Source organism: Esox lucius, chromosome 11 (assembly GCF_011004845.1).
Source record: "Esox lucius isolate fEsoLuc1 chromosome 11, fEsoLuc1.pri, whole genome shotgun sequence".
NCBI classification, from domain to species: Eukaryota; Metazoa; Chordata; class Actinopteri; order Esociformes; family Esocidae; genus Esox; species Esox lucius.
Genome location: NC_047579.1, coordinates 33839723 through 34128080, shown reverse-complemented (window position 1 = coordinate 34128080; position 288358 = coordinate 33839723). Strand labels below are relative to the sequence as shown.

At 40.2% G+C, this 288358-nt stretch overlaps 6 protein-coding genes across 8 annotated transcripts; 3 read left to right on the top strand and 3 right to left on the bottom strand.

Annotated features, from left to right (window-relative positions):
* The first annotated feature begins 69228 nt into the window (after positions 1–69228).
* nptx2a (neuronal pentraxin 2a) lies at positions 69229–95425 on the top strand. Of its 2 annotated transcripts, none has more exons than XM_010874227.3 (5): positions 69229–70131; positions 78139–78397; positions 88948–89192; positions 93475–93654; positions 94474–95425. In XM_010874227.3, exons 1-5 carry the CDS (start codon positions 69688–69690, stop codon positions 94699–94701), a joined length of 1356 nt encoding a protein of 451 aa, XP_010872529.1. In that variant the 5' UTR covers positions 69229–69687; the 3' UTR covers positions 94702–95425. The 2 variants fall into 2 exon arrangements, with proteins under 2 accessions (XP_010872529.1, XP_010872527.1); XM_010874225.3 differs by having other exon boundaries at positions 78136–78397.
* LOC114840237 lies at positions 82975–85188 on the bottom strand. 2 transcript variants are annotated; one of them, XM_029123130.2, is made up of 7 exons: positions 84885–85188; positions 84626–84781; positions 84412–84540; positions 84095–84288; positions 83802–83949; positions 83437–83641; positions 82975–83326 (listed from the first exon to the last, which is right to left on the bottom strand). In XM_029123130.2, exons 2-7 carry the CDS (start codon positions 84746–84748, stop codon positions 83022–83024), a joined length of 1104 nt encoding a protein of 367 aa, XP_028978963.1. In that variant the 5' UTR covers positions 84749–84781; positions 84885–85188; the 3' UTR covers positions 82975–83021. The 2 variants fall into 2 exon arrangements, with proteins under 2 accessions (XP_028978963.1, XP_028978962.1); XM_029123129.2 differs by having other exon boundaries at positions 84626–85188.
* A 50321-nt stretch (positions 95426–145746) lies between the features above and the next one.
* Positions 145747–202959, top strand: baiap2l1b (BAR/IMD domain containing adaptor protein 2 like 1b). The gene is made up of 14 exons (XM_010874228.4): positions 145747–145857; positions 145995–146072; positions 152755–152830; positions 157325–157411; positions 171666–171727; positions 176854–176925; positions 177414–177548; positions 181815–181967; positions 185354–185621; positions 185755–185983; positions 191137–191199; positions 191379–191565; positions 201496–201539; positions 201937–202959. The coding sequence occupies exons 2-14, from the start codon at positions 146022–146024 to the stop codon at positions 202007–202009; spliced, it is 1500 nt and encodes a 499-aa protein (XP_010872530.2). The 5' UTR covers positions 145747–145857; positions 145995–146021; the 3' UTR covers positions 202010–202959.
* Positions 202960–208286: 5327 nt separating this feature from the next.
* Positions 208287–217949, bottom strand: bri3 (brain protein I3). Its single transcript, XM_010874229.3, has 3 exons — positions 217363–217949; positions 213543–213660; positions 208287–210068 (listed from the first exon to the last, which is right to left on the bottom strand). The coding sequence occupies exons 1-3, from the start codon at positions 217526–217528 to the stop codon at positions 209936–209938; spliced, it is 417 nt and encodes a 138-aa protein (XP_010872531.1). The 5' UTR covers positions 217529–217949; the 3' UTR covers positions 208287–209935.
* A 789-nt stretch (positions 217950–218738) lies between these two features.
* tecpr1b (tectonin beta-propeller repeat containing 1b) lies at positions 218739–245795 on the top strand. Its single transcript, XM_013135811.3, has 25 exons — positions 218739–218863; positions 219503–219735; positions 220678–220863; positions 220950–221072; positions 222793–222915; positions 225228–225402; positions 225557–225660; positions 226142–226243; positions 229001–229128; positions 229976–230487; positions 230596–230702; positions 230867–231022; positions 231240–231392; positions 231625–231782; positions 233202–233338; positions 238776–238869; positions 239099–239195; positions 239425–239504; positions 241193–241249; positions 241344–241518; positions 241802–241937; positions 242061–242153; positions 242242–242348; positions 242442–242567; positions 244369–245795. Exons 1-25 carry the CDS (start codon positions 218755–218757, stop codon positions 244522–244524), a joined length of 3627 nt encoding a protein of 1208 aa, XP_012991265.2. The 5' UTR covers positions 218739–218754; the 3' UTR covers positions 244525–245795.
* Positions 245796–246393: 598 nt separating this feature from the next.
* On the bottom strand, positions 246394–288157 carry lmtk2 (lemur tyrosine kinase 2). The gene is made up of 14 exons (XM_010874230.3): positions 287606–288157; positions 276294–276427; positions 273582–273735; positions 271092–271168; positions 268884–269002; positions 268605–268692; positions 265381–265511; positions 260689–260773; positions 257702–257823; positions 256066–256215; positions 252764–255875; positions 251039–251174; positions 250126–250392; positions 246394–250002 (listed from the first exon to the last, which is right to left on the bottom strand). The coding sequence occupies exons 1-14, from the start codon at positions 287706–287708 to the stop codon at positions 249974–249976; spliced, it is 4707 nt and encodes a 1568-aa protein (XP_010872532.2). The 5' UTR covers positions 287709–288157; the 3' UTR covers positions 246394–249973.
* Between the last annotated feature and the right edge of the window lie 201 nt (positions 288158–288358).

The window sequence follows — 288358 nt, the reverse complement described above, 5'->3', positions numbered from 1 at the left end:
GCACAAGCCACCTCAGCTGACCCCTCTCGATGTGGAGGAGCAGCGGCTCTACTCTGAGCTCCTCCCGGGTGACTGAGGTTCTCACCCTATCTCTAAGGGATCGCCCAGCCACCCTGCAGAGAAAGCTCATTTCGGCCCCTTGTATCCGGGATCTTGTCCTTTCGGTCATGACCCAAAGCTCATGACCATAGGAGGGAGTAGGAACGTAGATTGACCGGTAAATCGAGAGCTTCGCCTTGCGGCTCAGCTCTTTCTTCACCATGACAGACTGATACATCGACCGCATTACTGCAGAAGCTGCACCGATCCGTCTGTCAATCTCCCGTTCCATCCTTCCCTCACTCGTGAACAAGACCCCTAGATACTTAAACTCCTCCACTTGAGGCAAGAACTTTCCACCAACCTGAAGTGGGCAAGCCACCCTTTTCCGACTGAGGACCATGGCCTCGGATTTGGAGGTACTGATTCTCATCCCCACTGCTTCACACTCGGCTGCAAACCGTCCCAGTGCATGCTGAAGGTCCTGGTTTGAAGGGGCCAACATGACAACATCATCCGCAAAGAGCAGAGATGAAATCGTGTGGTCCCCAAACCTGACACCCTCCGGCCCCTGGCTGCGCCTAGAAATTCTGTCCATAAAAATTACGAACAGAACCAGTAACAAAGGGCAGCCCTGCCGGCAGCTGTTGACCTCAACTGGGGATGATTCAGGAGGAACAGTGTGGTTTTCGTCCGGGCCGTGGAACACTGGACCATCTCTATACCCTCTACGGGGTGCTGGAGGGTTCATAGGAGTTTGCCCAACCAATCCACATGGATTTGGAGAAGGCATTCGACTGTGTCCCTCGCGGCATTCCTGTGGAGAGTGCTTCGGGGATATGGGGTCCTTTGCCCTTTGCTAAGGGCAGTCAGGTCCCTGTACGACGGAAGCAAGAGCTTGGTCCGCATTGACGGCAGTAAGTCAGACTTGTTCCCAGTGCATGTTGGACCTGTGAATATTGTATTTGAAAATATTTAGCCAGGCTAAATAAAGAACTGGTTGTTTGAATAAGTACAGCATTTTCTTTACAGAAACACTGTCTATGAAAGCTAAAGTTTTATGTATTTGAACCCTGATACATCAGGGAGTGGAGAAGAGTGCAGGCAACCCACAGTAGGATGGAGCAGGGTTGCCATGTGCACTTATTATAATTGATTTTTTTTTTTCTGAAAGATGCTTAGAAATAATCTGTTGGGGAGTTTGAGTATTGTTTTGGCCATAAGGCACATGAAAACTAAAGTGACTTTAACCCTCACCGTGCCAACTGGGGTACCTGCACACCCCAGAGGTCTACTTTTTGTCATATCTCAAAGGTGCTTTATCCTATAATTTCTGTTCACTCATGTTTTCTTTACGAATGGTACGTATACTATCAATTCTACAAGGATATGCAGACTTTTGATCACAACTGTACATCCACAGCGTTGAGGAATTTCTTGAACTTGTGTATTTTTAGATTCTACAAATGTATAGAGGAATGCTAGAGGTGTTGACACTGCTGTAAATGTGGGAAAATGGATCATTGGGTCCTCTGACCATTTTGTTAATCTGCCTGAACTATCACTGTATCTTGACTTTGTTCTGTAGGTATGTGGCCAGCTGTCTTGAAAGGATAATTTACAATGCCCCTTTAGCCCCTTAGAGGAAGTAGGGGCAGTTTACACATTTGGGCATGTTTCTTTTTTCAATTTAATGCATTTGATCAAATGGGACCTGGACAGACAGACAAGTTCCAATGTAGTTAAATGCAAGAACAGTTCTATTCCATTTAATATGTGTATTAGCAGTGTGACTTTTACGTGAATGTTGCTGCTTTAGCAAATGCTTTCTGATGACCTGAATTCAGGCATTTGCTACTGGCTGTAAACACACAGTTCAGTTAAAAGTTAATGGGATGCCCAGTGGGGCCACAGTAGGCATACATATACATATAGGCTTACTGTAGCCCTGATTGAGCACTGTAGCACTGATGTCACACCGATCTGTGTACGGTTTTTACATTTTATTTTGTTTAATTCACTGCAGTGTTTATTATTTGTCCAGAGCAGTTGCTTTTTATATCATGTTTGACTTGGCTGCCAAGCCCCTATTGCCCTCTACATTGCTATTTAATTTTTTACCAATGCCTTACTTATATCGTTCCTAAACATTCTGGTATGAAAATGTAAAAATGACCATGTATGTCACTATACTAACTGAATTTTATTCGGTCCAGAGTACAAAATCTATTGAATATAATAAAATGTAGGACAGAAAAAAAAAGTGGTCTCAGTTGTGAGGGGCTGTTCAAAGGATGAATATGACAGAAATTAATTTATATATATATATTTTTTTTTAACAGTTACAGTAGCCCTGGTTGGTTAAGAATTTTGTGTTCCCATTGGAACTTTAGCAGTTCTTTGTCTGACATGGATTTCTGGCACCAAATTCTAGGCTTCGATTCCCTGTGGCTAAAACAGTCGGGCATGGCCCATGCTGTTCCGGCATGTTTATGTTCGATGTCTATGTGTTATAGGTTGTCTGTTTCTATGTTCTGTTTGAATCCTCTGTGTTAAAGGATTTCACCTGTGTCTTGTTTACCCCAATCATGTTCCTATTTAAGTTCCTCCTGCCCTAGTGTTTCTTGTCAGTCATTGTTCTATGCAACGTCTGTTGTCCTAGATGTGAAAACTTATTTTTATGAAATACATGTTCATGTATACACCTCTCCGCCTGTGTCCAGTCTCCGCTGATTAGCCATTATAATGGTAACAGTGACCATACTCTCTGCTAAACAATATCAGCCTTACAGATTTCATAATGAGCCAAGTTCAAAAGATGTGTATGTTGCTCGATGCCTGGGTTGTTTATTTCTGATATCTGTGCACAATGTTAGAATTCCAGGTTTAAATTCAAAGTGCTTGAGCTCTAAGATTTATTGGGTCAGACTGATTTCCTTAAACAATGTTTTGAAAATGAACAGTTATTATTAGGATATTAGTTTTATCTCATACAGTGGATTGCCGACTTTATAATTTAACATGACACAGCATGTCTCTGGTCAGACCCACACTCATGGCCACACATTAGATTTGGATTTTACTCTTGGTCTTTTCCTGAATACTCTTGTAAAGGAAGATATTTTTGTGTCTGATCATCTTAGAATTGTTTTTAATATCCTGCTTAATGTTTTCCCAAAAAAGGGAAAATAATATTTCATATAATACAATATTTGCTCTCACATCATTAATTCACAGACAGCTTCAAAATGTTCAGCAATTTTTCCTAGTCATAGTGATAACCTGTATGCCACATGTATTACTGATGTATCACTAAATATATTAAACAAACTATGTCAAAGCACTCTTGATGAAATTGCTCCTTTTAGATCTAGGTCAAGGCCTGAATCTATACTTCACCCTTGGTTAGATGAGTACATACAAAACCTTAAGAAGACATATTGAAAAGCAGAACGATAAAGGAAAATGACTAAGCTACATGTCCATTACATCTATGTGAAGGAGCTGCTAATTAGCTGGCCTAATTGCAGCAAACTGTCACAACCCAAATATCTTACTTAGAACTATTGACCGTGTGGTTTATCCAGCACCAGTCAGGGCCATGGCCTCAATTGCTGCAAACTGGGAGACGTTCTTAACCTTTTTTAATCAGAAAATTGCTAATAGATCTATGATTAACTAATAGATCTATGAATACTCTGCCTGTATTGAAATTCCTTACTCCTGTCTAAACTCTTTTCCTCCAATTGTTTTAGAAGACCTTTTAGATATCACATCTAATTTAAAACCCTCCTTTTGCCCTTTGGACATTATACCACCTAAACTGCTTAAAGAAATTATTGGAACAGTAGACCCTGTACTATTCTCCATTATAAACAGTTCTCTCCGTACAGGTTGTGTCCCTGACCTTTTTAAGTCTGCATGTGTTCAGCCTCTTCATAAAAAACCTAATCTTGACTCTGCTGTTTTTAATAACTCCAGGCCAATTTCCAAGCTGCCCTTCTTGTCCAAATTGTTTGAAAAATGTGTAGCAAAGCATCTTTTACAGTTGGTGGAACACAATTTTATTTTTGAGAAATGCCAGTCAGGCTTTTGTCAGAAACACAGTAGTGAAACTACTTTTGTTAAGGTTACAAATGACTTGTTGTTGAACGCTGACTGGAGAATGTTTGTCGTGGAAGAAATTCCCTATTGCTCGGGAGTTTGTGAATTCAATAGTAGACTTTAGTGATGTCACAAAGCTGTGCTGGGCCCAGTTTCCCGATAACGTGGCACTTGCAAGTAGCCTTATGATGGACTTTGCGATGGACTTACGCCGTTTTCCCAAACCACCAACTACATTGCGCTTTATAAAGTGCATCGTAAGTTCTACGTTACGTCCGTTTGGAATGGAATTAAGCCAGGTTTGGTGTTTGGAATTAGATAATAAGTTTTAAAATATTGCCTATTGCATGTCGAGGGAGCTTGATTAGCTTGATTACTTGTCAGAGTTAATATCACTGGCGATGTATTCTACTACTACTTATGCAATAGGCAATTGAAAACTTGAAAAAGTGGTGAAATTTTGTGTGGACGAGACCTTATATCCAACCAATGGGATGGACTTCAGCCAATCAAAATCATGTCTCCGGAAATTGACCACAACATCAAATTATCAGTTCCTCTGGTAGCTATATAGAATATTTAATTACTATAATACTAGAAATACTCACATAATAAGTCACATAACAATCAACACATGATTGGTTAAATGGGAATTAAAGCATAGTTGGAAAAATCCATTCTAATTGTTTGAAATAAAAATGGAACTCAAGAGGAAACAAGCATTCAGAGCTGAAGAAATTGATGTTCTTCTTGACAAGGTAGAGGCACCAGCACCTCTATCAAAGACCATAGCCTACCAGTAGCCTACAATGCGGGTGTTCAAACACGTGAAAGATCATTTTGAACTTTCTTAATTATTTCTTGTTTTAGGTATGTTTTTCTTTATTCTCTGTTGACAATTGCATTAAATTACATTCACATCCACTCACGCACATGTTATATAATTTATCTAGCCTAGATAAAATGGTCTAAATTAAAACCGTTTTGATAATTTTTCTGTTGTTTAATATTAACTGTTTGCGATCACTCCATGCATGTTGAGGGAGGCGCTATTTCACAAGAACAGTAAAGTGCCTGTTAAGATCTGTTAAGATGGACTAATGAGTGGTCCGGAGCACTCGTCGAGCGATGTTACGTGCCACTTAAGTAAAGATGCTTTCAGGAAACACATTTACGTGCATCTTACGATCATCTTAGTCAGAGGCATCACTGGCGACAGAAAGTAGAGTTTTTTGAATGTACATGCGGAAAATTGCGATGTACACGCTAGCGACGTCTACATTGTCATAATGCGCGATCGGAATTACAGATGAATAGATAAGGTGCTATTATTATTTTCAGGTTCATTTGGCATCCAAGGCTATTCATAAAAGACACCCAGGGCTAATGACGCCAATGATCTTAGTGCTTTGGGAAACCGGCCCTGTTCTGCAGAGCAACCAACCCATGTTGGACTGCAGAACAACCGACTTCCAAACCGTAGACACATTTTTATGCAGTACGGTTATACAAAGATATTGGGGTTTCCCATTATGCTAATCTCTGGGCGGATTCTTCCCGAACCTTCCACTATTGTTTCAGAACCCTCTGGGATCCGCCCTACAAGCTACCTTCATTACACATTGGTTTCTAGAAGTTCTAGAAGCTTCATAAAAATAATTGAGCCATGAAAATGATGATTTGAAACCTTAGTCAACGACTGATATTCTCATCTTCCCAAGAGCTTCAAAGACAAGCCAGAGATCCGATTGTTTTCCACATGAAATATAATATTGTTGCTCATTAGTCTCAAGAGTACTGTGAGGAGAAGACAGAGCACAGCTGTTGATCTTCACACACACAGAAATCCTAATGTTGTACCTTATTGTTCATCAGCCTCTCTTAACAAGTAAAAGTGGAAACAGGATAAACAGGATAATAATAATATGGCCCTCAGGCCATGTGTGTGATTGTGAGTACAGATACATTTTATGAAAATTAAATCTTGTTACTGGATCTTAGTACAGCATTTGACACTATAGACCACAACATTTTTATTGACAGACTTAAAAATGGTGTTGGGCTCGCAGGGATTGCACTAGATTGGTTCAAGTTGTATCTGTCAAATGGAGCATTTGTAGTGTCCATTAACAATTATATGTCTATATGTTCCGCAGGGTTCCATCTTGGGGCCAATCCTGTTTTCGGCAGCATGACATTTCTTTTCATTGTTATGCAGTTGGTATGCAGTTGTACTGTATTTGTTGGTTAAGCCAAATGACTTGAGCAAGTGTTCTGCATAATTGGCTGGAAGACGTTACAAACTGGATGTCCAAAAATTTTCTTCAGTTAAATACTGATAAAACTGAAGTTTTAATTATTGATCCCCCATTTATTTTGGAAGGAGTTCGTTTGGCTTAAGGATCACTAGCAAGAAATATTTTGCCTGTGGCCAGAAATGTGGGAGTTTTCTTTGATCCAGACTTATAATTTGAATATAACACCAAAAAAAAAAAAACGTGTGCATTCATGCTTTTATCAATTTAGAAACATTGCCAAAATAAGATCGGTTTTATCTCTTTAGGACACTGGGGAAATGATACATGCTTTTATTTCATCTCGCCTAGACTACTGAAATGCTTTGTTTTTGTGCCTTAACAAAACGTCTCTAGGTAAACTCCAAGTTGTACAGAATTCAGCAACCAGACTTCTTACAAGGACTGACTCAAGGTCTCATATAACCCCAGTGTTGGCAGCTCACATTGGTTACCGGTGAAGTTCAGAGTAGATAAAAAAATTCTACATGGTCAGGCACCTAAAGGGATCCGGGCCTTGCTATATTGCCCCTAGACTCTGGAACAGCCAATCACAGAATGTCAGTGTGACGGTGTGAGTGTAACAAGTGCGCAAAAGTGAGGCAAAAAGGAAGGAAAGCAAAAACAAGATTTAACGATCCAATTTTCTCTTTTACTTTGCTTAGACAAACGATGTAACAGCACCTCACGTATCAATCAATACAAACAATAGTGTGTGAGGTGCAGTGGTGAAACAAACACATAAACAAAACTTTTAGTTGATGGGGAACAGGTGCGTCTGGGAAGTGCTGCTGCCATCAATCTCCAGCCGATTACACTGGCGAGGTGGAGCGCAGGAGAGTAGGGAGCTGCCATGCCATGCAAAGCAGACATTACAGTACCCCGCGGTTCCAGATGTTGCCACCCGCTGGTGCCCCAGGCGACCCTGAGGTCGAGAAGCAGGTTGGTCCAGACGGCAAGCATGGAATTCAGATGTCAGGGAGGGGTCGCAGATGTCCACCACCAGGTTGCGTTCCTCAGGGCCGTAACCAGCCCAGTCCACTAGGTACTGGACCCGGTAGAACCCACCAAAGTTGGGAGTCCTGGATAGACTCCACCCAATACGCTGGACCCCCAGCCACCTCCAACGGGTGTGGAGGCGCCTCTGCTGAGCCAGATCCCCCAAGCGGACCAGGAACCACCGACCTGAGGAGAGAGTCATGGAAGGTGGGTGAAATGTTGATGTATGGCGGGGTGAGCTGTAGGGTATTCGAGAAATCAAGGACACGGAACAGCCCCACATACCGGGGCCCAAGCTTAAGGCAGGGTAGACGGAGGGGAAGGTCCCTCATGGACAACCATACCTTGTCCCCTAGGCGTACTCAGGGGTGTCCCTCCGCCGCCTGTCCACCTGCTCCTTTTGTTGCTGCACTGCCTCCTGCAGGCGGACGTAAGCAGCGGACTACACCTCATTGTACATCCTGAACCACTCCTCCACAGCCCGAATGTTGTTGGAACTCACCTGGAAGGGGATCAGACCTGTGGAGGAATGGCGGGTAGTTCTGAGCATACCTGGACGGTCCATGTAAAATATTCTAAACTGCTGTCCCCTTGTGTCCTTTTGAGTACTTTCTATTCTTGTACAGTATTGCTGTGTGGGAACCTGCAAACAAGCATTTTCACTTTAAACTGAACTATTTGTACTATGTTTAATTACACTGCTGTTTTTAGTAATGTGTCCCAATATTTATTTGATTTGATTTAATACATCTATAATATTCTTGTTACCTTGTAACCCTGTTAAATTGTGTGTATACTTTAGAGAACGTTCTGTTGTTGCATCACTGTGAGGGAACATACAAGTTTCTCATCAAACTTGTTTACACTACTTTAACAATTGTACATCTTTTTATTTGTACAGATTCATTGTGAAATACTGTATTGGACTTAAAAAAATAAAAGTATTTTACTGGTATACGCTGTGGCTGAATAAACATGGGGGGTAGGAAAAAGAAATGGGGTGGGTAATGGGAGGGGTTACGGGGTAGAAGTCACAAAATATACTAATGTCTTTACTGGTGGACACGCGATAAAAGTGAAGGGCTGGAATCATTGCTAGTCATGATATGTATTCCATTGACATGGTCATGCCACACAGGGGGTAGGGGGGTTGTAACAATGGTGAGGTGTGTGTGTCACCTCATTTTTTCCATGCTGGAGCTTTTGCCAGTCAGGATTCTTTCTGTCCTTGATTGTTGATAGTTCCTAAACCGTCTTTGGAGTGCTGAGTAATTAAAGCCTGTAATTCTCGCAACTGGCCAGGAATTGGCACCATTCGTAAGAGGTGTAAAGATTACTAGGACTACGAAATAGAGGTATTTGGTGCAGTGCAACAACATGACAACATTTACTACATTCATAAGACACATTTTCCCTAAAATCTATAAACCAAAATATCCCCAAATACGCAAAAACTGAAAACTGCTTTTGGTCTGTAAATCCAGTGATACACATCAAATGCTTTATTGTAACTTTCTATCATTTTTTCCAGTAGAACACACTTTTTTTGTTGTCATGTCACAATTTACAAATGAACAATTTATTCAATGTGTTTCTTTTTTAACAGGTTGTTTCTTGCGCATGAGCATAACTAAGGCAGTTGGTTAATTAGCTACATTGCCGAACAGATTTTACATCTATTATGCCCAACAACAGGTTGACAATTTTATGGTGTATTTTTTCTGGTGCAAGGAAATGAAAATGTAATAATAATTAGGCATGATAAAAATGACATGTCATCTTTAGTGTCTAGAGTCTAGAACCCCATGTAATATCCCAACAGAAAGACAACTGTTCTTAAGCATTAGAATTTGAAAAATAGAATATGAACCATTGTTCTGAAGCATTTGAATTAGATTTTTAGACTAGAGGAAAGACTTGCCCCTACTGGCCCTTCAACACCACTTCCAGCTGCAGCTCATCTCCCATTCAGTTTCTGTCCAGGACCAACTCTGCTTCGCTTCAAAGGGAAGCCTGGAGCGGGATGTAGGGTGCTATGTTGAATATTGCAAAATATTGCGACACATTGCACTATCTAAGGCTTAGATGTTTATTTCTGTAGTTGTGGATATCATAACTACAGTGTCCTCCAGAATTATAAGCATGCTACGTAAATATGAACAGCAACAGCTGTGATTTTTTTTTTGTAGTTTATGGCATGAACTAACACTCAATGTAATTATGAATGAATCATGATTCTAAACTATAACTGAGTGAATATTTATCACATTTATCCAAATAAATCATCTTCAAACTTATTTTAGTACAAAATTGCGTGCCACAATTATTACAACCACTGCATTTAGGAATTTGTGCAACCACTCTTTGCCAAGGTAAAATTCATGTCTCAACTATAAAGTTTGATGAGGTGGAAAAACCATCTGGGGCATAGAAAAACTCTCCAGATCCTTCAGAGTCCTTGGTCCTCATTTGTGGATTCCCTTTTTTAACTCAACCCACAGATTTTCAATGGGATTCATGGGCTAGAGCAGGGGTCGACAACCCGCGGCTCCGGAGCCGCATGCAGCTCTTTCATCCCTCTAATAAGGCTCCCTGTGGCTTTTTAAAATAATTAATGAATATTTGATAAAAAAATATATATATATTATCCGATCGTTTTTTAAAATGTAATTCTAAATTTGAAGATTATGGTAATCATGTAACATCTAAATAATGTATTATTTTTGTAATTTGTAACACAAAAACGAGTTAAAATCTTTTGTCGCTCTTAATATGCATCACAAGTTACAACCGCCAATGTGCGACACCCCGCCAGCGCGCGATTTCCTGAACTGTTCTAACGTGTAGAATATATATGTCTATGAGCCAACTATGGAGAATTCTAAGAAAAGAAAAGTGTCTGAAGAAAACAGAACATTCAATGCTATGTGGGCACATTCATTTGCTTTCACTGCTGACGAGACTGGTTTACCAGTATGCTTAATATGTAATGACAAACTAGAAAACAACAAAAAGTTAAATGTTGCAAGACATTTCCAGAATAAACACGCAGCCTTTGCTCAAAAATATCCGGATGAGATGAGAGAAAAAAAGCAATTTCGGAACTGCTGCGGAAGGTTGATCTGAGCAAAAATCACTTCAAGAAGTGGATGAAGTCTGCAAATTCAGGTATATGTGCTAGTTTTATAGCCGCGCAGGAAATAGTCAGGCACGGGAAGCCGTTCACAGATGGCGAAAGTTGAAGTTCCCGAAATAATTGAAGTTCCCGAAATAATTTGTACAGTTGCATCATTTACCTGCGCTGCAATCTGTTATTCAGTTCCTGCCTCTGTTATTTTCGCTTGCACATTGCCGTTCACAGGCATGCAATACTTTTGACTGTATTTGCGTGCAAAAACCATGCCAAAAGTGTAAACACGGAAAAATGGAAGTCAGAAGAATACAGATCCTATTTATTTTGCGTTAGCATGAAGCTGCAGTTTCACAATACATGCATTACACTTACGAATATCAGTTAAATGCTGCAAAAAAAATTATCTTACACTTGTTTGGCGATTTACACCCTTACAAATCTTCTCTTGCGCATGTAAATATCATTCACGCATGCAATCGTATGTACACTTTCACAAATCTTACCCTGTGCATGCGATTCTTTAAGGCATCATATTACCTTCATAATTAGACATTGAGTATTTTACTTGAAAGTAGGCCTAACCGTCAACCCAACTTCTTATTTTTGGAGTTCAAAATGTTTTTGTTGCATGCAGAAATGTAATTTAATTAATTAAATCATTGATTTAATAAATGCAACACATTATATTTTATAGTTTGTATACATAGTATAATAAAGGCAATAAAAAACGTTATATGCTGTGTTATTTCATTTTAAATGTCAAAAGGGTTTTGTGGCTCCCATGTTTTCGTTACTGTGGGAAAAGTGTCCAAATGTCTCTTTGCGTGGTAAAGGTTGCCGACCCCTGGGCTAGAGACTATGATAGCTATTGAATAAGCTTGATTCTACCTTCAGTGAACCATTTGCATGTGGATCTGGAGGTATGCTTTGAATCGTTGTCCTAAAATCCAATGACAAACAAGTTTTAGCCTCCTGGCAGACGCAGGCAGGTTTAGAACTTAAATGTCTTGGGTCTTGATGGAGTCCATCTTATCATTTATCCTAACAAGGTCCACGTGGTATTTGGAAATGACAGACCCATAGCATCACAGATCTACCACCATACTTCAGAGTGCGTATTAGGTTATTTTCTACATGACCATAACACTTTTGGTGTTGGCTGACAAAAAACAAAATTTGTCTCATCAAACCATTGAACCCGTTACCAATCAAAATTAAAATTATATTTGTGGTTTGTGAATAAGTAACAGGAAAGGATTTTTAAATATTTTTTTGTACAGAATAAAAGTGATGAACTGATGAAAAAATATAAAGCAAAGATATTGAAGAATTCAAGATCACTGCCTGCCTGCCTGCTGTTGTGATGACATGTGTGTTGGCAGGCAGAAATGCTGTGATCTTGGTTTTATAACATCTTTCTTTCAGCAAAGATGTTCTGCACAGCTATTTCTTTGACAGTGTTCCAGGGCAGGAGAGGTTTTGTAAAGTTAATGAAAGACTGCTGAATACAAACAACAACTTCCATTGACTCGTAACAAAATGTGTGTAAATTAACCTAGGGAAGCTAACCCCAACACTAGCATAAGGCCTACCAAAATCCAAGAAATAGCCCTAAAACCACTGATAGGACGAGGGAAAGAAGAAACTTTGCTAACTCCACATCTGATAAGCCAGATACTACCTTGATTGGGGACGACATAACCAAGCATATCACAATGGCAAAGACTGAAAACCTAACCATGGCTGACACATCGGTCAGAGAGCTAACAGAAATGTTGCCAGTTATTCTCTTTACATATCCAAGCAACATGCAGATTATTATCCACACCGGGTCTTTAGACATTCTACAAAGGAAAACTGGCTCTGAGATTCAGAAAAAAGATTTTTCTATGCTACTGGAGAAAATAAACAACTTTCAACAACATGTTTTCATCTGAGGCCCCATTCCAACCTTGGGGAAAGGAATTGAATCTTTTAGCAGACTCCTTGGGCTGAATACATGGCTGACATCGGCATGCCTCAACCACGGGATAAGGTTTATTGACAATTTCATATTTTCTGGAACTGTAAAGACTTAATGGGGTTCATCCAAACATCATGGGATGTCGGCTGCTTGGTGCCAACATACGTCACACTCTTGGAATGCCATTCCCAAACAAGATAAGCATGAAGGACAGTACTCATAGGCAGAGTATTCACCCCATCTCTCCTGAGCCTCTAACTAAAATCACCCAATGCTTCTAGAAGTTGTCCTTGTCCCAAATGGGGGCACAACAACCCCCCCCCCCACTTCACCACACTCACCCTCTCCCCCTCTATCACACTCCCCCTCTCCTCCTCTACCACCCCTGCCCTCCCCCTTCCACCACACTCACCAATCAGGGAGCTAGTTCTAACCAAAGAGAGCAGAGCTCATCTTTCCGTATTAACCATATGCCCCCCCCCCCCCCCCCCGTGTAAAACAATTGCTTAGAGAACTGTCACATCGTCAACAACCTTGTCCTTTATTTCCACAGAGCATAGAATATACTTGGTGATGTGCTTCGGGTCCCTGCTATTGTGTAAATAGCAGTGCTGACTGTTTTTAATACAAGCTAGGACCCTGTATCTCTATTCCTGTGTTGATTAGAAATAGAAGGAACTGTGAGCATGCAACCCATAAAGTAAACTTGTCTAATCTGTTAACTGTGACACGTCAACCTACTAGTCCAGGAACCCATATTATATCTATTAAGCTGGCTTTACTTAATATCAGATCTCTGCAACAAATCATTCTTGGTAAATAACATTATAATAACCTACAACCTAGATTTTATGCTGCACCGATCCGTCTGTCAATCTCCCGTTCCATCCTTCCCTCACTCGTGAACAAGACCCCTAGATACTTAAACTCCTCCACTTGAGGCAGGCACTCTCCACCAACCTGAAGTGGGCAAGCCACCCTTTTCCGACTGAAGACCATGACCTCGGATTTGGAGGTACTGATTCTCATTCCCACCGCTTCACACTCGGCTGCAAACCGTCCCAGTGCATGCTGAAGGTCCTGGTTTGAAGGGGCCAAAACGACAACATCATCCGCAAAGAGCAGAGACGAAATTGTGTGGTCCCCAAACCTGACACCCTCCGGCCCCTGGCTGTGCCTAGAAATTCTGTCCATAATGCGGTAATGCGGTCGATGTATTGGTCTGTCGTGGTGAAGAAAGAGCTGAACCGCAAGGCGAAGCTCTCGATTTACCGGTCAATCTACGTTCCTACTCTCACCTATGGTCATGAGCTTTGGGTCATGACCAAAAGGACAAGATCCCGGATACAGGCAGCCGAAATGTGCTTTCTCCGCAGGGTGGCTGGGCGATCCCTTAGAGAGAAGGTAGGAGCTCAGAGTAGAGCCGCTGCTCCTCCACATCGAGAGGGGTCATCTGAGGTGGCTTGGGCATCTGTTTCGGATGCCTCCAGAACGCCTTCCTGGGAAGGTGTTCCGGTCCCGTCCCACCGGGAGGAGACCCCGGGGAAGACCTAGGACACGCTGGACTATGTCTCCCGGCTGGCCTGGGAACGCCTCGGTGTCCCCCCGGAAGAGCTTGAGGAAGTGTCTGGGGAGAGGGAAATCTGGGCACCCGCGACCCGGCCCCGGATGAAGAAGATGTTTGTGGAGGTGGTCTAAATTTTATGTTTGGTAAGAAAGGAGCAGTGGCTGCCATATTCAAAGATACATTCCAGTACAAAGAATATACACTAGGTAATTTTATTTATTTTGAATACCTCTGTTTTATATTGAAGGGTACCCCCAAAATGTAGTTTTTAACCATTTAAAGACCTCCACGATATTCTGCAAATGTTATTGATGATTTTGCTGAACTACTTTCTGTTATATCAGTTGATTAAAACTTGTATATTATTACAGGGGATTTTAACCTCCACATAGATAATAGTACAGACAATAATGTTAAATAACCTTTTGCACTACTTGACACTTTTGATCTCACTCAACATGTGAAAGAGCGTACACACACGCAAGGCCACATTCTAAATCTGGTTATCTCTAAGGTCTCGTTCATGGTTAAAGACTTGGCCCTGTCTGATCATTTCTGTCTTTTTTAATTCACTTATCATCCCAAATGTTCCAGTAAACTCTGTTTCTGTTAAGAAAAGGTACATTAATGAGAGTACCAATGCTCAGTTTATTGAAGCCATAGCTATCTCTCCAACAATAAGTGCTTGAGTGAGTTGACGGTCACCAAAACAGCATTCTATCTTCTAAAAAATATATCCAGAATCAAAGGCTTGGTGTCCCAAAAAGACCAAGAGAAGCTCATCCATGCTTTTATCTCTAGTAGGGTTGACTACTGTAATGGCCACTTAACTGGACTCCTGAATAAACTGTAAAACAACTGCAGCTCATTCAGAATGCAGCTGCTAGAATGTTAACCAGGACCAAGAGAACAGAACACATCACTCCGGTTCTTAAATATTTGCACTGGCTTCCAGTCAGTTACAGAATAGATTTCAAAGTGGTGCTTTTAGTTTATAAATCTCTGAATGGTTTAGGACCCAAATACATTTCTGATATGTTTGAAGAATATAAACCAAGGCAGGGCTCTTAGATCCATGAACACAGGTCAGCTAGTAGAGCCCAGAGTCCAAACTAAACATGGAGAACCTGCTTTTAGCACATATGCTTTACAAAACCGGATTAAACTATCAGAAGATCTTAGACGTGCCCCAAACATGTTATTTTTTAACGTGCCTATGACTGAGCACTTAAACGTAATTACACTGTTTAGCCTTATAACTTCCTATGTTTTTATCCCATTTTTAATCTTTGTTTTCTTATTGTATTTTTTTAGTATTATGATTTACGTTTTCATTTGAGTATTTGTATTTATGTTATTGTACTTTCATATATTTTTCTTTGTAAAGCACATTGAATTGCTTCGATGTATGAATTGTGCTATATAAATAAACTTGCTTGCTTGCTAAGAAGACAAGCATGATAGGTAGCTAGATAAATCACAGATTTTTATAAATCACAGATTTTTGGTGATTTTACTAACTGTTATATAACCAATTCGGTGTCATTCACCTCTAGAATCTGGATATCATATTAACTCTTGTGATATTTTGTGTTGCCTAATCCAGCTGGCTTCGCTGGCTGGTTTGCTGGCTAACTAATGTTCGCAAACATTTGAACCTCATTGAAAACATTCTTGTTTTGTTGTTTAATTTCCGAAGTGATTAGTAATCTGGCTAAAATGTAAGCCACACAAAACTAGCATTGCCAGTGGTGACAATTAACTACTAAGCACAGAGAGAACAGATAACCTAAATAACTAAAACATAGCAGAACTTGAGACCAGAAACTAAAACCACGTCTTGAGAAAATATTATTATTACAGTGGAACAAAATTCAAACATTGACTAACAAGACAAGACACAAGTGCACAAACCCTTATCTTATTTGTGATAGTTGTGACATGATGGCAAATCAGTTATAGGTTGAGACACAGCTGGTCATTTAAGGTATTCCCTCTGTTTATAGTCAAAGCCAAGAGCTCTGTACAGGAAAGAGTAAGAGGCAGCGGAGAAGTATGAGCTGTGCAAGAGGTTAACAAATTCATTTAAAATGAATGCAAAACGATGGTTCAGTGATTCATTGTCAATAACAAAGTACATGTATTGGCTAGCATACCAAGCTATATTTACAGCAAAGAGGACACTGGGAAAATCCTAAGGTAAAATGTTTATTTTGTCTGGACATTTTACATTAGTGTGTTTATATATACACAATATGGTCAAACGTATGTGGACACCCGACCATCACACATATATATGAGCTTGTTGGACATCCCATTCCAAAGCCATGGGCATTGATATGGAGTGCCCCTTGCCTACACACTCTGACCACCTATAATATAGTTAAAAAAACCAATTACTATAGCGTTTGCATTGAGCTGATTACATCAGTCCTGGTACACCGTAATAGTGCAGATGACGCATTGCTGTAGCTAGTTGGGTATATCATTTTTTTTTTTTACAACTAGCAGCATCATTACAGGAAAATTCTTACAATTTGTAAATGTATTTAGCAACACATTTTTTTTCTGATTTGTGTTTATCAGACGTAACCTAACTGACAAGATGGCCCTGGCTCCTCACCCACACCCACCAGTGAAAGCACTCTGAAAGATCCACTCCCGTTTATCAAAAAAAAAGAGAGATGTACAGTATACAGTACGACATACAGTATATGGTGTTTTTATTGACCATGTATTGCACCTTGAAAAAAAATATGTATCTCTGGTTTCATCTCAATTAATTAGACTGATATTTTTTTAAATCAGATTTTGTGCAAAGGTAGCTAGCTTTTGAATAACTTAAATGCATGCTTAGTCATAATTCATAACAAAAAAACATGATTTCAAAATATTTCACTATTGAAAAAACGATTCTACACAACATTAACATCTGTGTCTTACCTCTTACATAATCTTACAATACGTATTGGAGAGAGAGAAGAGGAAGAATTTAAAGAAGGGGGAAAATCCCAAAGGAGGAACCAGTACAGGCAGAGAATATTCCATAAAGATGAATGCCTTCCCCTAATTAAAATTAAGGATGGTATATCATTACTGAAGCTCACAGTGCATATAGTGTAGGCCTAATTAACTATTATGGAACCATGTGGTTAAGCATCAATAAAACTACTACATCAACTAGCTTGTTTCCATATCTATAGCAAAGAGAAACAAAATGTTATTGGTTGATGTCGTCTGGGGGAGACAAAACATTGGATAAACCATAACCATACCAATGTTCCAATGTCAGAGTGGAGGGAAAGGAGGGATCAATAAGACAGCTCTCGTTTTTTACTTTATCACTTTAAATTAATAAAGGAAAGGCTAATTGGACTTTGCAATGAAAGAGCCAGCATGTACTGTATGTCATCTTCAGTAATATCCCTGCATGTGTCTCCTGGAAATCACCTGTTGTGCTTCCCAGGTGGTGCAATGATCTAAGGCGTTCTTTCGTTATACCAAGCTGACTACCACAGGCTGTGTTTGATACTTGACTGTGCTGGTAGCTGACAAAACGTCTGGGAACCCATGGGCAATTCAAATTAGCCATCAACTCCTGGGGAGCAGATAGGCATCAACAACAGGGATTTCCTGGTCTCCTCACGCTCTATCCTCTCCCTCAGGTGGCTACTGCACAACTGACTGAGGTCATCAGGTGAGTGTATTTTCACTCACCTGACCCAAGTCATTTCCTAGTTGGAAGAGCAGTGTAGAAAAAGAAAATAACAACTTCGCCAAACAACTTGGTATTACAGTTCTAGAGATCTAGTGGTATTACTGTTCTTTAATGGAGTTATATGAAATCCAACACTACTGTTGTTTGCTCCTTGGGGTTTAAGGCTGGGTGTCTCTGTAAAGCACTTGGTGACAACTGCAGTTGATTATATTCATTGCTGTATAAAGGTTCTAAAACATAATAGAGTTTGAATGTTGAATTTCTCAGGCATTGGGAATGTAAGGGTTAACAGTTTGTTTATATCAAAATGATATTGCGGTACTTCCGTTCAACAGTTGGAACAATAAAGTCTAGGGCTGAAACTCAAATCGCATGCTTGCATACAAGGGGTGTAATGGTACATGTATGCGTACCTTACCGTTCGGTACAGGACGTTCGGTTCGGTATGCATTGTGAACCGAATGAATATAGTCTAGTTTTAACCACACATGTTACTTTTTTGTGTGCGAAATTAACACTCTAAACTCAGAGATTCCCCGGATCTTGGAGCCGTAACTTAGCAACTGAAATAGCCTAGAACATGTAACACAGCCTCGTAATAAAATATGATAAACACAAATGACAAGCCAGAGATTGAGGACCCTCCCGCATCCTTCAGGTCTCTTTTTTGGGAAAATTACAGCTTTCTAGGTAAAGCTCCTCTAGGTAGGATTTGTTCAGTAAAATAACTCAAGTAATTTTTTACCTGAACTTTGGTCTCCTATAAACATGTCGTGTAAGCTGATGAGACCCTCTAAGAGTTGTTTAGCAACAGCAACACCGACAGTGAAATGTCAATTTATAATTTTTGGAGCCTGCCACTACTTTCCAGACAATTCTGTTCCAGCAATCCCGTTCCAGCCAATCGCCTTCTGCGAAGCGGGCTTTCCTTGGTTTATTTTGTGAGCATGCATTTTACTTGGATGACATACACTCACCTAAAGGACTATTATGAACACCATACTAATACTGTGTTTGACCCCCTTTCGCATTCAGAATGCCTTAATTCTACGTGGCATTGATTCAACAAGGTGCTGAAAGCATTCTTTAGAAATGTTGGCCCATATTGATAGGATAGCATTTGCAGTTGATGGAGATTTGTGGGATGCACATCCAGGGCACGAAGCTCCCGTTCCACCACATCCCAAAGATGCTCTATTGGGTTGAGATCTGGTGACTGTGGGGGCCATTTCAGTACAGTGAACTCATTGTCATGTTCAAGAAACCAATTTGAAATGATTCCAGCTTTGTGACATGGTGCATTATCCTGCTGGAAGTAGCCATCAGAGGATGGGTACATGGTGGTCATAAAGGGATGGACATGGTCAGAAACAATGCTCAGGTAGGCCGTGGCATTTAAACGATGCCCAATTGGCACTAAAGGGCCTAAAGTGTGCCAAGAAAACATCCCCCGCACCATTACACCACCACAACCAGCCTGCACAGTGGTAACAAGGCTTGATGGATCCATGTTCTCATTCTATTTACGCCAAATTCTGACTCTACCATCTGAATGTCTCAACAGAAATCGAGACTCATCAGACCAGGCAACAATCTTCCAGTCTTCAACTGTCCAATTTTGGTGAGCTTGTGCAAATTGTAGCCTCTTTTTCCTATTTGTAGTGGAGATGAGTGGTACCCGGTGGGGTCTTCTGCTGTTGTAGCCCATCCGCCTCAAGGTTGTGCGTGTTGTGGCTTCACAAATGCTTTGCTGCATACCTCGGTTGTAATGAGTGGTTATTTCAGTCAAAGTTGCTCTTCTATCAGCTTGAATCAGTCGGCCCATTCTCCTCTGACCTCTAGCATCAACAAGGCATTGGTTGATTAGATAATTGCATTAATGAGAAATTGAACAGGTGTTCCTAATAATCCTTTAGGTGAGTGTATATTGCCTAAGTACAGGGGCAAAGTTTGCTTACTGTAAGAAAATATAATTGCAACTAGAGGTAAGGATGACAACCTGCCAATTCCTCTCTTGTCTATTACAGCATACACTACAAAAGGAGCAAAAAAGCGAAAGAAGACATAGCTAGCAACCAGGAACCCTAAGCTAACATTATCAAGGCTAACAATTACATTGAACTCTGAATTAGCGCTAATTTTGGAACAGGTAATTCTATTTTTCTCTAATGGGCATTGGTGTGGAACCGCTTTCTGACTGGTGAGCAATTGCAAAATTCTGTTTTGCAATTCTGTTCGGTACTTACCAAACCGTGACTTTTGCGTGCTGTTACACCCCTATTACATACAATATACTATGATTAGTATGCAAGAAGATTAGTACATCCCAAAGCATAGTACGCTGAAAATAGTATACCAAAAGTTCCCAGATTGTCTACTACTTCTGGTGGATTTTTTAAGTATGCATCCGTGCATGCTTTCTGAGGAAATATAGACCACAACCCTTTGAGCAGTAAAATAGGAGGGGTTTCCATGATTCTCTCATTTTCATTTGATGAAAAGGTCCATTATTGTCACCCATATTGTTAGTTGTTGCATCAGTGTCATTCACAATATGAAGGAAAAATGCATGTTGTTGTGCCATGAAATGAAATGGAATTTTATGACAAAGTAGTAAATCTCAATTGGTCCCAATACTGGCATACTAGCTTAAGTCTCAAGTCTTAACCTTCAAGTCTCAAGTGAAGTTCCACAGCACAGATCAAGTCAAATCACTCATTTTTAAGTAAAGTCAAAGTTTAAGAAAAGTTTTGTTATATGATAGAGGTGATCAAATCTTTTTTGTTGTTGCATTTGTTAATTAGTTAAAAGGAAACTAATATTATTCAGTAGGTTGTCTTTATGCATTTATATGTTGTAAATGTCTTTATGCATTTATATGTTGTAAATGTCTATGTATTTAGATCAAATATATAGACCAATCAGCCATGCCATTATGACCTGACCACCTGCCTAATATTGCATAGGTCCCCTTTTTACCGCCAGAACAGCCCTGACCCGTCGAGGCATGGACTCCACTAGACCTCTGAAGGTGGGCTGTGGTATCTGGCACCAACATGTTAGCAGCAGATCCTTTAAGTCATGTAAGTTGCAAGGTGGGGCCTCCATGGATTTTACTTGTTTTTCCAGCACATCCCACAGATGCTCGTTTGGATTGAGATCTGGGGAATTTAGAGGCCAAGTCAAAACCTTGAACTCGTTGTTGTGTTCCTCAAACCATTCCTGAACCATTTTTGCATTGTGGCAGGGCACATTGTCCTGCTAAAAGAGGCCAATGCCATCAGGGAATATCATTGCCATGAAAGGGTGGACATGGTCTGCAACAATGCTTAGGTAGGTGGTACGTGTCAAAGTAACATCCACATGAATGGCAGGAACCAAGGTTTCCCAGCAGAACACTTCCTAAAGCATCACACTGCTTCCGCCAGCTTGCCTTCTTCTCATAGTGCATTTTGGTGCCATGCAGGTCTCAAATTTCGCGATTTTAAGGGCAAAGCCACTTGGCCTTAAGAGGGTGCAAAATTTGCCAAGGCACCAATATAAAATAGCCTATGAAAAAACCTTCTGTTAAGAAAAACAAGTAATGACTGTAGTGCTTAAAGAAAGCATGTGTGTCTTCCTCATGCCTTAGTAACTAATGACAAATAATTCACACACATCACAATCCTTACCTCTTGGTTCTACCTTTGTGTGTCTGTAACAGGGTTGGTAGTGGTAGACAGTGGCAGATCAAGTTCATGACCTTTCAAGGACCATCTCAAATAAAATCGGTCACATGATAAAACAGGTGTACCTTCAACACCGAAGTGCTCGGGAGCCTTTAATAATAATTCAGTTTAGAGAAAAATACTAAATAATATTAAATACTATAGAAAAACAAAAGAAATGTATTCAATAATCTAGTACAAGACTGACTCTCTGTCACTTGGGGATGGGGAGTCAGGATTAGTGATGCCTGTAGGTGGTGGTTGTTCTCCCTTCGTGGCCCATATGGCTTGATGTTTCGCCTTTTGGTTACGATGCCACTTTCCCACCATCTCTTCACTGCCTCCTCACTGTACTCAGCAGGTACACAGCCATGGGTTTTGTTATTCTCAATGGTAGCTTGCTTCAGGCTCAAGGGCCAGTCCCAATGGAATCTCCTCATAGTTGAGAACTGGTGCTCAACTTGTGAAGTACACCATGACAATCCTGATAAGGTGCAAGAGATTGTGATATCTGGTCTTTTTGACATTAAACATACTTTTCCATAAAGCTAGAAAACCCTCTGTTTTGTGGTTTCATACTATGTCCAGTTTTCCCATCATGCACTCTCCCTGTACCTCTGCCGCAATACAGCGTTTTTTGTTCAGCATTGGCTCAACATGATCACACAGTGTTTGGACCTCTTCTTCACCATACTTAGCAAGGGCAGTATTGTCTGCTGGCAAGTTGACAGGATCAAATATTTCAGCAGCAAGAAGCACTGGATCTTCAGAAAAGGTGGAAAATCTCTCCCCAATACAGGAAATGATCTTGTCCACTACCTGTTTTCTTTATTTCGTGAATGTATCAGTGGGTACAGTGCTGATGTTGACTCCTCTGAGGACAAATGAAGTAGACAGTCCTTCATTTGAGTAATTGAGGGCCATAAGCACAGGATGCAGGTGGGGACCAGAGTGTTGTGTCTGTCTATTCAATATAGCTTTAGCAACCATGACCTTACATATCGCAGATGAAAGAGGAATCTCATCAGTCTGAAAGTCAAGGAAGATCTCTGCCAGATCTGCCACCAAATCTTGATATAGTGACATGTACATGACCAACTTGGGAGATGTCAGCTGCTTCAGGTAAGTCTTGAGTTTCTCTGCTTCAACCCAGACATGTCCTGTCTTTCACCAGATGCATATCCTGAAACTGTGCCACTACTGTCTTGTAGTTGGAGGCCAGACTGGTTAAAGCTTTCCTCCTGTGGTCTATCCATCACATGCCCTGACAGCAAGCTGGCTTGACCACATGCTCTTCAAGGACTTCTGCCGGAGGCTTAAGTTCTTTCCACTTCTTTGGGGACCTCCTGTGGAGTGCATACATGTGCGTCATCATTTCATCAACCTAAGTGTCAAAGACAAGTGGAAAGACAATATTATAATATTAGTAACACATGCATTCATCAATATTCATCATCTATCCCAATGCAACCTTACCCTTATGCACCTGACCAGTGGATGGGCTGATGGGTGACAGCATCCAATGCAGAATCAATATGCAATATGTGTACGCAATATCGAACAGCTTGCACATTTTATGTTTTGTCTTCTCACTTAGCGTTGTTAGACTCTGGGCTGTGTCTGACATGCTGGGTTCTGGTGCAGCAAGTGCTCTGCATGTAGCTGCATGTCACGGCTTCGGGGTTTGAGGAGCAAGGAGGAACAGGAGAAGGCGTGGTGGAAGGATATTTAATTGTATCCCAGCGAAAATATATAGCATAAGCTTAACAAAGCGTCGTACAGCTCTTGAAACAGCAAGAGACAATCACACACAAAGACAGGGGGAGCAGAGGGAACATATATACCGGGGGAAACAGCGATGATGAGGAACAGGTGCACTAAACGAGACACAGGTGAAATGTATGATGAGACGGTGGTGTCAGAAGGCCGGTGACGTCGACCGCTGGGGCCCGCCCGCTGCAGGGGGAGGTGAACCAGCAGAGGTCGCAGTTGTCACACTGCATGAGTTTTCGATTTGTCTCGAGTTTCTTTCTTGACATTGTTAGTCCCAGATATGTTGCTGTCAAGGTTACATATCTTCACCTGCCCTAGGTGCATTGGTACAGCACCTTTGTAATGTTCCATGCAAACCTTGCATCATACTCTTTGACAAAACCATTTTCTTTGTCATAGGACAGCTGGTCATATCCCCATGACTCAAGGGTATGAGTCGTAGTTTTTCTGGCTTTTGGTGTTTGGGCTTGGGACAGCTCGTGGTTCAGGTTGCTGTAACGCTGCTGCACTGACAGCAGGGACTGCACTGACTCGCAATCATAATGGTTGGATTTTGGGTCCTAGCCTACATTTTCCGTTTCGGTTGGCGGCCATTCTGTGGACTATACTTTTGGTTGTTTTTCCCCATGAGAATAAAAACTACTTACGGATCGCTTTGTTGGAGTATTAGGTAAGTATTATTCTAGTAATTGCAGTTCAGTTTGGGATATTTATAAACATGTACACCTATGTGATCAGCCAGATTGTTAACTAGCATGCTAGCCAGCTGCACAGAAAGACACAGAAACACTAGCTGCCTTAATCAGTAAAGTCTTGGGATGAGACACATTTTAACAAGGGACGGTTAGCTAGCTAGCTGTCGAATGGTCATTAACTAGCTAACTCAGAAAATAACTTCACAGATTATATTTCAGTTACTGTGGGGCAAAAAAGTATTTAGTCAGCCACCAATTGTGCAAGTTCTTCCACTTAAAAAGATGAGAGAGGCCTGTAATTTTCATCTAAATACTTTGTTATATACCCTTTGTTGGCAATGACAGAGGTTAAATGTTTTCTGTAAGTCTTCACAAGGTTTTCACACACTGTTGCTGGTATTTTGGCCCATTCCTCCATGCAGATCTCCTCTAGAGCAGTGATGTTTTGGGGCTATCGCTGGGCAACACAGACTTTCAACTCCCTCCAAAGATTTTCTATGGGGTTGAGATCTGGTGACTGGTTAGGCCACTCCAGGACCTTGAAATGCTTCTTACAAAGCCCCTCCTTCGTTGCCCGGGTGGTGTGTTTGGGATCATTGTCATGCTGAAAGACCCAGCCACATTTCATCTTAAATGCCCTTCCTGATGGATGGAAGGAGGTTTTCACTCAAAATCTCACAATACATGACCCCATTCATTCTTTCCTTTACACGGATCAGTCATCCTGGTCCCTTTGCAGAAAAACAGCCCCAAAGCATGATGTTTCCACCCCCATACTTCACAGTAGGTATGGTGTTCTTTGGATGCAACTCAGCATTCTTTCTCCTCCAAAAAGTTATATTTTGGTTTCATCTGACCATATGACATTCTCCCAATCCTCTTCTGGACCATCCAAATGCTCTCTAGCAAACCTCAGACGGGCCTGGACATGTACTGGCTTAAGCAGGGGGACACGTCTGGCACTGCAGGATTCGAGTCCCTGGCTGCGTAGTGTGTTACTGATGGTAGCCTTTGTTACTTTGGTCCCGGCTCTCTGCAGGTCATTCACTAGGTCCCCCCGTGTGGTTCTGGGATTTTTGCTCACCGTTCTTGTGATCATTTTGACCCCACGGGGTGAGATCTTGCGTGGAGCCCCGGATCGAGGGAGATTATCAGTGGTCTTGTATGTCTTCCATTTTCTTATAATTGCTCCCACAGTTGATTTCTTCACACCAAGCTGCTTACCTATTGCAGATTCAGTCTTCCCAGCCTGGTGCAGGTCTACAAATTTGTTTCTGGTGTCCTTTGACAGCTCTTTGGTCTTGGCCATAGTGGAATTAGGAGTGTGACTGTTTGAGGTTGTGGACAGGTGTCTTTTATACTGATAACAAGTTCAAACAAGTGCCATTAATACAGGTAATGAGTGGAGGACAGAGGAGCCTCTTAAACAAGAAGTTACAGGTCTGTGAGAGCCAGAAATCTTGCTTGTTTGTAGGTGACCAAGTTTACAGAGGAATTTACCAATAATTTCACTAAAAATCCGTCAATGTGTTTTTCTGGATTTTTTTTCTCATTTTGTCTCTCATAGTTGAAGTGTACCTATGATGAAAATTACAGGCCTCTCTCATCTTTTTAAGCGGGAGAACTTGCAGAATTGGTGGCTGACTAAATAGCTTTTTGCCCCACTGTAACTTTGGCTAAGATAGAACACCAATTAAAGAACCATAGCATATACAGTTCTGTATTTGCTTACCTTCCTTGAGCAAATAAAAAATAAAATAGCAATGAAAAGCAATGCATATTTTAAAGTGCCCTTTTTATCCCTAACACTGTTTAATCAACTTCTTGATGAATTCATTCACCTGTCTGGTGAATGGATTATATTGACAAAAGTAGAGAAATGCTTACTTGCAGGTATGTTAATCAATATCTGCACAACATTTACAAGAAATAGGCTTTTTGTACATTTCTGGGATGTTTTAAATCTAACCACTTTACATGTTGTGGTGATATTTTTGGTCAGTATTATTATGCATATAAAAGACACAACTTTACTTTGTTTTTCACATAAAGCAAACACAAGACCTGTCAAACTTTACAATATGCATGTGAAATGAAATATTAAAAATGTAAAAGCAATTTAAAAAAATTTGATTTAAAGATAGTACTTGATATTATTAAGTAGATGCAAAATAGATAATACTAGAGTTCCCTCACCTTCCAAATTCCAATTGAATCCCTGGTTATACAATGTTCAAGTTCAAAGTTCAAAAGGTTTATTTGTCATTTGCATTAACAAGTTACGGCAATGAAATCCCAACAGTACAGTTAAAAGTTAAAAAGTAGCAGTAATTATAATTTCAAAAAAACAAGATAAACCAATCAATCAGTAATAACAATATACAAAAACACACATCAATAATAATAATAACTATACAACTGTAGTGCAATGTAAAAGTGACAGGTGTGCATGATATAATTGGCAGATGTGCATGATATAAAGTGACCGGTGTGCATGGACTATGGATGGAAGGGAAGATGTGTTCCCGAGTTGACCAGCCTTACAGCCTGTGGAAAGAAGCTGTCCCGTAGCCTGTTTGTTTTGGACTGAATACTCCTGTACCTTCTGCCTGACAGCAGCTTGGTAAACAGTCCGTGGCATGGGTGACTGGGATCTGTCATGATTTGTTTGCACCTCCTCCTACACCTCTGTGTAGAGATCTTGCAGGGATGGCAGGTCAGACCTTGTGATGTGCTCTGCTGTTTTAATCACCCTCTGAAGTGCTTTGCAGTCGGGGACGGTGCAGCTGCCATACCAGGGGGTCACACAGCCGATCAGGATACTCTAGATAGTGCATCTGTAGAATTTGGTGAGTATCGTGGAATCCATGCCAAATCTCCTTAATCGGCGTAGGAAGAAGAGCAATTTCCTGGCCTCCTTCACCACAACGTTAGAGTGATGAGACCAGGTCATGTCATCGCTGATGTTGACCCTAAGGAACCTGATTTTGTGAATTATACTGTGATGATTACGTGTTCCCTTTGTTTTTTTGAGCAGTGTATTTAATTATTGAACAAAGTACAATGGCAGGATACACATACAAGCCCCCCCAACTTTTTCAGACTGCAAATGTCTTGTACAGGGGATCAAAGCACCGAGTGCCACAGCATCTGTTCCCCAAAACATTTTCTTTCAAGCCCAAGATTAGCAGCCATTCCGGGCAGAGACACTTTTCACATCTAACTTAATAGAGCACAATTTGCCATTAGCTGTAGCAGAAAATGTTTCCTGGTAGTCAGATTTCCAAACAATACAGCTGCGCCAGAACCAAAAGACGGGTATCCACACATACAAACGGATGTACTGCTATTCCAGGACCAAAACTACCAACAATGTAAAAACATCAGAATGAATAGAGTATCACTGAGTATCACTGATGCAATGAAACATTTTCCTAATAGCATTGCAACAGATGGTAGTGCTGATATGGAAGACATCAAGATGTACTCAGTTATGATATGTTTGTTTGATTCCAGTATTGGCAAAACAGTTGTATTGATGCTGCAACTTCTTGAGTCAAGACATTTTATTGGACAAAGTATTCATGATCTTGCTGATCGTGAACATAAGAGAAGAGGTATAACTTGGTCCAACTGTCAGCTTTTGCAACTGACAATGCTATAGTCATGGAAGGCTTGGGGCGATCTGTGGCAGATTTCCTGTAATTGCAAAATCTTCATATTTATCTGATCGGTTATGCCTGCCATCTCATTCACCCAGCTTCAGATAGGACATCCAGGCAGCTAAGTGTCAACATTGAAGATCAACTCATCACAATATTCTACAATCTCAATAATGCAGCTGTAAGAAAAAGGCTACACGAGAAGGAGAAAGGTTAGGAGAAAGAAATAAGAGTAAGCTGTATGAGAGAGGCTACGCTGCATGATATCCATGTCATGAGGGGTTCTGTAAGAAATATTTTTAAGCTAGCCTACAGAAGATGGCTATCCCTTGGACAGTGTGTGAATCGTCTTCTGCAGCAGTGGGAGCCTCTGACACTATTATTTGCCTTAGAGATAAGACATCACCCAGAAGGGCAACTCCTCAACTGTCATCACTCAGAAGGCCAAGCCAGATGGACAGAACCAGCCTCCGTCGAGCCTCACAAAACAGACTCCATCCCATCATCAAGCAAACAGGCTCATGTTCCTCCTGTGCAGTCTAATACCACAGTTGGACCAACATTTTTTTTATTTTCAAGCAAACAGAAATTGATAAGCAGAAGAGGAAAATAAGGAAGAGCTTACAAAGCCTGAAAGCGAATTCAAGTTCCTCAGAGATCCATTATCAAAATTGCATGCTCTTTTTCTGAAACAGACATAGCTAACCAAGAAGACCAAAAGGAGGAGCCACGCATTCAGACATTGCTCCCTTAATTGGAGCTGCAGCTTCAAAAGATACGACTCTCATTCTGCAATTCTCCTCTGTCCAATTTTTCATCAACTGTTTCCCTTCACTTCTGCCCAAGGAGGTGGCAGATGATGTGGTGGATGAGTTCCACCTGTTTCAAGTCTTTAGCATTGATGAGAGCCTCCAAAGGAAGCAAGCTGATGAAGCCTGGGAGGAGATTGGTCAGTTGAGAATGTGTAGCTGGAAGCTCTTCCCTTTCAACAGTCATCCTGGGAGTTCTTGTCCTTTTTCGTAGTTATTCAGACTAGAAACGATTTTCAACATGGTTACAAAACCAAAACCCAGTGTAGAGCTAGTTTTAGCGCTGGCATATTAAGTTCCCTTGTCACCAGAAAGGCCATGATGGCTGCCCAAAAAAGTGTCACGGAGGAGTATAGTGACACCTTAGTGAAAAGAGCAAAGTCAGCCAGCTACGAGACTAAGCAAGTGCCACCTACAACTGAATATGTGAGTGTGCATGAGCCTTACAACCTTTGAAAGTGTTTAATTGCAACACTGTTTCAATGTTTTAATTGGCAATGATTTGAAATGTTCTTATTGGAGCCTTGCCCTCTAGTAATGATAATAAGAACAACCCCTAATTGCATGCTATTTTCATTGTAATTCTGTGTTTATAATTGCCACTGTACGTGCAGTCAGTTTTAGGCTTTTATATAGCTCTCAGGCAAGACAGTGCAAGTTTTTGCTTGTTGGTTGTCAAGTAATGGGAAAAAGCCTAAATTTAGTACACTTTAGAAATTAAATAAGTATGCATATAAAAAAATTGTGGGCATACTTGAGATACATTTCTGAATGGTCTGTGCTACAGCGATACGCTGTGTCCAGCTCATAGTAATGTCTGCCCACCCTAAGACATGGTAATGCCTTAGGGTGAGCAGGTCTGCAATGCTTCATGTCCTCTCATCCACTTTTTTTAAATCTATATTACTTTATCTTTACTTTTTACTTTATATTACTTTATTTTCTATTTCTAAGGTTCCTGTGTAGTAAGAACCCTATTGAACCCTATTGATAATGCCATAGATTATCAAGGGCTGAGACAGGGAGGTCCAGAGACACTGTGGCCCTATGCAAATGTAACCCTAGACAGGGCCAACCAGGCAGGAAGCAACTCCAACCACTTTCCTAAGCATCAGACCAAAAAAGACATCAACCAACCGCAGCTACCCTGTAAATGCTTCAGAGTTCATTTCCATTGCACAAGGATGGCAAGGGGGAAGAAGAGCAAGCCGGTGACTCTGCACCCAAATTGGATTGAGGACATCCCATGATGAGAGCCCACACATTGGGCCTGAATAAACGTAATCATATAATTTGCTGAAGAGATGATTCTTTAGTAGATACTCGAAGGTTAAGACTGAGTCTGCGTCTCTCATCTTAATCAGCAGATTATTCTACAGTATTGGAGCCTCCAGCTGTTTGTTTAGAAATTCTAGGTAAAGTAAGGAGGCCTGTATCTTGTGATCTTAGCGTATGTATAGGTATGCATAGCTGGACCAATTCAGGCAGGTATGTAGGAGCATGTCCATGTAATGCTATGTTAACCTACAGTATAACCTTAAAACAAGCCTTATTTTAAAAGGCTGGCTAGTTTTCTTTGTTGGTTCCATTTAAGATTCTAGCATTTGTGTTTAGCAGTATTTAATGTTATTTATTGTCCTATCAGAGTAACTGGAGAGAAGAGCATTGCAATAGTCTAACCTTGAAGTAACAAAGCATGGATTAGCTTCTCAGCATAATTTTTGCCGGGCCATGTAAGTGGAGCCAGTCACGAACAGCAAATCCGACTGACCACTCGCCCGCATTGTTAAATAGTGTAGGGGTTAGTGATGCAGTCTGCCAGTCTGTCGCTTTTAAAATAGGTCAGGCCCATTTATGGGAGAGTCCCAAAACTAGTCCCAAAAAGAGACCCTGTTATCTACAAACTATCTTTTGTGACAGGCAGGAACTTAGTTTTCAGCCTGTGATTGTTGTGTGAGTCTGCTGTAGTCTGCTGTCTCTTCACTACCTCTAACTGGGAGTCGGCCAGAGACAATTAGTCAATGCCGACACATCTTTCTAGCTAATGTACACGCTGATACTGTGTTCTGCTTTTGTGTTCTGACTGTTTCATCCTAATGTTGTTTTACAGGATGAAGTTCAATGTGTAATTTAATTAAATGCTCATTAAATGCTCATTACAATGATATAATGAAAACACCAAGTCTGAGAAAGGGTTTTAAAGTTTGCTTAAACTCATGAACTGCATATAATGTATTTTCAGTGCCTTTGGAAAGTATTCAGACCCCTTCACTTTCTGCAGATTTTTGTTGTTGTTACAAACTGAATTTATAGATGATAAAATATATATTTTTGCCATCAATCTACAAACGCGATTCCAAAAAAGTTGAGACACTGTACAAATTGTGAGTAAAAAAGGAATGGAATAATTTACAAATCTCATAAACTTGTATTTAATTCACAATAGAATATAGAGTTTGAAGTTATCATCATCTACAGTGCAACAATCTCTGTGCATAAGGGTCAAGGCCAGAAAACCATAATGGATGCCCGTGATCTTCGGGCCCTCAGACGGCACTGCATCAAATACAGGAAAGATACTGTAATGGAAATCACAACATGGGCTCAGGAATACTTCCAGAAAACATTGTCGGTGAACACAATCCACCGTGCCATTCGCTGTTGCCGGCTAAAACTCCATAGGTCAAAAAAGAAGCTGTATCTAAACAGGATCCAGAAGCACATGCGTTTTCTCTGGGCCAAGGATCATTTAAAATGGACTGTGGCAAAATGGAAAATGTTCAGTGGTCAGACGAATCAAAATTTGAAGTTCATTTTGGAAAACTGGGACGCCATGTCATCCGGACTAAAGAGGACAAGGACAACCCAAGTTGTTATCAGCGCTCAGTTCAGAAGCCTGCATCTCTGATGGTATGGGATTGTATGAGTGCATGTGACATGGGCAGCCTACACATCTGGAAAGGCACCATCAATGCTGACAGTTATATCTAAGTTCTAGAACAACATATGCTCCCATCCAGACATCGTCTCTTTCAGGGAAGACCTTGCATTTTCCAACATGAAAATGCCAGACCACATGCTGCATCAATCACACTGTCATGGCTGCATAGAAGAAGGATCAGGGTACTGAAATGGCCAGCCTGCAGTCCAGATCTTTCACCCATAGAAAACATTCATAAAGAGGAAGTTGCGACAAAGAAGACCTAAGACAGTTGAGCAACTAGAAGCCTGTATTAGACAAGAATGGGACAACATTCCTATTCATAAACTTGAGCACCTTGTCTCCTCAGTCCCCAGACGTTTGCAGTCTGTTATAAAAAGAAGAGGGGATGCCACACAGTGGTAAACATGGCCTTGTCCCAACTTTTTTGAGATGTGTTGATGCCATGAAATTTAAAATATACTTATTTTTCCCTTAAAGTGATACATTTTCTCAGTTTAAAAATTTGATGTGTCATCTATGTTGTATTCTGAATAAAATATAGAAATTTGAAACTTCCACATCATTGCATTCTGTTTTTATTCACAATTGTACAGTGTCCCAACTTTTTTGGAATCGGGTTTGTACACACAATACATGAAAATGAAAACATGTATTTACAGTGGTAATGTGTGCCAATTTATCAAAGGGGTAAATGGAAATTTCACATTGACATGACACTCCAAATGGAGCTAAAATATATCTTGTGCCCTTTGATCATCTTTGAGATGTCTTTAGACCTGTATTGAAGTCCCCCTGTGCCATATTCAATTGATTTTAAATTATTTAGAAAGTCATACCTGTCTATTTAAAGTCCTATGCTGGATGAAGTCCAAAGATCTCAACGCATACTTCTGTGAAAAAACATTAAAAGTTCCCTGTAGCACATTGGGCTCCATCGCCGTGAAATGGTAGATGTTTGGAACCACCAAGACTCTTCCTAGTGCTGGCTGTCCAGCCAAAGTAAGTTACCAGGAATGGGAGAAATTGCCCAAATACAGGTGTGTAAATACAGGTGTGTAATGCTGGTAGCGGCATACCTAAAAAGACTTGAAGCTAAGATAACTGCCATATGTACTTCTAGAAAGTATTGAATAAATGCTCTAAATATTTCTGAGATATTTTAGTTACATTTAGTCTATAACACAACAAAACGTGGAAAAAGTAAAGGGGTCTGAATATTTTCTGAAGGCACTGTATACATATATTCCCCCTTTATATCTGAAAATGTACATGGACATTACTGACAAATCCTTTAGTAATGATATTTTAACAGTTCAAACAGATGTCCACTACAATAAATGCTCACTGGTAGCCTTAACAGAAATAACTTTAGCTTCTTCAATCTTCATCACAATACCCTCACAGAGGTTGCATCAGCGCTTCTTTTTCATCTGTAACCTAAACTAATGCTCTTTGTTCTACAAAGAGGAAGCTGTTTTGCTGCCTCCAGAAGAGCGGCTTTGATAGCCATCCCCTGAAGCACAACAGAAAAACACATAAATTTTTTATGGCTTTGCCAACTCACTGGAGCAATGCTCCTCTCTATACCAAACCAAACATTCCGAAAGAAGAAAAACCAACCACCAAAACTATAGGAGCAGACACCAAGTGAGACCGGTGGAGGGAAAGATGGATAAAAACATAGAGAGAGCTGGGTCGGGAGGAGGAGAGTGACAGTAACTCCACCAACCTCTCTGACAACTGAAATTGACTATCTTTTACCCTTCGGCACTTTATGATAACATACTCTGAATCTTCTATTTTGGGATTTCATACCTAGGTTTTTTCTATTCCACTCCAAAGTTTAATGCATTCAAAAGTGTGTTTTAATATGTTTGAATTGTCTTTTTGGAGTGGGGGGTTGGTGTTGAAGAAAGTTCAAATGCATGTTTTGAAATATTTGTTTTCTTTATGCCTTCTCTTTTACCTAGTTGACACTAAACTGAACATAGAAACAGGAAAACTAGAATATAAAAATGTAATGACCGGCACAGCACAGGTCTGCTGTAACCACTGGAGGGTCAACTTGGCCTTGTTCTTAGGGTCATTGTCATGCTGGAATGTCCAAGAACATCCTACTGTATGCGCAGCTTTCATGCAGAACAATGCAAATTGTCTGCCAGTATTTTCTGATAGCATGATACATTCATCTTGCCATACATTTTCCCAAGATTCCCTGTGTCTTTAGAGCTCACTTACCCCCAAAACATCAGTGAGCTACCACGTATCACAGTGGGGATGATATTCTGGTCACTATGGGCCCTGTTGACCCCTCTCCAAACATATTGTTGTGACCATAAAGCTACATCTTGGTCTCATCACTCCAAATTACAGTGTGCCAGAAGCTGTGAGGTGTGTCAAGGTGTTGTCGGGCATATTTTAACCGGCCTTTTTTGAGACATTGGCGCTGTAAAGGCTTCTTTCTGGCAACTCGACCATGCAGCTCATGGACCCGTTTTAGATTAATTCCAAATAGTCAATTAATGAATGTAACCAAGTGATTTAATGTATAAGGAGAGAATTACAATTACAGTACAAGTATCAAAGATTAAAGTACTCCGGAGTTTGAAGATGCTGACAGGAGGAAAGGTAAATGCAAGGGACCTTCTTCAAACACTCGCTCTGGTTATATCCTAAAACTCAAGTAGTGGGGGTTGGTCAACTGACCTAAGGAAAACAAAACCAGTCCTGTAGAATAGACCCATTACCAATCACTGGAGCTTTTCTGATGACACAGGGGTTTTATCTCAAGGATCACGCAAGCTAGGCAATTAAAAGCAACCATTTTGTCTCTGCATTCCCTCCTTACAGAAACATCTGTTAACCATAAACATTCCAAGGACAGCCTACTAAAACAGAAATCAAGTACATAGGTATACATGTCTATAATAAATTATGAATAATCATTGTAAGTGTAAATAGACATAGAATTGAAATTAAACGGTTCCTTCAGTATTTATGGCTGGATCATTTCAGGGAGGTAAGTAGGAGCAAGTCCATGTATTGCATTGTAAGTTAAAAACAAAACCTTAAAATCAGCCCTAGCCATAACAGGCAGCCAGTGTAAAGAGGCTTGTACTGGAGTATTTTTTTATTTATTAATTTATCAGGGTTACCGGAGAGAAGAGCATTGCAGTAATCTAATCTAGAAGTAACAAAAGCATGTATTACTTTTACTGCATCAGTATTTGATGAAAAGTTTACGATTTTTGCAATGTTCCGAAGATGGAAAAAAGCAGCTCTTGAGATATATTTTATATGTTCATCAAAGGAGAAGTCAGGGTCGAGGGTAACACTGAGGTTTCTCACAGTGTTTTGGGATATGACCATACAACCGTCATGGTTCACTGTTAGATACTCCAACAAAAATCTTTGTTTCTTGGGTCCTAATACAAGCATTTCTGTTTTCCTTGAGTTTAAAAGCAAGAAGTACTCCGTCATCTACTTCCTAATGTCTGAAACGCATGCTTCCAAAGTAGCAAATTTTGGAGCTTCTCCACGTTTCATCGAAATATACAACTGTGTGTCATCAGCATAACAGTGAAAATTGACACGTTCTAATCTGGTTTTAATCTTATTTATCTGAAAGATATCAGTTCGTATGTGTGGATGGCATATCCTCTGACAAATCAAAGGTATGTTTTGGTATTCCTTAAGGCTCGGTTCTGGAGTATTAAAAATGAACATTTTATTTATGATTGTGTTAATTTGTCCAATTACATTCTGACCTAACCGTAAATGCAACAGAGGATGTCATTTGGATATGTTTGGGGCGGCATAATTAGTTGGTAACCAAACTTAGTGGATTTTATATTTGACAGGGTGAAGATCAGATGATATTAGGAGCCAGGTATGCAGGTATTTCACAAACCAATTCACAAAGACTTAATATTATAATAGAATATAACATCTCAGAACGCTCATATAATTGATTGGTAATAACTTTTGGATGATGAAAGGTAGAAAAATATATATTAAAGTTTTTTTAAATACATTTAATAAATTAAATTTGGAACCATATGGATAGGGTTATTGCTATTCATTGGGGACAAAAAAAATAACCATATACAGTATGGTCCTACTTAGCACCTTTATTTAGGTGTGTAGTTCATTTTGAAAACCATAAGGCATATTTTGTCCTAGCATAGAGCGGTGCTTCCATTGGTTGTCTAGTTTGTAATATGCTATCATATCCAGGGTATTAGCATTCCTTCACTGTCAAAGCAACACATAAAAAGTATTACCGTCATAGTGTATTATAGTGTTCTAAGCAGTGTCCTGTAGGACTTCCTATGAACACTGTACTATAGTTCAAAACATCAATATGATGGAGAAGACAGAGGGACCTGGCTAGATGTGCTTATTGAGTCTCATTTTCAGGTTGCCGTTGAATGGCACTCAGAGGAAATAAGAAAGGTATTAGCAGTATGTGGAGGGTGAGGATTTTACCTGTGTTCTGGGTTTTCATAAGATAGTGTGCAGCATGTGGGGAAGAGAAAACCTGCCCTTGAGGTTGGCTGGAGTAGCAACCAATTATGACTCAAAAAACCCAGTGAGAATGTGAAGAACTGTGATGTTTGAAAATATGCGGTGTTTAAAGAGCATTAACAAAAACCCTAAAGAGTAAAAATTGTATAGTAAAAATAATACACATCTTTCATACACATGTGTCTGGAATATTGTGTAGAATACAGGTATCCAATCTTTTGGGACTTGAGACATAGCAACCTTGTTTTGCATTCAATTAGACGCATTCTTCTTTTGTTCCTTGTAAGTTATCCCTGTCTTTAATGTACATTACTTGAGAAACCACTTTTATACGCTTTTCAATATACTTGGCACAGTTAGGGTTAATAAACAAGTGGGTTTTATTAAATGTAACACTTTCCCACAGAATTGTGCTTACATTTTCCAAAATGACATTGTTTCAGTTGTTTTTGCCCAATTATTTATTTAAAATTTTTAGATGTATTATTTGTATAATTTCCCTTTCAGAGCATCTCCCAAAAGAGGTATGTGCTGGTCTTGGATTAATATGTATTCCGGTAATACTACTATATCAAACAAATAATATACAACCCTGTTTCCAAAAATGTCGGGACACTCCGTTTAATGTAAATAAAAACAGTGTCACAAGGGACCTCATCAGCCACACCTACAAAATGCTTTGTTTCCCAAAGAATGACTCATGTTCCGCAGGGACATTCTATGCCAAATTGACAAATAAGTAAATACATTGTTTTGTATTTCATAACCACACACATATAAAATATGTATTTAAAACCCTGTAATGCCCATTAGTTTCTGAGACCTCTATGTCAAAAATAAATTGAAGTATTATGCGTCTAAATGTTTTATCTCAACATGTCCTATCAATGACAAAAGGGACAACTTTTGTGTTGTTCACTTTCCTGTTAGAACAGTTTATATAACTTGAGCTAAATGTATATTTGACCTGCAAAAGTCTACCTGTTGGAAAGTCTATAATTAGATTTTAGGCAAGCAAGTGATATGGCACGCCTACTCCATTTCGGCAGTGAGCAGAAGAAGACTGGCAACACAATAGAAAATAGTACAAAAACAACATATTAAATGTTGAAAATGGGGCATTTTATTTATTTACAAGTATGATACATAACAATGCAGTTGTGGAGTTCATATGTTTGTTAGGATAGATTTTTGAGTATAGGAGCATGGATGGGTGAGTACACAGTAGGCTTGTTTTGAAACCATCTATTGAAATAGAATACATTTTGTTAGGGATTACATATTAGACCTCCACTGATGGAAGAGGAAAATTACTTGGATCCCTTCTCAGTAGTTAGCTATCTCCTTTATAGAAAATGTGTCTATTTATGGAATATTTCTTAGCAGTAAATAACTTAATATATAAACAAGACATCAATTAGATAACCGGACAGTCAATTAGGGTGAGCTTACAAGAAACATGTTATTTGAAAGTGTTTTAGAATTGAGAGAAATTGCTAGCTCAACATTTTGTGTTTCGCCACTATGTTTTCCAGGTTTTTTTTAAGTGTCTATCGTGGCACTGAATTGTTGTGAAGTCTCTCTGAAACATTCTCCTCAGTCCCTCCTACTTCTCCAACTTTATTCTTACTTACCTCGCTACTTCCTTCTCTCTCTCCACTCACTTCACAACACTATCATTCTGTTACACATCGTCTTTTCCATCTCCCTCTCTACTCCCCCCCCCCCTTTTTTTCCACCCCCTTCCAGTTTTTTCTCTTTTGTCTCGGATTCTATATGGTCGAATTAATAATGCAACAAAGCATGGATCGGGCAGGATTTTTTAAACATTTTTAGTGGTTTCAACATGCTGGAGCAACACCTCAGCTCACCTATTTTGTTACCAATTTAGTTATTCTGGAAATGGAGTAAATGTTTTTTATTGAAATTCCACAACTCAAAATTTGGTTACAAGCACAACAAGTCCAACTGTATGTTTTTCAAAATAATAAACATACAGTATGTGCGCATATACCCACAAACACATCTTATAAAATGTTTCTTTCTCACCCAGCATGGCCTTTCACAACAGAACAATTACTTACACCAGTCTTGGAGAGGTATTATGTTTTTAGAAACATTTGTGAGATTCACATGCATCCTCAAATGTAGGAATCAAGGGTATTAGTGAATTAAATCTGGTGCAAATATCTCAAAACTAAAACCGTAGACCTATTTTAATTATGTTGCACAAGCTAATTGCAAATCCTATGTCTCCCCCTTGCAACTTTAGGGATACCACTTCCCCAATGTTGTATCATTAATGCAAGTTCCTCCTGTGCTTGACCTCCAGTGACCACCCGTGACCACAATGTTACAGCTAGCACCATGCATATTTATATATACATGAACGTAAGAAGTTTTTAATTCCATTTAAACAAAGAAATTAATACCCTAATAGACAGCTTTGGAAAAAATTAAGAGACCACTGCAGAGACCACTGCCAGAGGAGTGTATGATGCCATCTGTGACGCATGGTGGAGGCAATGTGATGGTCTGGGGTTGCTTTGGTGGTTTTGTGCAAGGTACATCTTGAAGAAGAAAGGCTATTACTCTGTTTTGCAACGCCATGCCAGACCATGTGGACGGCACTTGATTGGAGCCAATTTCCTCCTACAACAGGACAATTACCCAAAGCACAGCTCCAAACTATGAAATTACTACTTAGGGAAGAAGCAGTCAGCTGGTATTTTGTCTATAATGGAGTGGCAAAACACAGTCACAGAGAGAAGTGCCCATCAAGCCAATGTGGGAGGTGCTTCAGGAAGCATGGGGTGAAATCTCTTCAGATTACCTCAACAAATTGACAACCAGAATGCCAAAGGTCTGCAAGGCTATAAATGCTGCAGATGGAGGATTCTTTAACGAAAACAAAGTTTGAAGGACACAATTATTATTTCAATTAAAATCATTATTTCCAAAATTTTCATTGACTATTTCCTTTTCATTTTGCTATATATCCTATTCAAACTCATTTCATGTATGTTTTCATGGAAAACAAGGTCATTTCTGAGGGCATTTCTAAGTGACCCCAAACCTTTCAAGCTTTTCGTGCTTCACACCCAGATGTCACATATACACCCAGATTTGCATACCTACATTCTCACAGACAAACATACTTCACCTTTAACTAACCCAGCTCCATGTGACAATGTCTAAACTCCAACACCCAACTTGAGTCCCAATAACTGTATCCCTCCAAATTCTAGAGATTTAACCATCTTACTACTGTAGCATTTTCTAATTTTCCCCTGCAATGTATCTCTCTGTCTTTCTGTAATTCTTTACTAAATATTTGAAACTTTCCAGTTGTACCATCTGTTCTGATGTAACCTTCAAGATTAATGTTTTACCCAAGAGGATAACCATATTTTCCATTGATTGAACATGATTTTTTAGATCACTATTGTATCATCGGTATTGTCTATATGTTTATCTCAATAGAGATACCATGACCCAACAACCAATGCTGAACTTCATTCCAGAAGTCTGCTGTAACTGGACAGTTCCAGAACAGATGGTCCACTTATTCTATTTCATTGTGACGAACTCTGGACTGTGCCAACTGTTCACTTCCCCATAAAGTGAGAATTTCTTTGCTATAAAAATGTAATATAGTACATTAATTTAAACTGGAAGAAACGGATTAAAGCATCACATGCTTTTCCCATACCATATGAGGATCCGCTGTACCCTTGTTAACTAGAAAGATGTTGGTTATAAATTTCCTTGTCTTTGTTATACTTGTTGTCATGTAGCAGGCAGTGATTACATTTGCAGTAAATTTGTTCCTTTTTATGAGATTCAAGTGGATGCCAATCAAATGATGAACTGAGTGCATTCTTCTATCAATTATTTTCAGATTTTTAGGACAAGCGAAGATATGGGACAATAAGGTAGTCCAGGTGGCCCATTTGATAAGACTCCTCCACGTATACCTCAGTAATAATTTTTTTTTATTCTCCATATATAATTTGTAGTATGATGTCCTTTATGATAATATAAATATTTGGAAAAGTGTTCTAATCTCCTAATATATAATGAAATGATCATTACCAGCCTTTAAATTTAAGATGTTATTGTAGATGTTTATTTGAGCCAAAGAGCAGTCAGATTTGTTTATCAGACCATTTCATATGAAACATTATCCATTTTCTTTGAGCGTCCTTTAGGACAGTTTGCACTTTTAGGTTAACATTTTTGTTTATCAATATCATCACCCCTTTTGAATTCCTTTGGCCATGACACAAATGTATGTCTCCTTCATTCCTTTTTACCACCCAGCTGCATCAAACAATGTAGAATGAGTTTCCTCTAAATAATAAATATTATATTCCTTTTCTTTTAACCATGTGAATACAGATCTTCTTTATTATAATCAGCTAAGCCATTGCAGTTGTAGCTTGCTATACTAACGTCACAGCCCACCATACAGATCGGAAGTACAATTAGTGTAATTAATGTGTTTAAGACTAAAAACGCATGAAGTCCCATTGATTTCCAAATGTCCTCTGTCCATATTGCTCATACTCACTGTCATTTGCTGTTAAGACAATACACATTGACGTTTTAGTAGAGCCTCTAGAGCTGTTTTCAGAGAAAAGCTGCCTGTCTATACATCATTTATCGACATCTATGTATGCTCGTTTTCCCTTTATTTTTTTATATGGGATAATGTATTTTCCACTGGCTGTTAATCTCTCAGGGAAATGTATCAATGATTTCAGATTTGATTGATTTCAAATTGAGTCGCTATGAGTTCTCTTCTTAATTTTTGTTTATAATATTTAATTTCGGCAGTAATTGACCGTGTTACCTTGGTTGCATTATTACGTGTTCTGATTCAGGGCACTCTTTAAAAGGTAATTCTTTTGACATCATTTTCTGTGACGTGTTTTGGGAGACACAGGTGGGGCAACAGAAGATCTCTGCATGTGTCGTTCTTACTGTGAAGCATGGAGGAGGTGTGATAGTGTGGGGGTGTTTTGCTGGAGAAACTGCTGGGGATGTATTAAGAATTTAAGGCACACTCAGCCAGCATAGCTGCCACAGCATTCTGCAGCGATACACCATGCCATCTGGTTTGTGCTTAGTGGGACTATCATTTGTTTTTCAACAGGACACTGACCCAAAACACACCTGGAGGGTGTGTTTAAGAACTATTTGACCAAGAAGGAGAGTGATGGAGAACTGCATCAGATGACCTGGCTTCCACAATCACCTGACCTCAACCCAACTGAGATGGTTTGGAATGAGTTGGACTGCAGAGTGAAGGAAAAGCAGCCAACAAGTGCTCCACACACTCCTTCATCACTGTTGGAAAAGCATTCCCGGTGACCACCTCATGAAGTAGATTGAGAGAATGCCAAGAATGTGCAAAGTTGTCATGAAGGCAAAGGGTGTCAACTACTATGAAGAATCTAAAAAAATAAATGTATTTGGATTAGTTGAACTTTTTTTGGTTACTACATTATTTAAAATGTTTTATTTCATAGATGTAATGTTTTTTGCAATTATATTTAGCTAAAATATTAAAGAACAATGAAATACCCTTGAATGAGTAGGTGTGTCCAAACTTTTGACCGGTTCCACCTGTATACGTAGAGCCGTATTGCATTCCCATGACAACATTTTGCTCATAGAAATATCCTTGCAATACACATGATCTCGTGTTTCATAATGCTAAATCATTTGCCATCCATTTTAGAGACACATGCATTGTCATGTCTGGCATAGTGCCTTTATCAGTATTCCCAAAAACCCAGGAGGCAGAAATTGATTACAGTTGTAGAGAGCCATGACATGAATGCAAAATATGTTAGATTTAGCCAGATTTACTCAATTTGTTAGAGCTAAAGCTCTCTCCATCTAAATGACTTACAGGTATTGCAAACAAATAGCTCAAGATTTTGAGGTATTTGTAAGCACCTGAAGATATTGTCAACTTTGTGCATCTACTGTATTTAGATTCGCTAAATGTATGCTTAATTACTTACTAATTTATTTTAATGCATAGTTTATTGAAGTGTTTTGCAATTGTATTTTTTAACACTTCCATGTCCCTATAAATTCATAAATACATGCCCACCATCTACAGATCAGATGCATGTTTATTATAATGAAGTTTATACCTTGCAAAAGAACTACTGCAATTTTGCTGTCACTAGGTAACAACAATAGCTAAGACATCCTATTTCCCTTCAACACATACATGGCTTCTAGCCTCCCACGCAAAAGCTACTTTCTGTCCCTTACAATGGAATGGAAACTAAAGACAGGGAAAATAACAACAAAAACACAGCAAATGTACTATACAGCCACATCTCAGAGAAAACATAATACCTCCAAATCAGTCTTTCACAAAATATGAAGACATTGTACGGTCATGTATATTTTAGTAATCTCCTTTTAAATCAGCATCTTCCCACGTGCATCACTGGCCATTAATGCCCTGACAAGTCGTCTCTCACTCCACTGTGAGCAGCCCATCATTCTCCTTCCACACCACACGTTTTAACAGGTTTGACTGAAACAGATTTGAATGACCTGAGAACTGATGCTTGGTCACGGCTACACATATCAGTGTGTGTATGTAGGACTGGGTCAGTTTTTAAAGGGTGTGTATGTGTTTGTGTCCATCTCAACCTGTGTATGAAACCGAGATAGAAAGGGGCAGATGGAGTGTACAGTGTGTATTAAGAGTGGGTCAGCGCTCCCTTCATCTCCCTTTGAGACAGTTATATACAATACCTGATGTGGATAGTGAACTGGAAAGTGTGATTGGACAAAAAGAATATATATCACTGTGACTGAGGCTATGGGTTTTTGAAGCCTTTCTACACACATTCCAGAAAAAACACAGATGAGGCTCTCAGTATCAGATCTGCTCTTGCTCTCTCTCTCTCTCTCTCTCTCTCTCAGGGAGTAAATGAGGATATAGCATTGTCTCCAATGATTGAGTTTGTTGCTCGGGACGCAGTTTCAATGCATGAATTTGGACGACGCTAATAATGCTAATTCCAGGAGGTGAATAATGGATTGTTGTGAAAAATGACTCCATGCCTTCAAGAACAACTCAAGGTATGTATTATTTCACCCAAATATGAATCTAGGACAAACTATCCCTTCAACGCTCAATTCACAGTTTCTCCATCTGCATCAAGTTGTAGTCACACATTGGTATGTGATGAGATGAGCTTTCCTTTCATACTATGTAAAGCATACTAGGTGTCTAGAAAAGCGAAAATCCTGTTAAATAAAATGATAATACAACCCGTTTTGTATACAGCAGTTTAACATAAGTTTCTAATGCATGACAAAACAAACACTAAGTGAGGCACTGTGTACGATACTTTGTCTCATTTGGTCCATATGATCCAGAAGTCTACCAGTTCTGTCATGAGCTGGCTCAATGCCGTGACAAACATTGAAGATCACACGTTGCCTGTTAAAGATCAATAAAAGATAATTTATTAAATACACACACAGTTATGCTCAAATGTTTGCATACCCTTGGAGAATTGGTAATATATGTACCATATGTAATGAAAACACGAGCAAGCAGGCAAAACACGTCTTTTATTTCATATGGGATTCACATTCAACTGTAGGTCATAACAGAATGGCACAATCATTAAACAAAACATGGCAACAAAGAAAAAGATTCACTCATCTCTGTTCAATAGTCTGCATACCCTTAGATCTTCATACTGTGTATTGCCCCTTTTAGTAACAATGACAGCATGCAGTCTAGTAATAGTTGTCTTTGAGGCCCCAAATTCTAACCGGTCGTATTGCTGCCCATTTTCTTTGGCAAAATGCCTCCAGATCATGCAGTCTTTGGTCGTCTTGCTTGAATTGCATGTTTGAGATCTCCCCAGAGTGGCTCGATGATATTTAAGTCAGGAGGCTGTGATGGCTGAAATCTTTCTTGGTCTACCTGACCTTGGCTTGGTATCAATAGACCTCAGAATTTTCCACTTCTTAATGAGTGATTGAACAGTGCTGACTGGCATTTGCAAGGCTTTGGATATCTTTTTCTATCCTTTTCCATATTTATAAAGTTCCATTATCTTCTTATGCAGGTCTTTTGACAGTTCTTTTCACGGCTCAGTATCTAGCCTGCTCAGTGCATCCACATGAGAGCTAACAAACTCATTGACTGTTTATACACAGACACTAATTGCAATTTAAAAAGCCACAGGTATGGGAAATTCAACTTTAATTGCCATTTGTATGCCATAATTTCACAATTTCTGCCAGGGTATGCAAACTTATTAGCACAACTGTACACCTGAATAAAAGGTTGGGTGTGGAAATCAGTGAAGTATTATGTTGTAGGGTGCAAGAAGGCCATAAAGCCAAAGGTTTCAACAAAAGAACAGGAGGTGTCTGCTGTCTGAGAGATCAGAGCAGTACTGAAGGCCCAGCTTTTATAGCCAGTCAACCAGGTCTTCAATCTTCCTGATGGTCATCCTGGCTCCGCTCACATCTTCCTGGAAGACAACTAGCAGAGAAGCAGACAGTGAGTACCCTTGCTGGGTTACCTCTAGGCATCTGTATGTGCCTGGAGGCCACAGTCAGGGCCTGACTGCAGAGGCACCTCTGTGTTCATTACTGTTTATTCATCCCCAAACAGAGGCAGCTGCTCCCTATTGCCTCGGACTGGGAATCCTATTTAAATTGCCCTGTGTGCCTTAGTTGTCCATCATTGTTTGGAGTTCGCTTTGGGTTGTGCTGCTCCTTTGTTTGTTTTCTTTGTGAAATTTGGAAGAAACATTAAAGGATGTTCATCAGCTCTGCGCCTCGTGTCCTGCTTCATATCAGCCGTGACACTGACCGACTTAAATAGACCCCGATATTACATTAGGAATCTTGAGACTGTGGTAGGAGTGATGCCCACGTCAGCTGATGCATCACTAAGCCAAAGCCCACTCAGGTTCCCTGGCTGAACTGTCTGCACTCATTTAATGATAACCAGGTTTCCATTAAGTACAATATATGTTCATACAGGGCAAGTAGGAAAGTAATTTTAAACAGTTTACATTTGCACTATTGTGATCCATTATTCAAATCAATAACCTTCCAGCCACACATCCATTCCATAAACAACACTTGGCTTCTTTTTTTTCTTTTTACAGATTGAGCCACAGCGAGACACCACCATATCTGAACTTCTACCTACCTTAAAAAGGAGTAGCAGGGCCATCAAGAATTATGAGGTCACCTAATTACTCTAAGTGCAACTAATGTTTGTATTCAGAATAATCCTCATATTTCCCTACTTTCTTACCCTATTATATAACTTCAAAAGCACAAGCTAAAAAATAAACAAAAACAAGTGGAAACATATTTGGAACATTCAAAAAACTTTCTTAGAATGTTCCCAGAACATTTCTAACTTTGTAACCTTCAGAAAACATTCCCAGAACATTTATACAACTGCAATCAACATTACAAAAAAAACATGTAAAAACCAATCCAGGGGAACCTTTTTGGAACTTTGGTGCATCATTTAGGGAACATTCCCACAACCAAATAAACAGGCAAGCCTAGTTCAGCTGGCCCGCAATACAAAGCGTTGATCATGGCTGGCCTCTCAAGATTAGAAACTGTGTCTTTAACCATTACGCAACAGAGCTGACCATTTACTAGGTGTCAGTATAGCATATTGACATTATATACAGTGGATATAAAAAGTCTACACACTCCTGTTAAAATTCCTCCTGTTAAAGTTTCTTGTGATGTAAAAGAAAGAGACAAAGATAAATCATGTCAGAACTTTTTCCACCTTTAATGTGACCCATAATAATCCAATTGAAAAACAAACTGAAATCTTTGAGGGGGAAAAATAAAAAATAAAAAACTCACAAAAACCTGGTTGCAAAAGTGTGCACACCCTTCCTTGTTTGAAGCACCTTTTGATTTTATTACAGCACTCACTCTTTTTGGGTAGGAGTCTATTAGCATGGCACATCTTGACATGCCAATATTTGCCCACTCTTCTTTGCAAAAGCGCTCCATATTTCAGATTGCGAGGACATCTCCTGCCAACTTCAAATCACCCCAGAGATGTTCAATTGGATTCAGGTCTGGGTGGGCCATTCCAAATGTTCTTCTGGTGAAGCCATGCTTTTGTGGATTTGGATGTGTGCTTTGGGTCATTGTTGTGCTGAAAGGTGAACTTCCTCTTCATCTTCAGCTTTCTAACGGATGCCTGAAGGTTTTGTGCCAAAATTGCCTGGTATTTGGAACTGTTCATAATTCCCTCAACCCTGACTAAGGCCCCGGTTCCAGCTGAAGAAAAAGAGCCCCACAGCATGATGCTGCCACCACCATGCTTCACTGTGGATATGCTGTTCTTTGGGTGATGTGCAGTGTTGTTTTTGCGCCAAACATACCTTTTGGAATTATGCCAAAAAGTTCAACCTTGGTTTCATCAGACCATAACACATTTTCCCACATGCTTTTGTGGGACTTGATGTTTGTTTTTGCAAATTTCAGCCAGACTTGGATGTTTTCTTTGTAAGAAAAGGCTTCCATCTTGCCACCCTACCCCATAGCTCATTCATATGAAGAATACGGGAGATTGTTCTCACGTATAGCACACAGCCAGTACTTGCCAGAAATTACTGCAGTTCTTTAATGTTGCTGTAGGCCTCTTGGAAGCCTTCGTGACCAGTTTTCTTCTCGTCTTTTCATAAATTTAATTTTCTAAATAAAAGCCATAATTGAACGATATAAGGCAATATAGTTAAAAATCTAGTCTGACAATCTAGTCTGTCATTTTATGTTTAATGTCCGTTCCAATGTTGTTCTTTTCTGTAGTTTTTTTACATACTAGATTGTTAACTATATGGCCTTATACATTTAAATTATGGCTTTTATTGTTATAATGAAAATCTGAGTGCTGCCAGCATAATATCCTGCTGCTAAAATACTGCTAATGAAGCTTCGTTTGGCCATCACTACAGTAAACAGTTTTATTTTAGGCTTCCCATAGCTACAGAAGGTTGTAGCCAGCGAAGTTGTCTATTCTAAACAAATCCTTACCTCTGGCCATTTTAACAGCTAATTAGCCATTCGTGAATGACATTGAGTATCTATCAATGCAGGCGACGATAACTGACTTTTGTCAAGTGAAAAGATAGGCAGCGTAGTGTTCATCCATCCTGAACAAATCCTAATATCCACCAGAACTTATTTTAGGCTTCTGATTACGTAGCTCCATAAGGTTATAGCCAGCGAAGTTTTTTCTGTCCTGAACCTCAGGCATAATGTGTTTAGACTTTTACGAGAGTCGAACGCAGGACCTGTTGTTCCATAGTCTGCATCTCTAACCACTATGCTATTTAACTAGGGGCAGCCAGTCAGTCAGGGACGGACGGACTCACTCATTCACACAGTAAGAGACTAATTTATAATTAGGGATACTTGGGAGAAGTTGGATTTCTCTGAAATGAAAATGCATTTTCACAAATATATTTTCACATGACACCTCCCTGAGCATTTGTAAATAAAATAAAGTCAATAGATCCTCCCCTATACACAGAATTAAAATCAGTGATTCATTTTTAGATGCCGGAACAAACAGTAAAGGCAAAGTGGGTCTTCCAGCTTCCCTGAAGCCCTTGAAATGTATAAGCAACTGAATCTCTTTTCTCAAAAAGCATTAGAAATTGTTACTAGCCCTGAAGTACTTTGTCGTGGGAAAGAAATAATGTCATGCTTGGCTGACTGGTATTTGCTGCTGTTGCGAGGCAGCCTTTCCATCTTTGGTCAAGTTCACGCTGGAGAGCTGTTAGTTCTCTTGCTGTCTTTCTTCAAAATCGCATTTCATATGACTAATGAACAATGACCTCAAAACATTTCCACATGGAATCCTTGTCCAAATTGTATCTGTGGGGACAATGTCAGGCTCTGTGGATGAAGGCCTAGATAGAGGCAAATGTATCAGCAGTTGTCACAAAGTGCTTTTACACATATCCAGCCTGAACAAGCAACAAGAGCAAGCAACAGCAAAAATTGATGCACAGGGTGTCTGTGCTCCAAATGAGAGAGAGATGGCTTAGAGAGGCCTGCTGAGCCAGGACGTGACACACATGAAAGTTTTTGCATGTTCAGAAGACAAGCAGGTCAATAAATGCATGGGGGCTGTGTTCAGAGTCTTTACACAGAATCCTTATAAACTGCAGCACCCGGTGGACAAGAACAGGGCAACCTGCTGTGGGCAGTGGCAATTATCAGGCAGCAAATTGATCTTCCCTGGGAAACTACAAGTCATTGGGCCAGGTAGTCCTGAGGCATGGGCCAGGAGCTGATGTCCTCCTAAGGTTATACTGTACATGACAACAGGAAAATTAGAGAGAGCATTCGTAGGATTCAAAAGGATAACTTGTCCCCTGGTACAATAACATAGCAGCCTAAAACCAGGGGCCAAGAAAGGGGCCCAAGACCATCTGAAGATGTAATGGTCTAACCAGGCAGGAAGCAAATACAGTTACTTTTGCTGAGCCACAGACCAAAGAGACACTAACCAACCACATACACCCTGATATGGCTGAGTACAGTATAACCCAGAGTTCCAAAATCAAGAAAATGCTTTTAACTTTTCTAATATTCATGTAGGGATCTTTTTTCACAATATTACAATGCTTTAGTATTCTAAAAAAACTAATTGATATCTACATATATAAAAAAAAAACATGTACATGTATTTTTAAGTATTAAAAAAAAATGTACTGGCCAAAGAACCATTGAAACGGGATTCCATGGGGGGGGGGGTCATAGATTGCAAACTATGTTCTTCACTCTCAAGACTCTGTCCTTTCCCTGACAAGTAAAGTAATTCATACACTTCTTATAAAAACATTAACTGCTACTTAAGATGCTACTAATAATGTTCTCCTAGTTAATAAGGCTATTCAGGTTCAGTTAAACACATCATTAAATTCAGACTGTCAACTGTTTAGCTAAAGTTACCTGATACTCTTCACCCTGCTCCCCCTTTCTCTTTTGCTTCAATGGTTTAAAATATATAAAAACATACATATACTTTAAAATAAATAAAATTATACATATATATACATATACAGTGGGGCAAAAAAGTATTTAGTCAGCCACCAATTGTGCAAGTTCTCCCACTTAAAAAGTTGAGAGAGGCCTGTAATTTTCATCATAGGTATACTTCAACTATGAGAGAGAAAATGAGAAAAGAAAATCCAGAAAATCACATTGTGGGATTTTTTATGAATTTAATGGTAAATTCCTCTGTAAATTAAGTATTTGGTCAACAACAAAAGTTCATTACAATACTTTGTTATATAACCCTTGTTGGCAATGACAGAGGTCAAATGTTTTCTGTAAGTCTTCACAGGGTTTTCACACACTGTTGCTTGTATTTTGGCCCATTCCTCCATGCAGATCTCCTCTAGAGCAGTGATGTTTTGGGGCTGTCGCTAGGCCACTCCAGGACCTAGAAATGCTTCTTACGAAGCCACTCTTTCGTTGCCCAGGCGGTGTGTTTCGGATTATTGTCATGCTGAAAGACCCAGCCACGTTTCATCTTCAATGCCCTTGTTGATGGAAGGAGGCTTTCACTCAAAATCTCACGATACATGGCCCCATTCATTCTTTCCTTTACACGGATCAGTCATCCTGGTCCCTTTGCAGAAAAACAGCCCCAAAGCAAGATGCTTCACAGTAGGTATGGTGTTCTTTGGATGCAACTCAGCATTCTTTCTCCTCCAAACACGAAGAGTTGAGTTTTTACCAAAAAGTTCTATTTTGGTTTAATCTGACCATATGACATTCTCCCAATCCTCTTCTGGACCATCCAAATGCTCTCTATCAAACCTCAGACGGGCCTGGACATGAAATGGCATAAGCAGGGGGACACGTCTGTCACTGCAGGATTTGAGTACCTGGCAGCGTAGTGTGTTACTGATGGTAGCCTTTGTTACTTTGGTCGAAGCTCTCTGCAGGTCATTCACTAGGTCACCCTGTGTGGTTCTGGGATTTTTGCTCACCGTTCTTGTGATCATTTTGACCTCTCGGGGTGAGATCTTGTGTGGAGCCCCTGAAACAAGGGAGATTATCAGTGGTCTTGTATGTCTTCCATTTTCTTATAATTGCTCCCACAGTTGATTTCTTCACACCAAGCTGCTTACCTATTGCAGATTCAGTCTTCCCAGCCTGGTGCAGGTCTACAATTTTGTTTCTGGTGTCCTTTGACAGCTCTTTGGTCTTGGCCATAGTGGAGTTTGGAGTGTGACTGTTTGAGGTTGTGGACAGGTGTCTTTTATACTGATAACAAGTTCAAACAGGTGCCATTAATACAGGTAACGGGTGGAGGACAAAGGAACCTCTTAAAGAAGAAGTTACAGGTCTGTGAGAGCCAGAAATCTTGCTTGTTTGTAGGTGACCAAATACTTATTTTACAGAGGAATTTACCAATAAATTCATAAAAAATTCCACAATGCGATTTTCTGGATTTCTTTTTCTCATTTTGTCTCTCATAGTTGAAGTGTACATATGATGAAAATTACAGGCCTCTCTCATCTTTTTAAGTGGGAGAACTTGCACAATTGGTGGCTGACTAAATACTTTTTTGCCCCACTGTACCTAAAAAATATATTTTATACATATACATATACTTCAAAATAAAACAAAATATTATGTTCCCTTTGTTCTCACAATAGCATGAGACAGGGGTCTCCAACTCTGCTGCTGGTTTTCACTCCAACCCTAATTTAGCACACTTTCAAATAATTAGTCAGTGAAGGCTGCATATACATGGGGTTGGAATGAAAACGGCCAGGACAGTATCTCTGGAGCAGGGTTGGAGCAGGGCTGTAGTACATACGATCTTTCGATTGTGTTGTGTTAGTCTTGACTTGTAATGTGCATTTAAATTTTTTTTATAATAATAATAGTGTCTTGAACTTGCAAAATCGGGTGCTCTAGAAATGTCAGTACATCATGAGGGGATATCTTTTTGTTTGCTTTAAGTCTGGCAATTTTCGTTTCATACTACTGTCTGAAATTTAGAACGATAAAAGCTCTAACATTGTTGTGATGCCTGTCCCTTGATATTAAAATATGACTAGTTTATATACTACACCAGTGTTCCAACACTTTGGTCTTTTAGACCTTGGGTGCAGGCTGTATATCCAGTAATGCCAATAATACAGACAGGTGAATGTGACCCTCCTGGAAAAGAGTGAAACTCTTGGGATCCATTGACCCTGACCCCCCCCCCCCCATTATACAGTACAAACCTATGCCGTTGAGTAATACACATTGAAGAAATCATTATATTTATTACTAGTCTCACTATATGAGTAATATGTTCCTACTGGGCAGGAAATAACCCTAAGTTTGAGATCCCAGGCCAACATATTGTTAACATTTGACAGGTGATGACCAGAAGTAGAAAAAAATTGAATAAACTTGGAATGGAAGACTTCACATCTTGGCATTACCAAGGATGGAACTGTATTATGAGATTTGCGTTTTAAAGACAATATTGTGCATCCTTTTTGCTTCTATGATACTGTTAGTAATGTGAACTTAAGACAGTTTTACATAGTTTAATACGTATTTGTTTAGGTGATTCGATATTTGTGAATAGATCTCTAATATCTGCGCTCGAGGAGCAGAAAGCATTATTGTGTTAATGATCATTAGCCTATAGATGTCTCAACTTCAAAAGTACTAAAACAGTTCCATCACCAATATAGCCATCAAAATTATTTGACAGTGTAGCAACCGATACAGATCATTTGTCATTAGAATTAATGAGAATTAAATACACAAAAAGAAACGATTCAGTGACTTTGTCTATTTGCATTCTCTGAATATGAAAACCTCCACAAAGTCCTATGAGAGTATCTCTTCCCTATAGTAGGCTTTATGCAATCAACCGGAGGAAATTGTTTACTTTTGTGCAGCGCAGTCAATAGCAGGTGCAACAATTTATTAAAACAGCAGCACAATACCTACCCATACGGAAAATGTATGTATTTTAAATATATTTTTGCAATGCAAAATATATGTAGAATGTATGCTGAATATATGTCAAATACATTTATCTTTATTCAAAATACATTTCAGGTATCAAAAGGTATTTCACCATTTATTCTGAAATGTATTTAAAAATGTATACATACATTTAACTATATTTAAAATACATTTCAGCTATTATTCCGAAATGTTTTTGAAAATGTATAAATACACAAATATAGTTTAAAAAAACGTTTTGAATATTTGTAGTTTTTTTCTTGCCGTGGCGGGGAGGATTTTGCCGTGGTGGGCGCCACGGTAAATTGAACGACCTTGAGTATCGAGATTTGTCAAATGACCTTTGTGTATTATGAACCGATGTACTACCTAGCCAGCAACAAGGACATAAAACACAGCTATACAAGATGTAGGCTGAAATATACAAGCCAAACTACTAGCTAACATCCTCCTATTAATTAGTTTCATGCTTCAATGATTATTTGTCAAATGCACCGAACACCACAGCGTCATCCTGCACAATGAAATTCTCGTAGTTGTTGGGTGACATGGCCCTCAACAACTACGTAGTGAGAGTTAAGAGTACAGTATATAAGCAAAAAATATAGCTAGACAGAAAATGATATATACAGTAATGCAACAATATACATAATACTGCACACTAGCAGCAGTTTAGAACAAAAAAAGTACTGTAAACTAGAGGCAATTTGGGTAGTATTTGATGGTTTAGATATGGCAAGTATGGCAGTAATATACATAGGCAGTAATATACATCATAGTGTAAACTAGCAGCAATTTAAAGAGTAATTGAATATTATTGATATATATATATATATATATATATATATTTAAAGAGTAATTGAATATTATTGATATATATATATATCAATAGTGTGCATAGAGTGCAATGAGATTATGAATGGTGGCATAGCACGCTACAACTACACAGTGAGAACCTAAGTAGAAAAATGTACACCCAGCAAAAATATAGCAAGAGCATAAAGCAATAATATACATAACACTGTATGTAGCAGCAGTTTAAACAGAGAGAAAACGAAATGCCATCTTCTGGGCTTTTTTCTATTTCCCGAAGAGTGATTAATCGTTTAAAAGCCGTAGATTAACTTTTTTCTTGAAAGAACGTAAAAGGGTAAAGGTAAAACTTTAATATTGCATATATTCAGCATTGTTCTTAATTGGAGGAGATCGCGTCTGAACTGCACGCATAAAAGTACTTTGGCGTATGCATAGTACGGAATTGTGAAGTGTAAACCTGTGTTATATGTACGCAAAGGGAAGAGAGTGGGTCGATTGGGAGATAGCAAGCCAGTGTAACTCATAGAGGATAGGGGTTATATGCTGCCGAGACTTGGTGCAAGTGAGTAGTCTGGCCACAGAGTTTTGAACCATTTAGACCTTATGGATGCATGTAGAGTTGATGCCGGTAAGTAGGGATTTCCAGTAGTCAAAATGGGAAGTAATGAACATGTGTTGAGATTTCAACAGCAGGACAGGAGAGGGAAGGTCTGCGTTTGGCTAAGCCCTGAATGTATTGTGATCCTGGTGACGACTCTGCCAAGTACTGAGTCCTGGGGGACACCTTGACTAGCTTGTGGCGGAGTCTGAGTTTAGGTGTTTTAGTGAAATGTAATGGGTTCGGTTAGTGGGATAGGAGTTGAGCCAGAAGAGTGCAGTTGCCAAAGCCCCTCGAGCTTGGTGAGCAGAATCGGATGGTTTAAGGTGTCCAAGGCAGCGCTCAGCAGAGAGTAGAATCAGGATGTTGAGGGAATCGGCAACAGCTCAGAGAAGAAGGCCGTTGAGAACTTTGAGGAATGCAGTTTCTGCTATGGATTGGAGACGCAAATGTTGAAGTCTAACACTTCCCTGAGTTGGTTTGTTGGAAAGGAGAATAAAACACCAGGAGTCAGGTCAATTACCGTATCGTATATGCCGTTTATTACAAAAGATTTTGGAGACAAGGGTCGCCGCACAATGTCTAAGGATCAACAGTCAAAACTTAATTTTATACTTCCACTACGCCCAAAAGATAGAGGCGTTAAGTTACAAAGCAAGTGTGCCATTGGCCCAATCCCAGTTCTATTCCTTATAAGGATAACTGCAAACATCTTCCTGCCCCCTTGTGGTTTCTGTCTTGTCTTACAACAGTTCACTAACTTATACAATCAATACATCTACAGTGGCTTGGGCATCTGTTTCGGATGCCTCCGGAACGCCTTCCTGGGAAGGTGTTCAGGGCCAGTCCCACCGGGAGGAGAACCCGGGGAAGACCTAGGACACGCTGGAGGGACTATGTCTCCCGGCTGGCCTGGGAACACCTCGGTGTCCCCCCGGAAGAGCTCTGCTTAGACTGCTGCCCCCGCGACCTGGCCCCCGGATAAGCGGAAGAAAATGGTGATGATGATGAGGTTTGGAGCTATGAGGCAAAAATTATTTCAAGAGTTTTGGCCAGGAACTTTCGAATCCAAAAGTTTGAATCCATTGAGAGCAACAACATTTATTAATTATTTCTGGTAGATTCCACGATTCTCTCTTTTAGACACAAGAGGCTATACTGAAAACCAGCAACGGTATAGCTCTGTGGTGTATTGGTTAACGACACAGCCTTTCAGGTGGGCGACCTGGTTTAGAATCTTGAGATTGCAACGCTTTCTATTGCGGGCCGGATGAACTAGGCTTCCTTGGCTTCAATTAGAGCAGCATTTTGGAATTACAGTAGAATCAACCAATCACAAATTGTCTTGTAATACATGGGACAATTGTATGATGCCTCAAGCCTTTCTAGAGGGCCAAAGTATACACTCACCTAAAGGATTATTAGGAACACCATACTAATACTGTGTTTGACCCCCTTTCGCCTTCAGAACAGCCTTAATTCTACGTGGCATTGATTCAACAAGGTGCTGAAAGCATTCTTTAGAAATGTTGGCCCATATTGATAGGATAGCATCTTGCAGTTGATGGAGATTTGTGGGATGCACGTCCAGGGCACGAAGCTCCCATTCCACCACATCCCGAAGATGATGTGTGCTTTTGTTGTGGCTTCACAAATGCTTTGCTGCATACCTCGGTTGTAACGAGTGGTTATTTCAGTCAAAGTTGCTCTTCTATCAGCTTGAATCAGTCGGCCCATTCTCCTTTGACCTCTAGTATCAACAAGGCATTTTCGCCCACAGGACTGCCACATACTGGATATTTTTCCCTTTTCACACCATTCTTTGTAAACCCTAGAAATGGTTGTGCGTGAAAATCCCAGTAACTGAGCAGATTGTGAAATACTCAGATCGGCCCGTCTGGCACCAACAACCATGCCATGCTCAAAATTGCTTAAATCACCTTTCTTTCCCATTCTGACATTCAGTTTGGAGTTCAGGAGATTGTCTTGACCAGGACCACACCCCTAAATGCATTGAAGCAACTGCCATGTGATTGGTTGATTGAGATAATTGCATGAATGAGAAATAATCCTTTAGGTGAGTGTATGTCAGTAATTCAGAGCCAATGGCGAGCCTTACTACATCTTGTTTTCTCATGCTTGAGTCTAGCTGGCTAGCTTTTTGCCTTGAGCCAATGTAACAAGCCCAACTTCATCTCAACTGAAAAATAACTTATTTTGGGTTTTAATCAAAAGAGAAGCTATATGAACCTGCCATTGCCAATACCATAAAGGACAGGAGAATGGAATTCGTTTTTAAAGGATAATCGTAATGGAGAGTGCACATTTTGTTTTCATCCACAGCTTGCTTTTTGTTGCTATCTCGTTCATATAATTTTGAATGTGATGTGTAAAATATTATTTAAACTTTACATCACTGGTTATTTTGTAAAACAAAGGTAATGATGTTGCATTTGGAAGTACTGGGTACATGACATTTCTTGTTGTGGTGCATTTTCTTATTGTTGCATGCTGGAGATAGAACAACGAAGACAACTTTTTTCTCTCTGACAGCATTTATTGTCCATGGTCTTGAAACAATGTGAGTAGTTGGGTGGTTTAATTTATTCTATTATTCCACTATTTGAGTGACTGTTTTGGCAAATGTTTCTTTGAAATGACGGTATTTTCTTCTAATATGGTCCCTGCTATCGATATTTGCAACCGTTGTGTACGTGTGCTGCTTTTGTACACTACAGCCGAGGCGTGGCTTAGGACCCTTTGACCCTGTCATCAAAATGTCCTCCTGTTCTTGCACAAGTAAAATTTGCTGTTAGTCCGACATGTCTGTGTAGGGTATGGACTATTCAGGATTGTAGTACCTCCTACAAGCTTTCCAATTGATTTTCCACTGTGCTGATTGGCTTTCCACGATGGAGAAGGAAAATAAATAGAACTCAGCTTTATTTTTTTCCGTCTGCCGTAAAGTCATGGCCAAGGCTGCCATCCCACTGTAAGGAGCAGGACGAAAAGCATTTTAACACTGGCCAGCAATGGAGCGCTTCAGGCTTTCAACAATGGCATGCTGTATATTTGTGTGAATGAGAATGAATGCTAACATTAACTAACATTTATTTTTCAGATGGATATCATTCCAAAGTCTTTAATTGAGGAAGAAGCACGCAAACTATATTTTAAGGTAATTCTGAAGGAACAAAATATCAATTACTTTGTGTCTCTAACTAACGAAGAAGGCTCCAGTCATGAGTTGAGGAAGGGTAAGAAAGTTTTACTGACCTCATATGGAACGCAAAAGCACACCAGTAAAAGGGCAGTGACTCTGAAGAGGATTTATAGGGTCAAAATGTATGGTTTAAAGGAGGTATGGTTTATACTGTGTAAATCATTGTATGTATTGTTAAATAACTTGGAATAGTCAACTTACGTTTTATGCTGTATAGTTTAATCACCTTAAATAATGAATGTCAATTTCTTTATAGTAAATCACCTTGAATAATTATTTACATTTGTTGAGTTGAATTAATAGCATCATTACACTTTTTGTCAAAACTCAGTTGCATACTGGTTGCATACTGGCAATTTATGTAAAAAGTCAATTGCATACTGGTTAGAAAATGTATCTGCTTTCACACAAGATATGGTACATGGTGATGTTAATTGTGGAAATGTTTCCATGACTAAATATTCACAGATTGTACACACATCCTCCCTTGTTTCTGCATCACAAAATGTTGTGTTGGCAAAAGTTTTTGCCATTGTTACACACAAAAAGTCCATGATGTCAAAGTTAAAAATGCAGTCTGCTAATTGATGTAAATTAATTACAAAATTATTAAAAGTGTTTACCCCCCAGCACCCCTGCAAAACCATTACAAAAGCTTACTACTCATGAAGCTGGTTGAGAGTATGCAGAGAGCATGAAAAGCTGTCATCATGGATACTTTGAAGAACCTACAATATGAAATATATTTTGATATGTTTTGAACAATTTTTTTGGCTTCTACATGATTACATATGTGTTATTTCATAGTAATGTCTTCACTATTATTCTACAATGTGAAGAATAGTAAAAAAAGAAAAAAAAGAAATACCCCTTTGACTGGTAATGTATTTCCACTCTTATGTATCAATGAGCTTTTCTGCAGCTGAGGATGAGATAGCAGGGGACACACTGACCCTTGACAAATCCTTTTCAATGCGACCCTTGACAAACCTTGTTTGATCTCCTTTAATAAGTCTATCGAAATACTTATTCAGAAGGCATGCTAGAACCTTTGAAAATATCTTTAGATCTGAACACAGGATCTTTTTGGTCTTTTTAAAATAACAGTGAAAAAATATATTCCTGAATGAACTGTTATCCAAAGGAATTCCATCTAGGCTAGGTTATTTTCTTAAATCATTTGTTAGTCAGATTCCCATAATTCAATCATCATTATAAGATTGTCAAGACTCTGATAACCTCCAAAGGTCAAGATCAAGTAAGAACTGACAATTTTCTGTTTCAAGCTAGCTATGCCTCAGATTTTTTGTATTTATATAAACACTTTGGTACTATTTTCACATATATGTGGTGATATTTGCGCAGTTGCACATACACCTTCAATTTGCCTTCTTGCACATTTAGAATTGCCATTTGTACTTGCATTTGCCTTCATTGCATATTTACAGGTGCTGGTCATATAATTAGAATATCATCAAAAAGTTGATTTATTTCAGTAATTCCATTCAAAAAGTGAAACTTGTATAATGTATACATTCATTCCACACAGACTGATATATTTCAATTTTGATGATTATAACTGACAACTAATGAAAACCCCAAATTCAGTATCTCAGAAAATTAGAATATTGTGAAAAGGTTCAATATTGAAGACACCTGGTGCCACACTCTAATCAGCTAATTAACTCAAAAAATCTGCAAAGGCCTTTAAATGGTCTCTCAGTCTAGTTCTGTAGGCAACACAATAATGGGGAAGACTGCTGACTTGACAGCTGTCCAAAAGACGACCATTGACACCTTGCACAAGGAGGGCAAAACACAAAAGGTCATAGCTAAAGAGGCTGGCTGTACACAGAGCTGTGTGTCCAAGCACATTAATAGAGAGGCAAAGGGAAAGAAAAGATTTGGAGAAAAAAGTGTACAAGCAATAGGGACAACCACACCCTGGACAGGATTGTGAAACAATGTGGTGGAGATTCACAAAGAGTGGACTGCAGCTGGAGTCAGTGCTTCAAAAACCAACACAAACAGACGTATGCAAGACATGGGTTTCAGCTGTGGCATTCCTTGTGTCAAGCCAATCTTGAACAAGACACAGCATCAGAAGCGTCTCGCCTGGGCTAAAGACAAAAAGGACTGGACAGCTGCTGAGTTATGTTCTCTGATGAAAGTAAATGTTGCATTTCCTTTGGAAATCAAGGTCCCAGAGTCTGGAGGAAGAGAGGAGAGGCACAGAATCCACGTTGCTTGAAGTCCAGTGTAAAGTTTCCACAGTCACTGATGGTTTGGGGTGCCATGTCATCAGCTGGTGTTGGTCCACTGTGTTTTCTGAGGTCCAAAGTCAACGCAGCCGTCTACCAGGAAGTTTTAGAGCACTTCATGCTTCCTGCTGCTGACCAACTTTATGGAGATGCAGATTTCATTTTCCAACAGGACTTGGCACCTGCACACAGTGCCTAGCTACCAGTACCTGGTTTAAGGACCATGGTATCCCTGTTCTTAATTGGCCAGCGAACTCGCCTGACCATAACCCTATAGAAAATCTATGGGGTATTGTGAAGAGGAAGATCCGATACACCAGACCCAACAATGCAGAAAAGCTGAAGGCCACTATCAGAGCAACCTGGGCTCTTATAACTCCTGAGCAGTGCCACAGACTGATCGACTCCATGCCCCACCGCATTGCTTCAGTAATTCAGGCAAAACGAGCCCCAACTAAGTATTGAGTGCTGTACATGCTCATACTTTTCATGTTCAAACTTTTCAGTTGGCCAACATTTATAAAAATATTTTTTTTGTATTGTTCTTAAGTAATATTCTAATTTTCAGAGATACTGAATTTGGGTTTTTCATTAGTTGTCAGTTATAATAATCACAATTAAAGAAATAAACATTGGAAACATATCAGTCTGTGTGTAATGAATGAATATAATATACAAGTTTCACTTTTTGAATGGAATTACTGAAATAAATCAACTTTTTGATGATATTTTAATTTTATGACCAGCACCTGTATACATCCCACTTGTAACATATATTATACATAATATTTGTTAATACTGTCCTCTTCTATTTGCACTTCTGGTTAGGTGCAAACTGCATTTCGTTGTACTGTACTTGTACTATTTAATGACAATAAAGTTGAATCTTGTCATGCCAGTCTCCCGGGGTGTGGCAGTGCCAACCTCTTGACTGTGCTCCTCATTGGCGTTAGTACTAACCGCCGGCATGGGAACGATGGCAGCCACACCCCTTCCCCGCAACTGTGTCTCGTTTTGTTGATTGGCATTGCTTTAAGTTGCCTTCTGTCCACCCCTTGGGGGTTATTGTACTGTGTGTTTTGTGTATTTTGATGGCAATTGCATCAATCAGAACTTTTAAAGGAATAAGGACAGAGACAAAATTCTCACAATTAATAGTTTATTTGTGAGACGCGTCAAACGCTTACAGAATAATCATCCGAGGAATCTCTGAAGTAGATACCGGTACATGAACAGTTCGTATTTATTACAGTTAAAAGGGGTGTGGTAAGTTGCTGCCCAGCTGTCCTGTCAATAAAACACATTCCCTTTGTTCTGTCAATATCTAGGCTTCACTACATGGGTAACCTCTTGAACTCTAAAGAGCTCTTACAGCATCCGGACAGACAATAGATAGACTCTGATGAGTTGTACATAGTTACATACTAGGCAATAGAAAAGCAGACATTTCTGAAATGCACCTTAGTTCAAGAATTTCCATAACAGTATAGTCACATAGTGTGCTTTTACTCCAAACTCATAGATTAATTGATTCAACCACAAAAATGTTTTATTTAAGTAAAAAAACTGAAATAGAAGGAATGTCATGAAATCAATGTTTAGCACCGAGCACACTACAGCAATTTACACCAACTGTGGTCTTTTGTTTCTCTGTTGGAGCACGACACAGGTTGTCAGTTTGAATCCCGCTGAGGCTACAAAACATTTGGTGTGATTGGTGGTGATGGTTCAATCTAAACATAGTAGGCAAAACAATGTGATACAGTGGATATAAAAAGTCTACACACCCCTGTTAAAATGTCAGGTTCTTGTGATGTAAAAGAATGAGAAAAAGATAAATCATGTCAGAACTTTGTCCACCTTTAATGTGACCTATAACATGAACAATTCAATTGAAAAACAAACTGAAATCTTTGAGGAAAAAAATTAATAAAATCCCAATAACCTGGTTGCATAAGTGTGCACACCCTTCAACTAATACTTTGTTGAAGCACCTTTTGATTTTATTAAAGCACTCAGTCTTTTTGGGTAGGAGTCTATTAGCATGGCACATCTTGATGTGGCAATATTTGCCCACTTTGCAAAAGCGCTCCAAATCTGTCAGATTGCAAGGACCTCTCCTGTGCACAGCCCTCTTTAGATCACCCACAGATGTTCAATTTGATTCAGGTCTGGGCTTTGGCTGGGTCATTCCAAAATGTTAATCTTCTTCTGGTGAAGCCATGCTTTTGTGGATTTGGATGTGTGCTTTTGGTCGTTGTCGTGCTGAACGATCAATTTCCTCTTCATCTTCAGCTTTCTAATGGACGCCTTAAGATTTTGTGCCAAAATGGCCTGGTATTTGGAACTGTTCATAATTCCCTTCACCTTGACTAAGGCCCTGGTTCCAGCTGAAGAAAAACAGCCCCAAAGCATGATGCTGCCACCACCATGCTTCACTGTGGGTATGGGGTTCTTTGGGTAATGTGCATTATTGATTTTGCGCCAAAAATACCTTTTGGAATTATGGCCAACAAGTTCAACCTGGGTTTCATCAGACCATAACCCATTTTCCCACGTGCTTTTGGGGGACTTGATGTTTGTTTCTGCAAACTTCAGCCGGGCTTGGATGTTTTTCGTTGAAAGAAAAGGCTTCTGTCTTGCCACCATACCCCATAGTCCATTCATATGAAGAATACGGGAGATTGTTGTCCCATGTAGCACACAGCCAGTACTTGGCAGAAATTCCTGCAGTTCCTTTAATGTTGCTGTTGCCTCTTGGAAGCCTCCCTGACCAGTTTTCTTCTCGTCTTTTCATACATTTTGAAGGGACATCCAGTTCTTGGTAATGTCTCTGTTGTGACATATTTTCTCCACTTAATGATGACTGTCTTTACTGTGTTCCATGGTATATCTAATGCTTTGGAAATGCTTTTGTACCCTTCTCCTGACTGATATCTTTTAACAATGAGATTCCTCTGATGCTTTGGGAGCTCTCTGTGGGCCCTGGCTTTTGCTCTGAGATGCAACTAAGATAATGTCTGAAAAATCCTACTAGAACAGCTAAACTTTAAATGGTGGCACGTGTGTAATTACTTCTATTTAACATGAGTTTGAATGTAACTGGTTAATTCTAAACACAGCCACATCCCCAGTTATAAGAGGGTGTGTGCACACTTATGCAACCAGGTTATTGTAAGGTTTGTATTTTTCAGTTTTCCCTCTCAAAGGTTTCAGTTTGTCTTTCAATTGAATTGTTCACCTTATAGGTGACATTAAAATTGAAAAAAATAAAATAATGACTCTCTTACATAGATGTCAACAGAATGGTGACAATTGATGATATTGAGGCCAACCATGAATGAACAAACTTGGATGGCTAGAAGATGGACATCTAACTGTGAACTAATGGTTCACCCTCAACTTCAATAACAAATTTTATTTGATGTCTGAGTAAAGAATTCAGTTTGTTTTAGACAGAACTAAAGAGCCTTTGAAACACAAAAAGAGGATTGTTGGGCTAATTATTATATTGCCTTTCCAAGCCAGAAATTCTACATTGCTTCAAATGGGATTCAAAGGGTGTTATGTTTTCCTTCATAACTCATTCAATTGTGTCCCAGTTTAATTCTTATAATAAAGATTAATAAATTATGTACACATGTTCTGATGCCAGAATAAATCATTAAGACAAGTGTGGGATCTATTTCACGAGAGCCCCCTTGTGTGCACGCACTTGTGTTTGCGTACAATAATTTAAGTGCAAAATAACATTGCCTTTTAATGTGGCATGAACACTACCAATTCTGTATTATTTTGAAGTTTTACCCTTGCTCTGCATGCTCATCCAAAATAGTGCTCCCATCTTTCTATTTGATGCCTGGGTATTTGATGATCCAGTACTAAAAAGAGTAGGATATGCTATATTTTAAATTGTGTGATATAAATCCGGATTGGCTAAAAGCCATAGTATATGTAACATGTTTTTAAAGTTTGTTTTCCACTTTCAATGCAGCTTTTGTGGCTCGCGACACACAGTTTTATTCACGAATTCAGGCAATGTTAATAATGCTAAATTCTGTCAAGGACATTATTTCCCAGCAACTCAGGGTACGTGTTAATTTTACCCAAATATGAATCTTGGTCAAACTGTCCCTTGAATCTGACAGGGGTTAAAGACATTTCTTTAGAAATGACTTATTCTTTGAAAATTGAATTACTGATATGACATAACTATGAGACATTATATTTAAATACACACTGTACGAATATATGTCCTATACATGCCCTAAACATCTACAATTGTCCTAAGCCACACACACAACCACCCACACACACACACCACAGAGACACACATAACCACCCCTCTGAGGCCATGCCAGGGCCTGATGGCGGGCCGTGTGTTGTGTGGGCTGCCATTATCCATACCCCTCAGGAGCAGCATGGGTATTATGTAATCACAAGCTGTAAAATATTCCTTTTTTTTTTGTTGCAATTACCCACAACTCATCAAGAGCTTCGTATAGCTGAAAATAGAATACAACTTTATTGTACATAAGTTGGAATGGAAATGTATCTTGTCCCTTGCACAACACCCTAAGACACATGCATATGTTACAAGGCACATGGTCACGGTTAGGAGGCAATGGTTTGAGTGGTGCAGCACAGCCCCCAGTGCAGCTCCACAGTGCCCCTGGAAGGACAGCCATTGTGGGGAGTTAAGTGCCTCGGGGGCTGAACGGCAGGAGATGGTACATAAGATCAAAGACTGGACTAGGCCTTGAGACAGCAACCTTCTATCTATTGGTCTGCCTCTAACCTCTTGATAACTGCCGCCCTATAATGGTAAGGAAAGTGGAACACCAGATGCAGGCCCTCAGTATGTTTCATCTTGTTAAAGAATCTTGCCAAGCATACAATGTCTAATTAAGTTCCAAAATGTATAAAATACAATGGCTACTAATCTTTGTAATTGTTCCCTGATTGAAAATACTAGTAAATTATATATATCATCATATGAGAGATTCTGAGAAGGTAATATATGATTATCAGAATATAATTCAGATAAAGACATCAATAGATGACCCTACTATTCCACTTAAATATGCAGACCCAAGATTTTGTATAATTTCAGCCAGTAGTTTTGAAATTGTAGGCTACAGTTTGGTAACAGTGCATAGGTAACATAGTGTACTACAATCCTGTTTCCAAAAAAATTGGGACGGTGCATAAAATGCAAATATAAACAGAATGTAGTGATGTGCAAATCATTCATCTCTATATTTAATCGAAAATTGTATACTGCAACTCCTTTTCCAAATAGTTAGGATTCTCCAGGTTTTATCTATGTACAACATTGTTCTTTATCCATGGCAGTTACATAGGTAGCAGTAGCAATATGACTTCTGCCTCAATTTAAAGCCATTTTCAAAAAACTACTGCAGTCTTTTGAAAAATCAATCTGACTCTCTATCTCTCTCTCAGTGCAGTTGTGATACTATATACAGTACACCCAATACAGTTCTTGTATAAAAAGACCATGATATACGCTTATGCTCAAATTATTACCAATCCCACAATGCTTGTTTAAGCAGGTCTCCTGTGTAGTTAATGTATAAAAAACTATTTCTACTTTAATCTGTATTTAAATACATTTGAATATGTTTTTATTTCATTTTTTATTTATTAGGTAAGTTAACTGATAGAAATAAAACAAAAAAATGTATAGCAATAATCTTGGGAACCAGGTGGCCAACTTTGGACGGTATTTGATTGTTTTCCTCATCGATCTACACACCTTACCCATAAATACAACCAGAAAAGGAACCAGGCAAGCCTAGTTCAGCCGGCCCACAATTAAATGTGATAAACGTCATTGTCCTCACTGGATTCAAACCCAGGTCTCCACGTGAGCGGCTGTGTATTTAACCACTACAACATGGTGGTATACACGTGCTTAGTGTCGGTATAGCATCTCGACATTACTTCATTTTGTCACGCGTTAACATCACGCCAAATTGGAATATTTCGCTAGACACAATTAAGCATTGTGTTAAACTGGCTAACGTTTCTCATTAAGTTTGCCTCCACCACAAATAGGATCTATGAAATGTATGGCTTTTTCCACTGGCTGTTTTTTTAGCTTATTAGCCAGTAATAGGGTTATTAGTATCTAACTTACTACTTGGAATAGTCATAAGATTTGAGCAATTGCAAGAGAGACTGAATATGAACTTAACACAGCCAAAGCTATTTCATGGCAAAAAATAATTGGTTTTTCTTTCATTTGTAATTGACATTGATACAATAACTATGAATATAGGTGACGATAACTGACTTTTTTCGTCAAGTGAAAAGACGAGAGTATCGTGGAAACCCCTACAATTTTACTGCCCTAGAGGTTTTTGTCCATCTTATATTACCCCAAAAAGCATGCACTGATTCGTACCTCGAAAATCCACCAGAAATAGTCGCAATATGACACAGCTACAGAATGACGCAGCTACAGAATGTTGGAGCCAGCAAAGTTTTTACCTATCTGGAACAAATGCATAATTTGCTTTGAATGTGACGAGATTTGATCACATGACACTATTGGTTGCAGGTCCGCGTCTCTAACCACTATGCTGTTTAAGGGTTGGTCGGTTGGTCAGTCAGTCACGCGGTCTGGCAAAAAAAATGTACATCTGAAACTCAGACTTTTTGCTATGTACTTGTAACAACTGAAAACTAACTTATCAGACTTTGCAAAGCAGTGTCAGAGTATGGTAGTATCAATCAATCAATCAAAATGTATTTATAAAGCGCTTTTTACAACAGCAGTTACAGAGACACCCGGCCTTAAACCCCAAGGAGCAAACAACAGTAGTGTTGAATTTCAGTGGCTAGGAAAAACTCCCTAAGAAGGTCGAATTTTAGGAAGAAACCTAGAGAGGACCCAGGCTCAGAGGGGTGACCAGTCCTCTTCTGGCTGTGCCGGGTGAGATATTAAGAGTCCAATTGGAATAATAAATACTAAATCCAGAGTATATTTGATTTTAGACTAGGTCAGAAGTATGACCAGGTGGACAAGGACAGGAACAGCAACGGTCCCCCCAAACCAGGTAATCCGCAGGTGTGGACCAGGACCTCATCTCCTTCTAAAATTTAAAATTGGAGGAAACTGAGAAAAGTTAGTAGTACATCCCTCATGTCCCCCAGCACAATAATATAGCAGCGTAACACCTTGGAAACTGAGACGGGGGGGTCCGGTGACACTGTGGCCCTACCCAGGGGAGGCCCCAGACAGGGCCCAACAGGCAGGAATACAAAGGAGTACAAAGGAAGTACTGCAATACAGCAGTTGGGAACAGTTAGTCAGAATGCTCTCGATTGTGCAGTGGTAGAAGTTCACAAGGATCTTGGAGGACAGGCAGGCCTTCTTCAGCCTCCTCAAAAAGTACAGGTGCTACTGTGCCTTTTTGACCAGGGCAGAGGTGTTGAGTGTCCAGGAGAGGTCCTCAGAGATGTGAACATCCAGGAATTTGAAGCTGGACACAATCCACCTCAGTGTCATCGATGATAACTGGGGCATGACTGCAGCTTTTAGACTTCCTGTAATCCACAATGAGCTCCTTGGTTTTCTTTGCATTGAGGTTCTGGTTGTCAGTGCACCATGCCGCCAGGCACTTGAATTCCTACCAGTCTCATCATTGTCACTGATCAGTCCTACCACCATGGTATTGTCTGCGAACTTGATGATGGTGTTGGAGCTGTGTGCAGGAACACAGTTGTGGGTAAAGAGGGAGTACAGGAGGGGGTTCAGCAACCTTGTGGAACACCTTTGTTCAGGATCAGGGTGGAGGAGGTGAAGATTTCCAACCTGACAGACTAGGTTAGGAAGTACAAAGTCCAGTTGCAGAGGGGCTGATCCCCAAGTCATGGATTTTGCTGACCAGCCTAGAGGGGATGACTGTGTTGAATGCTGAGCTAAAATCTAAGAACAGCATTCTCACACAGGTGTTGGTTTTACCCAGGTGGGTCAGGTCTGAGTGTAAAGCTGTGGAGATGGCTTCCTCAGTAGACCTGTTCAACCGGTAGGCAAAATGGCAGAGATCAAGTGTTGGGGATATTTTTGTATAGTAGAGAACCTAAACAAAAATTAACCTCTGGATCTTATCTTTTTTGTAAAGATGCCTCCATAGTAGATTAATAAACAATATTATATTTACAGACTTGTTTAAACATTGACACTCTTTTTTTACTATGAAAACTTGGAAAAGAAACTGAAACATGCTTTTTGGTCACATTTTGCTTATGAGCACCCACATTAATGCACCAAGGCTTATTATTCTACCTAGTTTAGTTTTTGTTTACCATCATAAGCTCTCACCTCTCCTCATTCAGTCTGGTTGATTCCCCTCACATCAAAAACTCATAATGAAAACCAAAAATATTACTTGCCTCTTCCCACAGTCCTGCTAAAAGCCTCCTTATCTGCTCTCTGTCCGCACATCACAAGCGTAGTAAACCTCTCCCTCACCAATGGTACTGCCCCCTCCAGCTACAATGCTGCTGCTGTCACCCCCATCCTAAAGAAACCTGGACTAGACAACATCATCCTTAACAATTTTCACCCCATCTCCTCTTCGCATGGTTAATCACGGATAAATACACAAGAAGACTCCAGATCCAATCCCAGACGAATTCAGGTCGCTGCTACAGGTAAGACTATTAAAATTGGTTAGGGTTAGGGTAAGTCTACAGGTAAGACCATTAAAATGGGTTAGGGTTAGGGTAAGTCTACAGGTAAGACCATTAAAATGGGTTAGGGTTAGGGTAAGTCTACAGGTAAGACCAATAAAATGGGTTAAGGTTAGGGTTTGGGTAAGTCTACAGGTAAAACCATTAAAATGGGTTAAGTTTAGGGTTAGGGTAAGTCTACAGGTAAGACCATTAAAATGAGAACCTTTAAACTGCGATGATTTTGTCAATACTAAATTATCTAAATACTAAATTCACCATGTGAATGGATGATAACAGCCTTCTGAGCCTACCAGTAGGCTAGCAGGCCCCTTCTGACCCATATCTATGAGGCTGATAACCACTGATAACGCCCATTCAATCCAATGATAACATTCAAACTGCCTGTACTGAACCAGACTGAGAGATTGAAGGCTCAGGGATCAGTGAGTTAATTAGCTGATTTGAGCTCTTCCCAGGTCAACATTACTGTATTATAATTTTTTTATTCTAATATTTTGAGATACTGTATTTTTGATTTCCGTAAGTGTTAAGCCATAATCATCTAGATTGAAACAAAAAAAGGCTTGAAATGTTCCACTTTATGTGTAATGACTCTAGAATATGTGAAGGTGTCACTTTTTTTATTTGAACTATGGTGAAGAAATTAACCTTTCCACAATAAATATTTTTTTAGATGCACCTGCAATTAAATGTTTCCTTAATATGTAATATTTCAATATTTGTTGTTTTTATCTCTCAGAAACTGCAAATATCTAGCCACCTATTCTCTCCATCAATGACATGATGATGAGAATAGAAACTCCTCATGGATATCCCTGAGGCTCAAAATGTAGGTTTATTTCCGTGTTCATTGGTTGAGCTTAAAAATATGCATGGATCAACACTGCATTTTCTGCCCATTATTGGCCTCCATAACAGAGTAAAAAGAAAAAGGCATGTGCTCAACAAAATCCATGGTAAATCTTTGTTTTAATTAGTTTATTCTTTATTTTACCAGGTGAGTTGAGAACAGGTGTTCCTTTGCAGCACTAACCTGGATAAATAGCAAAGAAACAAACTCCTTTCACATTCATAGAGCACATGTAAAAATTCTGAAAGTACACCAGAAAAATATATTTTGCATTTAGATAAACCCTTTATTGGGGAAAAGAATGCTATAAACAACACACAAAAAGAAAAACACAATCACAGAGATGTTGTCTTTGATCCATTATGTGAAATCTGTGCCAAGTGTATACATTTCTCTACAGGCACCGATACTCACGGACAGGCACATGTAACTTCTATATTGTCAGATAAATGGGTTACAAGAATTATATTTGGCATAGCCTATAACAAGCCCTCCTGGACTTATACTAATGATAGTCTTCTCACAGTCTTACAACTGGGTTTACGTGGGTGGTAATAACTTGAACCCAGTATAAGTCTCCCTGAGCAACCCCTTGACGTTCAATTTCGAAACTACTTATTGACTTGTCAGTGCTGTTTCGATGATGACGTAGTCGGAAAATCAGTGAGCTTGAACAGATGATGATGATGATGAGAATAAACGCGCTGCGCGCGCGCCCTATATAGACTGAAGCTCGTACACTGTCTTCTCTGCACTACGGATTGTGGAGAAAGGATTAGCAACAGCTGCATGAACATAATCAATTATACACCCTTCAAAAGGTGTGAAAGCCAGTAATTTTATGTTTTTTACATTTATTTATTCAGATTTCTTCTTCGGCTAAAATGTGAATTGTCTGGCTATTACTTTCAATTTATTTGGAGGAGAAAAACTGATTGCTTTTGACAGCGACTAGGGCTTTTGTCATTACATACTGTAGATGTTTGTTGGCTTATGATAACATTTAATTGCAGCTCTCTAGATAATTTCAATTATTTTGAAGTTCTGTTTACTATTATGTAATGCTCTCATGTCAGTTCCGAAGTCCAGATCAAGGCTACCTTGGATTTATGTTATTTTGAGTTTTGGTTTTGAAGACGCAAGAGTTTATCTGATTCAGCGGAAAATTTTAATTTCGTGAGGAGTTTTCAAAACATACGAGGAATCTTTTTTCTTAGCCGGTATGCTCGCTTTCTTAGTTGGACTTTTATATCTGGTTGGTGGACGAACCGTGCGCTCTCACGATGCGACAGGTAGCCGCTTTGTATGCTCCGCTATACCCGCGGGGTCAGACCCCAGCTGCCCGTTCGACCCCAACGGGAACCGCGTGCAGATAACTAGCCCCGTGGAAGAAGAGTTACAGAGCACCATCTTCCATCTCCGGGAGACCATCCTTCAACAGAAGGAGACTATAGTTAGCCAGCAGGGGACCATCAAGGAGCTGAACTCAAAGCTGTCCCGCTGCGAGTCGGCGGCGGAGGACTCTGCGGGCAGGTCCAGGGGTAGCTCCAGGCGGAAGGACTACAGTAAGAACACAATGGGAGACTTGCCAAGGGACCCCACGGAAACTATAGACCAGCTAGAGAAGACCATGCAGGGGCTCAAAGGTCGGCTGGAGAATCTGGAGGTGAGAAACGGAACATTGTGCACAATGTTTTAGCCCTTTCTCAAACTTGAATCGCATTAGATTTTGTATGGTGTTACCTTTTTATATTTCACCAGAACACTACACATCAGAGATGCATGGAACTGAATGTAGTCATTGTCACTTCACCTTCTATAACATCAATTGGCCATGTATCCATTAATAAGCATGTCAAAAGCATGTATGCTGCTTATATTTGAAGAATCAAATCAGTTGTGAGCTAAATGTTAATATTCTATTAATAGACAATCAGCAACACAAATTCGTGTCCACCATCCTTTGAGCAAAGATATGCATTTTTAATTATTCATATTAAGATTTTAATGTAAGACCACAAGCTGAGTTGTTATTCATTGTAGCTTTGTATCCACTGGAAGCGCTTTCTGGTTATATGCCCAATTGCACATTATTACCTTTAAAGTGCACTAGGCTACTTTTTACTGCAACCATATGGACCATTTTCAAGTAGTCAAGTATAGGAATACAGTGCCCTTAAGGATAAACCCCTAATCTCTCTGATAATATTGAGGTCATAGGCTATATGTTATGCAACTGAGTGAAATCAAGTTTGCAGCAAATGTAACCTTTATCAATAGACCTCTTTCTGTATTTACAAACATTACTGCAAATGACAATGTACACCATGTTGGCAGCCATACACAACAGGGCTATTTTTGTGTACCTTTAATGTTAGGATGGCTGATCCATCCTAAACCCTCATCAACCAATAGATTTCACTGACATTGTTGAAAGTGATGCAACATTACATTTTAGCTTCTCCCATCTGGTTACCTTAGTGCTTTGTTAAAAGAACAGCTAAGATTGATTATGTCTGTGGACAAATCCCTCAACAGCCAATTACAAATGTTACTGGAGACTACTTTGAATGGATCAAAGTGCCTTTGAACGGGTAACAATGGCAGGAATGTGTCTATGTGCCTAACACTCCCTGACTTAGACTTGGACAGTCTGCCAAATACACACCACTCTCCCTCACAAAGAGGGAGGTAAAGCAATAGCGCATGCTATGTAAGAAGGTTATACAGACCTTCCCAACTTACTGCCAAGCCACATACATCTTTGTTGAATACAGCAAATATACAACAATACAATCATGTAAACAAATAATACTAGCAAATAATCCCTTAAGAGCATCTGCTATATGACAATGGGAGTGTTCTAATTTCTGAAAGTATACAGTGGATTATATAAGTATTCACTTTTTGACTTTTTTTGCATAATTACTCATTTTTCTATACTAAATATAAAAAAATATCAATGAAAAATCAAACACTGATATATTTGGATTAGATAATCTTCATTCTGAAATAGATGTTTGAAACACCTTTGGCAGCTATTACATATTATCATATTACTGTAAAAGAACTTGGCATACCTGGATTGAGCAATATCTTTCTATTCTTTCCAAAGTTCTTTAAGCTCTTTGGATGGTGTTAGAGATCATGGCTAAACAGCAATTTGAACATCTTGCTTAGATTTTAAAACCAATTTAGAAGAAATCTTTAACTTTGCCAATCAAAAACATTCAATGGTTTCTGGCGAAACAACTCCAATGATGATTTTGTACTGACAGTTATAATCCTGCTGAACAGCAAATTCCTCTCCCAGTGGTGTAAACTAGACTCAGACAGGGTTTACTCTAGGATTCTTTCTAAACCTATATGCCTCAATTTTCTAAAATGAGAATAATTCTCCAGTCTTTGCTGATGTCAAGCATACTCATACCTCAATGCAGCCACACCAGGCCTAAAAATTAGGTGGCAGTTACTTATTTAGGATTTGTCAAGGGCCTCAATGGCCTCATGCTGACATTGCTGAACCACTTTCTTCTAGTAATGTAGTTCAGTTCAAAGAGACAACTATATCTTTGATGTGTTTGTGTGTGTGTGTGTGTGTGTGTATAGTCTATTAATAATACACCGTATAATTAACTTCACCGTGTTGAAAGAGATACTAAGTATCTCATGTTGTTATCAATCTACGACTCAATGCTCCTCTGGAAGAGGATTGGCAGGGCCTGTGTCAATCCTGCACTTAAGGTGATTCTTCATGGGAGATGAGAGTGCTTCTCTGGGAGTGGACTTTGTTATTGAACTTTATGAAATAACAATTTTGTAACTGAAAAATAAATGTTGTGGGCACAAGCCCACAAACTGTCTTTGGAGGTGATGTTAGAAAAGTTACACTTAAAACTGGCAACTGATATTCATCACATAAAATGTACCATGATGAGCAAAAACATCAAGCCCACCTGCCTGATATGCTGTTGGTCCTATATGTGCCGCCTAAACATTGCCAAGCCACAGAGGCTAGAACTCTATAAGACCCCTGAAGGTGTCCTGTGGTATCTGGCACCAAGACTTTAGCAGCAGATCCATCAAGTCCTGTAAGTTGCATGGTGGTGCCACTGTGGATCGGACTTGTTTGTCCAGCACATCCCACAGATGTTCAATTGGATTGGGATCTGGGGAATTTGGAGGTCAGGGCAACACACTGAACTCCTAATCACACTGCCCCATACAAGGCAGGGTGCAATGCGTTGTGTGTTGCTCCTCAAGGTAACCATCATAAAAAATGTCTGTGACTTGTCTCACAAACCTTTTGTTGGTTTAGACCAGATGGTTCAGCCTTCGATGCCCTCGCGCATCAATGAGCCTTGGGCGTCCAACACCCTGTCGCCGGTTTGTGGTTTGTCCCTCCTCGGACCACTGTCAGTAGGTACTCACCCCAGCTGACTGGGAGCATCCCACAAGCCTTGCTGTTTCAGAGATGCTCTGACCCAGTCATCTGGCCATAACAATTTGGCCCTTGTCAAAATCGCTCAGGTCTGTACTCCTGCCTGTTTCTCCAGAATACCCCACGTTAACTATGAGAACTTATTGTTCACTTACCATCTAATATACCCAGACCTTGACATGTAGCCTTGTTAGGAGATGATACATTTTATTCGCTTCACCTGTGAGTGGTTGTAATGTTTTTGCTCAATGGTGTAAATGGTATGTACCACAATCGATTAGGGTTTCCAAATGTACATTTTCGTTGTGGTATGTATGGGGAGACAGTGCAACAATTACTACAGGCCATTTATGAACTTGAACTTTTGCAACAGCTTAACCAACAAGTTAATGACTGTTAGAATTTTAGCTAATGGGTGTTTGCAAAGATGACCACCAAATCTTATTTCAGGCCAATATATCGCCGCAAACACCTCCCCCAAAAATGTTAATCTTCACCACCACATTATTTCACAAATTGCTTGTTAACGTATTATAACTATAAAATACTGAAACATGTCAGATGTATGTTGTCAAATTTGCTTTATTTAACAATGCAAATCATAGGAAGAAGTGGTTTGGGTTTGAAATACTGTCTGTCTATAAGCTTCAATTATTTACAAGCCTGTTTCCAAAAAAGTTGGAACATGGTGGAAATTGCAAATGAACCAGAATGCAATAATATGCAAATCATTATTTAATATTAATACATTATTTCATATGAATACAAACCCGATTCCAGAAAAGTTGGGACACTGTACAATTGTGAATAAAAACAGAATGCAATGATGTGGAAGTTTCAAATTTCAATATTTTATTCAGAATACAACATAGATGACATATCAAATTTTTTAACTGAGAAAATGTATCACTTTAAGGGAAAAATAAGTTGATTTTAAATTTCATGGCATCAACACATCTCAAAAAAGTTGGGACAAGGCCATGTTTACCACTGTGTGGCATCCCCTCTTCTTTTTATAACAGACTGCAAACATCTGAGGACTGAGGAGACAAGTTGCTCAAGTTTATGAATAGGAATGTTGTCCCATTGTTGTCTAATACAGGCTTCTAGTTGCTCAACTGTCTTAGGTCTTCTTTGTCGCACCTTCCTCTTTATGATGCACCAAATGTTTTCTATGGGTGAAAGATCTGGACTGCAGGCTGGCCATTTCAGTACCCGGATCTTTCTTCTATGCAGCCATGACATTGTGATTGATGCAGTATGTGGTCTGGCATTGTCATGTTGGAAAATGCAAGATCTTCCCTGAAAGAGACGACGTCTGGATGGGAGCATATGTTATTCTAGAACTTGGAAATAACTGTCAGCATTGATGGTGCCTTTCCAGATGTGTAGGCTGCACATGCCACACGCACTCATGCAACCCCATACCATCAGAGATGCAGGCTTCTGAACTAAGCGCTGATAACAACTTGGGTTGTCCTTGTCCTCTTTAGTCCGGATGACATGGCGTCCCAGTTTTCCAAAATGAATTTCCAGTTTTGATTTGTCTGACCACTGAACACTTTTCCGCTTTGCCACAGTCCATTTTAAATGATCCTTGGCCCAGAGAAAACGCCTGCGCTTCTGGATCCTGTTTAGATACAGCTTCTTTTTTGACCTATGGAGTTTTAGCCGGTAACGGCGAATGGCATGGTGGATTGTGTTCACCGACAATGTTCACTGACAATTTTTGGAAGTATTCCTGAGCCCATGTTGTGATTTCCATTACAGTATCATTCCTGAATGTGATGCAGTGCCGTCTGAGGGCCCAAAGATCACGGGCGTCCAGTATGGTTTTCCGGCCTTGACCATTATGCACAGAGATTGTTCCAGATTCTCTGAATCTTTGGATGATATTATGCACTGTAGATGATGATAACTTCAAACTCTGCAATTTTTCTCTGAGAAACTCTTTTCTGATATTGCTCCACTATTTTTCGCCGCAGCATTGGGGGAATTGGTGATCCTCTGCCCATCCTGACTTCTGAGAGACACTGCCACTCTGAAAGGCTCTTTTTATACCCAATCATGTTGCCAATTGACATAACAAGTAGAAAATTGGTCCTCTAGCTGTTCCTTATCTGTACATTTAACTTTTCCGGCCCTTTTATTGCTACCTGTCCCAACTTTTTTGGAATGTGTAGCTCTCATGCAATCCAAAATGAGCCAATATTTGGCATGACATTACAAAATGTCTCATTTTCAACATTTCATATGTTATCAACACTCACCTAAAGGATTATTAGGAACACCATACTAATACAGTGTTTGACCCCCTTTCGCCTTCAGAACTGCCTTAATTCTACATGGCATTGATTCAACAAGGTGCTGAAAGCTTTCTTTAGAAATGTAGGCCCATATTGATAGGATAGCATCTCGCAGTTGATGGATATTTGTGGGATGCACATCCAGGGCATGAAGCTCCCGTTCCACCACATCCCAAAGATGCTCTATTGGGTTGAGATCTGGTGACTGTGGGGGCCATTTCAGTACAGTAAACTCATTGTCATGTTCAAGAAACCAATTTGAAATGATTCGAGCTTTGTGACATGGTGCATTATCCTGCTGGAAGTAGCCATCAGAGGATGGGTACATGGTGGTCATAAAGGGATGGACATGGTCAGAAACAATGCTCAGGTAGGCCGTGGCATTTAAACGATGCCCAATTGGCACTAAGGGGCCTAAAGTGTGCCAAGAAAACATCCCCCACACCATTACACCACCACCACCAGCCTGCACAGTGGTAACAAGGCATGATGGATCCATGTTCTCATTCTGTTTACGCCAAATTCTGACTCTACCATCTGAATGTCTCAACAGAAATCGAGACTCATCAGACCAGGCAACATTCTTCCAGTCTTCAACTGTCCAATTTTGGTGAGCTCGTGCAAATTGTAGCCTCTTTTCCCTATTTGTAGTGGAGATGAGTGGTACCCGGTGGGGTCTTCTGCTGTTGTAGCCCATCCGCCTTAAGGTTGTGCATGTTGTGGCTTCACAAATGCTTTGCTGCATACCTCGGTTGTAACAAGTGGTTATTGTGAAATACTCAGAGCAGATTGTGAAATACTCAGACCGGCCCGTCTGGCACCAACAACCATGCCACGCTCAAAATTGCTTAAATCACCTTTCTTTCCCATTCTGACATTCAGTTTGGAGTTCAGGAGATTGTCTTGACCAGGACCACACCCCTAAATGCATTGAAGCAACTGCCATGTGATTGGTTGCAATAATTGCAATAATGTGAAATTGAACAGGTGTTCCTAATAATCCTTTAGGTGAGTGTATATTCTATTAATGAATAAAATATAAGTTTATGAGATTTGTAAATTATTCCATTCCTTTTTTACTCACAATTTGTACAGTGTCCCAACTTTTTTGAATTTGGGTTTGTACATTATTTAAATGTATCTATTTAATTGAAAATAATACAAAGAGAACATATCAAATGTTGATACTGAGACATTTCTAATGGTTTTTGGAAAAATACATGCCCATTTTAAATTTGTTGCCTGCAACACGTTTCAAAAAAGTTGGGAAAGGGGCACGTTTACCACTGTGTTGCATCACCTCTTCTTTTAACAATATTCTGTAAGTGTTTGGGAACTGAGGAGACCAATTGCTGTAGTTTTTAAAGTGAAATGTTTTCCCATTCTTGCTTGATTCAGCTGCTCAACAGTTTGGGGTCTCCTTTGTTATATGTTTTGTTTCATAATGTGCCAAATGTTTTCAATGTGTGACAGGTCTGGACTGCAGGCAGGCCAGTTTAGCACCCAGACTCTTTTACTACGGAGCCATGCTGTTGTAATAAGTGCAGAATGTGCTTTTGCTTTGTCTTGCTGAAATAAGCAAGGCCTTCCCTGAAAAAGGCATTGTCTTAATGGCAGCGTATCTTCATAACCTGTTAAAATTGGTCAGCATTAATGGTTCCTTGACAGATGTGCAAGTCACCTATGCCATGTGCGGGGGCCCAAAGATCACGGCCATCCAAGATTGGTTTTTGTCCTTGTCTCTTGCTTACAGAGATTTTTCTGGATTCTCTGAATTTTTTAATGATATGATGTACTGTAGATGATGAGATCCCCAAACTCTATGCAGTCTTACGTTGAGAAACGTTATTCTTAAATTGTTGCACTATTTTCCTGCACAGTCTTTCCAAGTGGTGAACCCCTCCCCACCTTTACTTCTCATCCTCTCTGGGATGCTCTTTTTATATCCAGTCATGTTTCTGACCTTTTGCCAAATGAACCTAATAGTTGTGAGATGTTCCACCAGGTTTATTTTGCTTTACCCAACCTTTCCAGCCTTTTGTTGCTCCTGTCCCAGCTTTTTTGAAACATGTCAATGGCATCAGATTAAAAGTGGGCATATATTTTTCAAGAAACAATAACATTTCTCAGTTTCAACATTTGATATATTGTCTTTGTACTATCTTCTCTTGAATATAGGGTTTAAAGCACAGGTGTCAAACCGGTTCCACGGAGGGCCGAGTGTCTGCAGGTTTTCGCTCTCACCTGATTGATTAATTAGTTCACTAATTGGTTAGTTTCTACCCCCACCTGGTTGTTCAGGTCTGACCTGGGAACCAATTTAAAGGAAAACCCAAAGACCTGCAGACACGTGGCCCTCCGTGGAACCGGTTTGACACCCCTGGTTTAAAGGATTTGCACATAATTGCACTGTTTTTATTTCCATTTTACACAGCATCCCAACTTTCTTGGAAATGGGATTGTATATTGTATGTTTATACAAAATGTAATTAATGGGAAATAATCTGCACATTGCATTGCTTTTCTTTACCTCTTCACATGGATGTGTTTTACAGGATATTCCAGTTGTTGTTTTACCACCATGAAAACCTAACTTTCATATGCATTGTTTTATTACATTGCCATTTAGCCTCAATCAAAATGATCAATGGGGTGAAATCCTCTGTTTCCTCTAATGCATACATTGTATAAATATATATTTTTTTAAGTATGCTTGCGTGTGTTTGTGCTTGTGTTTCATGGTTAGGGAGCTGCATAAAATGAATATATCATGGACCCCAAGAAGGACCTTCCCAATTTGCATACACCTTCCCTCTTCCTTGATCCACTATGAGCACAGCAGAAAACACAACTTTTGACTGGACAATAGGCTATCGAATAGGGGAACAACTCTCACACTCTCTTTCTCCCTCCTGCATCCCAGCAGCAGCAGTTGCGCTCTAACTTGTCAGCAGCCACAGCAGCAGTTGTGAGTGGAGTGGGTGGGAATGCAGTGGGGCCACTACCTGCAGAGCTTCGGGAGCTGCTGAAGCACCGTTTGGGAACCCTGGAGGGCCAGCTGCTGAAGAAAGTGGCCGAACTGGAGGAAGAGAAGAGCCAGCTGTACAACGAGACTGCTGCACATCGTCAGCGCACTGAAAGCACTCTAAATTCTCTGCTGGAAAGGATCACTGAACTTGAGAGAAGTAAGTACATGGTTGCCTAGTCAACCCTAGTTTTAATTTGTCTTATTCAGCCCCTCATCACACAACTGTAACAAAAAGCAGTAATCTGAAAATTATTTTAGGTACTACATGTCTGTAATAATAATGGGTGTAAGTCGCTCTGGATAAGAGTGTCAAAAATGTATGTAAATGTTGAGTGTCCTCACTGATTTTCACAGAATTTAATTTCATGCTCCCTCACACACTCACCTTCACTTACTCATTATAGCATAGCATATTGCCTAAAATATCTCCATGCTATCCTAATCTGGGCCAGGTTCCTGGATTGTGTGCTGTTTCATATGGTGGGGCCGTACTACTGCTGGTCGGACCACCTGGTCCTTGATCATCCTCTTAGGCAATGATAGTGGGTCTTCTGCTGTTGTAGCCCATCCGCCTCAAGGTTGTGCGTGTTGTGGCTTCACAAATGCTTTGCTGCATACCTTGGTTGTAACGAGTGGTTATTTCAGTCAAAGTTGCTCTTCTATCAGCTTGAATCAGTCGGCCCATTCTCCTCTGACCTCTAGCATCAACAAGGCATTTTTGCCCACAGGACTGCCGCATACTGGATGTTTTTCCCTTTTCACACCATTCTTTGTAAACCCTAGAAATGGTTGTGCGTGAAAATCCCAGTAACTGAGCAGATTGTGAAATACTCAGCCCGGCCCGTCTGGCACCAACAACCATGCCACGCTCAAAATTGCTTAAATCACCTTTCTTTCCCATTCTAACATTCATTTTGGAGTTCAGGAGATTGTCTTGACCAGTACCACACCCCTAAATGCATTGAAGCAACTGCCATGTGATTGGTTAATTAGATAATTGCATTAATGAGAAATTGAACAGATGTTCCTAATAATCCTTTAGGTGAGTGTATGTATATACATGAGTATAATGTATATTAAATTAATACTTGCTATCCAAATAAATGACGTTTTGTGCACAGTACTGTAATTCTACTGTCTAATGTGTGATCTACAAAGGGAGAAAATTCCAGAATACTGGCAACCTAAATAGTGCAGATAATTCCACCAAATTAAGGCCAAGAGCTGACCAAAAGATGCTCCTAGAAATCTCTAGGAACCCCAGGGTAACATCAAGAGATCTACAGGCCACTCTTGCCACAATCAATGTCCAAGTGTATGAGTCAATGGTAAGAACGAGTCTGCAAAAAAAAACTTGGACTACATGGGAGGTCAGGAAGAAAGAGACTCAGACAACACCTGGGTATAGATCAAAACTACTGGCATAATGTATTCTGGGCAGATGAGTCAAAAATATGGTTGTTTGCTTGCAATACAGGACCAAACATGGATCTTGCAACAGGGCAATGATACAGTACTCAAAAGCAAGGTTACAACAAAAATGGCTCAATAAGACGAAATGGAGGGTTGTGGAATGGCAGAGTAAAAGCCCAGATCTCATTTCTATTGAAATGCTGTCAGGAGACATGAAGCAGGCCTTGAACCCTCAGATATGGCACAGCTGAAGTAGTACTGTAAAGAGGAGTGTGCAAAATCTATTCCCAGTGGATGTACTAGATTGATAGTTAAAAGTGCCCACTACATGAAGTTATTTCAAACCAACAGGAAAACAACAGCTATTGAATCTAAGGGTGTACTTGTTTTTTCTGCACTATGAAATTGCATTTCTCATATTTTTTTACGAGACAATAATAATAGCAAAGTGTAGTATTTCAGTGTAATTTGTTGAATTGGGTTACCTTTATCTGTCAGTAGTGTTGAAGTGAAGATTACGTATCCTTATTTCCAAATATTAAACGAGACAACTTTCGAGGGTGTGTTCTTTTTCATAAGACTGTAAATTATCAATCCAGTGCTCTGACAATATCATTTTACAACCTGTGTTTGCAGTCACAGTGCTGTGCCTTTGTTGAAATCTGAGTTGTTGTATTTTTTAAATAAAAAATAAATAAAAAATTCTGTGAAGGAGCTTTATCTAGATATTCACCAGTAATGCTAGAATCTTTACTAGATAAGAACATTTATAGGATTGGGTGGAAGTTGTCAAGGTTACTAGAGTCTCTTTCCTTGTTGCAGCACATGAACAGCCTTCCATAATTTAGGAATAACTCTGGAGTTCAATGCTGTGTTCAATATAGGCCATTGAGTCAGTAACAAATTGTGCTGCAGGTAAACCAACCTGGCTCAAAACAATTGTTGGTCCCCAGTCTATAGCTTGGATGTAAACAAAAGCAAAACTATACTTTTCTAAGAGATCCGGCCAAAGTTCTTGAAATTCAGAGAGGAATAAAAATATTAAAATCTTCCTGGATTCACTTTACAGTCTGTGTGTTTAAACAGCAATCCAACTTTGCTTTTCTGATTTGTGAAATACATAAATTCCTGCAAATCAGGATCTAGCCTTGACTCATGCATCATTTTGCACCTCTGATAAGTAAGAAGAAAACTATGGTTTGATCTACCTTTCACACTTCCTTTCTCAAAATAGACATGCTTATCTGTAATAACAATTAAATCCTTTCAGAAGTACCTTAAAGAAAATTTAGGTTATGCTGTAGCTGAGATATATTCCAAGCAACCTTGGTCAGTATCGTGCTCAAAGGTTTATTCACTTACCTTTACTAATACCCAATTAAATGGCCTTAGTTTGACTTTCAGATGCCTAAGGAATTTGTGCAGTACTGTATGTCCTCACTAAAGACTTAAAGCAAGAACTTCAAATTGCTTTGGATTAGAGACAGATTGTAACAGATATATATTTATTTTGTAAAAGTAGCAACTCTGAATGCTTAAAGCTTCAAATCTACTCTGATTGTATTGTAACCCACCAATGCACCAATGCATCTCTGAGCCTGGAATTTTCTCCAATTATGTTTTGGAGAGTATAAATATCTCCAGATTTGTCTGAGGCCTAGATCTTAATGAAGTCCAATTCACACAATAGGCTTTTTATATTTGGGTGCATAATCCCAAGTCCCTTAAACATTTTATAATCAAGTAGTGTGTCATTATATACCACTGCACTGACTGGGAAATATTGTTTGAGAGTATCATAGCTCCATTATCATTTGGGTGCACACCATCTTCCTTGTTAAGCCTAGCATGCCTCCAAACAGTCAGAGTTGTCCACAAATTGAATGTCGTTGTAATTGCAGTTTATTTTTTTAGCAACGAGGGGAGCTCTCACAGGTGAATAAATATAATGCTGTCTTTCAAGCAGTCCATATTTTAGGGGGGCTTGGGAAATAGGGCAAATGATCACAACATCTTTATGTTTCTCCTTTATGGTGGAGATGAGTGAACTGAAGTCGGATCAAGGCTTTTGTGGGATCATTAAATGGATGAATACCAGACCCAGCCTGGGTAGTGTTTTTTGTCTATTCCCAAAGTCCTGCAGGGCACTAATAACATTGCTCAGACTCCTGCTGGACTGTCTGGAGGATCCTGGCTGCAGGAGTGTTCCATGGAAGTCCCCAGAAAGAATAGTTTATTCTCAGGAAGACAGCGGGCAGATACACTGGAAGCTCCATCTTCCCCTACCAGTGCGCCAAATGGGGATGAGCAAACTGCAGATTATTTATTATTAAAATTACTAGCCTGGTTGTCCTCTTTACTGGTCAGCATTGAAGCTGAAAGTGTATAAGGGAGATGCTTTGATCAGACGGTACACAGGGGGTGGGTTGCTGTATTGTGGATTTAGGGATGTCGTTGTGCATGTGATGCTTATTGAACGCCAAAGGGGTCAAAATCATCAGCTTAACACGGCATCCTCATGTTGAACCAGGCACTCTAAAATGTGCAGTTCCATCACACAGCACAATGCCACAGATGTCGCAAGTTTTGAGGGAGCGTGCAATTGGCATGCTGACTGCAGGAATGTCCACCAGAGCTGTTGCCCGTGAATTGAATGTTCATTTCTCTACCATAAGCCGTCTCAAAAGGCGTTTCAGAGAATTTGGCAGTACATCCAACCAGCCACAAAACCGCAGACTATGTGTAACCACATTAGCCCAGGACCTCCACATCCAGCATCTTCACCTCCAAGATCGTCTGAGACCAGCCACCCGGACAATCGATTTGCATAACCAAAGAATTTCTGCACAAACTGTCAGAAACCATCTCAGGGAAGCTCATCTGCATTCTCGTCGTCCTCATAGGGGTCTCGACCTGACTTTAGTTTGTCGTCGTAACTGACTTGAGTGGGCACATTAATCCGTGTATCATTCGTTCTTTTCATATTCAATTGAGATTCCAAAACGGAAAATGAAAAAATGGTTCGTTATTTCGTTATTCGTTTACGAATCTGATACCAAAAAACGAATAACGGGTCATTTTTCGTACTTTCGATTTAATGCTCAGATCAAAAATAGGAAATGAAATAATGGGCCACGGACCGATTTAGATTTTGATATTTAATTTGTCCGATTTGTGTGAACCGGAAGTTATTGTCTCGTTAGCTTGATTCATTTCTTCAGTTTAGAGTTTAACCAAACGTTAGCCTTCAAAACCATCATGGAGAGTTTCATCTTGTTCAGAGGAAGTAAACGGGTGACTGTCAAAGAGCATAACACAGTCTGTTTTCCTAGCTACTTAACAACACCACTGCATTTCAGTTACTGTTTTCAGACATATCTTTGGGTGACATTTATGAGGTACAACAAGGCATCTTGGAAAGGTGTATAGTCATTATTTACCACATGATTAAAAAGAAGAGAGATGTCAGGGTAGTTTTCTGCAAAGTCTTGTTCTGCATGACATCTATCCTCCTCAGATGAAAATGGGTCAGTTCCAAAAACTGACACCCAAGTTAGCGAGGATCCAAACTCTTGCTCATACATGTTTGCCACAACAGAGGCATTGGGCAGCAGCTCTTCAGAGATTTTAGCTGGACAGCCACCTGCTGCAAGTTCATTGGGTATCCCACGTCCTAAAACAAGGAAACAAATAACTAACAAAGCAATGCCATTTATGCTGTATGTGGTTGGCGTGTGAAAAAATAACTGCTTCAAAGGGTTGTACATATTCAGTTTAGCATACCTGGGATCCTGTGTGCATTCCACGATTGCACCACTCTGCCTAGTCCAATTTGGCTTAATTGACATGTCAGGTTTGAAATGCAGAATTTTGTCATATTGTCCTCCATGTTGAGGACTTCTTGGTCCAGCAGGTGTACCAGGGCCTGTTTCAATGGGTAGTTAACGCGATTGTTCACCTCGGGCCAAATCCTTTCCACTCGAAGATTCTGTTGAACACAAAACACGATTTCAGATGGAATGAAAATGTAATAGATTAGTTTGGGAAATTAATTCCAATTTTAAATGCTTTCACTCCTTATTTGTTAGAATAAAAAAAGCATTTGATTATATTAGTTGTACTGTTAGTCCGTATTACAAAAACCTCACCCTTGTTGATGTTGTTTGAAGGTATGGTGGCCTGCTAGGGTTGTGTCTATGTCTTGACAGCATCTCTTGCATGTACAAGCACATGTAAAACTCCCTGCCATGGTCGACCCTGAGTTGGTCCCACATCCCATGGTTAACCACTGCAGATCTGAGATAAAACAATGTGTACATGTGCAAAGGGCTGCACTGAACTTAACTGATCCAATAAGAAAATTACATCCAATGAAAAGAGAATATACATTGCACAGAAAATATTATGACAAAAACATTGGTTCTAAATGTATTTACTGTACCTGTAAACTTCCTCATAAATCACAAGGTTGTTTTTCACTGGCATGGTGGCATTGGCAACAATTTTGCCGCTGTAGCCATCAACTGCCACGACGTGTGTCACTCCAAACATCACAAGCTTCTCGTTTTGGTCCATGTGAATTTTATGGCCCATATATTCCGCATGATACGGGATGGGATTTAGATTACGAGCACCCTGAAGACATGTTTTATATTTTGAGCCCAGAATATTCACGAACCATTTCTACATCAAAGAAATTCTTATATGCATGCAACATCATGTACTGTAGGCCTACTTCATTCTTAGCATATAACTTGCCTGACGTCGGAATTCGTGGTATGGCTGATGAATCTCTCTGAGGATTTTCCCAACTCGACATTCTCCTGCATGCACTCCCATTGAAGACAGATATCCAGTCATGAACTTGCGGCCATAAGATGGGCCCGTCTGTTAAGAAAAATACAGTTATTCGCTACAACATTTGAAAGACGGGCAGGATATAAAATGTGAAAACCTAAAAAAAAAAACTTACTTCATATATTGATCCAACCACAGCCCTCTCCAGTTCTGTGTCCGATACATGTCTTTTTCGCTTAAGGTTGTGCTGAACACAGAATCTTCTCACACTTATTTCAGAACATCGCTGGACACCCATCTGCTGCAGCGTTGTGGAAATCTCTACATGTGTCTTGCCAGTTTCAAATAAATCTTTAATTAAATCAGCATATGGTTCCAGTGCGGCCATGGTGTCAATACGAAATTACTTAAGAAATACTGAGTCATTAACTTACAATCACTGCATAATTGATGTTTTCCAGGCCTCGTCTAACTGTTTTCCAAATTGCGGGAAACGTCCATAGACAGTATATAAAAAAAACTTGGAAACTTCCAAGTGCAACACACGAAGAAGACCGTAACTTCCGGTTCACACAAATCGAACAAATTAAATATCAAAATCAAAATCGGTCTGTGGCCCGTTTCCTAATTTCCTATTTTTGATCTGAGCATTAAATCGAAAGTACGAGAAATGACTCGTTATTCGTTTTTTGGTATCAGATTCGTAAACGAATAACGAAATAAGGAACCATTTTTTCATTTTCCGATTTTGAAATCTCAATTGAATATGAAAAGAACGAATGATACACGGATTCACATTCAATGGTGTCTTGCATTTTGGAGAGGTGTTCTCTTCACGGATTAATCCCGGTTTTCACTGTAAAGGGCAGATGGCAGACAACGTGTATGACTTTGTGTGGGTGAGTGGTTTGCTGATGTCAACATTGTGGATCAAGTGGCCCATGGTGACGGTGGGGTTATGGTATGGGCATGTGTGTGTTATTGACAATGAACACAGGTGCATTTTATTGATGGCATTTTGAATGCACAGAGATACCGTGACGAGATCCTGAGGCCCGTTGTTGTGCCATACATCCACGACCATCACCTCATCTTGCAGCATGATAATGCACAGCCCCATGTTGCAAGGATCTGTACACAATTCCTGGAAGCTGAAAACATCCCAGTTCTTGCATGGCCAGCATACTCACCGGACATCTCACCCATTGAGCATGTTTGGGATGCTCTGGATAGGCGTATACGACAGCGTGTTCCATGTCCTGCCAATATCCAGTAACTTCACACAGCCATTGAAGAGTGGACCAACATTCCACAGGCCACAATCAACAACCTGATCAACTCTATGCGAAGGAGATGTGTTGCACTGCGTGAGGCAAATGGTGGTCACACCAGATACTGACTGGTTTTTGGACCCCCCCGGAACCCCCAATCCAGTGCAACTGCACATTTTACACTGGCCTTTTATTGTGGCCAGCCTAAGGCACACCTGTGCAATAATCATGCTGTCCAATCAGCATCTGGATATGCCACACCTGTGAGGTGGATGGATTATCTCAGCAAAGGAGAAGTGCTCACTAATACAGATTTAGACAGATTTGTGAACAATATTTGAGAGAAAAAGGCCTTTCGTGTGCATAGAGAAATTCTTAGATTGTCATGAGTTCAGCTCATGATTAATGGGGGCAACAACAAAAGTGTTTGGTTTATAATTTTGTTCATTGGAGAAATTAACTAATTTCATTTAATATCCTCATTGTTTTTCCCACAAATAAGCTTGTTCATTTGAATCACAGACCACAGGGAATTACGTTTTATGCAACTTCCTGATCGTATATAGCATATTAAATTTAAGTATAAAATAAAAAATAAAGGACAGTTAAATGTACAGTTTTCATCCAATTGTTTATGTGGCTTAAACTTATTTAAGGTATAAGCATGTATGTCTCCCACTAAAACTGCCTCACTGGTCTTTATTGATTATACAACTCAATCAACACTTTGGTAAAATGAATTAATCAATGAGGTACCCAGTCTATTATAGTGTTGGGAACATTTTCTATTCATATGACTAAATGTAGACTGTTGATTGAGTTTTCGAATTTCGATTTTCTGTTCTTAATACCTTCCTCTTCCCATCACTGTGACTCTGTTAATCCATGTTATTTAAAAGCAAAAATATATGATTATTGACTAAGAATCACTCCTTCCGCTGTATTAGGTTGACATTCATTACAGCAGTGTACAGCAGATTTCATTCATTTTTAGTTTCGTAGAACAATCATACAATATATTTTATACTTTAATACAATAACAATCTGCTATATACAATCAGTCGCTCAAAATTGAATTCACTGTTGTGTGTGATTGAAATGAACAAGCTCATTTGTTGGGAAAAGATTAAGAAGATATAGTTAAATTAGTATATATTTTTTACAAATATATAGATGGCCCATTCAAACGTGTGTGCTTCAATAACGGCACCTGACGGCACCATTTAGTGTTCCATACAGGGTTGATAGTTAATGTTACCTGCCGTTTCGTCTGCCAGTGGCCACATAAAATGTCCCGTAATTGTATTTTTTTTGTTTTACGCCTGGTTCACATGAGGACGCCGTGTTGAGCATCCAGAAGATGTGGGAGGTCTGACAAAGAATCCAGAACATGTGGGAAGTTTGACAAAGGATCCAGAAGATGTGGGAGGTCTGATAAAGGATCCAGAAGATGTGGGACGTCTGATAAAGGATCCAGAATAAGTAGGAGGTCTGATAAAGGATCCAGAAGATGTGGGACATCTGATAAAGGATCCAGAAGATGTGGGACGTCTGACAAAGAATTCAGGAGATGTCGGAGGTCTGACAATGAATCCAGAAGGTGTGGGAGGTATGAGAAAGGGTCCAGAAGATGTGGGAGGTCCACATGATGTCAACTGCGTGGATCTCCTATACATAATGTCCATGTGCTCAGACACCTCATTTGCATAGTCCAGGTCAAAGAAGCCTAAGCTCTCATACCTGCCTTGGGCGACAATCCTAAGTACCTGGTACTTTTTCTAACTGCATATCCTCATTTACCTAGGCCGGAGGGGATTGCAGAGCTAGAGAGAAGCAAAAGGAGCATTATGCTCATACTCTCTTCCCTTCTCTCTCATTCTCACTTTTTCTCACTCACTGTCATTATTTACATCAGCTAGAGGGTATATCAGTGCTAGATAGGAGATAAAAATAAATTGTTAATCTTTTTCCCAGCCTACTCCTCACTCTCTTTCTCTATTTGCGTATACCCAAAAACCCATCTCCCTCTGCATCCTGTTTCTTCTGCAGCCTTCTGTCCCTATTTCTCTTCATTTTTCTTTGATTCTCGCTTTTTGCTTTTTTTTGTTTCTCCTTGTTCATTTTCTCATTGTTGAAGATTTAAAAAAAATAGCTGGTGAGAAGCACATGGATAACAGCCTGTTACATTCTGACTGTGATTCATTCTCTTGCTCCCTCCTTATTTTAGATACTACCAAACACATTAATTATTTTTGAATAATAGCTGTTACTATAGTAGCAACGACTTATGCTGAGGTTTTGGTTTGGAGGGAGAGATCGTCTAACCATCTGATGTGTGTCCTTGATGGTTTCTCCATGCACATGAGTCTTTTCATTTTAAATCTGCCTCCCTCTCCCCTCTCCTTGTAACTCATTATTTTCTTGCACTTTTCTCTGTGCCTTATTTCTCTATTGCTTTTACTCTTGCCTCTCTCTCTGCCTCCATATAGACTCTCTGATTTGCTTTCACACCTATTTTTCCCTCACTATTTCTCACACTCACTTTTTGTAACTAACAAATGTTTGCATACAATATGCAGTTGTACAGACACATCATCAGAGCTTAAAGACCAAAAGCCATTCACCAGTTTTTTATCATTTGCATTCATACTTATCATAATATTATCATCCATTTTCGTCCCCATCACCCAACCTTTACATCCAAGTCATGGGAGCCCAACACATGTAGGGATACTGTCACACTGCCCGTTTTGCTCATTCACTCTACTATTTTGGACCAATGGGGGTGGTCAACAGACACCAACAGACAGGGCACTGCTGAGCTACTAGTATCATTGGCTGCTGACACTGGCCTCATTTAGTCTGGCCCACAAGAATGCACTAGGACAATAACTATCAGTGGTTCGACTTGGTGGCCACTGTATGTGGGCAGGCTCAATTACAGTCGTGTCTATAGTCAAAGAGAGTTTAGGTAACGACCGATTAAACTGATACTAACTCTATTTAATCATTGTGTTTTGGCGGGCTGGTAGTCTAGTGGTTACGGCATCACAAAAGGATATAAAATGTTTCTAGATTGAATCCCTGTTAAGGTGAAGAATATCTTGCTCTCTCCCCATGAGCAAGGCAGTTAACCCTAATTGCTCCCAGGTTGTTATTTTCCTCAGTCAACTAACGTGGTAAAATAAGGTAAACATTAATAAAATTCACACCTATTTGTCTTCAGGTAACAATGCATTCAAGTCACCAGAGGATTTCAAGGTGTCTCTACCTCTGCGCACCAACTACCTGTATGGACGCATTAAGAAGAGCCTGCCTGAGATGTATGCCTTCACTGTGTGTATGTGGCTCAAGTCCAGCGCGCTCCCTGGAATAGGAACCCCTTTTTCCTATGGGGTGCCTGGACAGGCCAATGAGATTGTGCTCATCGAGTGGGGCAACAACCCCATGGAGCTGTTGGTCAATGACAAAGTAAGTCCTAGTCTTTTACTATCCATTACAACAACAGCATATATTTGATCTACAAAACTTTAAGTTGAGCATGTCTCAAACCATAATGATAACATAGACACTAAAACATTCAAGCCAGCACAGTGTTTTATTGTTGGTGTCTATTTCAGAAACCCAAATGGTGTCGATGTAGCCACGTTTTTGCTGCTTAGAGCCATACGCGTGCTGTAGTATACTGTTGTATAGAACTTGAACCTTGTCACAATAAACTAAAATACCAACTCACACTTCTTGTCCATGGTGCTAGGTTGACTTAAGGTTGCTTCAATATTTAAGTGTAAAAGTGAGACACAGGCACTGTTCTGCCTTCAACCAATGCTTTTTAAAGGAAGATTTTTAACATGCTCAAAAAGAAGCTAACATTAATATTTAATTGGTTTCTTTCTACAAAGGTGTACAACCATGGCAATTGTGACGATTGAATAGACAGTGCTAATTGTTGTGTGGTACTACTGGATAACTGTACTTTAAGGGAGAATTAACTTTGACTAAAGCAAATAGGGCATTGTTTTTTCCGTTATGTGGATGGTCTTGGGTTTGTTTTTGGTATCTGGATTATTGGCAGTGGCAGTTTTCCCCACAGCTCCAGCAAGACCATGCATTATACATGTGTGCATGTCAGACAGACCTGAGATAAAAAGAGGGGGATGGGGGTGGAGAGAGCAAGGGAGTAGGGTGTGAGAAGAAGGAGCAGGAGCAGAGGAGAAGAAGATAGAAGTGAAAAGCAACACTGCACTGACCAAATGAGGAAAATGTTGATGCAAAATGTCTCCCATTGCGTATTGCATGGTCCACCCTAATGAATACGCCCCAGGCCTGCGTGGTGATTCCTAAGAAAATCATAAAAGCCATTCAATAGAAGGTTACAGTCTTACGCCATGTTCCTTTGGCAATGGTACACCATTAATCTGGTGAAAATGCTTGGTAAATCTCCCTCCAGTGCGCCAAAATTAGATTTAAAGATTAAGCAAAAAAATCTTCACTGGATCAAATTCATTAAACATTCCTGCTATATCTCCTTTTTTGGCTTCTTTATTGTGTTAAAGCTTTTCTAAATTCAAAAGAAATCTACAGGGATTATATATTATCAATACTTTCTCAGTAGTTACCTTTCTATTTACTGGATGTGTTAAATTTGTTTTGATGCAGTAGTTGATCTGGATGTTAGTCACTAGTCTTTGAAAGGTTCAGGCAGAATGATCTTGTTCCCTGATACTTCTGCACACTGCGCATAGCCTGGAAAGTGGGAACAAGGTTAGAATGTTAGAGATGTGATAGGTGTTCAGTTGATCTAATCTGCATGGACTGTGGGTGTGACATTTATCACAAAGACGATTCTGAGTCAGACATGTGCTAATGGCTCGCAGACTTGGCACCAAATCCATTGATTTCCCATCCTGTGCGCTACTGGGGAAATATTCTTTCATGTTAAGGCCCTGGGGCCTGATGGCAAACTCTTCACAACCGGAATCAGAGTGTCACACTCTATATAGCTCCTATAGAACCTCACATTATAAAGCTAACGAGTTACACTTCTATTGGTGGGTTCGCTGAGGACCATGATGATAATGTAAAGTTTGTGTAAAACTGCTGATGCAGTTACCTGCTGTAACTTGTGCTTTTTCTTTCTGGTGTTTTGATCCCACAGCACTGCAATTATCGAATCTTTATGTTTTAAAAGTGTAACTAAACTATTCATGCTGGTGCTTGTTCTGTACTTAAGGACCTGTTCACATTAACAAAATTTATTTGCACCAACATTTCAATAAAAATAAGATTTACTTAATATGTAAATACACATTTCAATTTACATTTCTAACAGGAAAGTGTCTTGCCAACATTGCTCATCAAGCCTTATCAAAAATGTTATCTGTTGCTTCAGGCTAGCTAGCTCGTTTATTGTTTTCATTAAATTAAGTTAACTTTTAATAGAACTACAAGTGACTATAGTCACATAGTTACCTGAATCATTTTTTATAAGGAGAGCGAACATGCACTCTCCTTACATATTTCTATTGTTTTTCTGTGGCTTTTATTGACAGTTGGAATGAGATGAAGAGGAGACATATTGGTGAAGGGTACAGACGGGCATTGAATCCTGGTCTCCTGAGGGCAGCCGCATATGTGCATGGAGCTCAAAGTGTTACCACTGGACCACAGCTTTGCACCTAAATTAATCTTAAGAATATTGAAAATGACCAAAGTTTGTGGTGACTGATTTTTGGCTAGTTGCATTGCAATTGCATGGTGCTAACCAAGTCCCAAGCTCTGCTAACAATATCTGTTTCAAGCTCAGTGCACACTGTGTATAACCGATTATTGTTGTGTCAAATACTGTTATTTGATCTGTTAATTTTGACATGCAACTACCTAAACAGTTTCAAAGTTACAGCGTTTTGCTAACGATGTATTGAACCATCCGGTCAAACTGCATATTTAACAAAAGGGAATAAGGTTGGGAAACTGCAAACCAGTGCAGCCCACATATTTTATGTTTCACCAAAAGCTACATGACTGGTTGCCGAGTTTTTAAAAATAGTAATATTCCTAAGCCTCTTGTCTAAACACTTGCATGCATTCTGTTAACACTGCAGTGAACCATGGTGGGTTCGTCATTACTTCAGGAGGTGATGGTTGACAATAAATATGTTAACCTGTTTACACTGTTAAATATTTATAGTTGACCCAAATCTTGTAACAAGTGTTGTTAATCTAAATATTGTACATTAATTAGAAATTTGGCCTGGAAAGCTATAAACACTATGGAAAGGAGCTAAGTATTATTTTGCTCTTTTGTGCTCATTTTGTCTTTATCCCTTTTCATTTTTATAATGTGAAACTATAAGAAAAAGCCTGCGTACAACATCAGTTTTTTTGCTTCCTTGAAACCACACTCTGAAACACAGTCGCTAACTCAGTCGTCTGTTCAACTCAAAAACATTGAAGACAGTCAATCTGATTGTATCAAAGGGACAGACACTCATCAGCTGGATGGCTGCAACAACATACTATATAAATGGGCTTATCTCAGCCAGTGGCTGTCACAAGGGACCTCATCAGTCACACCCACAAAATGCTTTGTTTCCAAAAGGATGACTCATGTCCCGCAGGGACTTTCTATGCCAAATTGACAAATAAGTAAATACATTGTTTTGTATTTCATAACCTCTCCATGATAGCATTAATGTGTGTGTAGTAATATTAACTTTGAACTGCTGAATAAGTCTGCAAGTTTGTTACTAATTGCCTGGTAACTTCCACAAATACTCAACTTATCCCTGTGATATTAGGATATTGTTGTGAATCCAACTCTTGTTTCTCCATTTAGAATGTGAATACCGTAATTCCCCGTTTATAACTCACACCGTATATAAACTGCAATATTCATTTATAGCTTTGTGTGTGTATACAAACCCAAGTATTACCACAACCATATATAAACCGCATTTACCTAGAGAATTATGACTCATACATGTATTGTACATAAATATTAAACATCTGTCATAGGGCGCTGCCAAAATATTTTTTTTGAAGAATAAAGGGTGTTTTTGAAAACCCTGTAATGCCAATTGTATCATATAAGCTACATGAGTTTCTGAGAACTCTATGTCAAAACATTCTACCTGTTGGAAAGTCTATAATTTGATTTTAGGGGTGGATCCTTAAGTAACATTTCTTAGCCACACCTTCACAATTCCACATAGCATGGTTCTAAAAGGCTAGGACAGTATTGACACCACTTTCTAGTGCTACCTACATTTAATCCTTGTGTAAATCCACACACCCTGTGTAGACAAGCAAGTGGTGGCACACCTACTCCATTTCGGCAGTGAGCAGAACAGGACTGGCAAAGTACAGGACCACAGCAGAAGTTGCTAGTCTGTTTTAGTTCATAACTAGTGGTTTGCAGAAAAAAAACTTTTAATTTTGAAAAGGCTCCCAAAAACACTTTTGTCTTTAGAATTTTATGTCAAGACAGTCGGAACACGCTTTGCGGTGAATCCGACCACAGAGTTAATGGCTCATGCATGCAGCTAGACACACAAATGAATGTGTGTCTAGCTGAACAGAACTTTGAACTAAACTAAGTAAAAACAAATTTACTAAAAGCAATTGGAAAATGTGTTCTACCATGATAAAAAAACAATACCCCTTTAAGTCTCTGTAGCTTAAACACACATATTATATTGTCCAGTTTTACCCTATTTAGTGAATCTGACATTTTCCTAACACTTTTACATAGGTGGCACAGCTGCCTCTGTCTGTGAGTGATGGGCGCTGGCATCACATCTGCATCACCTGGACAACGCGGGATGGCTTCTGGGAAGCGTACCAGGATGGGGAGAGGCTGGGCACAGGAGAGAATCTTGCCCCCTGGCACCCAATTAAACCTGGAGGGGTAATCATCTTGGGACAGGAGCAGGTAAGGCTCAGGCAATGACCAGGCTCTGATGAGAAGGAAGTAGAGGAAAGTGGATAAGTTGGGGAGGGGAATTGAGTGCCCGTGCAGACTTGGAGTGCTCATATTCGATTTAGATGTGGATTCAAATAAAGTATATAGAACACTTGTGTTTGCATGTGTGTGGTGAGCTGTTAGTATAATTTAATGTGTTTATATATATATATATATATATGTATTTGTGTTTGTGTGTTCCCGTGGAGAGGGAGATGAGTAAAAGATATCAGGGGAAAAGTGGGTAACAAGGCTGTTGTCACGCTATCAACACCTCCTCCCTATTACCTCAGCACACACAACACAACAGCATTCCCATTGGATTCTGTGATGCTACAAGGTGCAACAAGGGTCAGGGCCATTTCTGAATCGAATTGTAATAACTTCAATTTAAGTCTTGAATTTAAATTGGCCACACCCCACAGAAGCAGAATTTGAATGAAGTGTGGCTTTTTAAATAAAATGTAGTTCCAAAAAAATGAGTAGATGTGAGTGCATCACATTGACTATATAACATCTTAAGCTATTTCATAGTGATTTAGATGGCACATTTATTGCCTTTACTATTCATTGCTTGTTTTCCCACTAGGGTGTAGAATTTTAGCAACCTGGAAATACGATTAATGTACGAGTATGCACCCAAAATCATTTCTGGGTTAATAAATATTATAAACAATATAATGAGTATTATGAAGATATATTATAGACATTTTAGAATATTATAATTTCTTTGACGTTTTGCTCATTTAATGCATTGGAATGTTTTATTAAACACTAGTCTTTCTACAGGACATTGTTGGGGGTCGTTTTGATGCCACTCAAGCGTTCGTGGGGGAGCTGAGTCACTTCAATATGTGGGACCGTGTTCTCCGGCCCGTGGACATTATGGGAATGGCCAACTGTTCCTCCTACATGCCGGGGAATGTTGTTCCCTGGATCGACACCAATGTGGAAGTCCTGGGAGGAGCCTCCAAGGCTGCACTGGAGATCTGTGAGGACCGCATGATAGAATCGTGAAGGATTTGGATGTGTAACACCATCCCGCCATGGGGTTCCTAAGGCTTGAGAGATGGTTGGTGTCCATGCTCTCTGTGCTGCTTGAGAAACACCCCCACCTAAAAAGGGAGTCAGCGCAGTGGGCATTGACTTTGCCTGCAGACTAATACACTCAACTTTCTTTGTGTGTGATTTTCCATGCTAAAGTACATGGCACATAAGTTCATGCACATTCCAACTTAATTCCTAATTCCAACTATAAGATGTTACAGAGTAAAATCTTGAGACTAAAGAGGACTCTATTGTCTCTACCCTGCGGCCGTTCCGTGTTTCTTCATTTGCTTGATGAGCTTCAACTGATTTAATTGAAATACTGACATTTGAGCACTGTACTGCATTTAGTGAATGTGAGCAAATATATAATCCATAGATGCTTTAACTGTGTATGGACAGCCATTTCTGTGTGTCATGGCAAACATCTGCAGTATATGGTTTGAGCTTGTTCCTTTGCCCTGGCAGAAAGTAGAGAGTACCCACATTTTCCAAAGAGAGCTATTGCTCAGTTTAGAATATAATGTCTAAAGCTGACATTGTCTTCATTTGGGGTGATTTCAAATGTGTCTATATATTTCAACTTGTCAGTGAGAGTAGTGAGCACTAAGTAAATGCATGTGTACTCTTGTACGTATGTAAGTATGTACAGTATCTCACAAAAGTGAGTACACCCCTCACATTCTTGCAAATATTTGATTATATCTTTTCATGTGACAACACTGAAATGACACTTTGCTTGTATAACAGTGTAAATTTGCTGTCCCTTCCAAAAAACTCAACACAGCCATTAATGTCTAAACCGCTGGCAACAAAAGTGAGTACACCCCTAAGTGAAAATTTCCCGATTAGCCATTTTCCCTCCCTGGTGTCATGTGACTCGTTATTGTTACAAGGTCTCAGGTGTGAATTGGGAGCAGGTGTGTTAAATTTGGGGTTATCACTCTCATACTCCCTCATACTGGTCACTGGAAGTTCAACATGGCACCTCATGACAAAGAACTCTCTGAGGATCTGAAAAAAATTATTGTTGCTCTACATAAAAATGGCCTAGGCTATAAGAAGATTGCCAAGACTCTGAAACTGAGCTGCAGCACGGTGGCCAAGACCATACAGCGGTTTAACAGGACAGATTTCACTCAGAACAGGCCTCGCCATGGTCGACCAAAGAAGTTGAGTGCATGTGCTCAGCATCATATCCAGAGGTCGTCTTTGGGAAATATACATATGAGTGCTGCCAACATTGCTGCCGAGGTTGAAGGGGTGGGGGGTCAGCGTGTCAGTGACCATACGCCGCACACTCCATCAAATTGGTCTGCATGGCTGTCTTCCCAGAAGGAAGCCTCTTCTAAAGATGATGCACAAGAAAGCCAACAGTTTGCTGAAGACAAGCAGACTAAGGACATGGATTACTGGAACCATGTCCTGTGGTCTGATGAGACCAAGATAAACTTATTTGGTTTAGATGGTGTCAAGCGTGTATGGCGGCAACCAGGTGAGGAGTCCAAGACAAGTGTGTCTTGCCTACAGTCAAGCATGGTGGTGGGAGTGTCATGGTCTGGGGCTGCATGAGTGCTGCTGGCCCTGGGGACTTACAGTTCATTGAGGGAACCATGAATGCCAACATGTACTGTGACATACTGAAGCAGAGCATGATCCCCCCCTTCGGAGACTGGGCCGCAGGGCAGTATTCCAACATGATAACGACCCCAAACACACCTCCAAGATGACCACTGCCTTGCTAAAGAAGCTGAGGTTAAAGGTGATGGACTGGCCAAGCATGTCTCAAGACCTAAACCCTATTGAGCATTTGTGGGGCATCCTCAAACGGAAGGTGGAGGAGCGCAAGGTCTCTAACATCCACCAGCTCCGTGATGTCCTCATGGAGGACTGGAAGAGGACTCCAGTTGCAAACTGTGAAGCTCTGGTGAACTCCATGGCCAAGAGGGTTAAGGCAGTGCTGGAAAATAATGGTGGCCACACAAAATATTGACACGGTGGGCCCAATTTGGACATTTTCACTTAGGGTTGTACTCACTTTTGTTGCCAGCGGTTTAGACATTAATGGCTGTGTCTTGTGTGATTTTGAGGGGACAGCAAATTTCCACTGTTATACAAGCTGCACACTCACAACTTTACATTGTAGCAAAGTGTAATTTCTTCAGTGTTGTCACATGAAAAGATATACTCAAATATTTACAAAAATGTGAGGGGTGTACTCACTTTTGTGAGATACTGTATGTATGTGTGCATGTATGTATGTATGCATGTTCACGTAAGTACATGCACAGGTGTGTTTGTGTGTGTGTGTGTTTGGGGGAGGCGGGGTTCTAGCATGTAAAAGGCTATACAGATTAGTAACAAGGACATTCAGATCCTTGTAAATCTATTCTAATAACTTTTATTCCCTTTGAGAATCTGCCATCCCAAGCAGCTTTGTGCCATGCCTGGTTCAGCCAGTTTAAAAGCAAATTCGGAATGCTGCCGAGGACTGAGGGGGGTTCAGCTGTAGTTAAGTAAGCATCACACAGACAGACTGTGGTTTGGGATGGAATAAGATGAACTGGATGACCTTCAAGGAAGGATTTCATCTATAATCTGTTTCAGTAAATATAATACTTGTCAACTGAATGAGATTAATGCAAGCTTGTTTGCACTGAAGTATAAGCTAGAATGACACTATGAATCACTATGAGAATTAAGACAATGTGAATTACTGTGAAACTAAAGATGAGAAGGGATCCATTCTAGGGACATAATGCTTCTGGTTGATATTTGCTCTGATTGGAATAATTGCAAAAAGCTCTAACACTTTTCTCTCTTTCTAACTTGTGACAAACATTGAAGACATAGGTTGTGATCATGTTCATTGAGAACTATGTAATGCAGAAAGGTACACTGAAGTAGCACAGTAATGTTTTGAAGGGGTACACTCAGATCATTGTAGAATATTTATGGAAAATGTGGTTATTCCTCATATGAATGTCCTTCATGTCAGTCCTTTGTGTAATTGAAGATTTCATTTCTGTAAGGAAAATATAATTCATTGTATTTCACTTACATTTCTGTTAATGATTTTTGTTTACTTTCAATTAATCAGTTAACAAAAGAAGGCCATCTTCTTTTAAGTTATTCAATGGCCTTTTTTCAGCACCAAATGTGCTTTTTGTTTGCAGATGATTCAAACCAGCAAGATGTTTATTTTTCTAAAAGAGTGCAATAGTGCAACGTTCTAATTTGGAAAAGAGAAACACGACAACATGCAGTTGTTGCTTTAACTCCATCTTCATCTACCATTCATGCTCTGCATTTTCATGCAGCTTGGTTGAATGTACTGTTGCACCTAATAAAATACATACATTAAAAAAGAAATGTCTTAAAATCATAAAATCTGAAGGAGTACATCAGCTCTATTTTAACAAACTAATGCTAAGGTAAATATTTGTGCTTGTGATAGCAATATAGGCTTGACTGTCAGAAATATTTTTTCAATAGTCAGGAGTTATCAACAGGAGTTATGAGTAAAATTACTGGTGGTTTAACATTCTGGTGTATAATAAATAAATATATTTTAGTTTTGAGTAGGGCTTGGCCACTTACCAGCCAATCAGTGCTTTTATGGCGCAATTCAGCTTTGTTTCCAATTCTGTAGGTAATTGACATGGTCATCATGTCCCATTCAGCTGGAGGTGCTGATTTTGTTATTTTCCTAGTCCAGAGTGAATTGATATACACTCTCCTAAAGGATTATTAGGAACACCTGTTCAATTTCTCATAATGCAATTATCTAATCAACCAATCACATGGCAGTAGCTTCAATGCATTTAGGGGTGTGGTCCTGGTCAAGACAATCTCCTGAACTCCAAACTGAATGTCAGAATGGGAAAGAAAGGTGATTTAAGCAATTTTGAGCATGGCATGGTTGTTGGTGCCAGACGGGCCGGTCTGAGTATTTCACAATCTGCTCAGTTACTGGGATTTTCACGCACAACCATTTCTAGGGTTTACAAAGAATGGTGTGAAAAGGGAAAAACATCCAGTATGCGGCAGTCCTGTGGGCAAAAATGCCTTGTTGATTCTAGAGGTCAGAGGAGAATGGGCCGACTGATTCAAGCTGATAGAAGAGCAACATTGACTGAAATAACCACTCGTTGCAACCGAGGTATGCAGCAAAGCATTTGTTGTGAAGCCACAACACGCACAACCTTGAGGCGGATGGGCTACAACAGCAGAAGACCCCACCGGGTACCACTCATCTCCACTACAAATAGGAAAAATAGGCTACAATTTGCACGAGCTCACCAAAATTGGAGAGTTGAAGACTGGAAGAATGTTGCCTGGTCTGATGAGTCTTGATTTCTATTGAGACATTCAGATGGTAGTCAGAATTTGGCGTAAACAGAATGAGAACATGGATCCATCATGCCTTGTTAGCACTGTGCAGGCTGGTGGTGGTGGTGTAATGGTGTGGGTGATGTTTTCTTGGCACACTTTAGGCCCCTTAGTGCCAATTGGGCATCGTTTAAATGCCACAGCCTACCTGAGCATTGTTTCTGACCATGTCCATCCCTTTATGACCACCATGTTCCCATCCTCTGATGGCTACTTCCAGCAGGATAATGCACCATGTCACAAAGCTCGAATCATTTTAAATTGGTTTCTTGAACATGACAATGAGTTCACTGTACTGAAATGGCCCCCACAGTCACCAGATCTCAACCCAATACAGCATATTTGGGATGTGGTGGAACAGGAGCTTCATGCCCTGGATGTGCATCCCACAAATCTCCATCAACTGCAAGATGCTATCCTATCAATATGGGCCAACATTTCTAAAGAATGCTTTCAGCACCTTGTTGAATCAATGCCACGTAGAATTAAGGCAGTTCTGAAGGCGAAAGGGGGTCAAACACAGTATTAGTATGGTGTTCCTAATAATCCTTTAGGTGAGTGTAGGAGTTTACTATAACATGGCTATGTGAGGGTAGACAATAATGTGGTTAATAAACACTGTGATTTGTGTATTATTTCTACAACTGTGGCTCAAACTTTTGTTATGGTTTAGGCTTGAAAATAATATCACCCCGTTCCTCAAAGATAAGTGACGATAAGGATTTCAGCAAGACCCTTAATTAAATTGAAAATGCAAATGCTTTACAATTTATTTATCTAAATGTGCATGCTGTTTCAAAGTAATATATTGCATCATTTTCATAATTTGGCAGGCATAATGCCTGCTAATTTGCAAAAACAATATGTAATGTTTTAATATTTAATTTCCATGGTCTATCCATCACGACACTGACACATTTCAAAAGAAAAAGAAAAAGAAATAAAACCATTCAGAATAAGCAATTGACAACCATTTCAGTTTACTTTGTCATGTTCCTTATAGTTCTTTGAGGAACAAATAAGTTAAAACATCCTTTTACATTTCCCTTTAAGAAATATGTATAGAATTACACATTTCAATGTGAACTTTTTTAACAAAGCATCATTCCAAGATTTTACTGAGCTCATGACAAAATAACAAGTTAATCTTCTCATCCTAAGCCAATGAACACACCTCAAGTGCATATGTTGGTTGGGAACATCTCATGCACTGTGAATTGCCTGTGCAATGGGACCATGTAGCTCGATTGGTAGAGGATAGAACATGTACAGGGCTCTGGGTTTGATTCCCAGGAGGGTACAGGATGTAATGAATGCACTCACTAGTGTACAGTAAGTCTACATGGATAAATAAAGTGCCTACTAAACAACTTCAATTTAAATTATTATGTTAGCATTTCCTAAAAACCAGAAATGGATTGAACTGTGGTTGCCCACATGAGAGGCTATGTCTTTAGCCACTACACCACAAAACTGAACACTTATCAATTGTCGGTATAGCATCTCAACATTAGATCATCATGTCACACAATAACGTCACGCAATGTTTGAATATTTCACTAGACACCATTAAGCATTGTGTTTAAGTGAAAAACTTTTCTTGTTAAGTTTACCTCCACCAATATCATCTATGAACTCTATGGCTTTTGCCACTAGCTGTTTTAAAAGCTTATTAGCCAGTAATATTTTGCTAGACAACATTAAACTGACTAATGTTTCTTATTAAGTTTACCTTCACCACAAATATCATCTATGAACATTATGGCTTTTGCCACTAGCTGTTTTAAAAGCTTATTAGCCAGTAATAATTTGCTAGACAACAATAAACTGACTAATGTTTCTTATAAAGTTTACCTCCACCACAAATAGCATCTATGAACTGTATGGCTTTTGCCACTGGCCGTCTTAACAGCTTATTAGCCATTCGTGAATGACATTGATACAATAACTCAATATAGGTGATGATAACGGAGTCGTGTAGCCAGCAAAGTTGTTGTCTATCCTGAACAAATCCTAATGCATAAGTCGAAAAATCCACCAGAAATAGTCAAAATATAACAGTAAAAAGTTTTATTTTAGGCTTCCTATAACGTAGCTACTGAAGGTTGTAGCAAGCAAAGTTTTTGTCTGTCCTGAACAAATTCTAAGGCATAATTTGTTTTGATTGGAGTCAAACGAGGGATCTCTAACCACTTCGCTATTCAACAAGGGGTAGTCACTCACTCACTAAGAGACATTCCCTCTTCTAGGCCGGCTCTGCTCACGTGGTCGGGCAAAAACAGATGCCATGTTAGCAGATGCCGAACATTGCACAGGCAAAAAGGAACAGCGGTCACAAGTCAAAGCTGACCAACAGGGATAGATGGACACTTAACAGGATAGTTTCAAAATTCCCCAAAAGAAAAGCCTTGAAGATTACGCAAAGCTGGAATTTAGGGCAGGGATAATTACCTTGGGGTAAGGAGCACAAAACCTACACCCCTGAGCAATGGAAAAAAGTAATATGGTCTGATGACTCATCTTTCACTCTAATGATGGTGGATCCGTCCATAACTGTATGAGTCACTGGGTCTGATGACTGCTCTGCATGGTTCTATAACAGCCAAGGAATATGAGGCCATTTTACGGGACCAAGTGCACCCTATGGTGCAAACACTGTTCACTCATGATGATCCAAAATTCCAAGATGACAATGCGTCCATTCACACTGTTAAAAAAAAAAAGATATTCAATTGTGGTTTCATGAACACCAGGATAACATCAAACGCCATCCATGTCCTCCCCAAATTACCAGATCTAAACATAATTGAACCTTTATTGGACGTTCTAGAGTGCAGAGTAAGAAGTACATTTCCACATCTTCATCCCTCAAAGATTCTTCTTGAAGAATGGTGCAATTTCCTAGTACACAGACAGTTCAGGACTTATGACAGCATTCCAAGAAGGATTGGCGCTGTTCTGAAGACAAAGGTAAATATATATTAATTCTACTGGTAGCTGGATGAGTTAGGGACACAATAGCCCTCCATGCCTCTACATGTAAGAGTATTGATGTGCATTTTACCTTATATAGCCTATGAAAAGATGGTGGGACAATGGACACTGTTAAGGGGCTGGTCAAGTTGCTACAAACACATATCCCTTAATTCCCTTGTTTGCTTGTATATTCGAATGTCAAATGAAATGTAATGTAAATCATTATGTACAATAAGGCAATCATCTCTCTAATGTATACTCTATATATAGTGTAAAATGTGTAAATGTGTGTAAAGTTTGTTCGAAAAATAAGCATTGGTGGGAGCAGCTTAACAGTATGGTAAATAGCTGCTTCAGGAAGCATGGGATGAAATCTCTTCAGATTACCTCAAAAAATTAACAGCTAGAATGCCAAAGGTCTGCAAGGTTGTAATTGTTGCAAATTGAAAAACATTTGACAAAAGAATAATTTGAAGGACACAATTATTATTTTAATTAAAAATCATTGTCTTATCATGTCAATTACTATATTTCCTATTTAGTTTGCTATATTTCCTATTCACACCCATCGAATGTATATTATCATGGAAAACAAGGACATTTCTAAGTGACCCCAAACTTTAGAACGGTAGTGTATAAGTATACCCCTGAATCGAAGGATCTTCCCCCCAACCTAACTCCTTAATTCCGACAGCCATACAGAGGCACATTACGTCACCTTCTTTCAGTCCATATTACTTTGCCAGCGAAGGAACTGTCCAACCTAAAAATCTCAAGGAGAATTAAACAGAATAAGGTCAATAACTATATGTTGACTAAATTGCTGCATATAGAACCTTCTAGTAACAAACTCGATATAACAATAATTAGAAAGGCTGAACTAGACTAACCAATAGCACAAATCCGATGCTCTTTAGTCCATGAAGGGGAGGGCAGACTAGTGGAAGAAGAGAAAAATCAGTACACACAGGCCCAATAGTAAATCGACCCCTTAAATAGAAAACTATACACCTGCAAGTATTTAATTGAAAGAACACATTTTTTGAAACTTTCACCCAGGTTATCAGAAGGCAATGTGGATTTATTGTCATATTACTGACGCAAGTCAAATCCTTGTTCCCAATCCTATATTGATCATTAAGCCCTTCAGATGGATCTGAAGGGCTTAAGGGTCAATATAGGATTGGGCACAAGGGATCTTTTATCCATTTTGGTTCCACTCCAGGCCGTGCCTCCTCTGGGTAAGGATCCTTCCCTGTCTGATGGTGGGCAGCAAGGTCAGCAGCATCTGGAATACAAAAGGGGACAGTGTCTGCTTGAGGAGCTACTGTGGTCTTCCATGGGTTGGAGAAAAGATCAGTTGAAGGATGCTGTTTATACACATGTTAATTTTTATTTCAATTATATTAGCAAACCTCCACCGGTAGTAACTGTTAAAAATGTATATTGAATTTTTTTTTTTTTTTTATCTCGGCGTGAAAGATACTGAAACGCTTCACTTGTTGTATTAATAAAACATACGCAATCTGTCAGGCATAGGTGGTGTGTAAATCATTTATTTACGTAATTATTCAGAAGCTCTCAAAAGTTTGACAAATTATGAATTCCGATTCTTGCATTTACTAATTGTCAAATGCGATCAGTGAAAAAGTAGATTTTTGAAGATTACGTTGAGCTTTTTTCTCAACAAAATTAGTGCTTTAAAACTGTATTAGTTTGCGCCATCGGTTCACTACTAGATCTGCCAATTAAGTGTGTGAACCCTACCAAAACATGTTAGCTATACATGCATTGTGCCGTTCAGACGGTTGACATGAACCGTCACCTTGCCAGGTAAGGAACACTACATACATTGCATTGCAAGCTTCTCTCATTGAATCGAAGAGCTGCAAAAGCTGGTTGATGTGTAACTGTAGCTAGCTAGCAAACGTCAGCTAACCACTAGCTAACAAAGTGTGACCTGTAATTCAGTGCAGCGAAAATGAAGATTAGTGACGGTTCTAAATGTGTCTTATTGTATTGAGCTGTAAAAGTAAAAAAAAAAGTCTAACATATACTTTGTTTGAAAGTTACTGAAAGTCATCCACCAACAGACTCCCTCAGATTTCCAAACACGAACTGTAGTTATATCTGCATGATGTGTCACTGCTGAGCACTGGATCAAACTATTGTGAGGCCAAGGGCGGTGGGTCGGTGGGTAAATATTTAATATGTTGCTTGCAATCGTATTAACTGCTGTGCTGTAGAATCACCCAGTTTACACACAGAATAAATAGGCCAAACGAGGACCCAATTACCTTACCAATGGCCTCCACTAGCAAACCACTGAAGTTGCATTCAAATTTTCTGAATAAAAAAAGAGAAGGCTGTCACTCAAAACTCTGCGCTCAAACAAAGACATGTTAGACCAGCCACACAGAGGCTAACAATCACTTTGTGGAAGCCACATCCTACATGTGCTACTGGCAAAGGCGGGTGACGATAGCCCATCGGATGATTTGGCTCAAGTCAACGTCGACAACGGACAGATGATTGAGCGTCGGTCGAAATCTTGCCAACCAGAAACTACCCGCACGCATCGGTGGACGCTCAGCATGGCTACTTCCTTTGGCTATGACTGCTCTGTTTTAGGCTAGAAGTTCTCTTTTTGCCGTCTAAACCACTTTACAAACTGGTACCTTTCAGCTGAAAAGAGATATCAGACATACGCACGTACTGTGAGCAATGTTTATCCGTATAAGCAATATGCATGAGCAAACTATGAAATGCGCAAAAGGAAATTAATAGAGCTATTGGGAAAAGGAAGGTAGCAAAGCACTATAGCCACACTGTACATCAGCCTTGACTGGAGTTAATACTTAATCACAGGGTAGGCACTGCTTATGTCACTAGTCCCATCTGAGGATAAACATGATAATTTTCAGTAGAATAGTTGGTAGTTATTCATAATGCCTTGTTGGGCTCCTAATACAGATTACTCAAACTCATCAGAATGACTACTGTCTAGTGTTTAATAAGGTTTATAAGCTAACAGAACATGATTTTATGTCTTATAACATTTTATTTTATACACTTGTCATAAACAAATACACAGGAGAGGTATCATGTGTGTGATGAGTCAATGTTGTCTTCGGTCCTGAATGGACCCAGAGGATATTAATGGATGTTTTCTCTCTCCAGCCATGGAATGTTATCAACAGCGTAAAAATCCTCTTGCTGGCAGCCTTCCAGGTGAAAATGAAAAATCTGCCTCAGTGGATTATGGGAAGCAGCAGCAGTAATGTAGGGCATGTTGCATTTGAGAGCTCTCTCTCCTTGTTGTTTTTTTTTTTTGCTGTCGCTGTCACGGTTGGCACTACTGCTTAATTCATGTGTTGCCGTGGCACCGCGGGGGTCACTTTGTAATTTCATTGTAAGTTGAGCCCAATTACTGACTATACACAAGAATGGAAAGAGTTATTCAGTGAACAATATTTTTGCCAAGTGCAATGAAAACAGATGGAGATAAGATAACACACTGCTTAAGAATTATTTTATCAGTATACTTACCTGATGAATTGGCATACATAGTTGATAAATTATTTTATCAGCAACGCATGCTGAGAAAATATTCTTATTTATGGCAATGACTTGGGAGAAATTAGGATGAACTGTCTTGCTCTGGAACTGAACATCAGGGTTTTGAGACCTTTCTTTTACTGACCAAACGCTTAATACTGATACACTGTGCTGCCATTAAGTTCATTAACTCTGAACTTACATTTACTTTTCCTTTTTAATGGGGGAGTGGATGTAAGGCACATGTGCCACGCCAGGGAGCATAGAGCTGGGAGTGTTCCTGTCAGACACACATTACTTTTTCTACTTGGTCTCAACAGAACCTGAGCAAGAATGACATTTTACTGATGTAGTATGTTATATCCTGACATATTAGTTAAATGTAATATGACCAACTTAAAAATCTGAAAAGACTGGAAAACCTTTCAAGGTTTATTATTTTGTTGAAACAAATTACAGGATATTATAATATCTATATGCTGCTACTACAGGATACATGCAGAGGAAGATATATACATCTTATCACTCAACAGCCATATTACTCATCTGGATCTGTATTAGTCTGGAGAGATGTTACGGCTCTAAAAGTATTTGGACAGTGAAAATTACTATTTGTTTTGGCTCTGCTTCCAGCAATTTGGATTTAATATGAAAAAATGCCTAGGGGTTACATTTACCACTGTATTCTCATCATAATTGGATGAAACGGTCACTTAAATTAGGGCAGGTTTTCTATATATACTGCTCCAGAAAATTAAGGGAACACGTAGTCATCACATTATAACACCAAGTGAACTTCATGGACATTAATCTGTCCAGTTAGAAAGCATAAGCGATTGTGAATCAATGTCACATGTTTTGGTGCAAATAAAAAAGACAACAGGCGCACTGGAGAGGCAACAACAAGACAACCCCCAAAAAAGGCAATGGTTTTGCAGGTGGTTGCCACAGACAATTGCTCTCTCCTTTTTCTTCCTGGCTGATTCTTCTCGAGTTTTACGTTTCCTTGTCACTACTGATAGCATGAGGTGGTACCTGCAGCCCTTTCAGTTTGCACAGGTAGTCCAGGTCCGCCAGGATGGCATATCCATATGTGCCATCACAAGTAGGTTTGCTGTCTCCCAGTAAAGTCTCAAGAGCATGGACGAGATACCAAAAGATGGGCCTTTACACAAGGAGAGCTGGACAAGGCCGTAGAAGGGCATCAACCCAGCAGCAGGACCGGTATCTGCTCCTTTGTGCAAGGAGGAACAGGAGGAGCACTCTCAGAGCCCTATAAATTGATCTCCAGTGGGCTACTGTGTGCATGTTTCTGACCAAACTGTCAGAAACAGACTCCATGAAGGTGGCATGAGGGCTCGATGTCCTATAGTGGCATTCATATCCTTGGAGGGTTGCACAGACCTCCACTTGCTAAACAACGGTACCCTGACTGCTGTTAGGAACTGGGATGAAATCCTCAGACCCATCCTCAGACCTTATGCTGGTGCAGTAGGCCCTGGGTTCCTTCTGGTGTGGGACAATGCCCAGCCTCATGTGGCAAGTGTGTGTAGGCAATCCTGGAAGGCAAAGACTGGCCCTCATGTTCCCCAGACCTAAATCCAGTTGAGAACCTCTGGGACGTTATGTATCAGTGAATCCGACGGTGCCAAATAGCAAGCTCACCGATGTCCTGATCCAGTCCTGGGAGGAGATCCCCCAGGATACCATCCGCCGTCTCATCAGGGGCCTCCCCCGATGTTGTCGGGAGGACAATAGGCACGTGGGGGCCTTACACACTACTGAGTCACATCATGAGTTGCCGTGATCAAAGTCACCCAAGTTGGAACTGCCTGTGATTTCAATTATTTACTTAGATTTTCGGTGTGAGTTTGTTTCCAGCCCTGAATTGGTGGGTGATTTTGGTTTCCATTTACTGTTGATACGTAATTTTTTTATCAACGAATTACACAATGTACAGTAAAGATTTTGATCTTTAATACATTTTGTTCATCCACACCCAATGTGTGATTTAAGTGTTCCCTTCATTTTTTGGAGCAGTGTAGTTCCCCATCTGGTAGTGGCGATTCCACATTACACTTCCTATGAAAGACCGTAACACTGTATTCAGAAGAGTAATATCAGTATCCACCACGATCCAATCAATACCGAAATTGGCTGATCCCTTGAGTTCTGTTGCCTCCTTGCTCACGTCCTGTCTCCCGCTCTTCCGTGATGTCAAGTTCACCTTGCCTGCACGCTCAAGTACCCATTACAGAAATCTAATTCTACTCACAGGTCACAAACACACAAACGTTTTGTTATTTTTACTTATTACAAGACGGCGTATGCCCATCCAAATGAACCCAGTCCCAAGGTATAGCAGTCGTTGGCTGTGGATACAGGAGGAGTTTGCTGGAAGGGAGAAAAACTAGCTTAAAGTAAAAATCTAACACATTTAAATATTCATCCAAAATACCACACTCAATATTAAATAGAATACATTTTGGAAGTCCGCTATTCACTCTGTTATAATTGCATCATGTTATATACGTGTTATAATTACAAGTGAACTGCCTAAGAATATCAACAAGCATGAATTCTCCCCTGCATGCAGCCTTCAGTATGTCATTTTCTTTTTTTTCAAGTGTCTGAAACTCTGCTAGAGATCATCCAATGGCACCAAACATTGGCCCTCTGTCTCAGTCTGTGTGTGCCATGTATTTCTGTCCGGCTGGCTAAAAAGGGTATGACCACTGCACCATTTCATTGATGGATGCCAAATCGTGTTTCCTTTATGAGCTGAGCTCAGCAGTGGGTTGTCCTAGAGCAAATAAACACCCCCCAAGGGTCACACAAATTAAATCACATCACAGTCAAAACGTAATTGACAGAAATAAATATTAATCCTCAGTAATATGTTGTCCTCCTTTGGTAGCTTGCTGGTCAAAAGTTGTCTTTCCCTAAATGGCCATGGATTGCTTTGGACTTGGACTTTGGTTAATTCTCTGTCTAATTCTTTATAATGGCCATTGATTAAACTATATTCTGTTTTGCCCGGACCTGAGAATATGGGATTTCAAGTTCAACTCTGATAAATGTCAACTAACTGGCTCTTCATTGGTATTAAGTTACACCAGCAACAGCGTTCAGCAACATTTTCCTAAATCTAATGGCTAGGACAACAAAAACAAAAGGTGTGCAAGTTGTATGAAGTCAAGCCGTTTTAGCGAGTTGGCAACATAAAGAGAAGAATGGCATGGGCCTTTCACCAGGACTATGCAACCAAAATGTATTTTCTAATTGCGCACCACACACACAGACACACGCACACACTTAAAATCTGGAGTCTATCACTCAACGTTGTATAAAGTTAATAGTGGGAAGTTGATTAGACCAAATAGCTTTTTTGGTTGATATCTTGGTTACTGTAGGTTATAGGAATAGTTGGTTTATGTTAAAATTATGCTGTAAAAGTTTTTCAGTTTTGTCACTCAAACCTGTGAATTTATTAAACTACTTTGTGTGTTATTGTTGTATTCTAGTCTTGCCTGTACAATTGCATATGTATGTGCTGAGAATAACAACTTATAGAGATTTTTTATTGTAATTGCAGTGGTGGTGGGTGGATTTTACCCAACCACTGTCACTGCAAAATTCACAAACATACATCAGCAGTCACAGACTTCATTAGGGAATGTGCAGATGATAGTGTTTCCACACAGTCACTTCGGATATATCTCAGCAAAAGACCATGGATGAATGGAGAAACACAGATTCTGCTGAAAGCCTGAATGACAGAATATAATGTCAGCATAAATTACACTGATAACTCAGTGGCGCATGACAAATACATGCTAAATACAAGGTCTACAGATCCATTAAGGATGGGTAAAGCAAATACATATACTGATTGAATGTGTGCTAATAACTTAAGTCTCAGCTGCTGTATGTCAAAAGGACTTTGCCCCATTATGTATTGTAAAGCTCAATCCAGCTGAAGGGTGCCAACTGATGCAGGCTGCAGGCCCCGAGGGCATCCCTAGTTGCAGATTGTGTGACAACAAACTGACAGGTATCTTTAGGGACATCTTCAACCTGTCCCGTTCCCAGGTGCTAGATGTGGGTTTGGAGTTGAAAGAAAGATGCATATGCTGAATAGAACTGCATACCTTCTGTAAAATAGGGTGGTGGACCTTTGGTGGTATGAGGATGTTCTGCTTCCACTGGTTCTGGGCACCTTTTTAAAGGGTATACCACCCCCAGAAACACAAATAGTGAAAATCCTGTGAATTTAGTACCATATGTTCAATTAGAGGGTAAAACTACTTTTTTCAATTTCATTGGAAAATGCAGTGAATTATGGTTAACATTTGCTTAACCTTAACCGGGTAATCCACCCCAAACCACACATTCTTATAATATACAGAAATAATGCTGATTATTATCACATGCATCTCCATTTCCTATAACAAGTTAGTAATCAATGTCAAAAACTGCAAAACCTGCACTGCTGCACTCTTGCACAGCCACTATCAGTATTCGAAGAGTAATTTAGTTGTACAATTGCTTAAACAAACTGCTCTATTAATATAGGAGTTTAAAGCTTCCCATGTTCAACTTGGTAAAGATCACATTTCTAGTTCAAATTATTTGACTTATCTCGTGCCCAGCAGATCTACAAATTGCATTCAGGTCATGGCATCATAAAATCTATCAACTCCCCCAGCGTTTGCAAGACATATTTTGGGGCTTAATGCATTTGTTAGACTGAAATACTTTATTGATGACAATGGAATATTAATGGATGACTTTGCTTTTTTAAATGAATCTCTTTAATCTTTGAAACTTATAGTATCCTAGTTTTGGCAGAAGCATACCATTTTTACCTTTCCATTGAAAAAACTGTGAAATGGGAAAATAAGCTGAAGGAAGGAATATAAAGTGTAAAACATCATGCTGCAATAGATGCTGATTTCTTCAGTCATGGACTATAAATCTCTTACATTTTGTTTATTGAAAAGCTGCATGTGACATTATTCAATGTGATGATTTCAGTGATGCATGAATAATCTAAAGGACCATGAGGGCTTTACTCTAGCTTTTGGCTTGATCTGCCCCCATTTTGGGAAGAATGTGTTGGTGTGATGGGGATGCAGCGCTCCTCCTGTGGAGACTGTTCTGACTGTACCTTTGTATATTGCTCTGAGAATGAGACTGGCACCGGAGGCTCACAACTGCTTGCTTTATTAAAGTTTTCTACTCGGCTCCAGCACACTCCAGCACACTCCCAAAGACACACACACAGTGTTGGGCAAGCCAAGGTTTGTTGGAGGGTCTATGGCTGAGTGTATCTAAGTGTAAGCCACATAATGACAGTTCAACATGTCCGCTTTAAAACAGCTTTTTTGACATCAATATGAGTTAGAAATGTACTCTAGTGTTAAAAATGTACTATGAATAGGATAATTTTGGTCATAGAGTCAGTCTTGCAAAAATGGCATTTGTGGATTTTATTAGGGTTAATATTGGCAATTAATCCCATGTATTAATTATAGAAAGTTATGATAGACTGTGCTTTATAAAACATGTTGTAACTGGGAGAGACACAGAGATCGGACACTGAAGGTGGGTTCAGTGTATATGGTAAACCTTTTTAACAAATAAAAAACTGAAAAATTGGGCGTGCAAAATTATTCAGCCCCTTTACTTTCAGTGCAGCAAACTCTCTCCAGAAGTTCAGTGAGGATCTCTGAATGATCCAATGTTGACCTAAATGACTAATGATGATAAATAGAATCCACCTGTGTGTAATCAAGTCTCCGTATAAATGCACCTGCTCTGTGATAGTCTCAGAGGTCCGTTTAAAGCGCAGAGAGCATCATGAAGAACAGGGAACACACCAGGCAGGTCCGAGATACTGTTGTCGAGAAGTTTAAAGCCTGATTTGGATACAAAAAGATTTCCCAAGCCTTAAACATCCCAAGGAGCACTGTGCAAGCGATAATATTGAAATGGAAGGAGTATCAGACCACTGCAAATCTACAAAGACCCGGCCGTCCCTCTAAACTTTCAGCTCATACAAGGAGAAGACTGATCAGAGATGCAGCCAAGAGGCCCATGATCACTCTGGATGAACTGCAGAGATCTACAGCTGAGGTGGGAGACTTTGTCAATAGGACAACAATCAGTCGTATACTGCACAAATCTGGCCTTTATGGAAGAGTGGCAAGAAGATAGCCATTTCTTAAAGATATCCATAAAAAGTGTTGTTTAAAGTTTGCCACAAGCCACCTGGGAGACACACCAAACATGTGGAAGAAGGTGCTTTGGTCAGATGAAACCAAAATCGAACTTTTTGGCAACAATGCAAAACGTTATGTTTGGCGTAAAAGCAACACAGCTCATCACCCTGAACACACCATCCCCACTGTCAAACATGGTGGTGGCAGCATCATGGTTTGGGCCTGCTTTTCTTCAGCAGGGACAGGGAAGATGTTTAAAATTGATGGGAAGATGGATGGAGCCAAATACAGGACCATTCTGGAAGAAAACCTGATGGAGTCTGCAAAAGACCTGAGACTGGGACGGGGATTTGTCTTCCAACAAGACAATTATCCAAAACATAAAGCAAAATCTACAATGGAATGGTTCACAAATAAACATATCCAGGTGTTAGAATGGCCAAGTCAAAGTCCAGACCTGAATCCAATCGAGAATCGGTGGAAAGAACTGAAAACTGCTGTTCACAAACGCTCTCCATCCAACCTCACTGAGCTCGAGCTGTTTTGCAAAGAGGGATGGGCAAAGATTTCAGTCTCTCGATGTGCAAAACTGATAGAGACATACCCCAAGCGACTTACAGCTGTAATCGCAGCAAAAGGTGGCGCTACAAAGTATTAACTTAAGGGGGCTGAATAATTTTGCACGCCCAATGTTTCAGTTTTGTATTTGTTAAAAAGGTTTGAAATATCCAATACATTTCGTTCCACTTCATGATTGTGTCCCACTTGTTGTTGATTCTTCACAAAAAATTACAGTTTTATATCTTTATGTTTGAAGCCTGAAATGTGGCAAAAGGTCGAAAAGTTCAAGGGGGCCGAATACTTTCGCAAGGCACTGTACAAGAAGGTTAATAATGCTAGCCAGCTATCGAATAATACAATTAGCTAGATAAAAGTTTCTGTTGACCTGACTTTGTGTCTAATGAACAGTAACAACTAACATTACTCATGTAACATACGCACAACGTAGTAGGTCAACTAGCCAAAATTCAAGCAATATCAGCTTTGATAGCTAGCTATCATTAGCTAGTAGAACTATATACAAAGATAAAAGTCAGTTTTGTGGCCAAAATGGTTTTAGTAATTTTTAGTGTACTATGGTAGGCTACAAATAAAGATAATTTTTATCTGAGTAGAAAAATCTAGATAGATCAGTCAGCTGTAGGTTAGCCTTAAGAAGCTGGCAAAAACATTTGCCAATTAAATTCATTAGAACAGAACACGAGTGATTGTAGAATGAACTGATCACAATTCGACTTCTAATGTGTCTGACAGTTTTGCATGAAAAAAATATATATCAAGGACTTTTAGAAGTCATCAACCTGGGCCAGTACAGGATCCAAAGAACAAGCCAGTTTGACAAAACAGCTCTGTGTGGACCTTGGACTCAGTGAGCGGTCAATGGCGTTTGAGGCTTACATAATGGAGACCTCACTGGTGCATCCCTTCTGTGCCGGATGAGGGAATTTTGCCCTGGTGTGCCTCTTGCCAGAGGCTGTTTAATAGTGGCCTGGGAGGTGGGGCTCCTTAGTTGTGATTGAACTTCACTTCAGGTTTGTGCCTGTGCATGCACATTCTCACATAGATGTGTCATTCTTGTTTCCCTTCCTTAAGGAACCAAGGATATAGTCATATTACAATATTTCTTTCTCATCTTAGTGGCCTAGTAGTATTTTTTTAAAGTTCCATCCAACACAAAAAATGGAAGGATTTACGGCACCACTGGAAATAAGACAGCAAAGATTACCCAGAGTGGCTGCATCACGGTGAAACATCTCATGATTAGTTTAGACTGTTTATAATTAAAGCCCAGACATTACTAAACCGTTTGAATATATTGTGGACCCTCATGATGACTCTGGTGATGAGACCGTTCACAGTGCAGATTACATTACGGACCTGACAAGCTGTAATTGTTTGCTTCCTGCTATCCACATTTAACTCCATATTTGGGGTAATTGAGGTAATTGTCCACCTTATCACTTAGTACCAGGTTTAATAACTATTAAAGGCTCATGTTCCAAACCCTCCTTGACCAACAAAAATCTTCCCCAACACTACATACTTAATCCTTGAGGAAAGGTATGATTCTAACTTTTATCTGCCTTAGATTAAAACTGAACTCAATGTATTCAATGTTTAACTTTGAGGGTAAAATACTTACCAGTCTGTTACACTATCTCCAATAGAAGAGACTGAGTATGAATCAACTGTGTAAACTCAAAAGACAAAATATATTTCAATAATGCTATTTCCACCCAGGTGTCTGTAGCCAACAATGATATTTGCACCCAGGGGTCCGTAGCCAACAATGATACTTGCATCCAGGTGTCCGTAGCCAACAATTATATTACTAATACTGTGTTTGACCCCCTTTCGCCTTCAGAACTGCCTTCATTCTACGTGGCATTGATTCAACAAGGTGCTGAAAGCATTCTTTAGAAATGTTGGCCCATATTGATAGGATAGCATCTTGTAGTTGATGGAGATTTGATCTCAACCCAAAGATGCTGTATTGGGTTGAGATCTGGTGACTGTGGGGGCCATTTCAGTACAGTGAACTCATTGTCATGTTCAAGAAACCAATTTGAAATAATTTGAGCTTTGTGGCATGGTGCATTATCCTGCTGGAAGTAGCCATCAGAGGATGGGTACATGGTGGTCATAAAGGGATGGACATGGTCAGAAACAATGCTCAGGTAGGCCGTGGCATTTAAACGATGCCCAATTGGCACTAAGGGGCCTAAAGTGTGCCAAGAAAACATCCCCCACACCATTACACCACCACCACCACCAGCCTGCACATTGCTAACAAGGCATGATGGATCCATGTTCTCATTCTGTTTATGCCAAATTCTGACTCTACCATCTGAATGTCTCAACAGAAATCGAGACTCATCAGACCAGGCAACATTCTTCCAGTCTTCAACTGTCCAATTTTGGTGAGCTCGTGCAAATTGTAGCCTCTTTTTCCTATTTGTAGTGGAGTGGTACCCGGTGGGGTCTTCTGCTGTTGTAGCCCATCCGCCTCAAGGTTGTGTGTGTTGTGGCTTCACAAATGCTTTGCTGCATACCTCGGTTGTAACGAGTGGTTATTTCAGTCAAAGTTGCTCTTCTATCAGCTTGAATCAGTCGGCCCATTCTCCTCTGACCTCTAGCATCAACAAGGCATTTTCGCCCACAGGACTGCTGCATACTGGATGTTTTTCCCTTTTCACACCATTCTTTGTAAACCCTAGAAATGGTTGTGCGTGAAAATCCCAGTAACTGAGCAGATTGTGAAATACTCAGACCGGCCCAGTTTGGAGTTCAGGAGATTGTCTTGACCAGGACCACACCCCTAAATGCATTGAAGCAACTGCCATTTGATTGGTTGATTAGGTAATTGCATTAATGAGAAATTGAACAGGTGTTCCTAATAATCCTTTAGGTGAGTGTATATTTACATGCATATCTGTGCTGAGCCTCTGAATTATATATCATATAGGTCACAAGAACCAATGTATAAAGTTGATAATATGTATGTAAATTCCCCATTCGCTAATGTCCCCATCTAACATTAGCTAGAACAGTTTCGTCATTGGACGAAACTGTTACTACAGTCTAAAATCAAACTATTAGCCCTATTTTTGGTGGTTAAAAATTTAATATAGCAATATGGCAACACAGCAGAGTATTTTTGATTAACTGTAGATGTGAAAGTTTAACATTTTGTCCAAGCATTTTCAGCTGTACCCAGAGTGTTGTTCTCATGTAACAACGGCTCAATGACCATTCCTGTGACAAAAAAGTGACTGCGTGTATGGAGGAAGCTGTGTGGTTGAAACGCAAACCTACAGATCTAGAAGACAAGATTAATCAACACACAACACTGAGATTATTGGATGGAAGAGTCTAGATAAGCTAGTTAGCTATGCTATTCGCTTAACTCACTGTTTTCTGCACTCTCAACCGCCTTTCGGTTCCACAGCTGAAATATATGTAGCGTTTTGTGTAGCCTTTTTTTCCTGGAGGTAACATTAATTCAGTAAATATATTCCATCTTCCCTTGAATTAGTTGACTTTCATCCACTTGCTATAAGTATATATTGTGTCAATCAGACTGACTGCGCGTGACCACAGTACTACAGCTTTGATTGAGGATCATAAACAATCATAAAAAAAACAAATAAAGTTCAAGTCTATTTATTTCAACCAAAAAAATACATATAAGTAAAAAATGGGTGTTAATTGAATACACACACACAAGTATTCGAATACTAAATACATTTCGGGTCTTTGAGTATTTGACTATCCGTGCCCATCCCTACACCATTGCTGGCTAACATTTGCTAAATTGCTTGGCTCACGTCTAACATTTGCTAAATTAACTGGGCAAAGCTAACCATAAAAGTTTGTACACATTGGATAATTTTTATTTAATTATACAAAGAGAGAGAAAACACAATGTTGTTGAAAAGGTTATATATTTTTTTTTATGTAGCCTAACTTTGGTGCCTGCAATCGTTGAGGCACGTAGCTATCAACTTTTGTAATTTGTTTAACTTTATTTTAATTGAACAAGTGCCCCCTGTGAGGATTGAACTCACAACCTAGACTGAAGCCACACCTACGGCGCTAAGGAGTCTGCTAGTTCCGACTGACCAGTAACCTTTGGCGTCTGCTGCCGTTGAGGCACGTAGCTATTCATCATGTATAGCATAATTTATTTGGTTGGGTGTAAATAGCTGATTAGCTGCCGTGTAGCTATTCTCACACGGGTGCAAATAGACAATTTTTTTCTAGTCATCTCTTTTGTATAATGTGTAAAGCTACATTTGTAAAATATAATTTCAACTTTAGATCACTGGTTATGTGTTATAACTGTAATTGCTGGTTTGTTTATTTCACAGCCAACAAAATCTTCTGAGCTTTCAGGTAGTCAACCAACCAGAAGAGCTAATTTCTTAATTACTATACAGTAGGTGGAGGAAAATGTCATGTTAAGGTGCATTGCCTAAACAAACCCTGATATTAACAAATTGGTTGTGGCTGTATTGCAAAGTTGAGTCAGTCAGGAGGGAAATCCTCAACTTTTGCAAGTTTGCATAACAAAGCTAGTGAAGCTATAATAATGTCACTACTCGCTACTGCCCTGCTTGTTGCTACTGCAAGACAAAAAAAAACATAAGAAACTCCCACATCAAAACCCTACCCTGAAACCATTGTTTAAAGTCAGTCCTGACAGCTGCACTTCTTAATGAGCAGGTTTTGAAATGAGCAAAAATGTGTTCAGTTGCCCTTTAAAATCAGTTAGCATCAGGTCTATTTGATAATGTGGGATAAGAACAATTGAGTATTAAAGGGCCATTGTGCACAGCTCTCATCCCTCCACCGCTCCGAGCATACTCAGCCAGATGGTCCTTTGGGGGAGAGGATGAGTGCGAGTACTAAGCAAGACCCAGCGCTACACTTTGTGACCGGGAGAAAAACGTGTTTTTTACACTACAGAGAAGATCCTTTTGGCCCTGGTAATTATTAGAATGTAGAAGAAAGGCCTTGAACACAAGTAGGACCTCTCCAAGGCATTGTACTACAGATCTGGGTTTGGCTTTTTGCTCCCTGCTGCCTTTTTCTTTTTAGGGGGCGGCTACTTGCATCTCTCTCTCTCTCTCTCTCTCTCTCTGACTATTAGGCAGACGCACAAACCCCTATGGCCCCAACAGCCATCATGAAATGAAGATTCATACCAAATTCCTTTGTTCTTTATCTATTTTTCTAAGTAACCCCTTGTTCATATTTCGTTACTATTTATATTTCACATCAGTGTTAAACCCTCACACACACAACATGTATCATGTAATGGCAGGAAATCAAAGGTTGGTGCTGTCTCAATTTTGAAATAATAAGTAATGACTTCATAAGCAATACATAAATGTTTTACAAAGGATTTATGTAGTATTTATGAAGTCATTAAGAAGGTATGTTGTAATTTATAAAGGGGTCATTAACATGGCATAACCGTGTGATATAATCACATATATCAAACGTGACATAACGCGCCATTTCAAATATTACATAAACCCGTGATTTTAAAAGGGTGGAATAAGCCCTGACTAATAGACTTTATAAATATTTTTCATTTGCGTCTTATTAATAACACAGCTATGTAAAGCTAGGATAGGAAGTTTCATTCCCAATACTACTCATTTTAATGTATATCATCACAATTGTAAGTTGCTTTGGAAATAAATGCTAAATGCAATATTTAACCAATAAGACACCTGTGAGATTTGTGGTATATTTTGCCGAACGTTCTTAGGCATCAAGACATGCAGAGTGCCTGGTTACAACCAGAAAATATCTTATTGCATTTTTGGATACATAAAAAATACATGTATTGAAAGGGCGATCTGTTTGTACCCATATTCTCTTTATTTTGTTAATATAAAAACAAATGTTTGTGTTCACAACAATGCAGAACACCAAATCAATGGCTAGTATTTACCCTTTAATTCATGCACGCTGGGTATAGTACTGTAGAGGGCTAGAAGTTCACAAATCAAATGTCATCTATAGGAATAGGAAATATAGCAAAAGGTTAGAAATAATGATTTGTAATTGAAATAATAACTGTATCCATCAAACTTTGCTTTCATCAAATAATCCTCCATTTGGAGCATTTAAAGTCTCTAAAGCCTTAGAGACTGAAGCACCCCCCACAAGTTGGACTATCTTGATTTGGCACTTCTTACGTACCATACGGTCAAGTTGCTCCCACAATAGCGCAATAGGGTTGAGATCTGGTGATTATGCTGGCCACTCCATTATAGACAGAATACCAGGTGAATGCTTCTTCCCTAAATAGTTCTTGCATGCTGTAGTTTGGAGCTGTGATTTGGGTAATTGTCCTGTTGTTTGAGGAAATTGTCTCCAACCAAGCGCCATCCACAGGGTATGGCGTGGCGTGGCATTGCAAAATGGACTGATAGCCTCAAATATCTCAAATGGAATAGCCTTAATTTCTCAGAACAACCATAGACTAACGAATTTCAGAAGAAAGTTATTTGCTTCTGGTCATTTTAAGATCAAACCCACAATTGCTGATGCTCCAGATACTCAACTAGTCTAAAGAAGGCCAGTTTAATTGCTTCCTTAATCAGGACAACAGTTTTCAGCTGTGCTATCATAAATGCAGAAGGGTTCTCTAATGATCAATTACCCTTCTAAAATGATAAACATGGATTAGCAAACACAATTTGCCATTGGAACACGGGACTTGTGGTTGCAAATAATGGGCCTCTGTATGCCTATGTAGATATTCCATTCAAAATCAGTCATTTCCAGCTACAACAGTCATTTACAACATTAACAATGTCTACACTGTATTTCTGATGAATTATATGCTATTTGAATGGACAAAAAAATTGCTTCTCTTTCATAAGCAAGGAGATTTCTAAGTGACCCGAAACTTTTGAACAGTAGTGTATATCGCTAAATACTGGACTGTGCTGTTTTGTTCACCCAGCCCACTCACCCCCCACCCTGCCTATTCCTCCCAAAGCCTGGAGGAGATTATCAATACCCTACTCTAAGTTCAAACTGGGATCAGCCTCTAACACAGAAAGCACACACGCACACAGACAGACACACACACACACACACACACACACACATATGCTGTGGGACAGTTAAGCCCTCTCTCTGCTTTGATATTTACAGATCATCTGACTTTCATCAGGAAACAGATCTGCCTCCAACCATAAAACCATTTAAGTGTTTATTTATAGAGCCTGCTCAACAGTTGATATGAATGTGATGTTCCTGAGCTCCCTGGTAGGTCAACATCCTAGACCCCTCCCACTCAGAATCAAGATGTAAATCAGGGCAAAATATCAGAATCAAGCTTAAAAGTAAGGGTAGCGGATGTATATGAATGGTCATAGCCATCCTGTAATAAATTTGATATCATGTTTTGGTGGGTGTGGTTAGTTTGAGGTCATAAAAACTATTACTCATGACCCCTTTGACATGTGACATTACTGCAGCGGTTTTCATCATGATACAATTAGATTATATTAATGCACGGTAGTGAGCAGATGTATGGCAGAGGGCCAGAGGAGGGGGTTTAATAGTTGGATCCGGGTTGCCGAGATTTACTGAGAAATCCCACACAAGCCCATACACATTTCCCTAGATAAGTTGTGTGGAGAAACCAGTCAATTATAGTAAATGCCTTCATTACACATCTATAAGTATTTCAAGAACACGTTAAAATAAGTCAAGAAAAAAACATGAGTTAATTAAATATATGAATACAACATCAGTATCACATGTACAGTGGATATAATTTGTCTACACATCCCTGTTAAAATGCTAGGTTTTTGTGATGTGAAGGAATGAGAGAAAGATAAATCATGTCAGAATTTTTTAAACTTTTTTTAAGAACTGGATGTCCCTTCAAAATGTATGAAAAGATGAGAAGAAAACTGGTCAGGGAGGCTTCCAAGAGGCCTACAGCAACATTAAAGGAACTGCAGGAATTTCTGTCAAGTACTGGCTGTGTGCTACATGTGACAACAATCTCCCGTATTCTTCATATGAATGGGCTATGGGGTAGGGTGGCAAGACGGAAGCCTTTTCTTACAAAGAAAAACATCCAAATGTCCCCCAAAAGCACGTGGGAAAATGTGTTATGGTCTGATGAAACCAAGGTTGAACTCTTTGTCCATAATTCCAAAAGGTATGTTTGGTGCAAAAACAACACCGCACATCACCCAAAGAACACCATACAGACAGTGAAGCATGGTGGTGGCAGCATAATGCTTTGGGGCTGTTTTTCTTCAGCTGGAACCGGGGCCTTTGTCAGGGTGAAGGGAATTATGAACAGTTCCAAATACCAGGCAATTTTGGCACAAAACCTTCAGGCATCTGTTAGAAAGCTGAAGATGAAGAGGATGTTAACCTTTCAGCACGACAACGACCCAAAGCACACATCCAAATCCACAAAAGCATGGCTTCACCAGAAGAAGATTAATGTTTTGGAATGGCCCAGCCAGACATGACATCCAACTGAACATCTGTGGGGTGATCTGAAGAGGGCTGTGCACAGGAGATGTCCGCGCAATCTGACAGATTTGGAGTGCTTTTGCAAAGAAGAGTGGGCAAATGTTGCCACATCAAGATGTGCCATGCTAATGCTGTAATAAAATCAAAAGATGCTTCAAGTATTAGTTTAAGGGTGTGTTATGCAACCAGGTTATTGTGAGTTTTTAATTAAATTTTTTTCCCCTCAAAGATGTCAGTTTGTTTTTGTTCACGTTATAGGTCACATTAAAGGTGAAAAAAGTTCTGAAATGATTTATTTTTGTCTCATTCTTTTACATCACAAGAACCTAGCATTTTAACAGGGGTGTGTAGACTTTTTTTATTCACTGTATGTCCTATTATGTCAAGAAGTCATGCTTAGGCTTCTACACATGCATTATTACAATGACTAAACAGTGTCGTCATTATGAATGTTCTCCAATGCCATCAGGGAAAACCACGTTTTAAAATGGTTTAAAGTAGCATATAAATGCACTGCAGGGTCTCCGCTCAAAATCCTTTTTACGTTCGCAGGTACAGCCTTGTCACTTATCTCCTTGTCATTGTACTCAGGGGTGCACAAAGATAGTTTATGAATCAAAACATGTAGTCGAGTGTTATTACTCTTTCATAACTCTCCAACAGCCCGTCCTCATCTCAATCAAGTTGGTCATGCTAGTCTTTAAAACAGATATTAATGGTTTATGGATTATTTCTATGCTGTCAAGGTTAAGTAATTTGTATTTTCGCATTATTAAATAACACATTCATAGCACCATACTGCTACTGTGAATCAGAACTATAAAACTAACTTATAAGATAGATCTAGAAATTAAACACAGTCAAGTTCAAGTAATGTCTAGTATCCTATTGATAAAACATTTACAAAATAAATACAAATACATTTCCTCTGACTAAGTGATATACAAACTTTTTTGCTGGGGTGCCATTTTTTCTCCAGAATTATTGCCAATCTCAATTTGGATAACCAGACAGAAAAAAAGCTAGCTGATGCAAACAAATTTCTGTCCATCAAAACAAAATAATCTTATTGTTTTGATTACTTCTATTTATGTCTTCTATGTGGCTTGTTATAAACATTTACAGAACAGCTATATAATGTTTAGGTCCAAAACAACATTAGCCATGAGATCAGGAACTCAACCTCACTCCATTCTAATGCTTGTTGTAGTTAAAATAAAAAACATAATAACCCCCAAAAAACCTTTTTGTTTAGGCCTCGTTAGCACCCTATTTAGTTTGCCCAATTCTGTCAACCCTTTGTTGAGTCATTGAGTCTTTTTGTGTGTCTTGCTTGCCATCGGTCTCTGTTTTTGCCTGCCTGCCTTGTTCCTGTGTTCCAGCTGTTTTCATGTTTTTTTCCATGCCTCAGTTTCCTTATTAAACCCTTTTTGTAGTCCCTTAACACTGTGCCTGGTATCCTGTAAACCAAAAATGTGACACAAATACGTCACTTAGGGTCACATTTGGAAACTTACCAAGCTTTCAAACTTACCAAGCTTTCATACTACAAAATGCATTGACACCCTTTCTGTCTGACATGTTGGAAGTGATTATTGATTTCTCAACTGAAATTTCATTTGAATTACTCCAGAAAATGTCAGGAAATGTGTGCAGAGGTAGTGTATTGGCTAAACTGCTCTCCACCACTCCTGCTACCTCTAACGTTTGCGGGCCCTGTTCCTCAAAAAAGTGGGTGCAAAAGCACTGCTTTCACCCTAGTTCAAGTGAGTGCAAGCAATTTGGACGGTTGGTGCATGCGTAGTACATTCACAGTCTTACAAATGGGTACGGAAAAGTACAAGGCCTCTGTGCTTTTAGGGCGTAGGTATGTTGCTTCCTACCAATCTAAATATTTTACCCACTGGCTCTCCAGTCCTGCAAGAACGTCTAGCAAAGCTAGCTTGCCTAGCTAGCTATGGAAGTGTCAAATTCGCATATACAGTAGAACAATTTTCTGCTTGATACGTGTTATGGAAATGTGCTGAGATAGATGTAGCAAAATATTTCTTTGCATAAGGAATTTTCTAGGGCAGTCTCAGTAGATTAGATTAAACTTTATTGTAATTGAACAGTACAAGTACAGTACAATGAAATGCAGTTAGCATCTAATCAGAAGTGCAAATTAAGGGCAGAAAATGTACAAATATTTACAAGTAATTAGTATATGTATATTACCAGTTGAATGTGTAGATGTGCAATGAAGGCAAATGCAGTACAAATGGCAATACTAAATGTGCAATTAAGGCAAATAGAGGAGGGCAGAAAATGTACAAGTATTAAGTATATCAGTACTGTAGGTACATGTATGCAAGTAAGCCAGTTTATTGTGCTTTACAATGAAAATAAAAATATAAAAATGCAATAGAATAAAAACAGACAGATTGTTACAATTATCTAACCACCCTCCCGGGAGACTCTGAAGGGTGGGACAAGGACAGTACAATTCCCTTTAAAACGTGTATGCTTCCAATCTAATGACACGTAATAAAAATGTATTTGCTAGGCAGTTCAACCTGACTAGTGAGTAGACTCAGATTTTAGTGTGTTTCTCGTTGCCTACCCTGACTTAGACCTCACTGCTTGTCACTGGGTTCTAGTCAACCGGAGATATGTTTAAAGTCACTTCAATAAATATAATGCGCAAAATCTTCTTTACTAATGTTTTTCAAGTTCTTTGTAGAGATGAAGTGAGGATTAGCTCAAGGAATCCTTAAATCTCTGATGCAGCCATTAGGACAATGGTAACAATACCCTGAGAAAAAACACATCTCTCAAAAACATGTTAGTATACCATTTTTGTTGATTTTAGTGTTGACTTTGTTGTATACTTAAGATTTGGCCAAATGGGTCTGTTAATTAACAGGACACGATTTTATTCAGGTGAAGGAAAGATATGGGATTGGTTGGCTCAATTAGCATTTCAAATTTGCATTTCATTTCGTGTAATCATTTTTTTAATAAGGTTGTAACATAATAACATTTGTAAAAGTTAAGGGTTGTAATGCTTCTGTGATGAGGCAGGACACAGGCACAGGGAAAAAAAGGGGTTCTAATAAATGTTTAAAGAAAGAACAAAAATAGAAACTACACCATGGAAGCAAAACAATGTTACGATGGTGTGAGAATAAATAGTGACCGACGTGAAACATGAGGGAAGTTAGCTATTTTTCATTGCCTAGTTGATAGACATATTTTTACAGTTTATTCAACTAGTGAAAACTGAAGGATATAGCAGTTAGGTTGAGGGGCAACATTTGCATTGTATTCATTTAGCAGACACTTTTATTCAGAATAAATAACTATTAGTGCATTCAATTAAGGTTAACTAGGACAACCAAAGAACCTAGTAATAATAAGTAATGAATTAGATGTTCAGTAAGCAAAGATACGTTAAGCAGTACATTAAATAAATAATAATGTTTGGCTAACACTTTCTGATAAGGGGATTATGAACGAATGCAGTAGTTACCTTGGACAAATGATGAACAAAGACATAAACAAATAATAATAATGATAACCCTTACTTTATTAATGATTTACAAATGCACACAGGACATTAGCTCATGTCGTTTTTTGCAAGAACACACAGTTTGTTCTGTAATTTGTTAATGTTGATACAAGCCATCAATTCATGTATCTAGTTGTTTGCATGAACAATAGCCTAAGTAATATAAACTATTAATAAAATAATCACATTTTTGAATACATTATTAATGTAGGCTAGATATTGATAGTTTAACATCATTCATTTATGTTAACTAATGTTGAAAAATCAGTTATAAATGGTTTAGAGCTACCAATGTGTCATCATTGTTAAGGTAGGATAATTCATCACTTTACGGTTTGTAGCTACAGTACTGTACCAGTGGGTCATTAGTTAGTAAGTGTTAAGTTAGGATAATTCCTCACTTTACTTAGTGGGACACAACATAATTAACTAATGGTGAAGAATCAGTTATTCATATTTCAGTACTAACATTGGGTCATTAGATTGTGATTGTTAAGGTAGGATAATTAATCACTTTACGTAAGGGGACACAAAATAATGACCTAATAATGAGGTATCAGTTATTAATGCTTTATTCCAGCTCAGCGGTTACTCAGTGGGCCAGAAAAGTATGAACTATTGATTTGGTGTTAGTTAGAATACTAGTGATAGCACATAATCCTCCCTTCAAAAATGGCAATATTAACTAAAGGTGTAGGCTATAAACACAATTTGTAATACAACCACTCTGGACACATGGACATGATGAAGGAAGAGATGAGAAATGTCTTCAGTGGAAGCGGAAACAGGCAAGTATTATGCAAGAAATCAACAGTCACATCAATAAATCAGTCAATCAAGTTTTCAGAAAATGCTTATAGAGCAGTTATTTTGTGCCTATGTGTAAAATACCTTCATGTTCAGCTTGTAAACTCTATAAAAAGGATGAGACGATTGCAAATTAATGCACCACTACCTGGATTGCACCACCATCACGGCATTTTACATTCAACATTTTCTGTACAGTTCATAGTTATAAAATTGCGATGCTTTTCTAACCCTCTACATACACTCTAACTCTAACTCTAAAACTGAATCGAAATTTCCAGAGTAGTTTTTTTTCTTTACTGACCTGGAAAACAGGACTAATGATGAAGAAAGAAAACACTGCTTTTCCTTCAAGAATACGAGAACACGCAGGTGTTTGTTTGGACAGTATTCAGTCCCAACACAACGCGACCCCATCTTTCTGCCCCCTACTGGCCAACCATACTAAGTGTCCTTTAATAATATATGTAATGTATCCCCATTTCAAACATTACATAACCCCAAATGCCACCAAAAATGTTGAGCACGTAACACCTATTTGAAGACACAAGTAGCCTACCTCTTTAATAATGGTTACCGCACTGTTAACAAATTGTATTATCTTATGAATAATATATTTTACTTAGCCTATTGTTCATGCAAACAGCTACATGAGTGCATGTCCTGCATCAACATTAAAAAAATTACAGTACAAACTGTGTTCCTCCAAAAAACAACATGAGTTTATGTCCTGTGTCAAGATGAACAAAAGACTCTACACATTGTTAGTTGATTCATTTGTATATCATGAATAAAGTAAGGGTTATCATTATTAACCATTTGTTCATGTCTTTGTTTATCATTCATTCATGCAAACTGCTGTATTCATTAATGGTAGTTCATGTTCCCTTATCAGAAAGTTTTACCAATGTTTGTAATACAAAAGTACTGTATGTTCCTGGGGACTTTTGATCCAGTCCCAAATATTACTCTGGAATATTTGATCCTGCTGTGAAAACAAAATGATCAAAAGACATGGAGGTATGACTCCTCAAAACTCCTCTGAACTCTTCATAGTCAGACTGACAGCTCTTCCACTCAGGTGTGGAAACACTACTGAGGAAAAGTGTTGTGCCTTAATGCAGCTAGATGTATGTGACCTTTTGTTGACACAAAAAAATACTAACTCCAGAACATTTCTGTGAAATTGTTTAAAATGAAATATCAAATTCTTTCAATTATATCAATTTAATGGACGGTTCACATGAATCAGCCAGTCTTAAAGGCATTCCTCTGTCGAGGAATCGGAATATTATCACAATAACAATAACATTTAATTATAATTTAAAAAGGATACAGAACATACAGACCTCTAAATTAAATGCTTTCCTGCCTGCTACCTCATGACAGTGTTACAACAATTAAATAATGTTATAACAAAATCAATACATTTAATAATAATTATATGATTAATAATAATATTAGTAATAAGGACACAATACTGATGAAGATGGTATTGCAAATAAAGATAAGGATGCCAACAGAGTTAAATGACAAGTTCAGAACTAGGTTCATATACACTAAGCGTTATATAGTTGTGTAGCAATTGCTTTGTTGTTGTTGTTGTTGTTTGCTGTCTTTATTCACTGCCAGGCTAGTTGGGGTGTAGTTTGTCCTTACCTACTTGGTATTAATGGCAAATGTAGCCTGTTGGTCAGTGAGTTGCATTGGAGCTTTGCTGATCAATTCTACTCTTTGTTGGCTTTTTCTGCTAGTTAGATGTAATTGTGTAATTTGTTTTTGCTCTCAATAACCCAGTCAAAGGGATTGTTTGACCTAGACTCATATTTAGGTGAAACTCTGCTCACCCTGATGTCACGGCTTAGGTTGAGGAAGCAAAGGAGGAACCGGAGAAGGCGTGGCGGATGAAGGTTTTTATATATATGAATAGAACAAAATAAACAGAACGAGCGTCTTAACAAGCGCATACAGCTCTGACTGTGGCAGAGAACAATCACACACAAAGACAGGGGGAGCAGAGGGAACATATATACCGGAGCAGGGCGATCCGGCCGACGCTGGTGGAAGTCGCGGACAAGGACGGGAGCCAGGACGTCCTTCACCGGAACCCAGCTCCGCTCCTCCGGGCCGTACCCCTCCCACTCCACGAGGTACTGGAGGCCCCCCGCCCAGCGCCTCGAGTCGATGATGGAGCGGACAGAGTACGCCGGGGCCCCCTCGACGTCCAGAGGGGGAGGGGGTACCTCCCGCACCTCACACCCCTGAAGGGGACCATCCACCACCGGCCTGAGGAGAGACACATGGAACGAGGGGTTAATACGGTAGTCAGGGGGAAGGCGTAACCGATATGTTACCTCGTTGACTCTCCTCAGGACTTTAAAGGGCCCCACAAACCGCGGGGCCAGCTTCCGGCAGGGCAGGCGGAGGGGCAGGTCCCTGGACGAGAGCCAGACCCGGTCGCCCGGCCGATACACCGGGGCCTCCCCGCGGTGGCGGTCCGCAGTAGCCTTCTGACGACGGACAGCGAGCCGGAGGCGGGATTGTACTACCTCCCATGTGCCCGCTGCCCGCCAGAACCAGTCGTCCACCGCAGGGGTACCGGTCTGGCTCGGCGTCCAGGGCGCCAGGACCGGCTGGTAGCCCAGGACGCACTGGAAAGGCGTCACGCCCGTGGAGGAGTGGTGCAGAGAATTCAGTGCATATTCTGCCCATGGCAAAAACTCTGCCCACTCCCCCGGCCGGTCCTGGCAGTAGGACCGGAGGAACCTACCCACTTCTTGGTTCACCCGTTCCACCTGCCCGTTGGATTGGGGATGGTAGCCCGAGGTCAGGCTGACCGAGATCCCCAGGTGCTGCATAAATGCTTTCCACACCCTAGACGTGAATTGGGGACCCCGGTCAGACACGATGTCCTCGGGCACCCCATAGTGCCGGAAGACGTGTGTAAACAGGGCCTCCGCGGTCTGTAGGGCAGTAGGAAGGCCGGGCAGAGGCAAGAGGCGGCAGGACTTCGAGAACCGATCCACAACGACCAGGATGGTGGTATGGCCCTGGGAAGGGGGGAGATCCGTCAAAAAATCAACAGAGATGTGGGACCATGGTCGTTGTGGAATGGGCAAGGGGTGCAACTTGCCCACAGGTAGGTGCCGGGGTGCCTTACTCTGGGCGCACACCGAGCAGGAAGAGACGTATACCCTCACGTCCTTGGCTAAAGTGGGCCACCAGTACTTACCGGCCAGGGCGCGCACTGTTGGCCCGATGCCAGGATGACCGGAGGAGGGAGATGTATGCGCCCAGTAGATGAGGCGGTCGCGGACAGACGCCGGCACATACGTACGGCCCTCAGGGCATGTGGGCGGAGAGGGCTCGTCTCGCTGCGCTCCGGCGATGTCCGCGTCCAGTTCCCATACCACCGGTGCCACGATGCATGACTCCGGGAGCACGGGAGCATCATCCACTGGCCTCTCCTCCGTGTCATGCTGGCGGGACAGCGCGTCAGCCCCGACGTTCTTACTCCCCGGCCTGTAGGTAAGAGTAAACACAAACCGGGTGAAGAACATAGCCCACCTTGCCTGGCGAGGGGTCAGCCTCCTCGCTGCCCGCATGTACTCCAGGTTCCGGTGGTCAGTCCAGACGAGGAAAGGGTGTTTAGCCCCCTCTAACCAGTGCCTCCACGCCGACAGGGCTCGAACCACGGCCAGCAGCTCACGATCACCTATGTCGTAGTTCCGCTCCGCCGCACTGAGCTTCTGGGAGAAGAAGGCACAGGGACGGAGCGTATTACGACACCCCGTCCGTTGGGAGAGGATGGCACCGAGCCCACAATCGGACACGTCCACCTCCACGATGAACTGGAGTGACGGGTCGGGATGGGCCAGGACCGGAGCGGTGGTGAAACGGTGTTTCGGTTCCACAAACGCCCGCTCCGCCTCCACGGTCCACCGCAACCGGGTCGCCCCCCCCCTTCAGAAGGGAGGTGATCGGAGCCGCGACCTGGCTAAAGCCCCGGATAAACCTCCTGTAGTAATTAGAGAAGCCTAAGAAACGTTGCACGTCCTTAACCGTGGTTGGGGTCGGCCAATTACGCACCGCGTCAATGTGAGGCTCCTCCATAGGAGGAGTCTCCGTTTCGGTGCGGGACAGTGGATACACGTGACCCTTCGGGAGTGCGGCTCCATCAATGAGGTCTATCGCACAATCCCCCAGCCGGTATGGTGGCAACACAGCAGCCTTGGCCTTGGAGAAAACCGTAGCCAAGTCCCTGTATTCGGGGGGAATGGGCACGGCAGGCGCACTGTCTGGACTCTCCACTGAGGTCGAGCCAACGGAAACACCCAAACACCTACCCTGACACTTCCGCGACCACCCCGACAGACGTCGACTAGACCAAGAGATGACAGGGTCATGTAGGGACAACCAGGGGAAACCTAAAACGACTGGGAACGTGGGTGAGTCGATCACGTGAAATGAAATGGTTTCACTGTGTCGGTTGTCGGTAACCAGGAGGAGAGGAACAGTGCAACTAGTGACCAGCCCTGACCCTAGTGGCCGGCTGTCTAGAGCTCTCACGGGCAGGGGGGTGTCGAGGGCCTGGAGGGGTATGTGCGACCGTAGGGCAAAAGACCTATCCATGAAATTCCCGGCTGCGCCTGAGTCTACCAGCGCCTTACACCGGGCAAGCAGCGGAAATCCGGGGAACCTAACAGGGACAGTGCACATAGAGAGGGAAGAGGTTAGTGGCGAATGTGCATGTGCTACCTGGGGTGATGCGGAAGTGCCCTGCCTGTCGCCTCTTGACTCAGGGAGGGAGGTGCAGTGTGGTGCAGTAAGACGGCCTCGTTGCCCCCTGGAGGCACTCCGCACCTGTCCTCCCCGACGTCTGCCCGGCAGTGCAGCCGCCCCCAATTCCATGGGGACGGCGGTGTCGGGTTGGTAGGGTTGGTAGGGTGGAACGGACGGGCCTCTTCCGGGACGTCCTCGGGCAGCCAGCAGGTTGTCGAGACGGATGGACATGTCAACCAGCTGGTCGAGGGAGAGGGACACGTCTCGACAAGCTAGCTCCCTCCGGACGTCCTCGCGAAGGCTACAGCGGTAGTGGTCGATCAGAGCCCGTTCGTTCCACCCCGATCCCGCTGCCAGGGTCCGGAACTCCAGTGCGAACTCCTGCGCCGACCTCGTCCCCTGCCGAAGGTGGAACAGCCGTTCACCCGCCTCTCTTCCTTCGTGCGGGTGGTCAAACACGGCTCGGAAGCGGCGGGTGAACTCGGCGTAGCTGCCCTGGGTGGGCTGCTCGGTGTTCCAGACGGCGGTGGCCCACTCCAGGGCTTTTCCGGAAAGGCAGGAGACGAGCGAGGTGATCTTCTGTGCCTCGGTCGGCGCAGGGTGCATCGCCTGGAGCGCGATGTCCAGTTGCAATAGGAATCCCTGGCAGCGGTCCGCCGCCCCGTTGTAATCCCTAGGCAAGGGGAGATGCAACGGCCCCATGGCTGGTGGCGAGGCTGGGGCAGGCGGAGAGACGGCCGGTGTTGCGGGGTGCTGCTGACTCAGCTCTAGGCGCTGCACCGCTTTCAGAACATTGTCCATCGCGGCGCCTAGGCTGGCCAGCATTGTTGAATGCACCTGGACCGCCTCCGCAACACCGACCTCGCCTGTGGCTCCTTCGGGCTCCATATCCTTGCTGTTATCTTGAGGTGTGTGATTCTGTCACGGCTTAGGTTGAGGAAGCAAAGGAGGAACAGGAGAAGGCGTGGCGGATGAAGGTTTTTATATATATGAATAGAACAAAATAAACAGAACGAGCGTCTTAACAAGCGCATACAGCTCTGACTGTGGCAGAGAACAATCACACACAAAGACAGGGGGAGCAGAGGGAACATATATACCGGGGGAAACAGGATGATGATGAACAGGTGCACGAAACGAGACACAGGTGAAATGCATGATGAGACGGTGGTGTTAGAAAGCCGGTGACGTCGACCGCCGGGGCCCGCCCGCTGCAGGGGGAGGTGAACCAGCAGAGGTCGTAGTCGTCACACCTGAGTTGTTCCTGAAGGCCCATAAAGTCCTTTTCCCTTCTATCTCTTGATTCTGCCTCTTCTACCTTACTTTCCTCGCTTTCCAAGTCTTCTGACTTTTCCTCCCAGCCAAAATAACAATCCCTTTTCTGCTCACTTTGTAGCTAAATGAATCACTGTAAGCTAGGAATGGGCTTTGGGCAGCTGAGCAAAAATGGAGGAAAACAAATCTTCTGAATGACCTAGAGTCCTTCCTTCTCTTTCTCTCTATCTGCTGCTAAAGCCAATTTCTACCATTAAAAATTCCATGTTTCTACCTCTAACCCCAGGAAACTCTTTTCCACCTTCTGCTAACGCTTAACCATGCAGCTCCTTCCCCACCATATTCCCTCTCTGCTAATGACTGTGTCAACTACTTTTAAAAGAAGGTTGATTTTTATCAAAACCTCATTCACCCAGCCTAGCGGGCCCAATGGTTACTCACATGCCGAACTTGGCAACGCATTTAACAGCTTTTTCTCCACTCTTAGCAGATGAAATTCTGCAGTTAGTGATGGCTGGCTGCCAAACATCATGCCCTCCTGCCTTTTCATGACCATCTCAGAAGACCTTCTCCCATTCCTCAACATCCTCATCAACTCGTCGCTAAGTACTAGCCGCTCCAGGACATGTTCATTATGGTTGACAACTGCACAGTGTCCTGATTGCAGAGTGCAAAGAACCTTGGCATGACCCTAGACAACACGCTGTCCCCTGATAACATCAAGGCAGTTACTTGCTCCTTCAGGTTCATGCTCTGCAACATTTGTAGAGTACGACCAAACCTAACATAGGAGGTAGCGCAAGTACTTGTCCAGGCACTTATCTCACATCTGGATTACTGCAACTCAGTCTTTGTAGGGCTCTTGGCGTCTACAACCAAATCCAACAACTCATTTGGAATGCAGCAGCGCGTCTGGTGTTCAAACTTGTTCAACCTGTTTTCCCATGTCAACCCGCTTCTTCACACACTACGCTGGTTTCAAGTAGCTCAAATCCACTTCAAGGTCATGGTTCTTGCCTAACTGGGTCTACAATAAAAATCTAACTGAGTGAGTATTTAATTGAAGGAAAAAGCTAACTGTGTGAGTAAAAAGCTAACTGAGTGAGTATTTCATAGAAGGAAAAAGCTAACTGAGTGAGTATTGAATTATTTGAAAAAAGCTAACTGAGTGAGTGAGCTGCAGTAAAAAGCTAACTGAGCGAATATTTAACTGAGTGAAAGTTTAGTTCACATCAGCCTGGGAGAGCACCTGGTTGTTTGGAACAGCAAGAACCATCCTGGTTACTTCCTTACTGTCTGCCTCAAAGTGAGCTAAGGGTGGTTTTTGTAGATGCTCCAAAGAAACACTAGAAAAAAGGTTTGTATAGCTGTGGTCTGAACGGCTTATGTGGCGTTAAACAAAGAAACCCATAACAATGGGTCTCTTGCAAAACATTCCAGTCATTCAAATGAATGACAGCAATGGAATGTGTGGATTTTAGGTTTGGCCAGTGTGAGGGATTATTATATGAAATAGCAGATGTTAAGTGAGCTCAGGTGGAAGGTGGATGTGCTGGTGCCACACGTCAATCATAGTGCCTATCCTCACCTCCATCAATGTCCTGTTTGGGTCAGAATCCCCTCTGTAGAGAACATACATGACTCCAAGACTTTAAAGCATGCAGGCTCCAACCCTGATCCGCCATGCAGGGCCGGTGCTAGACATAAACGACATAAGCGGTTGCTAGTGGGACACCAATTTTAGGGAGCCCCCGACTGCTAGGGAGTCCCTTAACCATTAGGGTAGAGGAGGCCCCAAATCAGATTTTGCTTAGGGCCCCCAAAAGGCTATAGCAGGCACTGCTCTGATGAAAGAAGCAATTTTGGAAGTGAGACCAGTGAGGGGAAGTAAGGAGTAGGTGGAATTGCAAACAATCCTAGTGTGGTATGTTGCGAATAGGATCCCCAGGAATTACTGTAATTCTGTTTGTTTCAGCTTTTAAAATAATGACATTCATGTGTGATTTTGCCTGGCTGACAAAAATTGTCTACAAGTCATCAATGTTCTCTCATGGTTGCCTTCAGCCATTCTTCAGTATTTAGGCTAGGATGTTACCTTTAGCAAAGAAAAACAAGAAAAACAAGTACAGCAATCAGCTCTGCTGGCAATGGCAGGAAACAATTGGCAAATCAGCAGCATTCAACTATAGAGGAAAGAAACAGGCATCGTTTAACTTTAACAATTGCATTACACATAGAGTATTATAAAAAACATGCAGCCTGTAAAAAGTACTTTATAATGAATAGGCTCAATAATACTTAATAATCAATAACAATTCCACTTAGACACCAAACATCCACTACAGACTGCACTGTGTATTTCTTATTTTTTTATAATCAAATCTTTACACCACCAAAAATGTCATCCAAATCGCCTTGGAGTCACAAAAAAGAGCACAGCACAAGCATTCAGCGCTGTTGGCAATGACTGGAAAGTGCTGCTTGACTAAATTGATACAGGCTAGCTGTCCACCACTGCTCACTTTATACAATCAAATATCAAATATCAAATACTTTATCATAATATAAAAACACAGATTTCTAAATCACACATTTACTGAATCAGCCTCCAATGATTCCGCTTTGCTATTAAATCTCTCTAGCACATCTTTGTTAACTGTGTAGCTGACAACCATCCCAGCTGATATTTCCACACACGCATGCACACACATACAGTCTAAATGAAGGCTATGCAAAATAATGTCCCCAATAAAGATTTCAGACAGCAACAATAACATGATAAGATTATTCTGGAGCTGCAAGTAATAATTTTGAGATGGATCTGTTTGAAGGCCTGTCTGAGGTAATAAAGCACGGCTTGACACCATGTTCAACTTCCAGGATCCAAACAACCAGTATTATAAAGAAGCGGGCATGTATATTATTACACGTAGGCCATAATGTCTGTATTAAATGTGCGCATTTTCAAGTGTTTGTGGACTGCGTGTGGAAACTAAAAAGCATTGTGCTTACACCATAACAGTTAACTTTACTGCAATGAAAGGCTTACATGGTGGCGCCAATGTGATTACTAGCACCTAAACATTTCGAAGAGTTTTTTTTTTTTTACTCATACAAACAAGAATAATTACAGCGTAATTACATATTAGGCAGTTTTTCAGTCACAATAATTTGTTTATAAGGTTGTTATTATTAGCCCTTATTACATGTATTGGCTGAATTCCAGTGCAGAATGCGTGTTATTTCTTGATAACAGACCGTTGCCATTAAAAAAAAGCGTTGCTATGTACGCAGCAGGATTCTAACCAGAGACGGAACTGACAATTTTCTTTAGAGAAAGCAATACAATCGTTTTTAAATCAATAAATTCCTTTTGAAATCAATATTTTGTGTCAAATTATTTATTTATTTGGTAGGTAGCCATGTAATAAGCGGGATAAGGTAAAGCGAGGCAGTTTTTATAGCGAATACAACCCCTTCAGGCTGATTCAAGATCCCTCCGCTTCGTCCCCCCAAAAATTTCTACCGCGGAGGAGAAAAATATTTGATTTTGAAATCGAGCTTCGCACCAAGCGCACGTCAGAAACAGAGGACAGTGTGTGTGTGTGTTCATCTCTTTAGTACTGTCACTCGACTTGACTTGCTTAGGGTGAACCCTTGACTTGACTTGACTTGCTTGATTTATCTGAACTGTGACTTGAGACTTGACTCGAGACTTGATGGTTAAGACTTGAGACTTGCTTGGACTTGACCATGTGTGACTTGTCCCCATCTCTGCCAAGCGTACTGTAAGGGTCTGTTGGGAATGTCTGGCCGAGTTTCCTGTTAGAGAGATCTTTAACTCCCACCTCCAGCAGAGCTTCGACTGGATCCCGAGAGAGGCTGGAGATATTGAGTCCAAGTGGACCATGTTCTCAACCTCCATTGTCGAAGCGGCCGCTCGGGGCTGTTGCCGTAAGGTCTCCGGTGCCTGTCGAGGCGGCAAACCCTGAACCCAGTGGTGGACACCGGAAGTAAGGGATGCCGTCAAGCTGAAGAAGGAGTCCTATCAGGCCTGGTTGGCTTGTGGTACTCCTGAGGCAGCTGGACTCGTCCATCACCCGGGCTGAAGTCACAGAGGTGGTCAAGAAACTCCTCGGTGGCAAGGCACCGGGGGTGGATAAGATCCGCCCTGAGTACCTCAAGTCTCTGGATGTTGTGGGGCTGCCTTGGTTGACATGCCTCTGCAGCATCGCGGGGCGGTCGAGGACAGTGCCTCTGGGATGGCAGACCGGGGTGGTGGTCCCTCTTTTTAAGAAGGGTGTGTTCCAACTACAGGGGGATCACACTTCTCAGCCTCCCCAGTAAAGTCTATGCCAGGGTACTGGAGAGGAGAATACGGCCGATAGTAGAACCTCGGATTCAGGAGGAACAGTGTGGTTTTCGTCCGGGCCGTGGAACACTGGACCAGCTCTATACCCTCTAAAGGGTGATGGAGGGTTCATGGGAGTTTGCCCAACCAATCCATATGTGTATTTTGGATTTGGAGAAGGCATTTAACTGTGTCCCTCGTGGTATCCTGTGGAGGGTGCTTCAGGAGTATGGGGTCCTGGGTCCTTTGCTAAGGGCTGTCAGGTCCCTGTACGACCGAAGCAGGAGCTTGGTTCGCATTGCCGGCAGTAAGTCAGACTTGTTCCCGGTGCATGTTAGACTCTGGCAGGGCTGCCCTTTGTCGCTGGTTCTGTTCGTCATTTTTATGGACAGAATTTCTAGGTGCAGCCAGGGGCCGGAGGGTGTCAGGTTTGGGGACCACACGATTGCGTCTCTGCTCTTTGCAGATGATGTTGTCGTGTTGGCCCCTTCAAACCAGGACCTTCAGCATGCACTGGGACGGTTTGCAGCCGAGTGTGAAGCAGTCAGGATGAAAATCAGTACCTCCAAATCCGAGGCCATGGTCCTCAGTCGTAAAAGGGTGGCTTGTCCACTTCAGGTTGGTGGAGAGTTCTTGCCTCAAGTGGAGGAGTTTAAGTATTTAGGGGTCTTGTTCACGAGTGAGGGAAGGATGGAACGGGAGATTGACAGACGGATCGGTGCAGCTTCTGCAGTAATGCGGTTGATGTATTGGTCTGTCGTGGTGAAGAAAGAGCTGAGCCGCAAGGCGAAGCTCTCGATTTACTGGTCAATCTACGTTCCTACTCTCACCTATGGTCATGAGCTTTGGGTCATGACTGAAAGGACAAGATCCCGGATACAGGCGGCCGAAATGAGCTTTCTCCGCAGGGTGGCTGTGCGATCCCTTAGAGATAGGGTGAGAAGCTCGATCACCCGGGAGGAGCTCAGAGTAGAGCCGCTGCTCCTCCACATCGAGAGGGGTCAGCTGAGGTGGCTTGGGCATCTGTTCCGGATGCCTCCTGGACGCCTTTCCGGGAAGGTGTTCCGGGCCCGTCCCACCGGGAGGAGACCCCGGGGAAGAACTAGGACATGCTGGAGGGACTATGCAATGGCTACTCTGCATACTCCTTATGTGAGATGATAAAGCATGCCATTTTGTCAACTCTGTCACATCTTTGGCCTGACGGAGTTGACTATACAGATGGGTTGACAACTGCTGTCTTTCTTTACGAAACTTGATTAAATATTACATTTACTTATTATTTAGCGTTTGAAGAATGATTTGTGAATAATGTAATGATTCATTATTGTGTTATTTAAAAGAAAAATATTTACAAGGGTAATTTTATAGGGTAACAATGTTTCTCTTGATTTCAAATGCAAGTATATCGATATCTATGCTGCAAATTAAATACTAAGTTAGGTCAATATGGCTAGGCACAAACTGTCTTCAGAAGAGCAAAGGAGAAGGAATAGAGAGTGCCAAAGAAAGAGAAGAGAGGAAATGAACAGCCAGCCTGACTTAAACGCTCAGGAGCTTGCAAAGGATAGACAATGATGGAGAGCAAGTGTTGCAGAGGGAAATGGAAAACCAACGGGAGATTTAAATTGCAGATAGCAGAGATATAAGACTGGAAATTGGAGAAAGGCCCAGAGAAAGGCCAGAAAGAGTAAGGGCAAAACACAGATACTGTACAGTTAGGTGCAGAAATAATTGGACACTGACACATGTTTTGTCATTCTGTCTGTTTACCAAAATAGGTTAAGGTTACAGTTAAATAATGAATATGGGCCTAAAGTCTCCCATCTAAATTGGAGGAAGTGTTTAAGAATACAGCTCTTTAATATGTAGCTCCTTATTTTTCAAGGTACCAAAAGTAATTGGACAATTGACTCAAAAGCCGTTTCATGGACAGGTGTGGGCTATTCCGTCGTTATTTCTTTGTCAGTTAAGCAGGTAAAAGGTTGATTCCAGGTGTGGCATTCGCATTTGGAACCTGTTGCTGTGAACCCACAACATGCGGGCAAAGGAACTCTCAACGCAAGTGAAACAGGCAAACTTTGTGAACCCACAACATGTGGTCAAAGGAGCTCTCAATGCAAAAAAAAAAAAGAACAATCCATCAGAGAGATAGCAGGAACATTAGAAGTGGCCAAATCAACAGTTTGGTACATTCTGAGAAAAAAAAGAATGCACTGATGCGCTCTGCAACACAAAAAGGCCTGGATGTCCACGGAAGACAACAGTGGTGGATGATCGTAGGATCCCTTCCATGGTCAATAAAAACCCCATGACAATATCCAGCCAAGTGAAGAACATTCTCCAGGAGGTAGGCATATCATTATCCAAGTCCACTATAAAGAGACTTCACAACACCCATGACTTCCAATTTTTAGTGTTTATTGATGATGTGACAGAAGACAGAAACAGACGATAAATTAAGTGTATAGGGTTGCTCAGATTCAGCCAAATTCAGTGAAGTTGATTGGACGGCTTTCACTTTACAGATGGACAATGACCCAAAACATATTGTGAAAGCAACCCAGCAGTTTTTTAAGGCAAAGAAGTGGAATATTCTTTACCTTGCAATCGCTGTGGGGAATCGGTACGGTTTTAGGTCCTCCCATGTTTGTCTCCCCACAGGCGGGTGACTTGTGTTATTATGAATACTAATCCAAGTCTGCCCAGTCTTGTGACCGTAACCTTGGCCTTCCATCCCAGTCTGGGACCTGACCCCATGCTTAATGCACCCGTGCATTTAGAGGTGGCACCTGATTAAATCTTACCCTAAGCACTGGTGTTGCTCATGGCCTTGGCATCAGCCAAGCGGGTGGGCTATTTCCTCACATCTGTTCTGCAATTTGTTTGCATTCGATGTTTCCAAGGTGATGATGCAACCTAACCTGATCTTCATGCCCAGAGTAACACGATCCTTTAAATATGAAAGTGCACCTACAATATACAATATTGCCAATTACATGTTCTGGTTCACATATATAAGTTATGTATGTAGAGTTAATCGGTGTTGGTGACGTTGACTCCCGAATGCGCATGTCCGTGGAAGGAAGTGCTGAAATACAAACAATGCTTTACGTTCGTGATTTGCTAACAGGTCCAGTTAGGTTTGAAGTTTGGGGGAGGATTAAACTAAAACAGCTAGGCTTATATAATGCGTGTGGTTAAGGTTAGAAAAACAATATTGTGCATTTCATTTTCATTTCATTTTGATCTGAGTTGGTAGCTACAATTCCCAACCACGACTGCATTACAAACATTTCATTCATTTAAAGCTAGATGCGTGTACTACTTCCATCAGCTGACCGCTATGCAGACATGAAAGAGTGGCAGGCAATCCTTTATTAGGCCTAAAGGTCTTCATGGGTCCTTCAGATCTGAAATTCTGGGATCCAATAAGGAACTGAGCGTTGGTCTGGGGTAATGAGAAAAACTGTGCAAGCTTGTTATCTTAAAGTGAAACTTCCATATTTGACCAACATGAACTCATTAAAATATGTATGTTCAAATACACTCCAAGAAATACTTTGCCCCTTTTCTGTTACATCTCTCATAATTTTATGAAGTGGAAAGGTTCATACACAAAAAATAGAAACTACAGTGAATAAAAAAGCCTTCACCCTATGAAAGAATTTGTAGACACACATATTGAATCATCAGGTAATTTGTCATTGATAATTGTTCACCAATAAAAAGGAAACAAATGAAATGTATTATAGGATTCAGGCAGTAATAGACAGCTCTTAGCAATCTAGTACAATAAAAGCGCTTGACTGTGAGGCTGTTTTCTGATTTTATTAGAGGTGCAGGTCCAGTATGTTTTGGGGCATTTTGTCATTGAAAGTCCAACATAATATCAGAACATTAAGCAACACAATAGCGAGTTATAAGACCAATATGGGGATATGTTAATAGTGAACTTAATTCCAAAGATTTATGTTTATACTGAACATGAACGCAGTTTACGAATTAGTTGTGTTTTAATCCTGAGAGGTACAGATGAGAATTTATCACTGGACTACTTGAAAAACATACTTGAAATTGCTTCAGTCTTTTCCCCCCAATATTTTCATATTTAAAACATGTTAACATGTTTTGCTGAAGAACAACAGGCCATAATGTGGGACTGTCCATCACAAACTGAAACGTGATCTCCCATTGCAAAACCTGAAGCAATTTGCAAAATAGCTTTTAATAATTATTTTATATAAGACAGACTTACAACTTTCTCATTCCAACATCAATTCAGGAAGTAATAAAGCATGTCATTGTCACCAGAAAGTAAAAAGGCAGTGTGGGAATATAATAGTTCAAATAGTACCAGAGGCCCTGAACTCATATCCCATTCTATCCTATCTGCTCTGGGTTTCCCCCTGGACACACATTCATGAATGTGACTTTAACTGGCATTTACAGTCAAAGGTTCTTTAAATTTGCTTTTATAAATCTGTATGCATGCCATTTATCTTCCTCTTTTTCATTTGAGGGTAACTGAAGCAAATAGATTTGAAACTGGTGCTCAAATCACATGGCCTGAAATTATGCAAGTCATGTAATAGTCTAAAAGCAAATCCAGCACAAGGGTGAATTGCAGTTTTCACAACTGCTAATGAACATTTCGTAGTTTATCAAAAGCAGAAAACACTGTGGAAAATACTTCATACTGATTGCACACTGGTGAAAATAATTGGTATTAATTCATCAATATCCATAATGGGTTCCACAATTTGCTTTATGAATTTGTACTTTGCATGATATAATAGACTGTTTGTTCTACCTCTGCATCCTGTATCTGATCTTGGGCAGATATTTTCTCTTCTCAGTCCATATCTTTTCAGACAGTGTATATATCTTGAAACAATGCCATTGTCTTGAATTATTCCACCTGACTGGATTTCTGTAAATGTGTAAGGTTGTTTTGCCCCCCAAATAACAGCTAATTCTTGGGCCTCAGAAATCATTAATTGTCTATCACCATAAATGGGTGTCTCTCAATTCTAGAAAAAAAAATGCATTTAATAGAATTTGAATCTATATTCTATGTCTATGAAGTTCATGTAACTGTCCTGAGTGTGCACATGCATACAGATTCAGAGTACAGGAAATGGTGCTCAGCACAGTAGTTAGATAACTTTTAAGAGTAAGTAACCTATTTTCATTTCTAAAAGGACAATTGATGCAAAAATGAAACGTCTGAAGTTTGGCTGTACTCTCAGCCCAGCTCACCTCTTCAACACACCACATACAAGGACATGGTTTAGTACAGTTTTGCAAATGTCATTAGAGAATATTTGTTTTTCATTCTCATCGTCCCCCTCACCCACCACCTCACATTCTTCCTTTTCCTCTCTGATGATGTCATCAGTTGTTCCAAAAATCTACTGAGTTTACCTGTGGCCCTTTTTATTAATGTCAACTTCCTGATTGCTTGGTAGCTAATAATGCTTGTTAGAATTTACACCTCAACAAAACTGTTTATTGAGTGTAAGAAGTGAAATGATTTGAGTTTTGTTATTAAATGGCAAGTGTTTTCTAAATGACAAAATGGTGATAATCGTGCTTTAAAAAGACAGCTGAGTAAATAGTTTAGCAAACAAGTCTGAATGAAGCAGAGGTTTGAGTGAAAACAGGTGAATTTTGCTTATGGGTTAGGGTAAACAGTATTCCTTGTGGAATTTAGCTAAATTGCTTTGTGTATATTATTCATAGAACCAGTTTTAGTGTGTTAGTGATTTTGAAGTTGACTATTTGAGTACAAGTCTCAAATTAATGTAATGTTCTTGTACTGTGCTGCTTGTTGTAATGCATACTGTACTGCTTAAAGCACAGAGTGAAAAACATGTTACTTGGTTAGCACTGGGTGGCAGGGTAGACTATTGGTTCTAATACCAAAGGTGAAAAACCATGTCACTTTTGTCCCAAAGCAAGTCTTTTAATTGCTCCCAGGTCATTGCTGTAAATAAGTGTATGTGATCTGCATACTTACCTAATAAAATAAAGGTTAAACAGTAGTCCAGACAATTGATGTAACAGGGAAATGGGTCAGATTTACCTGGACTTTCAGTCCAGCTTCCTTCATTGTCATACTATGTACAAGAAAATGGTCCAATACAGTATTAATAATAGATCGTTGTTTGTCTTCCTCTTCCATCTCCTGTCATTCTCACTCCTCCTACCTTTCTCTCTGATGTTGTCATCCATTCCTCCTAAACAAATGTGAGCTTGACCTTGGCCCTTTTTATGTCAATATCCTAATTTCTTGAAAGACTAATAATTATGGGTAATGTTTACATTGTGAAAACTGTGTTAAAACAGTGTTAAAACAGATTTGATTTTGCATCATTGAATGGGACTGTTTTTTGATGACGAATGTGTTTTAAGAGTTATGTGCTTTTTACAAATAGAAAAGAGATGTGTGTGAAAACTGGTGTGAATAAGGGTTGGTATAAATGATCTTCCTTGCATAATGATTTTGTGTATGTTGTTCTTTGAACCAGTTTTAGTGTGTTAGCGATTGAGAAAACCTTTTTTTTTCTACTAATAGTTACATGCATTTCTTAATACTGACTTCAACTCTTCACACAGTTCTCTATACGACCATGCAGCTTGGTACAGCTGTTAAGCTCACAAACAAACTGCAATACATTAACCAAAACACTACATGTCTCAAAATCAACTAATTTTACCGTAACACAATCAAAAGTTCTCTTATAGTGTCACTAATAACACAATTACCCACAAAAGGCTAACAACAGATAACATTACAATATGTAATATTTAGATACCAGTATGTATCTTGTATCAATGTTGGTTTATATTTATCACACAACCCAACATTTCAGTAAAAAATTGAAATGGTACATCTTTACTGTGTAGTGTGTACTGCAGTATGTTACAGGAATGAGTCAGAAATGCTGCAGTGTGGTTCAATTTGGTTCATTTTTACAGTGTTTTTGAAAAGAGTAATTCCAAAAACTCTAAATGAAACAACAGTAATTCCAGTACTGTAATTCATGACAATGTGCACACTATACATAGGATATCTAACAATTAATACAGATATAGATACAAATACAGCAATACTAGTCAACCCTGCCTCCTGCATTTGGCCACAGGTTCTCACTCACATCATATCTTTTGTCCTCAATACCCATGGAACAAACTTCTTTCATACCTGGTCCATCCCTGGCAACATTCCCCAGATATCTCCAGGCAGCCAGCATTCATGAGGGTCATCTGATTCTATGGACATGGCTGGGTCTTTTTTATGTTCAAAAATAAGTGCCCATTTTGTATAGATGTAATAACATTTTAAAAGAATAAACACCTGGATAGATCTTCAGCTAAAATGGGAATTTGCTGTGGTTAAGTTTTTTTATAATATTCTGAATATAGTTATGTAGAAATATAACATATTGCAATCTACATTTGAGTTCTGTTTTGAAATTAAATTGGTTTTGAAAAGTGTATATAAAAATGTGATGTTATTGAATAGAGTTTTGCTGGTGGTTGATTTTGAGTGAGGAAATTCATGAATTTTGAAATATGAGGTCATTGTGTGTCTAAGCAACGAAACATCAACCCCAGTTTAGTCCATGTACACTGCTGTTGTGCTAAATGTGGGAAGAGTTTAAAGGTATATATGACAAGGATAATACCATGCAGAGGTTGAGTGTTAAGATTTTTCTAATATTAGATTGTAATGAGACCTTGTATTAGGTCCATGTTAGAATTGTAGATGTATCCAGTTACCCTTTTCAGCAAATATGAAGCCCTGAATAGACCTGTAATAATTTGTCAGCTACTGACATCTGGTGGATAGTAAGGGAACAGTATGTCCCAGCTTTTGTTCCCATTACAGTTTTTCAGAACTGCTCATACACATTTCCTGAATGTGAACTACATTTCCTCAAAACTATAAACACACCATATTGATTGAACCCAGACTTATCAAACAAAATAAGACATTGTACTTACACAAAAATATTTTATCAGTGTTAAAAAATAAACTTTGGCTATAATTATTTTACTACAATGATGGTCAAAAAGGGTAATTGCATACACACTTTCTAAGTTTTATTTAATGTGTGTGATTTATTAAATTGAGTTACATTTATCAATGAGTGTGGCTGAAATTTAGCTCAAATATAAATCTGTCCAAATATGTAAAGAAAAGAAAAAAAGTACTTTCCAGGGGGTGTAGTTCTTTACATGACTTTATTAGATGCTTTTGTGACTAGTAACAACAAAGTTGCAATTACATGTCAGATAAAGTGCTTTTGAGTACAATAGTTAACATTGTGTGAAAAGTCTGGGGTTTAGTTAAAATGGTGAGAAAAATGTGTTTATAATTTTGAGAAAATGCAGTATGTCTGCTGGTGCTGCTATCAGTACAACCTAATGTTGTTATTGTGATATTGTAGTTCACAAAAGTAGGGTAAATAGTGATGACAGACTTGTTAATATTGTGTGGATGAAGGGCGGGTGGAAAGAGGATGATCGGTCATTAAAAATGTTGACTGATTTCTGTTGCCAGGACATATTTTTCTATCACTCAAAAAGTGTATAAAGTGCTGTTTGCTCGAAAAAAGCATTGTCAATTTCTGATCCATAATAGTGGGGAGAGACTGAGAGGTTACAGCAAAGAGAGGTGAGGGAGGGGGCAGATCGACAGGTGCATACACAGGTGCATACACATGTAGTCGAGATATATGAGTGCAACATATATAAGGCCAGGTGTTTTGTAAAAGCACTTTGTGACAACTGCTGATGTAAAAAGGGCTTTATAAATACATTTGATTGATTGATTGAACATATATCATCCTTAAAAATATACTTAGAGTTTGTTAGTAGCCTAGCGGCTACTAACATGTCACAACATGTCCCAATTTTTATATTAGATAATGTCTGTAATACATTATCTGCAGTAATAGTGGAGTGATAGTGTTTCACAATTTCTATTCACACAGAAATTGTTTAAGTGCTTTGGAACAAACGCGACCTTACCTGCATCAGCTTTGCACCAACACTCCCAAAGGAAAATGCTGTCAGGAGCCGTAACATTCCCAAGGAAGTAAGCAGGGTACAGCTGCCTCCCATCAGGATCTCATCCGGGAATGTATTTAAAGGCTCCAGACGAGCAGTTTGGGGCAGAGACAGAACCTGCAGAAGAAGATGCCATGGAAGGAAAAGAGATGAGTGACATCATGCTGCCATCATCGCTGCCCTGCCCCAGCGTTGCAACGATCATTGGCAGACAGGGCATGTGAAATCTCACTGTAATTTTCTGGTTTATACATTTCTACACAGTTCACTTAATTTCTGTTCATGTGAGAAAACAAGCACTTAACAGTGTAGGCATTCAGTTTGATCTAAATTGCTATGGAATATCTTTCAAATATATACAAAACAATATTGTTTATTGAGTTTAAGCTGGTTGACTAAAAGTAAAACTAAAACCTAGTGCAAGTGAGAAGCAAGGGGAAGAGAGCAGGTTTGAATACAAAGCCTAAAAGGCCTGAAAATGTGTATATAACGTATCTAATATTACTTAAATATTCATTCCAGAATTTTTGGCCACTAGTTGTAAAAGTCGCGCTGTCGAGCCGTGAAAGGTCCTCGAAAATGTTGCACTACGACATGTGTCACGTCATCAAACCCACACGTTTTCCAACTTGGAATTTCATGCTTGAGGTATGTTAGTGGTTATTGATTATGCACATACAGTATAAACAACAAATTAAACATCCAGCCCAAATGGGAGGTTTAAAAAACATGTTTTTTCGAAACTAAATGTTTACATACAATCCACCTCACCCACAATGTTTTACCTAAATCCAGTCTGTAAATATGAAGTGAAATAAAAAATTGGCATGCCATTGCCATAATGCCCAGTATTTACGAGTCGGAGATGTTCGAGATCCTTGTTCCGAGTAGTTGTGAACGTGGCATCATGTTACCTCCTCCCTGTTGACGACGCAGAAGTTTGACAGCTCATCCCACATAGTCCTTTAGGAACGGACCGTTGTACTTCCCTGCAATTGGCTTTATTTTTTCATGAACAACTTGTTTACCGGGTAGTCTAAAAGGTATTAAGATTTCGTATTCTCAGTAGTCTATGTGAAGCGAACGCTGGCTATGAAGTATTCGATGAGCCGATAGCTATCACTTATATTGATTGATTGTCTTGGGAGTTAATTCAGACATTTTTTTTTACTGTTTTAAGGGACGTCTTACGGAGATAAAGCTTGCCATGTCGAGTGACCCTGAAGAGGTGAACAAGCTCACTGAAAACACATACAAGGTAAACGAACCAGTTATGCTACATTATAGCTACCGTGTCGTGTTTTCCAACAGGTGCGCCTCTCAATATACAACATGAATTCATAATACCTCGTGTTGCTAATTTGGATCAGTTTCTAACGACCTATGAACGCTAAAACCTATGGTGTTTGGTGGTTTCCCTTGAAAACAAGTCCATACACTTGCAATGTTGATAGTTTTTTTATATATTGAGAAATTACTTCACCTGTCAAAAAGTAGTTTTAATTAAAAAATGGTGTCACATTTGAGTGGATTAACTTTCAGTAGGTGATGACACCCTTGATAACTCATGTTACACCCAAATACTGTATAGGTCTTTCGCCAGAAGTAGATACTACTGCCATTATGCTATACTGTACAGCTGACATATTGACATACTAAAGGCATTGCGCACATTATGTTAGGACAGAGATACTTCTGTCTTAAGAGGATTCTTTAACTACCCCATGAACCCCTGATAAATAATCAGACTTATTTACACCCTGTCAATCAACAAGGGTCGTTTGAGCTATAGCTTTTATAAAGTATTAAACTGCTAATGCGCTGTCACGAACTTATTAGGATTTCATTGGCTACCCATGGGCAGGGTCTGGGTGGTGGTTAGAGAGAACAGACAACTAACTACATTTGATACATTTTACTATCTCCTCTACTTCCCAACTAAAATAAAATATTGATAATCGATTAATCTATTGTTAACTTCTTCAATTAATCAAAAACATGTGTTTCCGTATTTGTTTTATTAAAAAAAAATACTAATTGAACAATTGATGCTCTAGTCTAAATTACTTGAAATGGCAGTTAGATTTATTTTTTTTGAATTCATCCAGAATTCCATGGTGTGCTTAATGAACCTGTAGCTACATTTGAGACTAATAGGGAAAAATACTGTAGGGAACGGTAAATATAGCAGGCAGCTTTAACTGAAGTACACTGACATCATCACTGATAAATTAAATGGTTAACTGGTCTAATAGTTTATTTAATAGTTAGTTTTGAAGGAAAATTATACTTTTGTGAACTGACTGATCGCTGGATTGATCAACACCAGTAATGCTTTTTGCTGTTAGGGGCTGCTTGACTGTAAAGAAATTCCATTTGCACAAGTAGACCATCATTGTTGTGGTGCTAATAAACAGTTCAACCATGCTTTCAAGATGCACAACTTTTCACTTTAAAACCAACTCATGTCATAAAGCCAAACTAAAATGAACTCCGTCAGAAGAAGGCAATGGAACACATGGTTTACGTCAATATATCTTGCTGAGCCCTCTTCAACCTCTGTCATCACGGCACTGATGTGTTTTCTTAAGAAAGCAAACCTTACTTTGTGACGAGTGGGTTCATTATGGTCTTTCTGGTGTTTGTGAACACTACATTTTTACTTGAGGCAAGTGAATCTCTAGTAACTGAAGTCTACACTATTTAATTGGTGATTAGTCAAGTTTTCAGTGATGTGAGTTTATTTCTCTCTGTAAAGTCTTATAGGTCACATGAAAACGCAGCATTTTGCCTGGCTCACATGTTAGTGGGCGTGGCTTATACTGGGTAAAGTGAACTTTGAGATGAGCTTGATGCACTTCCATGTAAAGATTTTTCCCAGAGGTAAATTCCATGGAGCAATGGTGAGTTACTCTGATATTTGCAGATATAACACATTTTGGCTAGCCCAGTTAGAATATCAAAGTAATATGCTTGTGAAATTATCTAGCAAAATTAATAAATGTAATAACTTGGAATGCTGGACATTTTGCACGATCATGTTCTACCCAATCACTATATTTAGCAATAACTGACTACCGTTATTGTAAAAATAATTTGACCAGTTATGTCCAAGTTGGAAAAGAAAAGTTATATATATTGGTGTCAATTATTTTTAACAGTTATTTATATTTAGAATGTGTAAATTTCCAAATGAACTATGTCTGGAGTATACAACTGACTAAATATTACATTCAGATTTAATCAGTATGCATTTTAATTTTGTTAGAGGGTTAAGCTCCATGCTTGCCAAAGATCTTTCTCATATTCATTGTAATATCAGAAGTCAACCTATGAAATATTTTCTTAACCCATCAGATATTCCCATTATTCAAGTTAAGTGCAGTATTAATTGGTATAAAAACTTTTGAAAATACAAAAAATTAAACAGAACTGTGGTTAGTTCTCCAAGATGTTTGGGCCACCCTACCAGCCGGGGTTCCTTCAAAAACTGCGTGCATGTGCACCTAGAAGAATTCATGCTGTTTTGAAGGCATAGGGTGATCACACCAAATGTTGATAGATGTACATTTGTCTTATGTTCACTCACTTTGCATTTTGTTAATTGATAAATATAATCTGTTATCATGTCTATTTTTGAAATAATTCTTACTTTACAGCATTTTTTTTGCACAGTACTGTATTAACAAAATCTTTCATAAAATCAAACAGCTTTTTGGAGAAATGGGTAGAATTTCAAGAAAATGTCTTGAATGTTGTCGATGTAAAGAGGGGCCTCTAAACTTCAAACTTCTGTAGGGTGACAGGCCTACATTGCCACTGCTTTTGCCACACCCCTGACCATGCCACAAAACACATCCACCATTAAGCCCCCTTTTGTTACCGAAAAAGTCCTAGTAATATGATAATTTCCTTATTGCAAGATTGAATGTATCATGTAGCCGTTAAGTACTGCATAAAAAAAAGATGAAGAAAAATGCTTCATTTCTGGGCAGCTTAACGCCGTCACCAAACACACAGACATTGTTTTATTTAACAAATTTTACTTCCCTTCTCTTACGATTTTGACATCACAGTAACCCACAACAGGCTCAGAAAGTCCCACACTATTCTCCCTACCAGGAAGTTAACTGGGAACAAGCACTTAGAGGATAACTAATGCATTAAAGCACTAACAAACATATACAGAGCATTCCATAAGTATTTGTATGGTAACACAAGTTTTGTTTTGGTATTTCAATGCATATGAAAGAAAACAATGGCTGAGAAGTTAAACTGCAAACTGTCAGCCTTAATTTGAGGGTGTTTGTAACCATGAACTGTAAACTGTGTAGTAATTACAGGCCTTTTGAATTCATGAACGTTGTATTTTATAAAACGTATTTAGACTTGTAAATACTTTACATTGAATGACTGCCTGATGTCTACAAGCCTTAGACATCACCAGTCCCTGGGTATCTTACCTGGTGATGCTCTGCCAGCCCTGTCATCTGTACCTGTTTGTTTTGGGGCGTTTTTGGCCTCAGTATTGGGTTTAGCAAGAGAATGCATGCTTTATTGGATTCAGGTTGGGTAATTGACTTATACTTGGGGTCATTGTCCTGCTGCAAGGTGAAGTACTGTATAATGAGATTTGAGACATTTGGTTGGATCTGAGCAGGACATCTGTTTCTGGACACTTCAGAATTAATCCTGCTGCTGTGGTCCTCAGTAACATAAATAAAGACAAGTGACCCAGTTGCAGCCATACATGGCTTCAATATCGGTGCCTACAAACAACAGTAAAATATACCTCGAGGGTTGAGACATTTTGCCTAACCAGCTGGCAACAGCACAAACATAGCAAACGCTGCAGACGCCATTGCATTAAATAAGTAGTTAAAGGAATAGCCTGGTTCAGTCTTTTGACACAGGCTGCACCTTCAAATTGGTAATAGGTGTTAAATAAACAACACTTGATTTGTATTCAGCTTGATAGCACATTTATGTAGGCTATGATCTCTGTTTTAAAGTGAGATTATCTACACTGTTTGCACCATGTTTGAAAATCACAAATCATTACTGTAATTGCAATATTTGTCAAAGAAAGTCCATGACACTACCTCTACTATGTTTCACCGATGAGGTGGTATGCTTAACATCATGAGCAGTTCCTTCCTTTCTCCACCCTTAACTTTCTTAACCTTGCCATTCTATTCTTAAGGCTTAGCAGTGGTTTGCATTTTGTTGTAAACCCTCAGAGGTTATGCTCGTGCAGTCGTCTTTTTATGGTGCTCTTTACACCCTTAAGAGAAGGCCAAAGCAGCCCTAGACCCCGGAGAGTGTTCCTGGTCTGTTTGACTCGATCACTTACTGACTGCCACATTGCCAGGCCCAGGGACAAAACAACATAAGGGCCTGTTACTTTTATTTTTTTGGCCAATTACGCTACATTGTCTCCAAAGTCTGTGATATCTGTTTCATTTATGATTCCGTTTTTAATATCACACCTCCTTGTAAGCACACTAGGCAGTACTGGTGCACAGGTCAGTTGTTTTTTCACCCACACAGGCCCATAATTCCAAATTAGCCATCCGCAACTGCCAGACTATATGGAAGAAGGGAAATTCTGAAGCCCACACCGACCCTAAAGCCAAACATTTAGAAAATGCTGCTGTAGCATATACAGTCTGCTTAGTGTTGTTAAGATCATTTCACATGGAGTGAAAAGAGGCATTCAACTTGCCCTTACCTGCCCTTTATCCAAACAATATTTTATGACCTTAAACCCGCCTGCAATGTGGATATAACTGCACGGTGCAAATAACTGCACTGTGGATTGTAACTGCACTGTGGATGTAATTTCACTTGTTATATAACTGCACTTGTGATATAACTGTGGATATACACTGCATGCAAAATTATTAGGCAGATTGTTATCCTCAAGATTTATTTTATTGTTGAAGAAACACAGTCCTCTCAGTCAAACCAAAATATAATTGAACATCTGTTTGGATCTTTCTCAGGGGAATATATAAGTGTGCACAATTATTAGGCAACAAATAGTGTGCAGAATTAACTAAATAACAAAAATAATTTCTCCAACTCACTTGTTTATTCTACATTTTTAGAGTAAGTGCAACAAATACGTAACACAAAATGAAAAATAAATAACATCTCTGGCCTTTTAAAAATATTCAGTGATTGATATAGCCACCCTTCTTTTCAATCACTGCCATGAGCCTTCCATCCATGCAGTCTGTCAGTTTCTTGATCTATTCATGATCAACTTTCACTGAAGCTGCAACCACAGCCTCCCAAATGCTGTTCAAAGAGGTGTATTGTCTTCCCTGACTGTAAATCTCATGTTTGAGAAGAGTCCACAAGTTCTCAATAGGATTTAAGTCAGGTAATGAAGGGGGCTAGGTCATTATTCGGGTATCTTTGAGGCCCTTGCTTGCTAGCCAAGCTGTGGAGTACTTGGATGCATGTGATGGAGCATTGTCCTGCATAAAGAACATGGCCTTCTTGAATGGTGAGGATGTCTTCCTGTACCACTGCTTGAAGAAAGTATCTTCCAGAAACTGGCAGTAGGCATGGGAGTTCGAGCTGGACTTTTTTTTGACCTTTTCAACCCGAAAAGGTCCAACCACCTCATCCTTAATGATAGCAGCCCATACCAGTACCCCTCCTCCACCTTTGGAGGCACTGGAGGATAATGGGTTCCTGGTAGCTTCATGTTTCATTCTTCTCAAGTCCATCCATCCATCTTCTTCCGCTTATCCGGGGCCGGGTCGCGGGGGCAGCAGTCTAAGCAGAGATGCCCAGACTTCCCTCTCCCTAGACACTTCCTCCAGCTCTTCCGGGGGTACACCGAGGCGTTCCCAGGCCAGCCGGGAGACTTAGTCCCTCCAGCGTGTCCTAGGTCTTCCCCGGGGTCTCCTCCCGGTGGGACGGGACCGGAACACCTTCCCGGGAAGGTATTCAGGAGGCATCCGGAACAGATGCCCAAGCCACCTCAGCTGACCCCTCTCGATGTGGAGGAGCAGCGGCTCTACTCTGAGCTCCTCCCGGGTGACCGAGCTTCTCACCCTATCTCAAAGGGATCGCCCAGCCACCCTGCAGAGAAAGCTCATTTCGGCCGCCTGTATCCGGGATCTTGTACTTTCGGTCATGACCCAAAGCTCATGACCATAGGTGAGAGTAGGGACGTAGATTGACCGGTAAATCGAGAGCTTCGCCTTGCGGCTCAGCTCTTTCTTCACCACGACAGACCGATACATCGACCGCATTACTGCAGAAGCTGCACCGATCCGTCTGTCAATCTCCCGTTCCAGCCTTCCCTCACTCGTGAACAAGACCCCTAGATACTTAAACTCCTCCACTTGATGCAGGAACTCTCCACCCAGCTGAAGTGGGCAAGCCACCCTTTTCCGACTGAGGACCATGGCCTCGGATTTGGAGGTACTGATTTTCATCCCAACCGCTTCACACTCTGCTGCAAACCATCCCAGTGCATGCTGAAGGTCCTGGTTTGAAGTGGCCAACACGACAACATCATCCACAAAGAGCAGAGACGATATCGTGTGGTCCCCAAACCTGACACCCTCCAGCCCCTGGCTTTGAGGCTGATTCCTTGACTTGTCAATGTTTTTAATTAGCTCTTTCTATGATTATAAATTATGGCTTTTTGTTTTTCTTATTATAGTACCTGTATTTGTTATAATGTATTTTTTCATTTTTATATAATGTCTTATTGCTGACTCTTTTGGCCAGTACACTCTTGGAAAATATATGTTTAATCTCAATGAGCCTTTCCTGGTTAAATAAAGGTTTAATAAAGAAAATAAAAATCTGCTAAATGGAAATTCTAGGGCCCTAACAACAATAATTTTTTTGTGGATACAAGTTTGGTTACCATTTGGCCAAATGTAATTACCAATATTCTCTTTTTTTTCTAGAATGTAATGGAACAGTTCAACCCTGGGTTGAGGAACCTTGTCAACTTGGGAAAGAGCTACGAGAAATCAGTTGCATGTGAGTAGCTGTCTGATTACTGCTTTGTGCTGTTTTTGATTGGGTTGTATTTTATTATCATCCGAGGGTATTCAGTAGAGCTTCTGGTACAAACCATTGCCTGCACATTATGCAATTACTTAGAATGATTGCATCTGTGCAAAGCCATTTTGCTTTTATCTACTGCACTTTCAACTAGTAAGTCAGGTTGGACAGTAAGGGCAGGCTCACGAACTGCCTGAGGGTGTGCTGAGACCAGGAAATCCCAGGAAGGACCAGGAAATCCCTGCCACCCAGGTAGACAAGGAGCCTGGTATCCCACTGGATGTATTCATCTAAATAATCAGATTGTCATTCCCACTGCCAGTGGCCACACAGTGGAAGCCTTTGGAGTGTACTGGAACTTGGCTGACATTTAGTTTTTTTGTTTTCATTGATTAAACATCTGATCTTAGTTCTCTTCCCAATAACCAAATATGATACAGTGGATATAAAAAGTCTACACACCCCTGTTATAATGCCAGGTTTTTGGGATGTAAAAGAAGGAGACAAATATAAATCATGTCAAAACCTTGTCCACTTTTAATGTGACCTATAATATGAATTATCAATTCAATTGAAAAGCAAACTGAAATCTTTGAGGGGGAAAAATGAAAAATAAAACCCTTACAATAACCTGGTTGCGTTAAGTGTGCACACACCCTCTTATAACTGGGGATGTGGCTGTGCACAGGAGAATTAACCAATCACATTCAAAACTCATGTTAGAAGTCATTACACACCTGCCATCATTTAAAGTGACTCTGATTAATCACAAATAAAGTTCAGCGGTTCTAGAAGGATTTTCCTGACATTTTCTTAGTGGCATCTCAGAGCAAAAGCCATGGTGCGCAGATAGCTTCCAAAGCATCAGAGGGATCTCATTGTTAAAAGATATCAGTCAGGAGAATGGTACAAAATAATTTCCAAAGCATTAGACATAGCATGGAACACAGTGAAGACAGTCATCATTAAGTGGAGAAAATATGGCACAATAGAGACATTACCAAGAACTGGATGTCCCTTCAAAATGTATGAAAAGACAAGAAGAAAACTGGTCAGGGAACATTAAAGGAACTGCAGGAATTTCTGGCAAGTACTGGCTGTGTGCTGCATGTGACAACAATCTCCCATATTCTTCATTTGAATGGGCTATGGGGTAGGGTGGCAAGATGGAAGCCTTTTCTTACAAAGAATAACATCCATGCCCGGCTGAAGTTTGCAAAAACAAACATCAAGTCCCCCAAAAGCGTGTGGGAAAACGAGTTATGGTCTGATGAAACCCAGGTTGAACTTTATGGCCATAATTCCAACACTACACAGTGAAGCATTGTGGTGGCAGCATCATGCTTTAGGGCTGTTTTTCTTCAGCTGGAACCAAGGCCTTAGTCAGGGTGGAAGAATTATGAACAGTTCCAAATACCAGGCAATTATGTCACAAAACCTTCAGGCGTCCGTTAGAAAGCTGAAGATAAAGTTCACCTTTCAGCACAACAACGACCCAGAGCACACATCCAAATTCACAAAAAATTGCTTAAGCAGAATAAGATTAATGTTTTGGAATGGCCCAGCCAGAGCCCAGACCTGAATCCAATTGAACATCTGTGGGGTGATCTGAAGAGGGCTGTGCACAGGAGATGTCCTCGCAAGTTGACAGATTTGGAGTGCTTTTGCAAAGAAGTCAAGACACACCCCTGTTAAAATGCCAGGTTTGGGGACTTTGTTCAGAGGTTTCTTCATTAACTAGCATGTCTGTGCACAGGGCTATGGTAGGTTCTTCTATTCCAGTGATCTGTGGTGGTCGAGTATGAGGAACCCCTAGAGGGGGAAGGGCCAAGGGCTCCTGATCAGATTGCTTGACATCAGGCTAACATCATAGCCTGACTTTTCAACAGCTGAGAGAAACTATGTACAAAGTTTGTGTGATCGGTTAGGGTTCTGTCACAAACAAATAAGCGGGATGGTAGAAAAATACCAAGACCAAATGAATCCAAGGCAAATTCAAGTGATTGTGTTTACCCAAAAACAAAGCAGAAGGGAACTTTAACAAAGGTAAACCAAACAACTATATTTCAGGAACATGTTTTTGAAGCACTGTGACAATACTTAAGCTGGAGGAGATATTTGAGGAAGACACGGGTACAACTGTGCAACTCTTAATTGTCCTTTATTTTCTTTGTTTCTTCTCACAAGACGGACATGACTCTCTGGTCTAACCTTTGTATTGATGCTGCCAAATACCAAAAGTATGGAAAATCACCAATGTGCTGCCACTACATAAGGGTGGGGATACTAGCAACATAGGACAATAGTTATCAATCGCAAAATTGCCTTCTCTAGCAAAAATTCTGGAGTCTTTGGTAAATAGACAGCTAGTATCTAGAGCAACAGCAGTTGTGGGTTCAATTACAGGCTCAAAATGACCAGAAACAAAACTTTCTTCTGAAAGTATTCTTGTTCTGAGAAATGAAGGCTATTCTGTGCGAGAAATTGCAAAGAAACTGAAGATCTCGTACAATGTTGTGTACACCTCCCTTCACAGAACAGCACAAACTGGCTCTAACCAGAATGGAAAGAGGAGTGGGAGACCCCGGTGCACAACTGAGCAAGAGGACAAATACATTAGTGTCTAGTTTAAGAAACAGACGCCTCACAGGTCCTCAATTCAAGAGTGCCCAAGAAACACTAGTTTCAACGTCAACAGTGAAGAGGCGACTCCACAATGCTTGCCCTCTAGGCAGAGTTGCAAAGAAAAAGCCACTTCTCAGATTTGCTAATAAAAAGAAAAGATTAATATGGGCAAAAGAACACAGACACTTTCAGAGGGAGATTGGAAAACATTTCCAGCTTACCTTATTGAACGTATGGGGTTGAATAACATTTTTGTAGTAATTAACAAAGGAGTTCCTCTGGGTTCAATATTATTTTATTTACTTTGTATGTAATTGATATGTCATTCGCTGTCATTTTTATTTAATGCTAATGACCCAGTGTTGTACGCTGCTGCCCATGTCTTATTCACACTCACAGTAGTCTGAATTCCAACATCTACAAAATAGAGCTTAATTCAGTGCTAAATGCAAGTAAATCAAAACATGTACTATCTTTGAAATCCAAAAATCAACATTTAGATGATTTTAACCTTACATTACATTACCCTTGATGGTTCGGTTGTGCAATATGTTCCCTCCTAAAAATACCTTGGAATTTGATTCAATCCAAACCTCTTTTTTAAAACACATTTCAGAGTCGGTGAAGAAGTTAAGGATAATAAATGTTTTCTTTTTCACATAGACAATACTAAGCTAGTTGCTTCATAGCTAGCTTTGTTGGCATTGTAGTTAAGATTATACAACATGCAGTTTGGAATTCCTATTTTTGTAGCCTATTCTGACAGTTATATAACTATAAGCAAACAAACTATTTTTGTATGTATGCTATGTTACTGTCAATGGATATAGATACCTATATACTGTATTGTACTAGGCTGGTAGTGGAGCTAGCTTACTACTTGGATGTTTAGCTTACCTACAGTGGAGACATTGTCCACAGCTCACATTTAAGGTCCATATCACCATGTGTATTCTTCCATTGCTTGAAGGAAATGGCTACATTTATTTGCTTGTCATCCAGGGCAATTTGCTATACAACTACTGGACCAACATAAACGTGCCTGATCTTCTGAGTGTGAATATGCTGGCAATAGAAAACTTTTTGGGAAGCACTACATTTTAAATTACTTTTCCCAATGTCATTATAATATTTTTAGCATTTGTCTACATTTGTATGGTTAAAATTTAACAAATGTATCTTAAGAAATGTGCTGGATATTGTGATTTGTGTCATCACATTTTGTTAGGCATGCATGGAAAATACTGAATAAAACGGCTGATCTTTTAGTTGTTGCTCTCACTGTGACTATCAACAAATAGCAGGCCTTTTGTTTTATCTTACAATACAGTTGTGGGAAAAATATTAGGACAAGTTAGTACCACTAGTGTTTGTGCACTGTAGTTTTCAATGGCCTTATTTGCTTTTATTGATCTTGAAATGTGAGTATGTGTATGAGAAAGAAACCTTTTTATAAGATTAATACATCTACTACTGTAGGAATAAAGGTCTGCATTCTGACTATTTTACTGCATGCAGCAATAATTTTCAGCTTACTCAGTGCCAGGTTTGCAAGCTCTAAAAGTGTTCTTGCCACATCAAAAACTGTCTGTGCAAGCTCAACTTAGTTTGTGTATGTGTGGCACTGTTCTCTGGACTTGCGTGATCAAGATTATACATCTTTGAAAGACATTCTGTAACATAGACTACATAGACTGACTTGGTTATCCGACCAGGCACCTAACATTTTGTTTTAATTGTCTCCAGCATTTATCCGGGGCATATGTGGCCATAGTTAAAACCTGTATTGCAGTTTTCTTTGTGATCATAAATCATTTGTAAAAATATTTTTGTCTGTTTTTGCAGCGATGAGTCTGGCTGGAAAATTGTACTTCGATGCGATCTCAAAGATTGGGGAGAATGCTGCGGTCTCACCTGTCTCCAAGGAGTTGGGTAAGTCTTACTTCCTTGGCCATATTACAGACCAAGTCTGAAAACATCCCTTGGTAGGTATTTTTTTGATCTCTCATAGATCTTTGTGGTTTCATCAGTTATCCCCTTGTTTGTGAAAGGGATTTTGGGAATAGAGGAGGAATAAAACGCCAGTGTCCCGTCCTTCTCGATCTCAATCCCTTCTTTATTATTATATTTACATGGATTCTATTATCATTTTGAGGATAATTTTACACCAATTCTATTGACAATATGCCTGGTGCTTCTACAAATGCCACTCTTAGATTATTTTACTTTGGACAGACTGGCCATGTATTTCTCATTGCTATTATGAAGCTTTTTTTATCTTTTTAAAGTTCAAAATGATTTAAAATCTGTAGTTACTTTATTTTTATCCCAGAAATAAACTTAGAAGAAATAACATTTCCTTAAATGTACTGTGTTTCTGTATTATTTAACTTTTTTTATATAAATGCTTTAGAAAATGTATAAAAATGAAATACTGCATGTAATTTTTACATACTATGTACTGTGTGTTACACACCTGTTTGACAACTTTAAGGGCTGAAGAAGTCCAACAAATATGTTTTAAATGAAATCAATATTATATAACACTACAGCAGTATGCAATTCGTAAACCTCCTATTGAAGCGATTAATTCAGTGTTAAGCAGAGGCATGTGTTTGGTTACATAATACATTTTATTCTTGGTCCATGCAAGAAAATATTAGGTCTAATCATGTAATTTTGTTCTTTATTCATTACATATTTTCTGCTTTATGAATATTTGTGGCCAGCAGGTCAACTAAAATGAATGAATAATGTGAAAGGTTCAATGACATGACTGCCTTTCAATTGCGGAATTGGTGGAATAAGATCTAGTCAGGAGAGTAGAGCTGAGTCTTTTGTCTGCTGGCAACAAAGGGAACAGTCCATTTTGGCAATTCTTCCTAAAGAAAACTAAAGTAACACAAAACATTTCTACTACAGGTTTTATTGGGGCTCATTACTTTTAAAAATGGAAAAAAAAGAATTTACGCTATATGGATATCGCTGTACTTGTTGGGAGGCCTGTACCGCAGCAAATCTGGTCCCTAATACTAATAACTCCGGGTTATACAAACACTTGAATACCCGCAGCCGGTGGTAAACGGAAGGTAACTGGCCTTTTTGTAGTGTTTGGTGCTTCTTTTTACAGGCATTCAGTCACTTGCCTTCTCTGGGGGCCCATGATTTGCCTCCCTGTGGTTACTTGAACTCCCTGACCTGGTTTTAAGGACAGAGACACAAAAGCAATCAACAGCAGGTGTAATCAATTGTGCTGTGCCTGTACTCACCAGCTAGGCTGGAGTCGCCAGGCTACCCAGCCACTCACAGTTACTCCAAAAAAAAGCCATATCACTACATGAGTTGAAGCAGTCTCAGGCCTTTTGTTTTTGTCTCTAACCTGTGGAATAATTTGAGTCATAGCTGCCACAAAGAAACCTGAGCTTTATTGACGCGGATGAGCACAGAAACCAGAAACTCTTGAGAGTTAGTGGAGGCTTGAGAAACACCTGCTCCTCTCCACCCACCCGTTCCTCTGTTGCTTCCTTAGTCCACCTCCAGGGTTCAAATATCCGCATGAAGGATGGTTCTATTCTTATTTTATTAATGAAGGCAAACTCCAAGACTCATTTTAGGACATTTTCATGTTAAGACCAACCTCTGTCAGTGTTAACCTAATGAAATTGGAGGCCGGAGGTTTGGAAAACATACTGTAGTCCTTTATGTTCTTATTATCACTCACCCCTGCTTACTGCCTTACTGTGTCTCTGAGACATAAACCATGTCTTTGGATAGTTTGTTAGCATATTGAGACATTTGTCAGTCTCACCAGGTTTAGGAGGTAGATCATCGGTCTGACTGTGAAAAAGTTATTTATTTTGGGGGACGACATCCAGGTCTGTCCTGTCATGTAAAGAGAGGTAATCTGAAAGTTTATTCTTCTAGTTCCTTTTTCAACCCATCGTGATCAAGCATTTCAAAGTAGGTTTTTGTCTCTCTGGGACATGCATAGAACAGCAGGGAGTCATTCTACTACAAAACTGGTGACCTTTGTGTCCCTCTTATATAGTTGCAAATATAATGAACCAAGCATGTATACTTTAAAGATGTCATTGATCATTTCTGTCATGCTGTCATGATGTGTTTCTTTCTCATTATAAATATAAATTTTTTAACATAAACATTAAAAACCCTTTTATATTCTTCAAAATATGCATTTTGTCCTGTCCACCAGCATAGTTGTCCAACTGCAATAAACACTCACCTAAAGGATTATTAGGAAAACCTGTTCAATTTCTCATTAATGCAATTATCTAATCAACCAATCACATGGCAGTGGCTTCAATGCATTTAGGGGTGTGGTCCTGGTCAAGACAATCTCCTGAACCCCAAACTGAATGTCAGAATGGGAAAGAAAGGTGATTTAAGCAATTTTGAGCGTTGCATGGTTGTTGGTGCCAGACGGGCCGGTCTGAGTATTTCACAATCTGCTCAGTTACTGGGATTTTCACACACAACCATTTCTAGGGTTTACAAAGAATGGTGTGAAAAGGGAAAAACATCCAGTATGCGGCAGTTGTTGATGCTAGAGGTCAGAGGAGAATGGGCCGACTGATTCAAGCTGATAGAAGATCAACTTTGACTGAAATAACCACTCGTTACAACCGAGGTATGCAGCAAAGCATTTGTGAAGCCAAAACACGCACAACCTTGAGGCAGATGGGCTACAACAGCAGAAGACCCCACCGGGTACCACTCATCTCCACTACAAATAGGAAAAAGAGGCTACAATTCGCATGAGCTCACCAAAATTGGTCAGTTGAAGACTTGAAGAATGTTGCCTGGTCTGATGAGTCTCGATTTCTGTTGAGACATTCAGATGGTAGAGTCAGAATTTGGCGTAAACAGAATGAGAACATGGATCCATCATGCCTTGTTACCACTGTGCAGGCTGGTGGTGATGGTGTAATGGTGTGTTTTCTTGGCATACTTTAGGCCCCTTAGTGCCAATTGGGCATCGTTTAAATGCCACGGCCTACCTGAGCATTGTTTCTGACCATGTCCATCCCTTTATGACCACCATGTACCCATCCTCTGAAGGCTACTTCCAGCAGGATAATGCACCATGTCACAAAGCTCAAATTATTTCAAATTGGTTTCTTGAACATGACAATGAGTTCACTGTACTGAAATGGCCCCCACAGTCACCAGATCTCAACCCAATACAGCATCTTTGGGATGTGGTGGAACGGGAGCTTCGTGCCCTGGATGTGCATCCCACAAATCTCCATCAACTGCAAGATGCTATCCTATCAATATGGGCCAAAATTTCAAAAGAATGCTTTCAGCACCTTGTTGAATCAATGCCACGTAGAATGAAGGCAGTTCTGAAGGCGAAAGGGGTTCAAACACAGTATTAGTATGGTGTTCCTAATAATCCTTTAGGTGAGTGTAGTCATTTAAGTAAAAAATATTTAGTAATAAAAAACTTTAATAAATAAAAAAATCTTAATGTGAAGTTACATTTGGTTTTTTTCTTTTGAAATATATTTTAAGACTGGGTATGAATCATTTATAAAAATATATTTTGTTGTGTTTCTACTCGTACATCAATGCTATTAGAAATATCCCGGTTATATTACTGGACTATTCCACAAATCACATTGCTTTCAGGAAGTGACATCAACTGCCACTTTGGAACAGCATGGCCTGAGGGGACGAAAAACAGTGGGAAACAGTGAGTAAACGAGAAATACAGATTAATTGACTCATTTTCTTGTTGCAGCCAAAGAGTGCAGGTACACTGGGTAGACCAATCGCACAAAACCTTTTAGTTTTATCTCATCTCATCACCTTTTAGTTTCATTGTTCTTGAATTCCAAAAACTCAGTCAGCTGTTTTCCTCTTATTTCATTATTTGTCACACTGAATGGTTTCTTCATAGAAAATGTAATATAAGATGAAGAGAACCCGAGGAAGCACAAAATTCTGTTCTTAATTGATACATTTATTTTTTAAAGGAAAAACTTTATCCTACACGAACTGACCCTGTGTGAAAAACTGATCCCCTTAGTTACTAAATTAACCCAATGATCATATTCATTTGATCTTTGGATTCAGTTAGAGCAAACACACCCAGGCTTCATTACTGCAAGCCCTGTTAATCTAAACATGAATTATGTAGAACCTCACCATCAATGTGAAGTTGGCTACAAGGTCTCAACAAGCACACCATGCTGCAATTGAAATATTTTCTGTAGGCCTCACTAGCCTTTGCCTAGTTCAGTTTCCATGATTTGACAATAAGAAAGAAACTGGGCAAAAATGGAATTCATGTTAAACTTGTGAGGCACAATTCACTGCTCACTAAGAGAAGAATTAGTGCTTGTCTTCCATTTGCAAAAAAAGAACATTGATGACCCCCCCAAGCCATTTGGGAAAGTCAAAGTTCTGTGGAAAGTCAAATGTGGAACATTTTGGAAGACATTGGCCTGGAAGACCTGCATCATTGAAGGAGCCATGCATTTTGCTATCTACCAGAAAAGTGTAATTGTGTCATGCCGGGGGAAGGGGGCAAATACTTTTCACGACACTGTATTTTACCCAGTATTGAGTAGTGAAAGAGAGGCTACTCGCAAAGAGGCTACTCTGAGCTGGGTTCACTGGGGGAGCCATATGTGGATCCTTATTTAAGGATCCACACCCAGCAGGTAATTTATACTGATCTGAGCGTATTGCTATGTACAAGCCTTTCACATTTTCAATGTCTTTTTCAGTCCTATCGTTGTAGTTTTCTCTCTGGCTATTTAAATATACCTTTAGCTTTTCTCCTAGTGCCACTCTTTTTGTATCCATATTTTTTATTTCTCCTTCCCATTTTCACTTTCTCTTTTTCAAAGGGAACATTTACCAGGATGTTCCAGTGTTCCTTTAATCAACAATGTTGTTTGAACTGTGTTGTGTGCTTGGCCTGCATCAGCCCACAGGGCAGGGTGGGGCTGGAAACTGGGAGAGGAAGGGCAGGGCATTGTGTATAGAAATCATAACAAGTGGGCCTGGATCTAGGGCTAGGTCTGCTTTGATTTACACTGGCTTTCTTCTTCAGATCACAGCAACCTTCAGTATTAACTGAATACTACACTTATGAAGTGAAAAAGTGTCAGTACTAATTCTAGGTGTAGTTAAACATTTAGTAATACTTACTATCTTGGGATGTGTAATGTCATTGAAATTAAATGGTTTTTACTACTCCAGTTTAATAATTAAATAATTATATATTTCATTATGGAATGTTCAACAGTATGTAAATAAAAATATATTTCAACATCTAGAATTGGGTTTTGTTTGATCAATGATCAGTCACACACCAACACCTTAGCTCTGTGCAGAGCCATTTCTGTTTGCTGGGTGTGATCAAACATTGTTAAATAATATGGAAATGGTAGATGAGTAGTGTATTGTTCAATACTTCTTTAGTCCACAAAGCGCTATTGTGTAGACTATCAGTACTGTATTTAATGCACCTCACTGTGTACCATCTTTCCACTCAGCTACTGTAGCATTGTATCCCAAAATGCAACTTTCTGTCTTGGACTATTTGGACTATTTCTTCTGTGCATTTTGATCAGAGATTTCTGATTTAGTCTGTTTCCACAGGTTGTAGAAAACAGAGAAAGGCAAAAATATTTCTCAGAATGGACAGTGAAAAGCTTTAATGAGGTTTAGATCATATACAGTCAATGCAAAAATAATTTGGAATGTTTGTGGTATTAAGCTAAAGTGAATGCAAGGAATAAACATGAGCTATGAGTCATATTTTGGGCTCAAACATAAGGAGGTGCATATACTTTTATTTCAACACATTATTCTTTCAAATACAAAAATGTTATTGAGTACTTTGACTTTTTCTTTAAAATGTCACTGATGCACAGTGAGGAAGATGGTGAGGGAGGCAAAGAAGAATCAAAGGATCAGAGTCCTAGAACTGCACGTCTTGTGGAATCTTGGGGTTATAAAGTCTCACAATCAACAGTTAGGTGGCACCTCCATGTCATCAAGCTCTTTGGAAGGGTTGCACAAAAGAAGCCCATACTGAGCCCAACCCACAAATTGCAGCTCCTGAACTTAGCTCTGTATTTTTGGAACTAGAATTGGAATCTTTTGTTGTGGTCACATGAGACAAAAATTATACTTTTCAGCCATCCCACAACATCAGCATGTTTGTTGACAAACGGGGACATAAGCAAAAGGACACAGTAAAGATAATTGATGCTTTGGAGCTTTTTTGCTACTAGTGGTTTAGGGGCCAATACTTTTGAAAAACGTTCAGAAAAAATTATACTACTCAATAAAATGTTTTGCGTTGGAGAAATGATTGTTTTCTGATGAGATTATATGGCTCCCCCTTATGTTTGAGCCCCTTATCTGTGTTTATTCTTTGCTTAATTTCATGAAGGGTCATGAAGTTTGCAGTGTACTGACAGACAGTGCAGGAGGTGGCGCAGTCACAGAGTTCACCTGCGTGGGTCCTGTTTATTGCCTATCAGACAACAACAAAGAGGAATTACTACTTGGGCTTTCACTGCATAACTTAAAAAACTAATAAAGCCCAAGTTTTCATAATACTGTCTCGGGCCAGGCCTACATACAGTTCAAGAGGTACCTTAGTCAAAGTGCTCACTCAGTCCTGCATGGGATTCTAGCTATTCAGATATACAGTGGATATAAAATATCTACACACCCCTGTGAAAATGCCAGGTTTTTGTTATGTAAAATAATGAGACCAGGATAAATCATGTCAGACCTATAATGTGAACAATTCTATTGAAAAACAAACTGAAATATTTGAGGGGGAAAAATTTAAAATAAAAACCTTACAATAACCTGGTTGCATAAGTGTGCACACACCCTCTTATAACTGGGGACGTGGCTGTGTTCAGAATTAACCAATCACATTCAAACTCATGTTAAATAGAAGTAATTACACACCTGCCATCATTTATAGTGACTCTGATTAATCACAAATAAAGTTCAGCTGTTCTAGTAGGATTTTCCTGACATTTTCTCAGTTGCATCTCAGAGCAAAAGCCATTGTCCGCAGAGAGATTCCAAAACATCAGAGGGATCTTATTGTTGAAAGATATCAGTCAGGAGAAGGATACAAAATAATTTCCAAAGCATTAGATATACTATGGAACACAGTCAAGACAGTCATCATCAAGTGCAGAAAATATGACATAACAAAGACATTACCAAGAACTGGACGTCCCTCCAAAAAAACGAAAAGACAAGAAGAAAACTGGTCAGGGAGGCTTCCAAGAGGCTTACAGCAACATTAAAAGAACTGCAGGAATTTCTGTCAAGTACTGGCTGTGTGCTACATGTGACAACAATCTCCCATATTCTTCATTTGAATGGGATGTGGGGTAGGGTGGCAAGACGGAAGACTTTTCTTACAAAGAAAAACATCCAAGAACGGCTGAAGTTTGCAAAAACAAACATCAAGTCCCCCAAAAGCACGTGGGAAAATGTGTTATGGTCTGATGAAACCAAAGTTGAACTTTTTGGCCATAATTCCAAAAGGTAACACCCAAAGAACACCATACCCACAGTGAAGCATGGTGGTGGCAGCATCATGCTTTGGGGCTGTTTTTCTTCAACTGGAACCGGGGCCTTAGTCAGGGTGGAGGGAATTATGAACAGTTCCAAATACCAGACAATTTTGGCACAGAAACCTTCAGGCTGTTAGAAAGCTGAAGAGGAAGTTCACCTTTCAGCACAACAACGACCCAGAGCACACATCCAAACCTACAAAAGCATGGCCTCACCAGAAGAAGATTAATGTTTTGGAATGGGCCAGCCAGAGCCCAGCGCTTTTGCAAAGAAGAGTGTGCCATGCTAATAGACTCCTACCCAAAAAGACTTGAGTGCTGTAATAAAATCAAAAGGTGATTCAACAAATTATTAGTAAAAAAAAAAAAAACTCACAATAACCTGGTTTACTTATGGAAACAGGTTATTTATTTAATTTTATCCCCCTCAAAGATTTCAGTTTGTTTTTAAATTGAATTGTTCACGTTATAGGTCACATTAAATGTGGAAAAAGTTCTGACATGATTTATCTTTGATTTATCATTCTTTTACACATAAGAACCTGGCATTTTAACAGGGGTGTGTAAACTTTTTATATCCGCTGTACATGATTTGTACAGAGATATGCAATTGACTTACGAATTGAGTTACGAATTATTGAATTTTATAAATGTCAGTGTCAGACTGTGTTAAATTAATCTTTAAATTTAATGTTTTGAACGTAACAAAACAAGATCCTTTCACTCATTTGCAACAAAGCCTTTTATGTTAATCAGTCTGCAATTTCTGTGGGTGGATCCTTTATATATAAATTGAGTGTAATGATTTTTACTTACTTTATGGCATTATGTTTTAATCCCTTTTTGATTGCCTGTGTGAGGAACATGGAGGGAGGGATATACATTTTTGGTCTCCTGTAGTTTCAGCTGTTTTTGATTAGCAAAATGAAAGTGGTAAAACGCTGATTCTCATGAAACCAGCATTGTACTGTACCATGGTGATGATTTGAGTTTAACAAGAATTGTGTATTTACATGGCAAAACCGTTATTTCAAAGAAAACTGTGTACTTCCTTGCACAAAAATATTATTTGACAAATATTATCAATTATTTTTAATTATTTTGATGCATCATAAAAATTCTCATTACCATATTTTGGCCAGTGTCTGATTTATGGCCATCTATGACATTTAAACGCATTTTTAATGCAGACATTAAGTTGATTAGAAATACATTTAAAAATTTGAACATGTACATTATTGTCTTAACATTGTCCCAATGCTAAAACTGCAGAGTACTTCTATACGTTTTTCATGCTGTTTTAACACTATACCCGCCAGGCTTTTCAGACCCCCAGTATATGCCAGAGCCGAACGCAGTTTCACATCATTATCATACGAATCCTCCCGTTTGTATGGACATTCTCCTCCGACGCATCACCATCCAGCCAGAGCATCAGTTCATCTACTGGGTCGTCACACTATATATAATAGTCTAAAAAATAATAACAGAATTTGTTTGTTTTAAATAGTTAATGAATAAGAAAAATACAAGAATGTGTTTGTAAGGTCTTATCATACGAATAAAATATGATTAAGAAAATAATGAGTATTTTCATTAGCTTATTAGGCCCTACAAATGTACAAAATGAAAACTCAAATTATTCAAATAGGAATCCAGTAGCATTATCGACCAGTTTGAGATTATCAGAGGATATACGCATGAATACCCGTACATAGGCCTGAAGCACGGTTGCTTGATAAACACGATACATTTCAAAGAATGAATAACCCAGGCTACAGCCTATTCGTAAAAATACAATTGATAGATCCAAGGATATGTAACCTCTCTTCAAGTAAAAACATTGGAGTGTAAATTTGATTAGCAGAGTAAAAGGATGATCAAAGGATGATTTACAGTAGCCTACACTGTCACGGTGCCTCCCATGGTCCCGCCCCGCTCTGTGGAAGCTCAACTACATTGCTCCCTGTCGTCAGCCTATTAGACACTACCGTCCATTCTTCCAGCTGCTAGCACCGCCGTTAACGGAACACCCCGGACTCTCTACTATTATGCACACCTCTTGCTCATCAGATCACTCCGGACTTCCACTCATTACACACACCGGATCCTCACTACTACAGCCTGTAACTGCCCTTGTGTTTGTCAATGTCTTTGTGGAGTATTGTCTGCTAGTTTTCTCGCCTAGTGCGGTTGTTCCTTCGTAACAGTTCTAGCCGTTTCAGCATTCATCCTGCGCTCGTGCTCCTTTCTTACCACACCGTGACATGCATGAATAACAACCTTTTAAAATGTAAATTCGATGAGCACAGTGAAAGGATGATCAAAGGATAACTTACAGTAGTGTCTCACGGTGGCATTTGCGGTCGACGTTGGTATGTTTCTTTTTTTTTGCAAGGAGGCTCAGGCATGTGATTTCCTGAAAATCACATTGTATGATTTTTAAGTAATTATTTAGCATTTTATTGCATGACATAAGTATTTGATACATCAGAAAAGCAGAACTAAATATTTGGTACAGAAACCTTTGCAATTACAGAGATCATACGTTTGCTGTTGTTCTTGACTAGGGATTTTGGCCCACTCCTCCATATAGACCTTCTCCAGATCCTTCAGGTTTCGGGGCTGTTGCTGGGCAATACAGACTTTCAGCTCCCTCCAAAGATTTTCTATTGGGTTCAGGCCTGGAGACTGGCTAGGCCAATCCAGGACCTTGAGAAGCTTCTTACAGAGCCACTCCTTAGTTGCCCTGGCTGTGTGTTTCGGGTCGTTGTCATGCTGGAAGAACCAGCCACGACCCATCTTCAATGCTCTTACTGAGGGAAGGATGTTGTTGGCCAAGATCTTGCGATCCTCCCCTCAATACAGTGCAGTCGTCCTGTCCCCTTTGCAGAAAAGCATCCCCAAAAAATTATGTTTCCACCTCCATGCTTCACGGTTGGGATGGTGTTCTTGGGGTTGTACTCATCCTTCTTCTTCCTCCAAACACGGCGAGTGGAGTTTAGACCAAAAAGCTCTATTTTTGTCTCATCAGACCACCTGACCTTCTCCCATTCCTCCTCTGGATCATCCAGATGGTCATTGGCAAACTTCAGATGGGCCTGGACATGCGCTGGCTTGAGCAGGGGGACCTTGCGTGCGCTGCAGGATTTTCATCCATGACGGCGTAGTGTGTTACTAATGGTTTTCTTTGAGACTGTGGTCCCAGCTCTCTTCAGGTCATTGACCAGGTCCTGCCGTGTAGTTCTGGGCTGATCCCTCACCTTCCTCATGATCATTGATGCCCCACGAGGTGAGATCTTGCATGAAGCCCCAGACCGAGGGAGATTGACCGTCATCTTGAACTTCTTCCATTTTAGATTCAACTTTAATATCATTGAACAAGCACAAGTAAGCCTACAGTTTAACCAAATGCAGTTTGCATCTAACCAGAAGGGCAAATAGAAGAATGAAATAAAATTACAAGTGAACCAATTAAGAACAATGTATGTTATAAGTGGGATGCATAAATGTGCAAATTGAAGGTGCAAGGTGGCATGTGCATCTGAAATGCAGGGAGGGCAGCACTGAGGTTCATGTACATGTACATGTAACAACTGAAAAATAATGTGAATAACATGTACACAATTTCAAAGAAGGATTTACAGTAGCCTACATGAAAACATAGAAGTCGTGTTGATTTTATTGATGAAAAACAGTTACGTGTAATTTGTTTGCTGAATTGTTAATTGGTGATCATTGGTATTTTGTTTGTGAATAATTATTTAGTGTAATACATTTGTATTATCTTAATCTTCAGTAGAAGAAGCTGAGAAAACATTTTAGATTTGATAAATTGATAAATACTTTTGATGAAATAGTCTACACACGAAGCTGAATCTCCTATTAAAAACGATAATGTGTTATTCGTATGTTAAATTGTCAAGTAACTTATATCGTTTGTATTATGTTTCAATAATATGCATATTAGATTGTTATGGAAATCTTGTATTTAATTTGTAAGTTCATTACATTCCAACCATGGGAGTATTGTGCATTCACCCACTGGCGTCATGCATTCAGTGAGGGGTGATTATCGCCTGGGTATCTTTAGTGGCTGCCTGGGTACCAACGCTAAGTGCCATGGGCTGTTGCCCAAATAAGTTGGAAAACAGGGTAAAAAAACAGGTAAATAGTCTCTAAAAAGTTTTCAGTTTGTGAGTTTAGAATTCCGTCAACGGAACTATTCAGAAAAAAGGAGGAGGTTGTAGCTTTCAAAATGGCAGTTTTATTTTAATTACAAACTCAAACTGCAATTGGCATTGGCATTTGGCAGTCCTAGTGTTAACAGTGGGAACTTGTGGAACTGGCTAGTTATCATTTATAACCATACGCATTGTTATGCTTGAACTTTCTTGTAATGGTCAAGTTATTCTTGTCGCTGAAATATTCATTACTCGAATGTTACTATCACTTAATGATTACTAATAAAATATCATCTCTTACTGGTAAAACATTTGGATTTCTTCATTATGAGTAGCAATTATTCATTCCTGAAATACTAAAAGTATTTATTTAAAAGTGACTAGTGACGCTAGTTTACACACGCTTGAGCATTGAAGTTCAGATAATGTAATTTTCATTACCGGAACAATATTTTTCAGATCTGTCATAGACTTTCATTACCAATGTAGTTAATGACTTCTCAATAATTTAAGTTTTTATTTGTTATTTCTTTGTATAGTGCAGGCAAAAAGTACCAGGTTATTTGAAGACTTTACTCTAAAATGTGTCAGAATATGTTATATAACATAGTGTCAACAAAAAGCATTGGCACCCTTCATGAAATTGAGCAAGAGGTAATGCAAAGAAATAAACACATTTTTGGGCTCAATCATATACTTTAATTAGATCACAATTATCTCTCAAAGACAAACCATTTTATTGAGTAGTATGATTTTTTTCTCTGCTAAACATAGTCAAATATTAGCAGCCCTTCAGTCATTGTTTTCTGAAGCCACCCCTGGAATGGAAAAAAGCACTAATTCTCTTCATGTCCCTTTGGAGGGACCTTGGACCACTTCTCCATGCAGCACATTTCAAGATAAATGATAGTCTTAGATTTGCAGTGTCAGTTCAGACCACTGGTTTTCAATTGATTCAAGTCCAGAGGCTAAATATGCTGGTACTTGATAAAATTTATAAAGCCATCGATATCAACAACAGCACCTGAGTACCAAAACAGCCACAAAGCGTATTTTACTGTGGGAATCAAGTGCTTCACCTTGTATGCAGTCACCTTTTGTTGTCAAACATACCTATCGTGTACATGGCCAAGAAGTAAAAAAAATAATAATGTAATCTGACCATAACCCATAATTCCAATTCTAGTTTCAAAAACACAGGGCAAAGTTCAAGTGCTGTAATTTGTGGGTTGGGCTTAGTATAGACTTCTTTCGTGCAGTCCTTCCAAAGAGCTTGTTTACATTGAGGAGGCAGTTGATTTTGAAACTTAATAACCTCAAGATTCCACTTGACTGTGCAGTTCTGAACCTGTGATGTGATTCTTCTTTGACTCCCTCATTATCTTTCTTATTTTGCATCGGGTTAATATGCCCATGCATCCTCTCCCTGGGAAATGTGCAACTGTTCCAGACTTCTGAATCACATTTCCTAAAAGTCGGCACTTTCTTTGGTTTTATTTGAAATATTCTTTAGGGGTACCAGTACTTTTGAAACATATGTTTTGTAGAAAAAATATGAGTACTCGATAACATGTTCTGTGTTTGAAAATGTGTGTTGAAATAAATGCAAGGATAATTTTCAATCAGTTATTGAAAAATGCAATAAAAGAAATAATAAACATGAAATAAACTCTTTGAAATGTATGTTAAGATAGTTTGACCTAAGAATTTTTATTCCAAATAAACATTTCAAAGTCAATGCCTTTTAATATACAAACACATTCTCAAAAAAAAAAACTTTTGAAAGAGAAACAACCAACAACACAATGGTTTCTCCATTTTAGCAAATACACTTCTGGAAAAAAATAATGAGACCACTGCACCTTTTTCTTTCCTTTCCAAAAAAGTCGAAAAGGAAGGTTTTGAGTGAGGACAGAAGGGTTAATATTAAGAGACCACGGCAAATTGAATGCTTCTGTTACTCACTCAAAACTTTCCTTTTCAACTTTTTTGGAAAGGAAAGAAAAAGGTGCAGTGGTCTCTTCATTTGTTTTTAGAGCTGTATTTATAAGGGTCGATTTTACTTTAATACTGAATCGAAGCCATCATAATTTTAGTATTATAAGGGTTCATTAGGATTGTTTTTAGGTAGTGAGACAGGAAGATAGGCCCAGCTGAATATGAATGTGATACTCCTGAATTTCATACTTAGTCTTGTTTAGGGTTTTCAAGAAAATAACTTTAAAGTTATCACAACTCAATCACGGTTAGCATATCGAAGTTGCATTCATTGCATTTTATTTAGACTTTACACTAGTCGGAGACACATTATCCTCTTATGGAGTAATGCAAGTCAATGGATAAATTAGTTGGCACCCTAGTCTTGTTTCCCTCCATGAACCATGAAACCAATCACTGCCTCTTTTTCCGCAGGCGTGGTACTGATGGAGATATCCGAGGTCCACAGGAAGGTTCACCTTGAGCTAGAGGATAACGTGAGTTCTGCTTGTAAAAATTTTTGTTTGTTTGTACAATATGCATGTTTCTATGGTTACAATATCTGAATCGTAACCATAGAATTAGCATTGCTGAATGCCTTGCCAAATGTGTTCTCTCTCGGCCTCCTTCTTTCTTTGAATTTCTATCTCTTTTTCTGCTCAATCACTTATTTAGAAGGTGAGCCTAAATCTCTACTCATAATGCACTGTTGGGTTTCTTTCGAAAGTAAACATAAACAAATTTCAGTTGGACTTTTTGCAAACTGACAAACATATTTCTATTTCCCGCCTTTCTTTCTCTCTAACTGGATGTTGTTTTTGTCTGTTCATCATTGTAAATGTAGTCTTTGTAACACGAAGGGACCGAAAAAGACAATGAATGGAAAACAAAAACAACCTGGAGGAAAAATTGCACCTGCCTGTTCTTTTGGTGCAGGCTGTTATCATGATTGCAGGTCTGAACATGCTTTGTGAGGTAGCCTCTGGGAATTATTGCTGATGACTGTCAAACTAACCAAGGACTGTAGAGGCCTATTACTGTTCTCTTTTTTTTTAATTTTTTCACTTATTGACTTTCAATTCACCTGCACGTCAAGGTAAACAGTGTAATGTTTGGCATGTAGCAAGTTATTCTACAGTCTTGCAACTGCGTTGGTCAACATAAATATAGTGAACTTAAAAGTTCATTCAATTGATTCAATTGTTTATATTTCAGTCAAGCTAATTTGGTTTGGTAGAATTCAGAGTCTTGTTATACAGGATGTGTTTCACCCGTGCTTGGACAGCTAATGTTAGAGTATTTGTTACAGTAATGTTACAATTTATACATTTTGAGGAAGTACAACTTTCAGTTGTGTCTGGTACATATAAAAAATATAAAATGAAATTGTCCTAGACTGAGACATCGGTTTTTCCAAGTTTGGATTGTTCTACTTAGATTTTTCACTCATTCATTCTCTATCCGAATAGCGTGTGTACATTTATTTGGGTTGGCCTTTAATGAGGCAAATGTTTTTGGGGTCAATCTTTCATGGTGTTTTTCCTGGTCGCAAGTTGAACATTTCTGTGGATAAATACTCATAGATGCCTTTCTTAAAAAAAATGTGAACTCCCCCAACAATTTTTTTTTCTAAAACACTAGTTGTGTAACATTATGATATCATAAGATACAACATTTTCATACATTATGATAAAAAATTCTACATAATGCCCCTTCAAAGGTCTCTTTGACTGTGAGAATGGTCTTATAAGAAATGGCCTTTTATGGATTGTTGGAGTCAACAATTTGTTTTGAAATCTGTTAGGTTTTTGGAAAGAAAGTATATTTTCCTTGGAAATATCTGTTATTTATCTCCTTTATCACCTACCTCACCTTCCCTGTTTCTTTTTCTGGGTCAAAAAAGGAAATTAAGGGTCATCACTGAATTTCACAAAATATATTTTCAACCCTAATTAACTCACACATTTAGCTACACTATCACCATTATCTCCACTGTGAACATCAGCAGGGTGTGTGCAGCTTGGATACTAGCCAGGCTCTTAATCGCTTTGATATTAGGCTGGAAATGAAACAAGATACTATTTTTAAATGAAGCCAGTAGCATTCAATGTGTTAGCTAACATTAGCTAGTCAACAAACCAGTCAGACTAGCCGGCTAGCTTAGGATACAAAAAATATCACCCTAGTAGTTCAGATGGTCTCTAATTGTGGTTACACAACAGTAATTTTCAAATAACAAAAAAGCTTACTCTAACTATCTACCATGCATGGCTTCGTTATCTACGGGACATAAGGTTTTCGCTATGTTTCCGATTTTTTTACTGGTTGGCTTTGGTCTCCAGTCAACAAAGGAAGCTTTGTCATACATTAAGTGACTATGAAATTGGAGCAGTGAAACTAAATCCCAATACGGATCTGAAGCAGCATTTAAGTGGGCTGTTGTTTGTGAGGTTGTGGGTTCTGGAGAGTTTTTCATTCTTCGCTGGCAGACATTCCAGTGCCCCACCAGTGGGTGTTGGTTTGCCACCATAAGGCCTCAGTGATGTAATAAGTGCATGCACTCCCCCTCATACTGATTAATGAAGTAGAGGGAGGAAGGGAGAGGTGGAAGACATAATATGTGGGCATTTCTGCATTATGTGTGATCTCTGAATCATTCATAGCCTTGCATTCCATCTTCTCTTTCCTGTGAGAAGACTCAAGTTTACATACAGTACACACACAAACTAGCATAATATATCAAATGTAATTAAAAGTTAAAAACAACAGTTCTGATGACTCTAACTACATACAATTACTGATACTCAGATTATTATGTCATATAATAAAAGAACAAAAATCAGTGGGTTCTAGACATTTTGCTGGGACTTCAAGTATTCAAACACACATTATATATTATATTTGGTTTTACTGTATATTGATTGAATATTATTGTCTAATACTGTATCCAACCAGCTTTTTCAAAGGTTCTGCCACAAAGATAATTTGGAAGTGCCCTCTCAAAACGTCAACTTTTTTTCCCAAAGATTTGCAGCATCATTATTCATGATGTTGATGTCATCTAAATTATTAAAGTTGAAAAAGAACCGTTTTGTACTGTACAGTAGCAGCCAAAACATCAACACACATTGTCCAAGAATTAGCCATTGAATATTTATTTTTGAAAAAGAGTAAGGTCGTTTCTTTTAAGCCTGCAGTTAAGCAAAACATTAAAATAATCTAGGATGGTTTCATTTTATAACTTGCGAGTTTAGATGATTATTTAATCAAACAGATTTTTCTATCTCACGAAGGGGAACACATGCTGTAAGTAGTGTTAGTTCTGTTTTAATCCCCGTAGATATATATGATAATCACTTGGGATTTTTGGCCCATGTATGAATTCAGATTATAACTCCTATTGTTTTGAGAAATCAGTTCACACTTTTCCCTGATAGTTGTTGAGGGGGCTCATTTATTAATGATGCTTAACTACAGATCTGTACTTCTTAACAAGTTACGGAATATATATCATTTCAACATGTCAGTGTATTTGTTATGATTATGAAAATGTACTGTGTATACAGAACAGTTTTGTTAAATTATAACTGCATGTGGAACCATTGTTGAAAGCCAGCCGATTGATGCCCACAGTTTTGGCTAAAAACATCTGCTAAAGGAACATTCCATACCACATCACAACACAGGTTCGGCTCAAGAGGGATTTATTTTCTTTTCAAAATTGGTACCTCCAAACAAAAGAATAGAACGCATTCCAAATTCCATAGAATCACCATCTAAAGACAATTATAGAACAGCATTCCACTCACATTATTTGCAGGTGATATGTAAGGAATGAAATGTAGTAATGTGGTAATGTGTCCAGGTGGAAAGCATGACTCATTCATTCTTTAGAAAACCAATGATAGAATGTATGTTTTTCAATGTTACTTATACTCGAAGTAAAGTATATTTTTCCATGCTAGAGAAACATGACTTGTCTTAATGGTCCTTGCTTTTTTGCACGCTTTTTTATTTTTACTGGTCAAGGAAGCCACAAATGATTGAGCCAAATCAATATGTTTGGCATGTACGCAAACTCCTTGTTGAACACTATAGCACCTATACTTCAATTTCAATCTCAGAAGAAATACAATTTTAGCTTTTTTATTTGCCATTTATTTCATGGTATGGCGCACAAACTTTAATAGGATGATTTTGACCATATGTGGTTGATCAGAATAGAATTATACACTGATAAGCCAAATCTTTATGACCACTCACAGGTGATGCAAGTAATGTTGATCTAACAAGTGCACATCTAATTTGGGTAGATTAGATGATAAGTGACCAATCAGTTCTCATAGTGAACATGTTGGATGCTGTAGAAATGGGCAGGAGTAGAAACCTGAGCGACTTTGACAAGGACCAAATTGTTATGGCCAGATGACTGGGTCAGAGCATCTCTGAAACATCAAGGCTTGTGGGGTGCTCCCAGTCAGCAGGGGTGAGTACCTACCGACAGTGGTCCGAGGAGGGACAAACCACAAACCGGCGACAGGGTGTTGGACGCCCAAGGTTCATCGCTGTGCGAGGGCAATGAAGGCTGTCCCGTCTGATCCTAACCGACGGAGCTGGAGTGGCACAAGTGACAGAAAATGTTAATGATGGTTACGGGAGGAGTGTTTCACAACACAAAGTGCACCGCGCCCTGCTTCCTGTGGGGCTGCGTAGCCAGAGACCAGTCAGAGTGCCCACCGTCGGAACTGGACCTTGGAGCAGTGGGAGAAGGTTGCCTGGTCTGATGAGTCCTGTTTTGTTTTACATCACGTGGTCAGCCTTGTACGTGTGCACCATTTACCTCAGGAAGTGTCGGCAGGATGCACTTTGGGATGACGACAAGCCGGTTGAGTGAGTGGGATGCTCTGAGTAATGTTCTGCTGGGAAAGTCTGGGTCCAGGCGTTCATGTGGACATCAATTTGACACATGACACCTACGTAAACATCGTTGCAGACCAGGTACCCCCCATCATGGCAGTGATGTTCCCTGATGGTAGTGGTCTCTTCCAGCAGGATAATGTGCCCTGCCACACTGCACACACATGCCGGACCAACAAGTCCGATCCACGGCGAGTCCAACTCATCACTTACAGGATTTGAAGGATCTACTGCTAATGTCTTGGTGCCAGACACCACAGCACACTGTCAGGGGGCTTATAGAGTCATCTGTGGGTCGTCACTTGGCAGCACATGGAGGGCCAACTGCTTATTAGGCAGGTGGTCATAATGGTTTTTTTTAACCTCATACGGTTAACCAGTGTGCATATGACATTTGCAGGATTCTTTTTTTAATCGCACCTTTTCTATATTCTGTTTGTAAGGGCAAATTTAGCCTGGCTTCCATGTAATCTTGATAAAGGAACGGCCACAAGAAAAGGTGGTTTTCATCGGTTCTCCCATGAATATGGTCAGCTCAGTTGATACTTTGAAGGCAGTCAATGAACTTTAATCTTTCTTTGCATATATATTGGTGGAAAGTAAATAACTTACCAACACTTTATTATTACTCCATCATGGTTGTCCCTCCTGAGATTGTCCTCTCCCATTCTCTCCCCTCCTCACCCCACTCTCCCCTTACCTGCAGTTTAAGAGGTTTCACAGGGAGATCATTGCTGAGTTGGAGAGGAAGACAGACATGGATGTAAAATACATGACAGTAAGTAGTTCTGCATTCATGCATGTGTTTACATGTTATGCGATTCCACGGAGGCAGTCTTCCCTGTTCCTTTGTGGAATATATATTCTGAACAACAGGAAGGACCTTGTAATGCCACCTTCATCCACTTTCTGGTAACCGTAATAATGTCTCATGTCACCCTACACTGAAAGGAATATACTGGTTGCATTCCCTTTATTGGGTACTATGAGTCCTGGTCAACTGAAGAGTAATTAGACTAAACAGCTACTGTAAACAACAAAGCAAAACTTCCTACTTTTACTAGCAATAAGAAGTCATGTCTGTGATCAAACATTGCAGTTAAATCTAATTACCATTGACTCGATCGAAACCAACATTTCAAACGTTAGCGCAACATTATTTTATATTTGACTTAAAATATACACTTCCATCAATAGTGTGTGTAAAAATGTCTCTGATGGATCAAAGTGTTCATGGATGTGCATGCGTTTGTGTCTGTCTTCCAGGCTACATTTAAGAGGTACCAGACAGAGCACAAGATGAAGCAGGACTCTCTAGAAAGGTCTCAGTCTGACCTGAAAAAACTAAGGAGGAAGAGCCAGGGTAAGAACGGCATCAAGTACGAGAACAAGGAGAGTGAGGTAAGTGACCCAGGACAGTCATGCACGCATAAACACACACACAGACACACTCCTTCGACATACGAGACAGTGAACCCAGTGTAACATTATCCCGGGATAATGTGTGAAGTCTCCAGACAGTGCCCTCATAAAGGCGTAGATGTGCACGCTTTGTGTAGTTAGGTGTTGTTAGGTTTTCTCCACTGTTGAAGGAATACGGCTGTATACACACGGTCTCCTCCCCCTCTTTGCCCCACCCCCTGCCTCCACACACTCAATGCAAATATACTGGTAGATCCAGTTGAGGCCTTCTACCCACATAGACATGGAAACACGCTACCTCAGACAAGCTTTTTAGTCTTGACTTTATCACTTCTTCTGATAAGGATGATCAAGTCCACATTTAGAGAAGTGATGAAAAGATGTTCTGTGGTAATGTAAAATTACTTTGTAATAAAAACATATACAATGCGTTGTGCTGTATTTGTTTATTTTATTGTTATATAACAAGGTAAATTAAGAACCAAATAAATGTTTTGGCCAGGTCATACAATTGCAAGACAAACCACATCAATAATGTAAAAAGGTCAATACAAATAAACACTACATACAGTAAAATAGAAATTAATAGGAAATTACACTATATACACTATACCACAACCCCAAACATGGAAAGAAATTACCAAACTATTGTTCAGGTGAACGTTGGCTGATTCTCTTGCCAGACTCTGGGCACTTTGCATACTGTTTCCCAGTAGAGGCACTGTGGCTGTGGAAAGAAACTAGCCTTATTAGCCTTAACTAACCCATATTCAGAAAGTTTCTCCAAGATAAGAGTGGCAATCTAAGATAATGTCCCCCATGTCCAAATAATCTCTAATTCATATTATAATTTTTTTAAACTCACACTAGATTAGTATGCATACTATGATGAATGAATAGTATGCATACAGTATGCAGTGATGAATGAATAGTATGCATACAGTATGCAGTGATGGATGTCCCGCTCTCTGACGTGGGGCTGTTCGGAGCGGCGGTATGGAAGGCTGTTGCTCACCTTGGGAAGGCGGAGGAGGATAGGAAGACTCGCCCGATACGCTCCACTCCCATGTCAACAACAGCCTTTTCGAAAGCCTGGTATTCCAGCTCCCTCTTCGGTCCAACCAGGTTCTTCAAGAACCAGGTTCTTCAAGTAACAGAAAGTGGAGTTGTGGGCTTTCCCTCCTCCTCCCTTTGAGGGAGAGAGAGAGGAGCGTCTCCATCGATTGTGCCCTGTGCGCGCTTTGGCCTGCTCTGTGGCACCCACAGTGGCGAGCCGAGTGACACCTCAGCTGTTAGGTAAGGCACTCTCTGAACAGTGGCTGGCTCATTGGCCTAAGAAAGCAATTGAACTGGCTTTGCCTTTTGGAGTGAGAGCGCATTCCACTCGTGGCATGGCTGCTTCTACTGCTCTTTTTGGAGGCATGAGGCTTGAGAATATTTGTGAGGCTGCGTCGCGGTCGACACCTTCCCCTTTTATCCAATACTACCTTGTGGATATGTCCTTGGGTTCTTGTTGTTGCCAAGGAGATTGGTTGCCAAGGAGGACAGGTATTGCGTGCTAGTCCAACAGATATCTTGTTTTTTCCTGCCATCTCATTTGGGAGACTTCATGTGAATGGTCTTATAGCCAATGACAGCGTTCACGCATGGCTGCCTGCTTGTCTGTTGATAGGCGTGGCAGCACCGTGGACACGATTGATGCCAGAGTGTGCGCATTTCTCCGGTGGGACACGGCCATACCTGGTGTTGGCCAGACTAGATCTGATTGCCTGTGGGTATATTGGGTCTCTCTTGGCAGTGCGTAGTTCCACCCTAATCCACTAAGAGCAGAACTCCCTCTATGGGCAGAGTTCCATGAAGTAGAATGATAGTTACTGGAGTTCTGTAAATCCAGTTCTATGGGTGGAGCGGAGCCCCCTAGGGCTTTTAGGCTCTGAGCCGAATCCCAGAGTTCGGGAGGATGACAAGTGGGGAAGCTAGCCCAATATATACACTGCTGCACCCTCATTGGCTGATGCCAAGTGCGTACATTCAAGTTCTCTGTGTGGCTGCCAGTAGTGCAGCAAAGGTAAACCACTAGGAGCTGAGCTCCCCCTAAGGGGTTCCGATCCACTCATAGAACTGGAGTTACAGTACTCCGGAAACTTCACGCAATGGTAAACTACACTCAGCTTGGGGAGAAAATACATATTTCATTAAAATATTCTGTTTTTCTCTGGTGGCACATTACAATTTAGCCGCAGCGGGCCACCACTGTTATTCAAATAAGAGGGAAACACTGCACAAGTAAAACAAGGAGACACACATAGGAGAGCTATGTAACAGTTACAGATGGAGTTACAGGAAGCCACAAAAAAATGGAGGAGAATGAAGTGAGAATGGACTTAATTGCAGTTGGCTGTTTGTAATTTTTTTATTATAATTTTGTATTTAATGAGTGCTTTGTACATAATTTTTTATATGTATTGGTTTTCTGTCTCTTGATAGAATGTAGCATCATATCAAAAGTTTGACAAAGAATGTTAGTCATCACATGAGTAAATGGTTACATCCCCAAAGGCCTCTTATATAGTGCATTATTTCTGGCCCGAGCCCATATCCATTTACATTCTTATAAATAAATAGCTTGACTTTATTGACACATTGTTTCTTTGAACCACAATATTCATCACTTACAAGAGTCCACTTCAAGTTGCCACAAAGACATGCTGAGTCCCAAAGAAGCGAATATAGAGAATTCACCTCCGGGTCACTGAATGATTACATCTATTTCTCAGATTACATCTGACTCCACTGTTATACAACAACTCTCTTTCTGTTTCCATGCAAGTTATTATCTGTCTGATGCTCTCATATTCCTGATCTGGGTGTCTGGCTGTGGGGCACAGCAATAGATGATTCACCAAGTACTTCCCGTGACCTATGACTTCCAAGAATGACACTTGTCTTTTTTGTGACCTTGACAACTCTCTGTCTCCCTCTTGCTCTCTCTGTCGTTCTCCCTCTCCGTCGCTGCCTCCCTCTCCGCCCTGCCTCCCTCTATCTATTTACACTGCCTCTCTTTTTTTCTCTCTTCCTCTCTTTTCCTCCTACCCTTTTTCCACACAGCAGTATGTGTCCATAGCAACAAGCATTATTTAGCATTGAATAGATGCACTGTATGAACCATTGGTTGCATTTATTACAATTCACACCTGTTTCATTCACTTTCTTGCACGCGGACAGATAATTCACAAACCCAAAAACTTACCATCCCTTCTCCCACGCACATAAACAAACAAACACAAACATTTGAATTATCCAGGTCAGGTTTCAGAACCCTAAGTGATTTTTAAAGATGCCTTATCTGTGGCTTCATCTCAGTTCATGGAAGGATAAAGTCAGTGTAGCTACACACAAACACACACTATCTTTGCCTCTTTCTGTCTCTCTCTCATGCGCGCACAAACACACACACACACACACACACACACAAATGAAATACTGTTGCAGTAAAAGATGACCTCAGGGGGGTGGTGATGGGAATAGCCACTGTTGCCACAGGTTATCCAAACAAAGATGGACATCTTTCCTAATATTTAGTCTATGGAGATAGGCTTTGGGAAACCAGGCTTTTAGGTCTGCCATACACGCACTTCTGAATGGAAAGAGAGAAAGGTGTGTGTGTCTGTGTTTCAGGTCTTTGTGTACATTTGGGATGCTGATATCTCCATGAAGATAGTACAACCTGGACAATGTTTTTTCGTCTGTTTTCTTTTTTATTGGAATAATTTGATGTCCTGTTTTGGGCATAATGTTACAACTGGGCTTGCCTGTAGGTTACACATGCATATCTGGGTTTCAAGCATACCACAGTGTGTGTGTGTTTGTAAGTGTGTCTTGTATTAGTACATGCATGCCTTGTGTGTATGTGGTGTAATGTGTGTGTTGGTGCTCATTTGTGCAAAGCTTAGATGGTTTTCTTGCCACGCCAGCCAGAGTTCACCTAAGGTCTGTCTTAGTACAATACATCTGACCAGAATGAAACTCTGAATTCCTTATGCAGTCATTTACAACAGTAGTACAGTATACACGGAATTGGACTTTGTATTCCCTTGATTCCCCATATTGTACCTGGACACCCAGACTAGCGCCACTGACTAGATTGTGGAACAGTACAGGGTATATTACATATATAGATGGTCACATAATATTGGTTTATGTCATTGAGCTAACAGCATATCATTGATATGTTGTGTGTTGCAGTGCCTGGAGACTCTGAGGGCAGGGCAGATGGACATGCAGAAGTTCATTGCTGATGGCTGCAAAGAGGCTCTGCTAGAGGAGAAGAGGCGGTTCTGCTTCCTGGTGGACAAACACTGCACCTTCTCTTATCAGATTGCTGCCTTTCATGACAAGGTATATAGCCCACATAAGGTTACCAACTGTTCCTAATTGTTCATGGCAGTCAAGCCTTTTGGCCCTTTGTACCTGGCCTGGCTATTTCACATGCATGTCCCCTATTTAATTGGAAAATGTATAGTTAATAGAAATACCTAAACAGTCTATTTGTCCAATATTCCAAACAGCCTTACAATTTGCATTGTTGACAATTGACAATGAATTCCTCCAAACCGTCTCTTTTGCAGGTGTGTATATAGTGTGATGTAGAATTGATCATCTTTAACATCTTTTTAATTATTTTAAGATCTTATGTCTGGCAACAACAACAAAAAGACAAGACTTAGGTCATTTTCAGACAGATATAATCAAATCTTGTCAGGCTCATTTCCAGCTAAACTTGATAAAAGATGTACTTCTAACCAAGGGCAAATATGTAACCATTTCAAACAGAAAAATGTAATTATATCATTGGTTTCCTAGGCATCTGTGCCAAGCCATTTGGCTTTTTTCCACCATGCTGTTCCGACCACGTACGAGTCATTGTGTGTGAGGGCACACCAATCTATTGACCTCAGTTAACTTTAAGGGAGTAGCTAGAATGGGATGATGAGACACAAAATCACTGCCAACATTGCCTCATTTCCCATTTCATTGAATGTGAGACTCTCCATGTTCATTTAGTTGCTCGTAGCTTATCATAAGACAACATACCGTATTTGCTGCTTTCTCAATTAATCAGATTTTTTATGTATCCTTGTCTAAATATTTTATATCTCATGAGTATTGTCAGGAATATTGCCAAATATTTCCATATTTTTTTTCATTTTGGTATCTTACATTTGATCACTCTATGTAATGTGGTCTGCAGGACATCTGCTGTCCCCTGGTTCCTACAATGTTTTCAGTCAGTAGGACCTCCAATAGGATTAAAAGTAATCTTCATGTTTCCAAACCCAATCCATTAAAATCTGTGTACATCTAAGGAGATATGGATTTTAAGGAGATATATGTGGTAAAGATGTCAATGGAAAGCCAACCTTAGGGGACAGAAGAAGGCTGTTGTCATTGGCGGACAGTCAACATATCTAATTCCACAAAGGGAATATTTATCAAATCAGTGATTTAAAAAATATATATTATGTAGGATTTACTAAACCACCATTCACATGAAACATCTATTAAACAGATTAGGGAGAAGATACTAGAGGTCAACCGATTATGGGGAGACCGAAAAGCAGATTAATCGTCCCATTATAAATGATTTTAAATAAAAGCAATTACAACAATACAATGAACACTTTAAATTTAACCAAATGCAAAAACAAAGGGCTTGGAGCAGAAAGTAAAAGTGCCATTTCTGCCACATTGAAAAAGATCAAATTTTTTGTTCCCTGATCAAAACATGAGAACATATGAAAGGGTTCCTTTGTACATGAGTTGTCAGTACATGAGTTGTCAGTATTCCCAGTTAAGAAGGTTTAAGTTGTAATGCAGAAAGCAGAGCTTGTCAGTCGGTTCCTCCACTTATCGTAATTGGTCCCACCTCTCTGAACACTCCATTACATGGGTCAGTAGAGGGTGGGGGGTGGCAGAGAAACCTCTTTGTTATCGGTGCAAGTGATTGACGTCTGACATTGTTCTGCTTCCACCACTGCAAAGGCAAGTTGCTCTTTCTGTTAATGACAGACTCATTGAGGCAACGCTCCAACTCAATTTCAAAACTGCACTGGACTTTAACCTTTAACCCTCAGGGCTTCCACTTTGCTTCTGGATCTGGGTCCTCCTCTTCACTAGTCCCTTCTGCTGTGGTTCTGGGATTTGGCTTCTTGATCAGATTCCTCCTTCAGCCACTCTTTTGCTTTCTCTAGTGGCTGCCCTGAGCTCTTGTAACTTGGATCCAGGACAATTGTCAGCACCAGACGTTTTGTCTCTTTGGCCTTGGAGAACCACCTTGTCAAACTGTCCATCTTGGTCGTCCGTGGTCTTCCAACTACATGCATGTTAGTGCCAAAAACGTGTGTATGTGTGTGTAAGACATGTCTGGTGGTTGTTAATGTTATTGATGGTGGCTAGCTACTGCAGCTTGCCTACTAATTACTTGCAATGGATAACGAAAAAGGAATATTGACGCATAGCATTTACATTTGACAGCAATCTGTGAAGGGGATTAAGATGGTTGCTAAAATTAACAAAGCTATAGCTGACGTAAATGAAATATGGACCAACAATTAACCTGAAATCAACTGCATTGCAGTAACCTGTTGCTAAATTACCTCCAAGTTTGAGCTAAAATCTAGAATGCTAGCAGCAACAATGTTCCTCTGAGAAGAGACCAAGACAGGAGAAGCACTTGCAAAGAGAAATTCTGAAAGGACTGTTGACTGTGCTTGTTTTTGATTCATCAGTGTGAAACCAAGGGATCGACTATGATCGCTGCACTTAGGCCTTACCGACGGCTTGCCTGCCGGGACCACGTTTACAACACCATGCTGAAACACGCACTTGACCCTGCTGGGCTTGAAGATCCAGTCCCAGAGGCGGCAGAAGCTCTGCTAACAGCCAAGTCATTGGTGAAATATGGAAAACAATCGGGACTTGCATCCCAATTGTCAAAGTTATTGTGACAAACGGTTGAAACAAGATTCAGCACAGTTTATGTCCTGTTGCACTCCATCAAGGGGAGTCTACACTGAGCTCTGTGAAAACATTGAGTGTGAATCAACATGCTTCCCACATTGCTGTAGCCTACGTTCAATCAGAATCCTTTCAGTGGTTAAACGGAAAAGAGTGCATGAAGAAAACACTATCCCCGGAATCTGCCCCCTAGATCTCTGTCTGTGAGCTGGCTGCATTTGCTGCAAAGAGAAGAATGGGAGTGTGTGCCAGTTGAAAACGTTTGGAATAAAGTTGAAGAGCATACATAACGGAATCATATTATAGATGATGATGGTTTAAGTGGTCAAATGTCAGTCTTTAGTTGGTGGAAACGCACAACGGGAGCAAGTACGCCACATTATAAAACGTTTTGGAATTTGACTACAGTATTTAGCTTGTTTTCAGACTTTTATGTTCTAAGCAAACATTTTCTAACCGCATTTTCCGAATCTTTTCAAATTTCAAGTATTTTTTTTGTTGTTATTTTGGAGGAAGCTTTTTTTCTAGTGCAGGTGGAAATACTTTGTTACTGAGAGAGTCCTGAGGAGACTCGCCAGGCTCGTTCAAGCTGACAGAAGTGACACAAATGCTCAAATAACTACAACAGTGGTGTGCACATTTCTGTATGCAGAACCTTTTCACTGAAGCGGATATAAGCAAATGGGACTCCTAATCAACACTCGATAAGTATAACTAATAAAGTTCCCATTTAGAGTATCTCTCAGCTGTCACTTTTCCATTCCCAGGCCAGGGACATGTTGTCGGAGAAGTTGCCAACCTGGCAGGAAAAGTGTGCTGACGCCACCAACGTGCCCGAGAGTGTGATGTCCATGATTGAGGGCATCCGCACCCCTGTCCCCATCACCCCCCAGGCCTCCCCCTCATCACAGAGACGCGGCAGTGTCCCACCCCCTGCCCCAGCTCTGAAGGCTCAAACCAGCCCACTGGCCAACATGTTCTCCCATGACACGTCCACAAAAAACAAACACACCAGTGAGGCAGATAGAGTCACAGGTAGCGTGTGTGTGTGTGTGTGTGTGTGTGTGAACACGTGCATGTTGCTTCACTGCTAATTACAGGTTTGTGTGTGTGCATACATCACTGTGTCTGTATATTAACACTGGTCTCTTGTCTTCGGTCTCTCTAGAGTACAAGGACAATGGAGTTGAGGAGACTGGCGGTCTAGGTCCCAGATCAGTTTCTATGTCAACAGGACTCAACCACATGATGAAGAGACCTAGGGTCCGCACCATTTTCCCTCACACCTCTGAGAACAATGCTACCCTGCTAAGCTTTGACGAAGGAGACATAATCACCCTGCTCATACCAGATGAGAGGGATGGTTGGCTCTATGGAGAACTGGAAAAGACCAGGCAGTAAGTAAGAGAGGGAGAAAGATTGGTTTAGTCACCATGTAAGCAACATGGATGTGTGGCGTTTCATCCAGAAGCTCGATGTTCAACAAGTAATCCATTTGAACCCATATTCCATAGGCTACAGCAGGTAATCTTGTCACTACTCTGCAGTCTTCTTAAACCCGAAATATAACAAAGTGGCGTTGTTCCTTGCCAGTATCCTTTAGGCCAAGAGAGAACCTGAGATGAATTCACATTTATATTAAAGCGTTATAAATCATGCATAATGCCTTAGAAACAGAGGGAGAGGGAAAGAGGGAGGGAGAGGGAAAGAGGGAGGGAGAGGGAAAGAGGGAGGGAGGGAGGGAGAAAGCAAGAGGGAGAGGGAAAGAGGGAGGGAGAGGGAAAGAGGGAGGGAGGGACAGAGAGGGAGGGAGACAGAGGGAATGTCAACACTGCATTTGGTTAAAACAAAATGGGCCATTTGGCATGTTGCTTGATAGTCATGCAACATGGTTGTGAGCTGACAAACTTAGGTGGAGCAAGTCAAGTTCAAATAAAATTAAAGCTGAAAGCGGCTTTCACAGGGTTTTGAAATGACACAATATTGTCTCACAGCACCAATAAGGACATCAGTTTTCACCTCTGAACCTCTAATAAACCTGTGTTTTAGGCACTGTGGTGTCATCCCCATCAGTGATAGCTGTCAAACATTGTTGATTAGCGATGGTATCATCCTATTGCCAAACCCTATTGTGTGCTGTGCATGTAGTAGTTTCTGTTCCTATAGTAGCCTCCTGGTTGATTAGATGTTCATTGGATAAGATCCTCTTAACTGGCTTTTGTGAGATGCAGAGAATGTGTTCTGGGATTGCTAAGTGCTGCCTGGGCGGTGGCACTTGGTAGGTAATACAATCAGTGAACTGCTGGAAGCAATGCTGGAGACAGGCAGGGAAGGCAAAATGAGAATGTAGGATGGGCGGATGGGGAATTAAGGGAGTTGAAAACGTAAGTAATAAAAATAACAAAAGCAAACAAAAATAGAAAAACCAATGAACATTGGGTATTAAGTCAAATGTGTGTGCAGTTATTGTGCAATCCAGATTCACACACTGAAAGCTTTATGCAGTTATTGTACAATCCAGATACACACATTGAAAGCTTTATGCAGTTATTGTACAATCCATATTCACACATTGAAAGCTTTATGGTTCATGAGTGTTTAACTGTTATGGCTGTCCTGAGTGCTGTATCTACCCCTTGTTGAGGCAATGCGTAGGCTGCCAGCTCCTTAAAACATGCAGCCTATCTTCTTCACAGTCTTTCACAAAGAAGTAAAAGGGTTGATCAAGGGTTGTGGTCATGTTAACCCGCCGCTATTCTGCGATTCCCACCTATACTGACCAGTAGACTTTGATATTAAGATGCACTGAAAATTGGGAATATTTACCCTTGGGAGAATGCGAAAGGTCTCTCCCACCTGACCCTATTCTCCATCAGGTTCTGAAAAGGAGATGAGGATTACAATTTTATTCGGATTCCCATTAGCATCTGCCAAAAACCACACCTTCTCTTTCTGGAGATCCCCATAAAAGTTTAAATACAAAACTACATACACATATAGACTACATACAGTAGAAATGACAACATAAAGTAAAAATTATAATTATATGTATATATGAATATGTATTATAAAGTGCTCATCAGGGCAGGTGGACTGTTATACAATAAATAAAATAATGATAGACAACAAACTAGATAGCCAGTTAAAATGTGTCTAGTTAACTGATTAAATAGTCAGCCTAAGCGTCAAAGTTTTCTCCTTTTCACTGGCACTGTTGAGAACAAAGTGTACCAGTGTTGTTTGTACATGGATATTCTATTAGACTGACACCTGCTTCTAGCCAAAAGCTTGCAACACAATACTAGTAAGCTACCCTAGGCTAACTGATTTGATTATTATGGATAAGAACAATATTATTGGTATTTTTCTTTGTAAATATCATCAATTATCCTGTCACCATAATAAAACCCTCAACTGCCTAATTATTCAAACGAGCACTGTTACCAAGTAAGATACAGAACCATACCAAAACTTGCCTTAAAATAAGTATTGAATGATTCTTTCAAATGGAGCTGTAAGGAAATAACCATTGGCCCCGTTTTAAGCATTTATAAGCCATGTCCCATATCTCAAAGGAGTTTATCTCTAAGGAGTTTTGTTTTGCAAAAACACTTTGTGACAAGTGCTGATGTAAAAAGGGCTTTATAAATACATTTGATGGAAAAACATTTGATGGCAATAAATCTATGGGGAAAATAAATGTGATCCTAACTTATCCCTTTTATAGCCTCAAAATAACATATTTTAACTAGGTCATGGGGGGATATTTAGTGGACTTCCATCTCCAACCAAGTTCATTTGGATGACAGCGCTGACTGAGCAGCTAACACTCCCGTCCCCCTATCTGCCAAATTCTTCATAAAACAATGTTGGAGGCAGCTTATTGTAGAGAAATGAACATAAAATTCCCTGGCAACAGCTCTGGTGGACATTCCTGTCGTCGGCATGCCAACTGCACGCTCCCTCAACACTCCTGTGGCATTGTGTGACAAAACATTATGGAATGGCCGGTCTTTGTCCCCAGCACATGGTGCACAATGTTTAATCAGATTTGTGGTATTCCTTACCTGTCGGGTGGATAGGTTATCTATACATAGGAGGAATGCTCTCTAACGGGTGTAGACTAATTTGTGCTCCTGGGATCTTTTATTTCCACTCCTGAAACACAGGACTGAAACTTGTTGCGTTTGTATTTTTTGTTCAGTGTGTTTTAAATGTTTCTGGGAGTTTCCCATGGATTCACACCCTAGGATATTTATGATACCATTTTCATGGAAAAGTACTTTCTAGCAGTCTGGTGTTGAATGTAGAAATTTACATTTTCCCCCATTGACCATCCAGAGGAGGTTCAGTTTTTAATTGATAGATAGCAAAATATCATCAGTGTTTCTTTTGCAGCTGTGATTATTATTTACTGTTACGTAGCAGGAGAGTTTTGTACACATGTTGGGATGGGGGTGGTTTGAGGGGGTCATGAGGGGGTCATGAGGGGGTGAGTGGTTGGAGGCCGGTGGTGGTACAGTAGGGAGGTGGGAGGATGGAGGGGGAACCAATTGTTTACAAAAAATAAAAAAAGCCCTAATAAACTCATGGGTTCACACATTGAGTTCACTTGACAATAAAGTCACTTATCCTCACCTATTTTGATAGTTAATTGTATCAGAGTCATTCACAAATGAAAGAAAAATTTAAATTTTTGTGCCATGAAATGAAATAGCTTTGGCAGTGTAAAGTTCATCTTCAGTCTTGCTAGAAATCAATTATATTCCAAGTAGTAAGTAGATACTAGTAGTAGCTGATTACTGGCATAATAAGCTGTTAAAATGTCCAGTGGCAAAAGTCATACATTTTATAGATGCTATTTGTGGTGGAGGTAAACTTAGTAAGAAACGTTAGTCAGTTTAACACAATGCTTAATGGTGTTGTGCGGTGTAGTGGTTAAGGACGCTGCCTCTTATTCAGGAGATCTGGGTTTGAGTCCTGTGTGAGCAACAATATTTATCACTTTAAATTGCGGGCCGGCTGAACTAGGCTTGCCTGGTTCCTTTTCGGGTTTATACTTTGAACACCATAATGTTCTTAATAATCCATTGGGTGTAACTGAGTTATTCATTTGTAACACACAGACAATTTTCTATAACTTTTTCTAAGACCTGCAGTAGATTTCAATCTCCGAAACCTGGTGAACAAATAAGGCCATCTTGTAACTTATATGTCCTTCTTTCAGAACCTGTAACTAACTAGATTCTAGTTCACTTGGTTGTCATTTGAGAGACATCTCACTTTAAACGTTGTGGACAGGGAGTTGTTTAGTATTGGAAAAGGAGTAATCCCAGGTGTTTTTGTAGAAGCCCCCCCCGCCCCCCCTGCCGATTTTCCAAACAAGAGCCAGACGTGGCTTAGCCCCACACCTTCGGTTAAGCAAATTCCGCCTGCAACACCATCAGATGAAAATGTAATCAACAAATATTATTATCGTTCTTGTTTTTTTTTTTTTTCTCTTCTTACTGTCATGTAGAAGGACACACAGCTGTAGATAGTTTAGCATAAATCACAAGCACAACAGGCAGAATGCAAAATAAATATCACACAGACTGTTGGGATGTAAACAGAAGCTAAAATCTATTTAGTCAAATATGGTCTCTTTTCCACCAGACTGTATCAGATACATTGGTTACACCTTCTCACTGTTTCACTTGCTCAAATTCAATGGGTGAGATTGAGGCACATTATTGTCGGTGCCCCTATTGGAAAGACTATTCATATTTAAAGACTTTACCAGGAGACTTTGCTTATGTTGCACCTTGCATTGGGGTTTACTGTGAAATAACCACCATTCAGTAATTCCCAATAAACACACGACAACTGATAGGACTACATGTCAGTAGTTGTTAAAAAATGATTGCAATTATTGAGTAACAGGTTGGCACAGTGTTCTAGGATAACCAATGGGCAACAGATGTTCCACTCCTCTGGGCTACCTGAGAACAATGAGGAAATTTGGCTGTTTTGTGGGAAGCTATGGAAATAACACTCTACGACTCAAGAGGGGAGGGGGCACTGGACATTTTCTGCGTCTGATAGAATATACTTTCAAAAAAATAAAATAAAGAATGTGCTACGGCGTTTAGGATCCATACCCCACCCCACAAAATGAAATCACGCAATATTCCGAATGAATTGCAAGGGCCTCCTGAGTGACAGTGTCACTGAAGAATAGTTAGACAAATCATTCAATCGTGGTACACATTGAAGGCTTGCAGGTGCAAAGGATTCTCTTGCTGTGCACACATATACAATGTTACAAAAGGAGAACATGCCATAGTGGTTGCTGCTGATGGCAACCACAAAATGCTGTTATTCTTTATCACTTACAAATCTTGTTCTTGCTGAGTTAACAAAGGTTGGCCACAGAAAACAGTCTTCGTGAATGGCATGAAGATGCTAGTGATGTGTCAGGGGAAAGGTGGGTCCTGCAGAAAACACGGCAGGACAGAATATATTATGAGTGTTATTATGAGTGTAGATGACTTTCTCCTCTCTTCCTCAGGAGGGGATGGTTTCCATCGTCCTATTGCCGGGCATTATCAGATTCAGTAGGGAATAGTAACAGGTAAGTTATTTCTCATACACACTAATGTTTCATCCAGACTTATCATTCCATTGTGTTTCTGCTATCCTACTAATGCTTTTTTTTGCAAATCCCATCTATCCCTCAACCTTCATCACCCCCCCCCCCACCCCTGCCGTCCCATCTCTCTGATTCCTTCCCTACACCCCCCCTCTCAATAGTGTGGAGGCCCCACCTACTCGCAGTAAGAGTGTGGTGAACCTGCTCCACCAGGACACAGAAACAGATGAGTCATCTATGGTCCTCCCCCCACCTGACTACAGCGACTCCCCCAAAAGGAATTTCCTCCCAGGCAGCAAGCAGAACTCCCACTCCCCCACTACCTACTCCAGCTCATCAGAACACACGGTCAGCTAGAGTCTATTCTCTCCCACCCCAATACCTTCCATTGAGTGTCATTAAATTGCAGACCAGAAACAGAACAAATAGAGTGGGCATCCCAACTGAAGTAAATCTTAGGGGCTAAGCCGTTGTAGTGATTGTATTACTATGACTGAATCAGATACCTAGTACAGCCAGCTGTTGCTATCTACTTGAACCTAAGGTGATACTTTATACTAGAGTCAGTAGCTACCTGACCTTACACGTGTACAGTTTCAGTTGTTGAATCTTGATGTTACCAAGTCACTAAAACTACATAGATGCCACCTCCATGCCGACAAGCCGTTTGGATATCTGCTTTCCTGAAGACATAAACATCAACGCCAGGGGTTTGCTAAATGTAATTGGACTTTTAGAACAAGGTTAAATGGTCAGATAAGACAAAAATCAAGCTTTTTGGCCACCGTCAAATAAGGTGGGTTTGGTGACAAGATGGATAATCATGCAGCAAACAACACTGTTTAGTATGGTGCTAGATGTGTGATTTTCTGGGGCTGTTGTTCTTCAGAAGGCCCTGGGACCAGTTGCACCAACTGGCCATAAAGAAATTAGTGTTAAATGCTAGGTTACGCATAGATATATTCAGTGTTTTGATTGAGTTTACACCTGTTGCACCAAACCAGTATAAGACTAGCAGTAGCTCAGTCCAATATAAATATTGTGCATTCAGGAGATTAGAAGATTTCTGATGATGGTTGATATGTACCGATCATTAGTTGCAGTATGTTTCTAAAAGTAAGTCATGGGATAGGGGATAACAAGCTACCATGTTCGGTGCAATGTACAAGAAAAGGAAAATGTTTACATAAAAAAATTAGGAAGCCTTTAAATCTCAAGCAGTGTGTCAATTCTTCAGGGCATTTGATTCCTGCACGCACAACCACTGTCATGCCTGTGGCATGGTGTCTCTCCAACATCTGAGCCCACTGCGGACGAGACTCAGAATGCCAGTTACTAATCCAGAGAGTTTTCTCCTAAATCCTATAATTCCCTCCCTTCTAAAAACATGCTGGATATGAAATTCTCTTTTCTTTGTTGTTCATTAACAATAGTGTTGCACAAGTTGGCACCCTAAGGTGTGCTGCGCCTTGCCTGTGCCTGCTAGCTATAAGGCATGTAATCTAGCGGCCAGGCTGAGCTGGTTAAGGGTTTATGCCCTGCTGGCGCACCAAGCTGTTTAGGTCCGTTGTGGAAAATGTATTTATTATTATACCGTTATTTATTGATTATTCTGTTGTTGTTTGTACATTTTCCACACTGTCTTAGAACAATTAATGATCCAATAGTGCAACAAAGCCTCTGGAAACCTGGTTAAAATACATGACAGCATAGATACTGTCAAGTACCAGGATACTTTAGATCAATCTGAAGTATCGATCTTTCAGTCTCTACCAGGAGGCTAAAACCGGGTTGTTGCATCTTCTTGCAGCCCAGTAAAGCATTCCTCCAGATCCACTAAAACATTTCTTACTGACCACAGCTTTTGTAATGGGAGTCCACAAGCGATGACCAATGACTTTGAAGGATCTAGAGAGCTATTGCATGGATAAATGGCGAGATAGCTGTGTGTGTTCCCACTTTAAGCAGGAGTGCCAGTAGTTCAATGACTGAAGTTCTCTTTTTCTTTGATGTTTGTCTCCATTAATGGTTGGATTTACACTACCGTTCAGTTATTGGGTCACTTAGAAATGACATTGTTTTTTCTGTCCATGAAATTAACATCAGATCAGAAGAAGAGTATATATATTGTAAATGTTGTAAATGACTATTGTGGCTGTAAACGGCTGACTTAATGTACAGCGGCCCATTATCAGCAACCACCGGTTGACTGGCAGCGTCATTAAATAGTGCCCGCAAAACACCAATCTCAACATCAACAGGTAAGAGGCGACTCTGGGATGCTGGCCTTCTAGGCAGAGTAGCAAACAAAAAGCCATATCTTAGACTGGCCAATAAAAAGAAAACATTAAAGAGAGGACAAACATTGGACTGCGGAAGATTGGGAAAAAAGCCCAGCATCCCGGAGTATTTCTTATCAATTTGTTCAACACTGTATTTCTGATCAATTTGATGTAATTTCAATAGACAAAAAAATAGCTTTTCTCTCAAGAACAAGAACATCTCTAAGTGACCCCAAACCTTTCAATGGTAGTGTATCTCAAACATTGTGTAGTAGATCAAGCTGATAATCACCACTTACATAATATCATATACTTTTTTGTTGATATTTACCAAGGTAGCCTCTTAGTATACTACTTAATGCTTTAGTCCCCATCTGACCGCCAGTAGGTGAATTAACAGCGAAATACCCGCCCATGATTCGGCAAGGATGCTGTCAGTGGTGCAGCAATAGTATTTGGAGAGGACCCGTGTTGGCAGGACACATTTAGTTGCCTTAGGGAACTGAGTCATTGTTGCACCATCTTGACAACATAGATTTCATTAATTCATGACCAGTCCATGCTATGTGGACACAAAGGAACATAAAAGTAGACTCTACTGCAGCTAAACGCCATTGATGTATACCCCCAGTTCCAGAAAAGTTTGGATGCTGTGTAAAATGGAAATACAAACAGAATACAAAGGTGTGCAAATCATTTAAACTCTATATTCAGTAAAAAAGAAATTGTACAAAGACAACATATAAAATGTTGAAACTGAAAGATGTTAATGTTCCTTGAAAAATATATGGCCACTTTGAATTTGATGCCAGCAACACATTTAGAAAAAAGCTGGGAAAGGGAAAATAAAAGACTGGAGATGTTGTGTAATACAAAAAAAGAATCTCACAACTAATTATGTTAATTGGCAACAGGTCAGACACATGATTGGGTATAAAAAGAGCATCCCAAAGAGGATGAGTCTTTCGGAAGTAAAGATGGGGAGGGGTTCACTGCTCTGTGAAAGACTGTTCAAGCAAATAGTGCAACAATTTAAGAATAATGTTTCTCAATGTAAAATTGCAAAGCGTTTGGGGATCTCATCATCTACGATACATAGTATCATTAAAAGGTTCAGAGAATCCGTAAGAATCTCTTTACGCAAGGGACAAGGCCGCAAAAAATAAATTTTGGATGGCTGTGATCTGTGGGCCCTCAGGCGGCACTTCATTAAAAACAGACCCTATTCTGTAGTGGAAATCACTGCATGGAGTCAGGAACACTTCTGAAAACCATTGTCTGTGAACACTGTATGTCGATGCATCCACAAATGCACGTTTAATCTCTACCATGAAAAAAAGAAACCATAAATAAACAATATCTAGAAACACCACTGCGTTCTCTGGGCCTAAACTCATTTAAGATGGACTGAGGTGAAGTGGAAAACTGTCCTGTGGTCAAAATGTGAAATTATTCTTGGGAATCATGGAGAAGGACCATCTGGCTTGTTATCAACGCACAGTTCAAAAGCCAGCATCTGTGATGGTATGGGGGTGCATTTGTACACATGGCATGGGTGACTTGCACATCTGTGAAGGCAGCATTAATGCTGAACAATATATACAGGTTTTGGAGCGACATATGCTGCCATCCAGATGTCTTTTTCAGGGAAGGTCTTACTTATTTCAGCAAGATAATACCAAACCGCATTCTGCACGTATTACAACAACATGAGTTTGTAGTAAGAGTTTTGGTGCTGACCTGCCTGCAGTCCAGACCTGTCACCCATTGAAAACATTTGGCGCATTATGAAACAAAGAATACGAAAGGAGACCCTGAACTGTTGAACAGCTGAAATCCTATATCAATCCTATATCCTATATCATTTCACTTTCACCACTACAGCAGTTGGCCTCCTCAGTTCCCAAACGCTTACAGAGTATTGTTAAAAGAAGTGGTGATGCAACACAGTGGTTAACATGCCCCATCCCAACCTTTTTGAAACGTGTTGCTGGCATGAAATTCAAAATGCGCATATATTTTCCAAAAACAAAGTCGATATGTTGTCTTTGTACTATTTTCAATGAAATATAGGAATAAATGATTTAACCATCATTGCATTCTGTTTTTATTAGCATTTTACGCGGCGTCCTAACTTTTTTCGAAACTTTTTTCCACACTCTCCTGTTTTTCTAATGTTCAGGGAAGATTTGTTTTCCTGGCACCACGCTGCCAGTTTGCATACCTCTCTGTAGACTGGCTTATCGTTGCTGGTGATCAGACCAACAGTTGTGGTGTCATCAGCAATCTTGATGATTGAGTCGGCGTCATGCGGAGCCACATAGTTGTTGGTGAACAGGGGGTAAAGTAGGAGACTGACAACGCACTACTGTGAGGCCTCAGTGTTAAATGCATGAGTTGTGGCCAATCCAGTTGCACTGGGTGGTGTCCAGTTATCTAAGCTCAAATGCTTATTTAAGCAGCATATTTCAGCCTTTTCCCCACCACACGAAACATGAAAATAATGTCACCTCAGAATAATAGATTTTTTGTGTCCGTGGTTTAAAATAAAATATCAGTCGGAATTACATTTCAATGTACCATTCGTAATCCAGTAATATGAGATAATTGGTCAGGGGTTTGAATACTTATCCAAGGCACTGTATCTGAAAGCCACAACTAGCTGTCAAACATCACCCAGTGTTATTTTTTTAGCTGTTGACCCAGCACAGGCTTACCAGAAATAATGAATCCCCACAATTCTTTAATGTTTTACAGTGTAAACCATTTAGTTGACAGGCTCCACTGCAGATGTGTATATCAGTCAGGAACAGAGACACGTCAACTGTTTCAGGTAACTAGGTAATCTCAGGGCAACATCCTAAGCATGGCTTCGATAAGATAGCCATAGATATGTTACAGGGTCGATAAGACAACCTTAAAATGTTTTTCCTGTAGCTTGTATAGAGGCTGCAAAACTGGAGGAGAGGAATGTCAGGGCTTGGCTTACATTGATAAGCCAAAAATGCAGTTGATTCAAATGTAAGAGCAGGGTTGTGATACATTCAAGTGTAAAGTGCATTGTAAGACTCAGGGGTCTTCAGGAGCCAATTATTATCCCCTTAACAATGGATCGAAATAATAGTGTACTGTAGATACGAGCTAGAGTGGCCAAATCTCTTGCACATCCCATGGTACCCATCCCTCTCATCAGGTCTGACTACTTGCGTGTCAAATGCTTAACCACCACTGAGTCAACACCCTCCACCAACTCCCGCTTTTGCATGCATGCAAACTCATCAGTAAAATGTGTGGGTTTTAAAATTGCAGTGGCTGATTCAAGGTTGCACATGTTTCCTAATCCTGGAGGACATTAAATGATGGTGAAAAGGCAGAGCTGTTAAAACACCTGTTTACTCTGGTTTTTGATGAAGGCAGACAGAGAAGCTCTTTTGTGCTTTTTTTGTCAGTCCCGGGTTTAAATTGTGCAAGCTGGACAGAAAAGTAAGATGTGCCTAGTAAAAAAAAAAAAAAGAAGCTGGTCGAACACGTTTTCCCTGTTTAAACTCATGCAAAATTCACGGCTATAGAGAACTAAGCACAACGTGAAAGTAGTGTGAAGTCACAGTTACTGCATGGAAAGACTGATCCCAGCAGACCAATTGACTGAAGAGAAAACAGCTGACAAAACCATAATCCTTGAAAAGGCATGAAGAGCCCCTGTATTGTGTTCAGTAGGTCCTGCGGCGCAGCGGCAGCCAGTTCCTCCGAGAGACGACATGTGATCCAACCCTCATCACCATGGCTGTGGTGTTATACACCCAACATCAAATATCCCACTAATCTAGGATGTCTGTCACAAGACCTTTACTGTAATCATCTGTACCCATAGTACAGTCCTGATGACACGATGGCAATGTTATTTGTTACCATGCACCAAATGGAAACAGTGTTTTGGTTGTGATTTGTGATGTTTGGCCTGTGCGAACGGTTGAGCGGAGATGCCTGGGAAAGACTATACCGATTAACTTATCTTCTCTTTCACTACTGTGAAATATTTATTAGACTACACTGCTGTGTCCCGTGTGTGTGTGTGCGAGTGTGTGTGTTTCATGCCTGTCAGTGTATAGCTTGTGGCATGGCTCCCGTTCGGCCTTCCGATGGAATTCTACTCAGGGTGAACCTGACACCTGTACTGCACCTCGCTTTCTTTCTCTTCATTTCTCTGTCTTCTTTCTCTTATGTTTTCCCACTCTTTGACTCTCTTTTGGGTACGGACTCTTTCTCACTTTCTGTCTCTAGCTTTCTTTCAAGTCAAAGGCAGTCCACTATAAATAGAGAAAACCGTGCCATTTGGGACAAAGCACTGTACAATGAAGTCTGTCTTTGTCATGTTCTGTGCTGTGGGGGAGCTGTGGAGTTTGTGTGTATCCAGTTTTGTCAGTGAATGGACTGTTTGTTGTCATCTATGCGACGGGAGATTGTTCTGTGTATAGGTGTGTATATGTATGTACGTGTATGTAGTACATACAGACTTCCTGGGCTGCCTTTGAAGGAGGCACAGGTGGTTATAATGTAATTAATTCTAGATGACCAGTCACACAGCTCCATCCCTTTGAATAGGCATTTAGTCATTTCATTACCCGACTTACTTAATAATTGTAATCCCTTACGATCTGTAATCCGTAATCTGTTCATAAAATCTGTTTAATAGCAATAATGTGGTATTTTAAATTGTTAGGGGTGTGGTCTTCTTAACCTCTGCTATTTTTTGTTCTGTTGGGACAGTTAGTCAAGGTAGGGGGAAAGAGGGTGTGCTAGAATAGCAGTGGGCCAGCATTCTATGTGTATCCCAGAGGCTGTGTGTTAGAGCACAAGACCACCCCAGGCCACATAACATGGTCATTTAACATTCCCTTAACACATAGTATTTTCAGTATGTAGACTGTGCTGGAATCAAACCACAACTGGTGCTGTGACTATCTCTATGGCCAAGGAATGTATTGTGTTAATTTGAGAAGTGCAGTACACATAGAGATAATGATGTTCCCCATTCAGCTGGTTTTACTGGAGTGAGAGAATGAGGGGATGGAATTTTGAAGGGGGGGGGGGTTGACATACAGTGCTTTGCCAAAGTATTGAAACCAATTCTCTCAGTTGGTACATTGCAATGTAATTCCATTTGATATTTTATTTTAAAACACAGATACCCCAAAACATGGATTAATATGCCTCTTGTCCTGATTAGTGCTGCAACCAACATCTGTTTGTTTAGCATGAACTGAAAAATATAGATGAAGCAGCAGGCAACATTAGAGAAGAACTACAGATAATTAAGACTGATTGTTATGGTTGGCTTGAGTGACTAAATGGTTGGCTCTGTGGTCTAAACCACTGCCTCTGTAATGTGGGTTCCAATCCTTTTTCAGCAAAAAGTTACATAAAATCTTTAATAAATTAAAATAACTGAGGACTAGTGTGCAATAATAATAATAATTAAAGCTGCAAGCAGCATTTATCGGGGTTCAAGCTGTTAAGGCCTTTAAGCACCCAAACATCAAAAGACATTACGTTTTATTTAGCAAGCATTTAACCACTGAAATAATAAATGGAAAAGTCCATTCACAGCCAATACAGGCATTGTAGCATTGGAAATGTACGTTTTTCAAAGCTTTTTGACAGTTATAGTTGCACCTATTGTCTGATCTCCACAAAACTCTGCATGCTTCTTCACTATGTTATGACACATATGCTCACCTATTTTTGTGAAGTTTGGGGTTTTTCTATGGGATTTATTGGCTTTTGAGTGTATTTTGTCCTGCCACTTGAATAAATTATCCTGTTACAGCCAGGCAAATGGAAAAAATCAACTTTTTTTTGATAATTATTGATCTAGAGAGTCCAGAGAATCATCGTAGACCGAATTGGTTCCGAAAGGCCGAAAGTCCAGGTACTAGTTCGCGAAAGTAGGTTTTTAACATATTCGCGAATATTAAATGAACAGTTTGATTGACAGTAGTGGTTCTTGAGGCAAAGTTTTTCAGCATGAGGAGATCTCTAGGACCTTGTGCAGACCTCTAGGACCTTGTGCCAAACATGCCCACCAAGTTTCGTTCTGATCAGAGTATGTCAACCTGGTTTAATAGGTGCTCAAATCTCATTGGCCAATGGCGGCCATGTTTTTTGAGATACGCCAATATCCTCTTAGGCATACATGGCCCCTTGGGCAAAGACACTGCATACCAAATTTCAAGTAATTTGGACAAACGGTCAGGTGTCTATACGTTTTTCGTATTATTTTTCGTATTATAGCGCCACCATGTGGCCAATCGACGCAGTTTTTTTACTGTGACCTCAGACTGACACATGTATACCAAGATTGGTGAAGTTTACTTAACTACTTCTTGAGTTATAGCCTTTTTAGTAAAATAGGCTCCTCCCACAACTTTAATTTTGCGCCTCCTAGCGACCATGAATCGAAATGTAAACTTTTTCTTGATAATTATTGATTTTCAGACTCCATAGAACATTTCTACACTGGTTTGGTTCCGATCGGGCGAAAATCCAGGGACTAGTACGCAAAAGTAGGTTTTTGGCAAAATTCAAAATGGCGGAAAATCTATCATGGCGGAAATGAAATCGGAGATATACGTTTTGTTCGTCTTGAGCCAAGGATTACAGGGATATAAGACACTTGAGTCTACGACATACGGTCTAGGAGTTATGACCATTTTCGCGCTTTAGGTCGCTATAGCGCCACCTATGGGCCAATCGGGCTCATATTTTGATAACCTCTCCTCGATTTTTGTACTACCATATGCCAAAGTTTCAAAGCTCCAGCTCTTACGGTTTGGGCTGCACGATGCGTTTTACGGCAGAAGAATAATAATAAAAATCTGTACAATAACAATAGGGTTTCAGCACTTCGTGCTTGAACCCCTAAAAATCTGTACAATAACAATAGGGTTTCAGCACTTCGTGCTTGAACCCCTAATTATTTAATGTAACGATAGAAACAGCTTTAAACATATAGAGCCTCTGCTCAACAAACCCGAGAGCCAATTGTTTGTCGAGCTGCCTCAGTACTGGAGTGATACAGTATCTCACAAAAGTGAGTACACCCCTCACATTTTATTAAATATTTGATTATATCTTTTCAACCTGTGAAGCTCTGGTGAACTCCATGCCCAAGAGGGTTAAGGCAGTGCTGGAAAATAATGGTGGCCACACAAAATATTGACACTTTTGGCCCAATTTGGACATTTTCACTTAGGGATGTACTCACTTTTGTTGCCAGCGGTTTAGACATTAATGGCTGTGTGTTGTGTTATTTTGAGAGGACAGCAAATTTACACTGTTATACAAGCTGTACACTCACTACTTTATATTGTAACAAAGTGTCATTTCTTCAGTGTTGTCACATGAAAAGGGATAATCAAATATTTACATAAATGTGAGGGGTGTACTTGCGTGTGTGTGTGAGGGAGAATTAGGATTGAAGCAACACATCTGTTCAGGATGTTAGTAGGGTGTTATGACATCTGCCAATGAGGTCAGTGTGTGTGTGTGTGTGTGTGTGTGTGTGTGTGTGTGTGTGCGCCTGTCTTTCTGCCTGTTATTCTACCCATCTATCCTGCCAGCCTGGAAGCACATGCGCACCCCTCTCAGGCTAGGGCCACTGCTGACCTGTATGCTCAGGCTAGGGTCACTGCTGCCCTCTACTGGTGGTGTTATAGAACTACAGCTGTGAGAGAGCCCATACAGTTGTAAAGTGTTTTCAAATCCTGGACCTTGGATAAAAATTGATAAGATTGATAGTTGGTAACCCTGCCCATTTGGCACACTGCAATTCAACAATTTCCAACAGTATTTAAAGCTGTCATCTTTGTTTCTCAAACTTGCAATTAATGACCAGTAAGTTCTGCTAAATTTGTCTAAAAATAATCCTGATGTCTGAAAATTAACCTTGGTATGGAATTGATATGGTCTAATGGGTTACTTCTTGCTTTGTTTATAGGGAACCCAACCGAATGGGGTTCCAAAGCCACCACCTTTCCTTGGGTTAGTAATGCATGTCAAGTTAATATTTAATTCTCTCTCTGTCTCTCATTCAGTCACTCATTCACATACACACATTTTACATTGCAATATCCTTGTGGAGAACCCTTATTCCCATTCAAATCTTTACTTTTATACCTACACCTAACAATCTAACTCTGAGAACCTAACTTGACCCATATTTTTAACCCTAACCTTAGTTGTAACGCTAAAGTTAACCCCTGAGCCAGATACAAGCAAAATATCCCCACTAGGTCATCATCCTTCTGGTCTGAGTGTCTTTGGGGAAGAGTTTTGGTTCCCTCTGGTTCAACATGTGCCGCTCAACATAACAAAAGCACATGTGCTCAGGTCACATTGTGGCATTACCTGACCAGCATTAACCTCTCTGTCTCCTCAGGGGAGGGAACCCATTCGCCACAGTCAAGCTTCGTCCCACTGTCACCAACGACCGCTCAGGCCCAGTCATCTAAACCTCCAGTGGATTACCAGCTTCCTGTCACCTGTAGCCTGAACCCAGGGCCAGACATTACTAATGGACTAGATGACAGGACATTGTGGGCTGCTGTGCTGAGCTGCAGATCTTTCAAGTAGCTCCCCTACTACTGATGCCATCTCAAATGACATTGTCTCCTCCGGTTGCCCAACTGCTGCAAACACTTAGCCTGAGACGCTGGTTGAATGTATTTAATCAGAACAGATGCAGATATGTTTTCTAGACTTCTTTTTTTCAGCAGTGATGAATGCTGACACTACATGCGTTCTAAAAGTAATGTACTATGGTTATTTAGATTTCTTTCGCTTGCACAGTCACTCATAGATTTTGGTTGCCATAGAACACGAGATGTGTTATTCGTATGGGACATACATCACAATTCACATGGGACCTTTGGATAGGGGCTGGGACTGTCAGATGTTATTATTCAAGGGGAGCACACACATTGGTTTCCACTGAAAACTCTTTCCAAGATGTGTACAACAAATGTGATTGTGTCATTTGTTATCTTGCTATCCAGTTGTTCACCAAAATGTTTGAAGAGTGCAATTTTTACTAGTGCAGCACGTGAGACCAGTCATCTGTTATTCAGGTAAATTGGGTCGTGTTCATTAGGCATCATACAGCAGACGAACTGTTGAGGGAAGTTTCTCATATTGTCCAAAAAGAAACTTGTTTTTATTCCATTACGTGCCTTAATGAGCAGGACCCATTAGTGCTGTGGACATTTGTTTTAAAATGACTTAAATGGAGCTCATAGACTCCCATAGGACATTCAGCCATTTTGCTTTCCTCTTCATGCTTTATGGATTATGTTTCCATGTCTTTAATGTGTACAGTCATTCATTTTATTATCTTACCTGGCCCCCTCTCCCTGAGCTTGGAACATTGCTGTATAAAAATCAAATAAAATGTTTTATTTATTCACTGCTTGTCTTGCTATTTAAACACTCCTTTTTTGTGATGCAAATTGTTATTGGCTATTTTCACTGTTATTGTTGGTCATAACATTTTGTAAACGTTTCAGTGTTGTGACTGCATCTCAGAGGGGGAGGGGGGGGGTGACTAAGACTGCAGAGCAGTAGTTGGTGTTCTTTAATAAAATAAAAAAATGGAACTGTCCAGTATTGTCTTTCATCGTAAAATAAATATAGAACAGGAATACTGGAACACAAGTATTTCAATTTGTTCGCTGTCAAGAACTTAATACAAAAAGAGCATAGACTTACAATAATATCTGTCCCTATACTTGGTGGCGAGGACTAAAGCACTGCAGCACCTTACAATATAATCTTTAACTAGACACAAACGATGAACACCAATCAAGGGAAAGGTGAAGGAAGGCCCTCCCTGTTTCTTGTCTAGTGACTATTAACTGACGTCCTCGCTGGTTTCCTCAAACTGAGACTTTGCACCTGTTTTTGTAGGAGACAGGGAGAGATAATTACCACGGTGTCTCTAGTTATGTCTTACCACCCGTTACTCATACACTGGGTCCTATGTCCCACTCATCTTCACAACTTCCACTATTACATGACTACAGTGTTATCTGGAATTATTATTTTTAAAAACTGGACCTCTTCGTTTGTGTCTCTGTAACATTTTCAGACTGGGAGCATAATGAAATGGGGATGCTTCTCAGGGGTAGGGACTGGGAGTCTGGGCAGAAAAAGGATGTGAAGGATGGGAAATACAAAGAGGTCATTGAATAAAGGGTCTGAATATTTAAGTACATTAAATATTTCAGGGTTTCTTTTGCTGGAAGTTGGCAAAATTTGTTTAATCAATTTGAAATATAGTCCATAAAAATATGTGGAGAAAGTGTAATTAAGAATGTAGATATGGAGTAATTGATAATAATTTTGAAAAATATAACCTTATTTGGGCCCCTCTTATTGGCAACTATTGGTGCTATACCTGACTAATCAGTTGCCTTAATAAATCAATCAAGTGCAACTGGATAGAGCCAACTGAAAAATACCTAATCTTGGTAGTGTGATGTTACAGCTATGGTGTCTTTGGTCTGTGCACTTTTTAGGCGAAGAATATGTTTTTTAAATGACAAGATGACTGACTTGAGTAAAAGCACCTCATGAGACTGAGGGCATAGCAATAACTTTGAATCATTTAAATTCCTAGGCACCATCATGTCCCTCCAGCAGGAGTAGAAAATCACGGGATTCACCAAGAAAGCACGCTAGTGAATGCACCAGGTTCAGCAGCTGTAAGACCCAAACCTGACCTAAAGTCAGTCAACAGCAATGTGACAGACTGCTGGAGAGCATGCCAAGATGCATGAAAACTGTGAACAAAAATGTGGCTTATTCCACTAAATATAGATTGTTTACCTCTTTCTACGTTAAAACATTAGTATTTTGTTGTTGAAAAATAAATATGAATTGGTTTTCTTTGCATTATTTGAAATCTGAAAACAATGCATATTTATTTGGTTATTTTGACCAGTTGTAGTTTTCTACAAATATATACTCAAAATGACAATATTTATTTGGGGAATTTGGATGTAATGCTGTCAGTAGTTTAAAGAATAAACAAAAATGATAATTTTACTCAAACACATCTATGAATAGTAAAACCAAAGAAACTGATAATTTCTTAATTTTTTTAAGAGCTGTATGTTGAATGTAGCCACTGAAAGATGTTTAATTAGGTATATTTCTTAATTCTTACTGCGTAGATGTGTGCCATGTCACAGTTCTGAATGACCCTGTGTTATTCAGAGCATTTGATAAATTAACTCTGAACTTGATATTACAATCACACATTATAAAAATGTTTAATGAGTGGAACACTCGAGATGTGACTTTCCTTATTTTATTCAGTAAATACTCAAGCATTGTCTCGGGCAGCAATTTTCTGCCGCGCAAGCTCACGTTCATTTGCTGCTGATACTGTATTGCTTTTTTCTTGAATATATACTCATATTCTGCCTGTGCATTCATTAATATATCTAACTCCACTGGGGAGAAGTACGGGGTCCGAGACCTTTTTCTCCTGTTCCCATGGTGAATCACATTATCTGCGTTCCATTGATGAGGGCATTTTATCTCCTCGTGCACGTGCTTTACTCAGGGTTAACTTAACTCAGAGTTGACTGAACTTATTAGTACCACCTGTTCTGAAACCGTCAACTCTGAGTTTGACAGCTCAGTAAACTCAGCGTTGTGGTTTCAACTCAGAGTATGTTAACCCTGCTTTCTGAAATACCTCCGATATGTGGGCACTATAATGCATTAGCTGGAAACAAGTGGGCATACACTAATTTAAAATGTACTTTCCTGTTCACTTACTGCACTGACAATATTTTTTACTGACAATGAGCAGCTTTTTGAATTACAAACACTTACAGAATCTCCAGTCATTATTTTCTTGCGGTGTGTGAATGATAAGGGTGTGTGTTCTGATGTGTTCTATCTCCTTTATTTGGTTTAAGTTAACTGTTTAAGGGCAGTTCCATTCTGGCCACTAGATGGCACTGCTCACAGTTAAGGTATATTTGCTTGTACAGTAGAGTTTCTATGTACTGTAGAATAATTTTTGCTAACATTGGGAAAGTTGTTCCACACTGTGGAGCTACAGATATGATCAAAATCCATCATTCTTGGAATTGATTAGTAGAAACATTGTCTGTAAGTAAATCAACAACAACATACTTATCTTTCAGTTCATTGTGATATTGTACTTGGATGATTGTTTACATAAAAGACTCTTAGATCTTTTGACAGTCACATGCTGGATGTATATGGTCTATGTATTTCATGGTCATATGTTTGGCAAATTGTTATGCGTCTGTGGCACTGTAATTACTCTACATTTTTAATTTGTCATATAGGCCTCTTGGTGCAGTGAAGACACCTATATGACAACTCTAAAGGAGATATAGTCTTCCAATAGCCTGGTTTCTTTACAAAAGTGGCCTTTTTGGGAGAGTCACTATTAGAAAACTCACATGAGATCTCAGCTAGGGCATGGGGGAGACTATTAGACTTTGTTGAAGAAGATCTGCAAGCGTTCGGGGCAAGCCTAACACTAATCATCCTGGGAACACCACCCCTGAAGCACGATGAAGAATGGTGATGGCAGCATCTAGAAGAAAACCTTTTGAAGTCCGCAATAGACCTGGGATTGGGAGAATATTAACCTTCCAGCAGTACAATGACACAAAACATACAAAGCCAAAGCAACCATTTAGAGTGGAGTAGGTCAGACAAAATGCAGAGCAAATGAGAATATTTGGAATCAGTTGGAAATTGCTATTCATCAAAGGTCTCATCCAATAAGACAAAGCTTGAGCAAAAAAAGAATATGCAAAGAATGGTGGGCATATTTTCAGAGTAAAAGTTTGGCTGTTACTGCTACCTCTAAGAAGTATCGACTAACAGGTGGGATACTTATACAATCAATTATTTTCTGCTTTGTGTTCGTAATTAATTTTGAACAGATTTTATTTTTGACTTCAATATTCACTTTTTTGGTGTTGATCAACTTTGTTGTAACACAATAAAATGTGGTAAAGTCCAAGGAGGGTCCAAGGATCTATCTGAAGGCATAGAAGGCCCTGACGGCTCCCTACTGTTCAATTTCAAGGACCATATCTACCGATACCTTGGTCACATGGTATGGATTATGAAATCATAGTCATTGGTGGTTTAGTTGCACTTTATTTACCTTAAAAGCATTTATGTAAATTTGAAGAAATTTAGAAAACACTTAAAATGTATTAACTGTTGCTCATTAGCTTGATCTCTGCCTATAAATATGAAATTTAAACCGTAATGGAGAAATTGATGACCATGCCTGGAAAAGGACACATACATAACTGTGAATCCTTAAACCAATGCATTCAATGAAAGCACAAAGCTCCCGTTCCACCACATCCCAAAGATGCTGTATTGGGTTGAGATCTGGTGACTGTGGGGGCCATTTCAGTACAGTGAACTCATTGTCATGTTCAAGAAACCAATTTGAAATGATTCCAGCTTTGTGACATGGTGCATTATCCTGCTGGAAGTAACCATCAGAGAATGGGTACATGGTGGTCATAAAGGGATGGACATGGTCAGAAACAATGCTCAGGTAGGCCGTGGCATTTAAACGATGCCCAATTGGCACTAAGGGGCCTAAAGTGTGCCAAGAAAACATCCCCCACACCATTACACCACCACCACCAGCCTGCACAGTGGTAACAGGGCATGATGGATCCATGTTCTCATTCTGTTTACGCCAAATTCTGACTCTACCATCGGAATGTCTCAACAGATATCGAGACTCATCAGACCAGGCAACATTCTTCCAGTCTTCAACTGTCCAATTTTGGTGAGCTCATGCAAATTGTAGCCTCTTTTTCCTATTTGTAGTGGAGATGAGTGGTACCCGGTGGGGTCTTCTGCTGTTGTAGCCCATCCGCCTCAAGGTTGTGCGTGTTGTGGCTTCACAAATGCTTTGCCGTATACCTCGGTTGTAACAAGTGGTTATTTCAGTCAAAGTTGCTCTTGTATCAGCTTGAATCAGTCGGCCCATTCTCCTCTGACCCCTAGCATCAACAAGGCATTTTCGCCCACAGGACTGCCGCATACTGGATGTTTTTCCCTTTTCACACCATTCTTTGTAAACCCTAGAAATCCCAGTAACTGAGCAGATTGTAAAATACTCAGACTGGCCCGTCTGGCACCAACAGCCATGCCACACTCAAAATTGCTTAAATCACCTTTCTTTCCCATTCTGACATTCAGTTTGGAGTTCAGGATTGTCTTGACCAGGACCACACCCCTAAATGCATTGAAGCAACTGCCATGTGATTGGTTGATTAAATAATTGCATTAATGAGAAATTGAACAGGTGTTCCTAATAATCCTTTAGGTGAGTGTATCTTTTGCCATTGATGCTCAGCGCCATAGAGACCTATTACCTTTAATTGCAACATTTACGACAGGCTCAATAAGCCACAAAGTAATCAGTTGAATGAGAAGCAATGTGACCTGTAGGTTTACTCCTCTTAAGCAATTACGCAGTTCCTCTTTTCTTATTTCTGGAGGATTGCAATATTTGACATGACTGAGATATTATGGAAAAATAAACGTGAACCTAGATAGGTACTCCAATTTTTCACTTCGACGCTTCATGTACATGGGCAAATAAATCAATCAAGACATGGATTGCTAAGTCACACCCGTTTCTTTATTTACAACATCTCTTTTATAAAAAAGTAAGAACCTCAATCATGACAGCAGGCATAGTGGGTTTCAAACCAAATAATATAATATTATTACATGAGACAGGCAAATTGGATATACAGTAATAGATAGTAACAATGAAAGTATTCATGCCCACCATACTGACAGGGCAGAGACATAATGATTCCTAAAGATACATTTTTTGTTTGATTGTCCATTGTAGGGAGACTCCCAGGGGCTATGATGTCTTAGATAGCTACACATTATCCAGAGATAACACACTAACCTAGTCATTTCATGCAAAAAATAAAATAAAATGCTTTAACCCCCCCCCCCCCCCCCAGGCTAAAAGTCCCTTTGGTTGCAGGTCAAAGGTCAAATACATGACTTACCTGGGTGTACTCCAGCAGAGCTTGTGTAGCCTGTGTTGTTCTAAATCTGGGCTCTACAACCTGTTCCTGGAGAGCTACTCTACTACAAGCTTCCTGTTGGAACAAAAACCTTCAGTAACGGTAACTCTCCTGGAACAGGGTTGGAGAGCACTGTACTAATATAGTGAGGACATTGGTACTGAGAACTGGGTTGTGTTCATTAGGCAACATACAGAAGAAAATAGACTGAAATAAATAGGCCCAATATTCTCATCTTCCAATTTTCAATTACAAAATAGTTTCTTTTGTGTGGCTTAATAAACATGACACTGGTATACCTGAGGTCTTCAGAGAGGCCCAAAATGAAATAAATCCACCAGAAGCAGACCAAATAAAATCAGTTGTCAATGCCACATGGCCCCAGAATAAGAGACAACAGCTCCACGACACAGTGAGGATGGTTTCCAACAAATGTTCATTTTGTTACAGCATCATTTTTATAACGCTCTCCATACCAGAGTAAAGCCAAGGAAAGCTATTTTGTGCCACACAATCCCACACTGAATGGGACAGCCTCCTTCATTAATGCCTTCAAAACAAAATGGTTGCTTACAGTGATTTTCGCTTGAAGGGTCATTTCTTACATTCATATCTGATACATTTCCTAATACAAGAAACATTTTCTTTAAAAAATATACCTATCCAATCTTAAAATGTGAGTACATCAGACAAAACTTAATTCAGCTATGGCAGAATTGAACTTTAACCAGTTGTTGGTGCAATTGGAATTTGGCATCAAGCACAAAATCTATTTCTGCTCTTTTCAATCGAAACACAACAAAACACAGAGGAATTATCATAAGTAAATGATTTGTTATTGATCCACATCATGATCACAATTCCTTTCTACGTTCATATTCACAAAGCCCCGCAGAGTAGGAAAGTTTGGCTTTTAGATCATTATGAATTATGTTTATATGGACAGGAAGGACCTGATCATAGAGCAGTACTCCTATGTAGATATTACACATCCTGGTCAGCTTTCTGCTCTGTAGAGTAATAAAGGCACCAGCAATAGATAAACAAAGATCTGGATTCTTCACTACATAACACTCCAAAAGAATCTATCATAGGATCGACTAGCATGTGAATATGGAAAAAAACTGACAGGTTTTCACATGCACCTCTATCAACCTATCATGACTCATGGCTGGCTATATGTTCATTGTGGCAATTCCTTAATCGTAAGAAAATACATTGCATCAGTGTTCGGTAATTCTTAACAATGACAGAGTAAAAAGAAGTTGGGCTGTGAAAAGAAGGAGCTACGGTCTGGTCGTTCTACCCAAATGTGGCCCCACAGTTGGGACACCTCCTCTGGCGCAGCGCCAGGCAGAAAAGGATCCCCAGGGGGAAGAAGAAGACGGCACACAAAATCCCCAGACAGGTGAAATCATCCTCCAGCACGCCCACTCTGAGAAGAGATTAAGGTACACATTAAAGAAGCTAAATGGTTTTTCTTGCCGTCATGGTTACTGCAGGGAGCACAGAGAGTAACTCACATCTCAGGATCTGCCGTCCAAACCTTCAATGTTCTTAAGCCGGTCATATTCTCTGTATATCTTTATGATTTTACACATCTTGCCGGTAACTCCCTCCGTCACCTATATGCATATAGCTTTAATAACATCCAACACACTTTCTTGATTCTGGCAAATATAATATTTATGCCTGCTGCTAAGAAAATGTGGTCTCAGTGTGACCTAGGCCATCACATGAGAGTTCACTCAAAGTTTCAAATGAGTCAGAGTGGCTTCTGCTAGTGACCTAGCTGCAGAGGTTAACAACTACCAGGAAATGCCTGGTCTTATGACACCACATGCTTGCTGTCTGGCAGAAAATCTACATTATGTAGAACCAAACTAGATGTTGATCAGGGCAGGATGCATACACTAGTCCACATCATGGTGGACTGAGATCAGTAGTATTGAATTATGTCTTGTGTGAAATTATTACGGAGTTTGAACTAGTGTTTTAAGTGATGGCAAAACAGCAAAAACAACTGGATAATTTTGTGGGTATAAATTCCATACTGCACATTCTGAAAATATTCATATTAATGTAACAAAATATTCATTTGTTACATTACAGCCTTATTCTAAAATGGATTAAAGAGATATTTTTCCTGATCAATCTACACAGTACCCTATGACAAAAGAAGAAACAGGTTTTTAGAAACAAAAGGTAAGACAGATCTGGGGAAGGGAACCAAAAAAGTGCATTCAGCATTAAAGGTCCCCAACACAGTGGCCTCCGCTCTTAAAATGGAAGAGATTTGGAACCGACAACTTCCTGGAGCTGGCCAGGGGACAAGTGTCTTGGTCAGGGATGTGACCAAGAACTCCAGGCCACCCTGACAGTGGGCCGGGCGATAAGCTCAAAACCTACATCACGATATATTCAACAGTTTACGTTGATATGATATTAATGATATATTTATTTGTATATCTATATCGTTATATTATCCATCCATCCATATCTATCTATACACACACACAATATAAAAAGTCTATGCAACCAGGTTATTATAAGGTTTTTATTTTTCCCCTCGAAGATTTCAGTTTGCTTTTCAATTGAATTGTTCACATTAAAAGTGGAAAAAGTTCTGACATGATTTATCTTTGTCTCATTATTTTACATCACAAAAACCAGGCATTTTAACAGGGGTGTGTAGACTTTATATCCACTGTGTGTGTGGATATAGATATATTATATCTCAATAAAATGAATAAAAAACTCTTTAAGCTTAAAGTTAAATGCAAGATAAAGAAAGAAAACAGGTTTTGTTTTTGCAACGTCTAATAATAGTACATGTATTCTTTAAAACTAACTATTAACCGGAATAGTGCAAATAAAATAACACCCTGCTTGGAGTTTGCCAAAAGGCACCTAAATGACTCGTGGACAATGAGAAATAAGATTCTCAGGTCTGACAAAACCAAGATTAAACTATTTGGCCTGAATGCCAGGTGCCATGTCTGGAGGAAACTTGGCACTGCTTATTACCTGGCTAAAACCATCCCAATGATGAAGCATAGTGGTGGGAATGTTTTTATTAAAACAATTACAAAAAAAGGTTTTGTACTTGGTCCTTACAGGGCATGGCTTGATGACCAGGGAGTAACAAATCAATTTAGAAATAAGGCTGTAAAGTAACAAAATGTGGAAAAAGAGAGCAGGTTCAGCAGGTTAGAGCAGACATACTCCCTAGGTTTGTGCTTCTGTGATTGGATGGACAAGATATCAGTTCCTACCTGAAAATCCTCCCCAAACCATCACAATTACTGTGTTGGTCTATGGAAGGAAGGCAGAACCATAGAACTGCTTTATGTAAGAAATCTAAACTTCCAGCTCTACTGTTGTGCTAGCCTAGAGGGTGCTCTTAAAACTAATGAACACCACTGTAAATCAGGTAATTTGGTGAAGACTACAATATATTAAGTATTATAACTTTTTTTATAATGTTGTTTTCCATCGGAATTTCACAGAGTGGGCCGGTCCTATTTTGACAAAACTGATTTTGCGTGCGGTCGCCTTGCAGTATGGATTCACATTGCGTATCTGATGAGGGTCAGAGAGTGCATTTGCACAATTCAAGTGACATTACAAATATTATGGACTAAAACTAAAATAGCTGTCTCAATTAAAAATATATATATATATATTCTTAGAAATCTGACTATCACAGGACTTTCTCTTCGTTAGTTATCCAAATAGGAAATTTGCATCTTTTTACCAAACTCCAGGTTAAGTATCAAGTGGAAACATGCCATTACTGTACTCCATCTATTTCAATTAGACTGGGATTGTGCTTTCTGTTTGACCTACTCTAGTGAACCAAAGATGTCTTTATACAGCATATAAACACTGATTCTGCCTAACCTAAGACCTTTGGTAATCAGTCACTCTCCATTTTCTATCCTATATTCACATCTGTCTTCCTCACAGCAAACACTGAAAGGATGTTAACATAGACAAAGTGAATGTTATGTGCACACTTTACAAATGCCTACCCTACAATGCATACTGCATGGGCACGCCTGTCTTCCCACAAGTTTTATATTTTTTGACACAAATAGAGTAGCATCATGCTCTTTCCCCTGTAGGTAGCGGGCAAGATGTAGCAAGTTTGCAGGTTTACTAAACACACACCCACACATTAATTAACCTTTATTTATACAGGGAGTCAAAAAGTACATCCAAGGGTATCCTCCCAAAACCTAGAAAGAATATCTTGTAGATTGAATCAGCTGAAAGGGTACTGCTATATAAACCCAGGTGAACCATTTGTTCACTGCAAGAACACCACTGATTGACAGTGAAAACAGGTTCCTTGCAGATTAGCTTCTTGATTTGGCTGGCCCCTAGACTTTCTCCCGTATCTGATTCCCCATCGAAGTCTGGTTCATCAAGGTTACAACGTTCATGTTCCGGTGGTTCAAAGTAAGTTACACCCACACTTGTGTTTTTATATTACTGTCAGAGAGTTCACATCTATGTTCCCAACAGCTGACTGGGATAATTCATTTTTCAAACTAATTCATGACCTCTACCAGCAGTGAAAAAAAAATCTGGTTCATGTAGTTCTTTTGGCCAAAAACATAGAAGATAATCTGATGACATCATGCAGAGTGAATCATGTCATGGTAACCAATTGAGAAAACAAACGTTACGTTGCTAAAAGGTGATGCAAGAATAAAATGAACCAGAATCTAGGGTGTTCGCCCACTCTGCCCAGATAAATCGGATTTAGTCATCTAATAATACATTTGATTTTTCATTACCCCTGCCCTAACAAATTCAATGCTTCCCGTTGAGAAACAACACGTTGGTTCCACTGAATGTCCAGTGTCCCCGGTGTGTGTGCCTTTTGAGGCTGGTGTCTCACCTGCAGGCTGGGCAGCCTCCCACCACCACCACAGAGGGCTGGATGATCGTATATGTGCCTGGGTAGGGCTGCTGGCCAATGGCTGGGCCCATCTGAGCACTCGGGCCTTGTTGGAACCCTGAGGTAGGACAAGGGCAGAGAAGGTTAGGTATATACTGTGTGTGTCTCTCTGATCTTGTAGGCGAACACTCACCGTCCACAAACATCTAACCACGTTTGGTGTATGACAGTATGGTTTATCAATAAGAGTGGATACATTCTAGGTTAGTACATTCAGTAATAGCCTCTACACACCACAGAGTGTATGCTTTTAAAAAAACATCTGTACGCTCAAACAACATAAAATAAAAGTGATGTTTTAGCGATTTGACCGTTTGGATGTGTCAATGTATGGCCAAAGCACGTTTACAATGAATAGGTATCTGGTTATAATGCTAGTGAGGCTGTGGTGACATGGCTAGCTTATCTATTTCTGGAGCTAACCATTTATCTTAAAAACACAAGGGCCTACTCTACATAGTGATAGATTGGGCTCTTTTTCCCCCCTCTTCCTAGAACAATGCAGTAGCCTTTTATACAGGTGCTATTTTGTTCATTGACTAATGTGGCGCGAACACACCTTCTCCTGTATCTTGCATTGGGCGAGGTTGTGATTGCAAATGACAATTGGTTCTAAATTGGCTTACCTGGTTAAATAAAAAGAAAAATACAAACTGTGTAAACTGGCAATTTTCACAAAACTGCAGTTTACTGCTTAAGCAAGGAATGTATTGCAGTCTTATTCTTCTTATAAATACTTCAGTATAAAACCAATGTGAACATACAATAATTGGTTTGAGTTATCAGTATTTTATTTTTTTAAATCCATGTCCCATTTAAAATTCTGAGAATTGGTCAAGGGTTTGAAAACTTTCACTACACGCTGTAAATTGGTAACACTTGAATTTGGTATACTGTTTTACTGTACTCTACTTTTTATTGCACTCTACTGCAGTTTGTGACTGCTTTGATATCTTACTGTACTTCTCATCTTATGGTCAAACTTTAATAAGTCGCAACAGCAAACAGCTTTTTAATTTCATATCGATCTGATATTACATAGTCAGTTTGTGGGATGAGTAACCATTCAACCATTTATTGGTCTCTTTTCCAAATAAAACAATAGAAGAAAACAGAAACAATTCACAAAAACTTTGGCTTAAAAGTTTTTGCTGGACTACAGAACATTTCTCAAAACTAAAACCAAGACAAGAAACATCAGTCGGAGCAATACGGGGAAATTGTATCTTACAGGACCAAGGTAGCAGACGGCTTTATATCTTTTTCTTTACATTAGTAGGTAAGGAGGTTGTGGAGAAGCTGTCTGATCATTGTAGGCTGTATGGCCAGGTGCATAACTCAAAGCAGGGGGTGCTAGCTGATTAATTTAGCTTTATAGAAGTTCCTCAAAGCATGATACCCAGTTGCAGTTGAACATACTCCATAACTGATGATTCTAGGAGGTCCCTGAGAAATCTCACAGTTGTTCCCGGGCAGCTCTTTGACCTCACAGCTGAGAAAGCCATTGAATAAAGGAAACCGCGGAATCAGGCTACGTCACTGTGGAACCCACTGTAGACACCAGGCATCATTGGCCCGTGCTGAGTTTCAGCCCTATCATCTCCTAGGCTATTCCTCCATCCTTACACAGCTGCTTGGCAAACCCAGACAGCACCACCACCTCCAAACAAGCTTTGCTTCTCTCCTACAATCATGAAAGTAGAAAAGTTGTGACAGCAAACAGCTGTTATTCAACCAATTTCCTGGTTCCAAAGAAAGACTGAGGGGTCCGTCCATTTCTGAGTCTGAAAGGTTTTCAAGTTGGTCTCTATAAATTCATAAATTCAATTCATGTTTTACAGTATTAAAGTTCTCTCCTTTCTCATGTGACAGAGGGTCAACCTTTTCCAGACCTTAACCCCAGGGGACTGGTTCATGTCCCTGGATCTAAAAAATGCTTTCACTAATTTACAGTACTACCCTTTGGCCTCACCCTGGCTCTTCTGGTTTTCACATGTGTACAGTAGGGGCAGCCCTCAGCCTCCTTACCTCGCCGACTGGCTTATTTGCGCACAGGGACATCACTTAGAAGTGCTGGGCTTCTCTAATCAACAAAAAGAACAAACTTCACACCAAGCCAAAAAGTCACCTTCATTGGCATGACCCTGGACTCCAGCACCGAGAGGGTCTACATAACCCCAGAGCGCGCGACAAGCAATACTCTCCTTTGCAGCAGTTTTGGTTGAACGCATTAGTGAATCTTCTCACATTCCAGAAACTGATGGGCATGCCGGTAACAGACTCTGGGGTAATCCGTTGGGCCTGCTGTTGTCCAGTCCAATACAAGGATGGGTAAACATTCTGCACTTAGATCACAAGCAAGACAGGAACACCAAAGTCCATGTTACGAGAGCATGCTATTCTCCCCTCCAGCAGTGGAGGAAGGAAACCAACCTCAATGCGGGTGTCCTTTTTGGGATTCAGTCAAAGCAGGAGGTGGTGACAACTGATGACTTTCTAATGATGTGGACTGGAAATGGAGATTGGCGTCCCCACTGGGATAAATAACACATCGACATGCTGGAACTTCAGACAGTGCACCAAGCCCTGAAACACATTCCGCTGGTTCTCAGACACAAATGTGCTGATACGATCAGACAACGTCTCAACAGTGATTCACATTATTCATCAAGGGGGCCCAAAGTCGGTACGGAGCCTACAGCTGGCACAACTCCTGACATGGGACTGTCCACACCTCCCCTCCCTGTGGCACCCATCGCTCGGGAAAAGCAAAAAGGACTTATTGGCACACTTATTGCGGAGAGGGAAAACACCACAAGGAGTGGAAACGTATTATTATTATTGACCAATGTAATTAATATAAATATTAGCAGTATAGCTAGCCAGCTCCATGAGATCTCCATGAGAGCATTATTAATGTTGCCGAACACACATGGCTAATGTCAACAGTAACCTCGAGTTGCTTGCCAACTAGCTCCACTAGTTAATGCTTTGACTGGGCAAGGCTGGACAACACACGAGTAACATAGACATAAACTTAACCATCGCTGTGCCCGAGACGGGTGTCTCTATGAATGGATGGTTATTTTTCAAATGTTTCAGCATCCATGATGTTGCTGCTGTAAAATCCAATACGTTTTGCGCTTTTTACGAGAAATGCTCGTAAACACTGGACATTTTTTTCCCAGGACAGTCCTTCACTGCCATGATAAATTAGAAACCTCGAGGCAGCAAATTCTAATTGAGGATTTGAGAAAATCGCAGTTTTCATTGAATTGTGACAGCCCAAAATCTATTCACATCTAAGAGGACGTTAAACTGGCAGCATACACCCCACCCCTCACAGGGTCTGACTGACTGGTTCATCAAACTACAGTTAAATTCAGAACTTCTGAATGGGTGAAGATGCCTTTATATTATGTGTGTGTAATTATTTTAATGTTTTTGTGATTGAGTGTATGGAACAATGTCACCTTGTAAGTTGCCCTAACGCCCTTGCCTTTAATGAAGACAATTAATGAAAATGTGTATTTGTACTGTATTGTGTTCATATCCTTAATATTTTATCTGTTACTATGTTACTATTTGCCAATTAACGTATTTTAAACTGCTGAATAAAAAAAAAAATCAAAATCTTAACAGAATAAAACGCGGAATATACACAACATACCACAAATCTACAAAATATTTTTTCCTCCTCACATTTGTAAACTCTTATTCGGCACTGACCCAAGTAACAACCCCAAAGTGATCTACTTGCCTGGGCTAGTGGGGTATTGATACGGCGGCAGCTGTTGAAAGCCCGGGGCTGCGGGGGCTGGCGGTGGGATAGCTCCATAATTGTGCTGCGGTCCATAATCATACGACGCTGGGACAACATTAGCATAAGCGGGAGGACGGTCTTGGAGCAAGGGTTTGTTGTCCATAGCTGTTGCTTTCTTAAGTTATCTTCCTCTTTCTTTGCCGGCCCTCTTCTCACAAATTGTACACACAAATTGGATTTCGCTACTTAGTCGGCGTTGCCTTTTGAATCATCCGACTTTCACAGGGACGGACGGATAACAAAAACAAAGACAACACGACCAGCAGAAATGAAAGTTATCGCCTCTCCATGCGACAACTTTGTCCCCGTCTGCACAATCAAGCCACTCGCGGACTGTACAGTCGAAAGGGAGGAATGTTAATCAAAATCCGGAAAATGTCTAAATTATTGCCATCATATCTCCATATTTCAGCAATTCCTCATAAGGCGAATATCTCCAGTTACTGCAGTGAGTAAAAAAAACTGTTATAAACTCACAAATCTGTTTCCCCTTCTGTCTGGATTGTCACAAGACTCGAATCATGTGATGCACTCTGGAACGCCTACGTGTGGAGAAACCGCTTCTTAAAGCAGCAGTCCATCAAAATAAAGAAAACTTCCACTTGATTTAAACTAAACCTGCTGTGTGACCAACAGTAAGCCTACAGTTAATATCATAATGGTTATGATATTTATTAATATTAGCCATGTTAAATGGTATAAATTGCATGCAAAATAATACTACTAAGCATATATCAATGTTAAAGCATTCATAATCATATGAATAATATATCATGGGCTATTGCTAGGCCACTTTTAATACAACGACCAGGTCAAGGTCACACAATAATTGTATGCAGAATGATGACACGTACCCTATATGCAAGTAAAAGAAAGCTATTTATTTTCATAAACCATATGCACATGATAGGCTAGGCTATGATTATAGTCAACAAGACCAGCCCATTGGCACATTGTATTGTGTAGGAAAAATCCTTTATAAATTGGAATTCCTATATTGCCTTATGTCTCAAACAAAACAAGCCACTGTAGAAGAATAACATTTTGTCCCTTGATGAATTGAAACGAATAGACCTTTGGAAAACATTATATCAGAATTATAATAGATTATTCTCGAGTCAACTAAAACCTACACTACCTTTAATTATTTAACTTGTACTAAATTAACAATTGAAATAGTAGGCCCACGTGTGTGCGTTAAACAGCTGCACCCATCGGAAAAATATACGAACCCACAAAGTTTGTCCAATCAGAGGTCGGCACTAGATACACCGCAGCATGTCAGCCAATCCAAGTGACAGGTACTCCATTTCCTGTTGTGGATTTTGAATGGGACGTTATCTTGCAGAATGGGGATTAAAAAGAAATAGAATAAAATTATCGGATGCATTATTTGTTCCACTAAATGCACCTAAACCTACAATAACGGAGATACAGCGTAAGTGTGGTATTTTAACATATCTATGTCGTTGTTGTAACACAATCTTTCGTAATTTATTCTGTGCAGGAGCTGCACTGCAGAAGATGCCTTCAACGTTTGGTCGTGTTTTGATGTTTGTCATCAGCTCAAATCACAACCAGTACGACTAAATAATCCTATATAAAATTGTTCTTTTGATAATTAAGTAATTTCCTGCTAGGGCGCATAAATACGCATAGGTGTCCTGTTGCAACCACTGGTGTCTGATATGTTGTACAGCGTCTGTTTATTGTCCCTTGGCAACCTCTTATCGGTTACCGCTATTCACATGTGCAAGCTCCATTATGTACCGAAATGTGCCGAGAATCAAGGTTTCACTTAAATGCATTAGTCAACTACTACCAAATATGTTTAAGCAGCCTATCGGCATTTCGCAGGGATCTCATGGGACCGAGTACATCCAATTTCCCCCTTTCCAATAAGTCAAGCGGAAATTCTGTCATGTGTGTAGAAGACAGTACTTAACACAAAGCTAGCTTGTATGTACAAAGTATAATATAGTCTAGAAGACAACACACAATGTTACAACGTTACGGTAATGGCGGGACAGGTGTGGTGGCAGGATTATAACCATCCGTGTTTTCCTCCAATCATTAGGCCGGATCATGTCCAGCTCGCTTCTATGGGCAGTGGACGTGTACGGGAAGGTGTACAGCCTATCGACCGCCAGAGGGCGCTGGGAGCGCGACACGGACACGCTCCTGGAGCTAAAGCGCGTTACCGCAGGACAGAAGCGCAGTTGGGGTATTGGCTGCGACCACCACATTTACCTTAATATCGACCATGCAGAGGTGCCCATTCGCTATCGGGAGGAAACCTATGAGAACCAGGTATTGGAAACATTTAACCTGTCTTATAGTGTGTTTGCACTCTACTGTGAATCGCTCTAAATAAGACAGTCAGGTAGCTAGATTACCTAAATGCCAAATGTCAACATTTACTTGTTATTTAAAAGGATATGTCAGTCAAATGTGCTTAGGATTGGTCTTCTGATATGTGATTCTGTAACAAAATAATTTGGAGTACGGGTTTAATATAACTACAATATTTAGCAATTACTGGTCCAGAATATCACAGGGATTCTTGAACTAACCTTTGTAACCTTCAACTATCCAAGTGTCTGCTAAAATATCAGTGTCAGGTTGAAGATGGTGATCATGGATTAAATTGGGCCAAAGCTGAGTTGCCAAACCTTTGGGCCCAAACAAGAGCCATGTGCATTATTTTTATCCCCTCATGTCACTATCATGTAGTGGGTAACATACCTGTGGATAAAGTTTGGGCCAAATCACAAGTACCACAGCGCGTTAAATAGCCTATTAAAGTTTAGTGAGTTCCAGCATCAGTGACAAGCGTGTTAACATACATACATACATACATACACACACACACACACACACACACACACACACACACACACACACACACATACGTTCAAACACACATGTACAGTCAGGCTATGCTGATGAACCTGTTGCTGTTGTTAGATGCAGAGAGCTACAGTTTAAAAACAGTTGTCAATCTGGCTAATAATAGCAAAATCTGATTGAAATATGTAAAAGAGTTTGGAAAGAAATAGCCACTGCACACGGAAGTTGTTGCTGTGATGTTTTACGTGCATATGGTTGTACATTCAGAAATGTTAGAATGGCCAAATAAGTACATGTTGATTATAACTAATTGAAGTTTAGCTTTTAGCAAACATTTTCCAGGATTACATTTTCCTTCCTTCCTTTCTTGTGTGTGTGTGTGTGTGTGTGTGTGTGGGTTAGAGGTGGAATCCTGTGGACGGCTTCACTGATGTACTGCTGCCCACTGACCGCTGGGCATGGAGTGATCTCACAGGGATGACCCCTCAGCCGCTTCACAGCTTCCTACTGCCATCAGACAGCTGGGAGTGGGAGGGGGACTGGTACGTGGACCAGGGCTGTGCTGGAGGAGACCCCACTGAGACCGGGGTGAGAGACCGAGGGTAGCACCTACAAGTCACATGCTGAAGTTCAGCACTAAACACCTGTGTGTGTGTGTGTCTGTGTGACTCCAGGGCTGGGAATACGCTGTGGACTTCCCTGCAAACTTCTCAAGAGAGAAGAAGTGGAACTCGTGTGTTCGTCGCAGGCGATGGATTCGTGACAGGAGATACAAAGCCAGAGGCTCATGGACTAAGGTATATAGACCTAGAACAGAAATTTAACTGTCTTTCCCTTATTTCAAATGCTGTGCTATAGTTGTAGCTAACAAAAAAGTGCCTCACTTTCTCTCAGTTTGTGTCTGCACTGACTATGTGGCGGGTAGATGGCATGGTAGCTCAATAGCTGGGGAGATGGCAGAGACGATACAGTATTCTTTGTTGTTGAAGAAATTGGATTACATTGAATTGGTAAAAGAACAGGACAGATGTTGCCTAGTTAGTGTTTGTGTATTAAAATCTCCTTTTACTGTCCCAGTTGCTTTTATATACACTATATGTATCTATTTATATGTAAATAATTTGACCATTCATTTTTTCAAGTATTGTGACTTTGATGTTTGATCTGTCATTATTATTAGGTTACTTGAGTAATATGTCTGTTTGTATCCTATAGAGTTATAGATTAGGCTACAATATGATGGCATAAGACTATAAGCTCATCTGCAAAGCGCTTTCTGTTTTAAGTAATGCATAGGTAATGTACCTAGTTCCAACTAGTTCTAATCCATGTAGCGCCATAACTTAAAACACAACTTAGAAGTAACATTCCCCAACACTGCTTTTGACAAGAGTTGAATAACCTCTACCGCTCTTTTCATGTGGAAAAGGTGACGGCCATGGTTCTAGTTATGTGAAATACTATTAATAATTGAAATCTGTAGGTGATTCTGCAGAACAGTAACACTGATCTATCTTTAGTCGACATAATGAGCACCTTTGTTGAAGTGATGATCTTCTATTTGTTATAATAATAATGTGCTGATTAGGACTATCTGGCATAGGCAGAACCTATTAGAGTGCCGTTTTTAATGCTAAAAAGAAGTTAGAGCTAAGTGGGAGCTTTCTAGTCTGAGCTTACTGGTTCTCTACTTTCAACCCAAAACCTCTAAAGCCATTGATATTGAGATGCTTGGGATGAAGATGCACTGGCACGGGAAACCCGAACTTGGAGGCTCTGGCCAACTCTCTCTCCATGATGTTTGGCTGACATGTCAGATGTGTGTACTTGGATTGTATTGCAGTCTGCTCTGATATAGATGGGCCTTTAAAGCTTCCCAGTAAAACCCTTCCTCAGTTTTATGCAGCACGCAAGAGCCGTTTTGACCAAAGGCCATAATGCATAAGAATATATATTAATGTACCATACAAGCAAATAAAGTGTAATCACGGCCTTTGATTCACAGGCTGATCTAGAAGCACACCAATGCGCATAGTGTGCATTGACAGTTGAAGCATGCTCTTGTAGTAGACGTTTGAGTGATCACTGCAAAGCCCATCCAGTCATTTCAGATATTACAGAAATTGCAGAGACAATTCATGATTCCTTAATAAATCGGTGTTATGAATTCTGAAGACACGTCCTGATAAACATACATTATATTAAACCAGTCATATTCACAGTTTTATATGAAACCAGTTTTGGAAGTCATGTGTTGAGCACTATTGTGTGAAACCAATCAATATGTCAAACAAAGATATAAACTGTGGCAACCGGCTCTTAATTTGTATTTATTTCATCTTAATAATGTCAGGAAAGGTGAAGAAGATATTCTACAATGGCTGTCCAACCCGCTCGTTCTGATGTGATGTCTAGTTAAAATTACCATAGGATTTGTCAGTACAGCATAGACAGATCTGGGACCTGTCAAAGAGATCCAGGTGCTACATACAACACCTCAAATCTCTACCCCCTCAGATCCCCCTTGACCACCCCAAGCGGCCCCCTATTCCCCTCTGTGACATCAGTTGTGGTGGCTGGGAGATGAGCGAACAACCTGGGCAATATCACTTCCTTTGGGGGGTGTCTCAACAAGGACAGGTCAGTACAACTTCATTAAAGTTTAGCCTTCACATCCAAATGCTTAAGAAAGTATGGCTCATCTACATTTCTACATCACTCATGTAACATCTGATTTGTTCATATTCTAATAGAAATTGCTTACCTACACAATGGAATAAATGGTTATTTATACTCCAAAAAGCATTTGGACAATGTCAAATAGTTTTTTTTTGCTTTGGCTCAATATGGCAGCAGTTTTAAGTTAATGTTCAGACTGTCAGATTAAATTCAAGGATTTTTTTCATCCACTCCAGGTGAACAGTTTACACATTATCACATTTTGTATTTAATCCCCTACATTTTAAATTACCCAAAGTAATTGCACAGATTACCATTATGTAAAATAAAGTAGTCAAGTTTAGTACTTGGTTGCGTATCCTTAGGATTTTAATGATTTCTTGAAGTCTGGAACCCATAGACATTAAAAGACGTTTAGTGCCTTCTTTCTGGTTTTGGTCTCCCAGGCTTGTCCTGCAGCCAGTTCCTACTTGTTTCTCTGGATATCTCCAAAACCTTCCATAAAGGTTCAGTGATGTTCAGATTTGGTGGTGGGGAAGGCTGTGGAAGGCGTTTTTACATCATCCCGGTGTTCATGAAATCACTATTAGATTAGTTTAGCAGTGTGTATGGGGGCATTATCATCCTGGAATATTAGAAGATCATTAGGAAACATAATAAGGTGCACCTGCTCCTGTAAAATGGTCTCATATTCTTCCTTTGTTAGACAAACACACAGAGGAATCATCGAACCCATTAATTCCCACAATATGGCTGCTCATACTATTAACATTAAGGATCCTCCTCAATGTTTTACAATTAGCAGCAGACATTGTAGGCTGTGGGCATCCTTTGGCTTTCCCCCTCCCTCTGGATGTAGGTGTTAGAAATCGGCCATTTCGTATAGTGGTTGTAATAATTATCGCATACCTGTTTGTCAAGGGAGAGAGAAATTATATTATTTAGAAAGTCTTGTTCATGATGTTACAGACCTGGTCTTCCTTACACAACCTCAATCTCATCTCACTCAATCTCTTCTCACTGTAATGTTGGTTACAAGCTGATATATACATTGAAGGGTGTGTCTACCTAGCAAAGACCAGGTTTCCAAGACAGTAAGCCCCATGCCAAATGGTTAATGTAAACATTCCTGGGGTTAGTAGAGCGCAACCTACAGAGAGATAATCTAAACAGAGATGTTTCTGTTGTTCTCATTATCTAGGCACATTCACCTACAATGAAACGTACATTCACATTGTAACTGTTAATGCTCAGATTCCACATAGGAAATAGGGTGAAATATGACTCATCAGACCGTATTACTTTTTCCCATTGCTCAGGGGACCAGGTTTTGTGCTCCTGTGTCTTTGTGTGTTGGCCTTATATTCAAGCGTTTTTTGAATGGCAGTCCTCTGGTAAATTCCACCTTTGTGATGCTAAGGATGTGCAGTTTCTTACATGCACATGCATTAATGTGGATACTCTACACTAAACATAGTTTAATGTTAACTCTCCTACTCTTCTGTCAACCCTGTTATCAGACTATTAAACACGTTTTGGGCAATTTTGTAATTGTTCTGTGTGAGAAATCAAGCTCCATTGAGATTATTTTATTCCAGGACTAGTATAGATTATACCGGCTAGACTAGAATAGATTGTTCTGAAACAGGAGTAGGCCAGAAAATCACCCATACTACAACAGAATGTGTACACTGGAGGCAGCAGATTAAAGGCAGCGAACAAGACCCCTGGTGATAATGCTGTAGAGAAAAGTATTTGCTTGGTGGGTAAATGTGGATTGCTGTTAGCAGTGCATCGACAGAGAGACAATGTCTTTAGCTTCTATCAATATACATCAGATATATCCTAGGTCAAGTGGCTGCTTTGATATGGTGGTAAAAAACAGGTGTTAAACTGTAATTGCTGGTCCAGCTGAAGAAAGCACTCCCTATGTGTTTCAATAAATTTTTTGCAAAAGGTAACACTCCCTATCTTTAATAACTTGTTTTTTGTGACTGTGTTATCTGTTTCGCCAAATCTAATAATTTGTAAACTGCCTTTTCTTCAGTTAACCCCTCCACTAGTATGCTTTTGTGGTGCATATTATCAATATTATCTCTGAATTACAATGTTGGCTTTGATCAGAGATTGATATGTAAATGTACTACTTATAATTATTTTAAGTTTGCTAATGTGAAACATGGCCTTTAATTTAGCATTTGAGCCATAGAGTAACTACTAGGGGTTTTGACTCCATTGGTATTAGCCTCTCTATGGTTGCCACCTCTCTTCAGGTCTGGTTCAGGAGTGGCATCTTGCCGGAGGTCCCAGAGGGACAGTGCTGGGAGCAGGTCGAGGCCCCAAAGGAGGTGGCCCAAATCTCTGCTGGACCAGGGGACCTTCTCTGGGCTATACTCTGGGACGGACAGCTACTCGTCCGCAAAGGCATCTGCCTGGACAGCCCCACAGGTATGGGGGGGATATGAGGTCTACATGTTGTGTCTAAAGGATCATGTAGAGCACAACTGTTGTACCAGACTTAGATAATATCTTCAGATAAGTTGGAACAACATAAGTTGGTACAGAACATGAATAGTACACACTGTCTCTGCTATCCTCTCAGGTTCCTCCTGGGTACTGGTGGATCCTCCCCCGGTGAAGGGGGGCGGAGCCATCCATGTTGCTGTGGGGGTCAGCGTGGTGTGGGTGGTCACAAAGGACTACAAAGTAAGAGAACATCCACCCCTTCGTGACCAATTCTTCTTACAAAAATAGCTTACCGCCCAATTTGTGGTTAACGTTCTTCATTTAAGTCCAAACCTGATGGGTCACAATGGCTTGGGATGGGCGTTTGATATCATTTATTTTGAAGCTGATGTGTTTAAAGGGTTAGTCCAATCCCAGAAACATAGTCAATAAAATTCTGGATATGAGTGATAACAATAAAGTTGAGGTTTTAGTTGAGGTTAGTTGAGGTTTCCCTCTTTTTTCACTCCATTTACTGCATTCAGTGTCATGTTGTCAAATAAAAAGCCTTGTTTACTTGAGCAATGCCGCTATATGGGAATGATGCCAAGATATGTCAAGTTTTTTTTTATTTTTATTCAGTCTCATGGAATTCAATCAATTGTATTGTGTAGAACAGTAATAATGATGTGGTTGAAGTGTTGATCTAATGCTCTGCCGGCTGTGTGTGTTTCTGTCCCAGGTGTGGTTCCGGCGGGGTGTGAACTCCCATAACCCATGTGGCTCCGGATGGATCAGCATCGGAGGGGAGATGATGATGGTGGATGTTGGACTAAATGACCAGGTGTGGCAACAAACATCATTATATTAAAAGCACACTTTAATTAATTAATAACGGTTTTGTGAAGCTAAATTGGATGGGAATTACCAAACGTAAGTGCAAAAAATGATGCTAAGGTCATCATACATCCCCGTTTTCTGGGGACAGTCCCCAGTTTTGGTGGCCTGTACCCTGCTCTAGAGCTTACCCTGGAAATGACCCTGGTTTAACTCCCAGAACGTCTAAAATGAGTGTTGAATTAATCGTTTTCACTTTTCCTTGTTTTACTTGCTTTAGTGGGTTTTTTTTTTCTTTCGCACTTTGGCTCTACAGCACACCTGTCTAATGTGGCAAAAAGAGCATTCACTTTTGCGTAGTGGATGTCTCTCAGTAGACACCAGTTTGATAGGAGCTACAGTATGCGTAGGAGTCTATCTGGAACATATATTGGGACTTTATTCCTCTTTCGTCTGTGTCTAGTTAGTTGGGTGAGGGTCGAGAGAGCCATGCAGCCGTCAGTGGAAGATTGGGAATAGGCAACCAATTAATGGTGGAAATGTTTAACTTTTCTTTGTCATTGGATGAGTGAATAAAAAACACGCTAAGTTGGCTAATTTAGCTGGAGTTAGTTTCGGTCACACAGACAGTGATGGGGGAGACATTGAAACATTGTTTTGAGATAATTTATATTTTAAATGTGTTAGTAGTGGCTTGTATGTTGGTAATAAATAGTGTACTGTATATAATTAGTCAAGTTAGTTAAGTGTGTGTGAGTGAGCCTATGGTGTATTGTTTTGAATAGAATCAAACATACATTTACTGGTGAAACATTATATTTTAACACTTTTTTTCATTTCACACCCAATCCAAAAGGTAAACAGTAAACCTTTCAAAACGGGCTGATGTTGCTTTTTATTAATTGTTTTTATATTTCAAACCATGTCTTTCTTTTCTGTTTTATGTAATTATAATAATGAAACAAGGAGAGGCCAGAAAGAAAAGAAAAGAAGAGTAAGTCTACAAAACGTTAGGCACAATAGGACAGAAGGAGTAAGGAGACGAGGGGAGTCGGGAGAATAGGAGAGGGACCTGAATGATAGAGATGACGATGAGTCCGAGAGGTAGACAGAACAGAGAAAGACCAGGAAGATTAATAAAGAGGAAACCGGCAGGAGAGATGGAGTGAGGCTGGAGAAGTGTATTAAGTACAAGACATTCTGACCAATATACCCATTTAGTTGGTAAGTCAGATATACATAAGGTTATTATTATTTTCTTTATGACTTTATACCACCATGTAATGTAAAACTGTCTCATGTTCTTCCCCCATGCGCTTTATTTTAGACAGCTGCTAACTAGAGACAACCAGAACAAATCAAACCAGACCACCTTGAAATGGGGATAATTGAGAGTAGCTGTGTAAGGCTGTATTTCCTATATGACCTTCAGCCAAGATGGCTTACTTTAATGTACTTATTTTCTTCAGGAGAGCGTTATGAACCCTGTGGCTCTAGCAGTCTAGGATGGATGGTACTCAGACCTGTAACATAAAACCCATGCAAAATAGTGTTGTGTAAATGAACAGTGAGAGCAGTGAGACACGGACAACCAAAGCTACCGTCAAACATAAAACGTTTATTATAAACACACGGGGTATGTATCTCAAGAGTGTCTATGTCCGTGTGAGGTAAAGCAAAAGAGTCTCTCTGGGAGAACCAACTGACTGGGTTTTTAAACCAGGGGATGTGATGTAATTGGATAATGGAAAAAGGAACAGGTGGTGCAATTAGGAGGGGTGTCTACTGATTGGTCCACCTCAGCAGTCAAGCGATGCACTCATGACTGCCAGGTGTGAAACACCAATGTCCACAATCAGGAACATAAAGGCCACCTAGGGAAATGGCAGGAGGGGAAAAACACAAACGCACATACAGTGTACCTGCAAGCGTAACAAGAGAACACTATCACATCATTCTTCCATTCAACCAGCTGAACAGTGCCCAGAATCCTTAACAGCCATGCTGTGGTAATACGTGCAGAATGTGGTTTGGCATTGTCTTGCTGAAATAAGCAAGGTCTTCCCTGAAAAAGACTGGATGGCAGCATATGTTTCTATGAAACTTATATATATTGTTCAGAATTAAAGGCACCTTCACAGATGTGCAAGTCACCCATGCCATGAGCACTAATGCAATGCCATTGCACTGTGCATTGATAACAAGCCGGATGGTCCCTCTCCTCTTTAGTCCAGAGAACGCGGTTTCCATGATTCACAATAATATTTTCACATTTTGAATCTGAGACCACAGGAAAGTTTCCCACTTCACCTCAGTCCATCTTAAATGAGCAACTTATTGTGTTCACAGACAATGGTTCTCAGGCGTGTTCCTGAGCCCATGCAGTGATGTCCACTACAGAACCGTGTAAATTTTTAATGCAGTGCTGCCTGAGGGTCAAATTCAAAGTGGGCATCTATTTTTCAGGAAACAATAACATGTCTCCATTTCAACATTTGATATGTTGTCTTTGTGCTATTGTCTATTGAATATAGTGTTTAAATGATTTGCCCATCATTGTATTCTGTTTTTATAAACATTTTATGCAGCGTCACAACTTTTATGTAAACAGGGTTGCAAATACATAGAATTTTTTTGCAATGTATAGGAAATAATTTTCTTATTATTACCAAGCATGAGCTATAATGTCTTGTAGCCTGGCATATGGTTTCTGACAAGGCCATTATAAATTCTTCAATGTTAATAAATGCTTTATATATTAAAGGTGTGGGGAGTTGGAGAGGACCGGGGGCTGTACTTCAGGAAGAATGTCACCCCATCAGAGCCCAGTGGAAGGGGTTGGGTACCTGTCTCTGCCCAATGGGGTCACAGCACACAGATAGCCCAACCCAGGTTAGTTACATGCAGATTTACACACACAGAATGGGTGCGCCTACTTTTCAGTGTGCATGAATTGAGTTTGTTTTATAGTGTATTCATATCCATGTAAATGGACAATGGAGGTATTGCGTTGTAAATACATTTCACTATCGTATAACAGCAGTTCTGTAGGAATAAATAGTTTGACAACTATTTGTGTCCATTCGTTTTCCATTTGGCATGTACTGTAGTAAGCTGTCAAACTCTTATCCAACCTGCATTCAGTATGTATATGTGCTCATGGATAAACTTAATCATTGTATTTGACATTTTAGTAAGTTAGTTACCTTGTCCCCTGGCTGTTGTGCACAAATGAGCTGGAACACCTGTTATTCAAAATCTGCCTTTAGGGAGAAGCTGTATCATTCAATGGGAGTGTAATATATATATATATATATATATATATATATCTAATATATTTTACATGTGTCATTAAATGGATCATCATCTCTGGTTTCATCCTATAAACTAACACTTTGGATTACACCCAGTCTAGCCTAAGCCAGACACTTCTTACTACAAACACCAAAGTCCATAGTCTCAAGAACATTGTACGCTAGGAGTTTTGATGTTAATGGTATTTATTTATAATGTGGAGCAATCTTCTAACTTTTAGAAGCCTGTTCTACCTGAGCATTTGCTGAGAAACAGTTTTCTGTCATATTGTACATCTGAACTAAAGAGGTTGGAATAAAAGGCAGAAAATACCGAATTGCCCTAAGAGGATTAAGATAATACCACACCTTCCTCAGATTTGACTTAATTATTTTGAATTACATTTTTTTAATTAATTCTCTTCACAATTCTGTTTGTTCTCCAGTGCTGGCTGTGAGTTCAAAGGACTGACTGAGCCTTCCCAGGGCTCTGTCCTGACCTGCGAAGACTCCGGGGAAACAGAGAAACTCTCCAGAGGAGAGGAGCCATTCCTCACCGCCACCCCAGGGCCAGATTCTACCCACACCCTCAAATCATCCATCCCAACCAGTGACAGCTTCATCTCCAGTCTGGTGGCTGACCGGGAGCCCCTGAAGCCGCTCACACCCACCCACCGGCCCTTCACCGCCCCAGGGCTATCCCAGGGGGAGGACAGCGAGGCTAGCCCAGCCCCAATGTGCATTGTAGACCTAGAGGCAGCCCAAAGTCCCCAGGGAGAGTGTGCTTCTATGGGCAAAGCAGGGGGAATGGGAACCCCGTCTTCAGTCGCCACATACCCCCTGGGCCTGGAGTCCTCTATGGGTGTGGTGGAAGAGGAGGGGCCAGTATGGGCCTGGATCTCTGGTGGAGGCTGTGATGTGGATCATATAGACCAGATCAGCTGGCTTAGCCCCTCAGGTATGACACACTTACAATCAAGGCGTCAGTCTGAGAAACTGTTTTTTTTGTTATTCTTTTAGTATGTAACTTTCTATTTGCTATCTTTTTCCGGCCTCTGGGCTCCAGACCCATGCTCCACTGCCCTTTCCATTGCACCTGTGGAATTAAAAGCCTTGCAGGAGAGGAAGGCAAAGACCACCACTGCCAGCAAGGAGCCAGTAGAGAGGAGTGCAGTAAGACATTAACTGTTTTTCTCTGCGTGTACTTCAATCTGTCTTTGTAAGCCATTTATCTCACATGTACGTACAGTGGCTTGAGAAAGCACTAAGACCCCTTCCCTTTCTCCTCATTTGGTTGCGTTGTGGGCTCAATTGAACTGATATTTTGACTCCCTCAGTCTGTTTGGGTGCGTAAAGGCAGCATGCGCTGGTGGAGGGACTGGAAGCCATACCGCTGGGTGGATGTGGGCGTTGCCCTGGAGCAATCCACCAACTTCAACAGCAGTAGGGATGCCATCTTCTTCATCTACTACACCCAGTACGATGAGAAGAAGGTTGGAGACTTGGGTTGCAATATTACGACAACTTTCTCGAATTTCGAGGGATTTACTGTGATCACTGTTTGAGTAGTCCTTTATTCTCTCCTGATTCCAGATGTCATGAAACTTAACTACTGGATGGTAGTCATGCACCGTTTAATAATTTCTCTCTCTCTCTCTCTGTTTCTTTCTGTCTCTCTCTCCTATTTCTTTCTGTCTCTCTCTCTCTCAGTACCTCCAAGTGTTTATGAGTGAGGTGACGGCACTAGTTCCTGTGGTTCGGGAGAACACCCACCATGCCTTTGCAGTGTACACAGGAGAGAGGACAAAAAAACGGTGGCCGCTGGTCCTGGCAGCACAGACTGATAAGGACATGACTGACTGGGTAGGACCTTAATCTACATGAAACCATACTTCTAAAACTTCTAATAAAGAATCTAGAAATTCCAAAAAGACGGCCACCACGTTGTTAGTGTGGTGTCACGTCGGGTAAATACACAGCAAATCATCATACTTAACATGAAACCGACTGCGTACATGTCGTCCAGTGCTACCGTCCATCCAGACTGTACTATCGGCTGCATATCTGAAATAGATTTTTTTTTTACTCTGTGCAGTTATCTCTGTTGACTGGGTGCTGCTGTGAGGCCAGAGGAATCAGGGGACGCATCTCCAGACAGGCTCTGTGGTCAGTCACCACCAAGGGGGATGTGATGGTCCACGAGCCCTCGCCTTGCCTGGAGTCCCTGACACAGACCCTGCCCTGTGACATGATGTGAGCTTTGTCTTAAATCACCTACTATGGTACCACACATTGATCTTTACCAGCAGACTCTAGTAGTACACAATGATCTTTACCAGCAGACTGTAGTAGGACACATTGATCTTTACCAGCAGACTGTAGTAGGACACATTGATCTTTACCAGCAGACTCTAGTAGTACACATTGATCTTTACCAGCAGACTCTAGTAGTACACATTGATCTTTACCAGCAGACTGTAGTAGGACACATTGATCTTTACCAGCAGACTGTAGTAGTACACATTGATCTTTACCAGCAGACTGTAGTAGGACACATTGATCTTTACCAGCAGACTGTAGTAGTACACATTGATCTTTACCAGCAGACTCTAGTAGTACACAATGATCTTTACCAGTAGACTGTAGTAGTACACATTGATCTTTACCAGCAGACTGTAGTAGTACACATTGATCTTTACCAGTAGACTGTAGTAGTACACATTGATCTTTACCAGCAGACTGTAGTAGTACACATTGATCTTTACCAGCAGACTGTAGTAGTACACATTGATCTTTACCAGCAGACTGTAGTAGTACACATTGATCTTTACCAGCAGACTGTAGTAGTACACATTGAGCTTTTTTAGGTGATACTTTTCTGGTACTTTGGGTTGAGTATGAAGGCCCATGGCCATTGTTTCGTTCTGCCACAGACAAAGTTTTCTTAAGTAACATTGAAGCCATGCAACCTCTATTGTTCTAGCCGCATTTTAACAGGAGCGGTAAATTCAACAATTCAGACCATGTTTTGTCATTTGTCAAGTTAGTAGTGTTTATTTTCATTGCAGCTATACTTTGTTTACTCAGAACTGGTACAATATCTCTAACGGGGCATGAACATACATCATCCAGCATTTGTTGCTTGGTGATGACATTCAAATAGGAATACAGTGGGATTTACCAACATATTGTAGAATCACACATCAAGCTTTACTTTTACCCACGTACCATACAGTAATTCTGTTTCTGTGTGTCATCCTTACTCCGTTTTCTTCTAGCTCTCTCTGGCTCATCCCCCACCTTCTCCCATACTCACTGAAACGCACTCCAATTCTCCATCAATCATGCTGCTTAGTTTTGTTAGCTTTTTGGTTGCTCTCTTTTTATCTACGAAACATACTTTCTTCTAGCTTAGATGCAGTAGAGCTGACAGGCTTACACTTGTGTGTTTTTTGCCTAACACAGCTGAATTAATCTATACATTTTAACCTGCCAATGCTATTCTCCAATTATCTTTGCTTACCTTAAGCATGGTGCTCAGAAATTAATTTCTTACTGCTTACTAACGTGTGTAAGTGCTTCTCTCAGTCTCTGCTGCTGAATGCTAACGTTGTGTGTGCGCTAACTGCTAGATCCACTAACTGCTAGCTGTACTGTCTGGTTCTGGTGCAGGTTTTGGTTGCAGGTCCCTGGCCACCTACGCTGTGTAGAATCTAACAGTCTAGGTGTGGTGTGGGGGATCGGGTGTGACGGCACTGCCTGGGTCTACTCTGGCTCGGGCCACACTGCTGGGGAAGTGCTCCCTCAGGGTAATAAAATAACTCAGTCTTCTGGGCTGTCACAGTCCTGTGTTGTGTTCATTAGGCCTAAACGGACAAAGGATAGATTGAAAATGCAGTGAACCATCTGGACATAGTAAGAAACGTTAATTTTCCATTGTAGAATGTTCTACAACGTTATAAGTTCGGTGCCCTAATAAACCAACACACAATGTTTTTTTTAAATCTTTTCTACTTAATGAATGTCATGGATTGACCGTATATAAGTAAAGAAACAGAAAGTGATGGGTATGTTAACATGCACACTAATAATTAAATATTCAACTGATTATGGCTGTAGGCTGGGCATGGCAGTAGTCATGTACACACCTTACTCTGCTTATGGTAATTCGCTTGAGATCAAAATCAAAGCATGCTTACAGTGATTAAAAGTTTAAATAATAAAGACAAACACTTTATGTAAAGTGCCAGCAGTGTACCTGATCTTGGCATGTGCTGGTATAGAATCAAATGGGTTGTCGGCAGGATTAGTGAAGTCCAGTCAGGTGGCCATGTCGGCAGGATTAGTGAAGTCCAGTCAGGTGGCATTTGTTCGCAGGATTAGTAATTAGTGAAGTCCAGTCAGGTGGCCATGTTGGCAGGATTAGTGATTACTGAAGCCGAGTCTGGTGGCCATGTTGGCAGGTTTAGTGAAGTCCTGTCAGGTGGCCATGTTGGCAGGATTAATGATTACTGAACTCCAGTCAGGTGGCCATGTTGGCAGGTTTAGTGAAGTCAAGTCAGGTGGCCATGTTGGCAGGATTAGTGAAGTCCAGTCAGATGGCCATGTTGGCAGGATTAGTGATTAGTGAAGCCGAGTCTGGTGGCCATGTTGGCAGGATTATTAGGGACTTTTTTTGTCTTATGAAGCATGTGAAGGTTTTAACCCAGGACTTATATTTATCTGATTATTCACAATAAACATTTTATTCCGTGCATGTAAACATACCCTGTACTGTAACTGCGACTCTTGTTGACTCCAGTTGTTTGCCCTTGTCATTGACTGTGCCTTGTCTCATCCTTACCTTTGCTAACCCAAGCATATTTAACCATTTACTGCCATGGCAAAACACAGAACGAAACACACAAATCTAATTTGAAGCAAATGTATGCACCTCACTTATGAATATAATAGTAGTCATATACACATAAATGAGAAGGGATATATAACAAAATGCCTAATTAGTTTATTGAGCTGCATACTCAGGTGACTATGCAAAGATTTTAAGTCATCGTTCTCCTTCACTGATTCAGAAGCATCATGTCATTATGTTCCCATACATACTGTATATTCCCTATATTTATTTTCAATATAAATGTTCCCTATGCTATTTCATATACACACACAGTATCTCACAAAAGTGCATACACCCCTCACAGTTTTATAAATATTTGATTATATCTTTTCATGTGACAACACTTTGCTACAATGTAAAGTAGTGAGTGTACAGCTTGTATAATAGTGTAAATTTGTTGTCCCCTCAAAATAACTCAAAGCACAGTCATTAATGTCTGAAGCGCTGGCAATTAAAGTGAGTACACCCCTTAGTGAAAATGTCCGAATTGGGCCCAATTAGCCATTTTCCCTCCCTGGTGTCATGTGACTAGTTAGTATTACAAGGTCTCAGGTGTGAATGGGGAGCTGGTGTGTTAAATTTTGTGTCATCGCTCTCACACTCCCTCATACTGGTCATTGGAAGTTCAACATGGCACCTCATGACAAAGAACTCTCTGAGGATCTGAAAAAAAGTATTGTTGCTCTACATAAAGATGACCTAGGTTATAAGAAGATTGCCAAGACCCTGAAACTGAACTGTAGCAGGGTGACCAAAACCAGCGGTTTAACAGGACAGGTTCCACTCAGAACAGGCCTCACCAAGGTCGACCAAAGAAGTTGAGTGCATGTGCTCAGCATCATATCCAGAGGTTGTTTTTGGGAAATATACATATGAGTGCTGCCAACATTGCTTTTTCTAAAGGTGATGCACAAGAAAGCCTGCAAACAGTTTGCTGAAGACAAGCAGACTAAGGACATGAATTACTGCAACCATGTCCTGTAGTCTGATGAGACCAAGATAAACGTATTTGGTTCAGATGGTGTCAAGCATGTGTGGCGGCAACCAGGTGAGGTGTACAAAGACAAGTGTGTCTTGCCTCAAGTCAAGCATGGTGGTGGGAGTGTCATGGTTTGGGACTGCATGAGTGCTGCCAGCACTGGGGAGCCACATGTACTGTGAAATACTGAAGCAGAGCATGATCCCCTCCCTTCAGAGACTGGGCCACAGGGCAGTATTACAACATGATAACGACCCCGAACACACCTCCAAGATGACCACTGCCTTGCTAAAGAAGCTGAGGGTAAAGGTGATGGACTGGCCAAGCATGTCTCCAGACCTAAACCCTATTGAGCATCTGTGGGGCATCCTCAAATGGAAGGTGGAGGAGCGCAAGGTCTCTAACATCCACCAGCTCCGTGATGTCGTCAAGGAGGAGTGGAAGAGGACTCCAGTGGCAACCTGTGAAGCTCTGGTGAACTCCATGCCCAAGAGGGTTAAGGCAGTGCTTGAAAATAATGGTGGCCACACAAAATATGGACACTTTGGACCCAATTTGGACATTTTCACTTAGGGTTGTACTCACTTTTGTTGCCAGCGCTTTAGGCATTAATGGCAGTTTACACTGTTATACAAGCTGTACACTCACTACTTTACATTGTATCAAGTGTCATTTCTTCAGTGTTGTCACATGAACAGATATGATAAAACTTTACAAAAATGTGAGGGGTGTACTCACTTTTGTGAGATATTGTGTGTTTTTGTGTGTGTGTGTGTGTGTGTATATATATAATATATATATATATATATATATATATATATATATATATATATATATATATATATATATATATATATATATATATATATATATATATATATATATATATATATATATATATATATATATATATATATATATATATATATATATATATATATAAAATAAATATAGCTCTGGAAAAAATTAAGAGACTACTCCTAATTTTTGTTAAATCAGCATCTCTACATGTATGGCAGCCATTCCATTCCAGTTTCTGTGAAATTTCAACACAGGCACACCTCATTTTACTTAATGGGGTACTGATTAGGTGATTACCTGAACCAGATCTAATTTAATGAGGAAACTTATCTTCTTGCAATAGGACTAGCTGGATGGCAAAAACAGTGCAAGTACCTCAAAGTTAATTTGAATAAAAGAAGAACTATTCAGCATGACAAAAGAGTTGAAAAGAAAAGCATTGAGTGAGGAAAAGAAGGGTTCAATTCTGGCTTTACTGGCAAAATTGCTTTCATCCTGAAAATTTCATTAGAACAAAGTCAAGCAACAGACATTGGGGACAACAAAGCTACAGACTGAAGAGGGCGGAAATGATTGTCCAGTGACCGAGATGACGTCAACTCATTTGAATGTCACTCAACAACCGCAGGATGACATCAAGTGACCTACAAAAAGAATGGCAAACAGCAGCTGGGGTGAAGTGCACGGCGAAGATGGTTAGAAACAGGCTTCTAGGGGCAGGGCTGAAGTTGTGCAAAGCTATAAAAAAAACCTTCATCAATGAGAAGCAAAGAAGAGTCAGGCTGAAGTTTGCAATAGACCATAAGGATTGGACCATAGAGGAATGGAGTAAGGTCATCTTCTTCCTTCTGCAATGTTGGAAATGCTGGAAAAAAATATCTGAAAATATTTTTTTCCAGCAGGACAATACTCCATGCCACACAGCCCGGTCAATCAATGTGTTGATTGAGGACCACCAGATCAAGACCCTGTCATGGCCAGCCCAATCTCCAGACCTGAACCCCATTGAAAACCTCTGGAATTTGATCAAGAGGAAGATGGATGGTCATAAGCCATCAAACAAAGACGAGCTACTTGAATTTCTGTTCCAGGAGTGGTATAAAGTCACTCAAGAGCAATGTGACAGACTGGTGGAGAGCATGCCAAGACACATGAAAGCTGTGATTAAAAATCAGGGTTATTCCATCAACTATTGATCTCAAAATTCTTCTTATGTTAAAACATTACTATTTTGTTGTTGAAAAATAAATATGGATTTGTTTTCTTTGTATTATTTGAGGTCTGAAAACAATGTATCTATTGTTGGTTATTTTGACAAGATGTTATTTTCTACAAATAAATACTCTAAATGACCATATTTTGATTTGGAATTTGGGAGTAATGTTGTCAGTAGTTTATAGAATGAAACAAAACTGTTAATTTTACTCAAACACATACCTATGTATAGTAAAACCAGAGAAACTGATAATTTTGCAGTGGTCTCTTAATGTGGAAGTATAGTAGCAGTACATTGGTAGTACTTTGAGGGTCCAAAGTGCCATGACTGCTTTTTTGGTAGTGCAATGCGATAAGAGAGTTCTCATTTACTGTTTTGATGGCATATTCATGATATTTCAATCGCATGCACATACAAACAGTATTGCGATTAGCAAAAGATAGAATTTAGTTATTTTCTGGTGTGTGTCATAAAATGTTAGTCTTAGCAGTTGCAGTGTCTGCAAGGAAAGGTGCCAATGGGTTTGGAAAGCCAGTTGATAATGTCCAGTTGGTTATGACTGGAGGGTGAATTGATTGGGTATCAGTTTGTCCTGTTGAGTTGGCTCCGGCCTATACGAATAATTCTCATTAACACATTGAGTAAAGCACGGTACCGTTCTGCGATACTTCGATTCTGTTTCATGATATCCTTTATGTGGAAAGCCTCCTGGCTGTTCTGGATTACAAAGTTCTGATTGTGCCCTGAAAATTGGCCACAATAAAAAGAGATTGTATTTGAAAAGAACAGTTAATTTAATATCTTAATTACGTTCATACATAACATAATGTCTCTTTCAGAATTCCGGTAGTAAACTCATTGAAAGGTTAATTCCTGGTGATTTAACTTTTTTAAGTTTTTTGTTAAAAAAATGGAATATAAATACAAACAAACCACTGTGGGAGCATTTAAGGGCCTGTCGTTTATTTCTACAGTTGACCTCATATGCATTTCCTCTGCCTTTAACTATATATTAATATGCACAAAAAAAAAGGGTATACAGTATTTTTTTATAATTATGTTAATGTTCATGAATGATTTCTTTTGTCAGAATCTAAAGTTTTGATAACCACGTTACCGTAAGTCAAATTTCACTACATTAGCCCACATAGCAACAAAGATGCAGGTAATGTTCGGTGTATGACCTCATATTGTAGTTGCTTACTTACACATTTTACTAAGTACATTGTACATGCATTTTGCAAATGGCTTCTTAAAAACAAAGGGCTCTTGCCACCCCACCCACTCACAGCCCCCTCACCCCCGACTACCTATTAAAATTATTATTGAGGATTTATGCCTTTTCTCTGTTTACAGGAGACATGGGTAGTGTACATACACAGACTGATGTAAGAGCCGTCTACATCTATGAGAACCAGCGGTGGAACCCCATGACTGGATACACAGACAAGTACTTCATCTGTGTGTGTGTGTGTGTGTGTGTGTGTGTGTGTGTGTGTGTGCATGCGTGTGTGCGTGCGTCTGTGCATGTGTGTTGTAATTATTTTAATATCTCAATATTTTTTAATATATATTCTATTTCTATACACTATATGCTCATTAATAATTTGAAAAGGGGGGCCCTGGGATCCCCTGCTGTATGGGTCGGTGTGTAATAGCCACTGTCCCACCCCACACAGGCTTCTCCCCACAGACCGGTTTCCGTGGAGTGATGACATTGGCTTTACAGAGTGCACCAAGTCCAACACACACCCACCGTCACCACTGTGGTTCTGGGTGGGTGAATTAACTGCCGAATTGACACATTTATTTGACACTACAAAAGTACACAAAGTGGCTTCTGCCATCTCAATGCAAAAATGCACACTAATCACACACACATATTCAAGATAACGGTATTCACTGTGATCCACAGTGGTAGTCGTATAAAACTCCATCATCCAGAAACACATCATGCGGGGTTGATTATTATTGTCCTTCACTCAAACTGCCTCTTTTATACCAGGTGACAGAGTGGGCCGTCGACTTCGGTTTACCAGGAGGTACAGACAAAGAGGGATGGCAGTATGCTGCAGACTTCCCTGTGTAAGTGTTTAAAGGAGTAGGTGTCATCCATGTTTAATGGAGTCAAAAGCATAACACCAACTCTTATATTTGGTATTGAATATTTTTGGGGGGATAGATTTTGGGGGATTGATATTTTTTGGGAATGTTGGATATTGTCACACTGGAATTTGTTATTATGGAATATATTGTACTTCCTTAATGACTCAAGGGAATCAACCAAAGTTACGTATTTCTCAAATCAGAAATATACAGCTCCGGAAAAAATGAAGAGACCACTGCACCTTTTTCTTTCCTTTCCAAAAAAGTCGAAAAGGAAGGTTTTGAATGAGGAACAGAAGGCTTAAATTAAGAGAGCACTGCAAATTGAATGCTTCTGTTCCTCACTCAAAACCTTTCTTTTCGACTGTTTTGGAAAGGACAGAAAAAGGTGCAGTGGTCTCTTATTTCTTTCTGGAGCTGTATTTCCCCAAAGTTTTAAAGCAATTGCAACCCTATGATGGCACTGAGGCTTTTCCTGGATTTCTTTTCAGTTAAGGCCACCGATTTGGCCACTGCAAAATGTTGAGCTAACATTTATGTATGGATGTGTGCCTTGTGTCAGGGCTGGTAGATACAAGTCCTGGTAGAGGCAACCAAGTCTTTGGCTAAAATGTAGAGTTTATAATGCCTTTGAGTTTAACAAGGTCCCCAGGACCAGAAGCAAAAAAAGCCCTGTGACATCAAAAATCAATTTCCCTATTTAGAATAGGTATGACGTTATCTTCTGTATGCATATCATTGTTTCAATGCCAAACCCCACTAGTGTGCGTGGCCAAACAACTACTTTGGTTCAATCTGAACGTAGCACCAGGTTACAATCCTTTTTTTCCTCACATTGTCACAGTGATATTGTCTTGTTTAAATGTGTTTAGATACTGAATTAGTTTGTAAGTTCAAGTTTAAGCCCATGTTTCACTGTATCTGCCGTAATTTAGAAGATGCCAGTGGTACTTTGATTTGGCACACTGAATGTGATAGGTAGGACTGGTAGGAAGTATGCTTGTAGATATATTGCGTCAAGTTATGTAGCTTGTTGATTCCTTCTTGATTAGTAAAACAAAATTGTTATAATAATGTTATGAAGTTTATCCAGATAGAGTCTATGAATGGGCTACTGTACCATTTGTACAACACTCTGTGTTTGTGAGGTTAGTAATCAAATACACTCGCTTTCTCTATCCAGGTTTATGGCTGTTTCAATTCTTAACTTTAATTATTAATTAATTATTCCCAAAAAAAAATGGTACCCATTGCCTAATTTAAGAAGGTCAACAACTATTCTTTCTCTTCATTTGTGAGTTTGTTTGCCTTTTACCACAATGATAGATGACAAATGGATTTTACAAGCCTTAGTAAAATGGGAAGACATGAAAAGCCACAATACAGTTCCTTAAGACTGAGGCAACTTAGTAAAATGTAGAATGGTGATATTATGTTTTATTTCATGAGAAAGCATAGGAGTGCTTATCATTTTGACACCTAATTCTGACAATGGAAACACTAAAAGTTTCTCTGAGCAATATATTCTAATCTAATAAGGCAGTTTTTGTATAATAACTTACCTGTTGTTTATTTCATGCAGGCTTTTCTGAGTACACTGTTTGGAAAATATAGTCTTCCCAGGATGTGTTGTTGTGAAGGATTTTGTCATGCTGCTATCATTGTAGGATGTTTCGTGGTAACAAGAGCCTGAAGGACTTTGTGAGACGTAGGCGCTGGGTCAGGTAAGATCTCCCTCCATTTCTTACACACAAACACAAAAAAACAGACAGTAACATCTTTAGTAGCTCACTGGGCATATTTTTCCTTTCTGCACAGGAAGTGTAAAATCGCCCTGACGGCCCCGTGGCAGGAAGTCCGGCCCATCACCCTGAGTGATATCACAGTGTTGCCATGCCTTGCTCAGAGCAATATGGAGCAGGTCCCAGTCTGGGCCCTGAGTGACAAGGGGGATGTCCTGTGTCGCCTCGGTGTTACTCCCGAAAACCCTGCAGTGAGGAACATCCCAACACCATACAACCTGAGACTTAAATCAAAGACACTTAGGTCACAGATTATGAACAAGGGGATGCTGATAGTGTGTACAATACATTTTGACCAAACCTCAACCTACCGTTCACAATTTAGAGTGGACCAAGTCCCACTGACCACATTGAGTCCAGGACATATGACAAAAAAAACACATTCTGACTTTTTGTATGTTTTGTTGTGATTAAGTGAATCATCAAATTTTTCCTGTTGATTGTCCATGATTGTCTCTGAACATACCACCCCAGGGGTCCTCGTGGCTTCATGTGGGTACTGACCAGCCCTTCAAATCCATCTCCATTGGGGGAGGCCACCAGGTGTGGGCCATTGCCTGGGACGGGGCTGTGTTCTACAGGGGCTCAGTGTCCGCCAGCAACCCTGCAGGTGAGACCCAAACCATGAACAGGACATAAACATTAACACTATCAAACTCAATTTCTGCATTTGCCATTTTCCAGCTGAACCTGATGCTCTTCTCTGTTTGTGTGACCTGTTGTCATCCTGCAGGAGAATGCTGGTACCACATACCTTCTCCACCCAGACAGAGCCTCCGACAGCTGTCTGTGGGAAGAACCTCGGTCTATGCTGTGGATGAAAACAGTGAGTACCCACAGATATGGACAAAAAGGTCAATGTTTTCCAACTCATGCAAACATAATCCCGATGACTGTTCTTCCCTGTTGTGAAGGTAACCTGTGGTACAGACAGGGCCTGACTCCCAGCTACCCCCAGGGCTCCGCCTGGGAGCTAATATCCAACAATGTGACCAAAGTCTCTGTAGGACCTCTTGACCAGGTCGGTATAGAGCTAAAATAATAGAAGATTTCACAAATAACATGTTGGACTGACTTATTTTCTACCAAGGGAATTTGGTTTTGCTTTGTCCAGGTGTGGGTAATAGCAGACAAGGTACCAGGATGCCCTATGGAGCTATCCGTCCCTGGAGCTATCTGCCACAGGCTGGGAGTAGGACCTATGCAGCCCAAAGGCCAGTCCTGGGACTACGGCATTGGGGTTAGTCATTAACAACTCTGTGTTGTTGTTCATTTGAAAGACATTTCACATGTCCCAGATGGAACCAAATTCTATATTTAATTTACTATTTACAAAATGAATTGCTATGAAGGGAATATGCTTTAAATTGGGACTGGCATTGTCTGTCCATTTGAATAGATGTTACCCTCAGCCCAATTCTGTGGCCGAGAACTGCCACATTTTATCAATAAGACTGTCGTTTTCAATCAATCAAATCAAATTTATTTATATAGCCCTTTTTACAACAGCAGTTGTCACAAAGTGCTTTACAGAGACACCCGGCCTTAAACCCCAAGGAGCAAACAACAGTAGTGTTGGATTTCAGTGGCTAGGAAAAACTCCCTAAGAAGGCCGAATTTTAGGAAGAAACCTAGAGAGGACCCAGGCTCAGAGGGGTGACCAGTCCTCTTCTGTCTGTGCCGGGTGAGATATTAAGAGTCCAATTAGAATAATAAATACATTTCTCTGGGCTAAATCCAGAGTCTATTTGATTCTAGACTAGGTCAAAAGTATGACTAGGTGGACAAGGACAGGGACAGCAACGGGCCCCCCAAACCAGGTACTCCGCAGGTGTGGACCAGGACCTCATCTCCTCCTAAAATTTAAAACTGGAGGAGACTGAGAAAAGTTAGAAAGGGCATTCCTCATATCCCCCAGCACCATAATATAGCAGCGTAACACTTTGGAACTGAGACGGGGGGTCCAGTGACACTGTGGCCCTACCCGGGGGAGGCCCCGGACAGGGCCCAACAGGCAGGAAATCAATCCACCCACATTGCCAGGCATCAACCAAAGGGACACCCACCAACCGCAATCCCCCTGAAAGAGGGCAGAGTATTGCCAGCAGCGTACAGCCCGATTGCAAAAGTGCGCAACAGAGAGACAACAACAAGCCAGTGACTCTACCCCCGAAAGGCATTGGAGGGAGGGCATCCCAGCGGCGACGAGAGCCCACCTGGCAAGACAGCAAGGGTGGACAATATTAAGCTTACTGGTCACCTTCACGCCCCTGGGCCAGGCTACACCTAATTATAAACCGTGCTGTAGAGATGTGTTTTTAGTAGACGCTTGAAAGTTTGCACTGAGATTGCATTTCTAACCTTAATTGGCAGATCATTCCACAGTAGTGGAGCTCTATGAGAAAAAGCCCTGCCACCAGCTGTTTGTTTAGAAATTCTAGGTACAATTAAAGGCCTACATCTTGCGATCGTAGGTTACGTGTAGGTATGTATGGCTGGATCATTTCAGCAAGGTAAGTAGGAGCAAGTGAAATGGTTTTCAGCATATGAAAACTACAACACCACCAAAATAATTGGTATAGATTATTACATTTCTTAGTGGCAAATGGAAATACAATGCTCAAAGTGACTAGGAAACCTTGTGAAGTTATACTTATGGTAAAACCTGTAAAACGTAGCTATCTACATGAAGTTTTGGAATCAAACAATGTATTGAAATATATGACCAAACTATAAATCTAGCTAGCCAGCCAGCTATGTTTACATGACAAGTGCCTGCTATGTACATCAATTGCTTTGTAGTAGGTTGGTTGTTTTTGGCACAGCTTCCAAAATATTCACAATGGTGGCCTCTGGTTATTTCTTGAATAAGTTTAAGTTTAAGTACACTTGTACGGGGTGGTTAAGGTCTGTCTACTTCCTGTTTGGAGCACAGCCATGTATCAGCTGTTATGCAGATGTGAACTGTGTAATGAAATGAGATGATGGTATGTAATGCAGGAGATGCTGATGACGTTAACGTGAAGACCTCTGTCTTTAAGGGAGGATGGGAGCATATCAGTGTGAGAGGAAACGCCACAGAGGCTCTCCGTGTTGCCCATCCTGCTGCCCCGGCACTTTCTGGCACCACCCTCGGTAGCCCACTCCCTGCCAGGCAACCCTCCTCGCAGGAGAATGGAAACGCTGTGGGTCTGTAAGGCCCCACCTTCTCCCTAACCTCCCTAGATCTCGCTCCACAGCCCTGCCTGTGTGTGATTACATTTCCAAGCCGGGTTGCACTATGTTGTTCCAACCCGGCACAAATAAGGAGATTAAACCAAAGTTTGTCACCACGATTTAGTTAATTTTGTTTGTTTGTTGGTGCTGAGCTGGAGAATTTTTGTATTTGAGTTGGCCACCTTTGCCAAGACCTGAAAGGACTAGAAGTCAGTAGACGTATTGGAACTTCCATCAGTTTTCAATAAGTCTAATTAGGTCTGTGAAAACCTAAGGAGCAAAGATTGGCAAAGAAATGGACCCTGAACTCAGCATGCCTGTGTCTAATACCAGGGTTCTGTACCAACTATGGCCACTTATCAATCAACACATTGATGGCTTTGTCCACTTCCCTCGACTGCACGGTATGGTTTGCTTTGTATGATTTTAGTTTGTCGACATTACTTGAGCAGTCTTATATGTCAGTATTTTTCGTCACCATCTAGGGCTCAATTCAGTCCATATTGCAGTGTAATTTTGATAGCATACACAGTAAACGCTGCATTCTGTATATTGTCGCAATTTAAAATGACCTTTAGATTTCACAATACAGATTGAATCCTTAATATTATATATGTGTTGGAGTTGTTTTTTGGATGTTTAATCATCTTGGTTTGTTTATGTTTTGGCCTACATACCCTGGTTGATGTGGCTTTTTTCTTCAGACCAGTAGCTGTGGGCTTCCATGACTAAGTTTATTTTTATAGATGGTAAAAACCATCCTGGGTGAATAAGATAAACCTGACTTCAGTATGAATAGAATCCTTTTGATTTATGTACAGTATTGTTAATAATATCTAATGAATGTGTTTTGAATAGGACCAGTCTTTCCAGGTCATGTCATATCTCCTGGCCCGTAAGTTAATATTTCCTGGTGTATTTCTTTTCAGTGTTTGTTATTTAAACATCCCATGCAGATAGTAAGGCTGGCATTGAAAAAACATCACTGTGCTTAAATTGTCCCGCACTTTTAAAAGCAAGGTCAATGTCTTGGAGATTGACGTAACCTTATTTTGACAGGAAGCATTTGAGATGTTAGTTCAAGCAAAGCTTACCTTCAACATTCCAGAGCAGTATGATGTTTGGGCACTGCTGTTTTATTTCCTGTCTCAGTTTGGCTATAGCCTTGACAGCTGAAGCTGTGAGGGGGTTTGAATGTAACTGATGTCCTCCTACAAGGACAGGGAACTGTGAAATAAATTCCAAAACAGCTCTTTGTGTTTAATTATTCTTTGCACAGGTGTTGAGTATCCATTTGTTCTATTGCTTGGATTTTATTGTAGAATTTCACAGCACTAACATGAAATGTAACAATTGTACAGGTGTGAAATATTTCTGTAAATTTCTAGGAATAAATTAAACACTATTGATTTAGGTTAATGCTCAAAACAATTACCGCAACAGCAATTCAAGCAGTTTCTCAAGAAATAAGATAAGAATATGTATGTTTTTTGGGGGGAAATTGAAGTGGAGTCCTTGACAATTCAATTTTGTGGACTATGTTCGTGGGCAGGAAGTGGCATATGAGAATGCCCCATCACCCATGTTACACAGGACGGCTATAACCAGGCTGTTAGTCTGTAGATACAGAAAGTAAAGTGTAGTGGCTCAATTTCCACATCAGCTAATAGTGCTGAACAGTGGTACAAAACTTCCATTCTGGGGGTCCTGCCAGGCTGTAAGTGTGAAAGGTGTACATGTAAGTCGGAATGTATCCCTTTATTACCTCACGTTAACTGTCCAACTTACAGTACAGTATTTCAGTAAATAAGTAGGGCTAGTTGTAGGATGTTCAGCAATCAGACACAATCTATAGAAGTACATTTGCATTTATTTCCATATTAAACAGTGTAATTATAAACTTTTCATTCAAACACACTAAGCATGATTATCATCAATATTAAGTAAAAATATTACACATTTTAAATGTACAAGTTTAAAGGACAGACTGTTTCTTGTGTGTCTTTAATTTAACCGGTTCGTTGTATTTTAATTTGATATGTTGCACTTTTTTTTCAATTAAGGTTTAAATTACAAAATTAAACCTCATACCTAGGACTTGATTACATCATTCCCATTTACAGACAAATTTAACATTTATATACATCAGTACAGTAAAACATTAAAAGGGGAAGTTCCCCTACTTTTTAAAATCAATTTTTATTTACATGTTGCATTATTCTCACTTTCTGTTGTTGTATTTAATCCTCTAAAAATTCTCTCTTGCAGCTGATTTCATTCCATGGACAAGCATTAGGAAAATGTGTCCTATCATGTATAACTCTTCAAAACAAATCAACCTGAAAAACGGTTTTCAGATAACGCTGTTGTTGAAAACAAACCCACTGACCCATTAACCCTTATTTGCATTTTTTTTTTCTAAACAGAATCATTCAAACATGGGTTTATGGCAGTTAGAAAATCAATGTGGAAACATTATCTAGAATGACATTTTCATACTGCATTTATCACCAGGGCTCATGCTATTATGACAACCAATTGTCTCTTACAAAGGGAGAAAACCTGCAAGCACAGAGTGAAAATAAAGTTACGTAAAAATAGGACAACTTCCCCTTTAAGTTACACTTCTCAAATGTGCAAGATTAAGCAAATGTATATACTGTAGAATAAAACATCAGGTTTTCAAGTTTTACTGAAACAAAGCCCAGGCTGCTGGTTATACAGAGGTCCACCTTGGGCACAGTTCAATCAGATCCACTGTAAAATACATCTGCATTGTGGTTGTTTAGGGTGAGTCTAATCCAGACCAGGATCAGAGTTGTCAAATTCAGACGTGTGCTGTAAACTGGTCAGGCTATGTTGCCATGGGATACACCAGTTCACATTAGTGGTAATCCAATGCAGTCTCTGCCACCTAGGCCAGGGATGGGCAACTTGGTGAGTGGTGGCTGGGCAAAATAAATCACAACTCATCACACGCACCCACATCAAAAACATTGTACTTTTTTTTTTCCTTTCGAGTTTCCTGCAATTCTACCCGTTTTGCCATGCAATCGTTTTTGCAGTTTTTTTTAAGTATGTGAACAGAGGAGGACAATAATGTGGCCAGACTAATTGATCAAACAACTTTTTTTAAGCAAACGCTGGCTAATTCACTGTTACTTACCTGCTGATGCATAACTAGATGCACAACCAAATTTAGGAAATGTACATTGTGTATTCTACAAAAGAGTTCATAAGTAATTAAAAGGGCCCACGGGCCACCAATTGCACATCCCTGATGTTGGCTGATATACATGTTTAATCATTTCCAATTTGAGGGTCATTAATATGATATACAGCCTGCACTACCTCATTTTAAACTTCAACTGTCAGTAGATAAGTGTGGTTTTGTGACAATCACACAAGAAGCTGTTGCCTATTTGAGAGCTCTAAAGTAGTAACACCTTAGACACAGTCAAAACACCAGCTATAGGTATTCCGTTGTTGGCAATTTCCTATTAATCCTTGATCTGATTGAATACTGGCCCCTGTCTAAAATACAGTGCTGCCGAAGTTGAGAATTTCATTGATGACTTCTTCAAATAACATCACCAAATACAAAAATCAATTGGAAACCTTAATTAACTAAAGCAAGAGTTACATTATTTAATTTCTTGAACCCACTGAGTCTGGAAGAACTGTGTTTAAACTATGCTACATGAACATAACGTCAAGCTTGCCTTGCTGATCAAGCTGAATCATAATGTTTATATACATCAAATGATCATGGTGGTGCACAGACCAAGGCTTACTGCACACCAAAATTATGTCCAGCAAATCATATGGGAGAGTGCTGAGTGGGCCACCGTGAGAGAGATGATATGGCAATGTGGACTACTCTGAAGCTATTCTCTAACTCACGGCTGTATAGTTGTTAAGGAGAATAACCTGTATGAAAAGGTATAACCTGTATGACAGTATCTGCGTCCTACTGGTTTGACATAGTAAACCAAACAAAAGAAGAAAGTGTCTGTCTTAGGAGACACTTCAATGACAACTGGGGGATTGGTGAGTTCTGGCTGAGTTACTGTAATACCCTTGCAGCCATCCAGAGAAATGGTCAATGTCCCAAATGGTGCCATTTCCCCTTTATAGTAAACTACTTTAGACCAAGGCTCTGGTCAGAAATAGGCCACTATATTGTATTGTGTGAACAGGGAGCCATTTGGAACAGCCTTTGGGATAGTGATTCCACAGTGACTCCTGAACTCTTGCAAAAATGTAGTCTGATAAAAAGAAACTAATTGCACATTTCAAAAAACAACAATTTATCTTACATTCTAATGTTTTAAACAACTCTTTTACTCTCTAGGTCTCTAGATGCAAACGCAGTCCCGAGTAAAGAAGTTAAACTTCTTTATCATTTGATTCCTTGAGTGGCACAGTAATAACTGCAAAAGCCTTTGAACAAATTAATTAACATACTGCTAATTCAAACAATGACTTGTGACAATGTTGTATTATACAATATAGATGGGAGTTCAACGGAAGTTAACTTCTTTTACATGGATATGAACTGTGAGTTGTATGGTTTCCGGTTGCTGACAAAGTTACATAAAACTGACTGTTCCTATAGCAACTGAGCAAGAAGTGACTGTCATTAAAATTACACAGATTGGATGTGGGCTGTGAATCAGTCAATCATCAAAACTTGGTTCTTAAAATTCCTAATATACCTCTGCTATTCCTTACCATTCCTGTCGAAGCATTCACAATGAATAAGTATATCTGACAAGACAAAAAACAGTTTCAAAAGGCAACTACTGTTACAGTTGAATAAAGACTTAGCAAAGAAGCTAATAAACAGTGTTTCTGAGCAGTGTCAAACCCATAGGCATTGGGGTTCAAATCTGCCTGATGCAAATAGCTTATATTTCCATTTTTATAGCAGATACAATCTGCAAGAGCAGCCACTTTTCAGTGCTTATATCAATAGTTTAGGGCTATAAAATAAAAGTCAGTCATTTTTTGGTGACAGAGTCATTAAGCAAGAACAAAAAAAATAAATCAGGAAGAGGTGCTCAACAAGTCTCTAAACAGTGAAAAGAACAAGAAAAAAAGAGGGAGAAATGCTGAGCCTCAGAGGCCTGAATGAGCCTTGTCTAATCATCAGTGTTATTTGCAAAGACGCATTCAAAGAAGGGAGGGAGGTTTTGTCGAGGAGGATGGGTGGTGTTGCCGTTTTTTAGTCCTCATAATGACCATCCCTGGGGGGTGGGCAGTTCTGCCTGAGAAGAGAAGCATCCATGGTCTTCATAACACCGTGCTGCGTGTCCACCTGTCAGGCTTGACTCCGTTTATTAAGCCCTCATACATTCACCTGACATCGTAAAAGGTTGTAGGTCCAAATGCCACAGAGTGGAGAGAAACGGCCCTCCCATCTGTACCTTAGTCTTTATCTCCTTCTTCACTGCTTCCTGAGGGGGCAACAAATGAACAGTTACAGGATCAGAGGGACCCTATTAAATAAAGAGAGGCCAATATTTCGGGGTAACATGCATGTCTGTAATGTGTGTGAGTGTGCGCGTACTCCTACTTGCCTCCTTGTTCAATATCTGAGTCGGTGAGATGCGTGAGCGAGAAGCTGGCGATGCTGGCCGGTGAGATGGAGAAGCGGGAGTAGTTTGAGTTTGAGCTGCTCCAGCTGGGCTCTGGGGCACGACCCCCGTGTGGGGGAGGGGAGAAGTAGCGCGTGGCTGCAGACGATGGCGATGTGGCATTGGACACGGCCAGGTCCATGGCTGCTTTGGAGAGGTACGCGGAGGGCTCCGGGGACGAGAAGTCGTCATCCCACTCAAACCCACCCCCTGTGCAGAAACAGAGACAATGAAAAAGGCTGTACACAACTTTGTAACACTAACTTAGGTGTTTGTGATGAATGTATTCATTATAAGACTTTTTAAACACCGTGCATGTTTGAGATGCTCTGGATTGAGATGTACCATCAGTATCCAGGAAATTCACATAGCCATTGAACCTTGCAAAATCAACTGTACTGAAACGTCTATAATGCAACTCTGTATTTCAGTACTGGTATTCACTTTTGCATATATTACAGTGTCATATACTTTGGTTGCCTGGGACTCCCTACATATCTTTATTCCTGTAAAATCCAAAGAGTAGGGCGCTGTGCCTTTATTTCAATGGACTGACTTCCTTATGTGAACTGTAAGTCGGATAAAGTAAAATTTTGCGTTTACACATATTTTTTTATTAAATGGAAGTAAATATTTGGTGTGAAATATATAAATATTTATCCTAAAAATCCTTGACCATGGTGAACATTTACAGGCTGGCCAATGAACGTTTCCTTAAATAGATACATCTAGAAATGTTTATCTATATATTGTCATTTGAAAGAAAACATGGAAAACCTAAAACTAAAGTCTGTTGTCTTTAAGATTCTGCCTTGATAATGCTGACAGATGTTGGCAGTAACATGATGACTGCTACCTTCTTCATCTGTGGAGCTCTCTGTGGAGTTGGCGAATCTGTTCAGGTAACTGGCAGGGGGCACAGGGCTGCTGACCTCTGACACCTGGCTGTTGGAGCCTGACAAATGGTCGCCCAGCTCCTTAGTGGGGGTCTCCTAAAGGTGGGCAGACCAATGTGTATGAATAAGTCCAAAGTTAAGCATCATGACACTGTAATGAATCACTGTGACATACTGTATGCATTACAAGTGATAGTATAACAAAACAAATATGAACACGTTAAGGAATTTAGTGACGGGGAATCACATTCAAGTGGGAGTAGGGCAATATACTTATATCACGCATCAGAGAAGGGAGGAGTGACTTAATATCCACTGTGTTATAACATGTTATGCAAGGTACTAGGAGAATACAGTACAAGTAAAACATTTGGACACAACTACTCATTCAAGGGAATTTCTTTATGTATACTATTTTCTACGCTGTAAAATAACACTTGGAATCATGTAGTAACCAAAAAAGTGGAAACCAAATCGAAATACATTTCATATTTTAGATTCTTCAAAGTAGCCACCAATTGCCTTGATGACAGCTTTGCACACTGCAATCTCTCAACCAGCTTCATGAGGTAGTCACCTGGAATAAAATAAACAGGTGTGGCTGGTTAAAAGTTATTTTTGGGGAAATGTCTTCCCTTCTTAATTTGTTTGAGCCAATCAGTTGCTTTGTGACAAGGTAGGGTTGGTATACAGAAGACCGTCATCATGTCTGTACAGTAGAAGTCCATATCATGGCAAGAACAGCTCAAATAAGCGAAGAGAAAAGACAGTCCATCATACATTTTAGACATAAAGATCAATTAATCTGAAAAATTTCAAGAACTAGAAACCATCCAACGCTATGATGAAACCGGCTCTCATGAGGACAACCACAGGGAAGAAATACTGAAGGAACTACCGAAGGACACCAATAACAGACTTTCTTGGGCCAAGAAACATGAGAAATGGACATTAGACTGGTGGAAATCTGTTCTTTCGGTCCAAATTAGAAATATTTGGTTTGCCGTGTCTTTGTGAGACAAAAAGTGGGTGAACTGATGAGCTCTGCATGTGTGGTTCCCACAGTGAAGCGTGGAGGTGTGACAGTGCTGACACAGTCTGTGATTCATTTCAAAGCACACAACCAGCATGGCTACCACAGCATTATGCAGCGATACGCCATCACATCTGGTTTGCACTCAGTGGGACAGTTTTTCAATAGGACCATGACCCAAAACACACCTCATGGCTGTGTATGGGCTATCTGAACAAGGAAAGTGATGGTGCTGCGTCAGATGACCTGGCCTCCACAATCACTTGATCATAAACCCGTTGAGATGGTTTGGGATGAGTTAGGCTTCAGAGTGAAGGAAAGGCAGCCAACAAGTGCTCAGCATATGTGGGAACTCCATCAAGACGGTTGGAAATGCTTTCCAGGTGATTACCTCACCTGGTAATGCCTACAAGCCCTGCTGGCCCAAGTAAAAGCTAACATATAGCAGATAAACTACTTGTGCATTGCTTGAACAGGTTCTTAACACGACCATCAACTAAAACAGACGTAACCATTGTTTTTTAGGACAAAATGTAACTATTGAATGACGTGCAATCATTTAAGTCCCGGCCAAAACAGCATTCCACATCTGTCGGTTAGTCTGATAAATGTTTAATAGGCAATAATTTCAAATTATACCAAGGTACCTCACCTGGTCAAAAAGGTAAACCGTGACATCATCAAAGAATGACACCGCTCTCCGGGCACTGTCAGCATCACTGCCCCCTGGTGACATGAACGGTTTGTTGCTGGAGGTGACATTCAGCGAGGTGGGCTTCAACAGGCTCCTGAGGTTCTGCGCTCTACTATTGTCCGAGACTATGACGGGCACCGGATGCACCGTGTCATCCTCGCTGTCCGAGCTGGAGCTGTGTAGCCGGTAAGCCCGCATGTCATCAGATGAGTCGTCGCTGTTTTCATCCTCTTCATCAGCCTCCTCTCCGTCCATCTGCCTGTCCCCAACCGAGTCGTCCTGCCTGCCCAGGTACCTCCCCTCCATATCAGGCTCCTTAAGCTTGGGGGTGATCTCGCTGGCATATGTCCTGGTTAGTTTAGCATGGACCGGTATGCATTCATGCGAGGGTTTAGCGGAGGTTGCAACCACAGGCAATGTAGGCTTTTCTAGGTCCACTGTGGAAGTTCCACTGGATTCGAAATGACTAGAAGCCCTGACGCCAGGGTAGAACTCCTCTGTCCCAGTCTCCACATTGCCATCAATTAACACAGGTGCAGTCTTTTCCCAGTCTGTGGTGAGGAATAACTCAGGAACACCTGTACCTTCCATGGTCTGATGTTTTGTTTCCTCAACTTCGTCATTAACCAGGGATTTTGAAATAAGATAAGACTCCTGCTGTGACTCCTCTGTTACTTCAGGAAGAATAGCTGGACAACCTGAAACACTGCCACAGGCATCGCTAATCAGCGAGTTGACGTCTTCACACTTCTTCTCGGGCTCTGATTCATTGTCTGAGAAATAGGCAGAGTCTCTATAGTTTCCTCCCATGAAAGGTTCTTTGCCAGGAGCTATGGGTTCTACCGGATGGTCCTCACTGACATCCTCATCCTGAGGATTCAACACACTCTCTACCTCTGTGACTATTATTTCAGGTGGAAATAGCAAGGTAGCAGTTGCTGGCTCCTCCTGTTCCTCTGTCAAACTCAACCCAGTTTCTTCTGGAGAGTGTTCTTTAATAACGGGCTGCGAATTAAACTCTGGAGACTCCAGGTTCTCTGTCTCATAACCACTGTCAGCTGTTTTGTAAGGGGGCTGAAGCTTCTGAGGGGTGGCTGGGGTGTTCAGCTCTTCGACAGGAACTTGTATGATGTGCAGAGAGTCCAAAGAGTCAGGCGTCTCAGCCGAGCTGTCGACGGTGTGAAGAGTGGTGGAAATGCTGTCCTCCAGAAGGCTGTCTTGGCTGATCTGGTCCATAGACGGACCGGACACTAACAGAGAGGACCTGCCATCGTCCTCCAAAACATGGTAGTTGTCATGTTCTTGCTCAGATAGGGAAGTGTTTATTTCTGCCTCTGTATCATCTTCAACCAGGTTGCTCAACAGATCGTCACTAGTCAAGCCTTCGCTAATCAGGCCATTGTCAACAGCAATCTCCCTGGCAATGACTGGGGAAGAGCTAAGACTAAGTAGGTAGGCAGGGGATTCTTTGGTTCCTATGGATTCAAAACGGTCATCTTCTGAGGCCCCGAGACTGTCTTCAAGACTGGGGTTTTTGGCATCCATGCAAAGGGGGTTTGTAGTGGCACTTTCAGAAAGGAGAAAGGGGGGCTGGTGGCTAGTTGCTGGACTAACAACAAGGACTTCAGGCCTCTTAGAGGTAGAGTCAGAAGCAGGTTCCATCCCTGCATTGGAAGACTGCTGGAGCAAACCGAAGTCTTCACTGATGGAGCCATTTCTAACTGGTAGCTTGTCTTGACAGTTGTCTCCTGTAACCAATGTTTTAGAAGGCACCAGTGTTTTAGAGTCTGATACAGGTTGCAGGAAATCCACAAAACTTGGACTCATGAAGTCAAAAATGTCCTCCTCTGCTGGGGATGTGTGGCTCTCTATAGGTTTGATGGAAATCCCGACAAAGTCTAAGTTATCTAACGTCTCAGTATCCCAAGAGTTCATTTTGAAGCTGTGCTCTGGGACATGGGTCAGACCAGGTTTGAGAAAGTAATGTTGTTCACTACTTTCCCCTGATAAACAAGAGCCCTCCTTCATCAGGCTCTTCTCTTTAAGGAACAGGAAATTATCTACTAGTTTCTCAGGGTTCAGAAGCCTCTTTACGTCAGGGGTCCGCGCTACCTCCTCCACTTCCTCTAGAGAGTCCTGGAGTACTGCCTCTGAACGATGCTCCCCTAAAAAATATTCTCCAAAGTTTTTCTCTGTTCCCTGGGCCTGCCCCTCTACAGACTCCCCTCTCTGGAGACTGTTTCCATTAAGTTCTGGAAGCTCCATGACGCCCCTGTTCCAGGAATCGGAGTCCTGTTTAGAGCCTCCCTCACTGAAGATGTTAGTGTGATAGGGACTGTCATGCTCACTGGATGACCAGATGTGGCTGTCTTGCAAGAATGAGTCTTTTGAGTCAATGCTGCGATGGAAGAAATCTGCGTCGGTGCTAGTCTCGTCCAAGTGGACATCTTGTAGGGTGACATACTGTTGCTTGTCAGATTCTATACCCTCTTCTGGACTGTTCTCCTTCGCATCTACAGTGCTCTCCCCCTGCTCCTCCAACTGGATGTAGTACTCGTTCCCATTGACTGGTTTGTGAGCATCAAATACGGGAAGTATCCCAGGAATTGCTGACTGGGTGTTACTGCTGTCAGTGTGTCCTATCCTTGGGACCGCAGGGTCAGGGAAATGGGCTTGGATGTCCTCGCTGGGCACAGGGAAGAACATGCTGTGGTAGTTTAGGGTGGTGTCCATGGCCGAACGGCCACTGCCACTGTCATAATGGTCATGCTTGGCCGCTTCCCACACATACTCAAAGCTCAGGCCACGGCTGGTCTCGGTGACAGTGAGCACCTCATCCGCCTCAGGCCGCAGGGCGTCGTTTGCAAATTGTTCCAAAATAGGGAAGGAGGAGTGGCTGACAGTGGTCTGGCGCGTGAGAGGGTTGGGTTTCAGCAAGTCCCAGCGCTGTTCAAAGTCATCCTCCACATCCTTCTGGCCCTGCATACGAAGGTAGGTGAGCAGCCGGTGGACCTCCTCGGCCGTGGCTCGCTTGTCGGGAGTTAGCCAGCAGAACTGTAGCACCTCATACCTGCACATGGAGAGAGACCTACTCAATAAAAACCCCTAGATAACAGAACACATCGTTTCATTCTATGGTACGCAATAACTTCTGTTAAAGCTCGTTTAGCAATTCAGAACACACTGCATAAATGAAATGTATATTTCAACAAGATCCAGACAGCGTCATGTGTAAAATGGTTTGGAAGAGATGGACTGACCATCTGTCTGAATAGGGCAGCTCCAGCTGTGGTTTGAACAGTTTTATCTGCTGTTCCCTGATGACGTGGTTTAGAACCTCGCGGTCGGACAGATGAGGGTAGGGCTGGGCAGTGTTCTCAAAGAGCTCCCACAGAGTTACTCCTAGAGCCCTGCAAAGACAGAGATCAAAGAAACATTAACTGGTGTAATGATTGTTAGGACTCTCATGACAAGCTGTACCTGTATGCATTGTGGGAACATCGGTCTGTAATTAAATGCTGAATGAGAGTTGGGGGGGGTGTGCAGAGTTCTAGAACCGCCAAGCCTACGCCAAGTAGCATTTGAGTTTTAATTTTAATACATTTTGAAAGCTACACAGTCCTCCTTCCATGACCTTTCCTATATGGCTGTATTTTAAATTGTTTTCCGTTGTTTACCCAATCCACCATAATCACATGCCACTTGGCATTGGTAGACAGGCAGGTGTTAATCAGTACCCAGGCACTAATCACCCCTCACTGAATGGATGATGTCAATGGATGAATGGGCGATACCACCAGATAAAAGATCAGAGTCTTGTTTGAATTTCAATGGGAAAATTTGGATGAAGAGGTGTAATGTTACAAATATGAGTAGAATAGGTCCCACTCTTCCTCTATCCAGACACAGGAGCTTCCACCTGGCAAGACACAAGGTCAAGTCGACAAGTGCACATGGAACAAGACCAATGAAAATTGTGTCCAGTGCCACGGTTTTGTTAGGCGGTCTTACTCACACAAACCCCTGAAGTTGTGTGCTGACTCAGGACCAGACACAAAGAAAATAAGAGATTGATAATTAAAGTGCAAATTCACAGGAAAAGGCAAAACATTTGACAGAGTCCAGAGAATGAGAGAAGCTGGCCAAATCCAGGTGTGCAAAACTGGTAGAGGCATACCCAAGAAGATTTGAATCTGTGATCACCAAAACTGGTAGAGGCATACCCAAGAAGACTTGAATCTGTGATCACCAAAACTGGTTGAGGCATACCCAAAAAGACTTGAATCTGTAATCACCGCCAAAGGCTCCTCCTCTACAAAGTGTTTTGGTTTGTCATTATCAGGTAGTTAGTAGCTTGATTGCGAAAATAAATATGCAATTAGAAAATAACTCTATAACACAACAAAATGTGAAGAAAGTAAAAGGGTCAGAATAATTTCTGAGAGCACTGTATATCCTGGCATGATGCATGAACGGTATGAAGGTATGGAAACCAAACACTGTCCAACCGCAGCCAATGTTTCTTAAGATACATTGTGAGGCGTTGTGATTAGACAACCCCATGCCAGAAATGATGAGCCGTCCGAGTATCTACTGAAGATTCTGCTGGATTGAAAATGTAGTACTCTTGGTCGGTTTGATTAAGAAGAGCCAATCAGAGAACCCAGGTGTGGGGCTGTATACATATTGCCTGTCCTGTTTCCTGTCTGTTTTCTGCATAGGTTGTAAATGTTTTTGGGCCAAGCTGTTGGAAGTATTGAGAACAGATGACCGTTGGAAGAGTTGCAAGGGTAACTGAGGAAGAAGTTGACCATCGACTACCTCTCAATTACCAAAACTACTTCCTATAACTTCATTAAATTACTGACAGATTTGCAACCCTATGGAGGCACTTACCACACATTCCCAGGCTTGGTCTGATCCAGGGTGACCACACCCCCATGGCGCTCGCCAACTAACTCTGGGGCCATCCAGCGGAGGGGTGCAGGCACGTCGTCCTCTGTGATGATGTAATCCTCCTGTGACAACATGAGGGGCACAGAGTCAAGCACGGGAAATTCATAGGATTAAACGTAGAAAACAATATTAATAAACATGTATGGGAGTCAGTTTTAACATACAGGGAAATCAAATAAACTACATGTATATTACAAATTACAGACAGTAACACACAAAACGACATGTGTACACACACAAGCTTGTATTTACATGCGTATAAAAAAATATGATTACCTGCTAGCCACTATGCTAGTTAACCCCCATTTTTGTTTTGAATATAAAAACACAGGCAAATTAATGGACATCCCCACAGGGAATTCCAGAGCCACGACAGGCATTAGTTGGAGTGACCAATATGACACTGTTGCCCCACTGTAAATAGAAGAACCCGGAAAGACCCGAGGTACACTCTTCCCAGCATCCTGACTGGAGCTCCATGGGGCTGTCTGACAGGCTTTTCACAGTCATCTGACAGAAACGATGACTCTATCATTCCTTCTGGCCAGGCTGTCAAGCCCCCCCTCTCCCCGGGCAGGGATCTGGCACTTGAGGCAGGCAGGATACCATCCCCCACAACCTTCTTGAGGATCAGCAGGACGTGACCAAACACGCTGCAGAGAAACTGGAGATCACTTGGCACAGCGGAGTAGCAGAGAGCAGGCCCGCTACGAGGGAATGAGGCTGCTCATAGCCAAATGGGCAGCGGGCACTTCATGCCAGTCTTCCTGGAATGTTTGGAGCATCCCACAGTCCTCCAAAAACCCTCTTCGGGGTGTGTCAGTTCTAGACTGTGTTGGCATTTAGGTTCTCCCACATGCCTCCTGTAGGACCTCTGCTGGCTTCCCTTCTGTGCCCTACCCAAAAGTTCCTGTCAATGGGACCAAGCCATGTGTCTCAGTAGGAGTGTTTCAATCCCTCAAAGAGGGCCTACAAGCTCGTCGCCACAGTGATCTGGGCTCTCGACACCACTATGCTCTCCTCATATGAAGGTGAACTGCAAGATGAACAGTTCTTTCCACCTGAATCGGTTTATGGTACGTAACTTGTGTTACTGCAAACCCCAAACCCATGTTCAACAGTCAGACAAGTCAACAGCCCTTATGGTGTGTCAGAAACGGATGTGTTGGCTCAACCTATCCACTGTGTCCGACCACTAGAAACAAAGAAATATGGATGCTACTGTAAACCCAAAAGGACCTTTCAGACCTGCAGTTAAGACGGTGCAGAAGCGGTTCGGGGAAAAAAATACATCTGTCCAGGAAGACAAAAAACATTGCCTTACCTGTGCCCTGTCACACAGTGTGGCAGGCCAAGCCCGTGCTGTTTTAAGATCCACAGCAGTTCCCTAACTCTGAAATATGTCCCCTTTCTGGAGGACCATCATGTTTTGATAAGCACAGACACCACAGTTGTAGGCTATATAAACAGACAGGGGTGGATTGTGATCCCTGAGTTACAAACACAGATTAATCATTTGGAGCAGTGTGCAGCTTAAGTTACTGAGAGCTAGCCAACACGAAGCTTGTTTTACGAAAGGGGCACACAATTCTGTCTGTTGTTGTGGAAGGTTTCTCCACTATGAAGCTTTATTAGCATTGGCCTCCGCCAAGCTTAAGTGACAGACATACTTTCATGACACCCCATTCACTGTACAGTTGTCCCCAAAAGGATCTTCACCCTGGCACTCAACTCAAACAACGCACCATTTCTTCAACAAATAACAGTTGAAAATCCATTTAAATCTGCATGGTTTTCTTTGGTTTGCACCACTAAATTGGAATAATGTACTAAACCTTAGCTTATTCCACAAAACAATCCTACAATGGCCCATAGAATATTATTAGCACCTTCTAGAAGTAGTTGGAAAAACCTTGTTTCTGTATTCCACATGAGATAGTTGTGTCAGTACCTTTAATTTCTCATGCACTTTCCTCTTACTATCATTAGTAATTGTAGGTCATTGTTTCACCATAAAAAAAATTAAAAAAGAATCCAGATCTCTGCAGCCTCTTCAGGTACTTTTTAGGCCATCCTGCTGTGGTGAAGACCTGTACATATGGTCAATGCTGACAAGCTCACCTCCCGGAAAGTGTTCCTGATCAGACAGTTTCTCCCCATCTGGTTTTTTGGTCACCCAGGTCATTTACAACTGCTGAGCCTTTCTTCTTGACGTACCAAACATTTGATCTGGGAACGCTGAATGTTTTAGTGCTGTCTCCAAATGAGTATTTCAGATTCATCTGCCTCATGATGGCCAGCAGAACATGCATTGGCACTTCTTTTGTTCTCATGTTGTCAGACACCAACAACAGACTCCAAAGGCAAAGCCTACAATCAAGACTAGACAATGATAGCCCATGCATGCACTAACAATGTAAACAATCACCTGTCTAATAAGAAACATGCTTCCCATCATCGTCATCATCATCATCATCATCATCATCATCACACACTACTCCATCTAGAGCAGGGGCATTCAAATCCGGAACTCAAAGCCATTTCTACTCCATTTCTTTCCATTGAAACCTTCTAATCAGGGACCAGATGGGTGCAATTAATGAGGTAAAACAAAAAATCTGCAGGCTCCAGACCTCACAGGGTAAGAATTGAATACCACTGATCTAGAGGATTCAAACTGCAAGTAAAAAACTAATCCCAGTGCAAAATCAGAATGGCATTCCAAAAAGTAGGTTCTCCGAACCTTTTTCAATCAATTCAATTCAGCGTTTAACAGTGCTAAAGTTAAACAGGTCCATACGGTTCCCATACACAATACTGTCCTAAATGTATTTTCTTTAAAGGGCTACACAAAACACCTGTCCCCATACAGAGACACTTTTGGGGCTTTTATGTAAGAAATGACCCACTAAAAACTGTGCTGGTACCTTGTATCTGTAAGGGCCGATATCATAGTCTCCCACTTTGACGGTCAGGTCTGCGGTTAGAAAACAGTTCCTCAGGGCTAAGTCCCTGTGAGAGGAGGGAGAGGAGAACATTATTAGAAATTATCAAAACATCTTTATGCATATTTAATCTAGTCTTCTGTGGTCATCAAACAGCAGAATGGTTCAAAAGGCTGCAAATAATAAATTGTTAGTTTAGTTAATTCTCATGAGGATCAACAGGTCCAGCTGAGTCTTTAGACCAGTGTAACCCAATTCCGGGCATCAAGTAACCCTAACAGTTCTTTTTGTAGCCGAAGACAAACCAGATGTCCCTCATTGAGGGTTAGATGACTGCATTTGGAAAACACTGGTCTACACCCCGACAGTCAAGAAATGGCCATCATTTGCTCAGTCTGACGTTTTCGTCGTTGGTGAGATGGAAAAGAAACAACTGTAGTTCCTGAAGACAAAGCCTTTATCAGAAGTATACAACACTCATAACAGTGTCGTTACCCTCACTCATATGATAACAAAGATGGAACTGATGAAAATAACATGCTAATAAATAATACATTTAAAAATATATATTTAAGTGATCCTACTGAAGCGCCAGCCTCACACCAAGCTATTTAGAATGACCGTTGTGTCTTACAGGTGATTGAAGACCCCTTCAGACTACCTCTAACGCCACCAAGGACCCAGGACTGGACAGAGCCAGACAAAGACTCAGGACTAGTGAGTGGTTTTAGATTGCCCCACGTTTAAGCACATGGCTTGAATCAATAGGGGAAACAAACAGCCTTCAGTTGCTTCTGCTCCACCCCTAGCAACAAAATCACTGATGCTGGAGCTTTTCCCACTCACTCACACAGCACCAGGATATTGTTCCCAGGGAAGGACACTTATAGCAGGGCAGAATAGCATTTAATAGCACTAAAGAGGGATGGCCAGAAGAGGGCGAAAAGACCCAGGACAGTCCGAGCAGACAGATGGCAGCTCATTCAATCGGGACCCTTATGGAGGGAGAGGCTTTGGTTTCCTTTTTGCCCTGGCAACATTCTCCCATCCACCCATTCCAAGCGTGTGTCTCTTTAAGTCTGTCTATCGGAGGACATCGCTGACACTAGTGGTCTGTGCTTGCACTCCTCGGGAGCTACTGTCAGGCTCCCTGAAACATTGGCAAGATAAATGCAGAGATATTTTAAACCCCTCCTGGCCCGACTTGTTCCCTGCAGTTGGCTAGTGCTGTGCATTATAGTAATGCTGGCGGGTCACAGAGAGAGTCAGATCCAACGTCTTATCCCTACAAGGCAAAAGATGTGAGACGGTGCACACCAGTGGCCTGAAGACTGTTTGGTGTGATTGGTGTGGATATGTCAACAGACTGGTGACCTCGCGGAGAGCAAATACCATACAAAATACCATACAATAAAAAAATATTCTGCTAATCTTGATGTCACAACAGATTGCAATTTGGTAAAATATAATTATTCAAATAGGTCCTCGAAGCATAAAAAACAAAGAGAAAAAAATCAGAGCTTTTTCAAAGCCCATGTTTGTCATTGTTTGAAAAACTGTCATGCACCACTTCCTGTCATTGCCCTACATGCTATTTTTACCCAGTGTTGTTATGGTGTCAAGAGTGATTCTCTAGAAGATGCATCACAAAGCAGGTTTAACTTTGATACCAGAAATAACTAGTGTTTTAAGCATTAGTTCAATAAGTAAGCTCAACTCAGATATTGGTGTCTGGTTATTGAATCAATTTATATTGCATTAAGAATTGTACATTACTTCAGAGAATTTACACAAATAAGCTGGCTAACTCTTCAAACCTACTTTAAAGTAAACATCTCAGCCCTACCTACTCGCTGTGACATATTGCTGTGGCTATCACATCATCACAAAGACCTACAATTAGACCATAGACCCGGAGAGTTGGCTACAGTCCCAGGTCATGTCACAGCTCCACGCGGTTGGCTTTGCGACTCCATGCTCGCCACAGCCCACCGCTGTATTGTGTACACATTTGCCACCTAATAAAAAAATAACTGTCATTACAACTCTGTTAAAAGAGAAATCTCACAGTAGAGCTCCCATTGTGTTGTCATACAGAATAACAAAACTGCCGATGAGGCTATCCCATTGCATGCAAAGAGCAGAATCAACGACCAAGCTGAAAATTGACACTGGCAGTGTGTGGGAGCTGGGTAAGTGGAGTCCTTTAAGCTTATTCTGAGTGTGCAGAACAAAGCCCATGAATGAGCTGAGAACCGCATGTTACCCTAAGAACATTACTTCATTAGAGAACGATGACAGAAGAGAAAATCTTCATGGCCCCAAAAATATTAGGAGGAGTGTAAAATAATTAACGTAACCCTGCCTGCCAGTAAAATGACAGAAATATTTGTACAACTTTTAATTAAACCAAATCCTTTGTGCTACCCCTGATTACTACTACTTTTACAGTAATTCCAAATCTAGTTTCTCCAGCAAATACTATGAATTTACAGTTAGAAATCATTATGCAAGATTGCTAAACAATTATCCTGCTTGGGCATTTTTGACCTGCATGACTTCATCAGTGGCTACCAGCACAAATCAAGCAAGCTAATATCTAGTTTCAGTTGTGAATTAAGGAACAAGTAAATATGCATTATATAATGCCATCTATTCAGTTTTCAAAAATAAGCAGTGTCATGGTCAAAAGTATTACCACACTTGCACCTTTTTCAAATAATGCAGCATTTCTTCTGGAATACCTGTTCAATTAAAAAATATGTTGGCAGCCACATATGCAGTGCTTTGATTTGCAGTTAAACATAAACATACAAAATCGTAGTTTATTTAACAAAGACATCTTAATATGGCCCGGACAATATTATTGGCACATTTTAGCAGTGGACTGATGTGATTCTTATTTATTTTGGAATTGAACTCATATTCGGTGGATTGCAGGTGTCTGCAATAAGATAATCACTCACGAAACCAGTTTGAATATAGAAAAGGTGTTACTTTATCCTTAAGTTTCTTCCTAAGTTTCAGCCCCTTTTAGGGAGTTTTTCCTAGCCACTGTGCTCCAACAATGTTGTTGTTAGCTCCTTTGGGTTTCAGGCTGGGTGTTTTGTACTGCTGATGTAAAAGTGCTTTATAAATAAATTTGATTGATTGTGTAAAACATTGAGAGTGGAGAAAATTTAAAAGCCAGAGAATTGTCTGAGGACGTCAGACAAGACTTCAGCCGAGTGTGGACAATCAAGGTTATATGTCCATCTCCAGAGACCTTGAAGTTAACAGCCTCAGCCACTGTAGCCAACATCCTTGGATGCAAGAGAAACCCTGATGGTAGATTGCAGCAAAGAACTATTAAAATGGTGAGCAAATCACATAGAATAACTGCTACACAGATTCAAGCTGACCTTCAGACACAAGGTATGACAGTTTCAACAATCACCATCCGTTGCCAACTGCAAGGGTATGGTAGGAGACCCACAGCTGAGAGATACACAGGAGAAAGCCTAACTGCAATTTGTCAAAACACACCTGAACATGCCACAGTCTTTCTGGGACGATTGCGTGCATACAGATGAGAGCATTTTAGTAATGCACATCATCTCTATATAAAGAAAAAATATCTGCAAAGAAAAGAAAACCACTGTCAAACATGTAGGAGATCCATGTTTTGGAGTTACTTTACTGCCTCTGGCACCAGGAGCCTTGAACGTGTGGCATCATGGCATCTGGACGATACCAAGGCATTCTGGAGCAAAGTCAAACTGTGTCAAAAAGCTGGGTCTTCATCAAAGGTCATGGGTCTTCTAGTAGGACAATAACTAGAAACACACTTCAGTAAGCTGGGTCAAAGCAAAGCACAGAGGAAATTTGATATTATGCCTCTTTTAAAGTTTATAGACAAGCTGGGGAAGGGCTTCAACCTTGAGGGCAATATGACAGAAGCATCCTAGTAAAGGCTATCAGAAAACACTATGTCTAGGTGCAGCCTACTCAAGCTCTTTAACCACCACCTCAGTTTAATGAAAAGCCCCAGGACAAGTTTAAGGTGAGGCCCAATATAGGTTTGTGGTGGCTGTCTGGGTATCATGCCATTCAGTGAAAACTGCTCTTTACTCTGCCTTCTCCTGAGATTCCAGTAAGTGCCTTTGTTGGCAATAAGGGTCAAAGGACATGTGCGAGCGGCCAATGTTAACCAGCTAGCCTATCTAGTACATTCCTAATCCAAAAATAGGTTGATTCAAATTATATAGTAAATTAATACCTATTAAGACATGTACATAACCCAGAATTGGGCAAAGGCATAGGTCAAGGTGGACAGGACATTGGCTAAATTAAGGCAGCTCAAGCTAACCTACAGTTGCTCAGGGTAATAGGTTCTCCATTATATGTTGAAAATAGCAAATTGCTGATAATTCCAAAGACAGACCGAAATAATCAAAAACATTTCAAAACCCCAGAATTTAAGTCACAAGGACCTAGAGAGTGTGACTACGGTGACTTACAAAGGTTTTGACCACACTGCACTTACATTACCTATACATTAATAAATTGTCTTAAAACAATAGTATACAGTAGGTTGGCATCTAAAGGCACTGCCCTAATACTTTGTGTCCCAGGCATAATTAGGATTATTAATAATAATACCGATAATAAAGCGTGCCAGGCCCAAAGTGCTACCTGTGCAAAAAGTTGTGTTTGTGGAGGTGAGAGACACCAGCAGCAATTTCACAGGCCATCTTCTGCAGCTGCAGCAACTCTGAATTTTGGAACATCCAGTCCTGCTGAGACAAGTAGCCCTTGAGGTCCCCCTGTAACGGAGACACAAACAAGCATGTGGTGTATTAGTTTCAAAGCCAAAAACAACATTCACTTGGGCATCATCGAAATATCAAATGTCACACAGACACAACATAACTTGAAGCTCCTGTTAAATGAATGGACTTGTGAGTGACGGACTGAAGGTGAAGGGCAAGCAGTCAGCCACACAGGGGCAGTACACTCTTCTACTACACAGCTCTACACTTCCCAGCAGGTTTTTACTGCGGATGGAGGAGTGGAACTAAATGAGAGCCCAGCTGTCTAATAAAAATCAGACCAAACAACAACACTAGCTGGACAACCAGGACATGTCTCTAGACCGGAGGTTCAAAATGCTCAGACTAGGCCAAAAGCTTTGCCAAACACCTGATATATTGTGATATATGGTTTTGCCAATTCTCAGCCAACCACCAAAAACATTTATACCAAAATAAAATAAAACACCACAAAAGGATAACTAGCACTGTATACTCTTCAATGGATGCTAATTTACATGCTGGGTATATACTGCTTATGAAACGAGAAAGAGGATCCGAAAGAGCTAGTAACAGGCAAGTCCAGGTCACAGGAATGGGTAGTGCGTTTTGTACCCTCGGTTTACATTTGCCAAATTTCTCGTTTTTGTACCCTCGCTTGAATTTGCCTTCCCTAAATAAACAGGTTTCTTATGCACTATGCTTTACTACCTGCTTAAAATACAATAATCAATAAAAATTACCAACAGACAGAATACTCTGCCCTTTACACACATTCAAAATAGGAAAAATGTTTATGTTTTCAAGATCTGCAGTAGGTTAACTAGGAATCATACCACAACTTACTCAGACTGGTTTACAATATGAACACACATACCATATAAATCCACAAGAATACGAAAGAACAGTTTAATTACGGTTATGATTTGCGATTTTCAAACATAGGTGTAAACAGCATAGATACAGTGAGGGATTTTTTTTAATCCCCTGCTCATTCTGTATGTTTGCCCACTGACAAAGAAATTATCAATCTATACTTTTATTGGCAGGTTTATTTGAACAGTGAGAGACAGAAGAACAACACAAATATCCAGAAAAACGCATGTCAAAAGTGTTAAAAATGTATTTGCATTATAATGAGTGAAATAAGTATTCTGCAAAACATGACTGAGTACTTGGTGGCAAAACCCTTGTTGGCAATCACAGAGGTCAGACATTTCTGTGTTTGCACACATCTCAGGAAGGAGATTTGACGGTACATGGCCCCGTCCATTGTCCCTTTGATGTGGTGAAGTTGTCCTGTCCCCTTAGCAGAAAAACACCCCCAAAGCATAATGTTTCCACCTCCATGTTTGATGATGGGGATGGTGTTCTTGGGCTCATAAGCAGCATTCCTCCTCCTCCAAACACAGAGAGTTGAGTTGATGCCAACAAGCACAATTTTGGTCTCATCTGACCACAACACTTTCACCCAGTTCTCTGAATCATTCAGATGTTCATTGGCAAACCTCAGTGTAGTGTGTTACCAATTGTTTTCTTGGTGACTATGGTCCCAGCTACATTGAGATCATTGACAAGATCCTCCTGTGTAGTTTTAGGCTGATTCCTCACCTTCCTCATGATCATTTCAACTCCAAAAGGTGAGGTCTTTCATGGAGGCCCAGACCGAAGGAGATTGACAGTTCTTTTGTGTTTCTTCCATTTGCGAATAATCTCACCAACTGTTGTCACCTTCTCACCAAGCTGTTTGGCGATGGTCTTGTAGCCCATTCCAGCCTTGTGTACAATCTGGTCTACAATCTTGTTCCTGACATTCTTGGACAGCTCTTTGGTCTTGGCCATGGTGGATAGTTTGGAATCTGATTGATTGATTGCTTCTGTGGACAGGTGTCTTTTATACAGGTAACAAACTGAGATTAGGAGCACTCCCTTTAAGAGTGTGCTCCTAATCTCAACTCGTTACCTGTATAAAAGACACATGGGAACCAGAAATCGTTTAGATTTAGGGGGATGAAATACATATTTAACTCATTAAAATCCAAATCAATTTAGATTTTTTTCTACATGCATTTCTCCGTTTTTTTTGTTGTTATTCTGTCCCTCACTGTTCAAATAAACCTACCATTAAAATGATAGACTGACAATTACTTTGTTAGGTGGCAAACGTACAAAATCATCAGGGGATCAAATAATTTTTCCCTCACTGTAATTTAAACTGATAAGATTAACTAGATTTTTACTCAGTTCAAATTGTGTTTTCAATTTTATACTTATCACCAATTAGAAGGTGCAGTCTGTGTCGACCTATTCGTTTAACTGCTCATTTAATGCAATGGCGTATGCAGTGTTTCCTATGTTTGTGTAGTTGCCATAACTGGATAGGCAAGATTTCTCAACCCTTGAGGTATATTCTCTCCCATATTAAGTTTGTTTGTAGGCACTGACATTGAAGCCAAAACCTTTAATAATCATGCTGTTGTGTATGTGGGACAATATATCTTGGTGCCACTCGCTAACTTGAAGCAGACGTCTTCACTGAAATTTGCAGTGTTATCTCAAACTCACATAGAAAAACAATCAAGTATTTAAATCACATTAGTCAAGGTATTTAAGCAATCTACAAAAATACCTATAGCCCCATCAGAAAAACTATTACAGACGTACGATGCCTGCCGAAGCAGGGATGCGCATATCATTCACCTTTTTTGGAGCAAAAAATCGCTTGGCGATGTCAATATCGCAATTTCGATTATATTTCGATTAGTTGTGCAGCCCTAATCCTACCTAACCTACATCTGTATAGTGCCCATCAAGTATAAAATGTTCTGCAAATAACCAATATACTGTTCCCTCCAGGATAACTGGATGCCTTAGCAAAGATGCGCAAAAATGCAAAAAAATATATAAAATTGTTGTTGATCAGCTTGATCTTAGAAATCTAAATATGCAAAACAGATGATTTTTTTTTTTTTACTGAGTCACGATTATTTGCACCCTTAGAAATTCTAATAAACCAAATCCAATAAGTTTCTTCTCATTTCTATATTTTTTTCAATTTAATTTCTATATTAATTTGCATATATTTTTTTCCTTCAACAATAAACTCACCAGTTCGCAGTACTCAAAAACCAACAGAAAGGGGATAGCCTCCACACACTGGCCAAGACACTGCAGGATGTTAGGATGAACCAGAACTCTGTAAGGACAAACAAGACTGATAAGGAAAATACAAAGGATATCACAGTTGTTTTCAAATGATCCTACATTCATTCAAAGATTGGACTATTGTAGGAAGAAGAAGTTGCCATGAGGTGAACATTTCTTAACATATCTAAAACATCCCTGCTTCGGCCTTTCTAAGCATTAGAAGTGGTGTCAGCCAGTCACCTGTAAGGGTCCCCATGCTGCAGGAAGTCATTCTGCTCCTTGGCACTAGCATTAGCCTTCAGCTCCTTGACCACCACCCTGGAAGGACCTGGATCTGTGTAGACCTCACTGAGAAGGACCTGAACGAACACACACACACACACACACACACACACACACACACAGAGACAGACAGAGAGACACACACATATTAGGGAGTTGGGAAGGAAAGCTCAGGCAAACACAACACACACAAGTCAGAGGAAAAACATCTGGAATCCAGCTCTTCCTGAAATAAGAAATTGACATAAAACACTGCCAATGTGGTGGGAGGTTTGAGGGGTACTGTAACAACATCAATAAAATGCTGTCTGAAATAGTAACGTGTTAATGATGTTCCGGTAGACTCATAACCTGCAGTCGCCACGGTCAGGGCAATTCATGACATACACAACAGTATTCAATGTTTGTCCAGATCCCCAGGACATGACTGAAAGGTACAATTCTAGTTTGTGTGTGCGGGTATATACAGTGGGGAGAACAAGTATTTGTTACACTGCCGATTTTGCAGGTTTTCCCACTTACAAAGCATGTAGAATTTTGCATGACATAAGTATTTGATACATCAGAAAAGCAGAACTTAATATTCGGTACAGAAACCTTTGTTTGCAATTACAGAGATCATACGTTTCCTGTAATTCTTGACCAGGTTTGCACACACTGCAGCAGGGATTTTGGCCCACTCCTCCATACAGACCTTCTTCAGATCCTTCAGGTTTCGGGGCTGTCACTGGGCAATACGGACTTTCAGCTCCCTCCAAAGATTTCTTTATTGGGTTCAGGTCTGGAGACTGGCTAGGCCACTCCAGGACCTTGAGATGCTTCTTACGGAGCCACTCCTTCTTTGCCCTGGCTGTGTGCTGTGTGTTTCGGGTCGTTGTCATGCTTGAAGACCCAGCCACGACCCATCTTCAATGCTCTTACTGGGGGAAGGAGGTTGTTGGCCAAGATCTCGCGATACATGGCCCCATCCATCCTCCCCTCAATACGGTGCAGTCGTCCTGTCCCATTTGCAGAAAAGCATCACCAAAGAATGATGTTTCCACCTCCATGCTTCACGGTTGGGATGGTGTTCTTGGGGTTGTACTCATCCTTCTTCTTCCTCCAAACACGGCGAGTGGAGTTTAGATCAAAAAGCTAAATTTTTATCTCATTAGACCACATGACCTTCTCCCATTCCTCCTCTGGATCATCCAGATGGTCATTGGCCAACTTCAGATGGGCCTGGACATGCGCTGGCTTGAGCAGGGGGACCTTGCGTGCGCTGCAGGATTTTAATCCATGACGGCGTAATGTGTTACCAATGGTTTTCTTTGAGACTGTGGTCCCAGCCTTCTTCAGGTCATTGACCAGGTCCTGCCGTGTAGTTCTGGGCTGATCCCTCACCTTCCTCATGATCATTGATGCCCCACGAGGTGAGATCTTGCATGGAGCCCCAGACCGAGGCAGATTGACCGTCATCTTGAACTTCTTCCATTTTCTAATAATTGCGCCAACAGTTGTTGCCTTCTCACCAAGCTGTTTGCCTATTGTCCTGTAGCCCATCCCAGCCTTGTGCAGGTCCACAATTTTATCCCTGATGTCCTTACACCGCTCTCTGGTCTCGGCCATTGTGGAGAGGTTGGAGTCTGTTTGATTCAGTGTGTGGACAGCTGTCTTTTATACAGGTAACGAGTTCAAACAGGTGCAGTTAATACAGGTAATGAGTGGAGAACAGGAGGGCTTCTTAAAGAAAAACTAACAGGTCTGTGAGAGCCGGAATTCTTACTGGTTGGTAGGTGATCAAATACTTATGTCATGTAATAAAATGCAAATGTATTTTTCTGGATTTTCTTTTTAGATTCCGTCTCTCGCATTTAAGTGTACCAATGATAAAATTACAGACCTCTACATGCTTTGTAAGCAGGAAAACCTGTAAAATAGGCAGTGTATCAAATACTTGTTCTCCCCACTGTATGTCAACTTTTGATCAGGGCCATTTGTATGATTTCTGTTATCATTATGATTTAAAAAGGAGCCAAACAACTGTGATAATAAATGGATTCATATGACCACTATCCTTAAATAAAATAGTTCATATTTTCTAAATCAATGCCAGAATTTCACAATTTCTGCCAGGGTATGCAGACTTATATACAGACAGACATACTCATATTATATCATTCTTACCTTGCCAAACCATCCATTTCCAATCTCCTGGATGTAACTGAGACTGTGACGAGCCACCTGTGAGCCAGTGAATCCCTCTGCAGTGGCCAACAAGAGACAAATTCAGAGTTACTGTTCAACATCTGCAGGGATCTTATACCACATAGCATTTGGATCAGCTAACCATTTCATCAAGCATATTTTTTCTCTTTTTAGAGATGCAGGCATACGTTCACTATATACAGAATATGCAGAATAATCAGTTGCATTTTAGATATATTCTATGTAGGTTACTCCCAGGGATAGACACCAACAGCAAAACAGGTTGTTTTTAAGGAACATCCCCTGATTAATCAGACCTCTTCACCTCATCCAAACTTTGTTGTGTGATAAATGTAAGTTGTAAGGATGTAAAGATCCTAACAAACTCCAGGTTTGAATATGTATTTCCGTGACATAACTTTTTCATTTTCAGTGAATTGACAGAAATGTCTTCATAATGGGGTAGTGTGTAGACTGAAAGCAAAAACATACATGAAAAAAATGATAAATGGATGAATAAATCCTTTACAAGCTTATTTTAATAAAAGCATTTTACATACTTCTTAAACTGAAACCGCTTGTGTGACAATGCAGTCATGCAGTTTCATTAGTTGTTGATGTATACCTGGTTAATGTTTTTATTTTCAAAGAGAAGGTCCATGTAATAATTAGCATGCGCACCTGTAGATGACCATTTACATCCAGCCTTAGAAATGTGTCACAAATATGCATATTTCAACAACATATGCAAATACCTTAAAGCTATTGATTCGCTCCCCCAGCATTGTCGTGTGAAGCTTGGTCATGAAACCAGAATCTTGATACCAATACCAGGTTTAATATAAAAATAAAACAACAATACTCTACACCAAAATGACAAAAATGTGTAGCTTGTTGTCATCATCCAATAAAAATGCACTAGACTAAATTCCCGTTGGAGCCTCCATGTGGCAACTGTGGCTAACAACCAACGGATTTAAAACGGCAGAACTACAAGTAGAAAGTGCACAGTTTTGTATTCTCAATTAGACGAGCATTAGCCTACCATTAGCTAACTAGCTTGAGAGCTTCACTCGATTGGATGTAGTCAAGACAGCTACTATGTCATCAGAAGGGATGATAAATAAACAACACAATAGTTGAGCAGGCCAAACTTGGTTGCTGTTTATAAAAAACTAATTGTCACGTGGTTGCTGTGACAGACTGGCGGGCAAAACATTGTTAAAACATGATGGCTGACACTGGGAATTCTATGGAACTACTGCACAAGCCGGTCAAATGTTCTATTTTTACAGCCCATAAGTGTTTAGATCACCTTACAAAACATGACAAACAAAGGGATGTAAACACACTGCAAATCTTAGGCACTAGTGACCCAGATACAGCACCCGCTGTGTGATTTACATCATTAAAACAGCCACATCCCTGCCAGAGATGAACTTTGGGGATGTGTACATTATACCTTGTGGATAAATCCACCCCCTTACACTGCTACCAAAATGAAAGCGTACAAAAGTACAGACAGCTATCAGTACATTCGATCGGGGTTGGTCAATAATGCAATTGTTTGGGAAGTGAAGGAAAATAAATTATTCATTGTCAAAGCAAACTTTAGTGCTAATTTACCTAAATGACTGTTGGTTCTATGGGTGGTCAGTGTAGCGTAGTGCAGCCAGTATAACATGGATGCAAACACATCCAAAAGTGTTTGGAGAGTAGCAATGATCCACACCCTTAGGGGGAGTCACTGAGTCTCCTACAGCCCTGTTATTAAAAGTCTAAACAGTACAGACTAAACATTTCCATTACAGATGGCATACAAGAAGCAAAGAAAACACTACTAAGAGAATGACATTAATACTGTATGGCTGACAGACATAAAAAGGTTAAACATTTGTGTTTACCTCATGCAAACTTTTAATGTTTAACGGCAGTAAAGCACTAACTTTCAGTCTGTCAGTCTGGCTGACATCATGCCAAAGGTAAGGTCTTATTCATGTCATGTGAGGGACAGTAAACCTAGGGCTATAAGCGGGTACATAATCAGAAGTGTTGTTATCCCTTAGCACTGCCCCATTTACAGTATACAAAGCATGAGAAAATGAGAAGATCCAAAAGGAGCTGATAATTGTAAACACCCACTGAAATGAACAGCTGGGATGTGTTAATTGGGGTACTTTTACCAAGGGTATACAAATATTCTCGGTCTTTCTCTCACTGGCTCTATCCACAATAAAGAACAAAATATCCAAGGAGTGGGAATGCTCCCCTTTTGTTGGTTTAGTTCAATGGGAACGGAGTCCCTCCCTCCCAGTTTCAGTCTCTGTCTGATGAACACTACGCTGTTACTGTAAATGCCATGTCGGGGAAATGGTTCAGTAAAACCTCAAGGTCCAATGTAAAGTATGTTAGCCGTACTAGACACCTTTGGAAAAATATGGAGGTTTGTTTTTAACCTTTGACCCTGACCTGAGATGCGAGTGGGCGGATCCAGGTGGGGAGGTCCTGGCAGAGCCACAGGTGGCACTGTCAGGGTATAAACCTCAGCAGGGGACTGCATGGAAGGGGTGTCTTCCGCTGGAGGAGTGAAGTCAATCTCATCGTCAAAATTGTCCTCAAACTCCTGTAAAAACAATGTTAAAGTGGTGTTCATTATACACAAGAATCCCAGTTCTGACACTAATGTATATTACATGTGTTAGGGAACATATTAAGGAGGCTGAAAGAGGGGACTCAACATATAAGCAGGCAAACATTTTAATAACAGAACATAAGAAATGTCCATTCAAATACTTTGTTATTCGCATATGTACTGTACATAACAATTTGATCACAATTACATTGATCACAATTACATTGTTGATTATTACTTCTATATGCCATATCATTTTTCAGAAATTCTGTTTTTAACACACATTTTTCTAACCAGATCCAACCAAAATGAAGGTTGGTACAGACCTAAACCAAATCTGCAATGGGAGAAGGCCAAGATGACAACATGAAAATCTGGAATGTCTAAAGTCCACTATATGTCTACAAACTTAATGTCTACAGTCCATTATATTGTGTGTATCCGTGCAAGTGACCCCTACAGGCGGAACCATCCACACAAAAAATCATTGATGTCAATGAGATGATGTATATTTGCAGACACCGACACTGAAAACACATTGGAATTTAACTGATGCTCCCTCTGGGTAAGACAGTGCGTTTCCTACCACTTAACAGCCTGTTACAAAGGAAGGATTTTAAACAACAAAAAAGAAATTGACTTGACCCAGATTATCCAAACCCCTGTCCTAACTTACTTCAATGTTACATCAGTGACAAACAATGTGGCACTACCACAGATCCGGCTTGACATATGGACGGTTAAAACCCGCCAGCATAAGAATGAGCAACGGTAAAATGGGAAAAGGGGAGCCTGGGTAGATAGAGATGTATCCTTCTGGTTAAGAGTGTTTGCTGAAAGACCAAACTGTACATTGAATAATAGTTTCCAAAAAACTTTGTCTAAAGTTTTGTACACAAATTTGTTTACAGCCCTGTTAGGATTTCTCCTTTGACAAGAACATCCACTGACTTGACAGGTGAGGCATATCAAGAAGATAATTAAAAAACATGATCATTACACAGGCACTCCTTGTGCTGTTACAATTCCGCTTTAATACAGTAGAGTACTTTTTGTATTTTTTAAGAGATTCAGCCAAACCCCATTTTATCAATGGCATTTTGATTATAGAGATGCCACGACAAGCTCTTAAGGCCCCAAAACTCGGTCAGTTTCAGCTTTTAGTTGCTGTACACCCTAATGCCTTCCCGGACAGAAGAAAGACCCTCTCACGGTTTTTGACTCCAGCCTGACTCCAGCCTTACTCCAGCCTGTACTTGACGTGCAGACAATTCCTAACAAAGTGTTTTATGGCCTCTCTGAAGAGGGATCTACACCTGATCATGAGCCGCTCCTCTGTGGCAGAGCAGATTTTAAGGCTTAAGTTGTTGTGTGAAGGTAGAGATCAGCTTATGTATTGCATAGTCTGCCAGTATCTGTTGTGCTATGGTGGCACAAGCAATTAGAACAATGTCCAGCCAAAAGAATCGAGAACTCAATAAATAAACATAAAATCCCAAAAACAGCATCCAAAACACTGTGGCTAACAATAACAACGTGTTGTTCTTTCTGTGTGAGGTTGTTTTCCTGGCACCACTGCGCCAGTACTCTCACCTCCTTCAAGACAGCCAACTCCTCATTGTCAGGAATTAGGCCTGACACTTCTGGTTCAACAGCAAACTACTTCACCATAGGTTCCCTCAACACCAAGATGATATAGCTTTTTATCATTCTAATTCTTTAGAATTACATGTGCTAGATAAGAGTTGAAGAGAAAACCTACGGTACCGAATGGCAGCTCTTCAGGAACAGGAATATTTTGTGTGGTCATTGTGTGATGTGATAACAGTGATATTGTACATCTTGGTACGTACAGTTTTTTGTGACTTCTTAACAATAAAGTAGGCTCAAGCTGAAAATTTGTGAAACAGAGAAAGGTCTAATAAAAACCGGTATCAACACTGCTCTTATATATATTTTTTATAATTATTTTTGTATTAAAGAGGTCTATTCCATTTCATACGCATTCAAGACACTGCAAGATTAATCATTTATTTAGACCAAGAAATGATCACTCCTATCATGTGAGTGTAAGAAAACAAATTCACAGACATTTACACACACCTCGGATTGGTTGATAAAAGCCAACCTTTTACTCTGATGAACAGTCACGGTCTATTATAACCAGTTCCACTTAATCACAAAGTGATTCACAAACAAGGCCAAAAGTATCAATCAACCCAAACAGGCAGACGTTTCTGACAATTGTTTCACACATCATTTAGACAAAGGGCTTATCATAATTATTCTAATCTCAAGAGTTTTACTACAACCAAAAATTATTAAAAAATACCCAAAAAACTGTGAAATCTTGTTTTTGACTGCACATCGCCAATTTTAACATTAATATTCTTCATCTGAAAAACTAAATCTAGAAGAGGCTAGTATGACCTAGTAAATAAGTTAACCTGTTAATCATCAAGCTCCCTTTGGAGCACGTTATGAGTGCAAGGAATGTCCGGACTTTAATACATTGTGTTAAGGTTGTCAGGTGCCAAAGAGTCCCTCACCTTGAAATTGATCTCCTGTTCCTTGCAGCAGGTCACACAGTTTGCCAGTAGCACCACAAGGGCCACCAGGGCAATCAGAGACACAACCACAGGGAGGTGCAGAGAGAACATTGTGCGTTCATCTGCAGTTTCCCCTGAAAAGGACAGGCAGAAAAAAAATATATTACATTCACATACAGAATCATGCTGAGCAACTCAAAAGTCTAGGTATATCAAATTCAAGTAGGTTTCATTTCATGTATTGTGACAAGGCTTATCAGTAAGCAAGGTTAACAGTGACTATATCCTTAAGTGGACAACAGTTTAGATGCTTTTACCAAGTAATCCATAATGATGTTCCATTTACGTCCATATGATTATGTAAAAAAATGTATTGGGGGACAATTAGGTTAAAATGTAATGAGCGTCAAAGCCATCAAAGATAATGGAGTCTTCACATAACACTACTTCTCTTCCATTAAGTTTATAATACAGTTAAATGACCTACAGTGGATATAAAGTATTCTGATGGAAAATGCTGCTTTTTGGTATGTGCAAAATGATTTACCTAAAAAAAAAAACCTAGGCAAAATAATACAAAATAAATTAACAGTCAGGCTGTATAACCTTGTGAGAGTACTGCACATGAGAAATTAAGCAAATCAATAATGTAATTAACAGGGTTCTAGTTTGAGGCTTATCTAGATGCTTAGTAGGGAGGAGATGCTACAGCAGCTCATTCAGAAAAATATTTTTGGAATAAAACTCAAATTATAGATAGCTCATATGATATTGTATCCTATAAATCCATTCATAGTTGCAGACACCATGCCACAGCGCCAATGAAAGGGAGCTTTCTCTATATTATTTAGTATTAATATACTTACAATTGAACTGCTGTTACTGTACATAGTTAGCTGACTAATATGGGGCTGCACATAGCAAAGTGGTTAGAGCATTGACACAGTAATCAAAGGGAAACTGGCTCAAACCCCAGCAAACAAGTTAATCTGACAAATGTGCCCTTGGGCATAACTGTCCCTGTAAGTAACGCTGGACAAAAGAGTCTGCTAAATGACTAACTAGCTAACCATTGATAATCATATTCAAAGATTCCATAGAGTCAAAACAACCATATATCTGCTCTGAGAGATGTGTGAAGCTCCTAGTTACAGTTAATCAGTTGTTAAACATTTTAAATAACTGGAATGAGGCATGGTGCGAATAGTGAAATACATATGATCATAACCAAACATAAATTATTTTCTGTAGTTTCCACATTTCCAAATAAATATTTTTCATTGTAAAAAAGCTAAGGCTACTATGCACATCACTAATATTATTGCTCTCAACCTCTTTTTGCACTGGCAAGAGTGTTTATCTGGGGTAAAAGCTTGGTTGGTCAACAGTTCCCATGACTGTTTGCCCAAGATCTTGTCAACACTTAACCCCAAAACATTTAGCAGATATCTTATACCAATGACTCTTCGGAGACAAACAAGAAACCAGGCAAGCCTAGTTCAGCCAGCCCGCAAAAGAAAATGTTGCCACCTCGAGATTCGAACCCGGGTCGCCCACGTGAAAGTCTGTGTCATTAATCACTACACTCGAAACTGTACATTTGCCGGGTGTCAGTATAGCCTTGTCTCTATCCTGAACAAATCTGTTTCTTACTAAGTTTACTTCCACCACAAATAGCGGCTATGTATTGCGTTTGCCACTGGCCGTTTTAACAGCGTATTAGCCAGTAAAAGGCTAACTAATATTGACTAACTTCCTAGGAATAATCATAATATAATCATAATCATAATTGCTAGCGAGACTGAAGATAAACTATTCCATGCCAGAAAGAGTCGCAATATAACCGTATATAGTTTCAGGTTTCAGCCAACAAAGTTTTCGACAATATGGAATAATTCACAATGCGTGCTTCGCTTCGCCTGCGAGGAGATACGAACTCGGGACCTATAGTTCACAAGTCCGCTTCTCTAACCTCTACGCTATTTAAAAAGGGGTAGACAGGCAGTCAGTCAATCAGTAAGAGACATTCACTCTTCTTAGCCGGCTCCGCTTACGCGTAAACCCAGCATCCCCTAGTGGCAGCGCTGGTGTATTTTTATTATAAATATTTTTATCTCTAAAGACACACACCATATTCGACTGCTGTTAATGATATCGAAACTCATTACTACAGCACAAAAACACGCATCTTATCAACAAACAAGTGTTTATAATCTCAGACTACTTACAATCCAGGGGTTTGAATTAGTTCCAAAATATCATATTTTTCAAACAGTGCGAAAAAGCCACCAATTGTTTTCAAACTCTGTGAATACAGACATCATGAAACTTACAAAACGGTTAGGCAAAAAAGTAACAAATATTACACACACCTTGTCATACAAAAGGAGACTTTAAGAGCCACCAACTCACCATCGGTTTTGGTGATGCGCATTAGTGATTAAGAAGTGGGCTGGCAAACAAAAGCAAGCAAGTAGAGTTGTATTTGCACTATGGACGGCTCTAACCCTCCGTGCACACTGCCAGCTCGCTAGGGCTACAGAGGCATGACAGTGGGCTGAGCTACTCTCAGATACAAAATCTCCCAGCGATATGAACTTCATGCTAATTTCACTAGCTAAAAACAACTGACGCAATTTTTTTTTATTGCGTTGTCCCGTTTCCCCATTATTTATGATGCTTCTCTGGCTTCACAAAGAGATATAATTCAAAAAATGTATGCATGTAAGGTTTCAGAGATGGTTGGGATCACGGGTGAGTGATACATGCAAAACATAAAACAAAGTAAATTGCTATTTGAAGATTAAAAAATCATTGACTTGGAATGGTTGTAATACGCTTTTAGTAGTGGAGTCACGCAAATACTAAATACATATTAATGTTTGCAGAGATTGATGTTTCCCCTATACTGGTCGACAGGTTGTCTCTGGCATAAATTAGGAAGATTTGCCCCACCCGAGGAGGCAGTGTGTACGCTAGGGAAGGCTCAGTGACAGCTTGCCAGAAGGCTCACGTAGTATAAGGCCCAAAAAAGAAAATGTGTTAACTGCCACACAAAAAATGCATTGCATTAAGCACTTGATATTCACCTGAAGCTTAAAACTTGACAGCCCTAGTTAAAACAGTGAAATTGAAAGGGTCAAGTTTGAGACTTGTTTGCAGTTCCTTACAGTGAATTGTTGGAAAATTAATGACAACTGAATGTGTACTGATCACCGTGAGATAACAACCAGAGTGCAGGAGTTACTGGTGGTTATCTCGAGTAAAGTGGAATGTTCTGTAAAGGCCAAGTCAATCACCTGATTTCAATCTGAACGAGCATGCAGTTCACTTGCTAAAGACAAAACTTAAGGCAGAAAGACCCACGAACAAACAACTGAAGGCAGCTACAGTAAAGGCCTGGCAAAGCATCACAAAAGAGGAAACCCAGCATTTGGTGATGTCCATGCATTCCAGTTTTCAAGCAGTCATTGCATGAAGGATTCTTGACCAAGTATTAAAAATTATTTATGATTGTGTTAATTTGTCCAAAGAAACTTGAGACGTTTCATACAATATTTTTGTTCAACCCCTTGAATTAAGGCTCAAAGTCTGCACTTCAATTGCATGTTGGTTGTTTCATTTCAAATCCATTTTGGTGGTGCACAGAGTCAAAAGTATGAAAATTGTGTCAGTGTCCAAATATTTCCAGACGTAACTGTACACTCTGGCTACACGGGAGCATCAGGCAAAGCGTGGAGTAAGATGAGGGGAAATATGGACTTGGTATGTATTTTATGGCAACAGCTGACGTTTGAAAAAATGTACAGTGATTACACCTTTCTACTTGAAGGGTAAGGTGACAATAGATACCTCATTTAGCTAGTTAGTTAAGGAAAGCTATGTGTAAGTTGCCGCTAGATTGTTATTTCGCTAGAAACAATTATAGGACATATTATATGCCATTTCTAGAAGCACAGATACATTTTAGGAAGGCAACTCTGATTTATTTGGTCGAGGCGATAAGCTAACGTTAGCAAGTTATGTGTACGATCAGACACTTTGATTCCATTTCCTGATGGAAAATAGTGTTACATCCAAGCCAATATTTGTGATGTTCTCTGCAAACGGTAAAGAACCAATAAAATGCATAGTGGGTAGGGCTTATGCAATTAATACATAATACATCATTATTTGAGCCAGATCGCAATTATTTTTATGACAACTTCCAAAATCGTATGTTTCCAATCTGATGCCAATTTTATGCCAATGTTAGAAACGTCTTAACAAATACCATGTAAATTATGTCCATTAGGATGTCAATCCAAGAGCATTGTGCACCCATGCAAACATTTACTAAAACTTATTTGCTTTGTAATTTCAGTATGTTTAAACCTAGTTTAGAATTGTTTTGCACCAATGCACCTTTATGTAATTTTGCAAAGTTATTATTTAATAGATTTGTTGCATCAATTTCGTAATATTCATCTATATTTCCTAATTAGAAAATATGGATTAAAATGCATGGATAGGAATAGCCAATCTGTTGTCCCAATGCATATTAACATTTGAAAATACTATTTATTAACTAAGGGTTGAAACACATTTTGCTACGTGGGGAAGGCTTCTTCAAACATCTAGGCTACAATATTCGCAGCAGAGCAAGAGGTGAAACATCACGATGCGCAGGAAATGCAATTGTCATTGCTTTACGGTTGCGTTTTGTGAAGTGCAGTCATTAACAACATTGATTTACTGGTAGTTCCAAAGACAAACACCCGCCTTGGGTGCATTTTGGTATTAAGCTAAATGAAAGCGGTGAGCCCAATAATTTCAAGGAGGCGAATTGCTGGATTGGCACCAGAAAGGTGGCGCTCAAAAGCACAAACACCACAAATCTGAAGAACCATCTCGATCCATCACATGCAATATTATTTTGCTAACACTATAATAGTGGCATACAATTTACAGTATAAACAATTAAATTGTTAAATGGCAATTATTGGCGTGACAATCGTCAAATAAAATGTAAATCGTAACAGCCCTAATTGTGTGTTGTTTGAACAAACCTAACACATAAGCTATTGCTCAGAAGAAATCATTATATTGCCTTATAGCTTGATTCAGCCTTATGCAAGCTCACCTAAACACACATTATTGTATCCCTGTGATTGGTCTACTGTTATGTAGGTATCGCGAGCAAGCTAGCTCTGTAAAGCTTTCAAATTTACCAGCTAACCATAAATTACTCTGTGAAATATGACAATGCATTGAACGCAATAGACAGTCCAGAAGACATTTTGATTGATTTAGCTGTTTAATTGGTTTATTCTGTGTTCCACAGTTATGAAAAAGACCCATCAACTCTGACCCAGTCAAAACAGATGCCTTTGTTCCAGCATCGATGATTTCTTCTTAACTCACTACGTAGTTGTCGGGTGCCATGTAACAAGAATTTCATGGTGCAGGATGACACTGTATTGTTTGGTGCATTTGACAAATAAACCTTGAAACTTGATTGGAGGTAACTGCTTCAGACCGGTCAGTATGCTCGCAGTTAGCAATGATTGTGTCAGATCCTAATGAAGTTATAGAACCGATATTCAATTCCCTGCCGGTATATGGCGCAAACGTGCATAGTGCACTTTTATAGAGTAGGTAGAGGTCAAAGAAGATGCTAGTAAAGCTATGTTTCAGGGCGGCCAGCATGGTATTCAGTGATGTACCCATTGTATACAGGATAGTATCATAAGTATACGGGTGGGGTTACCACCAGCAAGCACAATATTATTAATATAAACAGAGAAAAGGGTCAGCCCAGAATTTAACCTTGAGAAATCTTCATGGACACAGCCAGTGGTTTAGAATGCAGGTCCACAGATATTTTATTTGTTTTTAACTAGGCAGGACCATCCTATTACATCCCCAAGTCGATGGGTCTATTAATAAGAATGAGATGATTAACTAAAGCAATACAGACAGACACATACTGCTTGTTGTCTATAGAAGATAAGTAATTCAGATATAACTGTAGGTGTTGATTAGGGACACCCATGGCCAGCCCTGAAGCCTGACAGCACTGCAGGGAGAACACTGTTGGACTCAAAATTCTGGATTAAGTGTTTGTGCCCAGACAAAAACTGTAGACAGGCAGGGCCCGATTAGACAGAGTTCTGGAACAGTTGGTTTCTAGATGATTTTTGAAAATGACATGAACAGATTTCCAATCTTGCTGGATTTAAATTGTTGACAATAGTGCCTGGGATAATACACTGCTGTTATCCCAGCCACTTTTCAAGCCAAAAGTGGCTTGAAATCGACAGATTGAAGCCATGATTATGTAACAACACATGCTGAGAGGAATAACATTTCTTAGGCCTAGATCTACCAGTATTACTCTCCACTACTCTACAGCAGAATACATGTATTGCTCTTCGTAATTGGTACTGCCCCATCCACCAGCAATAGCACTGAATTTATAAGTTGTCAAATTGGGTTAAGAAGACAACCTAGGTAACTTTTTCTAATTTTAAACAGCACAATTTACAGTTGGCCCAACCAGCAGTATGTTATAACGTACATTCTAGATCTGTAGTGATTAGGGATGCAACAGTACACGTCATTTAATCAAACTGTTCGATAAGCCCCCCTACGGTTCAATAGACACACATGAACCACAGAGTTACGATATGCCGTTCATTCTCCTATTATTTCCAAAACATGCTTATTGCGCTGCAGACTACACGCATGTTGTAGATTCAGATCCAAAGAAACAGACGTGTAGCTTGTGAACAGGTAAGGCAAGCAACTGCTTTTGGGGGCCCAGGCCTGAGGGCTGAGAAACTTTACTCCACAGCAAATGTCTCAAAATGTGGCAATCATAGAGACCGCAACCCCCTCCCCCTTTAACAACCAAGGGATGATCACTGATCTCTGTAGGAAACCTCCCTAAAGGTGCCCATCTTTCAAATCCGCTGTGTGGGAACACAGTTTGGATTCAGCGTTCAATACGATGACGAGTGTATGAAGACCATGAACAAAGTACAGTTGGCAGGCATCGCTTTGCCACGGTCAGCTTCTCCAGTGGAAACCCTTCTAACACCATGACGTAATTTACACTGAAACCATACCATTACCATTTCCCAGAAACGGCGATACGTGCCAAACCCTGGGCCCACTGTACCCTTCCATCCCTGGTATTGATACTTGCTTTGTGCCTGGAAAACGCTGTAAAATGTATAGTTACTGTCATTAAAAGAGATTTCAGCCTTGGTTATTGAAATCTGTGCCTGTTGAAATTAACTAGTGAGAAGTGTTGCAAGCAATCTTTACCAGAGATGTGGACTCGAGTCAGATGACTTGGACTCGAGTCAGACTCAAGTCACAAATATGATGACTTTAGACTCGAATTGAAAAAAATCAATAAAGACCTTCTGACTCAAACTGACTTGATACACTTCCAAGTGTATCAAGTCACACTTCCAAGTCCAAATATTAAAAATAACACTATTAAAAAAAAGTGTGCAGTGTAACGTCAGGCAGGCAGTATTTAGGCTGCCAACTGCAGTGCAGTGCGGGAATGTGATCTTTGCACCCAAGATTGAGCTATAACTAGCTAGGAAGTAGGCAGCCTAAATACTGCCTAATGTTACTGCTGTTTCACAAACCATTGACATACGTTAGCCTACTGTAACCACACACGTGTGTGTGTGTGTGTGTGTGTGTGCAAGTAGGGCTGTCATGATGACATTTTAGTTGACAATTGTTGCACAAATAATTGCAACTAATTTAATTGTCTATACTGTAAATGTTGTGCCACAATTATAGTTTAAGCCTAATAATATTACATCTGGTGGATCCACAGATGATTCTTCAGATTTGTGGTGTTTGCGCTTTTGAGCGCCACCTTTCTGGAGCAAATCCGTCAAATCGCATTCTCCAAATTATTGGGCTCACCTCTTTTAATTTGGCTTAAAACCAAAATGCGCCCAGAGTGGTGCAGCTGTGTTCGGCTTTGGAACTACCACTAAATCAATGTTGTTAATGACTGCTCTACACAAAATGCTACCACAAAGCAATGACAATTATATTTTCCTGCGCATCATGATGTTTCAACTCTCGCTCTACAGCAAATATTGTAGCCTAGTTATCTGAAATAGCCTTCCTTACCTAGCAAAATGCGTTTCAACGTTTAATATGCAATGGGACAACATATTTCTATCCATACATTTTAATGTGGATGACCTAATTAGGAAACATGGTTGGAAGACAAAATTCAACTTACAATATTATAGTTTTAGGTGTCTAGAGTATATGGAGAGAGAGTGCACTACAATATTTAGTTTTTATATTGATGTGTCTTTCTTATGGCTATACATTTCCATGGAAATATAAATATTATTTGGAAAGCAATACATAAATATCATTATTTGAGTAAATTGGGTATAATATTACTCTTGTTAAAAATATGAAATGGTATTACATTTGGTAAAGAGCACATTATGACTTGTTTGTGACTCGAAACTCAAAGTTTAGGACTTGAGACTGGGGACTTTTGAGTCTTGATATGAGACTTGACTCAGACTTGCCTGTCGTAACCTGGAACTTGAAGGCTAAGACTTGAGACTTACTTGTGACTTGTAAAACAATGACTTGGTCCCACCTCTGACCTTTACAGTAAAAATACATATCTGGTCGGGTGGGAAAGATTTGGGCTTATTTCTGGAACAGGTCAAACTTTTTGAAAAAGTAAAGATCTTAACTCAAAGCTTACAAGTTGTTTAGGACGGAGGATGTGTGAGGATCACACCATGTGTGCAGGCGGACTGATGATTGAAACAACTGCTATATTGATGAGCATATTTCAATGATAAGCATGAAATCAATGCATCCATTTATTTAGCAGCAAGTGGTATGATAAGAGGGTCACATTCATTTCAAATTGCATTTAGTTGGAATCAGTTCCTTTCCTGTAGGGATATGGATTGTCATTGGGCTACGCACTTAGCTTTCTTAATAATAATAAAAAGAAATGCTTCTAATTAAAAAACATTATTTTGACATTTCAGTTTGTTTCCTTAAAAAAACTGAATAGACCTCATATTTAGTTAAAAATATTGCAGCTTTTTTTGAAATAGGACATTCACTGCTGGAGCAAGGGCATTTATAGATAATGAGAATGTGAGTGAGTCAACAACAGAAACCTCACCTTGCTAGCTAGTCAGCTCCACTAGCTAACGTTACATTGATTGTCTTTCTGACAGGACAAGGCTCCAAACTCACATGGCTAAGGTAAAAAGAAACCTCACATTGCCACGCCAGAGTCTGAGGCATCCGTGATTGGATCGCTCTTTTTCAAATGTTTCAGCATTGATGACATTCCTGCCGTAAAATGCAGAACATGGCAGAGAACCAAGCTGGCACTTCTAGCGCAAAATGCTCCCAATAGTTGGACTTATTTTTTCCCCTTCAGGACCATCATGATTCACTGGCTTCACTGCCATGGTGAATAGAGACCTTGAGGTAGTAGATTCTAATCAAGGATTTTTTTGCAATGAAATTATTGAAAACTCAATGAATCATGAAAACCCTAGTGAAGTTGTTACAATACCAATATTGTCCTAATAACAGGATACCACACCAAGTTTTAATATACCTACTGCAATTAGACTTGTGTTCGCCCCGCCTCATCACACACCTGTTCCCATTTTCAACCTGTCCCTGACACACCTCTACAAATAAAAAACCCATAGTTTGGTTTTCGGATAACCAGACACTATAAAACAGTATAATTTTCAGATAACATGACAAACTTAGAGTTCTACGCTTGCATTCTTTTACGAGGTATTCATGCGCACATAACAAAAAATCTAGGCACACACAAATTTAGGAGCACATTAAATTGTCATGCTAGGTGTTGTCTCTAGTGCTAACAACTACCAACAAAAAGTATGGACAATAACAGATCTGAACACATTCTGTACATAAATACATTTGCAGTGTCCCCAACTATTTTTGGAATGACATCTACTAAATATGTATTCATGTTGTGAGCTACTTTAGCTACTGAACCCATTCTCCTCTCCCAATAAACGTATCCATAGGTTTTTACTGAGAACATACTGCATTACATTTTCTGTCAACATACCCAGACAAATAAGGAGGAATAAAGCACCCTGTTAGATTTAAGCAAATTGGAAGTCCACTTCAATGATTCAATCACAAAACAAACAGAACAAAATCAATTTAGTCTGGAAAAATGTATATATTTGTTTCATTAAAACTGTCCATTAATAGTGAATCTGTTTGGGTCATAGCATTTACTTTACAATGACTGCACTGAGGTAACGTTTGGCCAAAAATACTGAGCTTGACCGAGATACAGTACTTTGTCGAAGGGTACCTAGAATCAGCCATTGGATAGTTTTCAATTACATCAATACAGTTATATCGACCAACCATTTCTAGATATTTTTACATTATACAGTACATTATGAGACAGTGCTGATTACCTTTATTTCACTGGTCACATTTTGTTCAATATGAGTTAAGCCAGTCACTCAGGCATGTTTGAAAAAGTGCAGTGAAAGAAAAGGTGAGACAGCCATTTGGTTTAACTTGCTAGTTAGCCAGATAAATAAAGAAAAGGGGCATGATAGTGTCTTAATTCAGCCTTGTTAGCGAAGAACATCTGATCATCTCGTTCTGACCTCTGATTGTACTGCTCCCCTCTGCTCACATTTTCTGACTACCTATAATTGCCTATAAACCTGGTATTCAGGTAGGCCACGAGAGACATGATATCCCTAGATGATTACGTTCATTAAAGAAATTGTTGTTGCAATTTTCAGCCCATAAAAAGTTTAATTCTAGATAAGAAAATACTTATACATAAGAGAAAATAGTTACAAACTTAGGTTTCCGTTTAAAAATAATAAGATTTGATTATAGATTAACACTGACGTACTTTTATCTACCTATTCCTATATCTAATATGGTCAGATATAGGAATAGGTCATATCATTACAAAAATATTGTTCCAGTGTTCCTGAGCAGTTAGGCAACATCAGAACAAGGAATTCAACAACAACTGTAAAACGAAAACGAATAACATTGAACTACATGTCAAAAGATAAATTAATTATCCAGTGTTTTGTACTTTGCCGTGTACAAACTGCTGCATAAATCAAAAACGTAAATTTAACATTGAAATATTTTATTGATACTGATATCTGTCAGAAATCGTATAGTAAAAACGGCTTCGAGCTTAGCAGTAGCGGAGACAGTTCATAATTTAGTGACGTAGTAAACACAGCAATTTTGTGGGATCTTACCTGCTGTGTCAGAATACGGAAGCGGAGCACCTTCAGCCAGAAATAATACCGACAGAAGGATCCCAGTAGCCAGCAACAACACAAATCCATGACGGTTCTCCATCCTTTTCAGCTGAGCTAAAGTTCGCTAGCAAGCTAATCAGAATCGTCGTCAAAATTGTAAACCAAGTGCTAATGAACCAAATAAATTGTCAAATTCATTGATAATAAGTTAACTATATAGCTTTATCTACAGGCAAAATATAAATGCCCGCACCGCAAACATTTTATGTTTATATAACGACAGCATAAGAAACGTTTACGTTAGCTGGTCTAGCTAGGTAGCTAGCTATGGCAAATGACATGCTAACGTGAGCTATCAATGCCTCAGACAATCCCGTTTCAGAATCCATGAAAACTTGAAAAGGACCACTAAATGTATTTAACAATCAAGTATCCATATTTACACTTTACTGTTGTACAATACATCTATTCCCACGAAATAGTTCATCAATAGTCCAAAACTGTCAGGCATCAGGCAGCACCTTTCCTCTGAAGCGCCATGTTCCTACAACGTCATAGCAACGGGGCGTGAATACGGAAGGTATTCGATTCATCATACCCATGAAGCCGGGTAGGCGTGTTTTGCACCTGAATGGAGATACACTTTCTAAACAATAATTCGCCACCTTGATAGAATTTGAAAGGCAACTACCGCGAACTCTCAGTGATCACCTGTACACACATAATAAACTACAACGGCACCGAACAGTA

Coding starts and splice junctions, on each gene's coding strand:
- nptx2a (XM_010874225.3), top strand. CDS start 69,688: ATGCTCGCTTTCTTAGTTGGACTTTTATATCTGGTTGGTGGACGAACC. Junction 89,193..93,474: donor AGCTGTTGGTCAATGACAAA/GTAAGTCCTAGT, acceptor ACTTTTACATAG/GTGGCACAGCTGCCTCTGTC. Junction 93,655..94,473: donor TCATCTTGGGACAGGAGCAG/GTAAGGCTCAGG, acceptor GTCTTTCTACAG/GACATTGTTGGGGGTCGTTT.
- LOC114840237 (XM_029123129.2), bottom strand. CDS start 84,838: ATGGCCGCACTGGAACCATATGCTGATTTAATTAAAGATTTATTTGAA. Junction 84,289..84,411: donor ACCACGAATTCCGACGTCAG/GCAAGTTATATG, acceptor ACATGTCTTCAG/GGTGCTCGTAATCTAAATCC. Junction 83,950..84,094: donor ATTTATGAGGAAGTTTACAG/GTACAGTAAATA, acceptor GTTTTATCTCAG/ATCTGCAGTGGTTAACCATG.
- baiap2l1b (XM_010874228.4), top strand. CDS start 146,022: ATGTCGAGTGACCCTGAAGAGGTGAACAAGCTCACTGAAAACACATAC. Junction 171,728..176,853: donor ACCTTGAGCTAGAGGATAAC/GTGAGTTCTGCT, acceptor CCTTACCTGCAG/TTTAAGAGGTTTCACAGGGA. Junction 185,622..185,754: donor TGAGGCAGATAGAGTCACAG/GTAGCGTGTGTG, acceptor CGGTCTCTCTAG/AGTACAAGGACAATGGAGTT.
- bri3 (XM_010874229.3), bottom strand. CDS start 217,528: ATGGACAACAAACCCTTGCTCCAAGACCGTCCTCCCGCTTATGCTAAT. Junction 213,661..217,362: donor TCAATACCCCACTAGCCCAG/GCAAGTAGATCA, acceptor GTCCTACCTCAG/GGTTCCAACAAGGCCCGAGT. Junction 210,069..213,542: donor GGAGGCTGCCCAGCCTGCAG/GTGAGACACCAG, acceptor ATCTCTTCTCAG/AGTGGGCGTGCTGGAGGATG.
- tecpr1b (XM_013135811.3), top strand. CDS start 218,755: ATGGGACGTTATCTTGCAGAATGGGGATTAAAAAGAAATAGAATAAAA. Junction 219,736..220,677: donor AGGAAACCTATGAGAACCAG/GTATTGGAAACA, acceptor TGTGTGGGTTAG/AGGTGGAATCCTGTGGACGG. Junction 241,519..241,801: donor TTACTCCCGAAAACCCTGCA/GTGAGGAACATC, acceptor ATACCACCCCAG/GGGTCCTCGTGGCTTCATGT.
- lmtk2 (XM_010874230.3), bottom strand. CDS start 287,708: ATGGAGAACCGTCATGGATTTGTGTTGTTGCTGGCTACTGGGATCCTT. Junction 269,003..271,091: donor GAAATGGATGGTTTGGCAAG/GTAAGAATGATA, acceptor GTGTTCGTTCAG/GTCCTTCTCAGTGAGGTCTA. Junction 265,512..268,604: donor TTTTTGAGTACTGCGAACTG/GTGAGTTTATTG, acceptor TCTCCGTTACAG/GGGGACCTCAAGGGCTACTT.